Source organism: Nipponia nippon, unplaced genomic scaffold, assembly GCF_047370975.1.
Source record: "Nipponia nippon isolate SJK-2023a ecotype South Korea unplaced genomic scaffold, ASM4737097v1 scaffold_1, whole genome shotgun sequence".
In the NCBI taxonomy this organism is placed as follows: domain Eukaryota; kingdom Metazoa; phylum Chordata; class Aves; order Pelecaniformes; family Threskiornithidae; genus Nipponia; species Nipponia nippon.
In genome coordinates, this window is record NW_028262290.1 from 40,472,692 (window position 1) to 40,736,288 (window position 263,597).

Here is a 263,597-nt window from a genome sequence, read left to right on the forward strand (position 1 = left end):
TTTAGTGTACCACATTATCACATGCTGAACACATTTTAAAGTATTCTCAGTCTCTCATGCCCCTTTGAAGGAGTAAAGTAGGGGTTTTAGTGTGCATTTCTGTAGAGTTACTTAGAGTGGAAAATATGAAGGTAATTCAAGGTTTCTCTTCCTGCCTAGTCCCTTGAAGACAATAAGTTCAGCATTTACAGCCACTAATCTATAAAGAATATAGCAGAAAAATGCTATTAAAAAGCCACAATGCAAATACAGAAAGCGAACACCAGTTGTGATGTCCCTAAACACTACATTCTATAATTACATCTCTGCATATCATGGGTCACTTTTATTAAAAGCATCATTACTACAGTTGGCAGCAATTTACATCTTATCTTACATGATAGCAGTTTCCAAAGAAAAAAAAATAAAAAGACATCACAACAAAGAAAAACAATACATTTACAAAGTCATGTCTGTAAACTTCAAGGCTAGTTTAGAGTTGAGGTAATGCTGTTTAGCTTTGTGGCTAAAGTAACAAAGTCCTTTAATTTAAAAAAGGTACCTGATTTTTTTCTTTTTGTTTATACCAGTGCATTACAAGATCACGAGACGATTAAACTGTAGCTTTATCCTGTAAGAACCTTCTCCGCGGGTTAATTTCCAAAAGGTACTCTTCACATTCAACAGCTGCCTTATTATTGCTGCGTCTCAAGACAGAGACATTCACACTATCATGAAGATTGTCAGAGAGAGAGTGTGTGTGTGGGTGTGTGCGCGCATGTGAGCGGGTGAACTCCCATACAGTCAAAATGAAGCGCGAGTACGATATGTATGGTAAATTTCATCTTGACCTTCACAGCAAAAAAAAAAATAAAAATAAAAAAATTAAATATATAACTTCATCCTTCCTTTAAGCAGCACTTCCTTCTATTAGTGCCACTTGATTACAAATTGCTGCTTAATTCATAATACCAATGGTACCAAAAGAAAAAAAAAAGCAGAGCATTATGTCAATTTCCTTAAAAAGACATGATCACCTCTCAAATTTCATCTCTCCTAGGGATAATAAATAATGCACTGCACAATACTTAATGACCAAGATACCTTTTGACACATCTGTATAACATGACTTGAACTTTTTTTTTTTGCTACACTATGTTACAGAACAGCTTATAAAAACTAAGTATGGACATTAACTGTGAGTGTAAACAGTAGGACTACCACTTGTCAAAAGTTTAAAACACTTTAACTGTAACTGGTACTGGTTATTCATCGTTTTCATTGTTTTCTATTTCTTCCCCCCCATCAAGTGAGTCTAATTCTTCACCCTGTGCTATTTCATCTTCTAAAACGGAGGAATCTGCAGTTTTATCAAGGCTCTCCTCTGCATCACTGCCTTCAAGATTTTCTTCATCTTTAAAGGCAGTTCCTTCAGTTTTGTCAGTAGCCTTCTCTTCGTTGGAGCCCACTGCATTCTGAAGTCCTGCTAGTGCTGGGAAACCGGGCAGAGTCAATCCTCCCAGTCCTGGAGGTAGAAACATAGATGGATAGAAGAGGCCAGGAGCCATGGTAGACAGCAGGAAAGGATTGAAGGCCAGAGGGTTTGTGGGCAATCCAGTGTTGGTGGTGGTGGTAGTGGTGGCAGTGGCGGTAGTCGCCGCAGTAGCAGCACTGACAGATCCATTCGCAGAGTCAGTAGCAGAAACAGTGTCTGTGCTTTTCTCAGAGTCTTTGTTCTCCTCTTCATTCTCATTTTTCTTCTCTTCAGCTTTTGAAGCGCCATCCTCAGTCTCTCCTTGACCGGAAGCAGTAGTGGCATTTCCAGTAGTAGCTGTTATCGGGTTATTCAACAATCCGCTTAGTCCAAACATATTGGGCAATCCTGCCATCCCTGGCAACATCAGAGGCAACATGGCAGCCGGATTTTTAGCATCCCCCCCAGCAGCAGCTGTTGCTAGCCCTGGCGGGAAGCCCATGAGGCCTGCAAGCTGGAGAGACTGCAGGTTCTGTAGGTTCTGGAGGCTTGTGAGGTCCATTCCAGCAAACAGACTGTTCATTAGTAGTGGGTTGATTCCCGAAGTTGATGCTACAGCAGCAGCTGCTGCAGCTGCTTTGGCAATTTCACTTTTTGGCCTTCTTCCTCTTCTGCTTGCTCCTTCCTCCCTCACAACAGGTCCAGTGAGAAGACGGTCAAACATGGACTCCGGAACAAAACCCTGAAAAGGGGATGCAAAAACCAAGCTTTATTCTCGATTAGCTTTTATAGCTTTCAGCAGTTAACTGATGATGACGGAAGAAACAGAAGGGATTTCAGCAAACTCCAAAAGCGGTTTCTTTTTCAACCCTGGCAAATCATGGCTAGCTAGCTACTAAAGTGAATGGCAGTAGAACATGTAAGAAAAACTGAAGAAAGCAAAATCACAGATTTTTGTACATTGAAACACAACAGTAAAACAACATGTGCTGAAACTCTTCAGCTTCATTAAAAAAACCCCACCCTGATATACTGCAGTTTTGTGTTTGTACCTTTGCACTTCATACTGAACTTCAGTATAGTGATATTTTATTAAAATGAGTATTTGCAGAATTGTACCTTTTCGCACTGTTGTAAAATAAAAGGCAGAAACCTAATCCTTTGATGCTGCCTGTTACCAAGATGACGAATTCTATTTCTGTTATGAATATGACAAATATTTTCATAATAGTTCCTAGTGTATGAATACCTGTGTTTATTAAGGATTGTTGCTTATAAGAAAAAAATAATGCAAACCAAATGCTGAAGGCTGCCTTACTGTAGCTGATTTTTGAGTGTACTTCAACCCCACTCTGCAGCAGCCTCCTATCACCATCCTCCCTGAGCTGGGTAACTCCCACCCAGACACTACAATTTCCTCAGCTCAAAACCAGCTATGAGATAAAAGACTTAATAATCCATTTACACAGCCTTCAACCTTTCTGTGCTATAATCTACAGTGAAACATGGAATAAGAGTTTCACTTACAGACTGTTTAACAATGTCAGTCCAGTCTGGAGCAACAGCAAATTCAGGATTTTCTTCCAGCCATCTTGGCAAGTCCTTCATTGGAGGGGCCATAGCTCCACCCATCTAATGCAAAAGACAAGGTTAATACTATAAAAAAAACCAAACCAAACCAAACCAAACAACTATTTATATGGACATTTTCTATCTATGTACTTTCATATCCGAAGAATGGCAGTAAAGACTTTCAGTTCAGACTGTGGGAAAGCTACATGGAAACCAGCTAATGATACTAGAATTGAGAATATCATGTTTTAGAAGAGATACAGTAAAATGCTGCAGCTTAGGCAGGGCTAGGAATGAAATTCCTATCTGATGTAAGGAAAAAGGTGTGCTATATAGTTTCAAAAAGTAAGAGTTATTTACTCCAGTGATTAATATGAACATATCAGAATAGCAAAGAAGGAATTAAAGGAACTGGGGAGTACATTCCAGTAAGAGTAACTGTCAGTGCCAAATCATTAAACTTTTAAAAAGAAAGCTTGGAGTAGAAAACCTGCTTTCCACATGCAAAGACACTATTAAAGACCTTCATTGAACTAACTTGATTTTTACCTTTTTTCCGTTTCGCTTATTTACAACAGGTACCCTTTCTTCTCCTGTCAAGGTGTTTATATCCAGTTTATTAGGGTTTCGACATCTGTGTCGTTTTTGTTTCGGCTTCTGAAATGGGGAAAACAGCACATCTGCACTCTTCTGGAAAGAAGAGAAATGTATTGCTTTTTAGTTTTTCATTTTCTTGACAAAAATCACCCATCACGGAACCCCTTCTCACAACAATTTTAAGAAGGGACCAATTACTTTGCCCTCAGATTATCTCAGAAAAATCTTTTTCTTATCAGATGAAGAAATTCTGCAGAAATTGACACCAACACTGTTTTAACACATTTTTATATACAAATATTAAGAAAGGAAAAAGCAACCCATACACCCCAGTGCCACCTGGGTGTTTAGATACTATATTAAGCGTGGCTAAAGAGAAAACCTCTACTGAAAACCAACAGTTACAAGATCCAGTAACTACGCTCAATGTGAGGAAATTAATTTTGATGTCTGTTGAACTAACTTCTGTATTAATATAATACAACAACACTTTTACAATCACATACTTACTGGTACATAACTTGGCATATCTACAGTGTAAGTAGGATGCAATTTAAGCCATTCAACTAAATCCTTGTTTTTAGGAGCATCCTCTCCCACCAGCCTGGTCCCATCCTCTAGATTGATTACAGGGATGCGAGTGTCTGGGTCCAGTTGACCAGGAGATGGAATGTTCCTTGCTGGTAGGGCTTCCATATCTTCTTCAAAAGCTTTGGTCACTTCTGCATCCTCCTGAAAACATTAACATCTGTATTAATTCTCACTTCAAGGGAACCTGGGAGAAATAATGTCAGGGACTGAAACTAAATGCTCAAGGAGATTTTGCATACACAGGAGCTAATGGGGTTTACATATTCATACTATGTAAAGCAATACTGTTACATTAGGGAATTCTGTAAATTTAGCATCCTTGAACGTTAAAGAACATACAGCTAAAGACAGAGCAGTTTTCGGGCGTTTCCAGTTAAGGGCCCCCAAGACCTCCCCCTTCTACACAGTAAGAAAGACATACTTGAGCCTCAAAATATATGTTGTTATAAATATATTATGTTTTGCTAAAAAAAAAAATAGTCTTTTTGAAAGTACAAGCTACTTAAAACTCAGCCACAATTTGCTAGAGTAAAAACTTGATATGAACGAAATGAACACCATTTGGTTTGGTTCAAAAAGAAATAACAGCTTTAAACACAAAGAAAAAGCTGGTTGGGTAAAAACTGTACATTACTATTAGGGACAGTATAACAACACTTTAAACTCACATTCAGAAAGTACTAGACACAGAGGAACAAATATGAGACAAAAAGGTTGCTGTCTTACTACAGTCAATGATGTCCGTTTGTTGCTCATAAATAACAGATCAAGCCCTTCTACATTTTTCCTCCTTCCTCTCCTCCTCTTCATGGGTGGTTCTCCATCTATTAAAGAGCCATTTAGTAGATGCCTTGTGGGTGTGCGTGAAAGACCTGCTTGCAGCAGCTCCATTTGAGTTTTAAAGGCATCAGACACGGGTGTGGAGACATTAGGTAAGATAAACTTTGAAGTAACAGATGAAAAATTTGAGGTAGAACTTGTTGCCTCTCGTGAGGCCTTTGATAAATCTACAACCTTTTCTTGTCCATTTTCTGAGACCACCTGAGACTCACGTAACTGGGCAACCATTTCCATAAGATTTCTCCTCTTGGCAGCTCTCTCAGCCTCAATTTCAATCTTTCTTCGTCTCCTCCTCCTCTGACGTGGAACCGATAAATTGAGTGCATCTTCCTAATGAAAAATGAGCATTTCCAAACATGAGAAAAGCTCTGTTTGCCATGCTGAATGTAAAATAAAAGTCCAAACATGTAACTCTGAAAACAACGCCTTCATTTTATTCAAAGAAACACTTCTTTTATTTTTCCTATTTTATTTAAAGAAATTATATTTTTTGTTTTTTTTTTTTTCTATTATGCAAAAGAAGTGCATGCAAGATAAAATGTTTTATGTAAGAAAGAGAAAGATGCAAGCCTTGCCTTCGATAACTGCGGAGAAGCAGTGATATCTTCACTGCCACTGACACTGGCTTGACCAACCATGGAGAGCTCGGCAAAGCTCCTTTTTTGTAGGGGGCTGTCCACAGCTGTTGGAGTATACCCAGGTATGAGCCCCTGGAAATCAAACATCTGGCGCCTATTTACTGGCCACTTCCCTTTCAGCACTGCTTCACAGATGTTGTCTAATCGGTTGATCATTACTCGGTCCTGCATAAAGGAAAAGTACGTAATGAACCTTCAGTGTGAAAGACGCCTTTTAAACTCGAGTACAACGACACAGTCCAGCTTCCAAGGCTTAAGAAATACATTTAAAAACAACTATTCTTGCAGGTCAGGATAAACTGGTCACCTTACAAGAAGCTAATAAACAGACAATTTTGCAGAATAAAACAATCACTGGAATTTAAAAGCTGCATTTATACTAGGGGGAAGGAGGAAGACAGACCAAGTTTTCTGTATGACAATGTACTAAGTGCCAAATTTAACAGAAGCTCACTATTGTTTTACATTGCAAAACTTCAGTAGTTAGCAAAATCAACAGTTAGGAAGGGAAAACCAAAACATCTGCAATCAGCACCTTAAAGCTGCAGTTCTCGAGATCCAAGAGGCTGGATCTGCAATTCTGTCCTAGGAAGTGGATCCTCATTAGCGTCACTATTAATAAAGTTCAACATTATGAAATGGGCACCAACCTAGGGACATCTAATGAATGTCAATTTTCATTCCACGCCCATTATCACTTCAAATTTCACTGAAGCGTGTACACTAAAAATCTCTAATTATGTTTATTAGTCTACTTATGCTGAACCTATACAGATGAAGGACTTTTTTTTTTTTTTTACACTATGACTGGAATAAGATTTTAGTCCATGTTTCCAAAATACATGCTGAAAGCAAAGAAGATGAGTATCATTCGATTTTTTTCTGTTTCAGTATTCAAGCACATTCTATGCTAGCCTGCCTGAAGTAGTAGAAACTTCAGAACTATGAGAAATACTGCTGGTTAGGGAATATGAGCATCAGTTAGCTTCCTGAACAGCACAACAGTACAAAAACCACTAGCAAATCTCAGCAGCTGCAACAGACTGCTTGCTTTCCCCAGGAATAAGCCTATTAAGAGCCAGGTTCCCCCGCCCCGCCCCCCCATCCCAAACCAGATGGCCCTGTTATGGTGATTAGTAAGCTTAAGACTATTACTACTTTATTTCTCTCTCTACCCTTACTGCAAAGGAGAGTACTAAATTATGTATGGATTTATTACGAGGTTATGGTTTCGTATTTTTAAAAATATTTTATATTAGATAATTTTCTACATTGTTACCAAAATAAGATACAGCTTTATCCTATCTAAAACTGCTGCTTATGTTTGCAGGATACCTTAATACAATTACATCTGTCAACATTACATAATGGCTTAGATCATGTAGGTCACCAATACTCTTCTCCACAATCTCCTCACCTCAAAATAAAAAGGTGATCTTAGAAAATCTCTGCTCTTAACACTGCAGATTGTTCTGCAGATGAAATCTATAATTCAAAATCATAAGTTTGCTTCCATCAATAGAGGTGTGAGAGGTGTGATTCTGCTAACATAGTTATGGAGCCTTTAAGAACTCATGTCTGTCAGTAGCTTGTTGTTTTACTAAATTACACTATTTACAGTAAAGCAATTCCTTTCATTTCCTCTGCTAATTTGTGTGAAATGGAAGAATAAAATGCTATTCCACAAATCATTCATAGAAAAAAGTCCCTTGCCTACTGGAAGTGCAGAATCGTACAAAGCTCACTGTTATTTTGCAAACACATCTCCTATATTTTATCTGTATTGAAAAAGACACATGCCATTCTACCCCTAACCAACCTTAGGCCAGAAAGAGAAGGCAAATGTTCTCTCATGAAGCAGCTGAACCACAGCGGGATCCCCATCTTCCATGTAGAATCCATCGCGTGTTTCATCCCTTGCGGTACTCATAGAGGCATTGCTTTCTTCATCAAAATTCTTACCCTGAGAAACTGCTCCTGCTGAATAACAACCATGACCAGGCATTAACTATAGAAGTTCCCAACCACCCCATGTCAACACAACTAGATAGGTTAAGACAACCAGCCTTGACGCAACATTTCTAACTTGGGCTTTTGTTCAGTAATTACCACAGCAGAGCCTTAGCCTTCTGCATTTGGCACAGAGACCATGCTTCTTGGCTCAGTAAGCTATCTTGGAAACCATCCCTTGTGGGGGAATACCCCGCTGATGCTGGAAGGTTTTTGTGAAAGCTTATCTAGCCACCTGATATGTGGAAGGGCAGAGGAACTGCTACCACATAGCCCATCCCGAGCTCCATAATGGCTCCGTGTGTGCCACTTCCCAGCTGGCACAACTTACAACAGCTGTGGGGCTCATGCTAAGCACACAGAATTGATCTGACCAAGGCATTACCTTCAGGCTGGGAGGATTCTTCTGATTTATCATCATCATCCAGTTTCTCCTCTTCGTCTTCTTCTGAACCTTTCTCAGACATAGATTTTGGGTCTACGTCTGTACTCATTTCTGTGTCTTTCAATTCACATTTAACAGAGCCAGGCTCAGCCTCAGCATCACAGTCCGGTTTAGTGTCCTTATCTGCAATATCTGTCTCCTCTTTGATATCAGACTTTTCTTTGGCTGCTGGATTTTCAGACCCTTCAGCTTTAGATTCCGTTTGTTCTGTAGTCTTTTCTTCTTGTACTGGTGTGGATGGGACAATAGGTGGTGTTTGACTGCAGCCAGCGCCCAGAGGGTTTACAGAAGAGACAGCATTTGCATTCCCTGTCCCTCTGTTTTGAGCAAAGTTTTTGTGAGCCTCAAGAAAAGAGAGTTCAGGATCATTCAGAATGTGATAATCTGTCCTACTGACTCCATGTTTAGCAGCACCAACCAGTAAGTCTTTGTCATGTTTACCACACTCCCACCACTCTGGCAGGTCCAAGCTTGGTTGACAAAGTTTTAGCCTCTCCCCCAGCTGCGGGTGATGAAGAACCTGTTCACGGATTTTCCGCAGCAATTCTATGCGATATAAAGTTCTAGAAGCACGCTCTTCTGTGATCGGCTCAATCATAGTGGAAAGATCAGGCGGTTCTGCAATGACAACGTTTTGTATTGTTTAACATCGATTAAACGTATACCCATTTTGAAGTCATTACACCTGGGCATGAAGTTTCCATAGTCCCACTGTCCCGTAACAGTCATGTTGATCCCTACAGTCAGGTAAAACTTACCATCATCCGGTTTGACTGGCATTCGGCACACTCGTCTACACATATTCACAAAGCCATTAAAATACTTTTCCAAGCTTTCGTCGGACTTTTTATCAAGCCTGGCAAATGCTCTGAATTGATTCCAGTCAAATTGATGTTTCACAGGATCAAAAATAATTCCAAAAGTAGAAACCACACGATAAAAGTCAGCTTCTTCTCTTCTTGTCCATCTAGTCAAGGCAGAAGCAAGAGAAGTGAGGCCACCGAATAAATGAGAGTCCAAACATATTTGGGTGCCCCCAAACCCCCTTAGTTTATTCTTTCAAAGCAGAAGGGCAGTACTGGTGACACACTAGCTCAAATGAGATTTAAAGAAAGACATAACTAAGAAACTCACTTTTGTCGTTTTTCAGTTATTATAGCTTCCCTTTCTGCTTCCAGTGCCCTCACTTCTTCCCGAGGCCGACGTCTCCTGCGGTCAGTCTTCATTAGTGCCTCTTGCCTCATTTGTTGCCTTTTATAGCTGCGCTGATAGGCAGTAATGAGGCGACGCAGACGGGTAGTCAGGGTTGAAGTGTTGGGCCAGTAGAGTTGGCCTAACTCAGCATTGCTTTCACTGTGCTTGTCTAGAGAAGAGAGAAGTATTTGTGCACTGCAAAACCACCACTAAACATTTCAAAGTTTCTACGGCTAGAACCGGATTCCTGTTTTATCTGGTAAGAACATATGCCTCATTAATATTGGTGCATAACAAATTAGAAACAGGATAACTACATTGGTAGGAAATAAAAAAAAAACAGAATCAAACCATCAAACTCTAAGAACTCAGAAATGCTTGTGAAGCATTTAGAGATAACCATCAAGCATTATTATTCAATGTTATGAATGCAAACATATTGTGAATACTGTAAGCATTTAAATTAATGCAATGCATCTTTAAATATAGTACTAAGAAGATCATTCTACCTCTGAGGAAACACCTATGCTTATGATTTCCCACTTTATTCCCCTGTATTATTCTCATTTAAACTTGGCAATTTTCCTCCATACTGAGGAAACAACGTATCTCTAACGTCCAAGATTATCTCGGCAAAAATATCAACGGCTGCGTTATGAAACATCCGGTCTTTATCATCACAATTTCTACTATGTAATTAGAAACCCAGAAAGCCATAATGTGGATTAATTCAAAGACAGTAAATAATTATTCTGAAAGATGCGAAGCATTTAGAGAATCAGCAGTAAAAAGTTTACTGTGGTGTTTTCCCAAAACACAACCTATCCCCTTGTGGTAATATAAACAGTCCACCTTTTGCTAAATGGTCCACTTTTGCCTTTGTAATTTCTTTGCTATAGTCTTACTTGGGTGTATTTCTATGGACTCCTCTTTGTCTTCTGGAGGTGAGTTTGCAAATTCCTTGGGGAGAAGACAGAAGTTATTTTAGTTTTCAGTTTTGACCATATGTTATCATTTCAGGAGAAAAATATGTCATCTCTCAAACACAGCAGCAAACCATCTTTGTAAGGCGTGTTTATCTGGTAGCTCTGAAGAACTGCACATTAAGATGAACATGGAGAATTGGTTATAATTCTATATATTTGTAATTACAGAAAGTTGAAGTTCTTACATCAATTTCATCCTTGAAAGGAGTTCTGGTGGGCTTATATTCTGGGTCTTCATCCTCTCTGTCAAATTCACCACTATAAAATATTTAAAAGAAATATTTTCAAGAAATATATTGGTTTTGAGAGGGGGCTGATTTTCTGGACAAAAGCAAAAAAGCTACAAAAGCTGTCAGTATGGTGTACCAAGTTACACATTTATACTTCATGCTGAAGTGTGTAAACAATTCTATGTACTTTTTACATCATATGATCACTTCAGATCCTCAGGCGAGATGTAAGCAAAATATGAACTCATGCCAACATATACAATCCTGATAAAGTTTATTAATTTTTTCATGTCCTCCTTACCCATCACCGCCATCTGCTAACATGTCTGTCCCTCTCTGCTCAGCAGCTATGGCCTTCGCATCAGGCATGCCAACCCGTTCCAGAAAGCACAGCGCTGGATCAGCTCTCATAGAATTGTACTTCTCATAACCTGCACGCAGAGCAGGAGACAATTTTTTTTTAAAAGCTATGACCAGCTGTGAATAGAATAGGTTTAGGAGGTAGAAGTACTATTTTCTGGATTCATGTATTTATTTTCAAATAAAACAAAGGAGCTGCCACCGTGCTGGAAACAACCATTTCATTCATGTGATGAAACTTTTCATATTGGTAAATTCCATCAGCACAGAAACATTTTCACATCAAGAACTTTAACAAATAGTAGATACTGAAGAAAGCATTCAATTTAATGTCTTTATAAGGTAAAGTAAAAATCTTTCACAAGAGAAAAAACTTAAGTTTCCTGTATGACTTTCACAGTGGTTCTCCACATTCAACACTCCCTACTGGAAACATGCAGATGAGAATGGAAACACACACACACACTTTCTATAGCTCCAGCCCTGCTGGAACCCTCAGTGTAGGCTGCAAAAATGCTGTATACATGGGTTATACGTAAGGCCAACGAACCTGTCTTATTAGGTTTAGGATGATGCATGTCAGTAAGATGACACTGTTCCCTCTATGGTTTTCAAACTGCTGTTTGCTTTTTTACTGCCCAAGTTGACTAGATGGAAAATGGCAGATCCCAACAGTGCACTGCAGGAAAATGATTTTTAGACTAGACTTGCCTCAGCTGAGCCCACAAAACAGAGCTGCTGTACATAGGCAGAACAGCACAATTCAATTAGGATTTGTACTACAACACACTGCTCCTAACTGCTGTAGAGCCTCAAGCCAAACTGTAATCATGAAAGGTTTTATAAGCCATCATTCTCCCCTTTAGTCAGGCTGGGCTGCTGAGAATACCTCTGCGACCTCCAGAGAATTGGGATTATAATCAGGAATCGCTCACTGTATATATCATGCCAGCTCTGCATCCCCAGCCTTTCAAAGTTAACAAGGCTGCATCCCACTCAAGGGAGCCGGGAGTTCTCAACACTGACATTTGTGAAATATTGCTTGGAACAAAGCCCAGGAGGCACTTGTACAGATTAATAGCAGAGGTTAAGCCCACCGTCCACTTTGACACTGGTTGGCAGAGTTAGCAAGTGAAGCAGTGCTGGAAGCAAAGTTTATGGAGATCTATCTTACTATTTGGCTATTATTTAAACAAATATGGTTTTGTTTTATTTACAGCCAAGAAAGTAATGTTTTCTTCTCAAATGTTCTGCAAACATTTAAAAACAGCATCTGATATTTACAGCTCATATTAGGTTTTTAATGCAGGCAAGGAAAAAAGGGAGATACAAGCCAACAGTTCTTTGGAACAATACTTGTTAATATTATGACTGAACAGTCCTACACACAGAAAGCTTTACAACTGAGTTTTGTTCAGAGTGAGACATCACTTACCGTGTTTGAATACTCCTATTAAAAGGGATTTATCCGCCTCCTTATCCCACCAGTCTGCAGGAACTTCGGCATGGAATGGCTCAGGTATCCATACATCTACTTCACTATAAAGACAGCATTATTTACATTCTCAAAGGTATTTTACTAGACAAAGTTATTAAAAAAAAAAGTGGTTCACGTTATTTTGTAAATAGGAATTGGCGGGGGGGGGGGGGGGGGGAGCCGGACACCAAAACCCAACACAGAAATTGAAATACCTAGAAAAATAAATTAGGATGGTTAAAAAAAAAAAAAAAAAAAAAAAAGACCACAACAAAAAAACCCCACCCCACAACAACAAAAAAACCCAGTATTAGGCTGTTTTGAGAGTGGAATGACAATGGTTATCCAAATATGATTAATTTAAGGTCTTACTATATTTTTTTTTTTATTTTTTAAATTGAGATAGAATAATCCTTCAATATTAGCAGAACTGCGAATCCGCTTCTGTCATTTCCCACATCATTCCCTCCACCAGGAAAATTACCCATGGCGCTTGATAAAATAATAAGGCTGCTTGAGAACAGACATTTAAGAGATAAAGTGTGACAACCTTTAAACGCTGCATTATTATAGTACGTGTACTTTACAAAAGCCAGCATCATAAAGCAAAAAATAAACCTGCACTTGCACTAACCTTGAGTCAGCACCCTCTAAGATCTTGTCCGCTTGGTCCCCTATAACTTCTTGTCGTAGATAGTAGAGCATGCGGACACGCAGCAGGACCCTGGAGAGGAAGGCAGAGGGGGGAAAAAGTTCTTAACTTCAGGACTGTTTGCCAACAGTGGCTTTTGGCAGCTGCTGCTGTTCATCCATCATCCTGCCAAGGCTGATTAGCCATGCTGTATGGTAGGCTTGAAGCGTGACAGATGGTGGCACATAATCACCTCTGTGTGGTGCTTTCTGCTGGCTTCCAACAGGCCTGCCTGGCAACCGCTTACACTGCACAGAGAGGGACCCAGCTCAGCCCAGCCCCGGCGCATTTCATTTAGTTCTACCTAGTGCAGCTTGTGAAGTTTAGACACGTACTCTACCACTGCCTCTGAAGTATTGAAGCAAGTTTGTAAACAACTGAGCAGATGGCTTTCAGTAACTGTTCTGCTTCATTATCTCATAAAATTTCCTCAGCTGCTGCCTTAATACCATTTTTGGAAGCACATCAGAAGTTGTAGGAATAAACGAGATATAAAATCTGGTTTTACTACCTCACAATAAACCCTCAATATGGAATGTCAGGTTTTTCAGATTATACAACTTTTTGCTTCCGAGAATGGGGGGGGGAAAAAAATAATTCTCCATTTCCCTTGGGAGATATTAACTATTTTTACTCTTTATAGTTCAAACTGCTATTTAATTTTACCTGTGCACAACCTAACTGCTACAAGGAAGTGAAAAATCTTCGTTGCCCGTGTTCATTTTTCCCCATCCCTGCAATACTACAGTCATTTTTGGAAGCGCTGTCAGGTGTTATGGTCACACTTGGAGCTGGCAGGAGAGAGAATGGCAGACTCTGGCTTTTCAAGGAGACTAGAAAAGAGGTCATCTCTGCAGAAAAAGTATCTACCTGAAAATAATCCTGCTCTCCTATGTTTACCCAATTCAGGGCACCCCCTGCTGCCTAGTTCATGAAGTAAAATCAGTACCAGCTAAAACGGAGATTACTCAGCCTGCCCTCTCACTGTACCCAAATCCATCACGGCAACTGTTGAATTGCTGCTGCTCCTGGAACAGCAAGGGTGACCAGGGAGGCAGTAATCTGATCACCCACTTGCATGAAAAATTTAGACCACCACCAGTTTTGAGAGCTCCTCATTAGAGATCTGATGCAACCGGAGCAACACCGGGTTTTACATGTGTTATTCAAGCAAACCTTGGAAGAGCAGGGATTTGAATGAAGGTCATGTCTACAATTCAAAACATGTCAGACATGCTTCTTTTTGTATGTATGATAACTGGGACCAGTAAGGTGTCCCTGCTCCCTGTGTGGCTATGTAAATAAGCTGTTGAGGGTCTCTATCGTCTTAGTATTAAGCAATAACAGCTGTTACATCAAACCAAAGAAGAGGAGCAGGAAAAATAACCCAACATCAACCAAAAACCAGAGGCTCTTTGCACCTTTCAGCAGTCCTGTGCATTAAAGCAGCATACATGTTACATAAGAACAGGACACCAGTTCTTATAAAGCCAATTGCTACTGCTACCTTTTGAAGGAAATTACTCAGATTATTAATTGGCTTCCACCTCTGTTTGATTTTACCTGGGCTAAACATGTTGCTTCTACAATTCACTCACTTAGTCCTGGTGGATCTGGGAAGTGAAGGAAAAAGATAGCAACTGAAAACAAATTCTTGCACATTTATCAGTCTTCCCAATCCTTTTAATTGTTCTACTGTATTATTACTGAAGCAATATTTAAAAAAGGAGTTTAAGTCTGATCTGCAAACTGATATAACAAGTAACGAGGACATGTTAGCTGGGAGATTAAAATAATGTTACAGGAAAGAATTTAAGAGCAAGTGAAATGTAATAACAGATCTGAGTAACAGTTTAGAAAAAAATCAGAAAGCAGTTTATTTGGATGTGCACTTGCTAACGTAATTCTATAAGTATCTGTTTTCATCAGCTGAGAATTAAGCATGGTTAGCATCTGGAAATGAGCTAATAAACCCTTTAAATGCCTTTCCTCCTTCACATCACACCCCCTATTGACAGGCCACAGGTACTTTTCAAATCAATAATTTCTTTCCAATAAACAGTATTAGTAAGACACAATATATATTAAAAACACAAAAGTAATTACGACCTTTCAGTAACACTGCATTACATCTGTATGGTATACATACAATGAAGAGTATAAATTTGAAAACAAAACAAACCCCTCCAAACCTAAAAAGCAAACAACCTCCCCCCCAACCCCCAAACAAGATATTTTTGGGACAATGGTTAGGTTCAGTGTCTATAATGGAGAATATAGTAAGCGAAACTGAGGTGGAGAACCAGGACACCATCAAAGGAAGCTGACACAAAAATAACTAAGATATTACAAAACAAAAGCTAAAAGAATGTAAGAGAGGCTCTTAAGAGACATTCATGTAACATTAAAACAACGTAATATCCAAATCAAAACACAATGCTCTTTATCCCCAAAGGCTTTCAGTTTAATAACATGTTTAGAATTTCAAAAATCAAATCAGGGCAGTGATTCAGGTAAGAGAGCTCGGTGAGAAAATTTCTCTCAAACAAAGGAGAAAAGAAGAAATATTCCGTATAATGTGGAGAGCAAGAGGGGAAGGGAGAAAAAGAACAAAGAGAAGAGATAGACCCACACATAGGTGAACTACTACATTAAACTCTGGTAACTAAGACCTGAATATTTGAGTTTAACGTCTAAGGAACAGAACTTTAAGGACATCAGCCTGAGAGACCCCACAAGAAGGGTAAGAAACAAACAGCTTTTGTTTAAAGATAGCCAATTGTCAAGAGAAATAGACTTAGTGTAGGGATACAGTCTTTCCTTTATATGGTAAAAAGAATAACCTCATCTGATTCCATTCTTATTTAGTAAGAAGAAAACAATTTTCTTCAGAACTGTGTTTTAAGCGCTGATCAGTCATAAAGAGCTTACAGAAGTAGCCAGATATCTGTTAAGATGATTATCCCCAAATTATAAAGTAATAATGGCCTTTACATCCTATTAAATGGCCCTGTGTTCCATTAAAAATATCCAAAAGAAGTTGTGGACTTTTCAAAAGCATGTAGCAAAAACCCCTCTAAATGAAATACTTATTAATACTTACTTATTACAGTGATGTTTGAGATGTTTCCTATAGCTGTCTTCTTGAAATAATACATCTGGATTACACGTTGTGAGCCAATCGGCGTCTTGCAGCATTGGCTGTGAACTCTGGGCTTTTACTTTCTTGCCTTTCCTCCCTCTGGGCACTGGTGCAGACAGACCTACAGAAAACCCCAATACTTCTTATATCATCTGAATAGAAAAGCTCTCTTCTCAAACTGCATTATAAACATGTATTTAAAGCTAAGTATCACTGCTATGTTAATTCCTTTGTGGGCAACACAACCACCAAAAACTGAACAGCAACATAATTCAGTCCAGAAAATTGCAAATAACAAAATCAACCAAAACTATCATGCAAATTTAGGTGTGAAGATTTCAAAAATTCAGAGCGCTAGCCAGAAAATGGTGTTATATAAATATTTCTTGTAAAAACTCTCATGAATCTGAATGGCCATAAGGAAACAAGCTTTCTGATTTATGGCAATTTGAAAAAGATTAACTCCAGCAGTAGGTGCCACTTAAAAATTACACTAGAATATTTGTTCAAAACTGATTAAAGGGAAAGAGCACTGCATCCTACAAAGTGTCTGAGGGAGACTTCCCCTTTAAGTATGGACCAAGTCAAAGCCCACCTTACTCATAAAATCTGACAAGATCCTAGGACATGTCAGAATGGCTATAGTTTAAACTAAATACATAGCATGACTGAAGCAATTCTTTCCTATTTACTAGCATCATTATTTGATTGTGGTAGACATACCGGAATGATTAACCAAAGCTCGAGTTTGCCCATCTGCAGTTGGAGTGATCAGATCCCAGATGAAACTTTTGATATTTTCATCCCCTTTGTAATGATTAAGACAATATACCAGGATAGTCCGGCAGATGGTTTCCACATCTTGTTCTGTTAGCTGACGTTTATAGCGCCCATGTGAGAGGATGTCAGTCCACCGACCCCAGCTATAAGAAAAATATGTTCAATACAACAGCCAGGGCACTGGTATTTTAATTTGTGATTTTCAATTCAACTCCTGATACCAAGCAAGTTGGGACTGCCTGTGTTAGAACTAATGCATTTTGCATTTGCAGGTTATGTCAGGGAATCCAACCTCCAGCACCAGAGAGTTAAGAATGTTTACTTTACAGAACAGGCAATAAGTTCACTGCTCGTAAAGCTGCACTTGAACTACACTCAAAATAATAAAGTACATATGTTTAACTCTAATGGTCCCAGTAAGCTACGAATAGGAAATTCAATCAATTCTTACAAGCATGGGATTTGGGGAATCATTCTTATTTTGATCCTGAAATCCATTATTAGCAATTGCTTTACGCAACTTCCTACAATAAAGACAGTCATTCTGAAGCCCGTCATGTTAGCAGTCAAATACAGCTACTTGCTTGCAAAGAGATAAAATTCAAATTGGTAAATCCATTGGGGAAAAACATAAAGTATCAAATAGCTGAAATTAAGTGGTGCGAAAATACCAGAATCTATGTTGAAAACCTCTCGACTGACTTCGTTTCACAACCACATTGTTCTTTACAAATACACTTTGTTATTCTCCACAACACTCAGAAAAGAGAGATTAAACCTCGATAACTCAGGAATTCTTTACACTATGAGAAACCAGAAACAAATATTCCGTCATCACAAAACTACGTATCTAACCAGTGAGCTCATAGCCATCTGTGAGACACTCAGACACTTTAAGCTAAATAACACATATATAAGCAACTTATATATATAGCAACTTAAAATCTCACTGGCATGTACACAGCCTAATGAGGTAAAGGTTACACAGTAAGAGATTATGTGAACATGTCCAAGAGAAGGATGAGTTATTTACTATGTATCATTTCCATATGTTCAGTTCTTTAGCCACAATCAGTGTATTTAATCTGTATATCCTTACCCATAAACCAACAAGTTCTTCTCCACCCTGAAACATTCACTTCTTGCATAACCCTGCGATTTGTCCTGAGGCCTACGGGGCTTTGTGCTAGGCTTTTCTTCAGAATCACTCTCCAGGTCTGAAAACTCCATCAGTTCATCCTCTTTGACTGCACTGTAGAGTCTAGTTTGCTTTCTTACTCTTGGTGTATCAATAACTAAGTTATTCTAAAATGAAAGTGAAAACGTAGAAATTTAGGAGGGGGGAAAATCTTCAATTTAATTGTACTAGGAACTATCATAAAGCTCTTACCCTTCCATTTAAAGCATCAATATCCAGCTCAGCTTTCTTTGCCCACTTCTGCCAAAAATTAGGGTCATCCAAGGAAATGTCTGTCCTGTTCCCAGATGCAACAAAACTAGCCTAGTAAATGTGAAAACACATGCATTGGTTTCTTAACTGCATGCTACATAAAATATCTGTTTTAACTGGTAAATACAATACTTAGGACTTATAAAGTGGTAGTTTCAAGAAAGAAAAAAGGTAAGCCTGTAAACTATCATGACTGAAAATACAGATATCCCAACATTTGTGAGGAAAATATCTGAGACCAGTACATTGAAAAACTAAATTGACACAGAAGGCAATTTAATACTACTTCCATCTATCCTGGTCACATTTTATTAATTTTCCTCTGAATGTCAATGCACACCTTTGCAAATGTTGAGCCTTTTCCTTCAGATTCAATAGTAATTGTGTGTGTTCGCCTTAAGAGAATCTGATCGATATCCTCTTCGCAAAACTTAGACCCTTCATCTTCCTCATCCATCAGAGCACCATATGCCCCCTTTCGAAGAAGATCTTCTATTTCTTTCTTAGAAAGCTGTTGCACCTGTAACATGTAAGAGAGGGTTTTTGTTTTTTTTTTTTTTTTTTGACACCAGCCAATGTGTACATCTGATGGCGTAATCAGACCGATTGTCCTCTTATTTAGCATTTTAAGAACCGAAACTCTAAGACAATGTGGTGTCAGTCATTTGAACATTCATGCTGAAGTCACCTTTAAAAAAAGAATACGAACAACAAAATTCTTAGGGTGAAGTTATACAAGTGGTTTAAACGATTTAATAATTCATTGTCACTGAATCCCTTTACTTTAGCTCTGACGACTGCTGAACTCCTCCTGGGAGCAGATTTAACTTACTAAGCTGACAAAAAGCTAAAGCAAAAAAAGTCCAAAGCAAAAAGTCTACACCAGAAAAAGCTGACTGGAAGAACTTCAAAAAGTGCCAGGATCAACAGAATGTAAAGGGTGGAATGATGACAATGGATGAGGATTGAGGGAACATGACTCCACCTGCCCCCTTTTGGCAATAAGTGAGCCATAAGATAGGCTGAGCCAGTTCATGTAGCCTTGCCCTTAATTAACCCTACTTTAAAATACATGCTGTACTCCACCTGAAAACCACCATTCTCCAGCTAAAATGCAAACAAGCAAGAAAAGTGTTACACATTCATAGCATTTGTTGATCATGCACCTTAATATATTAATTCTCACCCCATTTGTAGCGTTTTCTCTTCCGCTCATAGATTGTAGCACAGCCTTATCAAGGCCAAGCTTCAAGCTAGCTTTGTCAAACATTTCCCTTTCGTAAGAATTCCTTGTTATCAACCTGTAAATTTTCACTGATTTGCTCTGTCCTATTCTGTGACATCGTGCTTGAGCCTGATGAAACAAAACCAGGTATTCAATTAGAGGTGACAAAAGGAAGAAAAAAAAAAATTAAGATAATCAATACAGAGAACTTATTTTAAAAGTTATTGTTTTCAATATAAATAATAATCTCTATGCTTTCAAGAGAGGGTCAATGAATAACTTGTCTTGTAGGCAAAGAAAATTTCACCCCAAAAAGGCAAAGAAAAATTTTCAATAAAATCAACTCTTGTAATATTACCTGGAGGTCATTTTGGGGGTTCCAGTCTGAATCAAAAATGATGCAGGTATCAGCAGCAGTAAGATTAATGCCCAAACCTCCTGCCCTTGTACACAGCAGGAAAACAAACCTATCAGAATCAGGTCTTGAAAACCTGTCAATAGCTGCCTGTCGCAAGTTGCCTCTTACTCGGCCATCAATTCGTTCATATGGGTACCTAAAATAAAGATGAATTATAAGAACTTTACGGCACTGGCATTGTTTCTTTGTAAGAATATGCAATTTAAAAAAAAAGAAAAAAAGGAAAATATGTTACTAATAGGGTCAAAAGAACTACAACAAACAGTGACTGTTCCTGTATCCACTAACTTCATCAGTGGAAGACATACTACTTTGTCTCCTGCGTTGGGTCTTTTGGTAAAGAACAGACTTCCACTCCAAGGAATGAAATAAACATTAAGGCTCAAGCTAAAAAATGCTAGAGCCACCAAAACATTTAACTGAATAGTAAACTAAGAGGTTTAAAGCTCTCCATGTGAGGTCATTTTGTATTCACCCGAAAGAAAAATCTCAGTACTTGCAACTTACAGGTATTCTTTTCCCTTTAGTCGGATCACTACAGAAAATACTGTAAAGTGTTTGAATTTCATCCCTTTTCAATATGGATTACTTACAGGTTAAATACTGTGGCCACTGAGGAAAGCACGGTTTATTTAGAATTGTATTATATTGTTGCTCTCACCGTCTTTGAATGAGGTAGTCTTCCAGTATGTCCAAGCAGCGCACCATCTGGGAAAAGATAAGCACCCTGTGGCCACCAGCCTTCAGTTTTGGCAGCAGCTTGTCAATCAGTACTAGCTTGCCAGCAGCCTGGATCATTGCCTGGAGCTGAAAATCTGGAGAGTCGGCATTGTGTGTTTCTTTAAACTCTTCCAAAATTTTCTCTTCAGCACCTGCAAAGATTGGACAGCAATACATGAACACTGCAAAGGGTTTTATTAATAAACAATGAGCTTGCCTTCAATACCCTACAGAAACTGCAGGAATGTTTTAAGCATTATATGAATAAACATTTATAAAAAATATTAAGCTTAAATTTAAAGCAAACATATACACAATTACAGCATAAATAAAAAGTAACTTTGAGCATTTTTTTTTCTCTTTTTAAACAGGAGTAAACCCTTTCCTAGACAAATTCATACAACTATTTGATGCACACAATTTAATGAAAACTTAAGAAAAAAGATGAAAAAGTAAACCATATTCCAACTGATCAAATTGATTTTCTGTCTTTTTTTAAATGCAACATGAAAGAAAAAAAAAAAAAAAAAATCTCGTTTCCACAGGAAAATACAAGGAATACAAATCGCGTTTGATGCCTGTGTCTCCAAAAAAAAAAAAAGAATCAGGCTTAAACACAGGCAAGACCTGGACCTGCTCCTTCCATTATTAATTATAGAATCAAATTCCAAACAATGAAAAAACTCATTTCAGGGCGGGGGGGGATAAGCAGCTGTGAAATTATTATTTTACCTTTTAGTTAGCTTTCCTTTCTCACTGAATGTATTTTTTTTGTTCAGTTTGATGAAGCTATCCAATGTATATATTCTTTCCAGACTTAATCAAAAGTTCTTTCTTGCCACTCTCTTTGCCTATGAAGGATATGCACAGCAGCAAATACTTCCTTGTACTGCTCATTACCTGAAGACTACAGACCAAGTTCAAGTTTGCTCTCCAACCTCTCGTATGCTTTTATTCTATTTTTTATGTCACTTCTACAAACAGTGGACTATTCCAAGATTTCTACAAACAGTGGACTATTCCTACACTAACTTCTACAAACAGTGGACTATTCCAAGAATTATCAGATTACTATTCTTGGCTATGTAAAAGGTTAGGAATCTTCATTCTAAGCTTATTTCACATCCAAATAAACCCTTTTTTGGAGCTGTCTTTCAGTCCCTCTAGGGTTTTTTTGGTTTGTTTTTTTTTTTTTTAAACAAAATGTAGTTTATAAAGTATTCTGGTCTGTATATTATTCAGCCTGAATACTGCTTTTGAATAACACAAGGAAAGGTAGGAAGGTTGGGGGAGGGGTTAGCTTACTGCCAAGGCTTCTGCTGAGCATCTCTCTCATATCCCAGTTCTGAGTAGGTGCCTGTAAACAAACAAGCAAACGCACCCTCCCTGTGTGATCACTGGTTCAGTGCCTACTGTAATGTGGCGTCTTAACTAGATACCACCCTAACCAGGCTGTCTGACAGCTTTGTATTACTCAGTACGCTTGCGCTATTAGCTTTTACAGAACTCAACGGACTCGAGATGTGAACACGACTTGAAGATAGTTTTACATCCCTAATTTTCCTTATCTGGATTCTCTACTCCAAGCATTACTGATCCTAATGGTTTGCACATAAGAAAAATAAACCCATGTGAAAATAGTACAATCGGACACTCCTTTAAGTTCCCTTCAATCATATAACTTCCCATCTTGTAAAACGGGCAGAATTTTGGACAGTAAGTCTCAGATTCTGTACTGAGCTTAGGCAATTTCAGGATATAGTAGGCTGTCACGTAGTTCAGATACAGTAACTTCAGTGATCTTTCTTGGTTACATAATTTATTTCTTACTCAACTGTGATATCCAAATTTAAGTTTCACTACTATGAAGTAACCCAATATGCAAACACAGCATCTGCAAAAGCAAAACACCTAAGCCAAGCGCACCACAACAAACCTGCAAACAGCTCTAACGAGCGGTGAATTTTCAGTATCAGAGCGCGGTCTCAGCAAGACCAACTTCCATAACAGACCATGACCTCCAAAAATCTGCTCTTTCAATAACCCTATCCTAGGTAAACCCTGTAAAAGACTGCCCTGTCTTTTTAATTTCTACTTCAATTGCAATTAAGTGACATACACTTAACAGTAGCCTGTTACCCAAAAGTTCCTATCCTAGCTGCTTTTTAGTAGGCGATGAAGGGAAGGTATTTGAATGTGTCCTTGGTCCATCAAGGAAACCCCCACTTCCCCTCCTAATTAGGAGAGGCTTCCAGGGCTCAGGAGGGCGTAAGGAACAGAGTAAGAAACCTTTCCCATGTTCAACACTGTAGGATGTGTAAGTACAGAGGCACTCCCCACTGCTGGCTCTTGGAGGCAGAGAAAGAGGAACGATGTATAAATACTTGAGAATGGTTGCTATGGAGAAAACAAGGAGTCCAGCTCTAACAAAAATGACAGACAATGCTTTGCCCAAGTTGGTTGGAGAATACACAAAATGCAGTAACTCCCTCTAGAAGTCTAATCAAAGACAGTCTCAGGAGACCACCACTCTCCCCTCCACAGAACAGATCTACCAATCAAGAAACAAACAAAAAAAACACTCCACATTCAACTCCTACCATAGCACTTCCATCACAGAACCTTCTATGGCTCTTAACTGAAGATTATCTAGAAGACTTGCTTGCAACTTTTACACAAAAGAAAACATACAGTGTCCGACTTGGATATTCAAATACATGTGCAGTACTGCTTGCTCACAAAACCTGTAAACTTGGAAGAAAATGAGGAGGATTCACAGACACCTTTATAAAGCAGTTAACTCTCAAGAACCTGCTACTGTAACAAATCATTCATCAGGAGAACACTATGCAACATTATGTACCAGCACTGCAAGACCTCTTGGTCTTTACTACAATAAACTTGTGCCATTACTCTAAGCACAAAGCTATTAATTATCCATCAATAAAATAAAACCTCAGGCTCAGACAACTACAGGATGTAAGAGTATTTTCTGTCCCAGAACTACAAAGGACGTATTTGTTTAGTTCCATCTCCATGCTAATAATAGTCAGTATTTATTTATTTTCCCCTCAAATCTGAAGGCCTGACCCACCTGCCATGTTGCTGCATGACACCAAGCAAGTCCAAATGTTCAAAACTCACCAAAATGTTACAAAGGCAAAAGCATTCAAGGGACAAACCCACCTCCCTTTATTAGGGCTAAGATACAGTCATCAAAAAATACCTGAAATTTTCTATATAGCCACCCAGACTTCAGCAGTCTCTAACAGACACTAATCATACAAGACTTGTGAGGAAAAAAAAATCACCGCTGTAGGCAACACTGCAAGCACTACTCATGAACTCTATTTGACAAAACAAAGTAGCAGCAAAATATGCAGTTTATTTCTTTTAGCAAACATGAAATAAGGAAAAATAATGGCAAGGTTAAAACTAGCTGAAAACCAAGAAATGTGAAAAGCATCAAGTTCAGAAGCTCATAACCTGAACATCCTAAACCATTTTCTAGTAAACTCATTTGTATAATGGGTTAACTTAAAACAAAGAACCAACAAAGAAAAAAACCCTGCACCAGAACCACAAAGCTAGTTTCCTGTATGCTCATCTGAGTTTAGAAACTGAGCAGCCCACCAGCATGGCTGGGTTGAAGTACTTTGGAGTAACTCTATATCATGTCTTTGGAATAATTACTTGCACATGAAATATAAGTAGATGTCATTTTGTGAATCAGTCTAAGCCCCGCCCCCCCCCCCCCCCCCGCCATTTGAACAAAAAATGTCAAGAAAAAAAACATAAGCACTGCAATATGGAAGTCATACAATAAAAAAACTGAAATAACATATGGCTCTTGAACAAAACAGTCTTTCATCATGAAGCTTATAAACAGCATGAAACCAACCATAGCATAAATCATATATAGTAAGGAAGAGGAGCTGGGAAACAAGAAACTAGCAGAATGCAACCCTGTACAGAAATTTGTGTCACATCCTCAAAGGGAAGATGTGATTTCACCAACACATACGAGTTTAGCATACATCAGACAGCTATAGCTAGCTGGTTCATCACATGGTCGGTCACTGGAACAGGGTCCCCAGGTAAGTGGTCATGGCACCATGACCGTCAGAGTTGAAGGAGCGTCTGGATGATGCTCTTAGTCATATGATTTAGTTTTAGGTAGGCCTGCAGGGAGTTGGACTCAATGATCCTTATGGGTTCCTTCCAACTGGAGATATTCTAGGATTCTATAGTACTTGCCATAGATAATCCCGACCTAAAACCAATAGCATCACACTTGAAAAACAGTATTTGTCACTGAAGTCTAAGGTGACATTCATACAAATCTTCTTCTGACTAGTTAAATTAGGAAAATGAACTGACAACACGTGGCCATAAAAGCAGGCCTGATCATCACTTCCTACCCCTCAACTTTTACTCAGAAATTTTAAGTTACTATCTCATGATGTTCTACAGCAAGAAAATAAGTAGCAGCAAACTATATCTCTGAAGAAAAAATTGCCATATTTACGCCAGCATCCAACAACTGCATGATAACTGAAATCTTGTTTGTCAGAAATAACAGAAAGAAAAACTTGATAATACCAACACTAACTCTGTCAGGGCTAGGAAGCCTTGGAAAAAAGCAGCACAGATGTCTTCAAAAGCAATGCTGTCCTGGCTAGCAGATATCCTACCTAAATGAACCTAAAAGGTTATCTCACTTTTCTACTTAAAATAAATGAATAAATAAAAAGACACACTAGAATAGAATTTCTAACTTACTGAACTTCCTTACAACCATTTTTTGAATGAGGAGAAAAACAGGAGGCCTACCATTAATAAGGTACGGATGATTGCAGCATTTTCTTAGTTCCATCATAGTGTTTAAAAGATTAGGTACATTTGCCTGACCTCCACCCTTGGAAAGAAATGTGAAATTCTTTTCAAGAATAGCACGATAGTATTTCTTCTGAATATTTGTCAGCTCAACTTCAATGATGGTTTCCTCTTTGGGGGCCAGGTTCTTTTCTACATCCTCCTTGAGACGTCTCAGCATCATCGGCTTCAAAATAGCTTGGAGTTTTTGCACCTAGGAAATGTATGTTTAATAAATAGCTGAATTAAAACTGCAAGGCTTCAAATATTTATTTTTCAGTTTCCTTAATTCTAAATCCTTCTTTCCTACCTCAGTTCCCAAGTAGAGAGCATCTGTAAAAAAAAACCAAAACCATCTTTCCTCAGTGACCTAGAGACTGAGTTCTCCTTGTTAACTCAGTGACATATACATTTCTAAAGTACATTTTTAGCATGCAACCCTTCTGTTTAGTGAATGTTATTAAACAGACCTGACTTAGAACTATCCTAGACAAGGAGAGTACTGCACACAGGTCATGCAGAGCTAACCCTAAGTAAGCACAGCTATATAAGCAAATCTGACTGTAACATCAAGTTTTGCAGTTAACTTCTAACCCCTAAGCACAGTGTTTAATGCTATTTTTTCCCTTTATATATCTTCTTCTAATTCTTATTTCTCTAGTTTTGATATCCACTGAAGTAGAAAACTATTTAGGCCTGGTCTCATAATGAAAACATTTTATTTCTGTAAAGTTCACTGATAATTTTTAGTGTCTCCAGGTTTTGCAGCATATACATCCTAAATGGGGGAAGGGGGGAAGAAATGTCCATTTTCCTCAAAAAAATTAGCTAAGTTTTGTCAAGTATTTGTAAAGTCCCTTACATTAAAAGCTCAAACATATTCCACATAGGAAAAGACTGGCATTTAGGTTGTTTTAGGTTGTCTCTCAAAGTACAAACCACCTCAGTGCTGAAAAGCTGATAATTCACCCTGAAATTGGTCGTCATCTCCTGATGCAGAGCTGCACAGCAGAAACATGAACAAAAGACACCTTCTCCTGAATTCACATCATACCCTCAGTAATAAAGCAACTTCAGGAGAAAAAAAGATTAATTAGCATGGAGGGATGAACAATTAAAAAAATACATGGAATAGGACTGCAAGGAATAGAGGAAAAAATCCAAGTCATTAACACGTAATCTCTCCCATCACTTGAAAGATAAATCAAATTCCAAAACATCTAATGGTGTGCCAGCAGAGAAGGCACTTCTTCCAAAACTTGTTGGCCCAAGCAATCCAGGCTCTGATTCTGCTCACGGCTGATGGCGTTATTTTAGTAATGTTTCCATACATGTCTTCAAAAATCTCCAGTTCTGCTCTGCTGACATTTTGAGCTGGCCAGACAAAAGCTATGTTGAGAGTTAGGATATATTAACTCCAGCTCAAACACTATATTAACAGGACTACATGGCTTCTGGGTCAGAGCTGGCTCACTTCCAATCAGGTCAGAGTCCATTCTGACTGGCATGCAACTGCCTGCACAATCTGTGGAAACATATCCTATCATTCCCTCAGGACACGCTATGATTTTTCCAGGAGGTAAGGGGCTGGGGGGAGAGCTGTTCTGTAATTTAGACTATTACCTATGAAAGGGCTGCTCTCAAAGAAAGTTAACAAATTCTAAGAGTCAAAAGTTAGAAATACCAGAAACTGAATTTTTAGACAAAACCAAAATAAAGTTGCACACAAAAATGCATGCAGTCATGAAGTTAGATTATCATAGGGTGCAACAGGCCAAATTAAGGTGCCTAAATTAAGATGCCATGCTTCAGTTAACTCCTAATGTTAAGGTGATTTGACTGTTACCTATTGACCTTTTAAAACATTTTCATACATACAAGAAGAAATTTAAGTTTTATATATGATCATCAGAAGCTTCTACATTTTAGATCTAGAACATGCTGCATTGAGCGTCTGCACTGATTTATGCATTTCTTTTATTGGACAGCTTGAGAAATGTGTTTCTGAGTCAGTCAAAAAAATCTCCCTCCATTTGGTTACCTCTTGCTAAACTAGGTTTCAAATACGTTCCTGTTTGCACAGAGGTCGTTGATAAAACTCTCAGATGTTAACTCCACAGAGGTTACAGAGAACAGTCCCCTCACTCTGATACTGATGCTTAAGGAAGAACGTCAACTGAAAAGTTAATTCTCTTAAAGTGAACACGCAATTCCAGAAGTATTTTCATCCAGCAACCACCATCCACCCTCATTTTTCAACACCACATTTTAAGAAGGGCAAACCTTCCCTGCTTCTCCATGACCAATGGACAAAGGATTAAGAAAAACAAAAAAACAAAAAACCCCAAACAAACAACAAACAAACAAAACCCAAACCCAAACCCAAACAAACAGTGATACGGCAAAATGACTTTTGGTCAAAAGCAAAATAACTTAACCAAATGAAAACAAACAAAAAACCAGGGATAAAACTACTGTGGTCTTCCAAAAAGTAAAGAGGTATTACCTGTAAAAACAAGTAATGAAGTTCAGATATAATAAAACGGACAAATTCACAATATCTAAACAGAAAAGTAAGTGTGCAGGAGAAGTTTACCTGTTCTTCAGTTTTCAGATCACCAAATTCTTGCATGAATGTGGTTTCTGATGGGAAGCGACCTGGTTCCAAGAAGTGAAGCAAGCTAAATAGTTCTTCTACTGTATTCTGCAAAGGGGTTCCAGTAAGCAGCACTTTGTGTTCCTGAAAGGTTAAGCAACAGTTGCCTAGGAATCCATCTAAATTCATTTTCAATGGAGAAATACACAAAATTCTCTCTTTTTTCCCCCCATATGTATCTCTCATCTTTGCTTCCTCTCCCCTCCCCAACTACTTACATGTAGCTCTTTTCAAGACATTTCTAACTAGTATTCTGGCCTTACTTCATCAATAGCCCAGAAAAATACTTCACTACTTAAGCACCTTCAAAAGTCCTCCAGATACAAGAAAAGATTTTACTGATTCACAACGTCCCAGCCCTTTCACAAAGACAGTGAACTTTAAATGGCAAAATAACAGCTGAACTTATGCCATCACTTCCAGTATAAATACATCGATTTACCACACCTCCAGTAGATTTCAGTGCATGAATCTCTTCAGGGCAGGTGTAAGTTTCTAACATAGGAAACCTGAAGCAGAGTCCTACTTTCCATCTACACACAACAGAGCATGAGACTGGCAGAGAAAAGAGGAAAAGTTGCATGTTGCTTTAGAGGAGGAGCCCAGAGAGGTTAAGCAACTAGCCCAAGGTCAAACATGAATTTAACAGTAGAACAAGAACTGAAGTGAGAAGTCCCATATCTCCATCTATAGCCATGTCTACAAGCTCAGCTTTCCTCTAATAGCAACCATAATAAGGAAAAATAAATTGTATACAGCTTTTTTACAAACTTCATTCTTTAAGCCTCAAGACTCCTTCGAGAAAAGTACTGTTTAACAAACAGGGAAAAAGAAACTAAAAGTGACCTATAGGTCACCAGTGTTTGTGTAAGCTAATGTTTAGGCCTCTTTATTCTTATCAGAAATAAGATGTTTTGAGTTCCAGGTGTTAACTTAGCATGACTACATTCCTCTCAGATTTTTAAAGAATCTTCTGACAAAAAAAAAAAAAAGAGTATTATTTTGCTTTTCAAATGGTAAATAACTTTAAAAACCATCATCTTATTTTTCTCTGTGTGCTTAATACACACATTTTGTGCATGTAACATAACACATATTTATGTAAGCATCAGAAACCAACTCACTTTTCCCTTCCTTAGTCAGTCTGAAAGAACATCCTTATGGCCACACAACATAAAAGCCGACATTAATGCAGAGCAGTTTAACTCGCACACCCGTATTTGGCCACCTGACCACATTACACCTTTAAATAAATGTTTATGTGAAGAAGTGATTATGGAGTAAGTCACATGAAAAAAGAGATAGGAAAGAACAAATTTATCTTCATTCTCTTAACAGAACCCACATAATTCTAGGTCTAAATCAATGAAAAGACGTATGAAACATTAGCACTCCAAAATTGAAGGTATGCATATGCTTCCAGGTATTTTAAAGACTTTCTCAGCTGCATTCCCTCATTCTTCTTAGCACCTGAAGATTTTACTTGACAAGAAAATCTTTTATTTTACTTTTTGATGAAACCATAAATCAGGAGTAATAAAAATACAGAAGATGCAAATGTATGAGATGTACACACTAACCAGGTCCATCATCTTGAGTCCTTCCAAAAGCTTACAGTTCCTGTTTTTCAGCCTGTGGGCCTCATCGATGACCACGCAACGCCATGGAATGTTACGCAGCTCCGGGCAGTCAGTCAAGATCATTTCAAATGTCGTGATAATGGCATGGAACTTGTAGGACCCCTTTATCACACGACCCTAAAAAGAAAAGCAAAAGTTAAAGTAAAGTAAACTCCCTGGCAAAGAAAGGAAGTACATTTGTTTCATTTTCAAAATTCGTTCTTTAGAAATACAGAACAGTACAACAGACAAGATATGTTACGTAAATGAAGTCATTATTGCTGACTCAATAAGGGAATACAAATGTGTAAATTTACTCCTACTATTTACACAGAATCTCTGCATATTGATTACAAAGATGTTATACAAGTATTTCAGTTGTAATTCATATGGATTATACTAAGGCCTTGAAGCATTAATGTATTGCTGCAATATTCCAATAAGATTTTCAGACTTTGTCAAGAGAATTTTCTTTTTTCTTTTAAATCAAAGGTATGTGATGGTCCTCCCAAACAATCCAAATAAGACAGAAGTACATTAAGGCTTCATTTTTGTGACTATTAGAATATTTTACTCCCAAGAAACAGTAATTTTTTCCTGGTGGACACTGAGTATCCCAAACACCTACAATTCTAGTAAACAGCTTTGAAAAGAAGCAAATCTCTGAACTCTTAAATAGAGAATGTATATGTCTGCATACATTTCCTTGGTATTTTTGTAAATTTGTGTTAAGGAAAGTTCAACAGGATGATTTACTTGATGTCTAGCACCATATTCACTATTTATTTGGTTAGTTGAGTTATTTTCAGGGCTGATACTAAGACTCTGTTTACCCCCACCCCCCCCCGAATAAACTTTACTCAAGATCATTAAATGAACATGTTTCTGACATTATGTTGTATTTTTTCCCAGTGTTGTTCAAAGAAAAATGTAACTTGGTATCTCCACTGTCGCTAGGTCTGCACAGAAACACTCTCTCTCTAAGAATGGGTCTCACACAGAAGTTCAAAGCCATTCTACGTTTTCAAAGCAGGACTATGTTGTGGGTCGTATATTGAATACATTTCAAAAGAAACAGATATTTTACCGTAAGGTGACCATTTCTTCCTTCAAACGTGTGCAAGTCTGAATCCTTTTATAAGTGACCTGCATATAATCCTCTCCAAACCGTGGAGATCACAACCGGCTACTGACTCAATAAAATGATTGGAAACCTGATATCCTGAACTCAGCATTAAATCTGCCTATGCACATGAAAAGTATTTCAGAGGAAGCAATGACCCGCTCAACAGCGCTTTCTCATGCAGATAGTCCAGAAACATTTACCTTCTTAGGGAGAAAGAGTTGTTACCTAATGAACAGCAGATGAAGATACACTAAGTGGGCAACTTAGAAAGACAGCAAATTGAAATGCTGTAACCTTTTCATGAGCCAGATATAACTGTGAAAATACGACAGTGCAGACCAGCAGATTCCTTCCAAGTAGTGGAAAACACTTCCATGAGCAACCTCACAACTGTATGGCAATCAGTGCTCTTCAAAAATGATCACTACATAAAGCAGCACACCCAGGTGAAGCAAAAATCATAAGAGGGACCCTTGATAATATATTTAGAGCTGCCGAAATCTCACATTAAAATATGCATAGTGGTCTTGCCACAAGAGTTCACATTATTTGAAAGACAGTCAAATGCTGTACTGAAGAACACAAGAGTAAATCAAGCAGGAAGTTCCAAGAGCTCTCCAAGAGCTTTAGAGGGTGAATGATGTTCTTCAACAGTTTCAGGCCTCCAACACTTGGGGAAGTATGGGAAAAGAATCCTAAGTAATCCTGGTAATGTCACATTTGAGAAATTCAAATATACAAACTATCAGGAAAGTGACCTCTAGCATTGTCAAGGTGAATCCTTAGGCAACTAGGAATCAATTTATCCTGTTTCAGCGTGGCATCCAAATGAAGTTCTCTGATGTTGGAACTACAGGAATTTCATATCTGTTTACTCAGAATAGTTCTTCCCTTTGAGGAAATCAATCTGCCTAATAGGTAGCAGCTTCCTGTTCTGTTAGGGAAATTCTTCTGGAAGTAACTCAAGCAACAGAGGTAGCCACAAGGTAAAGTAATTAGATAAGAATATAAAAGCTGGGTTATGTTTTGGGGTATTACCTCTTAGCAGATACAAACTGAGAAGATCAATCAGATGTGTATAAGAAGGGCACTTCTAAAAAGATGCACATTCCACCAGTGGGAACCGTGAAAGATTACTATGGTCTCTTCCCACCAACCTCAGACTCCACTTTGAGGAACAAGAGAACAAATGCAAGAAATGTGCATGTTAACCAATTATAGCCGGAAGGCATCTGGAAAACTAAGATGCAGCCACTTTGTAAAATGCAAGTCGACGTCATCTTCGGTGAAAGACAGAGTCCCTACTGGTGAAATACTGCCTTAATTAAACTGCTGCACGCTAACCATTCTTTGCAGAAATCTGAGGTAATCCTATGCTGATGACATGTTCATAGCTCAGTAGCTTCTCAGCAAGGAAGAAAACCATGCAGGCAAGAAAATGCTCTCTTAAGCCAACACCCACTGAGTCCAAAAGGAATGAACAACACCCACTGAGCCCAAAAGGTAAGCCAGAAAAAGTCCTGAACATCAACAGCATTATTTTGAGTTAACAACAACCAAGGACTAAGTACTCCATGTCTACATGTGAGCCAGGTGGCTTCCCTTTTTAGTCCTCATTACACTGCGAAGTAAATTTCCCTCACAAACAAGTCAACTCTTCTGCAGGGCTCTGTCATTAATTTTATTTGGCATATATAGTTTTCCTGATCTTACAACAGAACTCTTTCTCAGAGGTAGAATACTAAAGAAAAGCAACTGGTTTATTTGATATTATTTATTTGATATTCCAACCAGGGAGGGCCTCCAGAAGGACCTTTCAGTTATATTTCTCAAGAACACTAGAACAGGCTTCCCTATGGAACACTCACAAGCAGTAAGGCAGAAAGGGATTTTAGGGGAATGTCTCTGGTAGCACGGTGTCCTTTGTGTTGAAGTCACACCACTGCAGAAATGCATTTTGTTATCGACTACTCTCTAGCTTTTCACAACAACTTGACTCTGGTTACTGGTGTTGACTCTGAAAAATCACGCTACTGCAGATGGGGTAGGTGCTTCTTACGCATGCTGCCTCTTACTGTTGCCCTTCAAAGCCACTTAGACTTTCTCAATGTTCAACCGTCTTTTGAGAAACAGCTCAGCTTGAGAGGCTCCTTTTCATGTTAAGACCTAAAAAACCAAAGATGCCGATGTCTGGGTTGATGTGTTTGGCAAGGGGACTAGAAACGATACTGCCAAAGCTTGCCTTCTTTCTCTCCCTTCTCATCCCCCATTGTACACCCACTGATGGTACTTTAGAGGATGCCAGACTGAACACTACAAGGGGATTCTTTTTGTCAGAACATGAAGGGTTTTTTCGCCGTAATTCAGTTTCTACCATGCATTTCACAGCTGACACAGTCTTACAAAGAATGGAACACAGAAGGTGATTTCATGACACATCTAAGCTAGCTGCCACCAAAGGATGAGTTCACTCCATTTCTCTGTTATCCCCAACCATGGCAATTGTCTGATTTTCTCCCCTTAAGCCAGTTCAGGGAGCAAAGCTAGCAGAAAATGATTCATTTTTCTGTGTCATGAGTGCTTTGTCATTACTCACTATGGGGTCAAATGACTGCTATGGTCATTGCAGAGGCGAGTTAAGAATATGCAACAGGGGGAACAAAACTTCCTGCAGCATCTTGCTTTAGATTCTTTCAGTTGCCTTTAGATCAATGAAATGATATTGCCAAAATAACACTAAGAATCTGCACAGTAAGTGGCATTTTTCTGATGACATTCCTTCAGGTTTCATGCTATGTAACTACTGCATACTAAGGGGAAGAAGATGCTGAGAACAAGCACCGCTTAAATAACAAACAAACATGATTTTTAACACGGGAAACACTTCAGTAGATACATTATTTTATAAACTCAAATTTTTAAATTTCATATAGATATCTACCTCTGATAAAAAATAATTTTAAACCCAGGTACAAATCAATCCCAGTTCATTTGTGTATTATACATCTAGATAAGAAGCTAAATGTGATTATTATCATAAGGAATATAAGCCATTAGATCTCAGTGTAGCAACTGTTATTCAAATCATTCTTCTTTAACAACAGCGTATATGATTTTGATTTGAAAGTTTCTTTGATAAATTGCTGAGAAAATGGTAATTTTCTAGGCCAAACATGTAACTTCTAACTACTATAAGTTACTATGTGTTTTTCTATTATATTTAAGTACGTGATTCTATTTCTGTTTGCCCTAATGGCATGTCAAGTTGTGCCACAGGCATCACCTTCAAAACAGTTTTTACTCAGTTCTTTCCCTGTAAAAGCATATTTTCTATCCCGCAACCACCCTCATAGCTTTGCTCTAAGGACTCTGGTTTTTCAACACTCTTTTTGAGGACAGGAAGTGAGAACTAGGCAGAACTGGACTACCCACCACATTACTGACAAAGAGAAGAATGCTGTAACTTTTCTACTCTTTAATAAAGATTTCTTTCCTCCTACACACTTGCACTACACTAGCCCTTTTAACCACAGTCTCACAGTATGAACTCATGTTTAACTGGTCGTGTGTCATGACACAAAAGGATCTGCATTTGTCTTACAGCCTTCCCAGAACCGAGCTCTCCCTACTGTAAGAATCATCTCCATTCCTTGTCCACAGATAGCCCTATATTTAGCTATTCTGAGTATTGTTAGCTTGGATCCAATTTATTAAGTAATACAGCTTACTCTGTCTCCATGAACTGTCTTAATTATTTACCACTCTCCCCATCTTTGTGTCATTTGAAAACTTCCTCAGTAATGATTTTATGTTCTCTTTCAGGTCATTGATAAAAGTGTTATACAGCTCATGGACACGAACCAATCCCTGAAGAACTACACTGGAAATGCAAATCATTTCTCATTTACAATTACATCAAGAAATATCAGTTAGCCAGTTTTAAATCCACTTAATGTGTGCCATATTGATTTTATATCATTCTAGTTTATTAGTCAAAATATCCAGTGGCATAAAATCAAATGCTTTACAGAAAATCTAAATATATGAATTCACCACTATCACTTCTTTTAAGCTCAGCTGGAAATAATACTCCACAATATATCAAATCAGGCTGAACTTCCACTCTTTTTTTCTCTTAAGTGAGGAGGATTATGTTGTTTTGCAATAACATTCAATGTATGCACATTATTTTTCCCCAATCCTGTTTACTTACTCTGGGCAAAGCCATGCATTTAAGTGCAGAGATCTGTTGCACTTTATAGTTTCCGTTTTCCAAATAATTTTCTGTTTCTACCCCCATTCTGTTCTGTACCTGCTTTCCTTCTCTCGTAAGAACTATTTAACCTGACCACAGTAACACAGATTCAAAATATATCTGACTTATAAAATTTGATAAAGAAGCATTGACAACTAATTTCTGCAAGCTGGTCTTTTCCTGGAATGGTAGGCAAAGATTGATTTTCAAGCTTAGTTCCAATTAAAGTAGTTTTTCCATTAAGAATCTTTTCTGCCAGCTCTCCTCAGGAATGCGAAATAATGAAAACCTTGCACAAAACAATGAAACCCTGAACAAGACTTGTACCATCTCAGTAACTCTTGGTCCCCCCTCTATTTCCAGTTGATTTCTTGGTTACTATTAAAAAGCACTCTCTTTCTTAATACATATACCTTCATTATTAGCTAAAACCTACTATATCAGTACTAAAAACCTAATCAATGCTTAGATTAATAAACAACAGTAACGCATACACAAAAAAAAAAAGGAGAAAAAGAAAAATCATGAAGAGTTTTTACCTGTGGATCTTTGAAATACATTTCATACAACTGAATGGTCCGCCGGCTTGCTTGACTCCCATGATACACAACCACATTCAACTCTGTCCAGGTGCGGAACTCCCTTTCCCAGTTGGGAATTGTGGACAATGGTGCAATAACCAAGAAAGGACCATGGATTCCTTTCAAATATATCTCATAGAGAAACGTAATGGACTGGATAGTCTTTCCCAACCCCATTTCATCTGCTAAAATGCAGTTTCGTCTGAAAACAATAATAAAAGCAGTCTAAATTATTTATTCCTAACTTTAAACATAGAAAATCAGTAAGAAGCTAAACTGAATAAAACAGAAATCTCTTGAATGGCAAGTTTTCAGTGGAAAGACATCGTGATCTTTTTGCATTTTAAATAAATGTTATGATTTGTGATGCAATAAGCATGGATATATCCATTTTATGTACCTCTCAAGTTTACGCGGGGGAGGAAGGGGCAGCAGGGGTGCGCATGAACACACATACACGCAAAAACATTTGCCACAAGAATCTATCTGAAATATTCACGTTTTATGTAACATTATGTTATCCACCCAAAATTAGTTTGTATATGACTCCCGCAGCAAAAAATGAGACATGTAAATAATTCTAAGACCTCGCTTTCGAAGATTACTTTAAAAGGTTATTGTTTCAAATAAGCTATAAAAGCTTTTCCAAATCAGGATTCAGCAGTAAGCAATATTTTACGTACGTGTTGTACCAATTGAAAAGAAGCCAGTTTACTCCCTCCAACTGGTATTCCCTGAGTTTGTTATTGTTTTTATACTCCCTGGAACTCTCTGATTTCTTCCAGTCATCGGCAGGAGGTCGCTCCTGTTTCAAATACAGCAAATCCCATTAGTGGTTTCTGCAAGACCACATTACTTTACTATTTTCAAATAAAATCCTCTATACGGAGCCAATTCTTACCACACGTTCTATTTCTGGCTCCCTAGACATCAGTTTCTCAAATTCTTCGATCTTAGCTTGGTCGATGTCTTGCTTGAGCTCCCAAGTGCTGTCTTCATAAGGAAGCGAACACCATTTCACCAGATAATGCGTTACAGGCTTTGTTAAGACAAAAATAAGATTACATCACAATTTAGAAAGAATAAAAGTGTATCCATTTTTACAGGAGATCTGCACACTAGATACAATTCAAAAAGCTTTACCAGACCTGAATGTCTGAATCAGCCAAAACGATAAGCAAACAGCAGTCTGACACCCTGACAACCTAACGAAGTAAGATTAGAACGCGGGGAATGCAGGCTTATCACCAAAACGAGCACAACACTACATTTGAAATCACTAAGGTTAGAATAAAACTTAGAAGTAAAACAATATTCATTTTCCAACTGTTACAATATCTATGCTTTACCACGTATTTAAACAGTCAAATGTTTTTTCGTATCAGTGTCATCAGAAACTTCTCAGTAGGCAAGCCACTACCACCATTCACTGATAGAGCAATATGGGAACACTGACACTGTCAGTGAAGCTTTCTATTCCCCCAGGACCACAAAGGAGTCTCCTGGAAGACAAAATGATCTTCTTCTGCAGAACAAGTCATTAAAAAGTAAGAAATAGTGAATTCGGGACCTATCCTGCAACAGATGGTCTAAACGATGTCTAAACTACTATAACATTTAGCTAAGATTCTTGCAATTTTCGTTTAAATTCTGTATTACCTGCATGGACATCATATTTCTACAGTATTAAGTACCACCTTAGATCTACATATCAGAGGGTTTTTTTTGTTGTTGGGGTTTCTTTTTGTTTTGTATTTTTTTTAAATATAAATAACTTACAAGAAGTTTGGAATTCTCACTTAAACCCCTTTATTTTAGGGAAACTGCTATATTAGCCAATGTTTTCTCAAATACGTTCCTATTTTCTACACACATATACCCTGGTAGGTTCTGAAGTGTTTAATATATACACATTTCTAAACAATAAATTCTATACATAAAGTCTATATGACTACAGATGCACTAGAAGTTTTGTTTACCTCTCCATTATCATCTGTGCTACGTGAAAAATCCATGATTCGATCAACTTCCACATAATCTGGATTAAAAAGCTCATCATCAATCTGTTTGAGGAGAGAGGCAAAAATATAAAAGATATCTCTATTAGCCCTTCCTGAGAGGAAAAGTTATTATATATTTCACCAGGCAATAATATTTTGGGTCACGGTGACACAGAATTTATATTTGGCAAACTTCAACATGTTAATTGAAATGCTACAATTCAGCAAGATCATTCCCCGTGAGGGAATCAGACTTCTCAGACTTTGTTAACTGGGCCTCTTAATTACTGTGTGAAACCTTTTACTGTGAGAGAATGTTTAAGAATATTTTAAATGAAGTGTGAAATTACAATTCACTAATGAGCAATCGAAAAGGCTTATGGCATGCAATGTATTTAGCATTCTTGAAAACTACAGCTTGCAATAAAGAAATTAGAGCCTTGTACACTAAGTGCCTTTGGATTATTTTAACTACAGGAATTGTCTAACTGCTTTATAACCAAGATTCAAAGATTATTATTTCAAAAACAGAGAGGAGACACTGCGTGCATACAGTTTCACCAAAAATCACAATTTGTTATTTTCTTTCTTATCCCTTCAACAACTTGCAGGATTCTCTTGCATTCTAAAGCGTTGTGTTTCATTTTATACTTTTAAAATCCCCTCCAATAGAAAAGGTAGGCAAAAGGACTAGAGACTATGTACGTTTTGATAGCTTTTTCTAAAACAAGAATAAATTCCAAATATTTACAATAACTTGTGACCCACTTGGAAACATTTTAAAAAAAAAAAAAAAAAAAAAGCAGCAATTCCAGGCATCTTCACTTAGAACAGATGGAAGTTTTCAATTTGCAATAGGTTTTGTTCAGCTTAAACTGTATAGTAAAAATAGATATAAATAAATAAATACAGTTGCACATGAACCTGTTTTTTTCCTCAAAAGACAGCATTTTACTAAAAGGTAAGCTTTCAGAAACACAAATCAGCAGATCTGGTCTTTTATTGACAGGACCCCCGCCACACTACTGCTTATGGCTCTAAGTGAAATTAAATTGATGATAAAAAGCTTAGAATCCCTAGTGAGCAGCAGTCCATAACACAGAAAAATGTGATACATTTTTCTGGCATAATCAGCTCCTGAGAAGAGAGACCTGGTACTGATTCAGTAAGAGTCATGCTTACAATGCAAACAACTAACCACTCACTTTAAGAAAAAAAAAATATAGTAAAAAGTAAACAGTCAGGACAGATCACTTGAGTTTCATAAACTTGCAAGACTTGGATGAAGAATGGTTATACTTTATACCAGAATAAATGCTACTGATATACCACACAGTTGTTCAAAATCTTCTGCTTGTATACAGAACAAGAATTCATAAGAATATTCCTTAAATAGCTAAAAGAAACAAAAACAAATCGTACTTCTGAAAGGAATTTGTTCTGGCCCTGTTTTGCCTTAAACCGCTTAATCTTCTGCTGAATTCTCTTGTCTTTGTCCAGCTCTTCCACAGATGCCCATTGACAATGAAGGTAAGAACTAGAAGATGAAACAGAAAATCTTACTCAGAACTATGCTTCCATTGCATACTCCTGTGTATCCCACTAGTATAGCTAGATCTTTCCAGAACACTGTAGTTCCACGCTTGGGAAACTGGACACTATCTTCTTCATCAGACAGGTTATTAACAAATCATCCTTACTGGAAGTAATTGTACTTACTAATGGAGAAACTTGTCGGTAAATAAAAACAACTCCTACTCAAAACTTAAATACATACCCCATTCGTTTAGTGTTTAGCACAAAGCTAAGATGATTTTTGTTGGGCATACTTAAAACATAATTACTATACAAGACATTTATCATAAATGTCACTATTTAACATCATATTCTAGTAAAGAGTAGGGTTTTTAGAAGTTAATAAAAATATGCAGATTTTCTAAATACTAACATGCTATACCCTGTTTTTTGTGAGAACAGCATTGTAATTAAAAGTCAGATATAAGTCATTTGAAGTTTTAACACCAATAGAAAGAAAAGAAAAACCCTTGTAAATGCAGTTACATGGTAATAATTAATTTTTAAGAAAACACAAAGTAAGGAACATGAGCATCTCTGCCAAAATGACTAGTCCCAGTTTATAAATTTAGAATCTGTCAAAAGTTATATTGCTAAGAAGTCTAAGACATGAATAGTTAATACAAAAATTACATGCCAATGTAATAAAACTAAACAAAGCATAATTAAGCTATTAAACATCATGCAATAATCAACATAGTGCAAAAGGTACAAAGATGGCAGCATACTTAAAGTGAGGTCAACTATCTGCATTTAGTGGCATGAGACTCACTTTAAGGAAATTTCTGTCTCTCGGATGAAAAATTTGCCAAAATTAAACAAGATATGCTGTTTTTCTGAACGAAAAATGAGCTTATCCTGCTGCAAAGTATCTTATTTTAAATACTAATTGCATTGCAGTTTCAGAGCCCAGAAGTGAAACAACATGCTGCTCTCACCACTATTACATCCCTCTTACGGAGGGGCAGCTATCTGCTGAAATATCGGAAGCCATCTCGTTTGTCATTGTAGACATTTTGTTGCACACAAATCTTGGTTTTGAAACAACATTAAGGGCTATTTTTGAGTAGATTGCAGGCACGTTACTCTACAGTTGCAGCTAGATCTACACAGCTACACAGGCATGTGCTCATGAATCTGCATGCATAATGAGGCTTAGATTGAAGTTTTGAATAGCAGAGAAATTTTACCTATGGATTTCATTTTGGCGAGAACACAAATTGAGACTACACTATGAAACCTAGTAAAACCAATGCAAGGTATTTCCCTGTTTATTTGCCACTGTTTTGGATTAAACATTAGAAATGTTTAAAGTTGAATAGTAGCACTTATATCATTTACAAAACCAGTTTTTAAAAACTATTTGGAAGTTATGTGAACTTAAAGATAGTAATCAAACCTATAACTTTACTTACAAGTTTTTGTACTTTACATAGAATTCCTCTGTTTCTACCTCCTCTCCATTCTCCATCTATAAGAAAAGAAATATTGAAATGTGAATTAAACCACTAAACAGCCCAATTTAGTTAATGATTAAAACTAACCAAAATACGGTCCCCACGCAGAGAGACAAGTGGAGGTGCAGGAAAGCGTTTGTAGGGGGAAGACATGGGTGAAGAGTTTCCTCCAGCAGCTTACCCAAGTACATACTGCACTGCTTACTACAACTTCCAAGAGATGAATCATTTGAACTCCTCCCTAACCACATGCAGCTTCATTCACAACCTCACCCCAAACCTGGCTTTCTGCCAAACCCACAGTGTTAAGTAGAAGCCAAGTGTACCATTTTCTCAGGCAGCAGCCAATTAGCAACTGCACTCCTGAATGCCATATGTATTATTTTTGGCTGGCTCATGGCAACTTTACATTGTGGGTTTTGTAATGTTTTAAAAAAGAGTTTTAAAGGGGGTTTATTCCTCCATATAGTTAATAACTCCAAACAAGAAGCCATATAAAACTAAACCTTATACCTCGGCTAGCATTTTAGTGCATCAGTGTTCATGGCTTTAGTTTTACTCAATGGTGCAATTAAATTCACTCAGGCAAGATGTCTCACATACAGAGCAGCCAAATTAAATTAACACCCAAAACCTACATTTAAAGCAAGGTTAAAGTTGTGATATAAACCAGCAAAACCAAGGGCATTCAGTGCTAAGGGTTGAGACTACCCTTAACTCATCCCTAGTGCCAAAGTACTGCATAACATATGGCATGTAATACTTTGTTGAATTACTCCTGAACCCAGCCATAGGACAAACTAAGGACAGTGCACCAGGCACACATTCAGAATTCCATTTATGTCACAACATTAACGGTTTGTGTTTACTAATGAACTTTGGAACAATTTTAAACAGAAGAGGATTTTCTGTTTTACATACTTCATGAGGGACAACAACATCTGTAATAAATATTGTATGTAGCACTAAACAGACAAAACTGTTGACCCCTGTATAAGTCAACATCCTCCATCTTTTCATATATATAAATATATAAAAGAGAGAGAAAAAATATATATAAAAGAGAGATGCTCTGAAGCTAGAGGATGAATTGTCATCTTCCAAATTCTCTCTCAAAAGAAAAGTTGCTGGCTAGACATTACTTCCATAGCAGTGCAATTAAAGAACAACCATAGCAGCTGCATTAAACTCTATTCTAGCACAGTGAAGAAAAAGTTAAGGCATTCCTAATCCCTGATTTACATCGTATTCCTTCTCTTCCAGACTGATTCCACAATGATTTTATCATTTTAGCGTTTATATCACTCCAGTACAGTCTGCTTGTGCTCCTTTCTAGAGAGAGGCGCAACACCAGCTTCCACCTAGTTCCCTCTGAAGAAATGGAAGATAAGGTATTCCTGGAGCTAGCTCTTGATCATTTCGAACCCTCTACTGAAGATAAACTATCCCCTAACCCTAAACACAGGGAAGAAGCTTCTCTGTCACTTACAAAGATACTGTCAAAGGAAGAAATTTGAAGACCATGAAGATTTTTTTTTTTTAAACAAAAAATTTGAAAGGGATATTTCTCAAGAAGATATTCATATTTAGAGGTCAAAACTATTTAAAAAAAAAGTATTAAAAAAAGGAGATCCCATTATCTGAATCTATTCACTACCCTGAGGCAAAATTAGTCTTTAAGAAGTCGTCCCTAATTTTAAGACGTTAACTTTTTTTTATTTTCCGGAATGTGTTATGGCCTTTCATTAGTTATGACTCTTTCATTAGTTTTAAATCAGAATCCTTTGAGACACATCCATCTTACAATGACAACATGGTTAAACACCTATATATAAAGGTTTCATATTAGCCAATTTAACTCCCCTCAACAGCATTTCAGTCAAGTGCATTTTCTGTCAACTGCAGAATTATTAACAATAATTTACAATATAAATCTTGATAAAACCTGTAACTCTCATGAGTAAAACATACTTTTGTATTGTCTAATAGGTAATAACTGGTCTACGTTATTACATGTTCAATGAATGTGCATCAAAGATTCACCTAAATAAAAATTATTTCGGGAAAAAAAAAGTTCTAAAAATCTTACTCTGGCATTCATGCTTATGTCTAAAAGAAAAAAATTCTTATCAAGTTACAATCACCAGCACAAGTAGGGTTTAACAATACATCAGTTTAGAATATATGAGACAGAAGCTTATGCCTTTGACGTCACTGACCAACCCCCATGACACGTACATTTACATTAACCAGGTAAAAAGGTGAGATAGAACATTCATGCAAAACTCTCCCAAAACTGATTACGCAGACATCCTAATATAGCGCATGGCAGACTTAGGCAACACAGGACACTTCAAATTATCATTGCCCAGGTGCGACCATAATTGACAATCTGATCCACAGTTTCTGCAGATAATTAAGGAAATAAATGATCCGTCCTTCAAGCAAATACTTAAGAGCACACAATCTTGCACCCTCATTGCCACAGAAGTGATACAGTAATACCTGCTAATGCAAAAGTTATTTGAGCATGCCACTCAGGTGTAGAGACAAGAGCGAGCTTAAAAAAAAAAAAAAAAAAAAAAACACACCAAAAAAAACCCCAAACAAATATCAACTGCTAGAAAAATAGCAGACAGAACACATCAGTAACAGATGCGAAGCAACACATAAAAACCAATCACCTCAATTGATACTTAGCACTAGGTTGTAAACTAATCAGTTTGTGGAAGAGATGTAGGCATTTGTACACAGTTCAATTACATCTAATCCTTACCATGTATTGGTAGGCAAAAAGAGAAATTCAGATGCGTAACATGTAGGTATAATGTTCTACAAACTCCACACCTTTGCATAATATGTGCTATTTGTGCTGAATAGCACACTTAGTTCTAGTCATTCATTGTAAAAGTTAAGGAGAAGAAATTCAAAGGGGGCTAAAGCTGGCCAAGAAAATAATTAGAAAAAAATGAAACATTCCCACACACAAACTGAAGACGTCAGGACCGTGATGATTTGGAAAGAGAGTGATACACGTACTTAACACTTTCTGCAAGAAGGGAGAGTATTCAACAGAATTCAAAATTCCATGTTAAGAACAACAGGGAAAAACGCTGTCTTTTATACTTCAAACATGAACTAAAGTAATTTCTAATATTTTACCCTGTACATTTCAAAAATGACTGCAAGTACAGTACTGCATCATATCTGGTAACTCCAAAGCCAGACTAAGGCGATTTTTGAGAAAATCAGCATAATTTTATGATAAGAATACTGCTCCATAAGTGTATTATCGAATGTCCTTTATTTGAACACAACATCTTTGTTACAACCTAATCCACTGAAAGGTTTCCTGGTGAAGCCTTTCCTCATGTTTATTTTATGCACTGGTCCTGATCGCAGCAATTTTACTTTGATTAGTAATCTAACAACCAGGGTTTTGATGACGTTAGTAAGAGTGTAAAAGACCTTTAATAAAAGCACAGTTGGATACTTCAGATGTTAAATACTAACATCCTGAAATCCATTTTTTTTTTAATTTTGGAGAGGAGGGTTGGGGAGAAGAGCAGGGAAAGAAGAGACAACCCCTCAAACCTGCAAATACAATCCATAAAAAACATTAAAGAAAGAGCTCAAAATAGAGCTTGCCTCCAGCAGAGCTTGCAATCAAAGACATGTAGGCAGCAGACCAACCACTTCCCACAAACTGCAGCAAAATACACACTCCCCATGAGTAATCACACCTTTGTTTGCAGGGGAGAGGAAGAAGAGAAGAATAATTGGTGAAAAACAGCTTCCAATGTAAAGACATTTATGAAAAGATCACATTTCTCCTCTCCTGCCTAGTAGATCATCAGGACAACTAATTACTAAGTTTATATTACATGAAGTTCCTCTGAAAAATAAGCCTATGGTTTGAAATACAAAATATAGCTCTGGACTTCAAAAAAAGCCCTAGAGGTTTTATGCTGCGAAAGCTGCAGAAACAGGTCAAATTCAATCACAGCCAGTCATGACATTGCATGAATTCAGGTTTACAAAGCTGTTAATGATGTTATGACAGTAGTAATAAAATTGAAAAAAAAAAAAAAAATCCCCCCTTCCCCCAAAACTAAACCACCACAACATAAAAAAAAAAAATCCATTAATAAAGGTAACTACTTTAAGGAAAAATACTTCTGGTTAACTAAGGTCAACATGAGTACCATATCTATATTAACCAGACAGTTTTCTGCCCAACTGCAGTACAAGTCAGAGGATTAGCTACACAAGAGTGTCTATAAAATATAATAATGCCCTTTTTGGAACAAGTTCTTTTCTACTTCCTACTCAGAATGTAACAGTTTAGAAGTGCAAAGGCCAATGAAGTTGTGAAGCAGATCAGAAGAATCCGTAAGCAAAGTAAGAACATAACTAGCAACCAGGGCAGAATTAAAAGAGCACCACACTTAACTAAAGAGAGTGTTTCTTTCACCATCTTAGCATAGCGACAAGGAAGATATTAACCATCTGTATACGTAACATTCCTGATTGCATATAAAGTTGTTTTAGCTGCTAAGCACAACCACTATCAAAAGATACAAAAATTATGGGCAAGGATTTTTGTTTACTAGAAAAGGCAGAAACTTAGGATGCAAGAGAGTTCTCTCACTCCACAAACTCCCATAAAACATCACTCTGAAGTGAAGAGAACCACAGATTTCATCCAGGTATGCATTATTTGCTAAAATCAAAATTCTCATCTGAAGAAATGCAAGAAAAGAGCGGAAGACTAAGCAAGTAATCTGTTTTGTGTATGTCTATCCAAAACCACGTTAAATACCATCTAAAGACACTTTCAGGGAACCTCCTCTATTCAATAAAACAGTTTTTCAATTTGGAATATCCAAGGTATTTTAAGAACTTAATAGAGGTTTCAGCAGAAATATGCTTAGCCTGTTTAAAAATATGGGGGGAAGGGGTTTGGTTTTACCTTTTTCTTGACTGAGCGGCTACTCATGATTTTCTCCACAACAGGACCTTCAGCATCAGCAGATTCCTACATCATAAATACCATACAAGAGTTATGGGAGTGCATCTTTGTTACTTGAAGACTTACTTCATTATAAAAACTTGAAATAATTTTTTTACAGCAGGAGTTTAATATACAGGACGACTTTTTCCCCCTAGCATGAGAACTGAGAGGATTCAAACAGATTTAATACCATAATAAAGGATTGAAGGATACTTGTTTAAGCCCATTTTTAAAGAGCCAACGCAACTCCAGCTCTCTCACTAAGGCTAATATGCACGGATACAGAGATATAACCACACGAGCAGTTCATCTCTCCTAAATGCTTTCAGCACTATACAGCCCAAATATTAGATGATGTTCAAAAACTCTAGCTGGATATGTAAATGTCAACACAATAGCTATTAAAATTGCCTGAGATTCTCTATCACACTATTACATTAATTCACTATTACAACTGCAGGCAAACCTAAGACACAATTAACAATGGAGATCACATACAGTATTTCACAGGGCTTAACAAATTGCCAAATGAGATACCAAAGAACATGTATGTATTCTCCAATAGGTCATCAGTTAGTTAAGTGAAGTAGTTCTTAGAAAAAGCAGTACAAAACAATGAGATTGTTACAACAGTCATTCCTATATTATTACCCCTCATCTTATTCAAACTATTTTATCCATCATTTACATTGCACAGAGAATAAAGTGTACCCTGCTGGGTACGACAAGGCAGTAATTTCATAAAGGGGTTCTTACAGTGCCTAGCAGCAGGGGACAAGCTTGAGTGGTTTATTAAAGTCACAGAAGCCAGACCACTGAATTCACAGAAGTAAATTCAAGACTCCCAGCAGTCCAGTTTGGTTTCCTTTTAATGTCAAAGAACTGTGTCAAACTGCATATCATCAGCTTGTAAACAAAGTCATGAATTAATATATTCTTTAAGATGGTAAAAAGCTAATGCCTTCTGGCACACTGTGCCAACCATGGATGAAAACCATTCCAGAGAAGGGCCCACATTTGAACTTTGAATGCTGCAGTTACAGCCATCTTTCCAGTCCGTTCGCATCTGACCTGTTGCTCTGACTGAGAAGTATTTGAAGGAGAGTCTCGTCCAGCAGCATCAGCATCATCAGCCTCCTCATCTGAAATCTTGAACTCCAGGTCTTCTGTATAACGCTTCCTCTTCACCTGCCTGCTGGAGCGCCGCTTCTAAATAGAAAGCATTGATATTTTTCATGAGAAACAAAACTGGTAAGATTGCAGAATAACTGAGAAACTTCTTCATATTTTTCAAATATACTACTGTGTAGCAAACACGATTACTTTTACAGCACCCTGACAGAAACAGTAGAATCAACATACTACTATTCTGAGTTCCTGCCTGTTGGCTGCTTTTAATGTCTGTTGAAACAAACAAACCAACCAACCAACCCACCCACTTCATGCTTGTTCTGAGTTGGGAAGTGGTAATTTTTTTTTTAGCATTACTAAAACCACATTAGAAAATTAAAAAGCGTTATCTCAGAAAGCAAATTAAAATACAAGAAGTTGCACCTCTCAATTCACGTCTACGACAAACTTTGACAGATGGCCAATGCAGGAACCAAATGCCACCTTTCCGCAGCACGGCTCCTGGTGTTGCTAAGCAGTGACAACACACTTTCTTGCTCTCCCCATCCGCCCAGTTGTACCCAGATTATCTTGTAGGGGAAATACAATGAAATACAATTTCCTCACTCCACTGACCCAGCGCTGTTCAGAAAGACACCCTGCAGCACAGCATGGGAAAAGACCCCAAACTAAGAGAGGAAAATTAAAAACTTGAACTACCCTAAACTGAAGACATGGTTTCTGTGTCCCCCCAACCCTCATGTCCAGGATGAGAGAAAGATTCAGAGAAACTGTAGAAAACAATCTGTAAAATACACAAGCGTGCATTTGACAGAATTTGCAACTTGACACTCGGTGCCAGACACCATTTTGTGCAACAGTAAAATTCAAATTCCCAAATAGTCTGCATCAGGTTATACATTTTGAAAAGCTGAGAGCATATGCCGTTGAAGGAAACTGTCAACTGAGCATCAAATATCTCAATGGACTGATGTATATATTAAAAAAAAAAAAAAATTATGTTGAGTATCAACTGTTAAAAAAAAAAAATCTTTATGAATTGATATACTACTTATTTTTATGTCTTTCTCAGCTTAACACACATCTTCACCGGTACATGCAAATACTTATGTACCTTGTTTAACAGATCTATGCACCCAGGTCTCTCAATGTACATAGACGAACTCAAACATTTACTTTTAGATAGTTAATCATACTTTTTAAAGCACAAATATCTGATGCACTTCACATAATTATAAATCTTTTCTTTAACGGAAAATGAAATTTTTGAGCAAAGGTTAAGTTTACATCACCCTTTTAAACAATGGTGATGTGGCTTCTACCTTTAACATAGTAACTTATGGGGGACTCCCACAAAACTTTAACAATATTTTTATACTTGAAAATAGATGCCACTTGGCAAATTTGAACCCTCATTTCCGTAATCACTGATGGGAAAATATCAATTTTCTTTTGGCTCAATAGGTAAGTCTTACCATTATTTTTGGTGCCAAAAATCTCTTCTTCCACTTCCCTAATAGAAAGGATGCCTAAAACGTTATGGTAATCTTCTATTTGATTTTCATTGACTTGGTTAGCTTCCTGTTTCCTCTAACATCCACATGAGGCTTTGCAATTGTTACGCACTGCTGTCAGAAACTGTGCATACATTTACTTGCATCAGATTATCTTTTACTCATTAACCGATCTACAGATAGAAAGGTGAGCAATACGCTTGAAAATGGATTCTAAAAAATCTGTACGGTAACAGGCATAAGTAAGTATTTTTCCTCTCTAAAGATAACAGTGTGCATTAGTACATAATATCGTTACAGAACACTCAGTATTTAATCCTAAGAATGCAACGGTGTTTCAGACAACTGAATAATATCAATCTCAGTTGGGAAAGGCATAACAGGTTATTAATTCTAGCTGTCCTAGCGTATATGGTTGTAACCCTTCCCTAAGTTTACACAAAGAAGGGTGCGTGCAGTATAACACACACAGTGTGAGAAAGTATTAAGAAACAAAAATTACCTGAAATACTTTATTACATTTTAATTAAAAAGTGATGCAAATGCCCTAACACTTGTATTTACAAAAAGAAAAAAGTATTTCAAATGTAAAGTTTAGCACCCAATTGAGTTTCACAAAGAGAAAGGTTTGTCCCACTAAACTGAAAAAAAGCAAAACATGCATATATATTCAACTGTAGACAGTATATAATTACTTGCAAGTTAACCAAAAAAACCATCAACTCCAGAAGTTTCTTCTACATCTTTTGTCAGTGCCATTAATCAGGCTGAGAGAGATTTGTGGCACAGGACAGAAAACTTATTCTTCAAACATTTTAATGTTTGCATGGTGTATCTCAACTTCTCTAATTCAGAATACATGGTTTGCATGAATCAGAAATAACACTCTCTTCTGTTGCTGCTTTTGTTTTTAACTCAAGTATGCTAGATTGCTCACATTTCAGTATACTCTACGCCCTTCTGGAAAACAGTAAAGGGGAAAGCATAAACCATGTTTGTGTTAGGACACCACTGTTTGCCAGCCTCTTCACCAGGCTGCTTTGACCATTGTCAAGTGAACATCAGTCTCAACATCCCTCATAACTAGAAGCAACACATCCACAACCTGATGTGCAACGGACAAACGCAATGGATTTCAGTAATACCAGCATGACTATTTAGGAGTCTCATCTTTCCCCATCACAATATGCCTCTACCCCTTCATGAGGGAATTCTTATTTTTAATGCCCACTCTGACCACTGCCAGCAGAAGCAAGCCAAGAGCTGACCACTTCTTAACACGGCTCATGACAGAGCACACAAAAGTTGCCATATATGCTATTTCTATTTCCAGATTTTCTTTACACGAAATGAAGTTTGGACAGAAAGTGATAGGTGCACAGTGGTCAAGAGAAATTGTCAATGTTAGCAGATGACTGGCAGTCCTGCAAAAAGGCCCTTCATCCATGAAAGCAGTGTAGTTACAAGTCCCTGACGTGCACATTTCTGACATCCTGCTTTGTCATGTCTTATTCTTGATTTCAGAAGGTTTGCAAAGCCAATGCAAGAAGAAACACGAGGCTTATAAGAAAGAGCTCATAATGGTACAGTAAGTCTACAAAGCAGAAAATTCAGCACCGTAATGCAACAGCGATGGAAGGGAACGCGTGAAAACTCAGCAGCACCGAACACATATCTGCAGGTAACAAGACTGTAAAGCAAAATTATGATGAGAAATACTTGTTTTAGTAAAATATTCACTATGGTGATTTCCAGTTCTCACCTTCTTGGTATATCATTCTAAACAACACAGAAAATACCCAAATACCTGTATCTCTGTCAGCCTGTATCTGTAATACCTGTATCTCTGTCAGCCTGTGAGAACTACCATTCATGCACCTAAATTGTCAATGGCTACATTGACCTTGAAAGATAGCATTACCTGAACCCCTGGGTCATCTTCGTCTTCAGGATGAGGTGATGGTGGCGGAGTTTTTTCCAAATCTGAGTTTTCAGAACCTTCCTTTCCCTTGTTAACCTTTTTCTTTGCAGCACTAGTTTCTGAATCTGGTTTCTTGTTACTGAAACAGAGGTATTTTTCATCAGTATTTGTACAAAACTGTAAGCAAAAAGTGCTTAACAAAATAGTTAATCTGTGAGATGTTTATTTTCAGTCACTTATTTTCAACTGCCTTCCTTATTTAAGTATTTAAACATAACTGTAAAATCAATGATGCATGGGCCATCACTATACATTTCCCATTCCTTAACAACGGACGCCTCGCTTCTTCCCTTCAAGGTCTTAGGCAGTGACACTGAATATGTCTTCAACAAGAAACTAAAAATGAGACTGGAAAGGAAGAGCTGCTCTCTTCAAAACCTGCACTTTCTGAAGGCGGTGTTTGGGCAGCCTGACACATGTGATAGAGAAACAGGGTTATGTGTGCACTTGTCTTGATATTAACTGTGCGGACCAGGTGAGCAGAACCAGAGGAAGCGCGATCAAAACAAAGGAACAAACGAGAAAATCCTTCGTTTTCTTCTACCATCCCTGCTATTTCCAAGCAGAAAAGGCCCTTTTGTGTCAGCTCTGAGGGCACCCCTACAGCCTCAATGCATGCAAACACAGCGTGTACGGGGGGGAAAAAAACCATCCAGCTGGTATCTCAGCATCTTCATGATACTGGAAAGCTATATCCTCCGACAGTAGAGAAAGGTTTTGGGGATTGTTTCTCCCCCTCCTCCCCCACAAAAAACATTCACCACCTGAGGAGCTGGGACCCCACCTCTCCAACTGCACTCAAAGGCCTGGAAATGAGTAAGGACGCACGTACCAAAATTCAGCTTTAAATAACGTCGTCACCAAATCACACACCGAGATGACCTTCAGCATTGTGGGGATGAAATTTTTAAATAGCAACGAAGAAGCATTGACGGTAAAAGTTAGTAATTTTAAGCACATTTAGCTTTTGAGCCTCGCGTGGGTTTTCACTAGGCTTTTTTCCTCCTCTGTGGTCAACCCCTGCAGGCCTGATACTGATTTGACAGGCTGGTTGTGGAAATAATACCGAGATGTTTAAGAGCAGCGCAGAGTTAGTTACGCGCTGGCACCCGCCAAACGGCGAGTACAGGTCGCCAAACAGCGTGACAGGCGCTTTTATACGGCTTCTGCACCCTCGAAGTTTTAATTTCATACCCGGGATGCTGCCTGGGGTTTGTTTTTCCTTCATAATCCCCAGCCTTGTAACTTCTCAAACAAACATCAGCTTTAAGCTTGTTCATTTTGATCAGCGCCTTGGCCCACTGAAGGTGTATTTTGGAGCTGCAATTTAAAATTCCCGAATGCGGTTAGACGTCGCTTTGGGACCGCGAGAAACTCGGTCGTCGCGTCGTTCTCTTTTGCCGCCTGCGTTTAAACTGATGTTGACTCAAAAACAGAATTTGCAAGTGAAAAGACTGGGAGTTTTGGAAACGGATTTGTATTATGGTGAAATTACAGGGCTTTCCTCTCAAAAAGACACCTCAAACTGTGAGAATTTAAGAAGGGGGTGGGGGTGGGTGGTGGTGTTGGCACGGCGGGACGAGCGCGGCCATGAGCCGAGCCCCTGAGGGAGGCGGAGGGGAGACGGGGAGAGCGCGGCCCGCCCGGCGGCCTCCCCCGGGCGCGCGGGGCGCGCGCGGGCCGCGGCTCCCCTCCCGGCGTTTGTTTCCGCTCTAGCTGCCACCAATGGCACAAAGCCCCAGCTGAAGCGGGGCCCCCTCGCCTTTCATCCGCGCGCCGAGAGCGCTGGCGTCGCCCCGGCAACCCGCGGCCACGTGACCAGCACCTGCTCCGCTGGCTGGCGGCCACCGACTGCAGCCATCTGCTTCCCTCAATCAGCGCCCGGCCGCTCCCGGCACCTGCGCGGCCGCGTCCTCTGCCCCCCCCCCCCCCCCCCCCCCCCCTTAATCAAATCACCGCGAAACCGCTTCCAAAAAAAAAAAAAACAACCAAAAAAAAACAAAAAAAACCCACCACCAAACCAAACCCCACTTTACATATTTCTCGAATTTGTTGAAATGAAAGGTAAGCCTGTCAGGGGAGCTGGACGGCCGCCAGGTGAAGCGAGCTGACAGGCTGGCGCTCTTCGCCCCTGACCCCCGTAAATCAGAGCGAGGCGCGCAATTAAGTTTAGTAGTCGTTACCGTGCCCCGGGAGCACCGCCGCCTATGAATAACAGGCTTAAAGTCGGCAAGAATAGCGTGGACCGGGTTTGATAAAATATCAATTTGCTGAAAGGCCGGGAAGCGCTAACGAGGGCCTGCCTGCCCCGGGCGACCGGCCGCCACCGCGCTGCCGGCGAGGCCCAGACAAAGACCCCGCCAGCCACTCCAGCGCTGGCGGCAGGTCTGCCCCGACAAAGGTTTCTTTCCAGCCTGCCGTAGACCTTTCCCCCCCTCGCAGCGGCAGGGACTCCAGGCTGAGAGTATTTCATGACCTATATATACCCTGGGGCCGCTCCTGGGCGTCCTGGGTCACTCGCGGTAAGGGAGACACAGGCGAAGCAACTGGGACACAGTTTCAAACCTCTCCCCTTGCCAGGCCGGTTAAAAACCGACACGTGAAAGAGCCACCAACCTGGGGGAGAACAAAGCCTGCGTGTGCAGTGGCACTGGGAATTTTGAGTTCTAAATTCAGCAGAAAAATTGCTCTTTTTAAATGCACAGCTACAGTTTCAAGAAAAGGAAGTTAGGTGAAGAACAGCCCCGTCCCTTTGAGCGAGGCGAGGCTTTGCTTCCCCCTGGGCATCACACACCCAGGAGCTTCACCTGGCCAGCGGCAGCATCGGCTTCCTCGAATTGCCACCAACTGCTGCTCCTCTCCCTCCTCCCACGGAGCCAGCGTGATTTGATCCTCACAATTCAATGCACCCGCTTTCGACTGAGCCTTTCCACTTTCCAGCAGATCATACTCGTGCCATTCAGGAACGGTGTTAGCCTGGACCAGAATTACCTTTCCACCTGTGAGTACAGGCAGGTAAAAACCTGCTCTTAGACAAATTGCCATTACCATTAGGGTCTGCATGTCAATGCTTAACTCTGGATGCACATCTGATAGTACTTTCCAAATTTGGCAATAAGGAAAGGCAAACTGTAATATACACATTTAGACAGCTCGCTCTCATTTGGTTTTACACAACATTTAAATTTTTTACTACAAAATTTAGCCAAGTCCCACTAGAGACAAGATAGTGTCCAGTCCCAAAACAAGAACTAGAAATCTGGAAGAAACTGAAGTAGTATTTACCACACACAAAACACTAAAATATTTTAAAACCGTCAGTTAAAACTAGTCCTTCTATTCAAGCGATACGAAAACAGACATTTCAGATCAGATGTCTTACAATCTAGCTGTCCAATACCACTTTCTGGTTTCATCCTCTTATCCCCGAGGACTGCACAGCATACTGACCAAAGGGGATCAGTAAGATGACAACTTGCAGAAGGTCAGACGAACAACAACACGAAGGAAAACAGGGGCTGAAGAGGAAAAGAGTAAGTAGGATATCTGAAAAGAAAGCTTGAATTACAATTTGAGAACAAGTATCCAAACTTTGACAAAGTGTTTTGTGTCAGTTCATCAAGCAGCCACCTACAGAGCTAGGTCAAACTCCAGGAACTTACCAGGGCCAAACTATCTGACTCAAAAATACCCCAAAAAGCATGGCATGCTTCGCAGGATTAAGAGGGGAAGTAATTAGCCTGTATGTTTACATTGTGCAACTGCTACACCTGATCTGGGTAACTGACAGATCTATTTATTACTGTAATTTATGATGGCTATCAGGATTTGGATGATGCTTTTTTCTGTAACTTAAACATTTAAAATAAGTCAGACAGACTATTGATCCCTATTTTACCGTTTGGGAACACTGCCCCGTGACAAATTCATGATTGGAACCTGGCTTAAAAAAAGAAGTTATACATCCACTGTTGCACATCAAAACCATAAAAAAAATAATCCCACTCTCTCAAAATGTTAGAGCTGTCAGACTTTCTGTACTGCCTTGCCTTTTCTGTACTGCCTTGCCTGAGGAAAACAATTATTTTTGAAGCTCCTAGTGTAATCAAAACATATTTTTTTAAATCCGTTTTTATATGTCACAAAAGTAGGAAAAACAACAGGACAACTAGGTTTTTTCCAGCCTGAAAACTCAGCCAAATTACTAAAAAGTACGCTTCAGTAACAGCAAAGCCCAGAAGGCCTGCCAGCAGCAAAGGCAAAGGTAAATATCTGGCAGCTGGGCTGGTTCAGAAGGGAGATGAGGACAGGTGTGAACAGGAACAGCCTCAGTGGACGCGTGCATGGAAATCTCGCACGATTTCCTGTTCTCTCCCACAGGCACCCCCTTCCTGCCTCGCTCAGGACGATCCCAGCTTGGGAGTGGAAACTACCACCACCGCCCCAGGACCTCTCTTCCTGTCCTCCAGCTCCCCAGGGTGCTGCATGCTGCTGTCCGCACCGCTCCCCTGCGCAGCAGCCGCTTCCCGCTTCCGCGGCCAGGAGCCATCCCCTTTCCAATACAACAAACAGCGAATCTGTGCACCAAAAAAGTCCGTCTCCATCTCCCTCTAAAAGAGGTCATTATGCTCATGCTTAGCACTCCCCTTGCGAGCAGCAACCCACTCGCCCTACCCTGCATCCCAGCCCGCTGCTGTATGTGTGGGAAGGACGAGGAGTTTCCCCTGCCACAGGGAGGGGAGGAAGCAGATAACAGCGGCCCTGCAAAGCACAGCACACTGCTTTGAGGAGGATGGGAGGAGGGACAAGCTCCTGCAAAGAGCTGCCATTTGGCCCTCGCAAATAGTTACTGCTTCCCTCACCATAATCGGTGGCCATTCTCTAGGATTTCATAGGAAGCAGCGGGAGAGATATCAGCTGTGCTGCAGCGTGATCTTCTCAAACAGGTGGTCCTCCTCTCCTCCAGGGACAGGCACAGGAGGAACAGACATCTGAGCCATGACTTTGCAATTCAGTAGGACTACTTGCCTTTCCCTGTCCATCTACTTTTGGAAAAATCTGCCTGCTTTGCATGTGCCTAAAGCTGGCTCCATAACATTAAGAGCCCACATAATACTCTGCACCCACACAATTTGATGAAAACCCTTCATTTATGATCCTAGGTATACCTACATTTTGCTTTCCAACCCAACTAGTTTGGTCCATGATAATTTGTTTTGCAAATGTTTTTTTCCAGCCACCATGTATTTGTCTTTCTGTATTGGCAGGATTGGGCTAGTATCCATTACAAGTTTAATAGTACGATATTAACGTGTTATATAATATTAATCTTTCTTTCAAAATCACCAAGTATGCAGTATAACATACTAGCAGCCCATTTGGGTGTTTTCTTTTTAAGATGCCGTGGGACATGCAATTCAAACAAGCATGAAATTAATCAGACTCTTTCATTCTCCAATCTGACTGCTGTCCCTCACATGAAGGTCCATTTCAGTGAGGCCGGCTGCTCATTTTGTCACAACTTACACTAAAGATAGAAGAGATGTGAAGGATAAAGTTTCTGGTTTTTTTGTTGTTGTTTGTTTAATAAAAGGATTATACTGTTAGTCAAAATTGGAACTGAAATAACAGGGTTAAATTACGAGCTATATTAAATTACAAAATGGTTAAGATACTTAAATACCAGATTTTTTAATCTATGTGTATACTCTAATACAGGCTGTGTCAAAATTAACTATCAAGGACTTGTTACGCTCTATCCAAAAAAACGTTGCTCTTCAATAAATACATTTCCTACATCTGACTTTATTTACCTGAATCATCAGTTCATTCAGGAATGAAAACCTGAGAGTTTTGCACAGCACTTAGAAATCTAAAAATCACATTACTCCTTTCAATGCTTAGAAGAAAAATACTGAGCAATATAAGCAGTAGTAGTAAACAAACACATGCCAGGTACTAACTTTATAAAAATATTTTACTGCTACATAATCATCCATAATCTATATTAACTTGCATTAACATCACTCATCTCGGCTACTGTAATATTTCCTTTCCAGAGTTAGTGCTGCTGAAATACTGTGGTTCAGATGATTAAACGTTTGGACTGTTGATTTATTCAAAAACTTGATTCAATGATCTGTCACTGGACAGGCTCCCCAGTCTGTGATATTGCCAAAGAAAGCAAGTGTCTTTCACCGATTTAAAATTCTTTGGCAGCACAGCATCCCAACACAGTCTCGGAGTTCTTCAGAGAAGTTTGATACCGAAGCTGACAAGACCACAAAATGAGAACAACCTTGTTTTCAAGAGAGCATTTGGTAACAGAGACACAAGCCCATTATGGGAAAAGTAGGACTTTCTAAGCATAAGGAACAGCAAATGCTCTTAACGCCGCTCCAAACACGTTTCCTCACAGGTAAAACAACAGGGCTTAGTACTTACTAGAATGCTGTAAGTCGCCTAGCCACCCAGGGACAAGAGCTGTGCATGGGAAAGAAGATAAAGACTCTCCTACAAATGCAACTAAGAAAGCTGTGATTTGTTCCATCAAAGGAAACATTGCTCCTTTAATCTGCATGGCATGTCCTAAGATTTAGAGAAGATGGGCAAAGAGATATTAGGATTGAGTGGACAGGACAGACCAGCTCTGAGGTCTGATGTCCAGTGCAGCCACCCGAACCTGCGCACGTGTTTGAGGCAGACTCCTTCTAACCATTGCTAATTAAACAAAGCTTCATTGCAGTCAAGACCTCATAAAATCACACTAATTGAGAAGCCCTGCAGTAAAAGCTTTTTTATTTATTGGTAGCAAAAATTGCTGGGAGATGCTCAATACCATGCAATATGGCCTGGTCAGCCTTTAAACCTATGAGTATAGGGAAATGGAACAAACGGGTTATTTTAAGCTGACACAGTATTTTGGTTTCAAAAAAACATACTGGGAGATATATAACTTAAAGAGTTTTTCTAAGCTGTGAATTGCTATGTATGTAAAACCCCATCCTTAGGACAGCCTGGCACACAGCGGAAGTAACTTCTGCAACAGGGACAGGCTGATCAACTGTAGTTTACTGAACAGTTAATATAACCTATTCAGGACAACATTTGGTTCTACAAGCCAGTGTTTATAAACTCTTCAGGAAACATTCTCTCTGCTAATAGAGAAACTTCTCTTTCTTGCTAGAAGAACCAGTAACATCTTCCTGTCCATGCCTCATTTAGCCATACAGCTGTATCAAACCTAACCAATAGAATATTGAATATCTTGTAGAGTATCTTGTAGAATATATGCAAAGCTGATACATTAACTACAATTTTTCAACCCTAATACAAATGGATTTTGTAAACTGATTTGGATTAACCAAGTCTGGCTGTGCTTCCATCTGGAAGTTATATTTTATAACACTAGCCACATCTTGAAAAACAGATTCAGATGTTTGGAACAAATTCAGAACAGTTGTAAGAAATTCTAGGTACAAATGAAAAAAAAATTGAGCTTTAATGTCTTTTTTCCTCTCAGTTTTCTTTCAAGTGGGCATTTATAATCATGGTGTTTAGGGAGTTGAGGGGTAAGGAAAGAATCTGTGTTATTATCTATGACGTATTTACTCATGTGTAACAGCAGTTTGTTCCTTCTCATACTGCTCTGTAGCATTTTAAGCCTATCCTGATAAAGGGACGCGATGCTGAGTGAAAACAGTTAAGAAACAAGGGTTGAAGCATCTGGTCTATCCACAAAGATTTTCTGCTAGGAAAATTGTCTTTACATGAAACAGCAAAATGAATATAATCCCTACAGTGAGGATACATCAATATCCATATACAAATGCCTTTTTAACAGCAGAGCTTATAGCCCATGGGTTGTGTCAGTATAAAATAGTGTCTGTAAGGGTTGTACAACTTGTAACAACGCTAAGTACCTAACTTCTTTATTTAGAGAAAAACATCGTCAAACCTTTCTACTCTAAGCCTTCATCTCTGGATTTGGTCAAACCTACGTTAATGTTGAAGCAATTTAATTTCTTAATACACAAACCACGCACAAGGACAGATGAACATCAGAAGAGAAAGAGTTAGTTTTGAAATCTAACACATCCAGAAATTTTTATGCCTTGAAAATAAAAGTTAACCTTCTGCCTTTCCAGCTTGTTTAAAATAACTGTGAAGCCATAAACAGGAAAGCCAAACAAGAGAAATGTGCCCAAGTTCCTCAAAAACATGATGTTGTAGATGGTAGAAGGCAAACGACAAAACAAGATTTCCTCTACACCCACGCCATTTAGCACAGATGCTCTAGAAATCCCACAAACACACTGTTTTTCTCTGAACACATATAGAAGTTTCTGACTTACCTAGCCTTTTTGCTGGTCTTGGGTTTTGGCGTAGTATTTTTTGCTTTCTTTTCCTTTGGCTCTTTAGGGGTCTTAGGGACTTTAGGGGTCTTGGGTTCCTTCTTTTCCTTGGGTTCTTTAGGATCCTTCGGTTCTTTTTTTGCCTTGGGCTTTTTCTTTTTCTTCTTCTCTTCTTGGGAGCAATCCACTGAGTTCCTGCTTAGATTCTGGCTGTCAAGTCCCCCAGGAAAGTCTTCCTTACCAAAACCTTTACTGGGACCTTCTGCAGCAATGTGATTGTTTTTCTTTTTCTTTTTCTTTTGCTGTGGCTGCGGCTCAATTGATGGCAGATAATCATCGCTTTTCACTAGCTGGGTATTCGGTCCACTAACCTGAGTCATATCCGGCACTGGTTTCTCTAAAAAGGGTTCCGACGGAGAATGCTGAGAGAGACAAATAGAAATAACATTGTAGATTTGCAACTTTGATTTCCAAAACTTTGCTCTTTTGGAGCAAGAAGTTACACGGGGAGAAAATACCAAGCAGAAGATTAACCTAGTAGCATATCTGAAACATTGTACAGCGAAGCAGTAAAAACCAAAGCTTTCTGCAGTTAAAACAGTAGCAAAATGACCAGACATTCTTGATACAGCAAGGGTAAAACTACTCTAAAGCTCGCACATAAAGTAGAAGTACAGAAAATATTTACAGTCTTCAACATTTAGATGCAAAAGGAAAGCAACTGTTATTTCAGATATTTCAAAACAGTTGTTAGTAGAATGAATAACTTGTTACAAATTATTCAGTTGCACTGGAATTTTGTCCTGCAGGAAAAAAATTGTTAAAGTTTGCTTCTAGACATGCAAAAGAAAATAAAGTATATTCACAGGCTGTATTTATAAAAAATTAATCAAGGCAATTTACATTGGTTCAGGTGTGACAGCAGGTATTTTGATCAGCACGTGAAGGATTAAGCCACTTTAAAATGTAATATAATGTTACATTTTATGTCAAAGATCCACAGCTCCCTACTTCTAATTGAAACAGATTTGTTCCTGCTACAGATTGGACAGAGAATGACCTTAAGTGTTTGTGAACCTGCAAAAACGTCCTATTTCAAAGTCTGTATAGTGTATCAGGTTTACACCAGACTTATAACGTACATGAAAACCTATGTATAATTACACAAATGTCAAGTGCCTGGCCTAAACACATTGGATCTATTTGCAACTCTTTTCCTCTTAATGGTTCTGTTCTACACAAAGGTCCATGAGTCTGCAATAAAAAAAAAGTCTAAGCTCTACCATGACTTTGCAGCATATCAAAGCTCTAACCTGCTTCTCCTCACTGCCTGCCCGTGGTTATAAATGCAGGGCGAGTGCTTTTCAAAAGGAAAACTAATAGCATGACAGGAATAGCAGCGTCTGTGTAACTGTAATGTTATTTGTGTTTCCTTTTCTCCGCTTTTTATTCAAACTGCACTTCCTTAGAAGTGGCAAGCGTGCAAACGAATGACTACAAACCCAGTCCCTGAGTATAAGGAGAACTGATGGGCATACACAGACATATACTTTAGCCACCTGGATCGAAAAAAAACAATGCACTCTTAAGATTTAGGAAATAAAATTGTTAATATCATTACATAAGAAAGTGAATGCATGTGTGTTTTTCCAAATATATTAATATAGTTTTCTGAATGTAAGTAAACTGAATCAGTGCACCTATTTTCAGCATTTCTTCACAGTAGCAAAGAAATGCTGTACCCTGAATACACTCATACTCAGAAGCTACACAAGCAGCAGCAGGAGCAAGGCTGTCAAGAAGTGAAGATAACTCTTTACTGCTTTTTGGAAGAGGTTTGAACAGTCCGAGCTAGACACTACAGTTCTTCATGGAAGAGACCCTAGGACAAGAGGGAAGGCCTGAGTGCTGGACTGAAGATCTGGGTCTACTTGGCTTAAGCAAGAACTTCCAGGATGATTTCTGCATGTTTCTGTCCTCCACCTGTTTATTAAGATGCTTTTTAGTGCAACAGGGTCTTAGTTGCAGCGGAAACTCAGCTCTAATGCAAACCTGATGCACCCATTGCATTAGCACCGCCATCAGTCAGCCCCGCCTCAAGGCAATCTCATGTTAGGCATCCTGAAGTAGGAACCAACACCTCTTCTAGAAATCTGCGGTCACCGTAACACTTACATATCTTCATGCTGGAAAGTTCACAAAGACTGGATATCTGTATAGAAAACACTGATCCCAGGAAGTCAATGGTGGCAATGAGTTCTGCAGTCCAAGTATACATTACATAAAATACAGATATTTTAAAATCTTCTAATTGGTTTTGAATTTGGTTGACTGAATTGAATTGACTGTCTCCTCAGATTTGTTCTGTGACACGTTTGTAACAGACCATTATGTACTTGTACTGTATAACGCTTATTTTTAGGCAGAAAAAGACAGGAATATTACACAGATCACCTGTAAGTACTTCTTAACCATAGGTTTTCAGAGCAGTACTTTTAACCTACGTTCTCCCGAGGCAGTCAATATATTTCTATATTTTCTGCCATTTCATATCTCGTGCATGCTTTGTTTTTCAGAGACCTGGAGTGCAAGTTTCATCAATGTCTTCACTGAGCTGTCCACCGCAATACTGTCCTCTTTTTAAATACTGTTCACTTGCTTATGTGTCTAACATATAAGAAATTCAAGTTTTTCTTTCAATTATTTGTAAATTCAATAATTTGTAAATTATTTGTAAAATTTGTATTGAGCAAGTACCTTGCGTTTGGCACTACAGTATTTGTTTGCCATATTCAGAAAGACTTTTACAACTATCTAAAAGCTTATGTATAAGGCACAACTTTCTACAACAAATCGGAATTGGTAGTTTAACTTATTTTTCTTCCTCTTAAGCATGTGAAACAGCCAAGCCAACAAATATTAAAACGCACAAGAGATCCAGTAATGCCATGTAAATTTAGTTCTATAAAATTTTCAAGGTTGCACCTTCATTAGTGATATGACCATGTCACTGAAATCAATATGAAGTTTTACACACGCTTGAGTATTCTCATTACCTCTTCAATCTAATTCAAAAAATTAATCCTTGTCTCCTTTCTAAGACTTGTAGGTTGTTTTTTTTTGTTTGTTTGCTTGTTTGTTTCAGAAGTCTGACCAACAACTTTTAGCACAGTCACAAGCAAATCTGAACGCAGGCCAGACAGCTTTCTAAGTCTCCACAACAGCAATGTCAGCCCTTCATAATTTGACATTTGTCGTTTTAATGTAAGGTCTGGCCAGAAGGTAAAGCACTGAGAATGGCAGCGATTGCTTCCACGCTGCAGTACTCAGTAACTTATGCTGGAAGATGGCATCCTGTGAAAATTCAGATTCTTACTACCTCAAAAAGTTTATCCACAAGAGTCATTCTTGGGCTCTAAAACAACTTAGACTATACATTAGACTTAAGCGTTACACATGAAACAGATATTAAAGAAAAAATCCAAACTGAACTTACTGCCTTTTCTTTACAGTACCAAGTTATGTGCATTGCCAAGCATACAAATGAAAATATTATGGTTTTGTTTCTTATCATTTGCAATCCCCAAAACATTAAGCCACAAGAAGCCAACTCTGCCCTAATTAGGCTTTGGTTATATTTCCTATTACTTGAAAATACATTACTTTTGCCACATGCCGCTCCCTTTGCAGCTTGGCATGTTTTGTAATTCACTTATATGTGACCTTTTAAATTGTAGTACTCTTTCAAAGAAATGGGTGTGATTAACTTTATTTTTCTAGGAAGTCTGTGTCTACACTTTTGCAATATGCTAAAACAGTTTATCCCTAACTGACAACCCCACATTGCTCCCTAGTGTGAAGCTGTGTAGGAGCAGCACAAATCTAGTGAGGAGATCGGAAGCAGATTTAAAGATGCATTTTCTTACCCCAAACCAGTGGTCTGCTCTTTCTTAAGAAGGGAGAAAAGGAAGAACGACAGGCTTTCACTAGTAAATATTAGTTTAAGCCTACCACAGGGAATTATTTCAAATAGTTCTACTTCTTTAAATCTACAAAGGATTAACTCTAGTTACAGGGTCACAATTTCTAATGAAAGAACCCCATTTTTCACTTACAAAATTAAAAAAAAAAAAAAAATGTATATTACAAGTTTTTGCCAAAAGATTGAAAAATTTATCTGCATACTTCTGAGAAATCGCTTCTCCTGATGCTTTTATTAATAACAAAGCCATAATTTAGTATGTTGGTATAGAATTTAATCTTCCACAGGAAGGAAACCACTGAAGATTAAACACAAATAGGTATTAATCCTATTTGATATTCCAGCAGAATTTTTTTTGGTATTATTTGAAATAAGGTGAAAAAGGTGCTCAAAAATATTGGTGTGTTTACTAGACCCACATCTCTTTAAATCTTTTAGAGAAAAGCTGTTTTTGTAAACATTTAACAAAGAACAGATGGCCTGTTTTAATCATGCGAAAAAACCTGGAGCTCACATTAATACTCCTACCAGCGACTACTGGGGCTAGTCACCTCCCTAACCAGCAGCATGGTACAGTCTTCAGTAATACCATTTAGGTTTACAATGGACGTTTTCTCATCAATTCCCACTACTTGACAGTTAATCAATGCTATTAACATGCAATATCACAATGCAGGACACTGCTAAAGATCGCAGCTTATTAGAGCAAAACAGAGATTCTTCAGGAACTCTGAGGAGTTAAGATAATTTGCAGCTCAACAGGTTTCCCAGGACAGTAATATGCTTTTGCATTATCAGTAAAAGCCAACAACACCCAAGCAAATAATAAATGAAAACACTATTTGAGAAATTGTTTCTGGAGTACAAAAATCTCACTCTTCTGGAATTCAAACTTATTTTTAAAACTTCCAAACACGTTATCACCAAGATTTGAAAAATTAGAAATGAAGCTGCCTGCGTTTCACGGCTGCTTACATGTTTAGAGCTAAGCTCATTCTCCGCAGCCCGCAGCACAGATAGATGTCTCAAACCAGGCCTCTTACGTAAAGTAGCAGGATGGACAGGAGGTAGGATTAATCCAGTGAGGGTCAGTGGCAGGGAGGGAGGTTAAGGAGGAGAATCTTTCTGTTGCTTGAACAAGGATTGAACCACAATCAACTGTACTTAAGCACTGAAAGTAGCTGAGTGTCAGTTCCCTAGCAGAGCAGCAACTTGAGCCAATATTGAGCTTTAAGAAGTATGAAGCAAGAGCAGCAAAGTATGCAACATGACTCAGCTAAAAAATTTAAACACCAGCACCAACCAAAAAAACAAAGCTCCTTTCTACTGGGACTACTTTCATTTCCCTCACTGGTCTTTTCTACATTTTTAAAAAGATCTATTGTAACCACATTTTATTTAAATTTTCTTGAACTTTGGTTTATTAACCAAGTTGTGTAACAGTAGAGCAAGTGCTCAGTCAGTTCCCACCGGCTCCAAAACACAAAACTCTCCAATATGATATCTATACAATGGATAATTTCACATTAGGTAAATAATTACTGAATATTCTCATTTGCAGCAATTGCAGTCCTGCTAAATTATCACCTTCACTTTGGAAAAGTTAAAACAGCAGCCTATGACCAAAGAAAGCTCTTTTAAAACAGAAGACGGACTACAGCATTGCTTCTGGAAGGAGCTCTGCCTAGTGCCACAGAGATCACTCATTTTGAATTTGCACCCTTCCTGATAGCGTGGTTCCCAGGGTGTTAAAAACCATCACATGTAGAAATTGCTCTGCGATTCTTCCTTTCAATGGTTAATGAAAGGATTCATCATCCCTCTGGACTATTTAGAACGCACTATTTATCTTGAGTACCCTCCAAACAAATCATTTGGAAAGTTTCCGCGTCATGTCTCCATACTTTGTTTTGTCCCTGCAATTCTCAACTTGTCTCGTCAATGCTTTCAGCGTTAGGCCTGTCCTGGTGCTCCCTCCATCTGAATCATGCTTCAGCTTTCCTAGCCCAATGTAAATACTTCTCAGACATTGTCCGTCTGCAAAGCTCACATATCAGTAAAAACTCCAGAGTAAACAGGAATCAACACCACCTCCGAAATCGCAACCAAATACCAGTACCAACGTTCAACAACAGTACAGCTGTACAGTTTTTCTTCTAGAGTAGTCTAAAGTCCAGAAAGATCCTCAAGACAACGCTCACACCCATAATTCTTTCCAAAACCTGTTTTACCAATCAGTTTCTCCTCCTTTATTGTGAGTGACAGTCCCTTCCCTTTTCTGTGAAACTGCTACCTTGAATTGAAGACGTATATGTCTTTTTTACTTTACTATATGAAAATACTTAGTATTACGTTGAAATATTTTGGGCAATATGATGCTGTTTAGAAACAACTGGTATCTCAGTACTTCAGGAACTCCTCTAAAAAAACATTGTAGTTCCGAAGTGCCAACTTGCATTTATAAACTGACAAGCGTTGTCACTGATCTTTTCTGCAATAAAGGGAAAGGCATCACACCAGATGATAGTGAGAGAAGTCTATTTTACAAAGAAACTCCACAGGAATCTTGTAGTTTACTAAATCTCTTACCATACTTCTAGAAAACACAGATGAAAATGTATGGAAAACAAAAGTTCTATTAATACCTTCTTAGCAAGACATAATTCGACAATTAAAAATCACTTTGCAGGAAAAAGTTCCTGTTTCAGTCAAGTGCTGCTGCAATACCATTTTATTTCTTAAGCAAGTCTTCCTGCTCTGTTACGACTAATGGAGACTATTTTTGAAAAACAGGTGCAACTACTAAAAAGTTAAAACTTGCTGATCCAAAGTTTTCAGAAACGCTCTGAGTCAAAACAACTTATTTTGATTCCAGCAGCATCCTAACAGTGGAGTGGAAGTGATTAAAACCAATCTTGGTGCCCTCAGCCACCACTGCAAAAGTACACTCATAGATGATTTGGGGGAGCTGAAATTATCACCCAATTACTGTGTGTGGAAGCACAAAAACATGCTATCCAAAATACAGAGTTCCTTAATTGAGTCTCAGCCCAGCTACAGTATTAGAATTATTTATTTTCTGGTCATGTACTGTGTGGAGTAAAACAGATAACAAGAGATGAATGACACTAAGGTAGCCATCCAAAAAGCAAACATGCCATTATATTTTGTAGCAATCATATGTAGCAACACTGTTTGGTGGTCACATAAAGTGAGAGATACTACTAAAACTATGGAATATCAGCCAGTGCAATGAGCGCTGCTGGTTTGTTCACAGCTCAAAACCAACTACTTTTTCCCATAAAAGAGCTCTTCTGGTTGCTGACCATCCATCAGAACCAACATCAGCGTTGATCAGACAATATCAGACAACTGCCACCCTCTGATAATGAAGCGTGTATGCTCCAGATCAGCTTTCCATGTAAGAAACTGCAAAAGCTACCACACTGACTATATGTAACTGCTAACGCGATGGTCCACGAGACAAACATTTTATTAATACTTTTTTGCTACAGATTACTTCGTAATATATACTGCAGTATACAGACAGCAGTGCAAGATTGCTCCTTATGCGAGCGGGGCAGGTCCTAAATATTACACAGCAGTAGCTAGCACAAGCCTGACTCTCCGCTCTCCATCACCACCACCACCATGTAGACTGGTCAAAGACTCAGGATTTTGGCAAGTTTTTACTAACCCTAGCTGTAGAGACACATAGAAAGGGCGGGACAATGAGGACCCGAATTCTACTGGCAAAAGCCATATTGCCCTTCTTGACAGCTTGTGCTCTACCTCAAGCCTGCTCTCCCTGCACAGCTACAGTCAAAGGAAACCTCACATCTGCGTACGCTCCACCATCAAGCAGCAGAGATGCCAGAAACATGCCAGCATGAGTTTTACCACAGTGCAGAGTTTATGCTATACAGTCTGTACCACAGGTGGGAAAATGACAGGGAGACCAGCAAGAGTCCTACGGTAAAACGGCCCGCAAACACCTTTTTCTTAACACTTTACTTCCATCAAGTAGGACCTGTATTTAAAAACATGGATATTTTCTTTGTGAAGTTACAACTGTGAAGTTATGCCCAAGCACAGCTATCAAGATACCTAGTGCTTACTACAGAATTCCTTGGATTAGAGAATATCCAGGAGGTTTACCACCAGTCTTTTCCAACCCCTCTAAAACAAGGTGGTGGCTGCACATCTCCAGGCAAGATAGGGAAGTCGCGCAGGAAAGTAAGAACACGTCAGGATGAAATAGTTTCCCGAGGACCTAGTACAATGCTTCAGCTTCTCCAGGAAAGGGGGAATAGGGGAGGAAACACCTTCACATATTCAACCAAAACAGTAATACTGAAACTGCTATTGTTAAATACATAAGCCTTATAAAGAGTAACCTAGCATTTTAGCATGTATAACAGGCTGACTTGCTGCTCTTGGGCTTGCCTCTACGTTCCCCACAGCTCTTCAGCTCCACTGTGAAAGTGAAGCAGTTCCCCCGAAATAATAAAATGCGAACACCCTCCTTCTCTTGGGCACGTTTCACAGCCACGCTTTAAAATCCCAGATACTGAGGGAATAGGGGAAGCCTACTGTCCTGCAAACGCAGCCTCCTCTCTCCATCAGCAGAATTCCCTCCACTCAGTTACTGAATGTCAAAAAGGTAAAGATCCATCCTCTCTGAAGGGTAACCGGTTCCTACGTCACATTGTATTGCCATCACCACAGGTTATGATGCTCTGGTACCAACTACAATTTCCACTTAAGACCTTGTCCCCTACCCAGAAAAAGAAAACCCATGAAAACAGTCCTGACTTGGTGTATTAAGCGCTTACAGCCTGCCCATAGTAACTGAAGCTATAAATGTCCCCTAACATTTTGTTTTTCTACAAAGTCACTCAGTTCTTAAGAAGAACCTCTTCTTAAGAGGAACCTTAATTAGCTCCTATCTACTTCCATCAATGTGTTTCTCTACTGTTATCAAATCTAAATCACAGTAACACAGAGCAAACGGCATCAGGTTTATGACTAAGGAGAAAAATCAAAGACGAGCATACTTTGTGCAAACGCTGCTTCTTCTGACCACAGACAACCAAAAGAGTTCTGCCTGTGCTTTCACTGCTGCAAGCAGCAGTAACAGCAAAAGCATTACATGCCACAACAGCAAAAGTGTTTCTATTCTGGTGCTTCCCCCCCCCAAGCCCCAAGAGTTAACAGAAAAACTTATTTAACAGGCCATATATGTAAATACATAAGATGTGAGGTAATGAGACATACACGTATCTTATGTTTACATAACAGATGTATTTTTATGTTTTTTAACAGTATGTAAGTTGTATATGTAAATTCAGAAGTGACACCTCTTCTTTGATTTGCAAAATCTCTAATAAAGTATGCTTTATCTGAATTCAGATGAAGTACACTTTATCTTCTTATACTTTACATCAAATAAAGTGCAGTTTAATCTAAGGAAGGGAGAACAACAATAGAAATAAAAGCAGTATGTTTTTTTTGTTTTACTAGATGAAGGAAGTTTTTATTTCTTCTGCCTGATCTGCAGTGCGAAGGATCAAGTAAATACAAGCTTCAGAAATACCACCTGTTTGATGGACATCTTGTGAGCCCTACTCTGTTGCTTGTAAGGACAGTACAAAATGCTTTACAACTTTAACAATGAACTAAAAGGACCAAATTGCAATAAAGATTGCAAGGAAGTACACAGGAGCAGAGATGAGCACAGACAGGAGCAGCATGGATATAAGTGTGTATTGCCCCAAGCTATTTACCTGGCACCACCGCGTGTGTATGTATTTTTTTTTTTCTTACATCATGCCTGTGCCAGAAAGTCCTCAAACTCAGCTTTATACACTTCATGCCCACGACTATGTGCCACACTTGCGTACATGCACCATCATGTCTTTTCTTCTGCACTTGGATAGCTTCCAGTCGCTCCCGACCAGCCTCAGGAAGCCTTAGAAAGACACCAGTCATAGCCAGTTCTCTCTTGGCCTTCTCGTGGTCAGCCATACTCTGCTTTGCCACGCACACCTATCCCGGGGCAGCCTCTCGCCCCTTTTCTGAGGGCACTCCAATGCAAGGGTCTGCAATGGGTCTAGCCCACCTCTGGGGAAAGCTGGCTCTCTGGAGGCAGGCTGGGGACCTCAGCTGCCCGCCAAGCCCCCTCTCATAGAAATGAATGAGGGCAGCAACTGAAGGGCTTTACTTCATACATTCATAAAAATATAAAATATGGCAACCACCAGCAAAATGGTTTCAAATGGATTTTTAGACAACTACAATTTGTTAGTATACAGTGTTTGTTCCAATACATTAGTAAGACTTTAAGTTATATCTAACTTCTCTATCACTTTCCTAACCCCTTCCTTATATACCTAGGAAAACAAAAGCTCAGCATTCTTATTTTAAAAGTTCTCCCCCATCAGATTCTAGACTTGCTAAACACACGTTTAAGAAGCCTGCACATATCAAAAATGTATCCATCAACAGTTTAATGACAAACATGCATCAGATTATGAGGCTGATGAAAAGAAGATGCAATTCATAGAGAGCCTTTACTAAGAACTTTATCACTACTTCTATCTGCAAGCCCCCATTAAAAACGAGCAAGTTTTCCCCAAAGGTATAAATATATATCACATTCTAATAGCTCAAGAAAAGGGCAATGGCCTTAGATGTGTAAGATTTCAACAGATGTGACAGAGGACTCTACCCCCTGAGTTTTTACTCCTATACCTAGAAAGGAGGTCCTACTGAAGTCCCACGATACTTCCACAACACCATCCGTAAGTATTTTTATTAAATAATAAAATGTTCTGCATTCTGCCACGGTTTGCAGCAAGATTTCTTCAATTTCACCAGGATATCTTGCAGATAGAGCATACCAGCATAAGAAAAAAATGAGCTGAAAGCATTAGAACAAACACTACCAGCACAGATACTACACTTTGGCTTCAGTTTGGAGCTGACAAACTTTTAGTTCATCAGTATTTCATTTGGATGACCTGCAACAGACCCCACTAGACAAATAACACAATGATCTCTCTCTCACCTTGCCATCTCCCCCCTCTGCAAGGTGAAGTTGCACTGTAGCCACAATCAAAAGACGAAATCTTTTTGATTTGTTACTTGAGCTAGCGCCTTTTTTTTTTTAGCTACAACTTGTACTCAGGACTTCTCTGCTACAAACTTCTGAAAATGCACAGAATTCTCCAATCCCATGGACTTCTAACACTGTAAAATACATAAGGCACCACCAAGGCAAAGAAAGTTAAACCTAGTCTAAACCAACTTTTTTTATTATTTTAATGACTTTTAATCTTTAAGTTTGCTGACTTATTCTGATGAAAAGGGTCTCATTTCAGAACTTCCCCCAAAAACCCCATATTTGGTAAATGTTTTCCGATATCATAAGATGATATCCACAGTAGCTCAATCATCCTGTCTCTACTGTTTCTGTCTACTCCAAATCTCAAAGTGTTTTACTTGTTGCTGTTTCAATCTCACAGCCCAGGTGAGCATGCTTAGTACTAGGAGATTCACAATTTAAAACCATCTAAAAGTTAACATTTTGTTTTGAATGCCATTGTTTTGTTCTAAATGCCATTTCCTTAGTTACAAAGAAGTTTCACATCAGAAGACAGAAAGAAACTCCAAAGCCCCGCTACCACTTTTATTTATATTAGCTGTCCCTAATAAGTTGAAATGACTTTTCTAACCCATTTTTATCCAATGTTAAACTGTTCTTGTCCAGCAGAAATTCAAAAGCTTTCTCCAGACATTGAACAAATGAGTCACCCTGCAAGTGAAATAGTAAACAAGCACTGTTGTCTTGGGAAAAGAGTAAAGTTCACTGTAACCCAAAGAAAAACTATTGTAAGTTATAAACATATTTTTCTTTTTTTTTTTAAATGGCAGTCTAATTTATTAAATATTACAAATACTTGAAAACAAAGAACAAGTGTCGTCAGTGTCACTTCTGAAACAAATTCTACTTCCTAGTACTTAACTTTTTTACATTAGTATCTCTAACATACAGGCTGACTCCTCCCTAGTTACCTCCAGAATTGCTGCCTCATTCAGCACACAGGACGGATGAGACTCCAGATTAAATGAGATCTGAATGACTAAGATATTATCCTGAAGAGAAGACTCATGTTACCTTGAAACCTTAAGCACAGAAAAGGGAAAGACTGCAAGGACATGGCTGTGATGGAAGCAGTGAACGTCAGGCAAGATAATTTACTGTCTTTTCTCCACCAACCTCAACTCACTGTGATACTTTTTCTTTTTCCCCCAGAAGGGCTGAGGGTTTTTTGGGTTTTGATTTTTTTCTTTTAAATTACACGCTCGTTTCTTTCTGACATGGATCTCTGGCAAAGGACTTGCCATGGACCCTCTCCTTGAGAAGTGCCCAGCCATGACCGCAAGAGAGTGCCTACTTGGATAACTACTGGCTTCAGCATTAGGGCAATCAGCCCAGCCTAATGCACACTAAGAAGCCCTAAAGCCCATGTCTATCACTCTGGCCTCAGGCAACTCCCCGTCCCTCTGTCTTGGTTTCCTTGTACGTAAAATGGAGAATACACATTGCAGCAGAGCTTCGAAGATGAATGAATCAGTGGTTATTGGTTTTTCTGTGTTATGATTAAAATTACCATTAAAAAAAGCTCATTTAGCTATTAATTCTTTACCAAGATATGAAGAGACAGTGTTTGTAGGAAGAGTCAGTCTGTTTCATGAGATTCAGTGATATTCAAGATTGGGTTTACTGGATAATATACAGTAAATAAATTGTTGAGCCATACCTCAAATAATAAAACCAAACAAATTAAACAGCTACTTATATCACAGAAGATCTTCTGCAGGTAGAAGAAAGGGAACAAAGAAAACATGGTTGCAAACACAGATTACATCCTATTTCAGAGGCACAAGGAACGTGTAGCGACAGTCTGACTTTGGATCGTTCTTAACTTCCAGCTTTGTAGATTGCTATCATTCTGTAAACACAATCACTTAAAATATGCGTATTAAATTACATAGTTTAACATTTTCTATAACTAACTTTGTTGTTTCTTGATACTTACTTTGAACAAAGTACATAGAAACATAACAACCAAAGACTTCTTGCCAACTGTACATTCAACCAAAGCAGACTCTGCAGATGGTAACAAACAACTATAGTTTTCTGAATTTCCTCATCACACCCCTCTTTCAGAAGCATTGATGCTTACAGCAATATAAATACTTAAAAGCTCTAAGGTGTCACATTCTAAGTATGCAGGGAGACAACAAGAGTTAAAAGCTACTTTTTTTTTCTTACATACATATATATATATATACACACACACACATGCACACACAAATATATACATATGTATTCAAACATTTAACTTCCACAGTGTTCTTTAAATTTCCTCTACTGGTATCTGACCCCCTTCCCAAACTGCAGCTGCTTCCATGTTCACTTTCCAATACATATTAAAAAAAAAAAAAAAAAACAAAAAACAAAAAACAACTAAAAACCCCAGAAAACAACACTCTGCAATAGAAAAAAATAATCAGCTAAATCATGCGGGTTCTTCTCTGTTACATACTCAAGAATTAACATTTTCCACGCTGTCACGTAGAAGATACCCGGTTCTCAGGTTAACTAAGTTCTATGAAGATAAAACAAAACATGATGGAAAGGCGGGTTTTTCTTTTCCCTCTCCTGTCTCTAAACAGAAAAGGAAAATAACCTGAAAACATAATGACTTGTGAGATAGCTTTCTTACATTCCGTTTCAGATATGCTCGTAAATAGTTAAGGAAAAGCAGTAATTCTAGAAAAGTTCCTCCGATTAACCAGCCTTTAAACACCTATAGTTGATCAACTCATGGAAATCAGAGGGCAAAAGGTACCATAAATCTTCAGCAGTGATGCATTTTACACCAACGATACCTATTTTATGAGAGAAAAACTACTAAAGATTTAATGGTGCCAATTAAAGAAGCCAAGAGTTTGCATGGCTCAATGGCTGAGTCATAGACCTTTTGCCTATAATAGGTTCCATTATAGCCCTCAGCTCAAGCTGTGGGAAGAGGACTGCAGATGAGTAACAGGAATTAGTATTTTTAAATGTTATTGCAAAGGAAGGTGTCCTTTAAACATTATGCAGCTGCGACTCTAGCGGAAGCAGAGCAGCTTGCGCTTACTCAGAATCCTAGTTTTAAATGAGATGCTTGGAAATTTGTAGACACCTCACAACTTCAAAACGCTATCAAAGAAATTAAGCCCACCAGTGCAAAGCCCTCACAAATTTAACTAGCACTTCATACGCATTTCCAAACTTGAAATACTTCAGTACTTGTAATTTTTATGCTATGCTATTACCTGTGATTTTTGGTATTCATTTATGTTTACATAAAATAAGGTACAACCATTTTGTACTTAACCATACGATGTCTATAAACAACTGGTGCAATGTACAATGAAAAAACGAAAATTAAAATGTTGAAGTGCCTCTTAAGATGGCTCCCAGTAAACCCAGGGAAGTATTTGTGCCATAGAGCAATACTGTACACAATTCGGATCGTCCACAGCAACAAGAATTAGACCTCAAGTCACAGGCACGGATCATCTTGAAGGAGAAGGCTGAAGGGAATTTAACTTACTTTAGATAGATTGCTATTTATGAAAACATTGGCAGATCCTAATACAGGAAATAAAAAGAATTAAGAGGGGTAAAATTGGCACAAGAGCAAATTGGGTATAAAACCAGTGACTAATAAATTTAGGAAAGTCAGATGCCTGTTGCAACATTTAGAGTAATCTGATTTGGGTCAGGATTTCAAAAAGGAGTACTGGGAGCAAAAGCCAAGTGCTCTTTAAATTGAAGTTTGATAAAGTTATGAAAAGTAGTTCATAAGATGGTACATGTGACAGCTGGAGGCTCAAATCAATGGCCCAGGCAATCTTCACAAGTACTTTGCTCCTAATAACTGGAGACAGTAAAAATCAACAGCAAAATCTTGTTTAGATTAAAAAATAAATGTATTTTAACAAATTTAATTTGGAATATGACAAACACTAAACATATTATTTCAGAAATGAGTTAAATATGCTTAGAACAACCATTTATGTTTAATTTTCTAGGGGAAGGAAATCTCTATTAAGCAGACCAATAGGGCTGGTAAGACAAGATTCTGGTCACAGAAGTTTTATCTTCAAACCTGAAAAAATGGGTTGGTTACCCAAAAGGCTTTTATAATTAAACTGGCCAATATAGTCAGAAAAAAAAACCCTTAAGTATTACCTCTTTTATAAGCCTTACTTCACTCATATCCTCAAATCATTACAGCTATAAATGTGACTACTCAGATACCCCAAGGAAAACCTCTGTGATTTCAAATGTTTGTATTTATAACATCTTCCTTTGACTGGAAATTGTCTTCGTTCACACCATGACTGCCATATAAAATGCCGTCTAAAACAGAAAGGGTTACTTTTTAAATACAGATGCAACACTCCCAGTGTCCTTTTGCAACAGCTTTTGTATTCCTTGGTTTGGACGATTTTCCCAAAACAATGCAGAAGTCAGATTTATTTTTAGGTACTCTAGATTACAGACATTTGAGAAAAGCAGAAGTAAGCAATTTATGAAATTACTGGTCATCAGCTGGTCATTTACACAGTCACATTATTTAAATATTAGTGATACACTTGTAATAAGTAAGTTAGTGCAGGAGATAATGGTATCCACTTGCTATGCATGTGTCTTAACTTGCAACAAGAATATTGCAACTAGAAAGGCTCCTGAGAGAATTTCACTTCTTTCTAATGTTGTGCTGCAAAACTTACTCTTCCTCAAGAGCTTCCTACAGACAACATCGCTAACACAAGAGATCTGCATCAACGATAAATGAAGGTAGAACAAGTTCTTCCCTGAAAAAAAAGAACTGTTTTCCACAGAAATTACCCCAAAGCTCCCAGACCAGAAGTCCCCGACCTGCTTTGACGGCTCTCCAGACCAGTTAATTAACATTGTAAACCCATTCTCCCATGCCCACTCATTAAGGCAAGTAGGTGGTTCACAGGAGTGCTTTGTTTTGGGGTAAGTTTGTACGCATTGGTATGGAGACACTCAGAAGAGATGGAGAGGAGCAAGAGGTTTTATTTTTTACATCTACTAGTAAGTGTATCAGACTTAAGTAGTTAATCACTGAGCCATACAATCATTTAGGTTGGCAAAGACCTTTAAGATCATCGAGTCCAATCATTAACCTAGCACTGCCAAGTCCACCACTAAACCATGTCCTCAAGCACCATGTCTACCTGGCTTTTAAATACCTCCAGGGATGGGGACTCAACCACTTCCCTGGGCAGCCTGTTCCAGTGCCTGACTGCCCTTTTAGTGAAGAATTTTTTCCTAATATCCAACCTAAACCTCCCCTGGCGCAGCTTGAGGCCATTTCCTCTCGTCCTATTGCTTGTTACTTGGGAGAAGAGACCGACCCCCACCTTGCTACAACCTCCTTTCAGGTAGTTGTAGAGAGCAATAAGGTCTCCCCTCAGCCTCCTCTTCTCCAGGCTAAACAACCCCAGCTCCCTCAGCCGCTCCTCATAAGACTTGTGCTCTAGAGCCTTCACCAACTTCATTGCCCTCCTCTCAACACGCTCCAGCACCTCAATGTCCTTCTTGTAGTGAGGGGCCCAAAACTGAACACAGTACTCAAGATGCAGCCTCACCAATGCCGAGTACAGGGGCACTATCACCTCCCTGGTCCTGCTGGCCACACTATTTCTGATACAAGCCAGGATGCCACTGGTCTTCTTGGCCACCTGAGCACACTGCTGGCTCACATTCAGCTGGCTGTCGACCAACACCCTGAGGTCCTTTTCCACCAGGCAGCTCTCCAGCCACTCCTCCCCAAGCCTGTAGCATTGCCTGGGGTTGTTGTGACCCAAGTGCAGGACCCAGCAGTTAGCAGTGTTGAACCTCATACAGTTGGCCTCAGCCCATTGATCCAGCCTGTCCAGGTCCCTCTGCAGGGCCTTCCCACCCTCCAGCAGATCAACACTCCTGGCCAACTTGGTGTCATCTGCAAACTTACTGGAGGGTGCACTCGATCCCCTCATCCTGATCATTGATAAAGATATGGAACAGAACTGGCCCCAGTACTAAGCCCTGGGGAACACCACTCGTGACCGGCTGCCTACTGGATTTAACTCCATTCACCACAACTCTCTGGGCCCAGAGGCCATCCAGGCAGTTTTTTACCCAGCAAACAGTGCTGAAAGAGCAAGACAACCTGCAGATCATACCTCAACTACTTGCAGCCCAGGTTTTCTTGTATAATATATGTTTTCCCCTCCACAATGTTTTCTTTGCTTTACTTACGAATACAAGCATCTACCTCTTCAGCATCTACAACTCACAGAATATGTTTCTGAGTTAAAAGGAGAATATGCTGATCGAGATTTCAGTAATTCTGTGTTTGTGGCTTGCAAGAAATAAATTGTTGGTTTTCTAGGATTGAAGTAAGGTAGATATTTTCATGTGCACTACTAATATTCCTTTTATGTATTAGTCCCCACAGTTCCGCATGAGATTTTTGTTTATCCAATTAAGACATAGTTAGTAAAAGCCCTTTAAATGCAGAAAGTTACTTTCTGAAGCTGCAGTGGTTATATTTTGGATATACGAAAAGACAAAGCAGAACAGAAGACTACACCCAAAGGCTTTTTGCCTTTTTGAGGACAGACAAACGCACAGAAGTAGTCAACCTGGCATCCGAGAAAGCCTGCAGGAGTTGAGGAACAAGCTGTGTTAAGTTTTCTCAAGGGAAGGCTCCTGGCGCGGGCACCCCTCAGAGCACCCGGCAGCCGCGGCGGGAGCCTGCCCGGGGCGGCGGGGGCGGAAGAGGGAGGAGGTTTGTGGCCGCCTGCGTAACCCCAGGCGCGTTGCCTGGCTGCACATTTCCACCCTGTGAAATGGAAACAGTGATCGGGTTTGCCTGCCCCGCCAGCATATTCCCACTGACTCAAACTGCTCAAAGGTTCTCTGATGGAAGAAGTTAACAGACATGGAGGGTACGTACCACAGGCTAAAGCCATCTTTTTGTAGCTGGCTTACTAATACTAACCTGTCAAACAACTCAGGTAACTGTGGTTTCATGCTGTCACTTTCCACTACAAGATCTGCAGCTCCACAGAAAGGCTCAGTTATGCCCAGTTCCCTTCAAATCCAAAGGCAAATGTAACATTTTTACTATACATTCTATTCAGTCTTTCAATGTCCTTTCTAAAAAAGGTGGCACTGTACAACCCATTACTTCCAGGTGAGGTGAGGATACACCATCTTGATCAGCCAACACAGAACTCGCTGTTGGGATTCCCCCCTGAAGAGATCATAGGATCATAGAATGACTTGGGTCAGAAGGAACCTTTAAAGGTCATCTAGCCCAACCCAGGGACATCTTCAACTAGATCAGGTTGCCTAGAGCCCTGTCTGACCTGGCCTTGAATATTTCCATGGATGGGGCATCTACCACCTCTCTGGGCAACCCGTTCCAGTGTTTCACCACCCTCAGTGTAAAAAATTTCTTCTTTATATCTCGTTTAAAACCATTACCCCTTGTCCTATCGCTACAGGCCCTGCTAAAAAGTCTGTCCCCATCTTTCTCATAAGCCCACTTTAAGTATTGAAAGGCCGCAATAAGGTCTCCCCGCAGCCTTCTCTTCTCCAGGCTGAACAACCCCAGCTCTTTCAGCCTTTCCTCACAGGAGAGGTGCTCCATCCCTCTGATCATTTTTGTGGCCCTCCTCTCGACCCTCTCCAACAGGTCCATGTCTTTCCTGTGCTGAGGGCTCTAGAGGTGGACACAGTACTCCAGGTGGGGTCTCACCAGAGCAGAGCAGAGGGGCAGAATCACCTCCCTCGACCTGCTGGCCATGCTGCTTTTGATGCAGCCCAGGATACAGTTGGCTTTCTGGGCTGCGAGCGCACATTGCCAGTTCATGTCCAGCTTTTCATTCACCAGTACCCTCAACTCCTTCTCCTCAGGGCTGCTCTTAATCCCCTCATCCCCCAACCTGTATTGATACGGGGGTCACCCCGACCCAGGTGTAGAACCTTGCACTTGGCCTTGTTGAACCTCATGAGGTTCACACGGGCCCACTTCTCAAGCTTGTCCAGGTCCCTCTAGATGATATCCCGTCCCTCAGTCGTGTCAACTGCACTGTTCAGCTTGGCGTCATCTGCAGACTTGCTGAGGGTGCATTTGATCCCACTGTTTATGTCACTGATGAAGATACTAAATAGTACTGGTCCCAGTACGCTTTGCTGCGACAGGGGGTCCCCTACACTTTGCTTTACACTGAGGTGTAACTGCTGTCATTTCAGACACCAGCCTGAGCAAATACTGTCTGAACTGAGATTTAAGTTACAACACAGAACTCTGTTCTGTCATTTTTTTTTTTCTTTATCTGTAAGCCTCTAGTAGTGGAGATGTAATTCTCTTTAAAAACTTCCCATAGGCGTATTGTTCCTTAGCATAGAAACCTGCTCTCCTTCATCACCTTTCCCAGGCCACTTAAAAGCAGTCCGCAGGGGACTTCAGAGGTATACAGACCACAGGTTGAAACCACCAGCTCAAAGAAATCTTAATGGATACGCGTGAGGTACAAAACCAAGAGATCATCAGTAATCAACTCTATTTTTCTCTTGGGGTGGGAAGACAGCAGTTCTCCAAATGGCCTTTCCATTGCAGTATTTTATTAACTTCAGCATGACAAAGTGGGCTTGAAATCACAGACTTGTTAAAAATCTTTTGATGTTATATATGCTGCCCGAGATCCATTTAATGTCAAAGAGCTCAAGATACTTCTCAAGCTCTAGTTCTTTAGGCACAGCAACAAATGAAAAAAGCCTTTGAATGTTATCTAATACGTATTTATGACATGAAAGGTAGGCCTTTCCCAGCTCCTCTAGTAATTGAGCTAAACTAACAATTAAATCAGAAAGCGTCATTAGAACTGGAGGGGAGGGAAAAAAAAAAAGGAAAGAAAAAACCCAACCAAAAACCCCACACTTCCTTTTCTGTGGACAAACACCTCATTTAGCAGTACCAAATGAGATAACTCTTAATTATAATGTCTAAATCGTACTTTAGTTCTCCAACTAGTCTGATTAACATTGTTCTATGAAACATTGAATACCTTACCTTTAGTGCGATTACCTTTAGTACCCTAGCTCCAGCCGTTCTTTACACAACCTGCAGTGAAATGTAAAAATCCCTATACACATGTCTTAAACCAGACATGTCTACAGCAATATCAGGTCTAAATTTTGTTTTATACTGTAATATTATATTATAACCAGAGAGCTGAGTCTGAAGCAACCATTTATAACTTACCCCTCATTACCAGTAACAGCTTCTGAGTTACATTTCTAGGTGTTGCTGTACAGCGCAGCAGGGAACTGCAGGAACTGCTCTGCCGTCCCCTGCTTGTCACTGCTACAGAGCACCCGGCTGCAATACTGGCAATACAAACATGAAACAAACGGTTAACGAGCAACCTACGTCAGACAAAGATTCCCTGAATCCCAGTCCAATGCCTTAGTTACACAATTATCTGGTTTTCAACAAGTTTTCCTGAAATATTTCAAAGGAGTCTAGCAGAGAGAAAGACTCAGGAACTAAGTAGTCTCCCAGTACTGTAGGCATTTATCCCTATGTCAGCAATTGATGATGCTTGCCCCGGTAAACATTTGCAATATCCTATTAGCAAACTGAGTGAGATATGAATAACAACTATAAAGTCCAAAATTTTACACTAGTTTTAATGACTATATATTGCCTATACAGTTGTACAAGTAAACTGTGAGGTCAGCTTTTTATGGCAAGGTGTCACTTTAAATTCAAACATGCACTGTATATTACAAGCTTGCCACTATATTTAGCAACAATTGGCTGGTACAGAAAGATTTCTTCCAAAAATAAAATAAAGCACTTCATATCATTCAGTGCTCACATGTAAGGAAAATTACAGTATTATCACAGTTATCAGAGTCTTGCAGGGCCAAAAAAGATAGGAAGTACCAGAATACAAGTGGATGTAGGGCCATCTGGAAAGAGAGGAGATGTAAAAGGAGAGTGGAAAAAACAGAGTTCCTATCAACTACTAGATATTATGAAGTTTGTTATGAAGCTTGTTATGAGTCCTCTCTCTCTTTTCTTACAGGAACACTAAATCCAAAAATCTATAGAAGTATTAACTTCTCAGTTACTGTGGTCATTATGTTCTTTTGGTTGCGGGACTTACAGAGACATAATAAAACACAATTTAATTAGCACAATTAAAACTGACTAATGTTTTTCTGATTAAACTGATTAAATTATTCAGTCTGTTTTAAGAAAGAAGTCTATTGTAGGTGGGTATACATTCCTTCTGGGAACTCTTGTATTACATATGAAAATTTCCTCCCTGATTGAAATAACAAGAGTTTGTATTTAACAAAATATACAAAAGTGAAAGACGAAACTTAAGTGTTTGGCCCTCCCTGCAACGTGTTGTATCAATATAGCAAAGACACATTTTGTGCTGCATACTGAACAATAAAGTGTTGCACTCTTGAAGACAAATACTTGCAATTTTCCAAAATTAAAAGATTAATAATATTCCATAGAAACCTGCCAAGCTCCAGAAGTTAAGATTTCTTGACATTTAATTTCTACAGCAGCAACCCATGCAATGTGAACCCACTCCCAGAAGTTCTTAATTTTTATGCTTGCTCAGTGTAAGACACGAGCGGCTGTCTCCTAAGCTTGACTAACACAATAAAACTGCTGAGGAGGAGTACAGGGAACAGTTGCATCCAGACCCTCGGTACCAATTCAGGGATGAACAGGTGATGGAACGACAGAAGCAGAGATCCACTTGTTTTATTCCACATCTTGTAGAACTGCATTGCTCTTGGGTTAACCTCTACAATTACCAAATTCCCACACAAAAGTGGGATTTCCTGCTTTGAACTGTTAAGACTGGTCGTCTCCATCTTCTTGAGCTGCACTCTTACGCAAGAGCAATACTGGAAAGAGTGACAAGGAGAGCAGGGAGATGGCATGTTTTAGAGTAACATATATGAGTAAGAATTGGAATCGTGAGTTTTATGAATTTGGGTTTTGAATAAATAACAACCTTTACTCCCATCATCTATATGTTCCTCTTCATAAACAGGGGCAACACTATTACCAACCTTGCCCAGTAACTGAGAAAATTCTAACTAAATTGGTGACATATCAAGGTCAGTAAAATCAGAAAGAATGCTGATTCCACAGTTTACAAATCAAATCCCCACTCAGATCACTAAGCCACCCTATCTCTCGGTTCTGTTTCCTCATAAAGACGACTAAGAAATTAATCTGAATTTTATTTCTAACTTCTCATGCTTTTACATGATTCTCAGTGTTGAAGAAAAAAAAAATCCCATTTGGTCCTCAAGGAAAACAATTCATTGACAGATATTGGAGGCATCTTCCCTCATTTCAATGCACATGACGCACATCTAATGAAATTGTGCCAAGCTCTCTTTGCTAGAAAGGGGATGTTCTTTCATCTCTTCAATAACAAAATAACTGCAAATACTTCAGCTGGAAGAGCAAAAAAGTCCTTCTTTTCTAAAAAAGAAAACACACCTCTCAAATCAAATCAGTCATTTATATTTGTGTGAAAAAAGGAACAAAAGGTGAGAGTTAAAAAAAATTTGGAAGAAGTTGGAATGTGACCTGTTTGTCACTAATTCAATAAAACAAGACAAAGCCTTGACCTCTAATGGAAATTCTAATTTATCAAAATTTGAGGGAGGATTCAAGGGCTGGTTACTGAGGGCAAGTGCTACAGAAACTTGAGCTGTGTAAAGGTATAAAGGGCCTGAAAGCTCACTGCCAGAGGAAGAGGCAGTCCCTGTCTTCCCTCACCAAGCATTCCCACTCCCACACCACCAGCTTGGGTGACCGTGTGGTCACATAGCAAAGAGATGCTGGGAACGTGTCCTGGCCAGAAGTGAGCTGGCCAGATAAGCCAGTTCACCAACGACCAGGCATACTGATGCAAGGAAGGAGCTAATGTTCTGCATCCCAGCCCTCAGCCACCTTTATTTGCATGGATTATTTTTTTTAAGCAGATTAGATATTGAGAGTTATTGAGTTCACACAGCTACACCGAGAAGCTGGCAGTGGATTGTCTGCCTGCAGCATGGTGACAGAAAGGTGCACCCTGAAGCAGCGTGCAGAGCAGTAATAGGCACCACTGTGCCAAATGGCTGCCTCTGGCAAGGGCTCAAGAGGCAGGCGACCGAAGCAGCTGATGCGGGAGAGGTGCGGTGACTCCCCGAGCTCCTCTGTCCCCATTTTAACACGTTGGCCGTTTCCTCTCTGTTCCTACTGCTCAGTGCGGCTCCATCAGCTCAGCTCAGGCTTTCGCTGCCCCCTCCACGATCACTGCCTCCTGCCCACGCTTCCGACTCTGCTCCCACCGAGAAGCTGCTTCACCATCTTTAAACCACACCTGCAAACCTGGGAATTTTTCAAAAGAGAGATCTGTACAAACAGATGCTTTAATCGCTGTGAAAAATGCAAGGGTGTTAATCTTGCTCCTTAGCTACCAAACTTTACAACTCTGTTGACAAAAGAAGGTATCAAATATTTATAGATGGCATCTCTGAAGAAAAAAACAAACGATTTGTTCCCAAAATCCAGACCACATTACCAGCTGTATAATATATATTTATCTCCATACAATTAAAAGAACACTGATACTTAGAAAGGAAAGCTCTCAAATAGAATAAAGAAAGGACCGGGAGGGGTACGTGCATCCATTCTGATACGTTGTTCAGGTGAGACTGTCCCTTTTTAAAAATACCATTCCAGTATTTTAGCTTCATAATTGTTTATCAGTTCTCTCATTATAACTCAAATCTGAAAATTCAAAAGTGAAAAGCACTGGCTCACTGAACTGAGGGAGAAAACCTTTGCATTCAGAAGTTAAAAATCGAACTTCAAAGTAGTGGTGTCCCACCACAGTGGGAACTAAGACATTTACTCTCCCCAGAGGAGAAAAAGAGAGGACACTTACGCAAGTTTGTGACACTTGCATTCAAGATACAAGCAAAGGCAGAATAGTTTAAAACAAATGGATGCCTCAAATTCCACATGAAAGAGCAGGATGGAAGACCAGGAGGAGGATCCATAAGAAAAAGGCAGGAAATTATTACTTCGCCTGCAATTTGTTCCTTATTAAGACTGCCACTGTATTTAAAGAAATAAAAAAATAAATGTAAAAAAAAAAAAAATCAAGCATTTCTCTTTTCGTTTGCCCCAATTTTCCATCCCTATGAGTTATATAGGCTGATGGTGATACAGACATGAGGGTTTGTACTAGACTGTCAGTTTTCAGTCATGAAAAAAAGCTTCTCTGAAACAACAGATTTAAATTTGTTCAAATAAATATAAAATAGGAGAATGTGTTCAGCCGTGGGAAAATAAGATGATTGCCAAATCCCACTAGAAGCGGCCATCGGCAGATAAAAATACTGTATTGAAGTACTGAACAGCAGCATAAATCTAAAAATATTTCTAGTTAGGCGATTCCTCAGATAATGCTAATGATTTCAAGAAAAAACACATTCAGGTCACCAACATATCGTAGAAACCTCCAGCATATTCACGCTGAAGAACAAGTCTGGTAACTCTTAAGCCCACAATATCAATATGCTGATGCAGACTTGTGTTTTTATGCTAATGCTGCAAACTGGCTTTACCCAAAACTTGAGAGCAGATAATTTAATGGCACAAATTATTTTCATCATAGTCAAATCATGGCACCTGAGGGAACAAGTATTCCTGAAGTTGCTTGTACCTCAACAGTAAAAAAAAGACCAAAAAATCCATAGCAAAACCACCTCAAAACGGCAAATCTTTGGCCCAAAGGCCTATTCACTGCAGAAATCCCTGCAACACTTTATTTACAAAAGTACATATAGCCTTCTCAAAGGTGAGGAGAAAATAAGCCTTTGGGTATGTTAATATTAACTGTTAGACTGGAATATATCCAAGGAGTTTTAGAACATGAACTTTTGTTGGACAAAGTATTTCATATTAATTATTATATCCTTTGAGAGACCTGTATGTGAAGTAGCTCATGGATGGATCAGGTTATCAGCCTAACAGGCTATTCTGCTCCACAGAGGTGAAATAACTTCAATACTTTTAACCAAAGGTAGCTCTAACAGTCTACTTTTATTTAGAAAATTATAGTTAATTACATTGAGTACATTGCTCAAATGCAGGAGTTCTTCAGAGCCTCAACAAAATACAGCAGAAGCCTATAAATTTTTAAGAAAAATGTACTATTATCAGCCTTTACTTTTAGATGAATACTATGGATTTTCTTCTCAGCTTTTCCTTCATCATTCTCCACAACTTCTGCTATGGCCTAGGTTTTTTTACGTATATTGCACATAAATACACACACACATGCACATATCGATGTATAAAAATAATATACAATTGTAATCAATCAAGGTTCAGTATTAGTGGTTTTTTTAATTCCATTTAGTCTAGCACCTTTAACAATCTTACCAACACACACTAGTTTGCTGGTCTGTGGACACTTGAAAAGGGAAACTAGAATTTCCAGCCATGAGATTTTGCTGAACATGCAGCATAGACAGTACTCCAAAAGACAAGCTAGCAGTCACATGTAATAGCCTCTGTGTCAAAACAATAAGTACCCAATAGTGTTTGTAAGTTTTAAAAAAATTTGGAGTTGTTCTACTTATTGACAGGAAAATATTCAAAAGGTAAACACTCAAGGGATGAAAAACCTAACAGTTCTCTCTGGAGCTGTGGGACATTACTTATGAGTACTAATTTATGGGAAAAATCCTAACCATCTCAAATGATACCATTTCTTACCAAATAAAATCACAGGACACACATTGTAAGATAATTGGTTATGTGACAACAGTAAGGAGATGAGTAAGAAGTCAGTCTCTTCTTAATACTCTTAAGCATTAGAACAATTAAATACCCAGAGAAAGTCAACTTCATTTTAGTGCGCCAGCAGTAACTGACTTAACACGCAGTCTCTGCTGGGTTACGATATTGCATCAAACTACTCCCGCTGATAGCAGTTTTCATTAATATCCCTCTCCATTAAGGCATATGCAAGTGTAAGTTAAACTGAGGCAGCAACACAGGGTTTGAGAATGCAGGAAGGGCCTGTGACAGGGGTGACCCAGCTGGTGACTCAGCAGGACTTTCCCGGCCTCTTCCCCCGCAAGGGAGGGCAGGAAATTTCAAAAGAATGTGTTCATACCAAGCACAGCTATGAGTTATGATTTAAAACAAAGTCACATGCCCGCAGATAGTAAGGCCAGCAGAGTAAACCTGGCAGTGAACCGGTGACACACACAAAATGAATTCTTTCTCCACAAGAAGCTGGACACCGCAACCCCGCGTCCTTCAACACTGCTGGTGCCCACCATTGAGCTCTACTATTTAGTCGAGCATGGAGGCTATACTGCAACTGTTTGTTATTTAAGTATTCCTATGTTTGACTATAAATAATGTAGGTCACATTTGTGGAACATGATTAACGAACAGGACTCGAAACTTCAGCCCACACGGTAGCTGCGGGTAAATAAGAAGTTCTACATAACAACACACCCAGGACAGCCTATTCTTAGCAGAGAAAACTCCTACAATTGCTCCATCGCTAATAAAACTCTCTGAAAATAATGACAGGTAAGAGCAACGGCATAGCATTAGACCCCCCAGAGGCCTGTCTAACCTGATATCCACTCTCTGAAAAAGTCTGTGGAAAAGCACAAGAACCAGACACGCACGCAGTAGATGCGCCCCAATAAGAAACTCTCAGCCACTCGTTTACGGCACAGATCTGCTGAGCCAAATGTGGTGCCCTCATGTTTATCAAATGATGATGCATTTTTCTGCACAGCATCTCAGAGATCAGCATCTTAATGTGCAGTTCCAAGCTCACCACATGATAATTTGCTGAATACCTTGAAAGAATTCAAGGAGACAAAAATAGGCGACAAACAACCCTTGTTTCACATTCACCTTCTTCATGCACCCATACTACTCACAATTTTAGAGGCTTTCACCATATCGCTTCTTCGCTCCCCCTCCCCAATCACACACACACACACACCCCCGTGCTTTTTCAAGTGCTACTGTATTTTCTGAGGCCTGAAGAAGGGACCCAGAGCTGCACGGCACTTGCCACATCGGCATACCATGCATACATGTAGCACCATGATAACAACCTTTCTTTTGCTCTCTACTACTTCCATAACAATTCCTACCGTTTTATTTCTTTGACTGTCATAGCACGTTTTCAGATAGCCATCGAACACCAAGACCCTGTTCCTAAGGAGAGGGTTTTGCCTGCCATTTCACTGCCCAGGCACCACAGAACCATAGAATCATTTAGGTTTAAAAAGACCTTCAAGATCATCAAGTCCGCCCGTAAACCTAGCACTGCCAAGTCCAGCACTAAACCATGTCCCTAAGCACCACGTCTACGCATCTTTTAAATACCTCCAGGGATGGGGACTCACCCACTCCCTGGGCAGCCTGTTCCAGTGCTTGATAACCCTTTCGGTGAAGAAATTTTTCCTAATACCCAACCTAAACCTCTACTGGCCATGCCTTGGCTCACACAGCTTACAGCCAAGCAACTGACATTCCTGTTGTATTTCTAATTATTTAGTTACATTGTTGTCAGGCTCTTCACCACATCGGCACTTGGCACTCGGCTTCGAGTATGTTAACAGCAGCAGCAAACTTTGCCATCTGACTTTTCACTCTTTCCCAGATCATTCATGAGTATTTTGGAGAGCACAAGCTCACAAGCCCAACGCAGATGCCCCCACTGTGAAAACAAGCAAGCTAGTCCTACCCTCTGCTTTGCACCCTGGCCGATTACCCGGCCGCAGCAGAACCTGCCTCCCCACGCCAGGGCCACCGAGCGCCTCCGAAAGCCTTTGGGTGAAGGACGTCTCAGAAGAGGGCTTGAAAACCCAAGCACACTGACTGAATGTCCCAACGCTATGGTGGTTCTTATGAATCTATCAAACTCCACCGGAGCCAGCAACTCACTGCTAACAAGGTCCTAATAACCATGTCTAGTTTTCAGCTATTAATCTAAACCAGCTGAATTGCAAATCACCAGCTGTATCTCCCAGCCAAAACAATTTGCAGTTTTGCAAACAAAAAAGAAATAACGAGCCCTAGAATTGACATGGCAATTTCTTTCAAGTTAAAAGCAAAAGAACTTCACTTTCCTTCCAACGTATCTAAAAACAAAACAGTAATTTGGTTAACCACAAGTATTACAGCCTTCCCATGATAAGGCTAGCTTCAAATCACTGAAAAATAATTACTAAGATGGCTTCTGTTGATTTAGAAGTATATAGCGATTTCCATTTCACTGACTATATTCATTTTGTTGATTCATTTTGTACAAATAAAAACAAACCAGTCATTTAAATAACTGTTCTTCAGTGAACAGTTTTCTGCCAACTGACATGAAGGGAAAACCACGACACAAACAGGAGAGCTACAAATTCTGTATTCAGTCTTAAAAGCGGGGGTTTCACACATCTGCATTTTTCCCCAGGGGGTGGGGAGGAGCTGGGTTTTCATTGACTTGAACAATATTTATTTCATCCAAACAGTTTTCAAGGGGGAAATGCCTGCCTGTCAAGAGTTTCATTACTACAGACAGGTCTCAAACTAATTACTTAATGGGAAGGTATGTTAACAATAACTTTTACCAAATAAAAACTTAACAGAAGTAGGCTAACAGAAGTTACTTGGCTAGCTACAACTGTTTGAATTACTGATTTTTGATGTTTGAATTACTGATTTTAATCAAATAACTTGAGTTATCATGTGGTTTTCCTCTAATTATTTAGTTTCAGCACTTACCTTTGTTCAAGCTATTCATCTGCAGTTCAGAACTTTGTAACAGGTTGCACAGCTCATTTAAGGGTTGAACTGCCTGCATTTTACCTCTTCACTGATTAAAGGGAAATGAATGTCCCTAGAACTCCCCCCAAACCACCTCTTGCTGCCAAAAAAAGTTTTACTGGATGGTCAGATGAAAACAAGGAATTAATGCTGGTGAAGAACACCGCAGCTTTAGGGCACAGCCGATCTCAAGTCTTCCCTTCCCACACCCCCACCATCACTAGTTGTGAAAGATCCCAGTGTTGCTGCTTTTTGTTCCTTTACTGTCTTAGAAGTCTTACGTTACCATTTCTACAATTTTCTTTCAAGTTTTTTCTGCTAGATGTGTCAGTCCTCAACTTCAGGGTAAAAACCACATCTTCTGCTTCTTTTTCTGATCCCCAGTCTTAATCTACTGATTTCTCCATGCTGTTATTACCCCCTTTCCAAGTATCTGCTCATTCTCTTGGGTTTTTTCGTATAGTCTTGAGTTCTTTCCTTTTTCAAGCTCCTTACCCACACAGTCGATAACACAAGGTGTATTGTCAAGAGCTGCTTTCTCAAGAAGGAACACACAATTCCACATACGTGCAAGAACTGTAATTTAGGTTCTCCAAACAAAGCCTGCGCGTGGAGGTGGGGGGAGAGGAAAGGCCAACACAGGTATAAAATTTCACACCAATTTTGAAGGGGGCAGGGGAGAGAAAGATATTGAACATATTTTTTACCCCTTCAAGAGAAGAGCTTCCTCCTCCCTCCCAGAAAGACAGTGTCCTTCTCCTTGCCCAGCTTAGTCCCCAGTCTCCCTCCCAGGGCTTCCCCACCCTATGGCACCTCCAGCGCTCCCCCCTCCTCTCTTCCACAGGGAATGTGGAAGCCTCTCCCAGCTGCTGAGCTGCTCCATCTACCACTCCTTGTCAGCTGCCTCTCTGCAGCGCATACATCTGATTCCCAGACCCACCTCACGCTGTGCGGAGCGGCTAACAGAAGCAGCCGGCAGGCAGCAGTGGAGGGGACTGCTGAGCAGCTGCTTTCCACACAGGCCTGGGACACTGGCTAGGACAGCTGTTTTTATGATTTATTAAGCTTATTGTAGCATCGTATCATTGTGACTGCATTCCAACAATTGTCTCCAAATATTCATGGGCAGAGCTACTTGGCATTAATTACTGACTGGCTTAAAAAAAAATAAAATTAAACCTCTAGTATCTTGACCACCTATTCATTCAGCACCAAAACCTCTTGAATGATGACTCATAGAGCCAGAGGCAAGCAATGGCAAATGCAAAGATCCCAAAAGGCACTTTTTCAGCTCAAGCTTAACATACTAACATGTAGTCAAGCCTGCTAAGCTACAGAGGATCAAGATGTTTTACTGTTTTTAGCTTTTAATTGAAAAATGACATGGAAGCAGTACATTTTCATTGAAACTCGGCAGATCAGAGACTCAGTAAAATAAAACTTCTATCCTACTCGAGATTTCATTTAAGCCTCAGAAGATTTGGTTTCAGACTACGATTCACATCTGCTGCCTTCTCCTTGCATAAACTGTTGCCCCATCACTTCTCAGTTACATTACTTAGTGCTGAAGACGTTCACCCTGGAAATTTTTTCACATGTAGAAATTTCAGCTTTAACTTAAAACCACAAAACTTTCCCTTAGGATTTGAAGAAAACCCTCGGTTTGGCCAAAACAAACCCATTATTAACACACAGTTCTTTCTCCAAGTTGCAAACACAAAAATTAATAGTTGAAATTACAATTCTCATACATGCTTTCCATTTTCGCCTCAAAGGAACCAACACGAAGCAAAGCAGGTATTCAGCTCGTCCTGCTGCTGTATCATATTTTGGTCTATCCATAACGTTATCCTGTAAAAATTACCGTAAGGGCGTTAGCAAGCTACCTGAGCCTCATTTTACCTTCAGCTTCTGTGCACCAAGAAAGCCACATAACCAGTAACAAACAGGGGAGTCAAACAGAGGCAACTATTCCAAAACCATAGATCTTGTGTATCCTGGAACGCATTTACAGTAATTTAAAACATTTTCTACTCATTGGAAGTAGCTTACCTGAAGGACAGGCACTTTTTGTGGTGTGTTTTGTGGTGACTGGTGAAGCTGTGCCCAAGGCTGATGATGAGGATGTGGGGGTGGTGAAGACTGATGATGTATCCCTGGATGAGGCTGCATGGGAGGACAGGTTGGCATTTGCTGTTGAAAAGACTGCTGTTGACTAGGCAGCTGCTGGCCAGATATTAGTCGCTCTTGTATTGCTTGTGGATCTGCAAGGCCAACACCTGGACAACCATTTGGTCTCATGTGCCCACCCATCTCCCGTGGTGTTGAAGACATACCCATAAACGGACGATTCTGTTGCATGTTTCGGGGGCCCATATTCCTTTGTCCAATTCCCATGGCACCAGGGGGCTGGTGTGACGGCTGAGGATGGGGTATATTTGGATAACTGCCAACTTCCATTGGTATTCCAGCACTACCAGGTCTAACCTGTGGAGGAGGTGTACCTGCTGGATTACTCATTGCTTTCATAGGTGACATGGGAGGTGGAGAGGCATAAGTTCCCTGAGGCTGTGAAGGGTGCATAGTTTGCGTGTTCATTTGGTTAAGTGAGCCACTAGGGTGAATGGGTTGCTGGTGCATTAGTCCTTGACCACTGTTTGATGGAAATCCGACAGCATTTGGGTATCTTGGTACAGATTGATTCATTGGAGTGTTATTTGTAAGGCCTAAATTCTGATTCATCCCTGTATTATTAACTAATCCCTGATTAAGGTTACTGTAAGGATATCGAGAATACTGCCCTGAGTTGTTTATAGTAGGTGAGGGTACCGTCTGGCTCCGAGAACTAAAATTAAGTGTTTGCGGCCTAACAGCACCCTGCTGGGGAGGATTAGGGGAGAATCTGGGACTGTGGGCTACTGATTCTCCATGGAGAGCAGTGGGGGGATGGTGGTGAAATTGCTGGACTGAGTGTCGCAAAGAAGGTGCCATACTGGGATTCTGCTGGGGCACATGAGACAAGTGGCCAGGTCCTGAGGTGGCAATGAAAGGGTTTCCCTGATTGAGGCCTTCTTGGCCTTGCGAGAACTGGTTCATCCTCTGCTGTTGCGGCTGACCGTGCTGCTGCATTGAAAAATCACCACGAGCCATGTAGTTTCCCATCTGCTGCATGTGCTGAGGATGGCCCTGCCCAGGGGGCCCGGAGGGTGCCTGTGGCGGCTGCGTCGGTTGCGGTTGCTGCTGCTGTTGCTGCTGGTATGGTGCTCTTATCTGGTCTGGCACTTGAACTGCCCGTGGTCCCCACATGGAGCCACTGTCTACAAAGGGTTGCCCATGTCTTTCGTTCTGCATGCCGGGATAGACTCCCATCTGACCACCAGCACCACTGCCATGAGGAACCTGAGGAACCGGAGGGTTGTGATATTGTGAGTGAGGAGACGCTATACCATTCCCAGGGGCATTGCTTATCATCCTGTTCGGCTGATCCATCAGGTGCATTTTCTGCTGTTCGTATTGATTATAGTGATCAAAATGGGTCAACTTGGCTTGATTTTGATTTGCAGGGGGATGATGAAGAGATGACTGTAAAGAGGGAAATCCTTGATCCATGGGCATTTGCTGCCCCATCGGATTTACTGTATTTTCAGGATATCCACATTCTCCAAGACCTTCCAACCCTTCACTGAAAATATTCCCATCTTCTCCAAACAGACTCATCATTCCTGGATCTGCCATCTTTTTTCAGCACACAGCTCCTCGGAGCTACAACTAGAATGCTAGTCTGTGCTTCACCTCAGTGAGGTGTTTTGTCCTCAAAGCCTTTAATCCTCAACTAATCTCCTTCATGTCATTCCATATTTCCTTAATTCTTTTGGACCACGCAGTGTCAGGCAAAGTCTGGTTACTGCTCCTAGAAAAAGTGGGGGAAGGGGAAGAAAGAGAGGAAGATATTGAAATAAATAACGTCAGGCAATAGAAAGAAAACACACTTGACTGTTTTTTAGACAACGTTAGCTAGTTTCAGCCCCTGAAATACATCTTAAAAATCTATTTCACTTTACGAAGGATTCATTAGCTTTATCAGAAGCTTTATTATGATAGAGAGTTAGGAAGCAAGCAAAACACTAGCCTTAACCTTAGATTAATCCGTTCACTACACTTCCTAGTGCTCCTTTCTTGGGTGGAACAGAACAAAAGAACACAACATGCAGCAGCAGCAGCTGCCACAGCAGGTAGGCAGATGCATGAATATAGCCAAGCAGCCCATCTGCCGAACTAAAGCCCTGAAAATGCTCTAGTTACCAACAGCATGTCCTTAACCTTATTCCCTTGAGCTGCGTAATCAGATGAGCAAGCAGAAGCACCAAGTCCTACGACAGACTAAAGTTAGTTATACGGACAACGGATTTTTCAAATGCACACAGAGGCGACCCTCTAAAACATACTAAATGCCAAGACTTAACATTTAGGAAGCAAAAAAAAAAAAATTTTTTTTTAAACACATATTAATGAAGACGTAAACTGAAAGACATGCCGCTTCTTCCCATTTAAGCAAAACGATATGCTCAATTTGTGTAAGAAAATTAAATTTGAGAGCTTCATTCTATGATCAGGTAGACTTCTCAATCCATATCCTAATTTGTCTCATGATGATAGCAGGGAACACTGCCATTGGAGTTCATTATTCATCTTCAGGCGATCATGCTACTAACTGCAACTACAGCACTTCAGAAGACCACAGTGAAGTTTTGTACTCTCCAGAATTACAATCTTGGAAACTCATTCAGAAGAATTAGTAAAGGCAAAAGAATTTAAATACTAAAAATGCTAACCTAACAAGGCACACACTTGGACTTGGGGAAAAAAGAAAAAAGCAACACACAGTAACAGCGTAGATTCAGAAAAGTTCCCGTTTAGGTTTTTCACGTTGGAGACTGGCACGTTCTGAAATGTGTCCCCTGTCCTCTCCCCGCAACAACTTCAAAGATTTTGTTTGCATCTGTTTGTTACGAACAAAACTAGTCTAATGCTATCTTTTCTTCTTAAGATCAGAATTTAAAATGCTATGTCTTGTATCTCAAAATAAACTTCAAGATGATAGTCAAGGAAGCCCAACCACATAGCAAATAAACACAACTATTTTTGCATCTTTGTCGTAATTTAGTAGCGACTGTACCTGCAGATACCAGCTTGCCCTTAATCAGTGATCAAAGAAAAGATTTACAAGTTTATACTTTCACATCTTCCTTTTTGTTGCAGAGGAGGGATGTTTTCAGTCACTTCGGATGCCAAATGCCAGACCAGACTATTTTAACTGAAGGCAATTGGTCCCAGACAAGTTTTAGGGAGAAAATATCAGCACATTTATTACACTTCTTGTAGCCATTGTCAAGAGAACCTTCTACAGCATGAAGTAGAGGGCAAGAGGAAAAGCACAAGCATTTATCACTCCTCTTAAAATAGCATTTGAATGTCACCTTTAAAACCACACTCTTAAATCTCTTTAGTGCTTGGCTGGGATATTAACACTTGTATTTCTAAATCACTCGGGGGTAAATTCCTATGAGCCATCTTCATATCGCTAATATCTATTTCTTTTGATTTGATTTTCTTTATTAAGCAGAAGCTATCTGTAACATTTCCCACCTTAATCAGTTTATTAAAGCACAGCATAAGGAAGTTCCAACAACAAGGCAAGAAGGAGCCTCCTTCACCAAAACAAGCTTTTGGTTATTAGACTGCTCCAGAGCAGACCACTCTGCCATGGTGAAGATCCCTCCAGTGATTTAAGATTGCTCGAGGACTTCTCACACTGCTGCCTCTGCTGATACACACTGCCATCAGGAGCTGGCAAAGCTGGACATCAGCACGTACCGAGGGTCTCCATCTAATGGAACAGTCTCTTTGCTTGGAAATGCTAAAAAGCACAGTGCACAGACACTGTTACCTCCCAACCACTGACGTAATCTGGGCATTATCAAACTTGAGCCAAGCAGGGGATCTCGCCCATCAGCTAGCCTATTTACAGCCACAGAATTATGAACAGGTAAGAATTTTCACTCATTTTATTATATTAAAAATGCCTACTAAAAGAACAATTTTTGAAGATAAGCATGCTCTACTCTTCCGAAGCACTGATGAAACATTGCAACAAAAATAACTGAAATCTACACAGAAGAATTCTCTTTGCTATCCGTTATAGACGAGCTAACAGAGCATCTCCAAAAACAAGGCTACGAGCAACAAGCACACATTTGAGTTGCACTGCTTCCCTTACTGTTCATCAGCTGACAGGCTTCCAGTAAAATTCAAGTGACAGTCAGCCACCAGTAACAGTCAACAGTGGCTAACAGCAGTTAGGACCTGCTACCACACACAGAAAACCAAGGAAAGGGTAAGAGTGTTGTTTAATTAAACACACTTTAATTCTTGCCCAGATGACTCCATCCCAATTTGCAGGTTTGGGCTAGGGAATGTCCCTTACAAGGAAACAGACGTGCTATGGAACCTAGCACTCGCCTGGCTTCCTGAGCACACGCTGTTTAAAAAGAAAAGTAACCTCCAAGTTTATGATGCAGTTTGTATGAAAACAAATCCATCATCTAAATTAAGAACGAAAACACTGTTTGCCACTATTTATTTTAGCTCTGCATTTTTATCTGAAGTGTGAATCGATTTAATGTTTGAGCTGTTGATGCTAAAGCTATTAGTTTGAAACACAGCATGAGAATGTGTTTGAGAAGATGTCTTGAAACTGTAGTTTAAGTTTAGCCTTAAATTTAATGACCACAGCCCTTTACAATCAGAATTTGTGCTCTCACAAACCTTATTCTATTTCCCCAAATACAAGGCACACCTCTGATGTGATCTATGGCTAACAGCACATGCTGAAGAATGAAAGACAGAAGCAGCTAAAGCCCGATCAAAATTAATTAACCAACTTTTTGTTAAGAAAACAGTCAATATTGGAATTACCTAGTAAGCTCTCAACCTCCTATGCTAACAGGATAGACGTCTTCTGTATAGTTAAGCAAGTCACGAGAGTCACAGCCTTATTGTAAGTTGCAATCTTTGCTTCTTTCACTACAAGTAATGCAATTTCTCTGCTTAAATCCTCCAGGCTCATCCAAAAAAAAACCCAAACTGCACACAAAGGTAGGACCTGCATCAAGCAATAATTCTACCTAACATGAATTTACTAAGTGTCACTGTTCAGTTCCCCATGAAAGCAGACAACTAACAGCAAGACTGACCATGTAAAGCTCCATTTAATATCTTTTTTTGATTAAGTAGTTTAAAAATATGTATTTGTGCATCTTCTTCTCTACTATCCCTTAAGTTAAAACCAACAGACATTCACGAAGCAATGACTATTTTCCAGGCATTAGAAAGGCGGATTCCTGAACAAAACTGTGAATGTATGAAGAGATAGTGAACTTTTTTTTTTTAAATAATCTTAACCAAACTGTACAGATTTTGCTACAAAATTCTACAGCTTTTCTGTTCCTGAACATGAAATATTGCACCAACAGGACTGAACTCAAAGAGTCAACATGATTCCTTAAGACTGCCTAGACAACCTACTTCTGTTCAAAGCAATGGTATGATCCCAGCTACCAGGACACAGTCAATTGCTTAATAACCCTGTTGTCTCAACAGACAAAGCTTACATTTACTCCAGTCTGCAACATTCCAGTCCTAAACAGCTAGACCTCAAATTTAAGTAGTAGTTAACCATTGCTCAACTTAATATTTCAGAGCTACATGGACTCAGTAGCCTTGGGGAGCTTCCCACTTTTATGACTGGAACAAAACTGGCTGCTGCATGTGTATAACCCGATCTAGGGCTGCAAAAACTAAAACCTGAACTTCATTAGCCTTGCTCCCAAAGCAGCAGATCCCAGCACTCAAGACCAGCACACAGATGCACATGCCCTCCACAATGCCATCCTCACATTCTGTCATTCAGGAGAACATTTTGTAAATCAACCGGTCCTTCGATTCAACTCTCCATCCTTCTACACAAGAAATTTAGCAGCATGTCTTGATGGCCTTGCAGCAAGTGAACGAAATAAACAGAATGTGTGAATGCAGCTAATACTGACTGCTCGAAGCTTTAAAGTGACATGTGTCATGCAGAGTTGATATTTTTACAGCTATCAGTTGATATCTCAGACAAAACTCTTAAGTACTTGACAGACACAAACAAAAGAGTTACTCACATAATGGAACTATACACCTCCAACACAATACAATAAACACTGCAAATACTGTCCTATTTTGAAGAACTAGGCTAAAAAGGCCTCTCATGCTAAAAACCAAAGCCATGCCAAAGGTCATTTTGAGCTGGAGCCTCAAAATGTAGGATTAAACATTAGGCTACTAAATCTGCATTTAAACATTGCATATTTAAACTGCTTTTCAAAACTGCTAAGCTCCTGCTGGCTGTTAGGGGTAGTAATTTAAGCATTTGCCGCATGGAAGTAGATGACACAAATGACAGCAATTAAAGTCACATCCTTATTTTATGAACAAAGTTGCAGGAAAACATCCACCAAAATCTTCATAAACACATGTAACACCCTGACAACATAGTAAAAGTCACACCAAGATATTCAATGTGGGGAAGATGACTGATGAGATGTCTACCTTTCAGCTCATCTACCTACTGAGCGAATAGCGCTGCCGATGCCAGGACAGTTATGCAAGTGCCTAACCGCGTCCGTGGGAAGCACGCCTAGTCTCGTACAGACTAGCTAACACAGAAGAGCAGATCTGTAAAGTGATCGCAACATGATTTCTGACTCTAACTTCCATAGAAACTTGATTATCTGACTGCCTAAAGACACTTTTTTTTCCTTTATACAGAACACTTTCCTAGTGTACACTTCACGCAGTACAGCTGTGTTAAAAATTAAGTCCGTATAGTTCGTATCAGATCAAAGGATGCCAGGAATCTCGTTCCCCCCGCCCCGGGAAAGGCAGACGGGACTTGCAAGGATGAAAAGAATGACCTCACACACTTCAGGAATATTCTCCCCTCAGTGGGAAGAGTCAGCAAATACAGTATAAGCATTTGTGAAAAGTTTAATTTCACATCTATCTGAGCAAAATCCAGTCAGTTCTTCATGGAAACACATCCTTACAGAAATTTGCTGTGGCAAAGTTTACAAGTTGTTAAACTAAGAATTAGGGGGTGGGGAGTGAAAACCTCACGTGCCCGTCCTCAAAAGTCACAGTTTTTGCATATGTGCAGTCAGCTAAAAGCAATGAATGCTATTCAGTAACACCTTCAACATAGGGCAAGAAATCCATGAAATTGTAAGTTTCCCATACTAATATTTAAGTAGAAACCAGCCTGCTTTTTATTTCCTTAATGCATCACGTACTTTGGCAAAGAACTGGCTTTTACAGAGGCAACTGAGGGCACAACAGCCTTCGAATATTTGGCAGCTTGTTGCTGTCAAGCAGCTGATGCAGGAATGACCAGCTAGAGTTCAGCTTGTGCCACACATTTGGAAACAATATCCTACGTCATTCAAGTTCACAGAAGCTCTGATACGAGACTACAACAGCATCACGCAGGAGTACTCTGACGCAAACCCACCGAGCCTCGTTGTTACATCATATGCTCCCATTGCAACTGACTTCTGTATTTGCTGCACCAGTTGGGCTGCAAACTCATTTCCTAACATGGGGCGCTGCTAATTTTAAGCCAGCACCTATAACGTTCAATAAGAAGCCTCAGCATGTCTTTTCTTTCTAGTCCAGAAGAAAAAGGGGCAAGTTTATAGCCATTTATTAGAAGTGTGTACTTGGAGATTTTTAATGAGGTAACCAGAGGAACAGAAAAAATGGTTTGTACATTTAAGTACATTACAAATATGAGGTGGGAGGAGGGGGGACAAGCCTAAGCCAGAAACACTTCAGTTTTAGCGTTATGTAGCCTGGAATTTTAAGAGGCCTTTTTTGGTCATACGACCACCCTCTCTCCCAACATAAGTTTAAAATAAAGATGTGAGGAGGAGAAGGTTTATCTAAAAATAGTCCCAGATAAGAGAAACAATTACAGTCACAAAAATATTTCAGGAATACTTTTAAAAATATTTGATGGTGGCGTTATCTTGCCAATGACTCTACAAAGGGGAACCGTAGCACGTTCAACGTAACCCTAAATGAGGTTTGAACGTTACAAGCGCAGCCCGTACAGCCTATATAATTTCCGGTGTCAGTGGGCAGCCCGTACAGCCTATATAATTTTCCGTGTCGCCGGGCGCGTTGCGCGCTGGCGCTCGGTGCCAGCTGCCGACCCGATGGGCGGCTGTGCCACGGCCGGGCGAACAAAAAGCCGAGGCAAGGCCGGGGTGGGGGGGGGAGGCGGTGTCAGGGAGACGACTTATATTGTTGCCATCAGTCACCAAGAAATCTCCCAGCAATTACATTCTCTTATAAGGCTGACACTAAACCGGCCCGGGGATTCAAGAGGTGGGGCCAGCGGCGACCCGCTGAGGCGCTGAAAAAACACCCCGCGCAACTGATTACTCTTGTTAAGGGCCGTGCTTTTTGTGCACCTACTGCAGTTGTCACTGATTAACCAACTGATCTGGCAATTTCCTACATTCTTTTGCATTTAAAAAGGATCTGAGAGGCCGAGAGTCATCCCCTTTCATATTCCAGGGGGAGCGGGAGGCTGCGCCCCGTCCGGCTGGCTGCGGTGCGGAGGGGCCCCGCTGCAGCAGGCCCCTCTCCCGGCTCCGCCGCCCTCCTCCCCCAGCCCAGGCCTGCCAGGCCTGCAGCTGAAAATAATTTATCTGTTCGCTCCGCCGGGCTCCCGGCATATGCGATTGGGAGGGAAACGTATCCATCATGAATAAACTTGAGCACAAAGACGGGCTGAGTGTCACAGGATACAAAAGGGCAGAGGTCGCCGCAGCGAGCGGGAGGCTTTGCGCAGGGCCGGGCCGGGCCGGGCGCGCATGGCCGCCTCATGCAACCTCCGCGCGGCAGCGCCAGGCCCCAGCCTTTCCAGTTTGTCACCTCCCCTGAAGTAAACAAAGCCCCGCACGGTCCCAGTCACAAAAAACGCTGTAAACAACAAAATAAATCGGAGAGGTGACGAAGCTCCAAGTAAAGCGGAGCCTTTTCTCTTCCTTTTACTGAAAGTAGCTCGCAGTGTTTACACGCAGAAAGCTGGGAATTGTAAAAATTCATGAGGTGGATACGCAAACGTTTCCCAGGGTTTCTGAACATGTGATTTTCACTGAAATGTATTTTTTTAATCACAGGCAGGTTTTAAGACTTAATCATATCCCAAAAGGCTATTTCCAGCTATAGAATTATGAGCACTTTAAAACAGCCAGACCCTATATTTTACTTTACCTGTTACAAGGCCAATACAATCATGTTTCATTCATAGTTTATGAAGTCTGAAAAACCACTTGATGAAATTACAGTCTACCGATACCACACATGGTATATTTGTCCACGCATATTCTATAATCATTTCAATTTATGACTTGTACTTAAGAGTCATTTTCCTGTACATGTGTTCTTCATAAATACTGGTAGATCACCGTCTGCGCTTGTACAGGAACCACATATCCACACTCATTTCTGTGAAGATAAATACACCTTATACATCCAAAGTGAAAAGCCAGAGTTTTCACAGAACTAAAGAGAACATATTTCACGACTGTGGAACAAAATGGTAGTTCTCCCTTACGCTCTTTACATGTGGCAAGACGAATCATCCCACAGCTGAACTTAAGCCTTTACTCAACTTCCAGTATTGATGATAATTTTTGCCCAATACACTTAAACACACTGCCTTGAACCTTTCAGCAAAGGAAAAAAAACAAAACAAAACATATTACATCGGGAAAGGATTACAGATTATCTTTTTCAGAAAAAACACCATCATCAACGTTTTATAAAGTATTTTAAATGAAATCACGCATACTATTGGATTTCACGAATCTTAACTTTCTGTTAGAAAGAAGACCTGTAGTACCAGATTAATTATGTATTTTATCATATGCAATAGACTATTTAAAGGAAGTGTTAAATTATTTCACTACTGTAAAGTCCACCATAAAGAAAAAGCGTTGGGGAGGGAGGGTGTGGAGAAAGGCAGTACACTACAGGACACAACACAGTAGATGGAGTAAATAGATTTCAGGAACCTTCATTTACTGCCTGGACCATTAAGTAGGTCCAATAACATCCCATAGGATATGGGGGACAGCTGAGATACAGGACAGATACCAAAAAGATCTTCCACACCTACAGTTTATTGGACTACTTATTTGAGTTTTTTGTTTGTTTGTTTTAACAAAATTAAGATATGCATCTTGATCATCCTATGGTTTTTTTTGGAGAAGGATATGCCAAAAAAGGTGGTTTATTCTTGGCCTATGGAATGGAAGCAGGCTCTTGCATGTACCAATGAAGTCTGATTTTTTTGTTGTTGTTTTTAACATAATGCCTGGCTCACAGTGATCATCAGTGCTCATTCAGACCACAACATAAATGACTATACCAAGCTGTTCTCTGCAATGGAGAATGCCAAAAGGAAAAGAGTCTGGAGCTCTCAACAGCTCCCAGTGTGTAAGACTAAGGTATTTAAAAGTAAACAAACTGCTGCATTCAAGTTCACTTAGACATGGAAAAAGGGTGCCTACACAGTATAAGCAATGGTGCCAGAAGTTATAAATTGGAATGGGGACTGCCAGATGAGTGCAACCCTCATCAGGCATCCTGTGCAGTGTGACTTCTCTTTCCAGGCAGGACTGACCTAGAATGCTTTTCCTCTATAAAAGCAGAGGAGATTCATAAAAGAAGAGAACCATATTTTCTTGTGCAAAACTTTAACGGATCTCCAGTTTCTTCTTCAGAAAGAAGAAAACTAACTGGTGTGTTTTTAAGCATGTTGCTTAATTGATATGCACTCCTAAAATTACTCCAACATAGTTATTTTCAAACAAACAAACAAAAAAAGCCTTCCAGGGGAAAAAACTGTCATCTAAAGTTTTAGAACTATGCAATCTCACTCCCAGTCTCATCACGATTTTGAAGAACTTGGAAGTTGTTTGTAAGTCAAAGATAATTATTGACCCAGTACATAGAGCCGTAGTCATTCAAGCTATTGCAAGCAGTAGGAGCAGCTGACATTCATCTACCACAAGATCTTTTACACCCAACAGGAAAGTTCTTGAGCTACCTTCAATTCTCCACAAGCTTTTCAGAGATTGATGATGAACGTACAAGAGCAGTGCTGCATTCATGGATAAGATGTGAAAGGAAATTTTTACTCATCTGAAAACAAACTTGGAAACTGGTTCCATTTCACAGTAGGCAACTCCACCTTCTCTCAAAAAGCAGAGAGAATTAAAGCAGAATCTCTTAATTTTATAACAGAAAGCACTATCTTCGCTGTTCCTAATGATTCACACTCCATTTAAATTTACCTTTCAAGCTTATCAATCTTGCTGCACCATCTACAGAGTACTAGACCTTTCCAAGTCCTTTTAAACAAACAAACAAAAAAAACCCCAAAACAAAAAGATACATTCCCACACTGCCAGCCCCTGAACAAAACCAAAAATTTATGTCTACTCAATAGAAACCTTCTGTGAGGTTAAAATTTAGTGTGGGGTTTTTTTTGTACTTTGGTTTTTTGCTTGTTTGTTTTTTTAAGTAGGAAAAACAAGGAAATTAAAGGAGGGCAGGCAGGCTGGCTAAAAGATTAGAATACTGGTTTAGAACTGTGAGAAACAGGAAGATTTATTTTGATAACTTTGGAAGAGTTTAGATTGCAAACTTTGTTGGACTAGCAATTTCTTTATTTTGTCCTTGTAAATACCTGGAAAAATGAAAGTCTGACTGATAAAATGGCTCAAAAAGTAACAAGTAAAAACACTTAAGTAGCAAACATCCCAGAGCAACAGAATTCAGGACTCTTAATCAAGTACTATATGAAGAGTGCTACCATACGGATTTGTGTAACCAGCCAAGTTTAGAGCTATTTCACTTACTATTCACAGTCTGGTTGTCAGAACAAGACCTACAACAGCCACTGTATTATCTATGCTACAGGGCATTGCAGAAACACTACTAGGAAAACCTTCATTCTGTCAAGGGTCAAAAACCCGCTTCTCAAAGGTGAAAAAACTCCAATGGCTAAAAACATATTCTTTTGCTTACGAATTATGTAAAGAAAGAAATTAGAACAGGTACAAAGAACTTCAAAGTTCCAGTGCTAAACAACATTTCCAAATTTATCTCTGCAAAAAACCTCATTCAGAATACAACAGCCATCAAAAGACTAAAAGCATGAACCCCTACGCTATGTTTTACTTAAGCAAACAGCATTATTATAGCATCCTTAGTACATCAAAAACTATCCTGATGGCCTGTCTTTCTAAATTAGCAAAGACTTACATCACCTGAACCAAATAGTACAGTGCACTGAGAAAAAAAAAAAGAAAAAAAGCATGGATGAGGCTCTGCTAGAGTTCAATTGATTTAGGAGTCACAGGAGTTGGAGGCAGATGAAATGCTTATGCTGTATATGCAAATATTATTTGGACCTACAGCTGAGGCTCAGGTAACTGTTTAATTAATGATGCTTGCAAAGCAATAAAAACTAGCTCCTTGTCCCTCCAATTATATATACTACATAAAACTAATTATGAAAGTAAAAGTACTTAGAAGTACTTGAAGGGGATGATGAACTGCCTGCTGCCACTGATAAAACCTCTACAATGAGCTTTCCTGACCAACTTCTTACAGCACCTTTTAAGTTACTGTATCTGATCACAAAGCATCATCTAAAAATCTGAAACACATAAGATCGTGATTCTTCCTTTCCTATCCTGCTCAGCACCTGAAATCCATGTACCTCTGTGTTTTCAGACAACAGTGATCCCTGAACTTTTTCTTGAAATAAACAGAAGAGAGAAAATCACCTCAAAAAAGTACGTTATGTCCTCAACTCAGAGTGCAGCTTCAAAGCCAAGCAAGCAATGAATCATCTCACCTCAGTAACAGCCAGTCATCACAATCAGGTCCCCTTAGATACTGTATACCCACGTGCCGAGCTTGGACAAGAAGGAGTTGAGGGAAAAAAATTCCATTTGAGAAACTTCAGTGTCTTACCACTTTAAAATACATGAAGACTTAACTTGATAGACTGATCTTCTACCACCTGGTGTTTATAACAACTCTTAAGGAGGCTCGGATTTTTCTCAAACCCAGGTCTCACTTCTCAGTGTAATGGATGCTAACAGAAGGACCTAACACCAACTGCACCTCTCATATCTCCATAGCACCCAACACATTCTGCACAGCTCTGCAAATTACTCAAAAACCAAGAGAGAAGAATTAAGCAAGAGATACCGGGACCAGCTTAATCAAGAGATGTCTGCAAGGCCATAGCAATAGCAACAGCTGTCAACCGGATTTGTTCACCGGGATTGTCAGGAGTTCCAGCCTGCTTCTGAGCATCCAGGTAAGTCAGCTGCCACCTTCCCTTTCAAAGGCACTCCTCACTAGTCAGCCATGCCTCTCACAGCAAGCTTGGGTTACAGCACAGGCTGCACTCTCAAGTTAGTCAAAAGCTGTTGCTACCAAAAACTAGAAATATTTATTTAAAATTAAGATTTTTGTTTGTTTGTTTGTTTCTTTTTTCCTCTGGGGAAGGCTGCATTTGTGTTTGATTTGTGGCTACTTATAAAGTAATTTTCTAGGGGCAGGCTAAGTGAATGTTTTATTGAACAAATTCTAAGTCTCATACTTCACAATACTGATAGTCTCTTATCAAAAAAAGAGAATATCTATACTTATCCAAAACCATAAATGGCATCAGACTTATTTTGCTGATTATTCAATACCTACATTTTTTAGGCACCTACATTTATAGAAGCAGCAGTTAGGTGTTAGTAACAGTAAATGCTAAATGGTGTACGTAATCTAGTAACTCTTCCTGACACTTCTGCATAAAATGGATTTTCTTTAGAAAGGATGGAAGATGCCATGCAACAAGAATTTCTATGTATCTATCATCTTTTTAGTAAATAGTAATTGAAACGTTAGGTTAAAAAAAAAAAAACCAAACCAAACCAAACGAAAATACACCAAGAAAACCCAACAAAGCCACTTCTTCAACATCTGTCTGCTTAAAAGGAAAAATTCCCCTATTCTGTAGGGATCTCAAGATTGTAAGCAGGAGGGATTATTAAATTTTTTCACAGTATCAAGATGCTCTACTAAGAAACAGGCTAAATCACTTTTTCTGTCTACAATAAACATGTAATTCAATTTAGTTCATTTAAACCGGGAGAGTCAGCTCCATGCTATCAGCCTGGTCCGCAAATAGCCCTTGTTGATAATCTGGGAATTTGAGATTATTGATACGGCCATGACATATTACTTTACCTGAGGATGAACAGTTAATTTTTCACGTCTCGCACCCATTCCCTATGTCTTCTTCACAACAAGAACAAAACTGATCTTCCGCTCACACCTTCTAAAACACTGAATGAAGTAACAGCATTAAAGCTGGAGTGAATTTACAGGTAAGGTCCACAGCAGTACTATAAAAGCCTTTTTTTCCAGAGCTGAAGCCAACTAAAGCAAGTTTAAAGGCAGAGTTTCATTTGAGAAGCAAGGAGGAGGTATACATCAACAAAGCAGTGATGCAAGGAACATCTGCAAGATAGAAATCTATGTAGTACCTCTATTTCAAACCTATGACGGCAATATAGTCCAATCATTTATACTTTGTTAGAAAAGCAGTGTCCATCTGTTATTTCACAAAAGACATACCACCTTTTATGGTAACTGATACAAATGAAACAGGGCTACAGAACACACTCTGAGATCTTCTTACAGTTTTGAGAACTAGACCGAAGATTTCAGTGTTTACCACAAACTTCACATTTCACTGCAGCCAGGAGGCTGTCCAGCCAGTTTCCCCTACTTCTTTTTGACCTAGGCATCTGATGCTTTGACTGAATTCAAATCCAGAGAACTACCAATTCAGTCATTTAAATTAATTTCCCATTTCCGCTGCACCATACAGCAGCTACTTAATCTGAGAGCCTTGTAGCTAGACAGACTAGCGTACTAAATAACTCCTTAAACCATCTGTAGACACTCACTCCACTGTTGTTTGTCCCTTAACTTCAGAAATCACAAGCTGGCTTCCCCTTGATCCTGATTTTGTATCTTCCCTAGTAATGCTCCAAGTGCAGAAGATGGGGTGGGGAAGCTTCTTTCCAAAACGTTGCAGAGCCCCTTACCTGACATCTCCATACCCATTCTCATGGCCCAGCTAAACTGCTCGACTATTTACAGCATGGTAGTTGCTCATGACTGAGCACACAGCTGAGATGCTGAGTCACACAACTGTTATCTATCAATAAAAACATTCTTGTTTCACCGAGTCCTCGCCTTCTCAGTCACTGTTTCATTCACTCCATGTTTTTCAAGAAGGCAACACATCTCATGGGCATGGAGCTTCTCTTCTCACTCTGCGCAGAACAATGTGTGGCAGCTGCACTGACAGCCATGCATTTGCATAGAAGACCATACAGAAGTATATTACATCTCTGATAATGCAATACATCTATCCTCCCAAAAGGCAAACAATTGCTCCTATCAGAAACTCTATAATATTTTATTTCACCATTATCAATTTCTGCCAACATCAAGCTAATAAATGCATGATCCCCAGGTAGAAATCAGTGGTTAAGTTACATATACCATATTAGCTGGGATCTGGGGGCAGAGGGGGGCTAATTTGAGAAATACATAGAAACCTTGCTTTCAGGAGAACGAGCATTAGCACTTTTAATGTGCTCTGGGATTTCAAGTTGAACGTATGAACCACTTAAAAAAAAAAATCACTTTACAGTAATTTTCAACTGGTTGCCTAACACCCATCTCCTAAGTGACTATCATCAAAACACAACCGTAACACTAGTGATGAATTAATATTAAAACCCTTCAATGAGATCACAGAAGTCCTCAAAAAACAGCCCAAGTTGTCAGAGCACGCTTCTCCCACACGCTGAGCAGCAGTCAGGTTCTGGAAATAAAAGCTTTGTTCAATTACAAAAGTGGGTGCTAGGTACATTTCTCATTACACACATAATTTTGAAATCCAAACCAATTTGACAGTGTCTAAACAGATTTTAAAAGCCAAGAACAAATACTTCCAAAAGGAAGACGATGCAATAGTCAGAAAAAGGGAAGCTACTCACTTACTAGAACAACTCGACTAGCAAGGGACCGCGCTCACAATTTTACGTACTTCGGCAGGGATAGTTAATGAAGTTTTGCAGGGCTTCTGTGTACCGGCAAGTCAGAAGTGGTTACAATTCTGCACGCATAAAACGGGTGTTTTGTTCTTCACCTGTGTTACTTTACAGGAATGCTTCTCAGTTGCAGGCCTGCATTTGCCACCGTCTCTGCTGCTGTCGGTAACTTATCGGTATCCACTCAAGAGAGAGCAACAGCCCAGCAATCTGTGAAAGGGATAATCTAAGCGACTGCAGGATGGAAGTGCTAAAGACAAGAGCAGCCTAAAATAGCAGCCTGAAGATGGGCAGCAGGCATCTGCCCGCCAAAAGAGAAGACACCTTGCGGGGTGAAGTTCCCCAGCTCCTGGGCCAAGAGAGCAATGGCCGCTCCAAAGTTTCTTAACACCTCCCTTGGCTCCCTGTTACTTCTTACTAGTTGCATATTTTTGTCTTCACAAATTAGGCTTCAGCTATTTCTCCCACTGTCTGCTGCAAGTTAACATTTAGCATCGCTGTACATTTCTGAGCCCAATCAGAGACTGAAGCACAGCGCTCCTCCCAGGACGGGAGGCAGCCACTGTGTAGGATAGGCCTACAACCTCACATACACAACTAAGATGAGTAAACACGTTTGCTACAAAGAAATGAAAATGCACCTAATGAAGTTTTTCAAGATATTAGACATGCATGTGTTGCATGCCAAGTTTCTGAGAGGAAAGGAAAATAAGCATGCAAGCCATTTTCTCCAAAACCACAACCCCTTAATTCCCTGGGTCAGCGCAGTGTCTGGTCCTTCAACATTTTACTTGGCTCAGCAGATGAGGAAACAGTCGCACCAGAAGGCCCTGTAACAGATGGAAACCAGAGCAGCTGGAGAGCAGGGAAATGTCTGTGCGGGCGTGGGGTGAGGGGGTGGGGTGGGGGCAGAAAGCCCATTCCTGCTCCCGAGCTTTAAAGCTGCCTGCAGCCATCACGCCGTACTGCAAATGCAGGCTGCGGATCTGCTGGGGAGAAAGTTGAAGGAAGCAGTACATGGGCAGATGATTTAGTGCTTCCCAGACTTCCCATCAGGAGAGCAACACTGAGCCGTGCAACATGGACCTGCAAGCGCTGGGTGCGAGCTCCTCAAGGGAGCGGGGGGTAGCAGAAAAGAGCAAGCTGGGCATTTGCCTTCTTCACAAAAAGCACAGCAGATGAAGAACTGCCGGCTCAAGAAAGCCTACAACTGGAAGGGTGAGGAAGGAGACAAAAACTACACGCGCACACTGGAGAAACGAGTAAGGAAACAGTGGATGAATTAAGATCAAAACTAATCAAGGTTTGAGGGATGCTTCTTTTTCCACCCCCCTTCTTTTTTTTTTAAATAAGAGGTATTACAGAACCAAAGTGGCACAGAAATACATTTTCTGAAAAGGAAAAAACAAACATGGTAAATGAGGAAGAATAAAAATTGAAGGAAAAAACCCTGACATATGGTACAATTATTCCACTACAGTTTAGATTCACAGCTTTACAACACCTGCGCAGTTAATAACCATATTAAGTCATACATGATGTCAGCAGTATTTCCTTTCTCAACTTAGTTAACTATTAGGGAAATACATCTAACAGGGGTTTCTACACTTTTGGAAAGACAAATGACTGTCCGTGATTAAGATGCCCATCCGCTGGCACAGTTTGGACGGCAGCCTACCCCCAGTGCCCAGATGAGGGAAACGGACCAAGCTCTATGAGGGAAACAGAGCCATTAAGCAGAGATAGTTTTATAAACAAGAAGAACTGGGTGGGGTTTCTTTCTTGTTTGTTTCTTTTAATCCTGGTTGGAACTACCTTCTGCAATCCTTTTGGCTCCTCAAGTCGGGAGACAAGAAACTAAACTGATCGATGTGTAAGACCGAAGTCCTTGTACGAGAGCAGCAGATTACAGTGTTAACCCAGATAATGCAAACAAGGTCATTCAATGCTCGTAAAAGGCACACAGAAATACTCCATTATACATATATATAAAACTGTTCTTTACCTGGCCTGCCATGTAGCATTAGACTTTGAACATTGATTTGCAGCAGCTGTGAGAAAGTGCAAAATTGACAGGGCAGCGGAAAGTTTTCATGACAATATTTCCTCCTTAGTTATTCCTGTTCCTAACCACAAACAAGATGTTTTCGTTCTACTGCTTACCCCAAACATCTCAAGAAAACGTTCGGGTGCAGCCTGACACTAGAGGCAAGCTGATCTAACCATTAGCTGCCACCAGAAGATCGTCACCACAGGGGCAGCTGAACAGCAATGACAGCACAAGGGAAGAAGCAAGAGTGGTACGGCCGATCTCAAGCCGCACAACCCATTGGATCAGCTTATTACTATACCACTCATTCAAACTGCCTTCAGGCCACGGCCAGGTGGTTCAACAACTTAACCTGGAAAGCACAGCATTAAAACAAGCCAGGCATTTGCTGTATAGAAAGAACATGAGAAAACAGTGTCTGCTGGTATGACTTCCAGAGGGAAAAAAAAGAAAAAAAAAAAGGGAGTTTAATTTCATCAAATACGTGAAAAAATATTTTACATCTAACCGATCAAACACACAATCAAATCAACACCAAACACTAAACAAAGCATGGAAAATCTTGCAGTTAGCGCTAGCTACTCCTCCTGGCTGGAAGGGAAGACTGGTGACTTGGAGTTATTTCATACCAATGTCCAACTCCAGTGAAGGATGTGCAAATACTCTGGGATCTAGCATTAGAATTTCTTTTAGACAAGACGTGTTATCTCTCAGTGTGATTTAGGAAAATAAAGGCCATTTGTGAATACTAAGGATATTTGTCAAGAGAGTCAAAGAACAGGTTTTAGTTAAGACATTCCAAAAGCAATTAATCCATGGTGCTCGGAGGACTGCCTCCAGCAGTTCAAGCCAAGCACACGCACAGTCCCTCAATGAACGGCTGTGATGGATAAGCACACTACTTAAAGGCAGAATATTTCATCTACATCCACCGAACGCTTAGGAAGCCTTCTGGACAGAGAGGTAAAACTTTCTTAGATTTCTCGTAACGCTTCCCCTGCCTACATTGTACTTGTCTTACAGTCTTCCCTAAATCCCCGTACTAAAAGTCCATTAGCATAAGATTGGGGTTTACATCTTATTTTTTTAAAAAACATATTCACCCCAAGAATTTTTAAATATATCCCACTATTTGAAACACTTTTGTTCCAAGAGCTGACCACTACAGACTATTTTCTAGATATGGCAGGACAAATTCCTTCCTGTCTGAGAGTTTCCATGGTAATAAAAGTCCCCTTTAAACACATTCACGGTGGTTTGGGCAGGCCAAACAGGCAGCCTTTGTACTGAAAAGCTCCCTCTTTGTACTCCTCTGTGCTGATCCTGCACAAACTACCCTAAAAGTGTATTTTAGTGGAGGCAGAGTAAAACTAAGGCTCACATCAGTTTCACACGACAACCGTTTATTCCACAGCACAGATACAATCCTCTGGAAGATTCCCTTCCCAAAGAATTCCAAGCGGTTGGAGAAAGCAAGCTACAGGACAGTCTACGGCACATCTCAAGTAGACCTAACCCGAGCAACCTTGCCACTTACACTATTAAAAAAGATGAACTGAAATGACCACCCTCCCTTTCCCTTCCCCCTGCCCCCCCACCATGTAGTCTCATTGCTATTTGGAGATGGCGTATTTACACCACTGCATGCATCTTTAGTTAAATAAGGGTAGTCTTAATTGATACCTCCATATCAATACGTAGACCTGTCATGGAAAGGGACTGGGAGAAAGGCCGAAAGCGTGGTTCAAATTGCTGTTTGAAGGAATATACAGAAACAAAAAATGTTTGTAGGATGTTCAACAAAGCACCTCCCTTTACTTTTGTATCTATTCACATTTGTACTCTGACACCTTTGAGTACTCGCACAAATTCTGGCACATTTAGGTCTTGCTACAAGTGGAGCATTTTTGTATTGGGAGTTTATATTTCAGTAAATCTCACAGTGTTTCAAATTTAGAAAGGTTTTTTCCCGCTACCACTACAGCGGACCTTCTACAGAAGCTGGACCAACTCTACAGGCAATGGATTCTCTTAAAGAACTGAATCATTAAGCATAAACATGCACTAAGAAAGACTTCAGCCATCCTTTAGATTTTTCTTTTGTTAGCTTTTGAAAATTTGTATGCAGATTTCATTTTAGATAAAAAGTCTCTATTTCCTGATCAAGTTTGTTCACTGGAGTTTTCAAACCCTGTAGCTTCAGACATCTCTGTAAGACTCTTAAATGCAGCTCACTTCCCAAGCCAGTGTTTCTTTGCTTACAACAAAATAAGGGAGAGAAAATTTAAGCATCTAACTTGCACAGTGAGCTTTTCCCTAGTGCTACCATTAAAATTTAGGCTTTTTTTTTTTTCCTCCACCTCATCTAGTGGAAATTTCAGCATAGCACAGACCCTCTCATCCAAGCTTTTGAGAAAACGTATGAAGAAAGAAGCAAGAATAGCAGGAATAGCTCTGAGAAATCAACATAATGCTTCATATCTCTCATCTCAACAGTTTTAAAACACCCCTCAAACACACACACGCACACCCCCTTTCTCAACTCCTGCCCCTCCATGTAACTCATTGCTCATTTTTCGATCTTGACTGCGGACTCTCTTTGCTTCCCAAGAATTGAAGCAGTTTGTATGGAAAGCATTATCCAGATGAGTGGGAAAAAAAAAAAAAAAAAAAAAAAAAAAAAAAAAGAAGAGTCTTGTGATCACTTTCACAAGTGTAAGAATGAAAATACCTGATCTTTGTCAGATCTAATTTAGAGGCATTTAAGTTTCCTTTTCGGCAATAGAGGAAACAGCCTTAAAATTAGAGCAAGTTTAAAATTGTGGGAGGCAGTCCAGTAGCATTTAAGACCAGCAGGTAGAATAGAAAGGAGAGGTTTGAGAAAGGCATGTTATGCAGAACTATTTGGACCCATAAAACCACGCTATAGCTATAACTTTCTGGAGAAGCTTTTCGGTAGGCAGATTTTAAGAACAGGATCAGAGCAGACACAGAAAAAACAGAAGACAGCAAAGTATTCATGAAATGTCTCTCAAAATAACAGGTCTAGTAGCTCACTGACTACTTGCAACTGAAAAATTATGGGTTTAGCTGAAGCAAAAGCTAACAGCATTTATTTTTTTCCAATAGAAAATTTCAACTCCGGAAAAGAAACGAACAGAATTTGTTTTGGTTGCCAGCAAAACCTGGTCTATCGCTTTCCTTGAAACTAGTCCAATTTAAACAAACATCTATGTAACATCCCACATTTCTCATGCTAGCAAATCTTATTAAGAATACTTTCCACAAACACATGGTATTGCTCAGTTATTAACAACAACAAAAAAAAATTCTTATGCAGTCCTTAGGGATCATTTGTAGTAAACCCATCTACTTCAGCAATCTAGCTATGAATCTATCTCCTTAAACAGATGCAACATTAGATGATTTTCACTGTAGGTTGTAATATTTCTGAGTATGTTTAAATTGCCCTCAAATTATGCTTTATCAAGCTATCATGCTGATTGTAGGATAACTGAATATAATCAGAAAAGGTAAACTGTAGCCTCTGTTTCTTATGCACCCACTTCTTAAAATCAGAGTCATCGGATGACAAAGATTTCATTACCACCCTGTTCTGACAGAAACCAATATTAATTATTATTTGAATTAACCTTTGAGCCATAGTTTTCATCAGTACTCAGTAAAGACACGGACAATTTCTAATTACATTCTACTCTCATTATAAGTCACTAGGCTGTAAAGCTGTATCTGACAAGACTGCTATACTTGGCCTTGAAATGCTTTGGACTTCACTATAAATCTTTCAGAAACATCTAAGAACTCATTGAGTACAAGAGCTATCACATAGGATGCTTCTCCAACAATTTAGAAGTGTTTTTAAAGGGATACCAACTGTGATTTTACAGAATTGCAATGCTGTTGCTGAAGGAAAATAAATTATTGGTGGCTTTATCATTCAGCATCATTATATAGGTGATCTTTTACCTAAAGTTACACACAGTGGATCCACGCAGTCTATCAAGTGCAATTATGCAGTGATCATCAACTGAATCATAATTATACTCAACAAATAGTACAAGAAGAAAATGAAAATTTCTAGACTGACAAAAATCCAATTCTAAAGCTTACAGCAAATATTGACATCACAGGCTATATTTATTACAGACCAGAGAAAGAGATTTTATCTGCCAAAGAGAGTTATTCGTTCTCTAGTAGGAAATGTGGATTTTGAGGGTCAAAAATGAAGAATAACCTGCAATTAATATACAAAAATCAGTGCAAGGGGACAATTTTTCTTTTGTAATTTTTCTGCTTTACCTCACATAATCACTTTGCTGCGGTCAGTTAGCTAGCCAACAAAAAATGAAATATATACATGGATACAGGGGAAGTGAATGCCATTCTGGAGAACAGGTTTCTACCCTTCACTATGCCAAATCTCTTGAACGAACAAATTAAACTTCTAAAAAGAGTGATTTCTGGCTCTATAACCCGAACCTCATTTCGCAACTTCACAAAGCTCACATCTATGACTAACTCCAAATGTTCAATCTCCGAGCAAAAGACAGTTTTATTTGAAGGAATACCAGAGGCTGGGATCTATCAGGTTTCAAAACCAGAACTTGACTTAGCCGCTGACTCAAGACATTTTTCAAGATAACAGGAACATATTTCAAGCTACCATTTTTAACCTTCCACTGTTGAAAATACCTGTATCTTAAAACAGAAGCCTCAGTATGAAATCAGTTTAATTCCAGTGAATGACATTTCGTGTTATATAAACCTTGACTTGGACTAAGATGCACAACAGATATGAATTTAGATTTTGTTTATCTCCAAAGAAAACAATGATCTTTCCTTCACAGATCACTTTTATGGATGCTGTTAATTACACAGAAGATCCAAGTTACTCATTTCACAAAGATTTTAGAGAGAAATTACAAGACATAAGGAAACCCAATATAATGTTTGGAGTTGTTAACACAGCAAATGCCAGTTGTGCATGTATTTAAACGCATTATGGATTCCAACAGTTAATGCACAACAGCTTTGTAATCACATAAGGTCAATGATGGTCCATGACCAGAAGAACAGCTAGATACAATCAGGCTTATCACAAGACAGAGTATGCTAACAGAATTCAGATCTCTCTGATTTTTGGGAAAGGCTAGAGATGATGGATGGGGACTTCAGTCTACAAAACCGCTAAGTGTTTGTAACATTGGTGTCAACAGTGTTACCAATTCTAAATATGCATCCATTTAAACACAGAAGTTGTATTTTTCCTTCCAAGACAGGTGACTAAGAGTACTGTCTTGAATTGCATCCCCATCTTCTGAAACTATCCAGACCCTTCACCTTAAGGCCCCAACTTGCTTGCCCACTCAAAAAAAGCAAGAATTGGCCATACTGGTTTGTTGCTTTATTTTCCTTGCAGTTGTGTGCTTTTCAGAAGTTACTCCAAATTTACATCTTCTTTGTATTACAGTAGTATCTACCTGAATATTCAGATAAGCATCTTCCTTTTATACCTGATACATTAAATGCCTGGATTATTCTTCCGATCCTCCAGCTAAAAACATGTAACTGGTAGTTTGACTGTTTCTTTTGTAGACATAGAAGGGTAAAAGGGGAAGAGAGGAAAGAAAAAGCATCATTCTTAACCACACAAAAACTGTGCTTAAACAGAAATAAATAATTTATTTCCTTCCACTTATCCTTATTTATCTCATTAATAAGAAAATGAGGCTGAGTGATGGGCAAATGTAAATCAACTCATGCTCCAATCACATATGTCTGTCTGATTCAGATCAATAATCGTACAGGGGAAAAGGAGGCATCAGAACCACAGCAGAATGGTCCGTCTTTATGAACATTTTTAAGTACCTTCCACATAGAATTTCCAAGAGGTTGCTGTTGTAGTTAACTCAGGATGAGCCCTACCGCCCTGTTACACTTCAGGGTAGACCAGAAGGAACAAGTATGTATCCAACCCTTTGAAAAAGCAAGCAAGGAAAACTGACAACTTATTGTCAAAGAGTCAGTTTTGATTTTATCCTACAACAAACCCTACGTTACGAGTCTATTCTGCTAATGCATAACTGCTCCATAATTCCTCTAAAACAGGGACGTGGAACCCAAAGCACATGATTTCATTTCATACCACTCATCAACACACATGCCTTTTTGATTAAAAATAAGATAATACTAACCAGGCCATTAAATCATCATCACCAAACTTATCTGAAAGACTTATTTGGCCTGCAGAAAGGCTGTCCTGCCTTTTAGTTTGATACCTTTTGCGTATTTCAGACTTAAAACACTGAGCTTCTGACATATTTTAAAATAAAGAAACCTAATACACAGTTGTCTTGATTTTCAGCAATTCAAAGTTACAATTTAAGGAGCAATTGTCATTTGTGGTGCAGCACGCGGCTACTTAGAGGTCTTTGTTAAGAATGTACTTGATGGAGCACAGCCTTTTAAAAGCCTGTTGCCAGCCCCGAAAGATACTGCCTTATTGCTGGGGGATGGGGGGAACAAAAGTGATATATGCCTTTGACAAGGATCACAGAAACAGGAGCAGATACCTATAATCCATAGCTTTCTTCATGCTACTAGATGAAGACCTACTTCCCCCTCCCAATGCCACTTTCAAAATCCCGCGTGCGTGGGGGGGATGGGGGACAAGGAGGTTAAGGGAGGAAACAACAGCATTACAGCACCTCATTTTGTTTATCAGCTATTCATAGACCATGACGAAATCTTCTGCAACTGTCTTCATGCCATTTTTTCATGTCAAATTTGCTAGTGACACTTTTAAACAAGCCTATAAGCAATGTATTCTAATAAATCAGCCTATAAAAGCCCCTATTCCATTTAAACTTGGGCACTAAGACTGACAGCTTGTGATCTTCCAATAGCAGAGATATGTCGTACTAATGCACAACAACTACACAGCTTTTAAACAAATACCAGATTTCCCCTCTATTCTTCATAAGTTACTTAGGAGAAGTTCAAAATGAATTAGCTCAGGAAGAGATACACAAAATGGCAAGAGCACCCCTCATTAAAGACCACCTAAGAGAATTTACCATCTCACAACACGCTGCTTTTGATTATGTCTAGGCTGGATTAGTTTCAACCCCTTGTTACTTCAAATTTTGTTACCAACCTTTACTTTGCAGACAGAAAACCACCCCTCCACCTTCTTCTAGGCGCTTTGCTAGTATTATTTGAACTAAGAAACGACCCCATCCTAAAATTCCTTTAAGTTCTTTCTTAAAGCAAAACTCTACACTTCCATGTAGTTTCTTTCCCTGTTACCCTCAACAAATTTATGTGTAAGCACATTGATTGCTATTTAACTTATTTTAAGAAGAAAACAAAAACAACTGATGAGCTTATCTTGTATGTATGGCATGCTGTCTAGAAGCTGAAGTAGGTTTCATGAGAAAGTTTAAAAATTAACTTATCAAAGCACAACCGTGACTCCTCAACAATTGGAATAGGCACAAACCTTGCATGACACCTGCATTCTTGGTATGAAAAAAACGAAATAATTTTGTAAGATCTCTCTTAAATTCTATTTATTTCTAAGTGTTATGAACTCATCCTTGCCACCTTTCAGAGCACCCGTTTTGAAAATGCAACTGCTCCTTCTTCATAAAATCAGTTCGCCTACTTTCATGACTATGGGGTCTCAAATATTTCACCATCTTTATACGGAAAACATTTTTTCCATTACTGAAGTGTAAAACTCCAAAATTCATTTGCTTATGCTGAAGTACTGCATGAATGTGTATTACGGACTACTCTGGAAGTCTAAGTAACTTTCAGGATAGCCTCTTCTCTAACAGAAATTATCAAATTAAACACAGAAGTAACAGTTAATGCCTCTAACTTTAGATTTACAGACTTACTGCTTTCCAAGTACTTTTCAGCTAAGCAAAGCAACATAATTCTCAAAAAAAAAAGAGTACGAAGTGGTTATTATTTGTGCAAACGTTTTTTCTAAATATGGTACTCGCGTATCTATACACGAAGGCATGAATAAACTCTTACTGTTCCACCACTGCTTCACGCACCAAAGGTTTTTATACAGAGTGGTACTGTAGCATGTCACATACTATGATAAAACAGAGAGACCTCAGTACTAAACAATTAAATAATATACTACAGCACGGTTTTTCACAGAGGAAGCCAAGAAAAAGAAAAGTCAAAGTTATGGTTCCCATGATAATTACAGCTTGATTGTAATACTGTTTTATTCCGTATATTTGAACAAATGCTTTAATTTTCAATTGATGGGGAATTATGACTGAAGGACACAGTCACACACTTTGTCTCACTCTTAAATAAGGCAGTGGCATTCAAAATAAATTTCCATGCCACTTGTACAACTTGGTAAGGTGACTGGTTTGCTGGCAAGAAGAAAACAGGCTACGAAAGCATATAAACCATATTTATCAAATGACTTTCTCCAAAGTTATGGTGAAGCACACAGGGCAACACTGCTGCATTTTAACTAGATTATGGACTATTTCAACATCCAGCAAATTATATTACATTCAGATTTGTCCATGTCATATTTGACTTGACTATACCATGACTCACAGCTACTGCTAATGAAATCCATTAAATATATCTAAGCTTAGCATTCCTAAAAAAGCAACAGCAACAAAAATGCATTATTGGAGTGCTTACTTTCAAAGAGAAAACTGCATGAAAATGAGGAAGCTTGGTAAGAGAAACAAAATGAGACACTCGGGCAAAACATTTGCAGACAACAGACAAAAAATACTACACTGAAAGTGCAGAGACCCGAGGAAAAAAAAAAAAATCATCACAGTTAAACCACAAGCTGGGGAGTCTATCAGTAAGAACATTTTTCATCAAGAAGGGAATAAATCCGAAAAAAAGAACTAGCAAGTAAAATTGCAAACAAAAGGTATGTTCATAAAGGGGCAAAGTAATAAAAGGTCCTTTCACAAACACCAGGTACATGAAGCCTGCTAGAGAATCCACTGGGCTAACATATAACCAAGATATGAAAGAAATACTCCAAGAAAATAAACAAAAATTTAAGTTTTTTGCCTCTACAGTCATTGGAGAAGCTAAGGGAGGCTTTCATCTTTTTCATCACATAAAGCCTCAGAGGTAGTTTTGGTCTAGCCAAAGCAAATGGTAGCAAGTTACCAAAGCGAGATGGTATTCACCCAAGAGTTCTGAAAAGCTGAAGGAAAAAACAGCCTATCTATCCACTATACCACATAGCATCTTGGTGTCACACCCTGCTTTCGTGTCAATGGTGCATCAGTTTTGAAAGGTGGTAGATATAAGAAATAAGGTGGCAGAAATAAGTAGAAGATACAAGAAACAATGTTCATGGGCACCTAGCTAAGTACAGACTACAAAAGTGACATCGATGCTTTCCCATAGAAAAGTCCTCTCTTACTAATACATCAGAAGTCTTTGGAACAATTGATAAATGGTCGAAGTCTGAGCTAACCTGACAACCAAAGCACATGCCAGCTGCTGAACAAAGGTCCTCCACCAACGGTTCCTAAAGAAACTAAACTAGAACAGCAAAAGAGGGAAGGTCTTCACGTGGATAAGAAACCGGTTCAGAACAGGAAAGAAATGTTAGAAAACATCACCTGACTCTTTTCCAGACCTGTGTTGTTTAGCATGCACATAAAAGATCTAGAAACAGGTGGTGAGCCTTGAAGTGAGTTTGCCGATAATATTAACAAGTTCCTTTCGCTAAAAATGAAAATCAACTATGCAGGAAGCAGCAGACCTTCATCGTACCCAGTGAAGGTGTAATAAAATGCAGATGAGATTCAGCGTAGGTAAATAGAAGGCAATGCACCTGAGAAAATACAATCCGTCTGGTTTACATACATTTTACTGAGCTCTGAACCGATTACCTCATTGTCAAGAAAGAGATTTGAGAGCTAGAATAAATAGATCTAGGAAGACAAAATAAATAGATCTAGGAAGACAAGACTTGTCAGAAGAGTAAACAGAATGCTAAGCATATTCAAGAAAAAAAACCAAACCCAAACAAACACAGAATTGTACGAGAGATGAGATGCACAAGTCTATGAGGTCCCCGTATCTTGCTGCAGTGCCAGTGTTTGCTCTGCCCACCTCCACTTCAAGAGTAAAATTACTGAAGGACCAAAGGGGGGTGACAGGCATTTGAACACCCTTCAGAATCTCCAGCCTTGAGAAGGGGCAACCAGGGAGAGAATAAGAGAGTCTACGAAATCAGGAGTGGCATGGAGCAGGTAAGTAGTGAACTATTGTTCCCTTTTTCTTTTTAACAAGGAAACTAGAGAACATCAAACAAAACTAGCAGGTGGTAGGTTCAAAATAAAACAAATAAAAGGAAGCAGTTCTTCATACAATGTGTACTTAAGCTGCAGAACTCATTGCCACAGTCCCAATGGAAGCCAAGAGTTTACACAGACCAAGAAAAGACTAGATGAATTAATGCAAGAAAAATTCATTAAGTGTTACCTATCACTTTTTCCGAGGTAATTCTGAGCTGCAGAGTTGCAGAGGCTAAGGGGCTTGCTCTGCTTCTGGATAGCCTCCACCACGGGCACTGTGAAATAGGATTCTGGATGAGACAGACTTCTGGTCTCAACTGGCAGAGCTATTCTCTGGTACTAAAAAAGCAGGATCATATTGGTAACGTGGTTTTAATAGCTCTTGACAAATATGCTACTTTGGTAATACACAATTTCCAGTATATCATTTCACCTTCCTTTCATAAAGAAACTGTATTTCAGTCCATGTTATCAGTACTTCAAGAATGCAAGTGAGATTACAACATTTGAGAGGACCACAGCATCAATGAGACAAGGACACCCAAAGTAGTATCAGACTGCTGAAATTTTACCATTCCTGTATAAAAGATTATCCTATTCCAACAACAAAAAAATTCAAAGAGACTTTATGATCTGGTTTTAACCCCTTGAGGGAGTAAAAAAAAAAAAAAAAAGGTGGATAAGGGTAGTAACAGAAACGCTAGCAATACTAAATACTGCAGCACAAGCAGTACTTCTCTGGATGCTACTCAGTACCTGCAGTGGTTTTTAAGTTCAGTTTGGGAATAACCCAAAACAAAGTTGCGTTACACACTGCAATTTTAGGAATACTGAACTTGTATTAAAAACATTTTTTCATGTCTGAAGGAGAAAGAATTAAAAACAACATTAAGTGGTGAAAAAATTAAAATATTCATACTTTTTCTGATTTAAACAGCAGTTGTAAGCGATAATATCAGCTCAAAGCACTGGCCTGAAGCTTTACTACTGTTATAAAAAGGTACTTAAAATAACTACAACATATTTAGGTTAAGCACTTAAAGGAATTACTGGAAGACTGAATTCAATCCTCAGCTCCAATCCACAAGTCATTGTGCAACGTCTTAGCTGCTGAAAACAAACCCTCTCTGTTACCTGTAAAGTGGGGACCATGCCCATCTCCTGAATTAGGGGTACGAATTTTTACCTTGACAAATACAGAAGACACAGCAATTTCTGTTGTAAGCCATGAAAGAACTCTGCCTCTTTGCACCTTCCAGCCTACTCCTGCTTCCTCCAACACAAGAAAGGTGCTGCTGCCACTCCACGCTGAGCACAGCCCAAGCCTGAAGACAGCAGCGTATGCCCAGGGCAGAACAGGCCTTCTGCTAAACCTCCGTCAAGACGCAAGGCAGCACAAGCCAATGGTTTATTTTCAAGGACTTGTAATGATCAAAGTTTTCACAGTACAGTAAAACTCACCATAACCCCCCAGATCACACCCAACAAATTACATACCTGTGCTTGGAACCACGCAGTTCTTCAAAGAGATTGTTCAGTTGTAGTTTAGTTTAGTCAAGTTAAATACTTGACTTGAGATGGAAGAAAAACCTCACAGAAAATGTGAGTCAAAATGGCTAATAACATAGCATAGAATAGAAAGTATACTACCTAAACTCTTTCTACTCCTAAACCTAAGCTCTACATAAAATAATCACAGACCATTTGGCAGAGCTTATTCAGGAAACTCTGTAGGGGGAAGCTTATAGTGCCCAAACTCAATACACAAAATATAATTATTTAGAATTTACTCCTGAGAAAAATATTTAAAGGAAGAAGACATAAATTCTGAAAAATAGCAGGCTATTTAGACACAGACTCTAAACACTTAAAATGGATTTTTTTTTAAGTGCTAAATATCAGACCAACTCTGCTTCTAAGGATAGCATTTATCTACTTCACGAGAGCAGTAGCAAGGCAAAATTAACACTTGGTAAAGAACCGAGATCATCTGATTGAGAGCTGCTAGGTGAACAGCAACTACTACAAATCCCAATATGGCAGACCTCAAAATACATCATTATGAACCTGGTATACCAGTTTGGAGCAGCACTCGGGTTCCTGGCTTCCGACCAGCTGCTCAGGCCACTAACCTTGAAAAGAAGAAAAACCATCCAAACACTCGAAGATGCATGCACTGAACAGATATTTTGCATTCTGTCACTTCCATGCGTAATTGAGACAAAGAGCATCAAATTCACTCCCTGGAAAATGAACATACTTTTTCTTACGGTACAGCAGAACCATGTGCTCAAAACTCCTCCTGACCTTTCAGCAAGCCTCGTGCTACTGCACAGACCATACATCAGCAACAGCCAGCATCAGCGAGTGGGAAATTTCCCCCCCCGCTTTTTTTTTTTTCTTTTTTTTTTTGGAGGCAATACTGTTTCTCAGTTCCTCTTAAGCTCTTCCTGCAGCGATGCCCACCACTCCAGACACCTCCAAATTTAATCCACTGGAATAAGCAGCCTTTAAATTAAGGTGTTAGAAGGTCATACACCAAGCAAGATGGTCGGATTAAAGAGGAAGTGGAGTTAATACTGAGTCACTATTTTAAGTTCTGCGTTCAGGACAACAGCACGATAGCCTTTCAAGTGTAAACCAGTCTTCAAGAAGGAAGGCTAAGAACTTTTCTATTAAAAAAAAAGAAAAGTTTTATTTCTTTTTTAAATCTGAACATGAAATGCAGGACAAAAATTCATCAGGCAGACAAGATCTGGTCCCAGAGACAGATGTTTTACAGCTGTGCTTTGGGCTTCCTAAAGCCCATTAGAGCTAGCACATACAATTCCTAATGTAAACAAGCTGCTTTTAGTGACTACAGTATTCACTCTGAACACACACAACGCTAGTCAGGGCCACCACTCCTCACACAGTTTTCACCAAAAGCAGCTTGCAATATCCTCAGTGCCTTGAGATAGGACTTGTAAGTCCCCTCTCCTGCTCCTCCCACCACCCTCTGTAGCTCCTGAAAGGGAACTTTTTAGAAGTAAAACCTGCAGAGAGACATCTAGATGCTGCACTTCTTTTTTTTAATAACTATGGAAAGTGTTTACTTTCCACTAAGGCATATAAAATTGCCCAAATCTTGAGAAAAACAGAAGGAAAGCATGAGATTCTGCTCTTACACCTGCTAAGCAGCCCCTTTCTGTCACACCGCAGGCAGTTTAACACAAATAACTTCACAAAATAGCCAGGGCTCTTCAGAAAGCGGGTAGTTTCTCATGCCGCGGTCCTGCTACACTGAGAGAGTCACCTCAGGCTGGCAGGTGGCTTCAGCAGGAGCTACAGTCAGAACCCCTCATTTTTTGTAAGGTGTTCGTTCCTCTGCTGAGCCACACAGTGTAAACTGCCCGTTTCTCTCTCTGGAGAGCAGCAAGAGTACAGTGTTACAGGAGTCACTAAGCAGCACCTTATTTTATTTGCAATGTCATTTTTTCACCGATTTTAAACAAGAGGGTGTTCATTTCGCTATGAGAAAGCTTTAGACTATGATAGGAAGTAACAGTCTTAGCCATCTACTGTGACCCAGAGCTCTCATACCATCTCAAACTAACAGGAATAATGTAGATACTTGGGATAAAACTCTGAATAACTGAATCCACTGAATTAAATATTGATTTGATAAAATTTGAGACATACAAATTGACTCAGAAGGTTGATAAACCTAATGGAGAACTTCAAGCTCGGCAAAAAAAAAAGAATCACACCCCCCCCCCCCCAGAGCAATGTACTTTCTTATGAATAAATTGTTTTAAAAATTAAATATTTTACATTTGAAATATCAGACAAGCCATTTATACATGAGCAAATCTTTAAGGCTTTTGTTCTCCTACCTCAAGAGGAAAACTGACTTCTGGGCAGTGGATTATTCATTCTAACAAACTGTTTATAGCATGCAATCCATACCATCACTAGAATAAACAAATTTTAATATCAATTTGAACTCATGCCAGCACGTTTTTCTTTTGGTGTCCTTTGCTTCACAGATGATTACTCTATTTCTGTTTCTCCCATGAAGGTTCCCAGGCAACTGATCCCATCCACTTGCTCACTGGCACCAAAATGAAAAGATGAAAAGGGCTTGCTGCTCTCCAAGCTACCGGCCCCCCTCGTCCTTAGTACCAGCTCTGGCGTTCATCAGATCCTTTTATGAGCCAGTTTGATTCATTACAACAGCAAAATGCTCTCCATTTTACAGAGTTATTTTTCTGCCATTTTAGTGAACTAAAGTGGTTCACAGAAGGACCTGACAAGCACTGCTGCTATAACAAAGTAGCAGAGCCATGCGGTTGGGAGGAAGGGTGCAGGGGGACAAAGGCAGAGAGGAAACTTCTCCTCTCAGAACAATGTCCGGTTAAATTAGCTCACTGCGTTTCCCAAACCATACCCTGACTTATAAATGATTAGATGGGCCACAAGAAGACATTCAATAGCTTTCAACTGTCTTCGGAGCTACAAAATATTTTTTGTACAAAAAAATATAACAATATGTATTCTTATACAGATTTCAGTATAATACTCCTGCGGGGGGGGGGGGGGGGGGAGTTCTTACAAACATAATAGCAAGATAAGGATAACTCAATTAGAAGAGAAGGGTAAAGAAAGCCTTGGCAGATTTCATCCCAGTTTTGTTTTTTTTTTTTTTTAAATTAAAAAAAGCCCTGGGAAAGCGGCCACCAAATCTCAATAAACATTATGACGGAGAAAAGCTACAAGTATTTCTGATAAGAAGAAAACAGCAAGAACTTTGCCTTTTCTCCTGAAGTTGTCATCAGTATCCAAAGTAAACCTATTAGGGGAAGGCTGACGTGCTTAAGAGAAAGAATCTGGAGGGACGCAGTCAAGCCAACAGGTTGCAAGGTGTTGTAACACAGGCAAGTGACAATGTGCTCCAGATGCCTAGGCCCCAGGTTTTCTGGCCAGTGATTTCTCTCCATGGATCGATCTGCCTCGTTCTGGGATTGCCTACTGTGGATGTGCCATTTCACTTGAGAAGCAAGAAGCAAACGTGTATGAAATGTATCACTCCCACAGCCAAACTGAATCGATGACAGCAGCAAACGGGACAGCTCAGCTGCTGGAGTCCTTATCTTGCTATTCAAAGTTCATTGCCTACCTGGAGGCACCTCAAAACAGAAACGACTCATTTCAGTACACACTGAAGAGAAAGAGCACCCTGCCGCAAAACACCACCATCGTTACATCTTATGAAATTAGACAAGATTAGAAGAACGGGCATGCAGCCTGCATCCCAGCTGGCTCTGTAATATCCACCTCCAAGAGCCCTTGCTAGTCCAGTTCCTCCCACAGCAAAAAAAAAAAATTGCATTGCCCAACCATCCCCATACTGCACGGTCCAGTTGTGCTGCTGGTCATGCAACAGTCTCAGCAGAGGAATCACACGAGAACCGGCGACAAGCCAGAGGTTGACCATCCTTCATCTAGAGAGGCAGGCAGAAAGGTAGGCATTCTGGTTGCCTTTCTTTTGGGGAAGGGAGCAGGGAAAGCGGACTGGTAGTGGAAGGAGAGAAATAGATCAAGGAAATTAATCTTTTAAATAACTGCAATGAAAGCAATTCCTTTCACCTGCCATCTTTTTTATAGTCACGGTTTTCTTTTTTAACACCCCAAAATTAAGTGGCAGGGAGGAGCAGTGGTGCGAGGCCTTAGCTTATTTCCTTGAGAACTAGCCATTCAAGAACTCAGTCAACTTAACCATAGCATTTCTCTAAATCTAACCACGAGAAGTGAAAAGCCACACAAAAACACACACCCTTCCATTTTTTTTTTCTTTAAAGTTTCAGTGCAACATCTAACACACTCTACTTCTAAGACGACCTGCTACAACAATTACCAGGCCTAAGTTGGAAAGCCTGTTTCTGTTCTAGCGCTGCCTTTAACAAGCTGATTCTTCCAACAGCCACACCATTTCTACGAAACAACTCCTTCCTTCTGCATGGCTGCCACAAAGTTCAAATCCTGTTTAAAATACAAAAGTACGTTCACTAAGAGTCACTTCTATGAGGGAAGGCAGCATGGGCTTGGGATTACTGCAGAACTGCAGTAAAGGAGAAATGCAGGTGGAACTGATGCAATTTTTGCGGTAACTTCTGATAAGGTTACAGTGGAATTAAAGAATCACGTAACTGCCTTCACTTAGTTCTGTACAGGGAAAAAAAAAAAAAGACAATGTACCTTTGCAGAGATCTAGAGAGAAAGAGGGGGGAAGTGAAGCTGAAGGCTGCTTATTCACTTCCCCCCCGATGAAAGAATAATAATTAAACTAAGGATGAATAAGGCTGTACCCCATTCACAGAGCTGAGTGAATGCAAAGCGCAGCAGACGGTGCTCATAACGGTACTGATAAATAAACTGAATTACTTAGCAGGTCTCTCCCAGACTTACCTCCTGAGGCAGTCCAGAAACCCCTATTTAACTCACTTTCTGAATGACTCCTTCCTAAATCAAGAGAGATATTAAATTGCTCACTATAAACTCTCACTTTAATTCTTCACGGTTAAAACAACTTGAGGCAAGAATTCTACTCTTAGCGAGAGTCCCCTCATCAGAGTTTAAAGGAATCTCTGAACTCACATAAGCAATGGCTACAATGACACAGGGCCTTTGTTTAAGCCATCCCGACATGACCATACTACCCCGTGAAGTCTGCAAGATCTTCCCAGGAGCTAGCAACATAGTCCAAGTACCTCTCAAATCAAGAACCGGAGTTGATGACCTGCCTGCTTTTTTGCCTTGCAATAAACCACCAAATCCAACAAGCAGCCACTCCAGTCCAACAACGGTGCAAACCACAGCACATCCTCAAGGAGCCACAGGACTTGCCTAGATAATGCCGGACAGTTGAGACCAAAAAAAAAAAAATCATATTCTTAGATCTGATTTCAAGCTAATAACCACAGTCGTGGTTGTTTAGGTATTTCTGACCCCGCGTGAACAAACAGTGCACGTTCAAATACAGAACTAAAAGCAGCAAGTTACCTGGGATGCCAGATTTCTGGACTTCAGATGTGCTCTCCTACCCCGGAATAAGTAAGATTTTGAAAACATTTGTTATACCCTAAACAACTAATTAAGATGCATCCTTGAAATTTACCAGTCTCTCACCTACGTACAATTTTATCTCAGCCTTATCAGAGCAATTTTTGAACATCTGTTAGCCTCATCATTACCTTCCTTTCTTTAATCCTTCTATCGAGCATTAAAAACACAGTCAGTCGTATCTCCTTTCTGGTTGTCTTATTTTCAACTAAACTGCTCTTCTCTACACTCCAGACTGACACGCGCTTTCCTGTAAAACATTTTACTGAGTAACGTTTCAGCTTTGGATTTCAATCTCAACAACTACATCAATGAATCCTCTCTGAAGCAAGGAATATTTTCTTACAGTAAATTGTCATCAACTCCGACTTCCCACTTACTAGCTCATCCAAGCTGTTAATACCGAAGACTTTAACTGAATTTCTCTGTTCCTCTCATGCAAGGGCTTGTTTCACATTTCTCCCGGAACAGCAGTACCCCAATGCTTTCTCTGATGAAGACTTTTTCTCCTTGTTTTGTCCTATGACTGATCTCTAAACTTCTAAAATTCCACCTTTCAGTTCAGTTTTAGTTAGTTTTCCCCTGAATCCTCTCTCAAAGAATGACAGGTATGCCTTCGCACCCAGAGACTACCCATTTAACAAATCCTGTTTACCCTGTAAACAAATCCACAGGCTTCCTATTTTAAGATCCAGGACAGAAGTGCCTTTATTGAAGTCTTCCTTGGACTTGCTCCAGGTTCTGATCTGCTTTACCACCGGTCACATAGTTCTTGGTCTCCAAACCTTCCCTACTGCTCTCAAAAACATCACCATCCCCCAGAGGAGCTCCTCTCCACATCCCGTATTTCTCTGTTTGGAAAGGGATATCCCGCAACAGCTAACCCCATTTCACCTGAGGTGTGATGGGACTAGAGTCTCCCCACTCACACCTACTCCATGCATAGAGCAAGACAAACTGTTACAGCTGTATTTCTTAGCTCTTAAATGATGGGGGAACACCATTTTCATGAGAACAAAACTTGACGTGAAAAGAGGCCTCTCCTATTGAAAGGGTCATGAAGAACCTTCGGAAAGCAGCCCCCGCTCTGGCTCTCCGCTGCCGACCTCCCCCTTGCCGGGCAGCGCCCAGGGTCTAACGCGAGACTCCACCAGGCTTCGGTGCAGCCAGCGAACTCTTCCCACACCGACAAAAGCGTCCCCTGCGCGTCGGGTAGAAAGCAGTATTATTAGGAGTTGAAACGCATGTTTATTTTGCAACATATCCTAATTATCTGAGGCTGGCAAGAAAATGCAACTCTGCTAAGCAAACAAAGAGCAATATAAATTGGAAAGAAAATTAAAAACCCAATAGGAAAGAAAGGCACAGTCTGAAGAGGAAGAAAACTACATGGGAAAGCTGGGGGAAGGGGGCAGGAAAGAGAAATAGAAAGAAATAAAACCTTTAGATTTCAGAGCAGGACTGGTTTTGCCGCATAAAAGAAATGATACTGATGTACGCCTCCATAAGCTGCTTGAAGAGGTGACACTTACTTTGTAGACAAAAGTCAAAATAAACTGTGGGGTAGGCCAATTTCTTTCAAAAAATCACTTAAGAAGAAATTTTAAAGCCAGCTACCTGTTGAAGTTCTAGCGGTAAACAGAAAGCTCAACTGAATGGCTTAAAAGTGGCTCAAGGACATAAAAATTAAAGTGCTTCCGAAACCATTCAGCCTTGGATTCTCCACACACCAGCTACTCCCAGGCAGGTAAGGTGCTGCACTGCTCATTACGATTACCAGCCCATATTTAAATGAAGCCTGAACAGAATAAGCTCTAGGATCAGGACCGTATATGTGAAATTTAATTTTCCTCTCAGAACCATTAGGAAGGCAGCAGACATTTTGGCTGCAATGACTTTTTCCACACAATTGATTCTCGAAGTTATTTATTCCCCACCATTCCCCTCAAGGCCCTCTCGTCACAGCAATTGTCTATGTCAGAGGAAGGTTGGACACGGCTCCCATGAAAGCCAAGCAAAACCACACCCAAAATAGCTATATAGGTCACTACAAAGCAAAGCCAGGCCCACATCATGCCAGCAAGGGCTTCTGGTTAGTTCCTATATGCCAATAAGCTTTCAAAGTCATGTGTTACCATGCTCTAATAATACAGTAGCTTATTTGATAATTAGCAGCCTTTTACTGAATTTCAACTTCTAAATGAACATAGTTAAGTTAAGTAGTATCTCTCTTTTTTTTTTTTTTTTTTTTTTAAGGAGAATGCATTTAGTGTAACAGCAGCAAAATAATCAGGATGTTTAGAAACCACTACTGAGCGGCATTCATGAAACGAGAGAACCCAACAGCACGAAGAACCTTGGTTTTGACTTGGCTTCTTCTAGGTGCGTGTTTACATCTTTGAAAAGTCACAATGTTGGAAGCTAAGAGCTAATCAGCTTTTGTATACTTAAGAATATCCTTAAGAGCTTTGTTGTCATATTCAGGCGCTTGGAATGTGTCCTTTAGGTCACAGCTTTTTTTTTTTTTTTTTTTTTTTTGTATCATGCCTTCCAACCTCATTTTCCAAGTAAGAACTTTAGTGTGTAACTACAACGTGGTATTTCCATGACTGCTGATCTCGGGTAAGACACGAACCACTAAAAGTTACAGTTAGATTCTGCAGGCGGACAGAAATCAAGAAGAAAACTCTTCCATCAGCTTTCAGTATCTGGTCAGAATCCTAATAAAAACATGGGATGTTTCTGCATATTGCACCTCACTCCTTCCTCTGAAAGAGTTCTAAAAATAAATTATACTTGGAGCTTCCCTTTGCCTTTTTATCGCTGCCAAAGCACAGACAACATTTGAGACTCTCTTCCATAAAAATCCAGTGGTTTGTGTTTGCGCAAACAAGCTACTCACAGAAATATAAACGATGAGGAGAAGCAATGAAGTTAATGCCTGTCTTAATGATGAAGCTAAATAGATGCAGTAAATTAATACAGTAACTTTTCTGTTGGAAAAGTCAAATCTAAAGCCTCACCTACACACACAAGACTCATTTGTAAAAAAGACAGTTTAATTATTTACTAAAATTTGCAGTTTCCTCATGTATACAGGGAACAGAAAAGTATCCCCCGTGTTACTCATGGGCATCAGTTAACCAGCTCATAAATCTGAGCGGTTAGTGACCTGTTCATAGCAAATACAAAAGGGTTGGGAAGTCAGGATTCGAGGGAACGGGGGGAAGGGGGGTGTCCGACTTGTCACGCAGTTGCCTGTATCCTTGCTAGCCACGCAAATTTATTTGAATAATGCTAGACTCACGAGAGTAAATACCAACTGGCAGACTCTAAAAGCTTTCCCTCTGCAAGTCAACATAAAAATAAGATGAATGGGAAATAAGGGATAGAGTTAAGGCACAGGATTTAAGGCAACACATGTGTTTATTTCCACCCTCTTCCTTTCTGGCTACTTTTTTCCTCCTCCTCCCACCTTAACAACCCTTACGTATCATGCCATACGCTAAAAACACAACAAAAAAAACAAACAGCCAGCCACTATAGGACGCCATCGATACGGCAAACCACAGAGCCTCACTGCGAGATTTCAGCGGCTCTTTGAAAACCTGCGAAGTTCCTATTACTCAGGCCTTCCACCTTTACAGAAAATCACCTCTGGGTTGGTTTTGTTTAAGGTTTTCAAGCGGCGTCGCGTTCTTTCTTACACTGCGGGTTCTCCTCCAGCGAAGGGCCTAGGCCACGGCCTGCAGCAGGCCGCGAGGCCTGGACCTCGCGTACGGCCGCCCTCCGCGCCAGGGCAGGACGGGCCCACCGACACCGGGAGGCCGCCCGCACCTAGCCCGGACCCAGCAGCGCATCGCCTTCCTCCGTATGCTTTCTACAGCTTCGCCGTCGGCTTGTTTCGCCTTTGCTCGCCAACAACTCGTTTTACGTCTTATAAAGTCCTAATATTATTTAAGCGTTAACGGGAAATACCTTAGACGGTCGTCAAAAGCTTTTCAGTGCGAAACAGCAAATAACTCGCCTGAAAAAAGCTAGGCTCCGGTTAACTGATCCCTCTACGTGGACTAGGAAGTCTTTACAGTGCTCCTTTGACCCAACTCTTCAGGTTTCCACATTAACCAAATTCAAAAGAAAATGGTGACAACTCCAATCTCCCACGGCGGTACAGAGTTTTGATTGCCGTAGAGAGGATTCCACTACACCTCATTTTGCCTGACATTTTTCCAACACTACGTCCTTAGAATTTGGTTTTTTTCCGAAAAGGACCGCATGATCTTTACCTATCATCAAAACTTTCCTTAATTACTGAAGAGGCGATAAAAATAATTTTGAGTTTCGAATCTGAGCCAGCTTTCCCCACTGTTTAAATAACCTAACCAGGATTTACAAGGAATAACAGAAATATCATTACACTGTTAAATATTTAGTAAGATAGTTGGTCAAATACGATTATCCAATCAGTATCGGTGAATTACTAATTGAGTTAAACTTGCAATCACAAGCATTTAATGCTCTTCTAAGAGCGCGTTCTACAGCCTTCATGATAATCTTTATTTTTATTTAAAAAAAAAAAGCTCTAAAGAGACTGAAAATAAGCAGTTTAGGTTAACAGAAAAGCAGGACAGAGAACGTGTGAATCTGTGGCATTTTCCAATGCTACAGTAGGGGAACTTTTGTTTTGTAAAACTGTTTCAAACTTCAAATGATGTCTCACCCAAAAAATAATTACTCTTTCCAAGCAGTTGTGGTTTTATCCTAGAAGAAAACAGCACACTATCGCAAGGATCTCTGCGAAACCCTGAGCACGCTTACAACGCCAAACAAGAGGAAACAAGCAACGTTCCCGCTTCTAGTAGCCAGAGATAGGAAAATGTAAAGAATGTAATTGTTCTAATCACCTGTTACAAACCTCAGAAACAAATGGTTAATTTTCCCCCGGACTGCATCTTATTTTAAAAGGCATTACTAGAATTTTTTCGCTGCTGTTAAGAAGGCAGACCTCTCCGAAGAAGCCCTCTCTATCTCCTCACCGTTAAGTTTGTTAGCAATCCTGCCGTCTAGAATGTGTTTTATGCAGAGTAACTGATTTCTTTTTTTTTTTTTTAAATGAAAAAAAAACTAAACGCGTGTTGGAAACTTTCAGGATAGAAACTAGAGAGCTTCGAAGTTCCTCTCTTAGCAGCGCCTAGCAATGGAAAGGAGAAGAGTTCTGCAAACGTGCCCCAAGCATCCAGCTACATTTAGCTTTCAGCCTTTTTATTATCATTGTCAATGAATGGGCCCCAGTCAAATTAAAGCTGCCATTTTAGGTTAAAGACTAGAGAGCCTCTGTTGTGCAACAGCGAGACAAAAACACTCCAAGCGACAGATGCAGCACGCTCACTGGAAAACGACCGTTTTCAACTTTTATAAAAAAAAAAATATTATAATAATTACCGATCATGCTTTTTAGTATGAATTATATATTGATACTCACACATTACCGCAACCTAACGGGATTTATAATTGGGATAAATCAGCTACCCATGCTGCTAAGGTCATAGTCATTAAGATTTTTTTGCCGTCGTTAGAATGGACGATCTGTGAGGAAACGAACAGAAACATTTTTTGTTCAACTTGCTTGTTTCTATCTCCGCTAGTCCCATCTACCATGAGAAAAGGGGGGGGGGGGGGGGGAAGGCAAGCACATTCTCCCGAAAGCCATCTTCTAGGATAAACACAGCTCTCAATCTGCTTTGATGAAAGTAAAATCGAGACGCACATCGACACAGAAACAAACTTATCGCATCGAGGTTATTCTGATATTCCCCGAGCCGAAAACCCACGAAAGACCAAGTGGCTGGGGGGGGGGGGGGGGGGGGGGGAAGCTTCTCGCAAACGAAAAGAATCGCCCTTTTCTGTAGTTGGAAGGCACGCTCAGCCCCTTCCCAAACGAAAACAAAGGCAGAAAGTGGGTAAGTGCGGGAGAGTTGCGCGGCGCGGCGAGCGGCCCCGGCAGGGGAAGGGAAGGGACGGGAACTCCCGGGCATCGCTACTTTCCTTTTGTCCATTGTCTGTTTAAAAAACAACTACTTTAAGCCCGGGCGTGAGCGGGGCGGAGGAGTGAGCCGAGGAAACCGGCTCCATTTCCAGCCCCTGCCCCGCCGCCGCCGCCGCCGCCCCCTTCCCGGGCGCCCCCCCCCCCGCCCCCGGCACCCACCCGCCGAGGCCGGTCCGGCGGCGCGGGGCCCGCCCGCAGGGGCTCCCCCGGCGTGGGAGCGCGTCCCCCGGTGTAACGCTGCCGGGATAAACGAGTGCCATGTAATGATGGCTGCTCATTGCCTGCAGCGCCTTCTCCCCGAGACTCACTAACAACCCTGCCCCCCTCCCCCCGCCACCGCACACACGGGCGGGCACACGCGCGCACACACACACACACACGCACGCACGCACACCCGGGCGCACACGCGCTGCCCGCTCCCCGCCGCCCCGCAGGCAGCGCCCGTCGCCGGCCCCGCTCCGCTCCCCGCGGCCGCCCCAGCCCGCCCGGCGCCCTGACCGCTTGGCCTCAAACCACCTTTTTCCGCTCACCCTCAAAATGGCCCGGAACGGGGCGGGGGGACGGCGGGAGCGCCCCGACCCCATGTGCGCGGCGGCGGCGGGGCCGCCCGCCCCGGCTCGGCGGAGCGCGGTGCCCGGCGGGGTGAAGCCCCTATTATGCGGCGTCCGCCGGCACCGCTCCGGCCGGCTGAGGTAGCGTCCTCCCTGCCCGTCCCCTCCCTCCTTCCCCCCCCGCTCCCCTTTCTTCTCCGGCCCCCGGAGAGCGCCCGCCGGCCGCCCCCTGCCCCCTCCCGGTACCGCCGCCGCCGGGGCAGGACGGTCCCCCCGCCGCACGCACCGGCGGCCGGAGCGGCACCTCGTGCTCCCGCCTCCCTCCTCCTCCTCCTCCTCCTCCCTCCGCGCCCGCCTTCCTGCCGCCCGCCACCACCCACCGCCCGGCCTCCGCTGGGGGTGCCCCCGCCGCGGCCCGGCCCCGGCCCCGGCCCCGCCGACCCATGTGCCGGGAGCGCGGCGGCGGGCGGGGCGGTGCCGGGCCGGGCCGGGCCGTGCCGTGCGCGGCGGGGAAGCGCCCTCACTTTGTTAGCGCTTGTTGTGCCGCCGCGGCCGCCGGGAGCCGTCAGCGTGGTCAGCGGGGGAAGCGCTCCCGCGGCCATCCCGGCCGCCGCCGGGCCCCGCCGCCCCCGCCGCCGCCGCGCAGTTTCGCTCAACTTTTCCCGGATTTTTAGTCACCCTCCAAACTTGCGGAGAGGAGCGGGGGGGCGGGGAGGGGAGGAAGGGAAGGGAAGGGGAAGGGGCGCCGCCGCTCCGGCTCCCCGGTGCCCTCCCCTCCCCCGAGGCGAGGCAGGCGGCCGGCCGGCCGCAGCACAACAAAAAGCCATTTACACCCGGGGAAGTGCCCCGCTGAGACGCGCCCCCCCCCCCCCCCGCCCCGCCTCGCCCGGAGCCGCGGCGGGGCGCAGCATCCCCCACCCCCCCGGGCCGCCGCCCGCAGCCAGCACCCCCGCTCCGCGCCGCGCCGCTCCGCCGGGGACGGAGACCTGCCGCCGCTCCCCGGCTCCATGGCCGGCGCCCTCCCTTCCCTCCCTCCCTCCCTCCCTCCCTCCGCGCTCAGCGAGGTGCGGGGTCACTCACCGGGCCGGTGCGGGGCCGTCGGGGGCCGTCGGGGACCGGTGTCCCCCGCTCGCTCCCTCGCTGCCCTCCGCCGAGGGGCCGGGGAGGAGGAGGGGACACGCTCCGGAGTTGGTGCCGGCGGCCGGGGGGGGCGAGGCGGGGTGCGGGTCTCACACGCACACACACACACACGCACGCACGGAGTTGCTCGCTCGCACCGGGGCTGGGCTAAGAGGGGAGGAGGGGGATCCCTGGCCGGGGCGGGCGGGCGAAGGAGGGGTGGGAGGGAGGGGAGGGAGAGGAAGGGTCAGCGCGGGTCTCGGGTAGTTTCGGGGTCTCCGCCGGGTCCCGGCTCCGCTTCGCTCCTTTGTGTAATTTCACTCGATTCAAGTTTAATCCGATAGTTCCCGAGCGAGCGAGCGAGCGCGCCCGCCGGAGCCGAGCCGAGCGCGACACCAGCCCGCCCGCCCGGCGGCTGCCGCCCCCTGCGCCCGCCCGCCCCCGCCGCCGCCTCCCTCCGCCGCCGCCGCCGCCGCCGCCGCCACAAGGCGCGCCCCCGACACCGCCCCCTCCCCGGGGGCGAGCGCCGCCGCGCGCCCCGCCCCGCCGCGACGTCACCGCCCCGCCCGGCATAATTTATGCAACGGGGGGGAGGAAAAAAAGAAAAAAAAAAGGGGGGGGAGGAAAAAAAAGGAAAAAAACCCCAGGCAGCGGCGGGCGGGGGAGGGGCGGGTCACTGACCTCCCCGCCGCCCGGCCCGCCAGCGCCCCGCCGGGGCTCCCGCCGCCGCCGCCGGTGAGGAAGCGCTGCGGCGGGGCGGGGGACGAGGCGCGGGGCACGGCGGGGCACGGCGGCTTCCTCCCTCCCTCCCGTGCGCCTCCCCCGCCGCTCCGCCCCGTCTGCCGGTGACCGGGCCGGGGGGCGGGCAGCCCCGCACCGCACCGCACCGCACCGCACCGCAGCGCGGGGTCAGCGCCGGGCCCGGCCGCCGCGGCGCGTCCCGCCCCGCCCCGTCCCGTCCCGTCCCGTCCCGTCCCGTCCCGTCTCGGGAAACTCCGGGTGAAGCCCGGGGGGGTGTGGGGGTGTCACCGTGTCACTCCCGCGCTTCAAACTTCCCAAACGCGGCGGCGAAGCGAAACCGAGAGGCGCGCCGGGAGGCTGCCCGGCCCCCCGCGGCCTGCCCCGGCCCCGGCGCTCTCCTCCCGGCCGCCGGGGCGCGGCGCGGCGCGGCGGGGGCAGGGGGGTATAGGACCGCTCGAGTCCGCGGTTTCGGGTGGACTTTGTCCCGAGCGGGTCGGGTTTTCAAAGGGAAGCGGCCATGAAGCGCTGCCCGCCCGCGGCTGCGGCCCCGTCCCGGCGGGGCCGCTCTCCCCCCGCCGGCACCGGCACCGGCACCGGGAGGGCTGCCGAGCCCTGCTGCTGGCGTGTTCGTAAGCTGTGCATTCAAATTCGTGATACAAACCGAAACAAACTCATTCCGTAAGTAAATTAGACAAATCCCACCAAAAAGTGATTACCAGTAGCACGCTTAACGGTCTTCCCTGCATCACTCTGGAAATTAAATAAGCGTCTTAAAAGTATAAAGAGATTAAAATGTAAACCCAGTGTAAAGACACTCTGCATTACAGGAATTTTCAGCGAGTCATTTGACGAGATAACTTTTTACCATCGTCTTTTTTTGCAGCAGGTTGGAGAAGGAAAAACGAAGTCATGCCCCCCCCCGCACCACCCCTTTTCGGGGGCTGCTCGCTGCACCCACCCTCGTACCTCTTCTGTGGGAAAGAGAGACGGCGTCTGCGTAGGATCTCGCGCAGCTTTCCCCCCCCACGCTCTCTTAACGCGCCGCGAGTACGCCCAGAGCCGGACCCAGACAACGCGGATGTCGAAAAGCTCCTCTCGCTTCTTGGGTCGTTGGCTCCGTCGATCCAGGCGTCCGCCCGCCTCGGTGCTGTGAGGACCGCTACAGCCACAAAAATATTTCAGGCTTCTCCGGAGGAAGCCCGAAACTGTTCCACATCATGCCGTTCGCGTCTGGCCTACTCGATCTCTCTTGGGCTTAGGGGGAAAGCACCTTTTCGGGAGAAGGGACGGTTTGCGGATGGCGAGGCGTCACCACCTCCCGTGCAGCCGGGCCCGCGCAGTCAGGCAGAGAGGGGCCAGCAGCCGGGGAGGTGACGCCGTCCCATGCTTTCAACTGAAAAACGTGTTGAAAAGCTGATAGCACGTGACGGTGCGGTATAATACGTTCCCTGTTCTTCACCGTGGTCTTCCATAAAGCTAAAAATAGCAAGTGGAAATAGCGTTTAAAAAAAAACCTTTGAAGCGACACATGCCCCGAGTATACCTTCACCAAATTTGCTCGGTTTGCAATCGTTCTATTTTTAACGTGCATTTCTCTACTTTGTGAAAAAAACAACCAAAAAAACCACACCAACAACTACACAGAGGTATCCTCCCAAGTCACTAAATGTAATCAGTTTCAGTTTTCTCTTGCAGTATGTTGACAGACCAGAGAGTAAACAGCCTAGAAACACCTACCCGCAAGTCGGGTTTTCTGCGTGTATCGCTGAACTGCGCCCCTGATCTGGCAGCCGAGCGCCCTGGTGGAGCGTAAACTCACCTGGAACTCCCCTTGCTTTCAAAGATTTAAGTTCTCCAAGATTTAGGGGCAGGAGAAACTCATTCTGAGACCAACTGCCAGCAGCCTCACTGCTCCCCCTAGAAACTTGTTTCAGTTTCTTCTTGAGCAGAAATCAGATTGCAAAGCTTCCGAGCATGAAAAGAGTTTAAAGAATATCGTGGCGACAGCGTGAGGCAATCAAAGAAACACAGCGTTTCTTTCAAAAAGAAGTACATTAGCATGGCACCAGCAACGAGGGGCGACATGGGTAGGTACTGAGTTAAATGTTTGTTCCAAGGCAAAAAAAAGCCCCGGTCTCTGGTGCGTCCCTCTTGCTGAAGGCACAGCACCAGCTCCCCGGGTCCCATAAATCATCCTCAGGCCGTGGCCTGTGAAATCAGCTGGCTTACTGCTCGGGTAATAAAAATGTGAAGGGAGTCTCCCAATGTTTTCCAACATTAGAAGAAACCAGAATCCGCAAACGGCACTTTCACCAAACGGGGAGAATTACGGCCGCTCTCCAGCTCCTCAGCAATAACGGGAAACGGGGAGGAAGGCAAAGCGCTGCAGGGGTTTCTCCACTCTGAGGTGGGACGCTGTCCTGGCGTGGCACGGGTTGCATACTCGACGGTAGTGCCAGCCGTGGATGAAATACATCATCGCCTAGCTGCTCCAGAGGAAAAAGTTTTGAAACCTTAACTCGTGCTTCAGCCAGTCCCTAAAGAGAGAGTCCTAACTCCCCAAGTTATCAACAAGCACTTTGCAGCTCCGTAGGAGAGTGAGGCAACAGCAACGTGGCAGCCTGCATGATTAAGCTTATTGGTAACAGCTTATTAAAATATCCAAGAGATGAGAGGGATGAAAATTCACTTGTAACCACCCAACCCTTTGTATGCTGTTGGGACGAAGTAATCCATCTGATGCAGGCAGCCCTTTGGCTCGCAGATTAGAAAGAATTTGCATTAATGGCTGAGAATTTCAACAGCAGTTGCAGAGCAAGGGTATGTGTACCAACAAAACCCCAAGGAATTGCTACACTTTACCTAGCTAGGTAAACTTTCAAGGTGGGGATAGTTTGTACAAAGCTGAGCAAGTCACTGTGTATGACAGGCATAACTACGCAGAGATAAGTTAATGTACTCCCTAAGAAGTACAGCACAGAGATCACCAAGCGGCATTTACATCTGCTTTAAAACATCAGTATTACAAAATGCAAATGATTTAGTACCGCATGGAAATACACAGGAAGGTTATTTATTCAGACGACTTTGAAGAACCAGCATCTGTTTTAAAAGGCGGGTGTAGCCAAATGTGCTCTTAAGGTCTAGAGGCTGTCACTTCCGAAGGCGGCCGATGACCTCTGAGGACGCCGAGTCCCCACGGAGGCCGTGCGCAGGGAGGCCTTCGGGCCACGAGGCCCCAGCAGCCTGCGCCTCGTTTCTGACAGCCCAGCGCAGGCGCGTGGCTTGTCTGAGAGCCGCTAACGCCGAGGACGGCGCACGGTGAGCTCAGAGCAACCCACCCCGCTTGAGAAAAGCTCTGTTAAGTACATCTGCTCCCTCACCTGCTCAGCACTGCCGTGGTCCAAACCACGCTTCAGCTTCAACAGAAAGTCCTTGTGCTTCTGCCATACCCTCCAGCTGGCTTCTTCCAAAAGGCTTTTTTGCTTTGATGAAGGAACTCGCAGCTCCCAAGGAAATTCTGTACAGATGTACCCAAACCTCAACAGCTTCTCATCTCGTGGCCTTTCTTTTACTTCTGTTTGCGCAAGGAGGAACGTGAAACTGCACCAGGAGCCCGAGCCCGTGCTTGGCGTAGCTGCCCTTCAGGCTTGGTATTTGGGATGCCAGCCTGTGGCCTCCACCAAGCTAAGGCATCATGTTTTGTCCCACGATGGGCGGGAAGTGGCTCCGAAATCGCACGACCCCAACGCAGGCTCACATTTTATTCATCTCTGAACATAGTTTCAGCCAAATGAAGCGAAAAAGACAAATGGTTTCTTTTTCTTTCAGAAGGGAAAGTTTTACTCAAAGTTTCTTAAAAATTCGGCAGCAATGGAAGCACACCCGACTGAGAGGGCAAAGCGGCCGAAAGGGCACAGCCGATAACGATGTGCCATATGCTAAACAATATTCCTTTTTTAGAAGAAATTGTTCACCAGTGTACAGCACGCTGAAATGCTGAGAGCACGTGGATTTTGGTTAGTACCAGGAAGCAGTAGACTCGTATCAGAAAGAACAACCTTAACGATTTCAGCTGAAAAGCTAAAAGTGTTAGAAATCCAGGCGCTACAAGGAGCCACCCTGTGGCACCAGCAAGCTAAGGGAGCGGAGGGCAAGCCAGGGTAGGCAGTTGTGTGGGTTGATTTTTTTTTTTTTTTTTTTGAAACTCAAGCCAGCCGGAGTGACAAAAGCTGGACCTGGCCCAAGCAGCCACTTCTGTGGCAGGGAACTCCTTAAGTGAGGAACTGAACCAGAAAACCAGAGGGGCAGCGAGCTCCGGCAGCTCGTGTCCACATGCCGCTCACCTGCCAGGCCTTACAGGGGCAAAGCTCGCCGAGGGGCGTCAGCGTTCCCCGCCGCCTCACCCTCGGGAATCCAACAAGAAGAAGAATAATTAATACTACTCCTAAAATTCATTCTTTTCTGTGGAAGTTTTCTGATACAGCCATCTCCCTCAGAACAAGGATAACAACGTACAGCACTCTCAAGGCTAACTTAAGGACATAACCAAAGACCTTAAAGGGGAAATAGGTGGAAACGCCATTTGAGACAGCACACCGTGACTCATCACTGCGGGCTGCGTGGGTACGCACGCAGCCGTGGGCAGCTGCCCCGAACCCGCCTGCGCTCTCCCCCCCAGCTCTCTCCGAAAGGCTGCCCGGGTGCTGCCGCTTACCCGTGACAGCCTGGACAGCTGGCAGGCAGCACCCGCCCCGGTGCCAGCGGCACGGAGGTGATAAACAACTCGCTCTCCTTCCCAAACAGCCTCACCGCTTGGTGTACCCGAGTAAGAGGCAGGTCGCTTAGTTTTCCATCTCAATTCTGATTTAACAGGCCAGTGCCCGACTGCTCACCTCAGCCCCCCAGTTCCCATCACTACTGGAGACAAGACACACGGTCAGACAGGCCACCTCTTTAATCAGGAACAGCAGTGAGTTCTTATAAAAACGGAGCAACGGCAGGGAACTGACCTACTCCACGCCATCCCTGGGCCGTGACATGAACAGACAGTTTCACGGTCAGTTTTGTTTTCACCGTGCGGAAGGAGCATTAAGGACTCCCATTTCCATCTTTGACGGCTCAGTAGAACGTGCCTCTTCTTATATAGAGAGAACAGCTATCACAGCGCTGACGATTTCTGACCTTTGTCCTTAATAAATGGAAGGCATCCTATCTAAGAATGAAGTCACACACCCGACGAAACTATCAGCTGACATAAAAACACGGCAACTCATCTGCTTAGCAACACAAGCTGCCACCAACATCACTTCCTTCTTACAAAGTTCAGTTCGCGGGCTCCACCCTGACTCAGAGCCGCCTGTAAAATTGGATCTGACTCGCCGAGAGGTCACGTCTCCTCGCCGTGAGCAGGACTTTCCACAGCAGCTATATTTCGCTGGAACTTCCCAACGCGCAGCCCGGGGGAGGCCGGGAGGGAGGGAGGGAGGGAGGGAGGGAGGGAGGGAAACGCTGCTGCCGTCACAGAGTTCACCTGCCGAGGAGGCGAGGCGCTGGCTTTCACGTTTCCATTCAGCTTTCCTTCAAGACAGATTTTTCAGAGCAGGTACTGAGTAACTTGTTCCTTCTGTGGACTGAGGAGCAAGAGTGATCTGTCACGATTATTGCCTGGGTTTGCACATGCAAGGAGCACCCAGGTGGGACACTCTCGGGTACGGTCAGAAATACCTACATGTGTAATCGTTACTTGTTTTAAAATGGGAGGCTATTTAAAACCCATGGCCAAACACACATTTACAATATCCTTGAAAGATACTTAGAAACTTCTTCTTTTTGCTACTTATGTTCATCGAGAAAAAGATGCATTTAAAATTGTTTCTTTAAACTGTTACACTACAAATGCGGTAAGGAACACCCTAAATCTGTTAAGTTTTATGACTTTCCCATGTATTTTTTAGTAAATGCTTCATAAAATTGCAAGTCAACAACAATTAACATCCCCCCCCCAAGTTAGATGTGGTTTCTCTCTGATTCTTTTTCTATTCTGAAAGAGGATCAACTAATAGGATGACACCGTTTTCTCATTAAACTGAGGTCCACTCCCCTCCCTGCTTGGTAAAGTTCTCGGAAGAGGACTGCGAGGGATCTGAAGAGACCATCTGGTCTCCCCCGGCCGCACAAAGACAGGATAAAGTAGCCCCAGACAATCCCTAACAGATGTTTGTCTAACCTGTTCTTAGAAACCCTCCGTCAAGCAGATACCCGAACTTCCTAAGTAGCTTGTTCTGGTATTTCACTGTAACGATTTAAAAGTTGTTGTTGCATCTCCCCTGCTCTCCTAATAGCCAATTTAAATCATCCTCCCACCCTCCTAATATCCAGTCCGAGACATCTTCCCTCTGTACAGATCTGACTTATCTTTCCCCCAGCATTCAAAACCAGTTGATCTAACCTCTTCTAACCTTTTACACATCGGAAAATTTATCCAGTTCCCTCTAAAAATTATTTTTCAGGCTCAACATCCTCCCTTCCTTCACTGTTTCCTTTTATATTCTACATCTCTTATTTTTTCTTGCCCTGTCCTGTACTTTATTTTTCAGCACAGAACATGAAACCAAAGGCAATGCTGCAGTTCAGGCGTTACCGGCACTTAGTGGAGTCATCTTTACATCTTTCTCTATGACTTACATATGCCACCTATTGATAAATCCTAAGAGAGCACTGCATTTTGCAAAAGCACTGCATTGTCCCTTGCTATTTTGTTAGTGATTCTCTACAATCCCCCCTGTAACCATCTGCCTTGATTTCTGCAAGAAATTGGCGATTGTTTTAATTGAATTTTACTTTTGCATATCTTAAATTCATTTTGGTTTCCGAGCTGATCATCCATAGTTGTCCCCATCCTCCCCTCTTGGTGTAATTGAGACATTTCATAAACATGCTCTGCATTACATCACTCCATATTGTTCTCTGTGTTGTCTTACACCGTATTTACCGCAGAAGTATCTTGGTGCCTTACAGCAGAGTAATTTGAGACATCTCTTCTGCCTCTCTCCCTCTCTGTCTTGTCCTTTCTCTCTCCAGAAGGGCGAGCATGGAAAATGTAGTTCCAGAAGGATATAGGGACATACATAAAACCACTGTACCTGTATATACAGGAGAAAAAGTAAAATAAATTGTTCCTTTCACTATTTCAGACCCATCCCTGAGAAAACGGTCTCATATATAGTTGAGTTTACAGCTTATCAGAGCTCTGCTGTGACAGAGTAGCGAAGTTGTCAGCTGTGGTCTTCATTTCATTGGCACAAAACACTTGAAGAGAAGGGCTAAAACTGAGCATGAATCAATACTCTACGGAAACAGCATAATATGGAGGAGAAGGACAACGCACTCACACTGTGGCCTGCATTAATTATTGCGGGTACTGGGATGTTCAAAAAGTGTGGGATACATTCAGCAAACATGTAAGGACTTAAAACTTACTTGTACAGTCTTCACAGTTTCTCACAATCCAGCCACACGCGTATCCCTTGCACGGAACTTCACTGCAAGAAAAAAAAACAACTACCTGGCTAAGCAGAGTTTGATCATCAAAGTATTTAAAACAACGCTCTGTTAATTGAACCTTCCAAATATTAAATATAAACTGAATTTAAGAAAATGTACTCTGATAATACCAACTCACAGATAAGGAACACCTCACTTCATCCAGACATTTCATAGGAGAAACGTCAGATCCAGTTCCATGAGTTGCTGCGTACTTGTCATTCATGCTGACATGATCTGAAAGTAGAGGCGTTCAATACCGCTGCGTGCCAGTCGTGAAGAAATAAAGCTAGAGCCACAGGTCAGTGTTAAAAGCACCACCACCGGCAGCAGACACCTCATTTTGTATCCCTCCATTCTGCACCTTTTCTGTTTCTGTCTTGCGTAAATATCTAAAATTTGCCTTATCCTTAAAGAGGAACACCTCAGCTCTGCAGTGCTGAGGGAGCTCCCCTGGAAACCTGCCAGAAACTCACCTTTCCTATGCACAAGTTTGTTTATACTTTGGGTATTACAAGCAACTTCCACAATCATTATATTTACTTGTACATTCTTGGCAGATGAACAGAACTTGCTTATTTCGGTTAAGGCAGAAAGACCTCGTGTCTTCATCCTGCGGTGGCAGAGGAGGGAGGGGATGTGCGCTGCATCTGCAACACCACCGGTCGCACTTTGTAGGCCCCACACTAAGCGTCGCAGCACTGAATGGCACAACTTTTAAGCAACGGACCAATTGTTTTTCTTAAAAAAATGCAAGCCAGAACATGCTGGTTTTTTTCGCACTGAGAGCACAGATTACGTCACTGCTTCTAGAGTGGCAGGATTTTACTGGAAGCTCTTCTGCAACTTCACAGAAAAGAAGTAGTAAAAGGGTTGCTAGAAGATAAAAACAACAGATAGAGTAGCACTAATATTTATTGTTTAATCTTTGGTGTACTAAGTTACCAACATGACTTTTGGGTCAGAACACTGCGGGTGCTGTCAGTTTTTTGTATTTAATAAATAATCTACCACACACCATGTCCACCTTGCATTCTGTAGGGAAATAAGAAATGTAGACGAGGGAGCTAAAAAGCCCAGCAAGATGGCAGCCTTATTCATGCCAACTTCTTAGAAACTAAGTTTAATGACATATAAAAGCTGCTCGTTTTCTTTAGAGATAGGCTTAATTTTTTAAGTTACATTCGCTGTTGTATGACCACCGTAAGTTGATGGGCTACATTATACACAAGGAAACTCCCCAAAACATTTACATGTCAACGAATCAACAGAAGTAAAGGTAGATATCCTAATATCTTGGTCAAGTGACCACAACTGTCTTACACTTGTAGCTTAGTCTGAAAGGCAGGCAGTTCTCAGGGGCTGGATGAAAGGGAATTGCAGCAGGATGGAAAAGGAAAAGGCCCACTTCCACCTGGAGTTGCTTTTTATAAAGCCTCCTCGCTACCAAACAGGCAATCCCAGTGCTTACAAGGATTGCCCCATGGGAGCCTTGCTGACAGACACAAATATATTGTTTATTCTGGATCCTGGAAAAAAAAAAAAAACCAAAAGGAGAGCCTTCAGAGAAATAAGGAGAGGGATCATCTGTTCAGTTCGACACGCTGGAAAGACGTTTTTCTGTCACAGCTCTTCACCGAGATTTAAGGCTAGCAAGCTGCAGATTCCCAAATACAGGAGCAGCAGCAGTTATTGCAATGAAAGAATCAGTGTGCCGGGGCCTTGGATTTTTGTCAAGCAGAAAATATAATTATGCTCAGAAGTTCTCCAGCGCCAAAGATAGCAGCACATCTAACACTTTATGCTGTCCTAGGTCTTTCCTACATATTTATACAAAGGCACAATGGTATTGTAAGGGTTATCATCGAAGCTACTAAGTCCTTAAACTTTCCTACCAATCCCTAGAAACAATCTTCTGAAAAACAAAGATACCACACACACACACACAAGTACTGAAAAAAATTACAGGCGACACACATTTTTAAACTCTCACTGTTCTTTCCCCTAGTCTAAATGCCATAAAATCCCAGTAGCTTAAACTGCTGTACGAATTTAAAACCTATCATTCACCTCAAATCATAAGTTTTACTACACATTTTTCACCTCCTTTAAAAATGAAAACCCAGATTCAGCTTTTAGCAGAAGTGAGACTATTGCTTCACCATGATCAGATACAAGCAAAGGAAAACAAACGAACGAACTTGGGGCCTAATGTTGTCGACATTTGTTCCATACACAGCGCTTTACTCGGTACTCCTCAGCACTAGCACACATGGTAGTTTTTGCAAGATCACGGCCTTGTTTTAGTATAACACAATCAAGATAATTTTTACAAGGTCAGAAAGTTGGAATAAGAGGAAACAAAATCCAGGCCAGTTGTGTCTGGAATCAATTAGGCTTATGCGCTTTTCAGATGCTGCTTGTCTTTCTGTTAAATAGAATTTCAATGTATACATACTATTAGTGTGTACCTAAAAGCATGCATTGCATACAATACGTTTCTCCATTTACTTAAACCCACGTAAACCAGGGACATCAGGAGGTCGAAAAAGGAGAAGAGGTGTTCATCTGTGAGCGTTGAAACGGTTTCACTTTGAGGTTACAATTCGCTTATCTGCCTCCTCTGTGACAAACTGCTCAGAAGGGCCAAATGTCCAGGCATGCCCGTGGTGCACTCTACCTGTCCAAAAAGCAAATTAAAACTGAAGGAATTGTCCAGGCAAATACCGACTATGCCCACGGTCAACTTTTAAGCACGTCCCTGGGTTTTAAGATTTAGAGCAATGAGAAAAGGCTATTTTATCTTTGCAAGATGAAACTTAACTCTCTAAGCATCATATTTAGTACAGAATCATCCACAGAAGACTTTAATTAATGAAAAATTGACTTTATGGGGAATTTCTGTTTTCTCTATGTTGTTTTTTTTCTCTAGATGAGGCCAGTCTAGTTTATACTAAAATTAAAGCCAGTATCCGTACAGAAGGCATGTGCAGGCGTATAAAATCTAGATAGATTCTTGCTGCATTCACAAGTAAAATAGGTGACAGCAAAAATGTTTATTCGTTGCTAATGTTGTGAAAAAATGTACAGACATAAAAGTTCAATTGTCTAACCACTGAAAGATCAAAATATTTACCTTCACTGCTTCTTTTCCCACCTTCGTTTTGCCAAGTACCAAAATAAAGTGAAAGAAAGTGTTTTTCCACCGCTGCAGCAACTTTTTAATATAAGAAGTTGAAATTATTCTGGCAATAGCATTATAAATAATAAAATGCAGTGAAAGAAGTTAAAAACCTCAAATTTCCTATTATTTTTCTAAGGAGAATAGCTATATTGTGTCTTTACTGTAAAAGGCCAGCCACGGCGCTGGCTAGGTACCACAACACACAGGTCAGCAACGCTTCAGGAGGGGCTCTGGGACGGGCTTCAGGCGGATTCTGCAGGGGCAGGGGGGAAGGAAGGGGTGACAGGCTGGGCTGCCCTGGCAGGGACCACAAGAAACCCAGCCCCAGGGTGCAGGGAATAATTTTACTGCTGAAGTCACCCCTCAGCCAGCCCTCCCGCGTCTCCTTGCACTCACACAATAGCGTAGCAAGGGGAGAACGCTCGCCGCCAGCCAGGCTGCCTGCAAAAAGCGTGCGTTGAACAGGCAAACGCAACACTCAGGCCACCCCCCCCGGATGGTCTGAAGAAGCGGCCTGGCTGAAACAGGCCATCAGCTGCCGTGGCGACTGTGGTGCCCGGGAATCGGACCCCACGGACAAAGCGCCGACCTGACTCGGTGCCCCTTCCTCTCCCTGCGGGGCGGCCGCCCCACGCTTGTCAGCGCTCTTGCCGTCGCAGGAAACCTCACCTTTGAGGTTCAACCGTCTTCGCTGGACGGGGCGGCGAGGCCTGGCCTCGCGACGGGCTGCGTGCGCGAGGCCTTGCGCCGGTGCCCTCCCGCCACCGTCACGCATCACCACAGCCACCCCCGGGGATCCCGGCCAGGTCGGCGCCGCACACCGCGCACCACACGCCGAGGGAGCGGCTCCCGAGGATCCGGGCTGAGATGGGGAAAGCGGCCCGGAGCGCTCGGCTCCTCTCGGCCTCCCTCACGGCCGAGGGCCGCCGCCGGCCAACCGCCGCGGGTCACCCCCTCACAGGGCGGGGGTAGCCCCGGGCGGCCCGCGCTGCGGGGAGAGGCCCCCGGCTGCCGCGGGGCAGAGCGAGCAGCCGGTGACCGGCGCCTCCCAGGCCGGTGGCGGCGGCCCCGAGGCGCGGGGGGGGGGGTGGGTGGCGGGCCGGACCCCGCCCGCGCCACCCGCCGCTACCTGCGCCCCTCCCCCCGCGGGACGGAGGTTGCCGTGGCGACGGCCGCGCTCAGGCGGCGGGCCGGGGCTCCGGGCCGATCCCGCCGCAGGGCTGCGAGGGAGCTACCGGCACGGGACGGCACGGGACGGGACGGCCCCACTGAGCCCCCCGGGGGCAACCCCCACCCCCTCCCGCGGCGACGGGCGCGACCGCGGCCGCCCCTCCCCCCACTCCGCCCGACGTCACCCCAGCCGGGCTTTCCTTCCCCTGACGGCGACTGCCCGGCCGCCGCTGATTGGGCGCGGCCGCCGGCCAATGGCAAGCGCCGCCCCCTCACTCGCTCCCACCCTCCTCCCCCCCCGGCTGCCACCGCGGAGCGGGGCTCGCCCCGGCCCGGCCCTCCGCTCCCTGCGGGTACAGCGCCCCGGCCCGGCCCGGCCCGGCCCGGCCCTCCGCTCCCTGCGGGCACAGCGCCGCGGCCCGACCGGCCCCGGGGCCCCGTGAGTCACGCTGCGGGCGGCCGGGCCCCGGCGGCCCCGTGCGGAGTGCCGGCGGGGCGCCGCGCCAGGGCCCGGCTCCGTCGGGGCCGCCGTGTGCGGGGCCCGCCGCCGCTCCGGCTCCCCCGCGCAGGCAAAGCTGCACCCGTTTAACTTAAGCCCCCTGTAGACGTCTTTATTTGGGTTTAATAGGTGTTTATGGTATGTTAGGCCGGAGCTGTTCCTAATCAGTCCGTGCTAGATCAAAATAACGCAGATTTATATCGGCCCCGCAGCGGCCGCGGAGGCCTGGGTGCCAAGCGGGCAGGTTTCGACCTCACACCTGCGGATAAACCGGCAGTGGCTGGGGAGTGGAGAGGCCCTGCTGCGCCGGCAGGCCCGAGGCTGCTTCGCTGGCGGGACGACGATGGCTCTGCTTGGGCTGCGAGGTTTTGGCCTCCCGCCCTCCCTTGCCGAATGACCGCTGTCACGACAGCAAGAGCAAAACCCTGCGAAGCCCAACAGCCTTCCCCGGCAGGATGGAGAAAGAGGAAGTTACGGCACACGGATAGATCGCGGTAGGTTTATTTCGTTTTCTGGCCTGGCTTATGGCAGTCAGGAGCACATGGTCCTCGTAACAAGCCGGAGCACTGGGAGGAAGAATTACCTCATGGAATTGCAAGCAGTTTCCAAGCAAAGGTGGAGTCTGGAGCAAACAGCAGATCCAGCTGATAGTGGCTGATAAGCCCGGGGAAGGAGTATCGCATTGCTGCTTTGCATACCTCAAAGAGACGCCTCAGTCCTTGTGGAGCAGGAAGAGGAGACGGCTCTAAGAGACCAGCTCCCAGCACTCAGATAATGAGAGACGTCTCCTCCTTCCTGCAGCAAGCAAGCTTATTCCTTGGCTCACGAAGCAATAGTTCCAGCTTTTCCTCCGCTGCAACCCTGAATGGATCCTCTTTACACTTGGTGAGCAAGAGTAACTCAACAACTGCAGAACTTCAGAGTTCATCCGACGTTGAAGGAAAACTTTTCGCCTTGAATAGCAATTGCATTAAACTGGAACGCCAGTAGGATGGAATGAAGTTATGTACACCTTCAAAATAAAGCCCAAAAGAAACAAAAAACCCTCCACCACTCAGATGGTGTTTGGCAAAAAAAAAAAAAATTGCTAATAGGCAACTGCATTTTTCTTCTGTGTTTGTACTGAAGCTTTCTACTGCTAGTGGCTGATGTAGGAGAGAGGATTTAGCGGCCTCTGTGCAGGCCTGTCATTAAGGCAAACCTTCAGCCTTGCAAACCACCTGGTGCCCCGTGCCCAGGGTTCATCCCACCAGCTATGGCTGTCCAGCCTTTTGCAGCGTGTCTGCGCCGGGCACAGCTCGGTCGGTGTCCTTGCCTGTCCCGTACTTCTCCCGGGTCCTCAACAGAGTCAAATAGGTGGGTCTATGACCAACTACGTAGGTTGAGTTTATATAGCAGCATTGTTATAAGCAAACGTCACTTCATCCAAAGTAGACAAAGTTTTGGGTTTTTTTACCACTCACAGTTAATAAAAATCTTCCAGAAGAATAGCGAACTGTAAATATGCTGCTCCTTTTCTTGAGTCATTCCCCCTAAACAGACACATACCCCCAAACTCCAACTAGGAAAGGAAAAGGTGGGAGAAGTAACAAAAAAGGGAGAAGATGTGAAGAAACTTACAAGAAACAAGACACAGAGCTTTGGAAACTGGAAATAAAATAGACTCAGACCCGGACAGGAATCCAGAGAAAATGCCAAAGTATTCATTCACGATGCGCAGCGGTCAGTCCCACAGACCGGTGCTGTGACATAATTGTACAAGCTAGATTTTCTTCAGTGGTAACAATGCCCTTTTCTCTGAAGTTACATGGCTTCATAGAAAGACATCTTAGACAGGATTACAATATTGCACGTATTTTACTTCACAAACTTAATTTCTGCTTCATAGCAACAGCTATGGGAGACACTGCAAGCTGAGTTCAGCGCCACGAGGCGAGGAGAATTGGCACAGCCTGTCCGCTGGGTTTTTGTACCCCGCTGACAGCTGGCAGACCTTCGTTGGTGACCACTTAGTTTAGGTCAGTCAGTCACGCTTTGCTTAGAAGTGGCTGGGTTGACTCTCAAGGACATGACAAACAGATTCTTTTTTGTTCTGATATTCTCCATCTTGAGTAGTTTTGACAAGAACCTAACCAGCAATCCATGAGTAAGGTCCAGTCATCCTCACAAATTGTGACAGAAAAAACCAGAAAAAACAAAATCTGCTTCCTACTACATTCATGACAAGGCTTTGCTGCATTTGTATACAACTGCCCCAGACAGGCAGCGTACATGGATTCAGGTCTTTTTTGAGCCAGCACTTGACAAGTTAATTTCCCCCATGCCCTCTGCTGCTGTTTCTGCTCCCATCTCTCCCCTTTAAACCACACATAACTGTCTTCAAATTCTGGAAGCAGCCTCAGCTCCGGTCTTGGCGTTGCCAGTGTGCGCCTGGCAATAGGCTGCCCAAATCTGAAAGTTCCTCCACGGCAGCCAGCCCGAGCTCGGGCTCTCGAGCAGCAGCAGCAGCACCCTCCCAGCCGCAGGCGGCGGCGTTCGGCTGCTGGGTAACGCTTGCTGAACGCACAACCTCTCCCCGCACCTGCTTTGCAAGCAACCCCATGGGTTTTTGTCTTCCCGAGTCCCCTTGTTATTTAACTGTCTTATAAGTCATGTTATTTCAAACACGTCCCGCATCTGAAAATGTTTTCCCAAGCCGTACATCAGACGACGTACTGTTTAGTTGACTCTTTTAACTTGGACAATGTTAAATTGACAATTGTTAGAATTGTACCGTGGTCTCTTTTGAGCTGTCCTCTCCCTTGGGGATTTTCTTGCCTCTCAGTATGGCTAAGTCTAGGAAAAGTAAACAATCAGTTTCCAGTGAGTCTGATAGATGGTCCTGGGCTTCGCTTAAGTAAGAAAGGCTAATCAGATCCTGCTATAAATTTACGCCAAATGTACCGTAGTCTCAACTGTCAACAAGATTCTGGCCAATATAAACATTTATATCTCTGACTCTAAAGAAGGAATTTTAAAAATCGCAACTATGCTGTGGGGGGAAAAGCCCGCAGAACGTGCTGATGCATTGATCCATCTCCGTTCATGCTGCCATGGACAATTTTACAAGAACTGTAATTCAGGATGGGAATTCAAATGGATGTACAGACCTTGCAGTAGACTGGCCTCTAAAACGTCCAGTAGATTTTCCCTACACCTTATTTCGCCTCTGTGTCACACAGAGCCATGGGATGTAGCAGTTTAATCGTGTGTCTGAGCATCAGATACATGTGCCAGTTTGTCTGTCAAAGCAAGTTTTCGGAAATACTCATCACCACAACAGGGGGGTTTGTAGTATTGAAAACACAATTTTTTAAAATTTATTTGTAAGCGAGCAGTATACCTGACAGCATGGAATAGCGATTTCTTTGATCAGCGCTCCCATGACAACAGCGTGCTTCTTTAGACTGGGATAAAACTGACTGCAGAGCACGCTGGTTTTGCCTCCTCCAGCTTGGATTGCCCGCGGTAAGATTGCTACAGCAACAATCTCTTTCCTCAAGCCAATCCTAAAGCGGGAACGCTTTCTTTCCCCCCCCCCCCTCCTCCTCCTCCAGCTGCTAAGCAAAGAATAACTCCTAGCTTCGCCCCTCCTTTATTGGAAGGGGAATAGGGTAATATGCCGTAATTGGTTTTCCATGTTTGCCAAGAGTCTGTTTCCTCTTATCATCCACAATATTTAACATGTCTTGTAATAGTTCCAAAAATAATAAAATCTGTCCCAAGAATAAAAATGCTAGATCCACAACATGCTGCTTTTTTGTCATGGTCTTGGTTTCGTAACATTCTGTTAGTAGTTTTTATTGCCTAATGTTGTGGTTTCTTTCATATGCAGCAGACCCAGTAAAGACATTTCATCAGCTACTTACACAGCAGCAGCCTGGATTATTTACAAATGGAGATTTCAGTACCGTATTAAAATAAATCACCACCGCATACTGTTAAAGTTACATTGCAGAAGAAAAGTTACAGCAGAAGAAAACCCAGAGACTCCAGGGGAAGGAACACTGAGGATGTACAAATCGTAAGTATGATATCAGCAAACATATTTATTAAGATATCCAAATACCTGTTAGTCTTCCTCCTTCTCCCCTCTCTCCTCCCATGCAATAGGCGAAGGGGAACAGGCAAATTACATCCCCTCACACATGCCAAGCAGGACACACGGTATGCGCGACAAGTAACAGAACCCATCCAATACTTCCCTCGTGATTTTATATCATGCTGCAAGACAGTATATCCCTCTCCCCCTCTGCCCCTCCCTTCCATCCCCAAAGCAAACGCCCCCTATTGGGCAAATTCCCTTAAGTGTAGGTGTAACGGATGTGGAGCGGTAAAAATGGAGAGCAGCACCTTGCTCACTGGATTCACTTTGAATGACAGAGCACCTGAACAGACAAGACAACAAGGAGATAATACACAAGAGAAACTTGACTGGGGGGAGGAACGCCAAAACACAAAACCAAAAAAAAACCTAAGAAGAAAGCTGTACGACAATCAGCAGTGCCAAAAAAATAGTCCATCAAGAGGAATCGCCACCTCAGGCTTCAGCAGTTACAAAAGCAATACCCCACTGGTAACAACTTTGAGAAAAACGCAGGCTCATTGGGCTGCCCTCATTTAGAATGATTACTTTAAATTAAAGAAAATCCTTTAATGCAAAAAATTGTCTTATGACACGTCTCAGTTTTTTTAATACACGTTTTTTCACTCAGATTCAGTTTAACTATAACTTGGAGCCTGGTAAGAGGTTTTCCTTTCTTCCCAAGAACAGAATTAGTGCTCTAACAGTCACAGGTAAACTCTTAAGGCAGAAATAACTTTCCCAACTTAAATGGACACCATTTAGCCTAAAACTAATCCGTGCCCTTCTAACCCCGCCGATATATAAATATTGCGGTCGAAGGCTCTTCAACTAGTCAGCAACACAATGAACCAAGTGTCACAAAAAGCGTAACGCAGCAGAAAGGAGACCTCTCCGGAGCCAGGAGCGGGGCGCTCAGCGCCTGCTAGGGCCTTCAGAGCCTCTCGTTATTTTAGCTTATCCGTAAGTGTTTTGGCAGTCGTTCACCTCAAGTCACTGCTGAGTCTGATCTTGCACAAGAATAAATCAGAATGATTGAAGTCAACAGAAACACACAGGTATAAGATTTGAGGGGGAGTGTTAATCTTTCTTAAATGACTGCCAAAATTCCCGGAGCTTCTCATTTTAAGTAGAAATTAGAAAGACAAGTCTTAAAAGCATCCTTAGAGGATTTGCCACTCCAAATTTACTCTTTTCTAAGTTAACTATGGTTTTTACCATATGCTAAACTGGGAGCACAGGGAAACTGCACGATGGTATGATTTTTCAGTATCGATGGTAGTCTTCCGTTACATATAACAGCTGCACAAGTTGCTGGGGAATAATGAAATGTTTTAATTCTTTGGCTACAAAAATGCAACTGGTAAAAGCAACTGGACTTCAACATGAAAGCTAGGCAAGTTATCAGTCACTCGTGTACAAGTAAAACTGAACCCTGTGAAAGAACAGCCTTGCAAAGCACAAGCTCTAGAAGCAAACCCTGCTGCTAGGTTCTGTGCTACGTAATTTTCAAATTCTAATAGGGTAAAATTGGATCAGTGGCTTCTCGAAAAACCACTAAAATACACAGATTTCTAACTGGCAACAAAAGGATTACGTATGCACAAAGCTTATGACAAAAAGCCAGGCAGAATGCAAGGAAACGTCAGCTTTGCTCTAGCTCCTTTTTCAAAGTACCAGGTTTTTATCTAATGCCCAGGATAAGACCGGCATGTAAGCCAGGACCAACCAGCAGGATCAAAAAAACCAAAAACCCAAACAACCAATATGCACATATGACTATAGTAAGTCATAGCACATTGCTCCTGCCCTTCAGGCCCCCCAAAACTGCTGGTGGCTCTTTGCTACAGTAGCCCTAGATTCCTGGTCAATTCTGTACATCTTCCATACCTTCAGAGAGTCAGTGGCTGTCAAAAGCTTTAGCTCTGTAAATCATCACCACCGAAAACAGCATGCATTTTTCTTCCTCTCAGGATAGGGTACAAATTCCCCCTCCTCTGCTCCCTTAACAGGGGCAATTTTTACGGCTAAGAGAAATTTAGTCCCATTTGTAATGTAGCTGAGGCTGCTACAGAAGAACATGCTTTTCTCCCACGTCATCTCAAGCAACTGAGTGCTGCAATGTTGCCAGTTCCAAAAAAAAAAAAAAAACTTCACGCAGTTAATTCAAGCAAGTACTCTTGTTCGTTCACTCCTTCTTGTGAGCATCTCGCTACTACAAGCCAGTTTTCTCAGCATCAATGCAATTCAGTCCTATAGTTTTACTGTCACGCAACACAATTTTCAGACTTCAACTGAAACAGTAAGTGTGTTTTATAAATGCAAACATCATATAGTAGTTAATAGTTGAAAGTATGTAAATGGAGTACCCTGTTAAGAATTTAAATAGTTGAAACAGTTATATTGCATTGCTTATAATGCTCCTGAATGTGTAAGAAAGATTTGAAGTTGGCAACTAATGCAAACCCTTATTGGTTGTCCCTTCCCCCAGATACAAACAAAAGGTTCGACACGTTTTTTAAACTTTATTTCATCTCAGAACCACTGCCACGTTACACCTGTCAGGCTGACGTTTATTCACTTCCGATGGTAAAGTTCTGACAATAAGAATGAATGGGTGACACGAGGGTCCACGTCCCCCAGTGGTGCACTGCAGTCAGTATTGGTCCAGTAAGACAGAAGTTTTGCAGTCATCCCTCCCCACTTTTTTTTTTTCTTTTAAATACATGAAGCATGGCCTAGCATTAGTATCACCCTTTTATCTGTAATTTATATAAATAGGATGAGGTGGAAACTCAGTTGTCTCCTCATTTGTAGGAAAAGTGACATGAATATTCTGTACTTTAACAAATACACTTAAACACAGGATTTTTTTTTTTTTGTACTGTTGCAACCCTTTCATCTGAGGCAAAACACCCCCCCTCCCCCGACCACCGCCATAATAAGTACCAAAGCATTTCTAGTTTTGATTTTCATCAAGATTTCCAAACTGGCAGATTTTATTTTCACACCCTCTTCACAATAGACAAGATGCTTACCATATATTTAGGATTACAAGTTGTCACTAAAAGAAAACTTTACACAACCACCGTACATTTAGGTTGAAAAACTGTCCTTGCATGAAAAATATACCTAGAAATCAAGTGGTAAACAAGAAAAAAACATTAAGAAAAGATTAATGTTTTTATAATGTGCCATTTTAAATTTATCAACTCCTCCTCGACTTTTCATTCATACTCTGTTTTTACCTATCGTATTCATTAAGGCAAACAGCTAATCCATTTCTGAAGAGGTGCTGTGGAAATTGTGGACAAACAGCAAACATTTGGCATTAAAATAGATAGCACGTATGTAGCCTCTAGTAATATACATTAAGCATTTCTCTTGGACTTCAGGATAATGACAGGGGAGGATGAACATGCTAACAATGTCAAAAAGGCTTAAAATTTAGCGTCCAAGCAATTTCTATTAATGCTTCTGTAGTTTTCAAGCTCTAAGTAGTATAGAATTTATGCAAATGCATTAAAGAATTCTAGCTTGGCAAGTACACCCAAGCAGGTTATTAAACTATATATACAGAAAGTGATAAATACAGAATTAAAAGAGTCCTTCCGCTTCTCTTTATAGCCTTGAAAATTGACAAAAAACTTGAGGACAGCTCTACAATATTAAACATTAGGTAACCGCAGGAGCTGGGAAACCTAACTACACAAACTGATTAAAATACTCAGATGACTTTGTAGTGTTTGATACAATTCAGTTTGTAGTCAAGGGCACAAGACAACATTTAACAAAAATAATCACATCAATTGACCTAGAAATCAAATGTAAATAGATATGAATACAATCTCCAAAATCTGTCTTTAAGTGAACATTAACCATTTATTCAAAGTTATACAAGAATTTGAAGGATAAAGTCTTCTTCTGCAACAGGAAACCAACTTACAAGTTTCATGTCTCAGTTGAACTGAAGTGGAGGCGAGCGGGGCGGAGGGGGAGGGAAGGGTGAACAAACAAGTTAGTAGGCCCCATCCAGGCAGCTAGAAAGTAAAAACAGGCTCAACAGCAGCCTCCTCCAGCTTGTTGTCCTCCCTGATTGCCTGCGAGTGTTGCATTAGTAGCAGCATGTTGAGGGCCAATTTTTATGCCGTTTGCCTGAAATGAAGTTTAATACACAGTGTCATTATTTTGGAACACTAATATACTTGCAAAGTTGTTCTTTTTTTTTTTTTTTTTAGACGATCATATAGCAAGTTCTCCTAATGTACGCAATAAATATTTTTTTAGCAACGTGTCCTTGGCGATGAAATATAACTTAAAGGAAGATGCTTTCCTTCTCGTTTAAATTTTCTCTCCATGTTAAACGCTGTTCCTTAAACTCCTAACACAAAAACACAGAGCAAGAATTGTCTTTGAATACTACTTGGCATAAGGCTTTAAAAATACATAGCATTTGCTAGGAGCGTATAACCTCTCCCCTCTCACCAAAATCTCCATTAGTTTGATAGTTTAATATAAAACTTTTCCTCTCTAGACAGCATTTCTTTCTGTGTTGAATCAGCTGTAGAGGCTAAGGGCATACGAGTGTTCTGTGTCATCAATAATTTCTATGATCCCGAAAGGCATGGCTACTTGCCAAGAACCCACACACAGCATAGCTCTTTCATTCATCAAAATCACACTTATATCTTAACCCTCACTCCCTCAAGTGGATTTTACCTAAAAATACAGCACTTTTCTCAAAGTAATACAGTAGCTTCAGAAATTAAGCTCTTAAGGAAACTTTGCGTCACAGTAAATCTCAGATTTATAGTGCTTGGCAGTTGTTCTGCAACAGTAGTAGCCTTGGGGTTTCTGGCACTAGCTCAGTATTGACAGCAGCTGATGTGGTTTCTTTTCGCTCTTTGACTCCTCTTTAATAAAAAGCATGCCCTATGGCTCATTGGTTTTGCCCCCTCTGGGCTGATAGCAACTTCTTGAGGAATCAAGGAGCCAGACTTGGCGTAAAGCCAAATAAATAGCACGGACTGTTGGCTCTTGACAGCATATTGCAATCAAAGCTCCATAAGGCACAGTAAAGCAGTCAGCTACTATATGAAACTCGACAGATACAATGAGCATGCTTTTTCAGACACACTGATTACTGTCCAATTTATATTGCCCTGAGTGCATTTTTTTTTTTTTTTTAGGAAAAATGTTAAAGAGAATCCTAAGTTTTTCATCACTAAACTGAATTTTAAAAGTGTTTCACCAGAACACCATATATAAACATGCATACATTTTCCAGTCAGAATTAGTGTCTCTGAAGGATTACTATTCAAGTCTTGTGTAGCTACAAGTTTCCTAGTGCAAATACTTTGCACACTACTTAAGTTTCTCATTATTTCCTCTCTAAAGTCGTAAGAGAAATATTTTTAATAGTCTAAATTTTCTCATGTTGAAATACATTAAACAGCAAGAGGTGAAGCTATTTAACTGAGTCCTGCCAATTCCCTCACTACTCTTTGAACAATTCTGCAAGGACTATCACGCTTAAGAGAAGCGTCAGACTGACAGTCCCAGACAGAGAATGCACCTATTCACAGAACAGATACAGAACAGAGAGCGGTGGTGCAGATTTTCACATGTGGTTTTACTAAGCACCTCAACAATGATATTTAGGGACATGCAGGATAAAAAAAAAAAAAAAAAAACAAACAAACCCTTGAGCATCAGGAAGGACTGACCACACTGTCAAATTTAAACTTTATGTGGTGTGACTTTTTATGTGAATGTTAACAGAGAGCTTACGTGATCCCAACATTTCTATACAATCCTAGTATTTCTGTTTACTACTGCTGAATTTGAATCTGCTTTTTCTACGGCTGTGAACCTCCCTCCTAACTGCTCAAGATTTTCAACAGCACAATCGTTTCAAAATTCAAGAGAGACACTATAGGTCTTTCTAGGCTCGTGCATTACAAAAGTGCTCCCTGCTCCACCTCCCCACCCCCACCCCAAACAGGCAGGCCCCGATAATCTGTAATTTCAGTAATGTGCATAGGCAAAATGGCTAATCTTTTATTCCCTACAGAATCCAGCCACCTAAACCAGGAACATTTCAAAAGTCTTTTATGTAACTCTCAAAGCAATCCCTCCCCTACACTGGACAGCTCATGGAGTGCATCTGGCATATCAACATGGTCCCCCATTTACATAGTGGAAAATTATCTTTGAAAACAGATGACACCATATGGAGAAGTGGATGAAAGTGGATTTTCTTCTCTTTTGGGGATTTATATTATTTTGTGATGCTTCATGGATGGATAGGGTCACTTATTTTAATCCATTTTTATCACAATGGCAGACAATTCTATATCCAAATGGAACAGACAAATTTTTTACTGTCCAGCCTTCTAGGGGAGGTGAATTTTGTACATTTAAAAAACAAACAAACAAAAGTGTTCAGGGTACTAAAAGTTACCTCGTTATTAATGTCAAAAACTCCTTCCTGGATTTTCTCGTAGATCTCCTTTGCAGTGTTAATAAAAGCCTAAAATAGAGGGGAAAAAAAAAAAAAAAACTAAAACACAAACAATGAATGCGATATCCTTTGCTGTGAGATGCACTAATTGGAATCCAATCTCATGTGCAGTTGTTTCAGTGAGACTTTTCCTCCTGACCTCAGCAGGAACAGGTATGACAACAGCATCCTGTAACCTACCCTGAAGTAGCAATGGATTGCACACTGTTTACAAAAACTGGCATTTTCATAACATCTGTATTCTACAATCTGTTGTCCAGTAATTACAGGGAAAAAGTGGTTTAAGATATATAAATTACTTTTAAATTATTTATTTCTGACCCTTATGGATAGATTGTGTGGCAGATGGTTTCCCCTACCCTTAATATCTTTGTAATAGGCCACTCTAGATTAGAGTGCTTAGCAACATAAAACCACAGGGTACTTACAATGATGATGTAAGGATGCTGTCTGCTGGATGAAACCTTATGCTATCATTTAATATTCACCTAATTTTAAGAATGTATTCTCTTTAATTAATCTTGCACACGATAGGTAATAGACATCTTAATAGTAAAAAGGAGAGGCCCCAGGTTTTATTAGGATTTCTGAAAATCTATTGTTTTAATTCAGAGAAAAAACTTTGACATTCAGGTCTGAAAAAGTGAATGACAAACATTTTTGGTTAAAGTTTACAATCGATGATTCCATTTTTCATCTCTCATTTAACTTTATTTTAGGCGTTACTTGACCTATAACGTATAATTTAAGAGGTGATTAACAGCAGCTAATAACTACAATCAAACATATAGGTCTTTTTGTTTTAAAATACCAACACCATGCAATCATACAAGATACGCTATCTTCTGCACAAGCCTATTACAGCAAATACAGATCTAATTCAAATATAAAAAAGTAAACAGGGTTCATGGAGAGGAACAAATCATACCTTTCCTCATTTCTACACTGGAAGCATTTGACTGCTGAACTTGCCACCAGAGCTTTGTTTCCTAATTAACAGGACTGATATGTTTTCACCTTTAAAGGCCTTACAGCTCCCCAGAGTAATCAATCTACTGCAGCTCAATTACTGCACCAAGCACACACCACAGCCAGTGAAGGAGACTTGAACGACTGCAGCAGGAGCGGAAAGATATGAATATGCATAAACTCTAAGTGGGTGATCGAATCATCACAGAGGGTCATGAGAATTTGCAGCAAAATAATGAGAAGAATTAATCATTGCAGATTCACAAGGCACTTAGGAAGCGAGTTCGTTTTTCAAACACGCGTTAGAGTTGAGGAGAAAAATTGGCTTTCGGCCAGCTACGAATTGATTCAAATTCCTCAGAAATTGAAGTTTTCAATGTAAGAAAAAAAAATTCAAACTTATCTTGGTTTCTGATAACACACTAATTATTGTAATGGCCTCATGCATGGGCCTACTGAAAGGCACATGTCAAAAACTTTGGAAATTCACACAGCTGGAATCTGTGAGGATACTTGCTTGCTTCTATTTCAGTAGGACATTAAGCAGAACTTGAAGCCTTAAAAATGTGTTATGATAACTTCATGTAAACAAGCACTTAACAATTGGCACTTGTAACAATTCTAGAAGATGTTTGCTAAGTATGCCTAGGCTCTTGTAATTAATTTCATGAGAATTACATTAGATCTATAAAAATTTTAGACCAACAAAACTAGAATTTTAACAAACTACAAACTCCAAACTAACACACCTGAGTATAAAATATCTTCTGGATGCTACACTCAAGAACAGATCACCGCTTGAACGCATCTGTCCTCACAAAAAATAGAATGCACTGGAAAACATAGTATGATTTAACAACACTCAATCCATGCTCCCCCCTCTCAACATAGTTATTACACATGCGCTGTGCAAAGCAAAAAGCATACTGAGTTCAGTACAGTCTATTTTAATACTAAACGTATTGCCTAAGAAACTGTTGATCGGAAAAATCCAAATATTCCATTCACCTCAGTTCTATCATTTCAGTTGTCTTGAGAAGACATAATCTAATTGCCACACTCCCATCGGTGATTCTGGTGCACCACATCTTAGTGTTAAACCAGCACGTATTCTGCATGGCAAAATGCCAGGCTGCGCTGGGTCACATATAAATAATTCCTATTTGAAAACAATGGTTTGACAAGAATATAGCGCATAAATCTAACTGATGTTTTCTTCAGTTGGTATGGATTCTGAAAAATTACTACTAATCAGCCATGAAAAGAGACCTGCAACCCTTGAGACTTCCCTTTGTTTCTTGCATCCATGTATTTTAAGTTAGCTTACGCTTCAAAGTGTAAGACTCAAAATAACCACCTGAGAACTTTACTGAAAACAGCAGTCTACTTGCTTTAAGAATATCATATCAGATTTGGGCATTGCATGCTAGTGCCCCAATTAGCAAGGACAAGAAGGTGAACTCTGTATAATTGACTTCTAAAAATCTCTTTTAATACTGCATGTTCGAACTCTTATCTGGAACATGCAGTATACTATAAACTCTCAATTATTTATGGGCAGTTTATCCTATTTGCAGATTAACTGAGCCATGGATGCAGAAAGACAGAGCAGTTTCCCCTCAAATCCAGTTTGGATTTATTAGACCATGTGCAGGGGACTGCAAGAACACAGCTGTAGCGCTTCACACGCCAACTTGGATCCAGGTGCAGTATAGCCACTTCCACACGACACAAGACCTCGACCAGTAAGCCCTCATGGACTCGGCTGGCTGCCTACTAAGCCTACTGCAGTTGCACTGTACGTTCCCGTAATGCTGCTGTTACTAAAACACTATACAAAGACACTCGAGCATTTCCACCCCAAATCAGCTCAGGTCCAGGTTTACTTTCACCACCCCAGGAGAGGCAGTGCCAGATTCAATCTGGATTTATACTCAAGTCACCTGAAAGATGGCAAGGCCCTAGTACGCAGTACCTCTGTTACTCCTAAACGGAAGCGACAGACTTTTGCAGAAACAGTATGTTAGACTTCCAAATATAACAATTCTAGACTACATTAAAGAAAATAATGTAACTTCAGGAAAATGTCTGCATTTAATGTGTAACTCTTCGTTTTAATATTTCTAAATCACAAATTACTGATGCTTTTATGCATGAGACTACTGCATGTGTCTGTACCACAGCATTAAAAAAAAGGTTGTTTTACAAGTTATTCAGTGATTTGTTTTAATGTAACACATTTTTCAATTGTGTTCACATTATACCTAGGTTCTCAAATAATAGTAATATCCTGTGAAGGAAAATTACATTACTGTACAAGTGGGAAAGTGAGCCTTGTCAGATGTGATCTGCCTGTTGTGTCACACCTGCACCTACTGCAAAGCTAATGAAGGAGGTTTTTGAGTCGCAATATACCAGTATATCATCACTTCACATGATTTGTATAAGGAGTTTCATAGATCATATTGCTACATGGGAATCATGAAGTTAAGCCTCACAATGCTCACCTCAAAAAAAAAAAAAACAAAACCCCAAAACAACCCAAAACACAGAAACCCAACTACCAAACAGTACAGATGCTGCATTTAAGATAAATTAATCCTAAAATCATTGAACATAGAATTAAATCAACTTTGACATCCATTTTATCACACAAAGTAAACAAGTTATGTAGGTTTACCACCCTTGAGACAAAACCAGGAAGAACGAATTCTGTAACTGGTAAAAACAACACAGGACATAAGGGAGTAAGTTCCTGATACCTCTGTCTTATGGAAGTTATATGCAGGAGTAATAATAAACTAAGGGCACCAGAATGCAAGTTATACAACAGCTACTTTTAGTTTTCACTTGGCAGATGTCAATAACGTGACTTCTCTTTCTCAGAAAGCTAATACCATGCCAAGTATTTGAGGACTTAGCTACAAGCTGAACATAACAGGAAAAACTTGTAAATGAATCTATGATACTTTTCAAAACACATATTTTACAAGTTCATCTTTGCTTAAACTCAGAATATACCAGGTTCTACACTGCTAGCTCATGTAACATGCTGCCCTCTGGTGGCAATATTAAAGTTAAATTTAATGCTTTGAAATATAAATTGGGTGGTCATTATTTCTGAGGGCTTTCTTACAATTAAGTGAGGAATGCTTAAAGGTTAAATATCTCAAATTCTAAAGCTTGACCCTCACCTCTGTGGTCAGCCAACACCTAGAATTTCTTCCTCCTTCCCAATTTCCTGTCTTATCCTTAAGCAGTAAGATACAATATAGTTAGATTACCCTAGTATTACAGAATGCATTTGGAAACAGTAACAACATGGACCATAAATAGATTTACTCCTAGACCATTCCCTATCCCAGTGTGTAAGTGGTGCTGGATGGCCACTTAAAAGAGTGAGATCCCAAAGCTCTGAGCAGCTGTTTTATGCACAGTAAGACAATACTTTTTACAACTAAATTATCCTTCAGAAAGAAGCCTAGGACACTAAAAGGGCTACAGAAGGGTAAATTATCAAGCAGAAGGAAGGTGCTATATAATGAACCTACACCCCAAGAAGCACCCTGACACATTTGTAGCCCTTAGTTTTGAAGTAAAGGTGCACAGGCACAAGACAGAACTCGACAGCAATTTGTTGAAATGTACCCGTTGAAGTGCAATCTTTCTGACAAGCTTATTGGGAAGATGTATATTACTAGAGCTCGAAGTGTCTCAAAAAGTCCTGCAGCTGCTGTTGAACAGTTACAAAGGACAAAGCACCTGAGGAAAAAAGAAGATAAAAACCCCCAGAACTAAGGATCCATCTCCCCAGCAGAATCCACAGCTCAGGCAGGCAGCCATATACTTTTCATGCTCTTCTATAAAGCCTGAAACCCTCAATTAACTAAGACTTTTTATTCTGATTATACCTTGGGATGCCCATCAGCCCCAAGAACCATGGCAGAGCCAGTGTTCCTTACTGCGCAGCTGGGGCACAGTCCAAGCGTTTGCCACAAGCAGGTAAAAAGCTGTGAATCTTCACTGGAGCCAGGTGTCCTGCCCCTTCTCTCTCCCACAGCTGAACCGACATGAACTTCATCTCTCTATTTTCTCATGGGAGAAACTGGCTAAAGTGCCAGCTTCACACAGCTGGAAGGTCACAGAACTTTGATTTCAAGGAACTTGAAGGAATACTGGTTTTGATAGAAGTTAAGTTAAACCTAACTGTTGGGTGTTTTTTGTTTTGTTTTTTTTTTTTTCTTTTTAAGACTCTCATGAACTAGAAATCCTGCTCTTTTGCAAGTTCTAGTCGGATTATGTCTTGCGTGTCACTTTACACAGCTATTAACATCCTAGGATTTTCAAGTTTTATTTACTAAATCCTTGCTAACTATATTACCAGGTCAAACTACTGTTTGTTTACCAGCAATTAGTTGTGCTTAGGGAGGGTGCAGAGGGGAAATAAAAAACACTTCTAAAAATCAGTTCAAACTTGGAAGCTGCTAAGAATCTCGATCTTTCCATGAGGTTTTCATTTTTACCCTTCAGAATATTACAAAGGCCATCTTCCTTCCCTTATCTGTGACCAAGTAGTACCACTGTTGAAGCCACAGGCATTTGTAACATTCATTATCCATTTAGCAAAAGTATGAAAGAGAAAATTAAGTTACAGCTGAAACAAAACCATTGAATGACCATCCAGCTACATGTAGCAGAAGTGCTCCACTGCTCAGTCAAAACCGTTGGTCTATTCTGATTTAATCCTAAATAATGAATCCATTATTGCATTCTATTTATGTGCAGACAACTTGGAATAACAAAGACAATACACTTAAGATGAAGGCTTGGCATAGGGCTGTATAATCCCCTCCATATGGGAAACAACTTATGAAAACCAACTCCCGCACCAGGAGTCAGTGATACACTAGTACAACTCAAGTGAGATCAGCTTCTGAACAGTGATGGTGTCTAGTATTGGTTTGACCAGTACCCAGAAAACTCTTTTGCTTAAGGTTGATCACATTGATCATTATTAAAAATCGCTGTCTGGAGTCCAAGAAGAACGCACCGAGTTATTCCAGCTTCCCAAATACAGCTAGGTATCTTTACTTCTTGAGAATCAGTGCATGTAAAAGGATTCAAAGGAAATGATATTCCAGGGACACAAAGATAAGCATTGTGTGCTGCGGGAGACTGCATGGTCACCCTGAGCTCACGCAGAGGATTCCATTCTGCCTCTACTAGTGTTAGACACTGCCCAAGTAGAAACCACTCAGCAAGCTCTAAGCTGCCTGTTTCAGATAAGACTGCAATTAACAGTCATACACTGTTGTTGAACTACCAATGAAAAAAATAAATGTGATAAAATTGTTAATGTCTCTTGCAAATGAGAGAAAAAAAATTCTTAAATATTACGTGTAGTTTGAATGCAAGGTAGGAAAGTAACTGATGTTATGATTACAACAAGTGCAAACGTTCCTGAGGTCTGGACCTCAGACTTAAGCGCAAACAAGCAAAAAGCCTACTGATAGGCATCACCGTGTTTTCTTACAAAAAAATTACGTAAGTGACATTGAATTCTGCAAACAGCACTTCAGCACGCACACCTTTCCATCCACAATTCAAAAATGTCGAACAGATATGATAACCAAGATTCTAAAAGTTAACACTAGATTTGTTTCAGCATGAATTAAAAACAAGTTCAATGTTTCAGGTCAAATTTAACTATGCATTCTACTGGGAGAAATCCGACAGCCATGCTCAGAGTGTACATTACTGAACGTCTCCAAAACATAGTCACGATTTTTTTTTTTTTTTAAACAGCATTGTAAAGAAATGCACTAGTGATACAGCTTAGAAATCACTGGCGAAAAAAGCACAAAAATTCAGTTATGTTTTGATAGCTGGCTATCTTGATAGCTTTAGACAGAGGTTAAAAGGAACTCAACAACAACAAAAAACCCTGTTTAAATGAATATGATACCGCTGAAGAGACTAGTATAACAGGCCTTGCAAAGCAGTCAAATTATAACCCTGTGCTTAACCTTCCCCAGCCCCCCAACAATCATTCTATCCTCCCGATGATTCAGAAACTCTTCTCACCCAATTCCATTCATATTAAACATCATGATTTCACTCTGTGGCCACACTGAATTCTTAGAAGCCTCCACAGAAACTACAAAGGAAGAGCCTGCATCTACTTCCCGCTCCAACTACCAATTACCTGTTGTGCAAACAGGGTATAAACATCCCCTAACAGCCTTGCACAAGACAAACAGCTAACAGGGTATTCTCTCCAAGATGTAGGGTATGAGACATAATCCCGAAGAACACAATGAACATTTTTAAACTGTCCTAAGATCCAAGCACTGAACAGGTCAACGTACTGATCAAAACAAAGTATAGAGGCTTGTCTTGTCACTTTTGACAGAGAAACATGTATTTTCAACTAGAGAGATGAAAAACTGCAGTAGGAAAAAAGTCTCCTCTGGCCATTTAACTGCTTCTGGTACAACACAGGAGCCATACACCCCTGTGCTGCTGTTTCAGTATTACATCCGCATGAAGTGCAAGTAGTCTGTGTACACTGAACGGCACGGACTAGGACCGCAAGACTTTTACGGCTATCTGCTTGTGCTTTACAATGGAGATCTGTCTGTTAACTTCTGTAGCATGACCAGTTTGTACTGCCACATTGCCCCTCCTGAATTCCCCAGTGACAAGAACCTGGTGTTCAGTGTACAAGAGCCACAGTTACTAGCCCTGTTGCTGCAGGGCCAGGTATTAGTCTGGGCATAGACTAGAGACAATAAAGTTAAGAACCGCATGCCAGATCTACAGATGCTGTAGAAATGCCCCTACCAAAGTAGCTGTTCAGAATATGTAGAATGTGGTTAGATAACCCACTAACTGTATGGGACTGAGAACAATACAGTAACCTGTATAGCTAACAGTGTCTCAAGAATAATTAAAATGGATAAAAAGCACTCGCTATAGAGTGTCTTTACACCTGCAGGACGCAAGCTGTACAATGGTGAGACTTACTGATGTCAACCAAAAAATACGATTTGTAAGAATTAATCCATCTTCTATAAACTAAAGAGACTTGAAAATGCAGTGTGAGCAATTCAGAAAAAAATTGGACTGCTATAACCTTGCTTTTTTACAAAGCAGTCATATGATTCACAACACTTCTGAAATTATTTTAATTTTTTCCATGAAAAATTACCTCAGAAGGTTTTTAGAACTGCCTGAGAAGTTTCCCTTACTACTTCAGAAATTACTGATACAAGCAGCCATGCTAAAGAACTAAAGAAGATGAGTTTACACCATTTTCTACTCTAGAAACATGCATTAAAGCATTTTTGTTAAAATAAATAAATAAATAAAATACTGGTGACTAGTATTTTGAGCAGCCATGTATGTTTATAATGAAATAGACTGCTTGCACATACTGAGGTAGGCTACAGAGGACTACAGGATTCAAGTGATTTGAGGAAGGGCTTCTGTGAACAATCCAAGATGATTATTTCTAAACCCTTAACAGTCTTAATTCTTTTGCCATGAGTACTTTTGCCTCAGATTCAGAAAGCAAAGTTTGAGAACCAGCTGTGTAATGAGAAAAAAAAAAAAAATTAATCCACAAAACAAGTTTGGCCACGAAAAATGGATATTCTTCCTAATTCTACTTTGGACAGATACCTCAAAGTTGGATCTAACTCTTTCTCTTAAACGGGTGGAAGAATAGTTAAGCCCTGTTACTGGATACTGTGTAGCTTCTTTGTTGTCACTTTCCCTGGCAATCACACTTACATTACTTCCTCCAATACCCAGAAATACACTTCCATTACTACTTTGTTTTGTATAGCAACCACTAAGCAATGCAACACAGGTGCAAATGCAGCAGGCCAAGGCTTTATTAGTTGACTACATGATCTCTGTATGGTAAAAATCCCTCTTTTGGGAAAGGAAAGAGAAAACAAGACACCATTTGTTACCTGAGAATATTCTACCCCGTTATATCTGTGCGTTTCCGTATGTATACATGCATGTGCCTTACAGTAAAGTGTCTTTCTCCAAAGCACCCTTTTTGAGGAATATTTCCTACTGATGGATAAGAAGGACAGAAGGTTGATAACTGAATTAAAAATATATCTTAAACATTAGTTTTATCATTCTATAAGACTTTATTAAATACAGAGTTGAGAAAAGAACAGAGGTCTAATAGATGCAAATAATCCTTAAACATTTCTGAAGCTGTATTTATTTTGTTTGCGTAAGTCTTTGCTGTTATCTAGTTAGAATCTACATCTATCATTTCGCTCTGGAGCTATATCTTTATCTCAAGTGGAATCACCTGCTCTTTCAACACTGCTGATGCTGTATCTTGTACAGACATGTTTGACTCAAGGATTTCTACAGGTATCCTGGCACTGTAATGGTTAACTACATAACCCATGCATGATACACTACAGTCACCAGTGATTTATCAGCATGGATTAAAAAAGCTGCTTAGTAACTAAGGGGATATTCCTTCTCCCCAAAATCCCCTAGCTTTTTTTCCCCTCATCGCCCAATAACCTCCATACAACTAGAGAGAGCCCCTTTGACCCCAGTAGTTCTATCTAAAAATTCTGGTACTTTTGGAAAAGATGAACGTTCTGAGACTCAAATTAAGTGCATAAAAACTATGTTGACAATTTATCTGAAACCCAAGGAAGTAGGAGAAAGTGTCTCCTTCAATACTTAAAACAAATGCATTTGAAAACATCTGATATAATAATCCAGATGCAAATTCAGAGACTTGCAATGTCCAGCTTTTTAGACCCAGTCTATTTCCATCAATCCAAAAATCCAACAGTATAAATACATACTCTTTCTAGTAAAAAAGTTGTACTTTCTTAGCCCTTAATCTCCCAAAGAAGCCAGTAAAAATGTTCTCCATTGCCACCATGTAAGATAACATGAGTAGACATAGGGACACAGATTTCTTCTGCTTAAAATTTCATCTAATTTTAGCTTAACTAACTCAAACGTTGTTCTTCCTGTTCAGTTTCTACATCCTCAGGCAGTCACAAACTATCATTTCTTTCCAGTTCTGAAGTCATATACTGAAGGCTTGACAGATTTGCCTCCATTTTGCATACTTCTTGTTCTTTTCTCAAGTGTGGCCCATTCCACACTATTTCCTCATTCCCTTCTATTTTTTTTGATACTGAACAGTCCAGAATCAGCATTAAAATGAAAATGGTCTCTTCTTTTGTCCACAAAGTGGTATCTTTCACGTAGCATGCCTACTATTTCTCCTTACTTATTTTTATTGGCTCAAAGATTAAGATTTTGCTCCTTCAGCTGTAATTATTCTAGATCACGCCACCTCTTTTAGCGTTGACTGAGAATACCATCTAAGGAATGCATTTGATTGTCACTAAAAAGGATTATATCCTAAAGCTTTTCCGTCAGAATTAGAAAGTTAGTACGTGCAAGCAATCACTCACTCATATCATCAGCAGAGGATTCTATTTGAACTTTTTCGACAAAGAACTTTATGCTCATTTTTCTCCTGATAAGGAGAGATGCATTAGGTACTGGACAACTCATTCAGCAGCACGTATTTTTTGACATGTAGAGAGGTGCTGATGTTAGAATAAGGTAGAGGTGGGTTCCTCCACCTCTTTTCTTCATTTATTAAACTCTTTATCTCAGCCCCTGAGTTCTTCCTCACTTCGGCTCTTCTGGTTCTTTTCCCCATCCTGCTGGACAGGGGGAGTGAGTGAGCAAGCAACTGGATGGGCACTTAGTTGCTGGCTGAGGTCAACCCACCACAACCACCCTTCAAGAAAGGCATGCAGTAAATCAAGGTGATATATGTAAGAACTCAGATATGTCCAGAACTATGAACTATAAGCAAAACTTCAAAAGACTTAAGTTCTTTACTCTAAAGTAGCAAAGACTGAAAAACTTATTCAAAGACATAGCAGACTACAGCAACCAAGATAATGACCTCTTCAGCAGCTCTGTAGAGACCAGAAAAAGGAATTGCGTGTGTGAACTGCAGCAAAGAAGATTCCTGCTAGGTAGCAGAGGGGAAAGATGACAACAATATATAAATATCAAAGCATTGCAATAGGTTGCTCTGAAGAGCTTGTGAAATATTAGAGGTCTTTAGAACAGGTTAGCTTGACATCTGCCAAGGATACCAATAGCTTAGCTTGCTTTGGGACAAGCAACCTATTCTAGTCTTACTTTTTAGATTTCAGGACAGACAGAAGTACCCATTTCTCTGATCAAATATTTTTGAAAAGAACAACTATATTAATTACTAGAGTCTCAACAATATAACTAGTGCCGTGCAATCAAATACAATGCAGATATTGTCTTCCTCATAATATAAATTAAAAGAGTAGTTAATTAAAGTTAAGGAACCCAAAACCTCGAAGAATAGTATCTGTACAAATAACAAAGTGCAACTCAAAACAACTGTTTTACTAAAATACCAGTGTTAAGCAAAGTTACCTCCTCTACATTGGAAGCAGTTTTGGCAGATGTCTCCATAAAGATAAGTCCATGCTCTCGTGCAAATGCTTCACCTTCCTCCTTCTTGACTTCTCGTCTAGATTCTAAATCACTAAGATGGAAAAAATAAGTTAGTTGCATGGTCTAACCTGTCCATGCAAATATTATTCTTCAGATACATGCTTATAAGCCAAGAACCCTCATTAGAACTTACATACATATGGTATCTACTCAAGCCCTTACATAAAGCAGAATTACTGTAAGTCTTGCACTTCGAGTATATGGAGTAGCTGCAGACAGCACACTTGCTTGAGCTCTCAATCCTAGCAGACATACATCTTATCAAAGACTTCGTGAAATGGCTTTCAACAGGATGCATGTATACTTATCTAGCTATTCCTTGAAGGCTAACTTTAGACATTGTCATTTTAGGTAAATATCACTCTTTTCTGGTATAATGTTATCTACCAATCCACACTGTAAAGCTGAACTGATAAGGGAGTTTTATAGAAGATTTCTTGGCGATATTAAAAATAATTTAAAAAGATAGAGTTCATTTTTTCTATTCAGTAACAAAACTTCATACAGTCCATTTCTGTCCTGATAAAAAGACTTAAAAGCAAAAATAAGTTGTTTTGAACTACATTAGCTGTTCTCTCCCAACAAGCTAGCGTTCAGGTTTTGAAACTCCAGGCCTGGCCCTCTAACAGCAGAAGAACTTGAAGTGACTGTTACACAATCTTTTGTTTCCTGCTTTCCAAGCAGTTTAGAAGGAAGTTAAATATTACACAAAAGAACAGAAAAAAAAACAACTCTTCAACTACACAACTAAAGACAAATCTGCTTCTCGAAGTCATATAGACACATAAGTATTTCACTCTCACTTTTTAAAGCTTCTTGAGGAACAAGGAGTACACAGTTTCTGTCCTTCTTTGTACGTATATTACATCTTGAGCAATAACAATGCTACATTTATAAATAAATAAAAAATATATATATTTAAAGTTTCATTTAAATTGTGCATGTAAAAATATTTTCTTAGATACACATTTTTAAACTAAACAACATGCAAATACAGAGGTTTAATTTGCAGCCAGAATACCAGCAAAAAGTATCACACTGGGCTTCAGTGCTGCCATCCTTGTAATTATGCATATATTAAAAATAAACGATACTCACAGTGGCATCTATTTTGCAGCAAAGCAGGTTTTTGTTATGTTTACAACTACACACTAGCTCAGATGAGTTACAGAGTCAAGACAATTCAGCACATCATTTAAATATAGAGCATTTGAAGATAAGGATACAAGAAATGTCTTCTCAAAACATTGTTAAAGTTGATGTTCATTATATGTAAGCATTCCCAGTATCTCAGCTTCAGGCTTAAGATATCTTAACAAGGTGTTCATTTCTCATGTCCCTGAAGTAGCTATCTGACATTGTATTTTTGAACTTCAGCAATGTCTTTATTTGCTATTGCCATGCTACTCTCAAAAATATCTTATTTAAAACCTTGATTCACTACAGTGTTATCTCCATGATGGAACAGAAATAAACAACTCTTTTGACTTGAAATAGTGCAGCTGCATTGAAAACTGCAGTGATAACCCAGTCAAAACTCACTACTGATATCTAAACATATTCTTAAAGAGCTTTAACTACTTCTACTAACCACAGTTGTCTTCCTCTCTCCATTCCAATAATTCGAGGCATTTGGTCTTACTAGATCAATATAGCTATGTTTTGTTCTGGAAAGAAGATTAAGTACAGTATTTGTCATGTTTTAACACTAGCATTTGTAATGTTTTCAAAAAACAGCTATTATATTTCAGATTAAATTCTCAATACTTTTCAAATCCAGCAATAAGTCAGTACTACAAATGTATACCAAGTGCACTTTTGGGACTCATAAGAACAAAATTCATTCCTTCAAAAATATTATGCTAGTATACACGTTCTTCCTTCCATCCGTGCCCTACTATAAGAACTCCTGTAACACACTTTCAGGATAATGCAATATAATTGAAGGAGTTTCTCTCCTGTCCTCCTCTTTGAGGCTTGAAAATAATCCCCTTTTAAAAGCTTCTTTAAGAACTTCTACTTCATGTAGCACCTTAATCTGTAACTTAAAATAAATAATTTAAGTATCTGTATTGTTTGAATAAAACCTAGTTGTAACTGGGAATTACTGAGCTAGCTGCAAGTAGCATATTATAACACACAACCATGTGGTACAGTCTGCATCAGCAGAATGCAAGACATAAAAATTTAGTTTAACAGCTAAGAAAAATCAGGAATAGTTACAGATGTCACCTAAGTATGCAAACTTATGTGGTACTTATCTCAAGTAAACAGTACACTGTTTCTCTCAGTGCCATGTTTTTACTCACATAAGCATAAGAACAGTTGGTCAGGAACATCACGGGCTTACCAAAGCTTCATTTAATAAAAGAGATTACATTTTTATATTAATTTGTGAAGACTATGCTTATCACATTCCTCAATTAAAAAGAACATCGTTAGTCATTTGCCAGATTATGTATAAAAACGTGGACAAGCTTCACAATTACTGAATGCTTAACATGTTTTTCAGGGGGAGGTAGAAGGTGGGGGGGGGCAGAGGGAAGAAAATAGAAGGGAGAAGAAGGGGCAAGAAGAAGAAAATAAGAGGTGAACAGGCCAGAGTAGCAAAAATCAGACTCTCTTTAGCACAAGGCTGTTTCTCAGTAGTATCTAAGAAATTATCTGCCTGTTCATTAAATTTTAAGGGACAAGCATACACACCATTATTTCAACTGGCATCTTTACCTTCAAGATTTGCTGAGGCATGGAGACAAGTTTAAGGTTAATTAGGTAAAGGCCCATAACTACTGGGTTATTAAATTCTGAGATGATGCTTTTGGTATTTGGAAGAACCCTACATCCAGCAAAAAAAAATCTAGACATGATGCTACAGTTCACTGGATCAAGAACTAGAAAAATTACAGATAAGCTTGAGGTATTCACTAGTGTGTTTTTATAAAGACCTTCAATATAGATCAATACAGATCAAAGTCTCAGCATCAATAGGGAACCATTTTAGAACTTCGGACAGTCTAGCTGATGAGAAGACCAAGTAAATAATCGTTTGCAAACTGGGTAACACACTTTGTGCTGGTTTTGGCTGGGATAGAGTTAATTTTCTTCACAATAGTTAGTATGGGGCTGTGTTTTGGATTTGTGCTGAAAACAGCGTTGATAATACAGGGATGTTTTCACTGTTGCTGAGCAGCGCTTACACAGAGTCAAGGCCTTTTCTGCTTCTCACCCCACCCCACCAGCGAGTAGGCTGGGTGTGCACAAGAAGCTGGGAGGGGACACAGCCAGGACAGCTGACCCCAACTGACCAAAGGGCTATTCCATACCATATGACGTCATGCTCAGCATATAAAGCTGGGGGAAGAAGAAGGAAGGGGGGGGGGGACGACGACGTTCAGAGTGATGGTGTTTTGTCTTCCCAAGTAACCATTACACATGATGGAGCCCTGCTTTCCTGGAGATGGCTGAACACCTGCCTGACGATGGGAAGTAGTGAATGAATTCTTTCTTTTGCTTTGCTTGCACGCAAGGCTTTGGCTTTACCTATTAAACTGTCACTATCTCAACCCAGGAGTTTTCTCACTTTTACTCTTCCAATTCTCTTCCCCATCCCACCGGGGGGTGCGTGAGCGAGTGGCTGCGTGGTGCTTAGTTGCCGGCTGGGGTTCAACCATGACACGCTTCAAAAATTTATAGTTGTATTTTCATCACCCAGTGTCTAAGAGCAGCCCGAATTCACCAGGGAATGGTCAAAAAACATCCTCTGCCCCGAAACCCAGCTAAAACATATAGAATACGAAAGAGGCTTAGAATCCAGAAACATCTCATATAATCATTGAGGTATGCACTTTTTACATTCGAGAAAAGTTCTTGAAGTGAATCCTGGAATATGGGCTGCTTTTTTTTTTAGTGATGTTTTCTCTGCTGTGATTCTTAACCAAAAACCAAAGCTCTTGAGAACACCTAAAATGAGGAGTCATATTCTCTTTATAAGGGAGAGATCTAGGTGCTTCTAAATGGTGATTCCAGATGTAACAAAATGTAACGAGAAAAATAATTAATATAATCCATTACTTTATGCATTCAGTCAATCCTTTTAAAATAAAATTACTGCTACAAAAGGTACTCAGAACATAAGGTAGTTGATCCACACGTGCTGCACATTGTCTTAGTCTAATTAGAAAAGGAAAGGTTTTAGATTCACCATAGAACTATGTCCAGTGACTGAAAGTAATTTAAAGTTAACATACTGCCTACAAATAAGAAAACACAAAAGCTGAAATCCAGAAAAGTCATAAATCTCTAACACTTACAAAATCATAACTGGTTAAATTTTACCTTTTATTTCCAATAAGCATTATAACCATGTTGGAATTGGAATGCTGACGAGCATCTTCTAACCAAGTTGTCAAGTGGTTGAAAGTGTCCCTCCTAAGTATGGAACAGAATGAAAATTAAAAGCAGTATTTCAAGAAATCTTTCTCTTCTGTTAGCTTCTCTACTTGAGTAACCAACTCATTTATTAGTACACATGCTCCAGGGATAAAAGCTAGTAATCCCTGTGTGAGAGGGAGAATAGGCAAACAAAAATTTAGTAAACAAGGAACATTAATGAACTCCGCCTAAAAAGTAATTGAAAACATTTGCTACAAAGAGTAAAGAGGTTTCTTACAGCTGTAAGAATCTGTAATTTTATATACGTATAAAATCTGCTGAACAAAATTTTTAAAGTCCCTAACGGCCTCAACTAATTCAAACAACAGTACAAATAATCACATGCTTATACAGTAATATTTGTTCTACTGAAGGGAGAAAACGGTTGAAAAATTTCTGTGAGTTTACAAACTGTGGATAATGAATTTAGCACCAAAGTCTTTTAAAGTAATGTACATGAATATGGCATGTTACAGATTTTACAGAATGTGTACACTAATTATTAAATCACATGCTTATAAAGCGTGTTTAAGGTTTCACAAGAGTAAAATCATCTATTTATGAACCAAAGATTCATTTACTGGAAAGCCAATGGAAAGAATACGTTGCTTCCTGATATTTAAAAATAAACAGGGAACAAAAGGAAAAACGTCTAGGAAATCTCTCTTAAAAGTTGTTGCTTAATTCAGCAACGAGACCCAAGATCCACAAACGGAGCCACACATCCTAATAGCATTTTGGAGCCTGAACATTTTCATAAACCAGGCACAGTACCCACAGTTTTGCAGATAAAAAGTTGTATAGAGACTTTATTCAATACAGCAGGAAAACCCTTAGTCACTTCTGCACAGCTGCTACAGAAAAAAAAAAAAAAAAAATCACACTAAAACCTGTATTTTCCCATCCTTATAAACACAGCAACGGTAGAAGTTTCCTGGTATGTTTATGTAACCAAACTTTGATGTTTTACTATTTCACTCCTTTGCAGAATGGCACTTCAGTAAAAAATCTGCTATAATTAAAGAAAAATTACAGCTCCTGGTAATAAAAACACTAGAAAGGAGTTAATGAAATATTTTAAGGCCTTTCTCAATAAAGGTGATCCAGAAGTTCATGGTCAAATAATTTTTATAAATTATTTTGTTTCATTCTTCCTGTGACTTTATGTGTACTTTTTCTCAACCACTATACAGACAAAATTGGAAGCATATCGTTTACATAGGCTATATCTTGATTTTGACCACTTAAGAAAAGTTAGCAAAACATTAGATTACAAGTATCTACACAAAAAGCCAAACTAAATTAAGCATTTTAACACTGCTATCTACCATAGCACAATTCTACAAAAACATAAAATTTTAATCCAGTTATACCTCCTCAGTATTCTCACCTTGTAATGTCATACACTAGTAAAGCCCCTGCTGCCCCTCTGTAGTATGACCGTGTAATGGAACGGAAGGACTCCTGCCCTGCCTGTAGAAGACAAAAGTTTCATTATTTCATATCTCAAATTTATTTTTTTAGTGCTGAAAACCACAAACTTAGAACCACATAATCATAGAATACTACTTTTGAGAGGACAGGGACAAGAAGGAGCATGGAAGGGAAATCAGAGAGGGGACAACTAGGGATAAAGTCTCTAACACTAGCAAGAGAAGGCACATAAGGAGAAGACACCAACTACAGCACAGTGCTGTTTAAAAAAAAAAAAAAAAATCGGAACAAGACCTCTAAACCTTTTTTGGCAATCCCTGACAACCCAATTTACTGAACGGCTTCACAATACATGAATCATTATTAGAGCACAGAATGGACTCCTAGCAACTAAGCTCTGAAGACAAATTTGAAAGGAAGCAAATAACCCAGAGCTTCACATTTGAATTCAATAACCCGCTCCCTGGGGCAGCTGTTGACACTAGAATAAATAAAGCCCATTGTAAATAAATGATGAATGACATCTTTACGCCCACCATCTGCTGGTGTAAAGGTTGTTGGAAGGCCAAGGATGCAGATTTTATCCGTTATATCATAAACTGCAGCCAGCTTTCAACAGTCTTCAGATGGAATTCTTTCAGTAATCATTTTATTATGAAAAAACAGAAAATGGTTCTGAATTCAATTTTACACAATTCTGCTCCACAGTTAATCAATTTCCTCTGTACTTGATAAATAATGCTTGTCAAACAGCTACAGGATGCAAGAGTCATCTTCATATGTACTGGTGAAAAACTTCAGAGATCCTACATAAATCAGATAGTTCTCACAGAAAAGTATTCTGTAAAAACCTCAGCACTTGAACATGCTCAAAAGAACACAGTCCTGAAAAATAAATATTCATAGTTGCAGACCTTGAGCTCCCCATGCTTATGTTTCTCAGAAGTGCTATCTAGCACCTGACAGTTCTTAGAAGAAACATTTACTTCTAATATTTAGTAATAAGAGAAGCTTTAGCATAATTCAAAAATAACACAGAACACGATTAAGAAATACTAATATTAATGCTAGAAAAAAAACAACACCATATGCAGTAAGATAGTTATGTGCAGAACTATAGGAAATTACCCTGATTTAAAACCATGAAAAGCAAGAATTAAATACTCATCGAATACAAGCTACCCTTCAGCCCTACCTACAAAATTAGTGTCCAGAGAACTTTCTCTTCTCACAGTTACTGTACTTCTTTTAATACAAGGTCTTCTTGAATTCAGGGAGAACTTGCTCTAGATTCTGTCATTGAACAAGAACAGTGGCACAACAAGTTTCGACATGTTCAGTCTTCAGAAAGCATCCTTATCTTCCAGAATCAGTTACTTCAGTTAAGAAAACACTTTATCTTAGCCATTCCAGTGGAAGAAGTTACAGAAGACAGACAATATACAGTTTCAACATGATTAGAATGCATTAGCATATACACTTGGCCAGGAGTCCAAGTGCATCTATATGTAAACTAAGATAATAAAATACAGACAATCTGCTAGAATGCACCAAGGAATAGTAAAACCCCAGGTTTTTAGCGCAATACTTGGTTCCCTACCCAGAAGCTCCACTAAGCTCTACAACTTTTTCTTGGTGTGGTGACTAGCTCAAGTACATGGTAGATGCATAAAACATTTTCCTCCTAACTAGACAACAGACAAGTTGTTGTTACCAGTGTATTCCATGTATTGCCTAAAATCATACTTGAAGTGGACTTAGCCTACCACATTAAGACTGTCTGTTTCACCTTCACAAATTCCACCCTGACACATGAAATCGTCTCACTGAACAAACCGTCAACCAAGACTGTCAGAGGGGTTCTAGCACATCTTAGAAGAATTTAAGAATTGCAAGTTCTTACAAGAATCACTTACTTACAAAAGTTCGGTATCTAAATCCTGAAAATACCGTAACATTTTTAATTGTGTCTCCCTTGCCCATAATGAAATTTAAATATCATTGCTTCCTGAAGGAAAGACTGGGGAAAGGGTGGAAAATGTTACCCCTTCTTCAAAGAAGATACAATCTTCCACACAGCGATAATGAATTTGTGCTTACATATATCAATAGACAATACAAACTGAATTCCCTTTCATTCTAAATAGAAGAAAATTGAGTTTCTTTACAGAAAGAAAAATTGAGTTTCTGTAAAGAAACTCCATGATAATTATGTGTATATAATATATATTTTTATATTATCTATAAGATAATAGAGGCACCTTATATATATCATTTACTGTCTATTTTAACAGTATCATCCTGAATGAGAGATCTAGAAGGTCAATATAGCAGGGTTAGACATGTAGAGTATACTCTACAGCTTTTTTTTAGTATCATTATTACTTTAAGCATTTTACATCTGACAATTTGCTCTCTGTGCCCCCCCCCCCCTTTTTCTTCCAAAGGGGACAAGCTGTTTCAAAGAAGATAAAAAACAAAAAAAGTGTAGGCTATTAGCCAAAATCAACTTTTTTAAAAAAAAAATACAAGTACGTTGTAATTGTACTTCATCAGTCTTGCAAAGTAGGACCAACCCAAGTTTAGCTACTTACTACAAGGAGCAACAGATAGAAGTAGCAGTATGGAAGCTCAGTATAAATTAAAACCAGCTTTGATACCAGAGAAAAGCCCTTTATCTTAAGTGGAATTAACATTGTTCTTACCACCCCCCCTTCCATGTTCCCTCAAAATCCAGCACTTTTTTTCCTCCTCCATATTAAAAAGCTTTTTTCATAGAATCACAGAATGGTTGAGGTGGGAAGGGACCTCTGGAGGTCATCTGGTCCAACCCCCCTGGCTCAAGCAGGGCCACTCAGAGCAGGTTGCCCAGGTCCGTGTCCAGATGGCTTTTGAAGATCTCCAAGGACAGAGACTCCACAGCCTCTCTGGGCAACCTGTGCCAGTGCTCAAGTGTGTGTGGGGGGGAGGTGGGGTGGTGGTGGTGCGTGGGGAACAGTAGCGGCAGTAGCCTCTAAAGGAATGTTAAACAGGTCATTTCCCTTCAAGGCCATATTACATCTAGTACAGGCAACGCAAGCCTTTGCTCCAAAGCAACCCCTGGTTATACCCACTTTCAGAGTCACACTGCAGTGGAAGCGGGAAGATTGAAGATCTTTTTGGTAACAGATAGACCATGACAGCTATTTCACATGTAGAAACTCTAGCTGAGACAGGGTTGCCTACGGGAAGCAATAAATGCATACAGAACAGGCCTGAACATGCATCCTCTCTCTTCAGAGAAAAAGGTGCTAGCTCTGATGTGAGTAGTTCACTAATCATGAAAAAAATGTGGGCCTCTGATAAACAAGTGATGTTTTATGTGCTAAGTAACATCCTTTTTGGCTGTTTTCTGGACTGTAAGCTTTCACAGTTCATATCATATTGGTTAATAAAAACAAACTTTCTGATATGAGAGACTTTATATAATCATAGTTCCAGGAGTTACAAGTCTTCAACACAGTACAAAAATCTTTATCCCTGCTTGAACTTATAACTGCATGGACATATAGCCCACGTGCTTCTCTAAACATACCTCCATATAGAGACCAAAATGCAATTTCAAAATAGTGATGTAAGCAGAACACGAAGCATTATCAATCACCTTAGGTCACTAAGATACACAGAGATTTAGGGCCTGCACTAAAGTTTTCAGGAACATTTAAGTTATGTAACTGTGTTACCACTGACACAGTATCTGTGGTAGATTTGAGAAAAGACTCCTAAGTGTTACTATTCCCATAGGAAATCTCGCTGTCATTTCCAAGTGTGTGGTGTAGTCACATAGCTGTCAGTTGCAAAATGTGCAGGCAAGTCTTTGCTATCAAAAAGGGTTCCTTGCAAATTCCTGAACTGCATATTTTTGAATCTATAGGGGGGGGGGGGGGGGGGGGCGGGGAAAGGCCATGATGTAGTACAAGAAAGCAGTTAGATCATGAAATAGGATCCACAACAGCGGATCTCCCTGGAAAACAGTCCATTAATTTTATTGAATTCTCTACTCTCAATGCTGAAGAACTTGGGAAGTTTCTTCAAGGACAAAGTTATGTGAGTACATCCCAGCAGGCCTTCAACATCCAAGCTGACCAATAGTTTTTATTGGAAAGAAACTTTATATATAGTATACATCCATAGGAAAAATGAGAAACTACAATGCACCATAGCTAGTAGCTCTAGACTCCTTCACTTTTAGAAGGGGCATACATGTGTGGTATGTTCAAACCCGGTGACAGAACACCTCATTCACACTGGGAATTATTGCTCGTTTAAACTAGGTTACACTTTTGTAAGCTGTAGAGAAAACTAAAAACACATCTAAGAAACAACCAGCTCACGCAAGTGTCACACTACCTATGACAACTGCGAGTTGGGAACTAATCCACAAAGCTGGTCCCTGCAACAAAATGTTCCAGAGAGAGTAGCAATACGTATCCTTTGAATATAGTTTTGAAAGTTATAAATAAATTTAACAGCCTTTTGGTCACATGGCAACTTGTTTATACAAATGCACTAATCTTTCTTGCAATCATGCCTCTACTCCAGAATACAGAGAATTTTAAGGTGATTTACTAGCATGTAGTACAAAGAATAGGCACAAAAGTAGTATAAAAATAAATAATTAAAAAAACCCCAAACCCTGCTGGTTTCCAGCAAAGACGTTCCCAAACAAGAACAGAACTAAAGACACTTGAGGAATCTGTAACAATTCAAGAATGTCAAAATTTATGTGGAGGATTCAGCCAAGCTACATGTTGCTTCAGAATAACCCTGTCAGCATCCTAATAATAACTGAAATTTCAAGAGGACTAAAGATCCCCAAGGGTGAAACTGTACATATATCTAAATAGTGATCATTTGTCCATACGCCTTTTCTTCTGATGTTGTTGAATGCATGCCATTTAGACATCCAAAGCAATTCCCAACACATCAGAGAAACAGAAAACTTTAGCCCTCCATAATTAGAAGTACCCTTATGATTTATTTCAGGTTATAAACATATTTGAAACCTTTAGATTTTAAGTAGCTACTCTCACTAAAATGGGAGTTCCGCTATGGACAAAAGGAAGCGATTCGCCCTCCTTCCATCTAAGGCCTTATCTGAAGCAAGAGCTTGCTCTATTACTGTAGAAAGCCACAGATAAACAGACAAGAAATCTATAACCAGTCAGAAAATAAAATACCAATAATATAGTATTTCAATAACCAAATACATTTAAGCACATGACAGACAAAGGTTTCTGAACACTAAGCTAGAAGGTGTATCAAGTTACCTTAGCTTCCTAAAGTGCCCTCATGGATGTGAAAAATAACTTAGCTACTGGCACTGAAGTTCAGATGATGGTCCTATTACACAAACTGCAACAGGAATAACTATTAAATGGACAAATTCCCCCCGGTTCCATGAATCCAGAAATAAGTTAATGCTCTCACATAGCAGCAAACACAATCTATGAACTGATGATCAAACTAGTTTCAGGCATCAAAATCGATCCTCTGCAAGTTCTTGATGTTACTTCACGGCAGTAAAACAAAGGGCCACGAGCACTGAGTCATCACAACTTCAGCTGTAAGATGTAGCTACATTTTTGCAGGTACAACGGTTAAAGAGCCAAATTAGTAAAAATTCAGTAGAAGAATTCACCAACTGCCCATGAACATAAAAATATGCTCTGACTACCAAAGCAAGTAGAAAATATCTTGCAGTAGACAATTAGTAAAGAACTCTCAGGCTTGAGCACTACATCCTAGCAATTAACAATATCACTAAGATGAAATGAATACTCATTTAATGAATTAAGGGAACTTTCTTTGGTTCTACTAGATCCAAATCGGTTGCAAATATATGAAAAATAACTGAATTTCCAAGAAGGATTAGTATATTCAGAATATCTGAAAGTGGATGGACAAGTCACACCATGGTTTTAGGGAAAAGAGACATGCCTTCAACAATTATGCCTTCCATCTTGCACAAACGTGCTATTTTGTGCAAGCTCTCAATGACTAGAAAACACTGTCAATTTAATTAGAAAGCTCATTTGTATGGAAACCAAGAAATTACTTGAAATTAGCTTATAAAAAAAAGAAAAGATGATTTCAGATACTTAGTCTTAGTCTGAGCAAGACTAAGGTGTTATAGAAACATAATAATGAATAAAAATTAAGATTTTTTTTATAACAGATGTCCATGAAATGAAGCAGAAATAGATATTAAAAAATTATTGTATTTAAATACACAATTCTCATTCATATCAATTTAATTCAGAGAACATAAGTAGTATTACTTAGTATCATCACTGATCTCTCCCCCTGCAGCGTCTGAGAGAACTTAAATTGCCTCTTTCAACTACTGCTTATTTTTGCTCACCAACAATGACTCGTTAGTAACAGTCAATACAATACAGAACATCCCCCTCAACAACAAAATGAAGGCTACTGACTCAGCCTGGTAACAAGCCCAGTATCTCTCTATAACAATGAAGTTCTTCTGAGGAGAAGCAATATTAGTATTTCTTGGTATTACACTGCCACAAGACAAACAACCTCATTTACACAGCTTGTTTAAACTCACAAAGCTTAATAGCTCCTAGAACAGACATTTTTATCCTTACCAGCTTCTATTGTCCACTTCTGGTTCTCTAAAAGTTATTTTTGTAACTGACACTAGCTCAAATACCATGCTTCCCCGAAAGAGTAGCTTAACTCCTCATAGTAGGCAATTACCAACTAACTGGTTTTGACAAAAATATTTCTCAGTCTATCCAACTATTGAAAGCCATTACTAAGATTAAAGACACAGGAAAGGAAATAAGCTAGAGACCAAAGATAGACAAGACAAATGAACGATTTGGTCCAATACCTGCACTCCCCTTGACTGACCTAAATGCACCAGAAAGGAAAAGTGAAACCCAAGGACTCACAGACCTAAAAACCTGGCCGTGCCACAGCACACATAGCAGCAAGCTTGCAGAGCCCAGCAGTGGGGAGACCAGGAGCAGCCTGCAGCTGGGAGAGAACAACAGGACACACTGTTTGCTGGTGTAGACATACCATCAGCAGTAGAGCCGAAACTGCAATACCTAACACTAAGTATGCAAGGGCCACACTGAATATCTTTCATGGAATGTGGGGTTTGGGGGTTTTGGTGTTGTTGGTTTGTTTTTTTTTTTCTGGTTCTTTTTTTTGTTGCTGCTGTTGTTTTTGGGTTGTTGGGTTTTTTCTCTTTTTTTTTTTTTAATCGGACTAGTTTTACCAGACTACCAGCTCACAGACCCAAATACTGGACTACGATTTCTAACGAGAACCCGTGGATTCCTTGAGCATATCTTCCAGTTCAGCCTCCTCTGAAAGGAATTCAGTTTGCATACTCCCACACGAAAACCAGACTGCAGTAAGCAGAGCTAACTTCTGTAACACACTCCTGATCCAAACTAAGATGCTAATGAAATAGTCAAATATTCTTGAGTTATGATACAAGAAGAGCACACAAATGGATCTCATAGACATGCAACAGTGTTAGCTTCAGCTGCCCCTGCAAGTTATGACATACTGCTGCAGTGAGGCATGCTGCAGGTTCCATACATTCCCATTATTAAGATACACCTTTCCTTGGAGCTGCAGTGATCTGTTGAAAACAACACAAACTGAGTACTCTCGCATAGAAATATCTGGCCAGAAAAATCTGAACTAAAGTGTTTGATTCTCTTAAGAAAGCTCGTCCTTATTCATTGTTACCCCATCAAAACAAATTCTATCCAGTTCACCACTTCTTATGTCTCTGCTCAAGATACACCCTGTTCAGTGATGGATTAAAAGCAGGTACGTAAGGCTAGCACTAAATCAGAGAAGTGCTGGTGCTGTGACACAGTAAGCACCAACTGAAAACATAAATGCTTCATGCGTTTCCTTAACCATAGGTGTAAAACGAACTTTCTTTTATCAAACAGAAATTGTTACAGCTTAATAAAAATGGAGATAGCACCAGTAACAGCTAGCAGTTTTTGCTAACAGAAAAAGAAATTCAAGAAATGCTCAACCCAGATACACAATACAGACATGGTAACCTTGGTCATTATGGACATTTTTGCATACCTTAACACTTGTAAGTAAAACATCTCTTGACAATTACCTCATCATATTTCTTATTTTGCTATTCCTTCAGCACCTTTGCACCCAAGATCAAAACTGAGACAGTGGAATTTAGACATGCTTACAAGCCCATATTGGATTAGAATAGAAATACCCCATGTTCTAAGAAATCAGATTGTATACAGTTAAAAATTTAACTATAGCCAATATACTAAGTCATTCATTGCTTACAACTTATAAATTATTAACTACAACACAAGTGTACAATCTGCTCAGTGTATGAATGCTTTTAATGAATATTTTTAATTCATGTATGATATAGTTAAGAAGCTAGTCAGATAAAATCCCTGTCCAAAAACAGTTTGTAAATTATAATCAAAAGCAATTCCATTGAAATTTTGGTTATCAGGCACTTTGCAAGCGTTCAGGAAACCAAACATTGCAAAGAGCTACTGAGTCAGAGGCACTAAGAAAAACACAATCTACTCAAAAATAGTTGAAGTTCATTTGTATCCAAGGAGCAGATAATAGCACATTAATAAAATCAGTTTGAAATCCAATGAAAGACAGTGGCTGCATTAGTAGTAAAATTAGTAATTTCGTCTACAGCTGCCTTCGCTAATGTATGTTCCTAACCTGAACCCCCTCAAAAGTCAAAGTCTGTTTTTTGGTAGGCTTTTCAAAACTTTAAGCTTTTACCAGTCCCTTCTTGACTGTCTGAAGTATTTACTATCTTCACGATTACAGTGAACTTGAGTTGTTGTCTTCTATGAAAACAGTGAGCTGTATCTTTTCTTCTACGTTGGAAATGCAAACACTTCCTCTAGAGAATTCTTGATTAAAGCTAGTAGACACACCACAATTTCCCAACAGGATGTTACATTAACCAGACCTTGCACAAATGCACAGAGAAAGACTATTTAGAGAAATATAAGTTCTTAATAATATAGAAAACTTTCACAAAAAAGTGAGGCAGCATGAATTCCAGTCTTAGAAATCTGACAAAGTGTTACTTGCAGAAGTAAAGTTACAGTGCAAACAGCAGAAATTTGCACTGTTTTAAGAATGCATCACACCAAAAAAGGAAATTTTAGCAAGTTTTTAATCTTCATAGAAACCAATGAAAGCTGCGAGACAAAGTACATAGTCTCACATGGGTGCTGATGACAGAGAGCTTAACCAGAAAAAAGGGAAAGCTAGCAGAGCCATACGTTTAAATAATTTCTATGATTTATTACTTACCGTATCCCATATCTGAAGCTTTATCTGTTTTCCATCAATAGTTATCATTCGAGCCCCAAATTCTACACCTGAATAGATTTTACAAAAGATTACATTATTAGCATGTATCAGAAAGAAGAACGGTCAAGTACTATGAAAGCAAGAATGTAAGTTTAAGTTAACTCAACATTGTCTTTGTAGGAAATAATCTCTTTCACAATCTGTTTTTAGTTAATTTTCCAGCTGCTTGAAAGAGCTGGAAAGTCTTTCAGAAGGAAGAAAACTGTTACTTTCCAAGTGCTTTAAAAATGCATTAATGAGAGCAAGTCTCAAGGAGACATTTCCTACAAAGTTTTCCAAACGATTTAGTAGCGGGATCAGAGGAAGAAAAACATGTCCATTTGAATGCAAACAGGAAATTGAAGTCGTAGTTATTTTAACACTCTACCAATGACAGATTGCTGAAGCCAATTTAGAAGAAATTAAACCTACAATTCTTTTATCAATAAAATATTCTATTAAGTGAGCATACAAATGTCCCCTTCAACAAGATAAATTTTATTACTATATTAATTAAAACTCATCTGCCTTTAAGAAAAAAAAAAATGCTTCCAAAATTCTAGCTAGTTAACCATCAAATTTAATAACTGAGGAAAAAATGAATGTATTTCAAATAAACAAAAGGAATTTCTTCAGTGGAAAAATTTAGCCTTTTGTACCATCTGTTAAAGCAACTTTAAGATCATTAACAGTAAATTAAGCATAAATTGAGGCTATTATTACAGTAGTTAAAATCTGACAAATGCCTAGAGCTAGTGGACGTACTTAAAGGCTATGAAGTTTCCATTAATCTACGCTTCATAATCCATTATTTCAGAAAAAAAAAAAAAAGATCTGGTAGCTTAAGTTTTGTCTAAAATTGGTCACCATCTAGACTTGGACTGAAGTCTTCCAATTAAGCAGCCCTGAAGTATTCCAAACATCTCTTCAAAAGCTCGTTTAGAATATTTGGGGGGACAGCATTGCTTTCTGCAGAATAACTTTTGGGGAAGGGGACGGGGAGGAACCACTCTCCCCCACACAGGATACCTGAGCCAAATAAAAGCCGTGGGCCAACGACCACTGTGCTCTATTTAGCATCCAAATAACTTGCAGTAATTGTATGCAAACAAGTTGAAAGAATGAAGGGTGAGGGGCAGAAAGAAGGTGAATGACAATGCTCTCTCTGAAGTTGATTGCAAAGCCAGGGGAAGATCCTTGGAGGACTACAAGTGCCAACGCTGCAGGTATTACTTGAACTCAAAATGCAGTTTGGGAGCTGCTGATTTAAATCCAGCGATCATCCTAAATGTTTAGCTTCTACACACAACTCCATAGAAGAATTAAAAGAATATTTATTCTGTTCCATCAAAATACCTGCTGAGAGAAATTTCTGAATTTGAAACACAACACACAGTTTGATAGTAAGTTTGTTCTCTTAAAGAAGGAATAGAAGCTGTTCAGGTTTACAGTAAGGGCATGTCCTAAGGGCAATGGGCAAACCAAACAGAATGTTTACAGTGATTTTTGTCACCCATATCTACCTACAAATGTTGTGGGATTTTTTTCAGTTGGGTTTTTGTGTGTGTGTTTGGTTTTTGTTGTTGGGTTTGGTTTTGGTGGGGGGGTGGGTGTGGTTTGTTTTTTGGGGGGGTTGTTTTGTTCCCCCCCCCCAACTGCATCAATGCAGCTTCTCCCTCCCTCCTTCATTTCTTTTAATAACAGATACTTCATTTCCCAAATGAAAAATAAATTGAGATAGTTGTTGCACTGTAACCTCTTTTAGAATACACTAGTACAATTATGCACAATTCTGAATGTAGCTCAAAGACAGACAGAATACACAGAAGCGGGTATTTTTCTATCTCTACCCCCTGCCTTGTTTTCATTAGAGACGAAGTTTCTCTCTGAATTTTTTCAATCTTAGAGATAACATTTTAGGCTAGCTATACTAAAATTTGGGGCTGAATTTTGCACAACTCTAGATGAAATGTCTTTTTTCCACATGTTCAATTTCCGTTTCCCTTCTCCTCTCCTGAGTTGCTCACAGCAGGAATCAAATCTGCACTCGCATAGGCTAAAATCATTGTATTATATTGAAAAAAGTTAGGCTATGTAACACAAGCCTTTCTATTCCATCTACAGGTTCTCAGGAGTTTCAACATCATCAGTTGGAAGTGCATTAGGTAACATCAACCCATCCCATTTCCCTGCCTGGGCATTCCTATGACTTTGAACCCATGTTCTTTATTTATCTCTGTCTTTCTGAATCTGTTTGGGTACTTGGGAAAAGCATTCTCCTAGCCAAAACACACACGCATGCCCTATTAATTAAGTGAAAGGAGGCTGCTTCCAGCCTACACCCCTTCTTCCCCTTTCCAAGCAGCTTCCCATGCTCCATTCCTACATCCCTCATTATGTTGCTACCTAGGTTCACCTTCTCATCCTGCTAGCTTCAGTTTCTGCTTCCAGATTTCAGCTAGCTATATGCCAGGCAAAGAACTGGCACTACAACCACCCTGCTGAGGTGAAGCTGTTTCCCACAGCCTATCAGCTTGCTGATGTGACAGGGCTGCCAAAGGCATAAGTGATATATAAGGTGTCATATATTTGGCAGGCCTGAAGAAGAAAAGATGACAATAACTCATGCCTCCCTAAAGAATTCAGGCTCTTTATTCAGCCAGCCTATCTGCTGCCAAGACCTCAGAAATGTCTGAAAACTGATGTTAGCCTAAGAATTTGAATTATATTAGACAGCCACACACAAGGTGTGGGAGGGCTGTAAAGAGAGAAAGGGAAGCCATAACCAAACCACCTGACACATTTTGTTACATGAAGAATATTTGTTTATATTTCAAGCATCTATTTCAGTACTCCCAAACACAAGAAGCCTACCTATTCCAGGGCACACACTAAAAATAGAGACTAGGGATACATTTTGTGCAAGGCTCACCACAATTAGAGCTGATACGTTCCTTGAAATAACATCAAGAAGTTCAAAGGTTCTGCAACCTTATCAGAGGCTAGCATCTGTTATGCTTAACACTGAAACTGATCTGAAGACTAAGCTTGCCTACAGAAGAATTTATTCCCACGCTATTCCTCACATTTTGTGTGGAAAAATAAAGTTTGTATCATTTACTGCAGTTAGATCAGAGGCAATGCATTTTGTCAACACGTGTTTGTTTCCCCTAGTATCAATATCAAATAATACCTAATACAAATGGTCCACATCCAATTGAGGACTCAGGAAGAAAACCCCCTGTCCCTTCCAAAACAGTGAATAGCTTCACACTTCAATCCTTCTCTATCCAGAAGTTAGTCTTCCCAAATAGTAAATTTTTTTATTCATCTTTAAGGTTAAGTTTGCTTTAGTTTATCTGTAACTTGTCTTCAAGGTTCTGTGGCTAGGCTAATATTGTATTCCCTAGTGAAAAATATGCCATTTGCATCACCATCAATGCATTTCAAGATTGGCCAATTCTGCTTCCATGCCCAGTTTTTAGATTTTCTGAAGAGACAGTTGAGATGCTACAGCTATGAATTTTTTTAACTGTTTCAGATTCTACCTTCCCAATAATAAAAAAGGCCTCCACTTGGCTTTATCATCCAAGAAATATTCATAAACTAAACATTCACTGTGACCTTAATACAGCACAAATCCTACGTTACCACAGCAGAACAAACTCATAAATGCATGCTGAGGTACCCTAGCTGTTTAATCATTAGCATTGTGGGGGACAAAAGAGACCTACCAATAGTGAGATCGTGGACTGGTTGAAACCGCTTGTCTGTAAACTGTAACAATAAACATGATTTCCCAACACCTGAAAAAAAGAAAAGAAAGAAGTTTTAAGCAAATAAAAAAAAAAATCTGTTAAGAACCAATAGAAATTAATGTAAGTGAATGGTATATATTGTTTAAAACTCATTACTAGAACTTGAGATACTAGACTTCACCTACTTGGAAGTGTATGCAACTTTTTCATAATGTAACAGGTTTTAAAGTTCCAGAAATATTAAAGTCAAAGCAGTTATTTTCAAAAATTGAACAAAAATTAATTCCTCTTTTGAGAAAGCAGTTCTGCTTTTAAAATTAAGCAGAAAAAAGTTTCCTAACAGACCTTCAAAGTATCTTTTCACATCCTCTCTCCACAGTAACTACAGGTCTTGTTGCTCCTCACAACCCTACATCTCCTTCCCCCTCACTACTTTCAGCTTTCTTCCAAGCTAACTAGATCCCCAAGAGCACCTCACTCCCACCTACCTCCTTAATTTATCAGCTGAGGTAACAGCAGTACATGTATGGCTGCTTACAACCACTATGTGTTTCTGCCCACTGGCTCCAAATAGGCCAAAAAATAGTCCAAGCAGAATTGGCAACAGCTGAGCTCATATTACAGCCAGCCAGAAAACCCAAACGTTTCCCCCCCGCAGACATCCTGATTCCAGACCCAAAGGGGTTAACTACTTCACATTACAGGGACACTGGTCAGCAAAAAGGCAATTTCTTCTGTTCCAGAAAGCACAGAAAAGCAAAAGTTAATGCAGTCAATAGGAGTACTCAAACTACCTAGGTTTGTAAACATAATACTTTTTACAGTTAATTTTTCCTTGTTCTTTTACTTGAAGGGGTCATTCTTCCCATCCTACTCAGTCAAATTTCAGATTTTCATCCTTTTAAAACTTGACAGTCATACATTAGTTTACAAACATTTAAACTCTGAACTATATCACATAACATACAATACTGCAGCATCTGAGTTCCCGCTCTACTTTGCTTTATCTGTCCAGCAAGATAAGGCTATTTTAGCCACATACTAGAGGTCAGCAACAGCTGATGAAGAGTGACATATCTGGTAATAAAAGACAGCAAACAAAGGGATAAGGAAAAGAACCATACTGCAAGACGCAAGATATGCATACCAGAGGTTTGCATATAGTGACATTGATCTTTCTACTACTAAACTCTTCATTTTTCAAGTTTTTTAGTATGTTTCATGAGGATATAATTGTAACCACTGCCCACCTGTCATTTTGGTCTTAAAAGCTAAGTGGCCAGTTTCTATCACACCTAACAGAAATAGGAGACTTGCATTTAATTTTGTCACAAAATGAGTTGTGACAAATTGATGACACTCTGAGATTAATATCCCAAGTGATGCAGCAATTCCAGCAGCCTAAGCCAGTTGTTGGTGCTGCTATCCCTACTCTCTTCCCTACAGCATGTTCGTGCCCCTTTCTCCACATTGCTTCAGAACTCATCTAAGCCATTTCAGTTGTCTGCTGGGTTTGCACGCTAACCTGACAAGAACAGTGACAAAGCAAACAGAAAGGGCTTCATGCAGGGTCAGACAAGCATGAGAGTTAGTTCAAATGAGGGAAGAGAAATGCAGCAGCCAGCAGATCAACAGCTTAGAGTGGCATGGAACTACAGCCCAAGGCAAAGTTTGCAGCACTGGTCTTAACAGATCTCTTTTCTGTAGCTTTCTGGCTTATGATAGCAAGCTGTCAGAACATAAGCAGCTTGTAAGCACATATAGATTTTGTTCAACAAAATCACTGGACTTACGAGAAATGGATGAGGAATGGGGGAGAGCGCTGGAGGTAAGAAAGAAACAGGAAGAAGGACAGGCAGAATACTGGAGCCGTAGGGACAGAGAACAAAATTCTAAGGAACCTTAAAATGTTCAAAATTCTTCTACTCACAGAACACTGTTTAAATACACAGATAATTTTTATACCACCAATGAAATACAGCTGCCCCATCGCAAAACATAATCACTATCCCACTTACAAAAAACAACCTATAAATCACACCAGAAATGGAATGTTGAATACCTTTTGCCATTAACTTTACAAAGTGATTTCAGTATCATTGCATAAACCAGAATCTCAAAACTATCCAATATTCCTGCACATATCTTATAAACATTAGAAAAATATTTCAAAATCTAATCAACAAAGTGACACTCGATTAGGTGTCCCAGCACTAGTTCTCAAGTGGCAATCTGATATTTCTTCTTCTTGTAAGGCTGGTGACCAGCTTATTGGTTCAGGAGAACATACAAACACTAGCGTCAGCACACAGAAGATGACAGACAACCACAGCCCCTTTGATGCAAGCCCTGTCTCAAACTGGCACAAGATGACTGCACTTTTAGTTACTTCTATGTAGCAGGCCTTTTAGGAGCAGACTGATGGGTTCACACGCAGAAACAGAAGAAATAACTAGTTTCTGTTTAGTGCCATTCCTGCCACTTCAGAACCTTCCAGCAAAAAACATCTGGAAGTCCCTAAGTTTTGTACTGTTGACCGAAGAGAGGTTCAAAAAGTTGCAAACGAAGCTGTAGCACCCGTTAAGTTTAGGTTATAATCTGTTTTAGATACTACTTACAAATATTTTATTGCCTATATTTAATCATAACATTTAGTTTTAATTTTATAGTTTTAAGACATTGCAAGTTTGTAACAGGAAGGTTCTTACATGAATAGCTTGTGGCCCGTTCACTTCCAAAGCCTGAGCAGACTGTGCTACCATAGACACAGCCAGGAACCTGTATCAGGAACAGGCGCTGTATATGAAGTCCCGAGCAGTTTACCATCTTGTGACATAAATAGATGCTGCAAAGATCCATTAACAGTTGCATGGCAGCTAATTCCATGGCATACAAATGGTTTAAAGTAACTACACTGGTTAACTCTAAGAGCAAAGTGACTGGGTATCTCATTCACTTAGCACCGTAAATCTTATACCTGAAATGAGGCATACAGTCTGGGAAAAGTAGTTGAGCATGTCTTATGATAGCCAATTGTAGAACACAAAAGGGACAAATTCAGTTATTTATTAACTCGTTCTCCATTTTACTGCCACAATTACTTTAATATACCTTCAGATAAACCACCTCCGAAGGGGAAAAAAAAAAAAATCTCAATATCTTGAAACAAGAAATGAGCAGAGCTTGGATACACTTCACCAACACAGTAAACAAAAGCCCTTGCTTAGGAACAAATTAAAACAATGGATTATGTGCTCAGAGGGGAGCAGCATGCTTCTTTTCAAGTGCCTGTTCTAGGACCCCTTCATCACTTTTTAGACCCAAAGAGTGATGGGAAGTGGAACTTGTGCTACAAGTTTTACCTCCGGCTCTGAATTCCAAACTATCAGCCTGAGCCAGTTCTCTAAATTCCTCTGCCTCCCTTAACAGCTTCCTCTTTATCTGGGTGCTACTCTGCAGCCAGTTTCTGTAGGCCAGAGCTTTGCTGTTGTCCACCTTGGCCCAGCCATGCTCCAACACCTCCCTTCCTTATATCAACACTAGTGTGTTCATTTCACTGCCCGGCAAGCCAGAATGGCTAAGTGGCAAAGCTAACCTCTCCCTTCTCACTCGTAAGGTTATGCAATGAGCTAAGCTGAGAAACGGATCCAGCATAAAACTACAGTCACCCAAAACACTAGTATGTGCATGAGACTAGGGCTACAAAACACACAGCAAAGGGAAGGGTTGTTCTTTTCAGTAGCAGGCTGCACTCATGGCAATTAAAAAAGCAGCTCTGGAACCATAGCACAGGTGATGATACAGCTGAGCTAGTTAAATGGCTTTTGCTAAGGAAGCTGACTTGCATCCTTCTCCCCTTTCAGCTCCTGTGACTCCCTGTGAATAGGGCAAGGAAAGTTCAGTTGTCAGCTGCAAAGTCAGAGGTGCACTACTGTCAACATGAGGAAAACTTCCTGGCTTTTCTTACCACTAGATGAACCTCATCAGTGCTCCTTCCACTGATGTTTGAGTGTCTTAGAAAGCTGATCTGGCTCAAAACTAAAAATGCCTAAAAAAGGGGGGGAGAGGGGGCTAAGATAATTTCCTTACTTGTTCACATAAGCACCACTATAGCCCAAGAAAGGTGACAAGAGGAAAAGAACTACAGTAGTAGTCATCCCAACCTGGCTATCAAAACTGAATCCTGAAGACAAATCTCTTCAGTTAATCTGCTAGCTGCCTCTGATGGGTAGACTCACTCCTTCCCACACAATTCCACCTCCTTACTCAAAATGGCTCTTACACTTTTCTGACCATGCTTGCTATTTGTTTAGTTTTGTTTTTTAAATCATCTTTGCGAGCTGAACTGGCTCTCTGAAGGATCACACAAGCACTGATGCTGACAGCTAAGAAGGAGAAGTTCACCGCCAAGACAAGGAGAGGTAACCAGGTCCACCCATTTTGGCAGCAGATAAACATTGGCTTAACTCAGTCATCTCACAGAGCTGCATTTTTCTTGTTCTTGCTTCACAAGACAGGGTGATCAATCAGCCCACCGCTCACAGAAATCAAGATCTGCTCCCCCTTTGATATCTTGCTCTCACTGATCCTCCTAGGTCCAGTTTCCTCCCTTGAAAGTACTCCAGATCTTGGTAAGCACTTCCCCAGGCCAACTCAGCTGATTCAGCCACCAAGCAAAAAGTTAAGCCAAAAAGTAGGTAGTTTTCTACTGCGTTAGCAGGTTGGTTCAGCTCATGGTAGACTATCAAAGTCACCACAAGGGGAGCAAGACCTCCTCCCTTCACGTGTAATCAACTACGTCAGCTTGGAAACCCCAATACCAACTGAGCTGAAATGGGCTTCCAGCTTCTCTTACCTCCCTTTAGAAAACAAACAAAAATAAACCTTTAAAAAGGCTAAGGACTGTCTCAAACAACAGACAAGTCTCAACATAGATTTTAAAACCAACTCAGATTTAAAACAGGTAATTAAATAGTACAAATGTCACAAAATATATACCTCTAACCTGACTTATGAGCTACTTCTAGTTATTTCTAGTAGGCTGCACAGCTTCCAGATATTTAATAACCCCTTTTCTTATCACAGGCTGCAGCTCATTCTCTCTCTCCTTCCTTTCCAACCACAGCATCTTTATGCAACTCAGCAAAGTGCAATATTACCCTTTCACAAGCCTAAGCATAATGAGACATTAACCGAAAGCAAAGATTTTTCTTAACCTCTTTTCAGCCAGTTATCTGTTAGTCACACCTCTGTCATCAAATGGGAAAATTTTATTTAAATTAATAGGAAGGACAAACTACAAAATTCCAAACTGCCAGTTATAGAGCAAAGGGACTTCACATACCAATTATAGCATGGACAAAAAGGGAAAAAATAACCTCTAAAATCCTTCACAATGGCTACATAAGTTTGGGGAAAGTAATGTCATAAAAATGGCTTTTTAACTCCTTTAAAGATGATTCAGCTTCAATACTTAGATAAATAAACATTGCTGTAAATTATTTACAACAGCATATCTGAAGCCAATGACCTAAGTTTTCCTTTCTACATAAAAACTAGTGCAGACTTATGAACTGAAAGGAGCTGTTCAGCTTTATCACATTTCATTTAGTATGGCACTACCCAACTGCTAACTCTGCAGGTTTTAAAAATAAATAAGTAAAAATTCTTTCCAAACAAAATTCAACTACATGAGTCTGTAGAAAACCTCTTCGTGTCCTGGATGATCACAAAAGACTTAGAAAACTGCCAGCCAGTCATAATAAAACAGTTTTAGTCAAGGTTGCGGGGGTGGGGTTGTTGGTTTTTTCCTTGTTGGTTTTTTTTTTTTGGGGGGGGGGGGTAATTAAAGGTTAGAACTAGTACAAGGATGCACAGTAACAGTCTCATGAAACCATTTGTATGGGCAACTACTTGCAGTTTGTTATTTCTAGTTCACTTTTTCTTAAGAGGCTAAGATGTACTTACACAACACCTAATACCTGCTCTTTTAGGGATCAAAGTACAATCGAAAGGGTCTCAAAGTAAGATATAAGTAGTACAGATCAGTACTCTGGTTTTCAGTACGAACAAGTTCTCAAACTATCATGGGGTGTTAACACCAGCTCTAGTGGGATGAAAACCCGTTTAGTTAAGAAGTATTTTTACATACTCCTAGAAAATAAAGGCAAGAGGCTCTGGTCTTGCACACTGCTAGCTAATAACAGCTGCTGTTTCAGAACAATGTGCACTGACACTAGAAACATTTCACAAGGAGGCCTGAAAAATAAAGCCAATTCAATTGCTTAATTTCAACATTTGAGAATCTCCTAGACAAGTGAAATGGTTGACTAGACAGCTTAGTTTACTCTAAGGAATAAGGAGAATTAGATCACCAAACAATTATATTTTCTTTCATCATCTCCCCCTAATAAGAATAACTTTGAGATATTGTTGGTTTATAACCATCAACTACCTGCAGAAATTGAAAGGCAAGTGGAAGTTCATTACACAAGAAGCTCTGAGGCTTGCTGAACTAACACATTCAAGGAAAGTGGAAGACAGACCTGCTTATGGAAGATGCAGCAACACTGATCATTACAAGACATTTAGATGGGATACAACTGACAAGTTATGCTGGTGGCAAGAAACCTGACCATTGTAAAACTGGTATTTCAGGCATACTGCAGTTCAGTAGCATTCTCTGGTGGAATCTAGTAAATATACTCCAATATAAGAAAATCTTGTTTAATGCATATTAAAAATTCTGGAAAAAAAATCCAGCTCTAGTCTTCACAGAAATCTCACATATTTATTCCCATGTGGTACACTGCTGGTAACAGAAACATTCAAGCAGAAAAGAAGATTTCACCATCATATAGAAAAACTTCTAAGTAAAAAAATGACAGACTTTCAGTCACCAACTGCAAAAACAGGCAATACTTGTGTGCAAAGTGTTCACCCTGGCTCAGATCCAAGTCCACCTCAACTGGTGGCCAAAAGCACATGTGTAGGGAAGAGTGGATGAACACACCAACTCCTACCAGCAATCAAAATGAAACACACACTATCAACCACCACGGCAAAGGTCTCAGAGCCGCAGGCAGAATGCACCACATATGCCTCTAAATGCATTTGCAAACTCCTATGATGTTTTGGAAACATCCAGATCAAGATTTTTCCTGGTTAACTCTCACAGCAGTCAGTATTCCGTAATACTTGCATTCTTCTCTTAAAGATACCAACTCCATGAAATTCCACAGCTACTGTTCCACTGATAAAATGCAAAAACCATGCAGATTTATGACAATGTTGTTTGAGTACCTGAAAGACAGCCATGCCATTTCAGGTCTCTCCCACAACAGAAAACTAACTAGATCTTAAACCAGTTCCAACTACACAGAAGACACGTATTTATATATATATATATATATATATAAATAAAATGTAACAACCATAATAGAATCAATCTCACGTTCATGAAGTTACCGTGCCTGAAGTACCAGCAAAACAAAAAGTCACGGAATGTCAATGACCAACGAAGCAAGCAATGCAAGGGGACAACAGCTGTTGAGCAAAAAGCAGTCTTGCACAGTCAGTTTCCGTGGCTGTCATTTTAAGAGACTGAGATCATACTGAATTCCTGTGTTTAAGTAGATGAAAGTATGTGGAATCACAATTCAGAGAAGACACATGCAAGTGTCTTGTATAACTGCAGGGGTTTTTCGTTGGTTTGTTCACGGCTCGCATAACCCACTTTGTTTTGTAGCGCTGAAAAGGAAGATGAGCTAAATGTTAGCATCTGTCTTTAGCTGATGCTGTCTTACTTTTCTCCTACAGTTTGTTTACAACTAATTGCTGAGTCACCAGGCAGCTGATCCATTTCCAAAGACTCTAAATCAAATCCCAGAGATAACATGGCCTGCAAGGCCACTAGCATATCCTCACTGGCTGGAATGCAGTGGCAGACCACCACTGGAACTGAAGAGGACAGACCCAATCCACTCTTAATTTCCATCTGCAGAGCTGTGAGCTCAACTGCCTTCGTCTGAAGAACAGTAGTAACACCTAAACCATCACAGTCATTTTGGCAACAAACAACTGTGCACAACATAAATTGGCTCTTCAGTACTAGCTATATTAGAATACTTAAAAGGCTCATAGGAGATCTAAATAAAAGCAAAACCAACTTACCACTATTGGCATATTTAATTCACTTCCAAGAATGATCATTGCAGCAGTTTTAATTAGCTTCCTGTAGCAACTCTGAATAAAAGCCACAGGAATTTAAAAAAAACAACAACAACAACAAAAAAAACTTATGAGCTGTTCTCGTTCTGTGTTTCCCTTCTCTATCTCACTTTTCCCATATTTGACTCTTAAGCAGCTGAAACAACTTCAGAAGCAACACACATCCATTCTATATTTCACATTTCAAGCAAAAGCACAGCACAGGCTGAGGATATTTCATTGTAAAAATTTAATCAGTATATGATCAATGACCAAACCAATTGTTTGCCACAGTCTCTACCACTTTATCGATTATAGTTTTTAGAGATGCATCAGAACTGGCCACTGTCATTCTGAATTCTGCACTAACATTTTGCATCACCCTGGGCAGACAAATCTCTTCTTACTTCCCCTGAATCTGCTCAGGTAATCTCCTGTCCTCTGGTTTAATGAACTGCCACTCAGCTAAATACTCAAGAAAAATCAGAATTTTTGCTTGTCATCTACAACCTAATGCTTCCAACACGGTCATTATAACTGTGATATATTTCTTAAGATTTGTTTGTACTACATGTGCTACTGCAGTAGTCTAAAAAAGCATCCAGAGTTTAAGTGGAGGTTTAAAAAAAAAAAAGATAAAATCACATAGTAGTTGCATCCAGTGTATTTAACAACCTCATGTGTAATGCAACTGTAGTGTATTATTATACTCCAGCAACAGATGATTTGGTTCATAGGTATGAAGTACAATTATGCAGGTATCTTTAGAAGAGCATGTAAAATGACAGCTGTATCATCAAACTTATTAAAGAAGGCATTTATTCAGGTATGAGGAAAACAACAAGAAAGATGCACAATACACAGTCACAATAGTTAACTATGTTAGTTACCTTGTCCTGACAACAGTTTGATGAAAGTATGCTACGTATACCCACACTATGCTGTGGAAGCATAGCGTATATTGGCAAAAGGGCTTCAAACAGCAATTCCTATCAGCATATGGTCATGCCTGCAGCATTCGTAAGCATTGTTATTCGTTACAGAGCAGCCAATGATAAATAGAATGGAGCAAGTTTTTAAAAAGTGACAAGTAGGTGAGGAAGGGAAGAGACCACAGAAGCAACCTGAAACATCTGAGAAAGAAGCAGTAAAAAAACCCCAAAAAACAGTTCCTGTAAATTAGAAGGAAAGAGCCAGGGCTTTTAATTTTCCTCTGACAGCATGTCTCAACACTTTAACAGTTTGCTACAGCACCTCCAGCCAGGGCTGGAAAGGGCATCCTTGTGGCCTGAGCTGAAGGTACCTCACAGCATCAGTCTCGGCCTCGCCACAAAACTGCGGGGTGGCATGCGGCACCTCTCAGGCCTCACTGCTGCGGGGATGCAAATACGGGACACTACCCGGGTGCAAGTTTTGCAGTGACAGCGCCTTCTTCCTCCCCCCTCCCCCGCTCCGATGCCGCAGCCAGGGGCGTGACACAGCCCGACCTGCCCCGCGGCCTGTCAGCCAGGCCCGCAGGCGGCTGCCAGGCTTCCAGGCCTGCCGCGGGGCCCAAGGCCGCCGGGCGCGGAGCTGCCGAGAGGCAGGCCGAGGCCCCGGGCGGGGCCCAGCGCAGAGGCGGGGGGAGCCGCCTCTTCGCGCACAGCCACCACGTCGACGACGCCAGCACTGCGGAAATGGGAGCGAGGGAGCCGGGCCCTGCTCTCTGCTCCGCTCCGCCCGCCCGCCCGCCCCCCCGCTCCCGGGGCGGCCTCGCCTCGCCTCCCCGCCCCCGCCGCTTACCTGTGTCCCCGATGATGATATACTTGAAGAGATAGGCGTAGGCCATGGCCGCCCGCTCCCCGGCTCGCCGGCTCTCGCTCGCTCCTTCCGGACGCGCGCGCTCTCCCCCCGCCCCCGCTGTCAGGGCTCGCGCTGCGGAGAGGTGCAAACGGTTAACGGCCACCGGGCGGCGGCCCGCTCCCGCTGGGCGCCTCCGCGGGCACCGCTCGCTCGCTCCCTCCTACCTCCGCCCCTGCGCCGGCGGGCTCGGTCGCTGCTGCTGCTGCCCTCCCGCCGCTCCCCGAGGCGCCGGGGAAGGCAGACGCGGCGGCGGGAAGAGCGGGCGGCGAGAACAATAACAGGCGCCGAGCGGCCCCGGACCCCTCCGGCAACGTCACGCTCCCACCTCCTCGCTACGCCCCGCCCCCGACCCGGAAGTGCTGAGGTAGCCGCTGGCCCGGCGCGCGGGGCCGCCTCCCGCCGGCGTGGGGGCGGGGCTCCGCCGCCCGCCCCGGCGCCCGGTGGGGCTGAGGGAAGGCGGCGTCTCCGGGCCGGCGGGGGTCTCGTTGCGGGGGTTGCTCGGCCTGATCCCCCCGCTCTCCGCCGGTCTAGCGGGTGGCGCGGCCTGGCGCCGCGATTTTTCCTTCGCCTTGGTGGGAGGAATAAGTGAGAGGGCGCTGCGGACCCGGGAGGCCGGGGGTCTCCTCAGAGAGGGGCGGCGCGGCGGCGGGGGGAAGGTTGCCTTGCGGGGGGAGGCTGGGAAAAGGAGAATGGCGGCAGGCGGGGCTTTGTTAGGCGCTGCCGAGCTCCTGGTTTGCAGCAGGGTCGCGGGTGCTGAAGTAGGAGGGTGGGGGGCAGTTTGTGGGCAAAAACCCAGCGCTGCCATTGGAAGCATTTGTGGCGTTTCTGGCTGAGAGGATCCAGGGAAAAAAGCTTGATCTAAGGCTGCGGATCCAGCTCTGAGCTAGAGAAGCCTTTAAGCAGAAACACTTCATTTATGAACAGTTTATTTTCATCATCAAACTTGAGTTCTGCCTTGGAAAAGGTTTTTTCCTTTCTGTTTCTGTCTTTCCTCATCAAACTGGAAGCAATGAGCCAGGAGGGTAGCCTAAGTTCACAGCTGCTGTTTAGAGTTCACATGGGACTGGTGAGTTGGAAGAAACATCAAGGTCTTCCTTAGCCACTTCACAAAGTGTCCCGTGTACCCAGGCCTTTGGCCCTGGAGCAGTCAAGGTAGCTTGGCTCACGGGTCAGTTCCATGCTGAGGCTACGTCAGATGCCTGGCAATGGTAATGCTGTAGGACGCTCCAGTCAGGTGCTAAGGCTGCTGCTGATGATGATCGGCGTGCCCTTCAGCTCAGCTGTTTGTTGACTGTGAATTGGTGGAATTGTTGAAGAGCCATTAGCATTTTCTTCATATGAACTCACAGGTCTACCTTTCTGGCTATACCAGTCTGGTAGCTTTTAACTTTATAAAGATTTTTATTCATGGTGCATCAGGTCAACAACTTGGACAACATTGACTTCCACCTCTTCTAACAGGTGTGCATCTAACTTACTCATAAAAACCTTCAGTAAAGGTGATTGTACCAAATCCTGTTTCCATATTTCATTACGAAACTCAAAATTAGGCTTGTTTTTTTTATTGTCCTCTTCACTGTGGACATGCAAAAAATAAGATTTCTATAAAGAGAAAGAAGCTCCTTTATATATTATGAACATTATATCTACCTCTTCCACGTGAAAAATTCACATTTTCCATGTTCCTTTGTCAGTCATTTTCCTCTTTTTTTTTTTTTTGTACTTCTCCCAGTTTCTCAACATTATTTGTAGAGTCCAAAACAGCACTTCTTGCGTGTCTGTAACACCAGCCTCATCACCTCAAAATAAAGTCATAGGAGAATCTCCAGTCCTGCTTCTCTCTGAATGTGATTTTTTTTTTTTTTAACAGCGTCTGAATTTTATTTTTCATCCTAGATCCCTATTTAGATGGTTACTACCCAAATGTATCTATATGTTTGGTATCTCCTTATTAAGCACTGTTTTTCCCTTTGCTAAATTTCAGTAATTTTGATCAGAACCACTCAGTTTGTCACATGTATTTGATTTTTTTTCTTTTTAGTCCATCTCAGCCATTTTGTTACCCAGGTTGTTCATGAAATATTGAATAGGTCTTGCCTGGACAGGACAGAGCATCGGAAAGCAGCATGTGAAATTTTCTCCTAGTTTAAAAACCTTTTACATATGGAAGAAAGCCACTTCCCCATTATTTTACGTACAAGAAGAAGTTTTGTTAGAAATGGACAGGCTGAATCGTTGGGCTGGGGCCAACTGCATGCGACTCAACAAGGCTCAGTGCTGGGTCCTGCACTTCAGTCACAACTGGAGAGCTGCCTGGCGGAAAAGGACCTGGGGGTGTTGGTTGACAGCTGCCTGAACATGAGCCAGCAGTGTGCTCAGGTGGCCAAGAGGGCCAATGGCATCCTGGCTTGTATCAGGAGCAGTGTGGCCAGCAGGACCAGGGAGGTGATAGTGCCCCTGTACTCGGCACTGGTGAGGCTGCACCTCGAGTAGTGTGTTCAGTTTTGGGCCCCTCACTACAAGAAGGGCATCGAGGTCCTGGAGCGTGTCCAAAGAAGGGCAATGAAGTTGGTGAAGGGTCTGGAGCACAAGTCTTGTGAGGAGCGGATGAGGGAGCTGGGGTTGTTTAGTCTGGAGAAGAGGAGGCTGAGGGGAGACCTTATTGGTCTCTACAACTACCTGAAAGGAGGTTGTAGCGAGGTGGGGGTCGGTCTCTTCTCCTTAGTAACAAGCAATAGGACGAGAGGAAATGGCCTCAAGCTGCGCCAGGGGAGGTTTAGGTTGGATATTAGGAAAAAATTCTTCACTGAAAGGGTAGTCAGGCATTGGAAGAGGCTGCCCAGAGAAGTGGTTGAGTCTCCATCCCTGGAGGTATTTAAAAGCCAGGTAGACGTGGTGCTTGAGGACATGGTTTAGTGGTGGACTTGGCAGTGCTAGGTTAATGGTTGGACTCGATGATCTTAAAGGTCTTTGCCAACCTGAACGATTCTATGATTCTAAATTTTATGTTAATTAATAATTCCTATCCAGAATGCGTTTTCACAGAAAAACAGCAGGGTTTGCCTTGTTTCCTATGAAAGCAGGACTTCTGCTTTCACATATCTGTGTGTGTTGGGCTCTGCATCTATGTTCCCTATCCTAACTGTGATCATGAAATCTGGCATCTGGATGGAGCAGAGTACCTTGGGTGAAGGAGAAGCTGCAGTGGGGGTCAGCTGTTAAACGCAATCAAGAATTCACACTAAAACAAGTCTTCATAAGTGCTCCCTCAACAGGTAAGACCTTCAGCTGGCATTCACACTGTTCACATGGGTTTGTGTGGCTTCAACCACAGGAAACAAAGCTGCAGGAAACCAGGCTGTAAGCAGATAAGATTTCATCCAGTACAAGTGACCTTCCCTTGTTCTGGCTCTATCGGAGTCGTCTGCTGAATCGGGGAACTGGAGTGGCTAAGCTTTAATTTTTCCATATTAGCTTTCAGGCAAATCCAGTCTTGTCCCACAGCTACACAAACGATGCTTTTGTGTGCTTTGACACGCTTTTGTATGCTTTTGACAGCTTTGTCAGATGGATCCCACCTCTGCCCAGCAGTCCTCACTTGTCAAAGAGGGTCCCACGGCTGTGAAGGCTAAAGCCCATTCTGTTACACCAGGCACGCAGACTCAGTCTCCTCTCCTACAGGACTCTCTCCCTTGGCTGTATTGGGAAATATGTAGGAGAACTGTGTGGGCTTCTGTCCCCTTCACCTTCTCCAGAGCCCTGCAGTCACTCCAAGTCTCTGCTGGTACTATCAGGGATTCCTACATGGTTGAGCCACAAAGGGTATTACTCTGGGGGCTGGTCAAGCCTCGGCAGTCTCTCCTCAACATCCCAGGGTAGTAAGTTTCAAGTGTATTTATTTGATGGGGACAGACTTTTTAATAGGGCCTGTAGCGATAGGACAAGGGGTAATGGTTTTAAACTAAAAGAGGGTAGATTTAGGCTAGATATAAGGAAGAATTTTTTTATGATGAGGGTGGTGAAACACTGGAACAGGTTGCGCAGAGCGGTGGTAGATGCCCCGTTCAAGGTCAGGTTGTACAGGGCTCTGAGCAACCTGATCTAGTTGAAGGTGTCCCTGCTCATTGCAGGGGGGTTGGACTAGGTGACCCTTAAAGGTCCCTTCTTGACCCAAGCCATTCTGTGATGCTATGATTCTACGATTCTGTTTACCTCACTGATGGGATTTGGCCTCTTAGTTTCCAAATTATGTGATCTTCTAGACTTCAGGTTTGACACAAGGAAAATTGGCCTCACGTGGTTGAATTAAATCTGATCAGAAAAGGGAATTTCCATTTTGTAAAAGTGCAGATTGCTGATAGGGAGAAAATACAGACACTGCAGAATTTCCAGTGAAATGGGTGGGTATCTTCAACACCACTGCTTAGCCATCTGACAGCCTGCTGATGTGACTGACAGTTCAGAGAGAAGGCAGCCCTACCTGTTTCTGCTCTGGCAGCCTGGTAAGGCAGAGAGGTAACCCACCTGCAGGTCACCCACGCGGCGGGGCTGTGCCCCGCTGACTGGCTCTGTGGCTGCTCCGCTTGGGTCAGTAGCTGCACAGTGAAGACATAGCCAGACCTCTTCTGGTTTGCCAGGCTTGAGAAGTTTTACATGCGCACAACTGTCGAGTATTTCGGTTGCTTGTGATGCTGCTGTTGGGATATTTATGGAATCAGTGTTTGGTAGAGGCCTGCAAGGATAACATCCAAGAATTTGTTGCTTACGCTATCCCATGGTAAATACAAGCTAATTTGGTGCTGGATAAGAGACCATATGCCTGAGTTGTTGAGTGTTATCAGCCATTCTGCAAATCTCAGATGCCTCCAACTAGAGATTAATGCAAAATTGATTTTCCTCCAAGTTATGTTTAACGTACATTTGTTTAAATGCTATTAAGAGGCATGTAAATAAATAATTATTCTGTTTGGGTTTTTTTTTTTTAATTTTAACCTCTCACCTGTCTAAATATCTGTTTTCCAGTCAAGTGAATATCTTCTTTTGTTAAGCATTAATACTTTGATAGAAGGCTACCAGGGACTCAGTGTCACTTACTAAAAAAAATTATTAGCCAGGAGATATAAAAGAAGCAGTGGTTATTCGATATTGAATCATAATGCTTGCAGAAGGTTGCTTTGCATTTGTTTTTTTGTTAATGTTCTCTTGAATAATACATGTTATCTGTTAGTGATTTTATATAACATGCTCTTTAGAAATATGATGAAATATTTCACTAAGATGACAGTATCGGGATTATATTCTGGCAAATTTGATACACTCGAGAAAACTAGAGTTTGCTTTTTTTTCTGTGTCACTCAGCTTTTCCCTAAATTTCTGTCATTTATCACTGTGCAAACTCACTTGGGGTTTATAGCAAAGCCTTAGGATTTGCAGGATCCTTACCACTAATAGTACTATTTAGGAAAGAGCCATGGAGGCATCCAAAGCTCTAGATACTCTGCAGAGCAAAGCATTAGACAATTTTTTTATGGAAACTAAAACACAAAAACAGAACCCTAGCACAACGTTTGACTACAACCACACTTTAATTATAATTTGCACTGTACTGTCATTTAACTGTTAGACTTCAATCTCTACCTGCTCTTCAGTTTAGCTTACAATTTTTAAATCATTCCTTTGTGATGTTCAATTATTTCTACAGATGCTGAATAGAAGATGTTATTTTCTAGTGTCTAGCATTTAATCTGTCTGTATGTACTTTTTCTGAACATTAATTGTATGCTACAATTTATCTTATTTGTGAATTTTATTTAGTAATTTTTATATTAGATTTTTATTTTATGTAAGTAACAAGGCAGTATATAGCATATTTTATTTATTATAAATGTTGAGAATGGGACCCCACCTCATGGAAATATGCAGAGCAGATCCTGCAGGAAGACGGTCAAATGTATATAAATCTCAGTGAAGATCTACCTTTGGAAAGAGAATTTATAGGTACCTGCCAAGCATAAAAAGTGAACAGCCCCTTGTTAGCCATCCTAGTTTTTCCTTTATTTATAGAAGATCTAGGGTGTTTTGAGGTCTTATAAATTCCATGATAGAATCCCTTTTAGATGTTATTAAGAATAGGGACTATAGGGACAATCTAGCCTATTGATAAATCCTCTGAAATTATCATAAAATGGTCATTATGTTAATGGCATAGAGAAAGATTTGTCAGCTGATCAGTGTAGTTCCTCCTCCTTCCAATCTAGGGTTTTAAGAGTCTAGTACTTTGGGTTTAGGTTCATAACACTTTTACTTGTCCCAGACTTGTAAACTGAAGTAATGGTAGAAGCCCATGTAATGTCTTTGATGTGCAGCATTAAGCAGTGGTATTTACTGACTTTTTGTGTTGTCTGTGGTGAAATTATGGATATTTTACTTTCATAGTGGATTATCACAACCACCACCCACACTGGATTTTAATTTTTTTTTTAAATTTGTCTTTAACATGAGTTAAATGGCATACTATTTTTTTTATCCTTCTTTTGCAAAAGTGGCACATCATTTGTTATGTCTGTTAATGTTGCATCTGTTAATGCAAGCATCTTGTATGCTCAGGTATGTCCTTGAGATGTGGGAACAGTTCTCACTTGCAGCCAGAGAGCTGCTGAAGTTGCTTGTTGTATTTTTTTGCCCTTAATGCTGAAATTTGCTGGTGCAACCTTTCTGAAAGAAATTCTGGAATTCCCTTTTTGTTTCTGACCCACTCATTGCTGATTGGATCTTATATGAAGTGCTCCAGCCCACGCCCTGGACTTTATAACTGAGTCCAGTGATGAAATTACATTTTTCCCTCCAGTTGCAGGGCTTGGGATACTTGATTTTGGCAGTGCAAGGTTCTCATTTGTTGTTTGTGTTCGGTTTCATTTTGTGACAGGGGCTTTTGGAAGCATCAGGAAGGGCTCAGATGCATTTGATCTCTTTACCTCCTGCGGACAGAAATCTGTGTTCCCCTCTTCAAGTCAATCTGACAGATTGTTATCTATCTTGAATGGGTGATTAATGCACATTTCTTGTTTGCACAGAAAGAATGAAGCAAATTTGTCTTTTAATTCCCAGTCCTCCATCCCTTGGGCTTTAGAATAGGATTCTCACTTATGCAGCTGGAATATAGGCTTGTCTTTCACTGCTTTTTTAATCTTTGCCTTCAAGAAAGTGAGTATGGCTTAACATTTGAATGATGTAAACCTTTACGCTCTGACTGGTTTGCTAGGTATTTAATTCATGACATAGCAATCATATTAGAATCTCTATTATTTTTTGCGCCATTTAGGCCCAGAGTGTGGGAAGCAGCAGAGGCTGTATATGCAGAGAACAACGGGAAAAGCAGGGGCAGAGCAGCAGGTATCTGCTGGACTCTGAGACGGATGGTCTGGAGCAAAGAAATGAAAATGCTTAGATGTTCCCATTCAGGTATGAGGAGAGTGAATGCAGGGAACAGAAAGAGTAGGGGTCTCTGGGCTGGGAGAATTGGGGATCAGACTGAGAGGATTTGGGGCAATATGAGACGAAATACCTCCAGGGAAAAGTTGGATAAGAGGACTGGAAGACCAGGGGGTTTAGGGGCAAAGAGCTGAGAAATTCAAATTTTGGAGTGGAGAAGCGGGAAACTGGAGACTGGGCTTCTGAGCAGAGTACCTAGAAATACGTGCCTACGAGGGATAGGTGACTTGGGCTCTGAGGGTCCTAGTCCAGGCAGCTTTGGCTAGGATTTCAGCTAACAGCTGGAACACATGTGCAGAGGCTGTTTCCCCACAATTTCTGTAGCCTCTGTTTTGCCTTCAGAAATACCTCAATTTTACTAAAGGCCAATTAATGTATTTTTAAAAGACCTAAGCTGAGTTTCATTGTTGCTTTTGATCTGGTGAAAAAAGTTTGGAAATGGGTTTCTTTTTTAAAATCTTTATTTAGAATAGTGTAGTATTTAACTAACAGCCTTAGTTAAATGCTATTAGCTAAACACTAAAAATAAAAGTAATGCATTCTGAAAGACACCATATTTCTCCAATCACTATAGTTATTCAATGTTTTATTCCAGATCAACTATATTGACAAATAATTTTGCGGGAATGAAAAAATCAGTTTTAATAGCATTTTTTGTTTTCAAAGTACAGTCTTGAGACTACATTTTCAAGCCAGTGCAACAAAAAGTATAAGTATAGTTCTTCAGTTTCCCAGCTGTATTCATATTTTAGGTTTTTGCACCCATGGAAATATTTACCTGACCTCTGCTTTATCCCTGCTTATTTACTAATGGCCTTTGCCACTGTTATCATTGCACCCTGTTTTTCCTTGCAAATAACCTTGTTTTTCACTGCCCTGGTATAACTATAAACAGTTTGATAAAACAGCACGTGGGGAATTTTAGTACATTTTTCCCATTAAATCTGGGAAAACAAAAGGATCCTTGAAATAACCTTGAAAAGGCTTAACAAACCAACTGAAAAGATATGTTGATTTTTTTTTTTATTCTCAGAAGCATTAGAAAATGTGTACTCGTGTCACAAGACTCACAAGAGCATGGAGTATTAGTGCTACACAGACAATGTCAGAGATCAGTACAGAAGTCTACTTAAACCGGCATCAAGGCAAATTTTCAATATATTTTTTTTTACTTTAGAGGCAGAAATTTTCTTAATTTTCTTTAGATCTCAAGAATTGTTTTGATGATGGTTTAATAAAGAGAAAGTGGAAGGTAAATAAAGAATTACTGCAAAGGCTCGCAGGAAGTGAAAAAAAAGAAAACTTCCTGTTTACTCTTAGCAAGAAGTGAGACAACTTTAAGGGAATTGATTTGTTTAAAAGACGATAAGAGTAGGCAAGCCTGGTCACATTTTTTTCAAATTGAAAATATTGTGGAATGAAAGAGTTAAAAAGAAGCTTTTTTTGTTTGTTTGTTTTTAAAATTTTTTTTTCTTTTTCTCTCCAAATAGTAATGATTTTTTTTCTTTTTCAGACACCTCCTCTGATGTCTTTTGGTGGCTGTAGAAAGTAAGGAACTGTCTAAGATTCTGGAAGTCAGCAGAGTTGCTAAAGGATTTGAGTTGAGAAAATCTTAGGGTCAGTGTCGCAGAAATGATCTTTTTCCACCAAGATATTAGCAGATAACCTACCCTACATTTTTGTCTGAAAAGTATAATAGCAATGCCTGATAATTCTAACTAAAACACTTGTAGCTAAACCATAGCTAAAATGTTGTAAAAAGGCTTTAAGTTCCTATTGAAACTATTTAAATGTTAACAAACCAAAATAACATGAAACTAGAGCTTTATTTCTCTTTTAAGTACTTGTTCATTGTGCATTCCACTGAATAGGCTTCATCTTAAGTATTTTAAATTAGAAGATGTTTTACTTTAACAAATATATATGTAGGCTCCTTTTGTATTCAGCCATTGTTGATGTAGAGGGGAAGCACGTGCTTCTGCATGTATTTTCCTTCATTTGATTGAGTCTGTTTCAGAACTCCAGCCTTTTTAAGGTTATTTCAGCATAGTTTCCCTCACTTGTCTTCAGGCTGTGAAGGTCACACCAAAGCTGTTATTGCCTACATGAGCTGTGCCATTGTAGCCTTACGTTGTAAGCTAGGGAGTCTTTAATTCCACAGATCAGAAGGTGGGCAAGTGTTAATTTTTGTGTCTTCGTTAAGGTTCCTATATATCTGTTGGCCATTCATACACTGGCTGAGAAAGGTAAACAGTACATCCTAGAAAAGCAAAAACCCCAAGAGAATGAATTGTAATGGGGTGACCCCCCCCCCCATCAACTGGCATTCATTTGAGATGGCAGATTATTAGGTATTCAATTTCTACATGTTTATGGAGAATATCTTGTTGCTCTGATCATGAGATGCCAAGTAGTACAAAATTTTGGATGTCAAGGATTCTGTCTTATGTTTCATGGCAATAACTGCAGGAGGAAAGTAATTCTCCTGGCTCCAAGGTCCAGTCTATTTTTCATCAGATTTCTCTTTGATGGAGAGTCTCTTCCTTTATAGTTCTATAGTTTACTTCTAAATCTCTTAAAAAAGGCATTTTTCAATTCTTTATTTCTAGTCCACAAATAGAAAGAAGGGTTGTATTGCATCTTGTCTTAAGGAAGCTCTTGTCTGCTAAGACTTAAATTCAGATGATATCACTAGCCACTGTAATCCCATCCTTTTTAACAGTGAAGCTTGTTTAGTTGTCACAACCTTCATGTCATCATAATTACTTAGCATAGAAAATGCTTGCAGTTTATGGCAGTGCCAAGCCCTCATCACCATAAGGCTTGCCCTGTGGTATGTTGACAGTCCCCTTCTCCAAGGCCTATTCCTATTCAGCATTTTTTTTCCTGCTGTGTTTCTCAATCCTATTTGTATTTTCTTTAGAATGACCTTCATTTATTTTATGTGGTCAAAAAATAAATGAAAATTGACAGAATGGCCTTCTAGGTAACAATTTCAGTCATGGTATTTTCTTCCAATGTTTTCAAAACGTAAGATGACCAGTCTCTTTGCAGAACTCCGTGGTGCCGTAAGAAAAAAATGCATCGTATATAGTACTTCCTAATATGAGCACAGAGTGGTCCACAAACTATGAAAAGTAATTTAGTGTTTCAGAAATAATTACCAAACTTGCTCCTTTTAGGAAATCATCAGCCACATAACAACTGGCCAAGGCCCTATAACAACAGAGTCAGCATGCTAACTTATGCCCTGTAGGGACTGGCAGCCTACTCATCATAGTACTACTACTAGTAGTTTTCTTTGACAGAGGCAATGGAGGAGCATACAGGGAAGAGCCTGAATAATTTTTTCCATGAGCAACCAGTAATGTGGAAATTTTCCATAGTTCTTCTTGCCATGTGCATGAACCTAGCCACATGATGGGGAAAAGCGGAGCTGTCCCTGACAAAAGGAACGACCAAGAGCATGCTAGATGAATTCTTTTTGCATTAGCAGTCAGGCCATAGCCATCCTCTCATCCTGTCCATTGTGTATTCTCTGTGTAACATACACAATCAGTCTTTACCTGCTCAGTAAATGGGGTGCTCCCATGGTGCATCCGACTTACTACGCTGAAGGTATGCAATAAAGTTCTGCCATGCATTGGGAATGCAACTTGCCTTGGCACAGAAAGAAATGAAACAGCCAGCCTTCCCAGAAAGGTATGGCAGCACTAATTTAATTCATGTGAGTTAGACTAAGTAGAGATCAAAATATTTGTATCTTGATGACTCAAAGCAAGGTATTAAAACAATTCCCTCAAGTGAAAGCAATGAAAATGTATCGTCCCTCTAGAATAATGTCAGTTGAATCAAAGTGAAAACACAGAGAAAAGCTTATGACAATTACAATATTTATGTCCAATGAAAATGGAGGAAATAATGCAATATCCAGCTTTAGTAGTACAATGTCATGTACAAAATAAAAACAACTGTTTTAGAAAAAAATATGTTGATTACAGTAGACATTGAAAGGGAGAAGAGAAAGAAAAGGAAGAGATAAGTATCAATTATACAAATCAACTGGTTTCCAAAACAAAGGGGCCATACAGAGATTCATAGGCTTGTTAACATTTCTCAGTAAATTCATCCCTAATTTGTCTGAATTAAGCCTGCTTCTCTTTCCACATTTACTGGAAGGAAAAATTGTAATTGGGACTTTTTGGGGCATGAACTGGATGGGTTTGTTGAACATTCCATGCACCCTGTGGCTCATTCTTTCAGGTTTCATCTTAATAAGTTGAATTTTCTGCCAGTAATTTGCATTTAAATTATGAAAAACCCCAAAGATTTCATTGTACTTTCTTACATGAAAATTTTGCTGTACTGACAACAGGCATATTTATTTTGTTTTACATAAGTAATTTGGAACATGGAATTGTCCCATTGTTTGGAATAGTTCAGTAGTTCAGCTTTACAAATGCTAAGTTTATGAGGGTTTCTTAAAACACGCAAACATTTTATCCTGCACCTCAGATAGATAAAGATCAAATAGGCTTAAATACCATACTTGCAGTAAGCAGATGTTTGACCTTACGGTCTGAGGTGAGTAAATTCCATGCATTTTTGTATATATAAGTTGGGCTCTGCCTTTTCCACCAAAGAGAATCACAGAGGTCTAACTGATGCTTAGTAATGCATGGGATCTAGTTGAGTTTTAGAGAAAAGTAGACTGGAACTGAGAAACCAACCAATAAGAAATAGTACTTTGCTGAGTCTTATTTTAAAGTAATTACCTTGATCAGAATTGAAGTTCTGTTAATCCTGTCTATTGAATGGAAAAAAATGAAATTACAGATTTAACTCTCATGAGTGCAGTTCTGTGAGGGCAAAAAATACATTCCTCAGTATATGTTTATTTATAACAAAATAATATGATTAGTATCATATTTGATAAACAGAAACTATATAAGTCCAAAGAAAGCTGTGACACAGTGTATATGGTGGTTTATATTTAGGGTAGACGTGAAATAAAATGATGTACTAGAGAGGATTCAAGGCACTTTTGACTAAAGTACTGCCACAGACTGGAAGACATAGAAGATGTGTCTCTATGGCATTAAAACACTTCGGAAATGTACGTGTTGTTTATTGGGAATAGATGGGAATAATAACCTTGTTTCAGAGGTTTAGTATCTTTAAAATTGACACGAAGAGATATATTCTCATTGTTCCCCAAACCTACTTCAAATTGTATGCATGAAGGACTAGGTGTTATTGTTGAAACAGCAACCATGCTTTCCAAGAAATGAATACAGCTGTCTGTAGTAAAGGATCCCTGACATAATTTTGTCATGTGTATTACCTTCATTATTTATGAGAAAATCTTTTCTTCTGTCAGAAAAAATATACATTCCTTATCCTGCTCTTTTGAAAATACCCAGTTTACTGTATCTGATATTTCTTTGTATCCTGTCTCTGATTTTTAATACTACTTAAGAACAAGCATTTTCAGCATTACACTAATACTTCTTACAAGCTGTTGCTTCTTCATGGAGGAAATAGTAGGTGAGGCAGTAAAGATAAACTTAACATCATGGAGAATGCATTGCAGAAAACAAGCAGCACATTGTGAATGAAAAGCCTTAAAAAGTAACCAAGGAGCGTCAGCCCGAGGACTTCAGATTTCAGTTACAGCTGATGAACTTGGCTCAGAGTGTATTTAGCATGTCTTGAACTTCGACTACTGACTAAGAATCTGAATCTATTAAAGTAAATCAGGTAAGCCCCTGGCAAATTTCCCCAGATACTGAAACAAGAACAGATTTTAGACTTGAGTTGAACAGTTTAAATTCTTTGTCAAACAATGATGGTCTTTGCATCTGACAGTGACTAGGGAACCATTGCTGAAAGGAAGGCAGTACAAGGGCAAACATAATCCCTCATCAGAGAAGGCTACTTTGTGGAAGCATTGGAGAGAAGGGGAAGGTCAGCAAGAGTTTCTCAGTCCTTTTTCCTCAAGACAGAGTTGTGGAAGGGCAATGGAAGTTCAGTACAGTATCTTTGTTATGGTTGAAAAGTGCAGAATAAGAAAGGAAGGACACCTTAAGAACCATTTAAGTTTTTAAGAAATTGCAAAGGTAAGAAGCAGCCTTTTTCTAGGAAGTTGCTAGTAACCACAGGAAAGAGGAGCTACTGGAGTTAGGGTGCGATGGTCCATTCTAGTAGAGTCTTCCTCTAAGTAGCAGGCTTTAGCCAAGATTTGAAGTATGGAAATGATGCTTCACTGAATAATTTAGCTCCTTTAACTGCATAGATTGCGGTGGGATGCAAACGTTTCCTAGAGCTGCAGTTACTCCAGGAAGGTTAAGAATAGGCTGTGGAGTAGTTTACATGATAGCAGCCTCCATTGAGAAACAAAGGAAAGAAACCACATAAAATTTACCAATGGCTTCTTTTTTTAACTGGACTGAATTTACCATCAAAACCTCACAGATCCCAAAGGTTTAAACATTGTCTGTAACCTAGTGACAGAACCATAGATTCTAAATGTTGGAACAGTCAACTGTTCAGAGCAGCATAACACCTCCCCGAAGATGCATTTTGGCTCACATACTTTTCCTGGCATGGTAAGTGATACTGGATCTTTAAAAGAGGAATTATTGAGAGTTTAAGTAGCAAGAAACCTATCTGTGAACATCAAGGAAAAAAACCTCAGCCTTGGCTTTGCATATACTAAACAGCGATGTCTGTCTTACAACTAACAGCCTGTTCTAGGTATTGTTTTTTCAATTCGCAATGTCTTCTATTTTCAGTTAAATAGTTTTTAAAATTGTATAGAAGCACGCATATACTCTCACAGTTATACTGCCAGGAATTTGAATTAAAAGAGATGAGAAATAGACTGCTTAGATTTATATAACTAACTCAGGGCTAAGCAGTGCAACTCCAGCTCCCTTGAGGAAGCCTAAATGTTTGAGATGATCATATGTATGAATAATAGCTACATAAAATCTTTCCAGGCTTTGCTTCTGTAAATAGCAGCTATCATAACCCCTGTAGTTTAGTCTTCACTGGAGCCTATTCCTGCTTTACTGTAATTATTTTATTACCAATGAAAGTGATCTGAATAACATGATTGGCTTTTAAAATCTAAGTGCACTGCAGTTGTTTCCTACAGGCTACCATTTCAGTCTTTGGATGCTCTTACTAACTGCAGACAGAAATTCTGAGATAACCATTAAAAACCTGCACAACACTACTACAGTTAAATGTGATTTGATACTTCAGAACATAGAGCTTCTTTCCCCAAACGATGATTTATGATTAACCATTGTATCCAACATTGTCAATACCTCAGATATTAAATCTTAAAACTGAAACTACTGATGTTTCATTTAACACAATACTGGCTTTTCATTGTTTCCATGGGCCAACACTGACTGCTGACCACTGATTTTAAGGGGCCATATGTTTGTGTCCTCCTCCCCAAGTCCACAGAAATTATCAAGGTTACCTTGGTGCAGTTCCCTCAATAAATAAAAACGGTGATATGCATTTCAGAACAACAGCATTTAATCTTCGGTTCAGGTTAATTTAATTTAGTCATACATGTTGACAGTTATTCTGAAGTACACTATTTTGACATTGCGTTTCTTCTCAGTATTTGGAGAGTTTGCTTTGACTCGTGGAAGAAACCTTGAGGAAGGTCAGCAGTCATTGCTGCAACACCACTTTCTTGAGTGACTGTCAAAATAAACAATTTAGGCTAGCATAGGTTATTGAAGTCAGTGTTTCTTTTGCAATATTCTATGTTAATTGAGAGTCCTACTTTACAAAATTTACTTTTATTATACACAAAGAAGTTTCAAGGTCACTTTTACCATCGCCCCAGTCACATTTTCTTGGTTAAATAATGCAGAAACAGCAAAGAAGCTGTCATCTTCTCTCGCTGCAAAACTTCACTTAAAAGTGGAAGTAGGATATTTTTAGGATGGAGAGTTTAAATTTACTTAGACCATATCGTGGAAAGTTGGCTTAAGCACTGGGACATCAGCTAGCGACTTGAATTTACTGCTCTACCATAGATGTGCTGTTGTCTTGGTAAAAATTCTGGTTAGCACTTTCTTGCACTACACAAGTATTATCAGGATCAAGAAAGACTGAAGAGCTCAGATACCACAGTAATGGTGGCAATGCAAACATATTAGAAATGTAGTCAATGGAAACTAGATAAGTCAGTAGAAAGTGTGTACTTCTGTAACCAATTGTGTGTGCAGAAGGATAAAGCCACCATCATCTACTGTGATTCCCTAGCTGGAATGACCAAGTCTCTGTTTATATTTGGGCCAGATTTGCGATGATGTTTTGACCGTGGTTAGATTAATCAAGATCATTTAGATCTTTGGTAAGACATCTTCCTGTACTGTTGTAGAATATTATCCCAGAGATAGATGGATGTTATGTTGCTTATGTTCTTTATATAAACATTCTCAGAGTTTGGGATTGTCTATATAAATATTCTCTGTATATGGGATACAGCTATATTAGCAACTCTTTTCTGAATTTACTATGAAATGTCAGCAGAAATTTTGTAACAGAACTGAATTCAGTCTTTCACTTAAAAAAGCGATTAAGCTTATCCTCCCTAAAAGTTTGTCACTTTTGTTATAAGTAATGAATTCCTAACAACGTAGAAGTAATTACTAAATATTTTGAGTTATTAAATGTATTTTCACCAAGAAATTTAGTGCACTGTGCCAGCCTTTTATCTAGAAAAAACACCCGTGCAAAGTAATTCTTGAGCTGACCCATTGCAGAGGGTAATTTTAAAAGCAATGGCAACAGTATGGCTATTCTACATTTGGAATACATATCTCACCTTGAAGTTATGCATGATATTTTTATCCACTGTTACAGGCTTCATGTATATTTGATAATCCTATCATGTAGGATTTTTGTGCCTACAGAAGACTACACTTTGTTCAACTGTTAACCCTTAATGGCAGGCTTTTTCTTGCTTTAAGAGTGAGAAGCAAGATTTACCTGCTGAAAGGCCTGGACTTGAGAGATCTGTTATATACTAGTAAGTTCTTCTCCAGTTCCTCAGAGCCTGAGTTTGGTATACTTTATCATTCTTCTTTGTTTTCCTTGATCATTTGGTATATTAGCTAAGACATTAATACATCTTCTCTACAGGTTACTGGTCATATTTCTTAATATATACATGCAGACTAGGGATCCAGTCTAAACCTTCAAAAATGTTTGAATACTCGTCGTTCTTTGAGTATTTTGTAAGCTATTTTCCTGTACGTGTCCGATAAGTGGCTTACTGCTGATTCAGAGCAGCTGTTCTCTGTGTTGGCTAATCCAAAACACAAATTCTTTCTTTTTCCAGACAGATTCCACCTGTACGTGCTGAGCGTCCACTGCAATTTCATATCTGTAAACTTACCAACAGTCTTGTCTTTTTAAAATAACGCCAGTATAATTGTTTAAAATACTTAGGTTAGTATGTTTTATTTTCTCTTCTTGCGTCACTGAGCAGTAACATTCCTCCAAAATACTGCTGTTAAATTTTCAATAACCAGGTCCATGAATCCAACTTGCCACATTAGGGACTTTCTCTGGGGAGACAATTCATTCTCTTTCCTTTTCAATCTGCCTAAATTATAGGAATGTATGATGTCCACAAGTGCCAACCTGTTGAAGAACATATTCCACACTCTTAGCGAGGTCTGTTTTGATCCCACACTAGTGAACTGCAGCCATATTACTTACTATACTGTACTGCACTATGGTTATAATTTCAGGAATATTGCAGCTATTGATCAACTGCCCAGTCCAGTTGGGGACAATTAATGACTAACTCAGTAGCCTTTGTGCTTAATTAAAATAAGATTTCCCTCTGTACTTTCTAACACATTTATGTCTCCTAACAGTCAGACACACTGTTTCCTTAGTCTCCAAACTTTCTAGGGCATATCCATGGAAAATCATCTGCCCATGGGCTTCAATATCCCACAAAACCTCATCTTTTACTCTTCTCTTTCCAACTAAATCAGTAATTCTAATTTATTCACAGTATTTTAGGTGCCAGTGTTTTCTGCTTTGTGTCTGTTCACTTGTTATTCTTCTGCATGGCATTTTGGATGATACTCCTCTGTAATCCTGTATCTCAGCCACCGGTCCCAAATACTACCTTTCACAGAATTAACACTCCCTTTTTTCAATTATCCAGGATACCCTGGTCAATTCCCACTTTCATTATGATAAACCAAACCAGTTAAAGCTGACTTATCTGTCCGTTTACAGGGAGCTCTGATTTTAAACTGTTCTATTTTAATTGTTCTGGTTTTGGTTGCTGATTGTTAACAGATTTTCCACTGGCACATGGTTTCCTTTATGCTTTCTTGGAACAGTATGTCAATTTTAGTTTTTCATTATAGTTTTTCTGAATCCTTCTTTTTTTCCCCTTGTTGAAGTTCATTTCCATTTTGCTAGCTCTTCTTCTGTAAGTAATTTAATATTTGATTCCATGAGAATGGATTTTTGCTGTAATTCTATGCCATTTCCCCCCAAATAATACTTAAAGACTTCTCTGAAATATTCTTTCTTTAGCTGATGTAAGAGTCCTCCTATCCCAATGCAAAAATCTTTCAGCTATTCATTAGATTATGCTTGTGAGCAACTAAATCTTCCACAGTAACTTCTCCTAGAGGAATCTGCATCAGGTAGGTGTGACTCTTAACAGTTCAGCTTCTCCTGCCTGGCCAGTTAAGTGTTACAAGAGACAATTTGAAAACTAGAGATCCATTAACTTGAGGCATGTAAAAACCCTCATACCATAGCTTGCATGGGTACCTGTCTTACCTGTCAATTTTCTGAAAAACAAACAGAACATGACTGCTACAATCCTGTGATTGCTCCCTTTTACCTCTTTCTTTGAGTTCCAATCCTGAAAGAAGTAGAACATTTATAAGTATGATTTCGCTTCCCCTTAGAAGTCCTGTGGCTATCCCACTAACCACTTACAACATAGAACTTCTAAAATATAATTGAATATTGGTCTTTCAAAAACCTTGTTGTGCACCAGTCAGCACTTCACACTGAGCATGTTCCAAAGACAGAGATCTAGAGGGACTTAACCCCAAAGGGCCAAATTAAGGACCAATAGCTTGCTGAAACTGTAGTTCAGACATTGAAAATATAAATTAATTAGAAATCGCTCTCCAAATGGCATCCTCCTTTTCCTGCTTGCTATAATTCCATGTACTATAAAGGCCACGTTTTAAAGGGAAGGACTGAATTAGGCTTTGTGCTAGTTTCTGGAAAGATACCCAAGATTGCCTGAGTTATGTGGGGCAAACTGACAGCAACAGTGACATCTGCAGAGCTAGTACTGTCACTATCAGCAGCACAAATGTGTTCTTGCATCTTTTATGAGTTTAATTCAGCAGAGGATAGAATGGATCTTTTGACAAATTCTGTGCTACAATTACAAGTCTGTTGCTCAAAGAAAAGACTGTTTCTCAACTGAGAAATCAGAGACTTTGGTCATCTGTAGGCTGAACTGCTACAGTAATTTAACACAGAAGCAAGGAACATATAATCCAATTATGGGGAGTAATATCTAAATCGCTCCTATTCCTTTTTTAATGGTTTGCTTTGGAATCCATTAGGACAAAAGGATCTTTATGTATGTAAAATATTAATAAAGTGAAAAATTGAAGTGATCATACTTAGTTGTAAGTGAACAAAGTGCATTCATTTATGTTCCCTGTAAGTCCTGTCATTCTTGTCCAGGATATGTTGTCATGGTATCCAATATGTCCATCTCAAAAAAGTAGTAATAACAAATGATGGTGGTTAGGGATATGTAGCAGATTACTTTTCCGGTTTGGTACTTAATGTGGGGTTGAATAGGCAAAGAGAAGGGTCTGTTTCAGATGCAGTGGTAACAATATTCAGAGACTAAACTCTGGAAAAGTGGGACCTAACGATACCGAAAATACATGAAGTAGAATAAATGTTAGAGGGGATTTGGAGTATTCTTTTTGAGAAATGAATAGGCCTTAACTTATTATTAAAAAAAGCTTGGATCTCAGCTCCTATAAACCAGGTTAACATCTTCGAATTAGTAACAGTTGTGTAGCCAGATTATACAAGTCAAGATTCTGAGCCCTTCTCAATTAAGAAGGCCTTCAGATAAGATCTTAGTTGTGTTTGAGGTCGAAACAAAGCTTTGCAACCTGCGGCCAGAAACAGGCTGCTGTCCCAAGTTTGTCAACATGCAAAAGTATACCGATTTAATTTCAAATGTTACGTTAAATTGGGTTTGCTAAGACTGTGATAAAGGAAATGTTTATCAGACTCTCACAGTCTTTTCCTGGCCTGAGACTCAAGACCAAATATTCTGGCCAATATTAAGGGTGTAGAATTGCTTTCATATGAATGACATGAATGGAGAGATTAGTTGTCTCGAAAGAATTATTTTTCTGTCCCAGACCTTTAGAAATGTTTTCTAGGGTGCTGGGAAATCAGTGGCTAGTCCAAAAGCAAGACAAAGGAACAGTTATAAATATCCCTCTCCTTCCAAATCCTGCAGAAAAGATGGCAAGATTAACATATATGTGGCTGCATAATTTTTTTCTGCTGTCAGTCACCCTTAATCTCTTCCTATCTTAGGGAGGCAGGAAAACACAAGGATTTGAAGGGCCAATTCAAAGGGCAGGATGGCAATCCATTTTGCTTAACTGTAAGACTGCAACTGTGAATTGAAAGAACATTCAAAAAATCTGCATATCACAATCTTAATGTCATGACAATAGCAACCACCCCCTTGCCCAACTAAGCCTTCCATTGCTGTTTTCATAAGATGATCTCAGCCTTACAAATAGAAATGTTTAGCTGTTGTTGCCCCAATAACAAACTCAGAGCTTAACATAGTTACTTCCTCGAGGCTATCCTAATTTACATCAAAATCTTCCCCAAAACATCTAACTTTTCCTGGTTAGGTTTAGCCATCAGCCCTTCTAAGTTTCCTCTCTAGTCAATGGAGAAAGACAGACATCTTCAGAAAGCAATTCAGAGAGCTCCTTCAGATAATAGTTTGGCTTGTCTTGCTCCGTGAACTATATACAGAGCCACGATTTTTCCTGTGGGAAATATGAAATCAACCTTTTTCTTTGTGTTCTGGGCTTTATTTTAGCAGGTAACAAGCAAGTGATGAATCTGGTACTACCCAATAAAAGCCGAAAGTTTCAGTTTTCTAAAACTTCTCTTGTAATCTTCAGTTAGGGATTCTGGTACAGATGAGAGGAAAAAAACAAGTCGCATACACATAAATAGACTACACGTCTCCCACGATATCCACAATCATAACTCTCAATATAATCCGTGCCAACAAACAACGCCTGCCTGTGAAAGGCATTTTAGAATTTCTGAAGTACTCAGTAAATGGCCAATTCATAAAAGAACAATGTGACAGATTTTGTCCATGTACCCCAGATAAAAAAGGAACAACAGCTACTTAAAATGTTTTGCATTTATCATCTTTAGGAAAAAAAAAAGAATTTGGAATCACTGTCCAATCCCAAGGGATACTTATTCTGTGTCCAGTATGACCCTAATTATAATGATACTATGATGAAGAAATGTTCCCTGTCTTCCTGTAGCCGCACAGTGGCAATCTGCAGAAAATTGCCTTCAGCTGTAGATACCTGAATATATGTTTTCTAACAGTGAGCTGTGTTCTTGTAATAGCACAAGTTTTTTAAGGGATCCTTTCATGAACTGCAATTAAGAAAGAAGAATCTGCCATTCTATTAAGAAAGTACTAAGTAGGTCCAAAGTCAAAACCAGATGCCAGCTTAATTTAATATAACTTAAAAAAAAAAAGCCAAACCCAAAAGGGCACCAGTGTTGATAATAGTGTGAATTATAGATAATTGTGACCTTATTCCAAAGTAAACATAGCAAGCTTGCATACTGTGGTGCATTAGTTGCAAGTCTGACTAACAATGTTAGTCAATATTTCCATGTGTTCATCACTTCTAGAAACTTCCATTTGCCTCAGTTACGTTTTCTGATTCATAGGGGTATTTTTGCATAAATTTCACAGAAGAATTCAGCCTTTTTTTTTTGATCATGACAAGTAAAAAGTATTTCTTTCCATAATAATTGTTTTAAAATTTGTTACAATCCTAGCACCAGAGCAGTTCGTGGTAGGCAAGATGAAATTTGGCAGGGTAGGAGCTCTGAATTGTGCTCCCGAACGTAATTTTGATTCCTTCAGTTTGCATTGCTGGTGTACTGAAAACGTCATGCAGTTCCATGAGGGAATTTAAAAAAAAACTCAGAGCTATGCACCTCCATTAGTTCTTACTCTTGAAACAGCGCCTTGTAGCTACATCCTTATAAATTACTAGCTTCTCAGTATCAAGAAACTTCTCAGCAACCCTTGCATGAACACATATAAAAATCAAGGCATACTCCTCGATTAACGGGTATTTTTTCAAATGTCTGAGGGTATCTTTTTCCCCTTCTGGTTATTTGCATTTTAGCAAGGAACATAAGGTCAGTTTTCTTTCAGATAACAAACTAATTTCAGTCAGACTACAAAACTTTGGGACTTATTTGAATATATACATGCAGCACGTGAACCCCCTCCTTTGTGGAGAGCAGGATGGAAGAATATTGCAGAGGTTTTCTAGCTCATTACCAGAAACCTTGTTGTTGCAATCTCAGTGGAAGGAACGTGGCAAGCAGGGAACATCATTACCCAGTCTATCTTCCTGCCGCTAAAGGGCAGTAATATTTATTGATTCTCAGGAAGAAATAAAGGGAACTTATAAGCAGGTGTAGCAGATGAAATCGGTAGACTACGGACGCTGAAGAAGAAAAACTGAAAAGGAGTATGTTGGCAAAAGGCCAGGGTAGCTACAACTGAGGAGCAGAAGACATGTTTCCAGGCAGGAGAAGAGTGAAGAGGGGTGATGAATTTTGCCCTCCTGCTTCAACCAGGTTGCTCATATGGTTTGACTTAGTTACTAAGTCTGATCTTTCGTTGTCGTTGTGCTTGGGGTATTTGCACCCTAGTATTTGGCAGCTCTTGTTAAGCAATATTCTTTGATTTCAACCATGCAAATGACTACTGGAACACGCCAAGGGCCAGAAGGTAGGCTTAGGGCACGCACACACGCTGGCTAACTCAGCCTGCAATCAGGCAGCCCCAGCTCCCTAAGCAGCCCTCTGCAATGAGAGGGGTCACAAAATTTACCCCTTGTGCGCTGAAAACAAAGTGAAATGTTTACAGTGAAAATTGCTGAGGAGGTGAGGACCTTTCTTAGCACAGCCATTTGGGGCCTGTTAGCTCCACTCCTAACCTGTGCTATACACTTGTATTCCTTACAGGCTCCAGCTGGGGAGGTGATGGTGGTGGGTTCTGCAATTTAGCCCTTTTGTTTCCATGCAAGAGCTGCTGGGCTTTTAAAGCCTGCACTCTGATCTCCAGAAATGAGAAAGAGGGATTTGCTCTTGGTGATGGATCATGAACTAGAGTCACAGTAAATGGTGTACTGAAGTTGCTTCTGGGTGGCCAAAATTTGGCGGGAGCTCAGGGTGATCAGTAACTTAAAAAAAAAAAGCTGCACAACTCCACAAGCTACATAACTCCATATTTTAGTTTGTCTTTAAGAAAGAGTAAATACAACAAAACTCACGTGCTAAGGTTTGTGCCACAATTGAAACTTGGGCCCTGTAGAAGACAGTATTACATGTGTATGTCCCGTGATCACAAGGAAACTCTCCTGTCTTTTCTTGCCTTGTGTCATACCCTGCGGGACACTGTGTTTATGTTGCCTAATCTAGCATTAAGAAATCTTTTGTGCTGGATTAAGTACTATCTTCCTGCTTGGAAGGATAATGCAGTTTTTGACGGCTACGTGTTATTAGCATACAGGAAAAGATTTCAGTTAAGTCTCTTTCCTTCACTGCTGCTTGTTTGCGATCTGTTCACATAAGTCTTAGCCTCCTGCTGTCTCAGTTTCCCCTTCCGTGCAGCAGGGACATCTGCCTGCTGCTGCTGTGCCAGCAGCGTAGCGTGCACGTGGGACGGTGCGCTGGCTGAGAGCTAGGTTACCCAAGTAAGGCTACCTGCATCTGCAAGACTTGGTGCCCTGGTGGAGTCAGCCCATACAGTAAGAAAGATTAAACTGGAACTTCATCAGCTCAAGGGAATATGATCTCCAATACTGGCAAATTGAGTTCTGGTAAGTGCACTGAACAAGTCAAGGCACCTTTGTGATGCTCATGTTATATGAGATCAAGTTTATAATGTTGATCTGTATCGAGTCAGGACGTGTGACCTCTTTTGTCTGATGTGGGCTCTCTACTATAATCTATACCTTCATTATCTCAAGTACAGGGTAACTGTAACCCACTCTTGCTGTCAAGTCACAACTAAAAACTACTGTGAACTGAAGGTGACTTGAAATGCAGCCATGCAATTATTAAGTAATGTGTCATGCAAGGAGCACAGTGCATTACACCAATTGCTTTAGGAGTGCACTCGTCGCCAGCAAGAAAGGAGGTGAAATTCATATCCTCTGTTTTGACCTTTGTCTCCCTAAGTGGCTGAGGACCAGCCTACCTGAAGGGACATTTAGTTCTCTGTGCTGTGTGCTACAGCTGTGATTACAGGTACTGGAGCTGGGAGCCAGCTTAAGTTTTAATAAGGCTGAGATGTGTATTTTGTATGAGCAATTCTTACCTTTTTTTTTTTTTTTTTCCAAGAGACTGTTCTTCGTAATCACAGGGAGGGATAATATAATGATTATTATGTTTAAGCAGGGTGGATGATTATATTTATCTGGTTGGACTTGCTACATGCCAATGCTCCTTCTACTTTCCCCCAGGATTCCTGCATAATGTACGTACATACATACGTACATGGTCAGACCAGAATACATATTTTACAGTCCCACCCAGCCTCAAAGTAAGAACTTCAAGTGATTTGGAATTTACTGTGTCCCATGATAAGTTGTTCAAATTGCTTTTTACTCTGGCACCTGGATGGGTTTGTTTTGTCGATGCTATATGAGCAGGTATGTTGCCTGCTCTAAAATTTTCTTTAAAATATGATCGTTGTTAGTACTTGTGAAGCATATAGGATTTTCTAAAAATAGAACTTCGCTCAACTACCAAAACCTAGATGAACAAAATATCTGAGGTTGTTTTGTTCAAATAGTTTTGTGGATACAGTTTGATTGTTGTGACTAGGTTTTCTTTCATAGTTCTCTTGGCCTTTACGTTTTCCTAAGCTATTATAAATATTTCAGGTGCTGTGTGAAATGAATTTTAATTTTGGAAAAATTTATTGTATAGCTTAACTTTTATAAAATATTGCATAAGGAAACTGTTGCTATTACTCCTTAAGTGAATCAGAAATAAAAATGATGACGTGCAAGGAATTGTGATCCTTTGGAGCATTAAAAATTACTCCACTAGGTGGAGAACTTGCATCAAGTATGCAACTTAAAAACGTTAGCACTGACAACCTAGCCGCTGCTGCAAAAATTAAACTTCTAGTCACCGAATGGTTTTGGTATCATGCTTTCCTTTTATCATTTCTGGTGAAGAGCACTTTTAAATTTGTAGCATAGAAATTCTTGAGGTTGTAGAGCATTATATTAATTTATGTTTAAAAATTAATGAAAGGATTAACATATATTTCTTGATATATTAGCTGAAGAAGTTGATTTCAGTAGTTATCAACTTTTCAGTGAAATGTATTCATTTAAAACATTTTTCTTTACCATCCAGCTCATTCTAATGAGGTGCTGACAATGCAGACTGTCTAGGGGAAGAAACAGTGAAAAATCTTTGCCAAAAAGAGATATTTATTTTTAAAAAATCCTATTTATCTGGACCTCGGTTGATCATAAACTAAAGAAATGTCATATTTTATTATTTTCCCTGGTTCTGTCAACATGGACAATATTAAGTCCCTCAGAACTAGGAAGAGGGCAAATGCTGACAAAAGGGAATATTTTAATGTGTCTTTTTATGTTGGATATAGGTCCCAACCATTAAGTAGAATCAGGACTGGGGTTAACTTTGGAGCTTCTGAAGATTCAGGAGCCAAGTGCATTGCAGTATTGTGTAGGTCTCATATAGGTGGGAGGAGAATAAAGACTAATGGGGCCAGTTTTTCTTAATCTGCTGGGACAAATCTGCAGGAATTTGCAATCTGCACATTTATCTGCTGGAAATAATTAAAAAGTGGTATATGGTTTGTGTAAGAGTCAGAGTGTAAAGCTCTAGGTCCCGCACGTCCAGAAGAAGACAATTTAGAAAGGGCCATTGCTTGTTTGGGTGTGCTAGCTAACATTAAGCTTCAAGGTACGTTTTGAGTTGAGGTTTGGGAGTACAAGAGAGAATTGGAGTTTTTGGTTTTCTCATGGGAGTGAAGAACCAGGAAGATGGCAGAAAGGGGTAAATGCTCTATGTCCTTCTTTACTATTTACATATGTTTAATTAGTGCAAGTGTTAGAGCTGGGGTTTGGGAATTCAAGTCTTCAAGATATTTGTCCATGTCTTTATTCTGGTGGTCTGACAGTTAGGAAGAGGGCAGGTGATGACAGGGTAGAAGGCTGGGTGTTTTCTGTTGTTATGGACTTAACCCTGCAAATAATTAAGGTCAGACATAGGGTTTGGAACTGGATTTTCAAGACTCCAGTTTATAATCTATTCTCTGTGGCTTGCAGAGTTCAGAAGACAAAGTAATAGATGCTGGCAAAGGCAAATGCTGTGTATTTTGTTGTTTGGATGCATACCGGGTTATGGCTAAGATTAGGACTGGTGGTGGGCTATGTGTTAGGTTAAGGCTCTAACTTGCTTTAAATTTAGGACTGAGGTTAGGTTTCGAGTTAAGAGGTATTCTCTCCTATTGACACATTCCTTCCTAAGGGCCCAGATCATTGCTGCATCTTATTACGAAAGAGTTGGAAGTGGGCAGATTTTGGAAAAGATCAATGCTCTACATCATTGTCTTGTAGAAACTAGATTTATACAGCTGTACTGACTATGGTGAACCTAAAGTTTACTGTTCCCAGTTTATGGGTGGATTCCCCAGCGACTAGGGAAACACAAAGATGACGTGTTTCTCTATGGGAATATGCTTTTCTTTCACTGTCATTGCTGTGCTTACTGCTGGTGTTGAGGTTAATATTAGGACTGGAGCTAGGGTTAAAGTTTTGGGCTTAATGCTTAAAGGAACCTCTTTAATTTTTGCATTCTAGGGGGTCTAGATAACTACAAATAGAGAAAACAGTCGGACTGGCCAATGCTTTATGTTCTCATTTACTTCTGGGTTTCCTTCAATTCATTCATATCATTAAATTTTGCGTTAGTATTTGCACTTGGTATGATTTACAAAGACAGAAAGAATTAATACTTATTAACATTTATTTATAGTAATAATTACTGTAAAATAATAGCTTTCAAAAATGATTATATAATATAGGGGAGAACACTAGAAGGGGCTTCTGCTAATAATTAAGTTTAGGTTCAGGGTTGGAAGTAAATTTGGAGCTTAGAAATCTAAAGCTTCAAAACTACAGTATTCTCCTCTTATGTAAGGTCTGCCCATGTGTGGAAAGGCCAATTTCTTAAAGATATTACTGGAATTAGAGGCCATATCTAATTAAACATAATTAAGATTGAATTTACAAGTTATCATTTGGAAAACCAATATTTGAAGAGTCGAGTTTGTTATGGCATTTTGTAGGGCCCTCCGGGGTAGAAAGGAGAATTGATCATTAGGGGGCAATGCATCATTTTTTTTTCACTGATGAAAGGGAACCCGTGCCACGAATTAAAGTCAGAGTCAGGGTGAGAGTTTGATAGCCTAGACCCCATTTGATTGCTGATCTTTATATTGCAGAGCATTAGAAGTGTTGAAGCTCTGTTTGTTAATGTAAGTGGCAGTCTCATCGGTATAATTATGATTAGGGATAGGGGTATGGCTAGGGTTAGGGTCTGGGAATTGAAACCTTTGAGAGCTCAAGTTACGGCTGATTTTCTCTAATGCTTCAGATTTAGGAAGGGCATCAGTGTCAGCAGTGGCTGACTGTGTTTTTCAATTCCTGAATTTGTCAGCTGCCCAGCATTAAAGGCAGGGCTTGGTTTCGGGTTGGGGTGTGAGCATCAAAGCTTGCCAGTTGCTGGTGATTGCTGAGGGCTGCAGGGCTGCCCTGTTGTCAAAGAGGTGCTGGTGAATACACTTTGTCTTTATCCATAGCGCTTGTGTTCACTTTTACAGTAAGAATTTATTCCCTGGCCACAGCTGAAGGTAGGGTTGAGGTTGAAGTAAGGGTTATATGAAGCTAAAGCTTACATTTGGAGGCTCCTTTCTGTCCCTGCCTGAAGGCACTGCCAGCCCTGCCTGTCCCTGCCCACCCTGCCCATAGCACAGGACCCCCTGTCAGCCCTTTGGGGCCATCAGCCCCTGCCCCAGCAATGCTGCAGCAGGGCCGCTCTCCAGCTCCCCACAGCCAAGCTGGGTCCACCCGTGGGCCCATGTCCCAGCCTGGACTCGGCCCGTCCCCAGGGAGGTGCCCAATGCCTGGGGCTGGGGCTGCCCCGCTGCCCCCCGGCTGCTCCTGGATGGGGTGAGATGGGGTGGACAGTCTGCCAGGCTCTGTCCTGCCGCCCCGGGGCTGCCCTGGGATTTTGTCATCCTGCAGGAGGGCTGCAAGGACTGATGTGAGATGGAAGACGTGTGACAGAGGTAGTTAGGACTTAGGTTTTCTTGTAGTGTATGAATTTGCCTCGTGGGCACAAGGAAGGCCTGCACTAATTAGCGTTGGGGAACGTGAAGGTATTCTCACACTGTCTGTTTGCTTGTTCCTTGTTTCCATTTCTGGGCCTCATTTTCCTTGATGAGCCATCATGCCCGCCTCCCTTCGGAAGATGGCAATTGTTTCATCCAAACATAAATCCAGCCCCAGCTGATAATTTGCTTTACAGTAACTCCCCCACGGTTTGGCAGAGGGCTGCACTGAATCTGACTTAGTCTGCCAGGACACATATCCAACACCTGCTCGTGTCCCAAAATCCCATCGTATCACTCTCTAGGACACGCTGCATAGCACTAGTATTACACTGTCAGCCAGTGAGTACACTTTGAACTGAAAAAAAACCCAAATACAGGAATTATGTTCATGGGTTGAGTGACAGCACATTTGGTCTGAAGGAGGTGCAGGCCAAACAGTGCTAAAGCGGAATGAGCATAAGGAAAGGTGGACAAAAAGTCTGTCTGCTCCGATTGCACTGGTGGCCAAAGTTCTCCCACTGGTGGATCCACAGTGGTGGTGCCGACACAGCAAAAGCTGCTGACCAAAGGCTTTGCTGTTGTTACAAGAAACCATCAAAACCATAGATCAACAGGACTGGTGCAAGCGTAGACCTTAATGCATCTGCTGTACAATGGCATGACAGCCTTGACCTGCAATGCTCACAACGTAGAAGATACTGTGAAAATTGGGGAGGGCAGACAGCTCTGTCCTTTGGCAGATAAATGAATGGATATCTCCAGCCATTTAATACACTTTTTAGCTTGTAACAACCTTTAGTGATTTGTCTTATTTCCAGTAATTCTTTCCTCTCTTTTTCTTGTACAAGTGGAAAAATATTGACAGAGGGCAATGGACCGTTATGGGCAGAATCTGTCTGGTTTGTTTGTTCTCAGCTTGTGCATTGGGAAAAAAGTAAAACAGTGGCTGAGTCAGAGAGACTTCCTGAAGAAGGAGGAAGATGGTTCCTTCCCATGGGAACATCTGGGCACAGCTGGAGAGCAAAGGTTCCAGTGACTGGAACCGGTGGGAGAAGAGCAGACAGAGGTTTGCAGCATGAGCTGGGAGCTGCTGCTCAGGCTGAGAGACTTCCAAGAGGGACAGGGAGCATCCGTAGGTAAGAAAAGAGAAATTTCCTGGGATCCACAGGAGACTGTGCAGTTTTCTTTGGTCCAGAAGGCCACTGAACGGGCTGTCACAAAGCCTGGACACAAGAAGGCCCCTCTGCGAGGTACGGAAGACAAAGAGAGAGTTGTTTATAAACTCTTAAAAATTTCTATTTTGCCTGGTTGAATCACTTTGGGTTTCCTGGGTATAAAAACCAAAGGATTCAGTTTGCTAAGCAAAACTGACTTCTTTGAATTTAAAAGTCTTTTTGGTCTTTTTGGGGAGGGGGTTCATTACTACAGTAAAACGATCTAGTTCAACCCATCCCAAGATCTGGGAAATGCAGATTGCTTCTCAGAAACCTAGATCAGAGCAACTCTTCTGACTTTTGCATTGTACCAGTTTTGCACCTTCTGGTTTGGCGATAATGAAATACAGTCTTTCAGCTTTTCCTTTTTGCTTTCTTAGAAAACATATCCTGTTTGTTTTCATAAGTGCTTAGAAGTGTTCAGAAGTGTTTAAATGAGGCACATGTTGGTGTACCAAATTAACATGGTAGGCATAAGGAGTGTTTGTATTTATTGTATTTATATTTGTATTTATATCTTACAAATCACCTCCACCTCATTATCTGCTTTTTGAAGGAATGGTCTATCTAGAGTTATCATTTAATAAAACAGTAGTTAACAATTGCTTTTTTTTTGATGGTACAGCTTTGAAAAGGATTAATTGATCAGGAAAGCAAAAAGCCTCTAATATCAACATGGGTAAGGAGGGTTTGTTAATGTCTTTGCTATGTTGAGAATTGTTTGGTCCATTTTCTAGCACTATGTGCCATGTGTAAGAACATCCTTGACTCTTCTTCACTGTAAGTTTTGCTCTGCCAGCTCTTGTAACCATTTTCACAGCCTGTGTGTGCCAGTACAGGTAATGCTACAGGAAGCTGACATGCTCTCAAATATTATGTGATGGACAGAGAACAGAAAATAATTTATCTCCATTGTGCTTCAAAGCAACAGAAGTGAGAGCCAGACTGAGAAAAAACTTCTGTTTTCAGATCTCTGTATGGAAACATTCCAGATAGCTGGGTAGTCCCGAGTAATTGTTTTCCATTTAATTAAGGTTGAAACAAGAGATCAAGAGCCAAGATGTCCACAGTCAGAGATAAAATCGTGGGACAGAAAGTTCAGGTGTAATGACGGAGATTTTTGTTTTAAAGTGTGACATTTGTAGAACAAGTGAAAACTCACAAGGAGGAAGGCTGTGAACTCCTTCCTCTTGCCACAAAGCAGCTGCGTAAAAGTGACCTCAGCAATACCAATGCACAACACAATGAAATGTATAAGAAAAATCACTATCTGCTGGAAAGTGGAAGCCTCATTTTGTGTTCAAAAGACAGCAAATGCAAGCATCTTTTACCTTAGCCTGTCAGTTCAAACGTATTTTCAAGCTGACATTTTTTGCTTATTTTGCAACTGGTTAAGAGAGTCTGCATGACTTATTCTGTGTAAGGGAAATACTGATTTTCAGTCCAAAAGTGCTTCATCAACTCCATGTTTTCATGAATACAAGAACATTTATGCAAGTCCCAGAAGTATTACTTCCCCAGGAAAATATTTTAACAGTCCAGTTTCACACTGGCGTTATTACATTCCATTTGATCAGTAAGGTTAGTAATTTAGAGCTAAAGAGGAAGAAATTCTATTTTCTTTTGTTCTCTGTGCCTGTGTCCTTCGTCAGTTAAAGAATTTTCAGGGATCATCTTTTCAATGTGGAGAAATCAACAGTTAAGCAATCCTTATATATATCTCCATATATATATATATATAGGGAGAGTTAGTTAGGTATGCAAGGGTGGGGACTATAGGAGCCACTTGTTGGCATGCAATGATAGCGAGAAATCCCAAGTGAGCATAAGCCTCACTCCATAAAAAGCTAAGGCTCTCCATCTTCAGTAACTCTCTCTGGACGTTAGGTGTCCTTTCTCAGAAATCGCTAAAGCAGATGAGAGGCAGATCCAATGCAATTTATTCTGTGTTGTGAAACACTCACTGCCGTGTTCAGGCTTGTTCTTCCATCTTTGGATGTGGCAGTGAGGGGAGAGTTGGGTGTCGGTTTTACAGTTTCTTCTGATGAAACTTTTGCGTACTGTATGAAATAGTTGAATGGACTTAAGACTGTTCAGTTCTTGCCAGTCTTTGAACTCCTCTCAAATTGCTATATGCAAAGTGGAGACAGTTTAAGCAGACTAATTGAGGGAATTTTTGAGAAATTGTGATGATATATTCCCCTGGGAAGTGGGTGATGTAGTTCAAGTCATCGTCTATATTTTTAATAAATGATGAGGACATTAAAAGGTGAGGACAAAAGATACAGTATTTCTTCTTAATTTTGGAGAAGAAACAGCTTTTTTTTTTTGCCTAAGAACATGAGTCGCATATGGCCTCACAAGGGAGAAAGGCAATGGCACTTCTATAATTTGGGAATTCCCTTTGAGCACATAAGCAATTCTGGGTGTGCCCCAGACATTGGCAAAATTTAGGTATCTGGAAACTTTAGGCCTTTCTCAAGCAAGGAGCTGCTGAGTGAGGGCTTCAGGTAGGTGATTTTTAGATTCAGTGTGTAAATCCTTGACCCTGATCTTTTTATGGATCTAGCTTTATATTCCCATCCTTGCTCTCGTGCTTCTGATTGCTACATGAGAAAAGCCCTAAAGAGTGAGAAAACCCCCTTTGTATAATTGTAGGGTGAAATCCCACACAAATGGCAAGGCACCCATTGACATCAGTCATGCCAGGAATACACATGTGGTTAAAAGATAACTGGGTTTGTTTTTATTGTACGTCTTTTCCCTTTGTTCATGAGCATTGGCAGTGAACCTAACATAATGAGACTTACAGAGCTTCCCTGGACAATATTATTAAAAAAAGAAAAAGGAAGCTGTCTAATGTATCTAATAATAACTGAATGATAGCAAACTATTCACATGGTTGTCTTTGTCAGCAGGGAATGTATTTAGTGACTGGGGGGGGGGGGGCTTCCAATCTTATATTCCTATGAAATACGCAAAGCACTGAGCAATGAATGGTGGCAGAAAATATGCATATCCATGTCAAACAATATAGGTAACCTTTCATTAGAAAAATTCTGAAGTAGTTAACTACAATTCCAAGTTAATACGTGATAAGTAATTAATGAGTTAGCATACAGACTTCTTTTCCAGCCATTACCAATCAGTCTGTATTTATACACAAATAGCATTTTATGACAAAAAATGTAAATCAGATGTTTTCATGACCTAAAAATATTGTGTTTAACCCAACTCAGTCTAAACATTTTTCCATCCTTTTATTCGCAAAAAGATTTATGTTGCTCGATCAGAAAAAAATGTTTATGCCAATATTCAGTTTTGTTCTCACTCCCTCAAATATTTCAAAATTAAGTGTTGTGACTACTATGACTACTACTTTATGTTTTCTATTTGTTCTTTTTCAGACTGTAGTGCCAGGATTTGTTGTTCCTACTTGTCATTATGTCTCTTACATTGCCTCCTTGTTTTGTTGCTAATTAAAATGTAATTGTTATGACCAAATTGTTCCTGCCAGTTAGAACACAGAGCATACAGCAAAAATTCTAGTGCTGACATGTCTCATGAGACATTTTAAACTATCGTTTTTCTTCAAATTAACTGATTAAAAATTGACTCAATATAGTTATTAGTTTTGTGAAATTGTTCTACATATGGCCTGCATGTTTGTTTGGCTACAGGCACTTTTCTGCTATTAAACCCAAATTGGTTGTTGTTGCGGGCAAATGTTTGTGTAATGTCCAAAGTGTTCTTCATAACAGTGTTAACAAGTAAGTAATTGATTTACAAATTACCCTAAAATCTGTCTACTTTGGATAGTTCTCTGAGTTTGTATTGCAGAATAGCACAAATGTGGTCCTTTATTAGAGAATGCCTCAGCTATTGAGCTGGACTCTGTGTTGTATTCTTTTTCTCCTGCTTCCATATTCCCTCATTTAGTAATACACTTTACAGGAGATACTTATGAAGAAGGCATTTGAGCCTCTGCCGTCACAATGATCAAGATTTTGATGCTGGATTTGGTTAGATGCACTGGTTTATTCCAATTCCCGTCCTTATGAAAAAGCTACACTTGCTTAGAAAATTTGATTAAAAATATTTTTGCTCTCTGTTATTTGTTTTTTTATTTTTTCAGTGAACACAGCATCTGCTTACATCTTCAGCAACACTAATCAATATCTTCCTGCTTGCATCCCTCCACTGTTTTTAGTTGAATGTTCAGCCAGCTCTAGTTTCGCTTTTTAATACTTTTTTAATCATTGAATCACACTTACTTGCATACTACTTAAATATAACGTTCCCTTTTTCGCTGTAATTTCATATGTTTTAGTTTGATGTGTTAAAATCCCCATCCATTGCAAAGCACCCCATTTTATCTACGTGCCAGTATCTCTTGCAGGCGCTACTTTTGGGATCCCATGCGTTGTCCTTGAGCAATGTCATTTCTCTCCCTTCAGCAACGGGCACGGCTTTCCTGAGGTCAGAAGAGGAAAAGGGTGTGCCTTTAAGGACCCTTTCTGCCTTCCTGCGAAGGTCACCTCCTGTAAGGTGATAAGAGCTTCTGGCTGTTGCTATTGTTATACAGGACAGCTCTGCTTCTGAGCAGAAAAGTGCCTAGGCAAGATACAGGATGCAATGGCCTTTGTGCCGTTTCCCCTGCTAGGCACTGTGCACCAAAGTCTGTTCTCAGCACAGGCTGGAATCTTTTGCACGGATCCAATTATATGTGAATGTGTGGGACGTGGTTTCATAAATGGGATTCCAAACTGCTGCTAAAACCTCGCATGCTGAAATGTTAATATTTCATAATTAAGAATATTACACAGAAATTATGTTGTTATGTTACGTGTAATTTTTCCCATTCATCAAATTTTGGATTTTATTTTGCATTATTGTTTGGACACATTTAAGTGTTTTTCATCCAACTTTGTTGAATAATTACTTATCTGTCATCTGTTAATGTCTGCTTGATAGCTAAACAGCCAAGTCCTGGCATCATAGCTAGGGATATTTGCTAGTTTACTGCTGTTGCTTTCATATTCATTGTTTGTTCTGTAACGGCCCTTAAACATTTCCCATGCATATTTGGGCTAGAATGATTCTTTACATAATGCCTTAGAGGAAAACAAGGTTCTTCTAATAGCAATTAAAATTAGCAATGATATTAGGCTAAGAATTTAAAATCACATCTCACTCCTGTGCAAATTCCCTTTTATCACTTAAAAAAAAAATCAATTTTCAACAATGTTGTATACCTCATGCATAACACACAGCTTCAGTGATTTACTTCTTGTTTTGGCACAGGCACAGTTGAATGATATAAGAGCTAATTTTGTTTTTCTGCTTTAATAGCTTGTATTGTCTGCATAATGAAGCCTGTCGGAGCTTCATCAGGAGAGTTACACTGTTCATACACTTTCGTTAGTAAAAAATTTCCTGTTCTGAGAAGTTTATCTTATCTGCAGTCTGAAAGAAGGCAGTCATTCACACAAGTATCAGGAAGAGACAAATCTGTAGAGTTGGGTTTTCTTGTTAAGGTGGTTGTTCCCAAGTGGATGCAGGAAATAGAAGTGTGGAACAAAGCTGGGGGATCGCTAATGGTATTGAAAGAAGTTCTCAGCCATGCTACACATTTTGATAAATGCCACTGTGATGTTTCCATTGGATCAGATGAGGAGTGGTGCTGTACTTGGGAAGATACTCAAAGAAGAGGCTTTTTGTAGCCAGAAGTAGAATAATTCTCTTTTTTTGTAGAGAAGAATGGCAAAGAAATAACAGTGAGGACTACCAGATACATCAAGAATTTGAGATATCTGAACTGTTGGGATGTTTGACCATTTAGAAGTATTCCAGAAACTGAGCTCCTTCCAATTTCCTCTATAAAGAAACAGTTCAAATTAAGAACTGAAAGGGGAAGTTGGGAGAAGCGTGTGTAACCTCCACTCTCAATGTTCATCATAAGGTAAATACGGCAAACGAGGGTAAAGCAAGAGTTATGAATATAGCTAAAGGACCAAAGATCCTAGAAGAAAAAACGAACGCAGTTAAGAGTAGGTTACAGCTGAAAGGCAAGAGAGCCACTGGAAGGCAGCAGAGGTAGGGAAAAGATCCTGTCGAGGAAGAGGCACTGGGCAGTGAGGAATGATGGAAGTCCTCCTGTATTAATGCAGGCCAACATACATATTGCTGATTTATTTTTATTTTCTGAGAGGGGGGCTGGTATGTTTTTGTTTGCCAGTTATTTTAAGCTATGTTTATGATAAATCCTTACATGTTAGATGGATGAAATTTAGCTTAAAAATAAATATCTTTTACATAGAAAGTCTTTGTAAGATTAGGAAGTGGATCAAGATGTAAGAAAATTATTTTTGTAGTAATAAAAAATGTATAAGTGCATGCCTCTGTCTGCCTGGATTCAAACCGAGTGTTTAGTACCTAAATTTCAGTGAAACATAGTCACAGAAAATAAACAAAGTCAATGTTGGACACACATACTTTGCTACATGCATTTGTGTTTTCATAAAACACAGAGGTTTGTCAGCTGGGTTATGCAGGTAGAAAAACAAGTTAAAACTCTCAGTGTAGTCATTTCACTCTTATAGATGGGATTCCTAGAAGCTAAATTGCAGTGAATACCAGCTGGAAATCAGAGGATGAAAGAAGAGAAAGTGCTCTCTGGGGGCTCACGTATGAGACAGACACTCAGACAGGGCTTGCGAAAGCTGAAGGCCATCTCTCGTGCTGAGGTAAAGCTAAGCTTCTACCCTTTCTGAAAAATGTCGAGAGAATTGATACAGATTAAGTGATGCCATACAGTGTTTAGACATTCTCTGTAAATCCCTAACAACTGTATCTGTCTAACTAAGCAGGTTTCAGCTATGAGATCTGGGACAACAAAACAATGTAAAGAGAAAGGAAAATTGGCTGATGATATTCTTGTTGTTCACGCGCTTCTGGTTAGAGTCACTCATGTGTCTCCATCCCAAGTACTCTGTGAGAATAAACACCGATCAGATGCACTTTGGAGAATTTTTGTAGTCACAGAGAGTGATGATACTGCTTTCTGCAGAGACATCTTGATGAGGCCTCTGTCAGAGAGCAGATGAAATACACTGGGGCTAAGTTCCAGCGTGACAAATCCAATACTCTAAGCTTGCATCCTTTTAACTATCGGTAGGTAGTTTTTTCTGTTTATAATAGCACTGTTTGTCATATAGATTCTGAGGGTATGTAGCAAAGATGGAGCAGTTCAAGCTAAGAGGAGAAAGACTTGTTCCTTTACTTTTATTCAAGCAAAACCTGGATGAGCCAGAGGGATTTTGCTTGCATGGATACTACCTGAAAAGTACTTTTTGCATTAAGCTGAAGTTATAAAAACAACAAACAGCAATAGGGTACAAATAAATAATGCAAGTAAGTAATATTAAGGTTATAATATCTTTTCCTTTACAGTTTGCATATTTTTTAGCCTGGTGAGGAATAGAAGTATCAGAGAACTCCAATTATTCAGATGTCCTGGACAATCTAAACAAATACCACTCCTAAAGAAACATTTGGCCTGAAGAAGTAAGGGGGTTTTGCTTACTCAGCACTCGGAGCACTGTACCTCAGTGCCCATCTGTGGAAGAATTGAAATTGCAGCTATACCTATCTGAATTCTGGGACTGGAGGAAAATGGTTTGTCATGTGCCCTCCTCAAGTTTAGAAATTGCTCCTGACCTTAATCCTGGATTATTTTCTCCCTCAGGGCATGCTGGAAAACGTCTCTTCTCCTTTGAACCTTTTCAGGAGTTGAAGGAAGGGCAGGGAAGCATGAATGAAGTATGGGTTGCTCTTTGTATGATGATTACTGGGCATGGGATGAAGCGACTGTTAAGGAATATGTTGCTTTGGATATCTAAAGTGATAGACTGGGTTCATACTAATTTCTATAAATAAGAACAAAATATATACACTGAAATAAATATTTGAATGGAAATTACACTACTTTGAGGATATTTCCTTCACTAATGTTTCAGTGAAGTTACGGCCAATGCTACTGCCTCACCCTGAATTGCAGTATGGAAACATTTCCAATGCAGAAACTCAACAGCAAAAAGAATCTCTGTTCCCAGATCTTTCCAACATTACACAGAAACCATACAATTTTCTCCGCTTTAGCAAAATAAAGCTTGTTTGTCATATTGTGCGAACCTTTGATATACATTAGCTAGAGAAAGTACAACAACTAAAACATGAGTCACGGCAGCCTGTGGTAATAAAGTCATGTTATCTCTGGGTGATGTGGAAGAGAAGTGGTGCAATTGGCACTCAAGGGCTTCAGTTTAATATTTACTATGTCTTAGTTGGCATGCAAAGGCAGTAGGTCATAAAGAAAGCTGCCACTCTTTGATAGAAAGAGAATTAAGTTCTAATGTTATAAATAGAATTACTTGTCTGTCCAGGCTTGCAAAACCCAAGCATTCTGTAGTATTTGCTGAATATATATTTTGGATATGTTCTATTCCTCTTCATAATAGCGTCACTGTCATGCCTCTCAGTATGACTTAAGAAATAAGTGTGCTCATGATGTACAGTTCCCCAGTATGATGGTTTATTAAACAGTCTCAGAAAACATTCCTGTAAATATTCCTATTCATTTAGTGAAGACATAAATGAACCATATAAACAGCCAAAAAAACCCCATATATCAAGTATCGTGTTAGATATTATATATACTTTTGAAAGTTCAGTGTCAGGAACTGCAGTAAATCTAGAATCACCTTCAAAAAGCTTAACCTCCAGTTAAATTTTTGAGCGGTATTGCTCTCTATTGACAAGGCGTCTCTGAAGGCCGAGGGTTGGCCAACAGGAGACAACAGGCCCAGGGATTTAGGTAAAATTTAGGTCAAATGAATATATCTATAAAGCGCATTTCAGAAAATGTTCTAAAAAGTAAATCCAATTGTAGCGCAAGCTACAGCTCAGCAGATTACACAGCCTGTGTTTCGCTATGGAAAGTCATCTGAACAGCAAACATTTTTATTCAGAGGAGAACCAAAATGAATGGGAAAAAAATATACATTCTGAGGCTTTTGGGAAGCCCATTTTGGAGCATTCCAAAGTTTTTTGGTTTTGTTCTTGTTTTTGTTTTTTTTAAAGATCAGAATGCTCTTTTAAGATTTTGGGCTAAGACTTTTTGATTAACTTATTAAAATAAAAAAATAGTAATTAAAAGTGGTGGTTAAAAACATGATGTCAAAGGTTTTGTTTAAAGGCTATCACAACAATATATTCAATGCTTTCAAAATAAGGAATTTCTTTAAAAAGGAAAGTATGTAACTAAAATATTGTGACCTTTTTATTCTTCCCAGTCAGTTCCTGTTTCTGGCTGAATTTATTAGCTGCTTTTATCTAAAGTTCCCTAGTCCCAGTCCCCCCAGAGTTCATTTACTTTACACAAAAGCTTATTTGCCCAGCTCTGATGCCAGCCTTAAATCTCACCTCTTTTGTAACTACTCCTTGGAAACGGACCAAATTTCTAAAGCTTGCAAGATTCAGGGAAGGTAGTTTGGTAAAAGACTGTATTCTCAAGACCTGTATTTTTCTTTTTTTCCAAGAAAAAATATTACTGCTGTGATGCCTAGTCAGTGGTGTACAGATGGTGATAGTCAGTGGGTACAGTTAATATGTTGTAATAATGTAATATGTGATATCTTGACCTTTGAAAATTGATGTCATATATATCCTGCACATAGCAAATGTAACTGTTTCACAAAGGTTGGAGGAGTTCCTGAAACATTTTGTTCAATATCAATGTGTGTTTTGCACCAGAAAAATGAAGAGAGAGATCTTATGGAAAAGAATGAGGTTTTCCAGAGAGCATAATTATTTTTTTGGCTTTGGTGGTCAAGATATAACTTATGAAAGGGGCCTACTTTTTTTTTTTTTTTTCCATTTCAGAAAGTGAGAAGTATGTGTCTTCAAAGAGTTTTCAACTAGAGACTCAAAAAACCAAGCCAGGCTTTACAACAAGATTTTACAGACTGTAATAAGCCTAGATGTATTTTTCCTACAATGTTACAAAATTTTGGTTTGATTTAATTGAATGCGCAACATTTGTGATTATTATAATGAGCATCCCTTTACCTGTATGGCATCAAGCATGCACATTGTGCTTTACACATGCAACAATGCTACTTATAACCCTATGTTACCTGTAACCCTATGTTACCTATAACCCAGCCTGGAGTGGTTCAGTATAGAAAGCAGAGTCTGCTCCTATGTTAAGGAGGCCTTGGCTCAGTTTCCCTGTCCATACCTGGACATTTCCATGCAGCTGGTACATGCAAGTGAAAGCAGGTGATCTTACTGCCATTCTTCTTTCATCAGGATTCCCCAAAAGAGAGAGGAGGCAAAACAAAACAGTACTATAGAAATAAGTTTTCAGGGATATGTTCAATCAGTGCATCCCGAAGATGCCTTTGAGTCCCCCCCTCCTTTCTGCTTTCAACCAATGTAGCTGAATTGTGCAAGCTATTTAGGCTGTGCAGAACTACAGAATGTATTATATTTGGTTATTGAAAAAAAGTCTTCTACCATCTTTTTCAGACTGATAAAAATAATATTTGATTCTAAACTAACTGAAAGTGAGTTAGTGGCAGAGGTACTACAATGAAATGTCACTGCAGCAATCCTCACAGAAGAGAAGTAATAATTAAGTGCCTTTCAAACACCAGGATCCAAATCCCTGAGCTACATCATTTAAAAGCTGTACCTCCTGAAGCCCACTATGAAGTACTTATAACATAGAGGCTGAATGGTAGTTGGACTAAGCACTGACACTCTAAAGTAAATGAAAATAATTGAAGGAAGCAGTATAGCGTACAGTAGAATTTATAGAAAGTCAGGATGAAAATAGGTGAGGATTCAATGTATACACTAAATTATATACATTGGTGACTATTTAACATCTTGTGTCTGTCATGTATTTTATTTACTGTGAAAGCCAGAAAGGAAAATGATCATAAAATATTTAAGAGTCAGTGTAAATGGAAAAAATGTTTTCCCAAGATAATGGACTCCTCCAGCTATTAGGCAATGAAGCAAAGAAGAAACATTTATTTTCCAGGCAAAAAGCATTGCTTCTGAGATAAATTTCTATGATAATGAACATAAAGCAGGCACGCAATATAATTAATCCAAAGGTATCTGCTTTTATACAGTGGGCATTGAACGAGCAGTGATGGTTGTTCCTTGTGGCCTGATGCTCCACAGCCTGGCTGTCGTGCTCAAGCCCTGTTTCTCCGGCAGGGCCTGCTGGGGCTCGCTGTGCTCCACAGAGGTAGCCATCTCCAGCAGCATATTGACTCCCGGAGAGTGATGCTGGCTGAAAACGTACATTTCCTTTCTAACAGAAATGTTGTTGCGTGGGGGTAAGGGCAGGCTTTGATAGACTGCTTTATACTGCACAAATGTCCTTTCTTTGTTTCCTACAGATGAAAGCCTTTGCAACGGAAGAAACTTCTAACCCTCTTTCCCAATGGTTTTTATAGGTGACATTGCTTTTCCCCACAGTTACTTTTTATGCAACAGCTGCCCACCTGCCTGTTTGCCTCAGAACGACGCTTCCCCCAAACCTCCCAAACACAACCACAGGCAGCATTTTAATTCCCCTCCTCATGCACCTCTTGTGCTTTACTCTGGGCACAATTAGCGCTTTTCTTTCCTGCTGAATTCTCACAGCTTGGGGCTCAACATCTTCTAGTCTGGAATCTAATGTATCTTTGATGGTGCAGACCACTTGATAACCTCCCTGACTTCCCTACCTTTCTCAGTGCTTCCCCTTTCTTTAGTTTGTTCAACATTTTTAATGTTCCTTTTACAAACTATCACATTTAAATGTCATTTCTGGATAGTATTTTTTTTAAACCTCTGAACACATATTTCTTTATCAATTTCAGAAATCTTTACTTTTGCCTTGGTAGCAATTCCTTTCCATTCTTTCAGGAAAACAGTCACTAACTTACAAATGTAACTTGGTAAATGAATTTTTAATTACTGTATAAAACAATTCATTAGGATATTATCACTAGAAAATATTTGAAATCAAATAAATAAGTAAATACAACCTGGTGATACTTGTAAAACTATGCAGGATTAACTTCAGGAACTCAGAATTAAATAAAAGTCTCTGTCACCCCAGGCACCAGCTCCTTTGCTCGGGCAGGTCAGGCTGAACTTCTCACAACTTCCCCTTATGATTTGAAGTACATGCACTTGATGCTTGGACTATTTGATCTTAAAATGTCACCAAGGCTATTTGTACCGGGTCATAACACTTCAAACGAATTATTTTAAACTCTTCTCCCTCCTTTCTTCTTATCTGATAGATGGATAGCTCTGCTATTGCTTACTGTAAAACCAGCAAACATCATGTTTATCTTAAATCACTGCTTTCCTAAATTGTTACTATTGTCTACTTTGAAAAATGGATATTGTGGATATGTATATAATAATAGTAGTTATAAACACTGCTAGACTGCCCCAAAGTGTCTTTAATACTTAACATTTTCATTACCATTGCTCTGTCTTACAGCCACAGTTAGTAAATACGGAAATAGCTGGGGACTCTCACTACATCTCTGTTCCACTTCCATATTTCATAGCTATCATTCATGTTACGTTAAAACGTTTCATGACAAAAATAAGACTCTGACATTAGGTTACGCAACATTAGAAGGAGTCAATCTTTCAGTATTTTGTGGCCAGATTTGTTTATCTGATTCATTCTTACTGGCAACGTGAAGATTCGTATGGCAGATGCAGGTACCTGACCTGGCTTTTCTTGCCCTAGAGCCAGAGCTGGAGGTACTGCGTAGCAATGCTGTAGAAAGAACTGGAGTAGCTGCATGCAAGCCAGGTCAACACTTAAAGAAGGGTATGGTACTTCTAGTGAGGCTGGTCTACACCTTTTACAAGCACTGGATGAGAAATTTGTACAACACGGCTATTCATAGCATGGGTTTACCACCTTACATCTCAGTGAAGTTGGCGAGACAGTGCTGTTAGGTGAATTGCATTTGGCTCAGGCGTTGAAACATTCAGGGGCAGAAAACCAAGACAAAAATATCCCCATCTACCTGAAGGCAATAAAAACAGTTTGGGAAAAGACGAATACTCTGGGAAACTAATGGAGTCTGATATAAGGCATGTTGCAATGGTAAAGTGCATGCTATGCTTTCCTTAAAAACCATGTATTTATATGCAATTGTCCAATTTGGACTTTTTATTTCAATTTGAACCTGTGTTTTGAGTACTTTCCTCTCCCATCATGTAAGACTCATCCCTTTTAAACAAAGTAATGTGTCTCAGCCCTAGGTGAAACCAACTTTCTCAAGTTTGGCTGAAAATCAGAGGTGTAAAAAACCAAATATTTGGTTAGATTATGATTACTATCTGTACAACTGGGGACTCAGAGAATTGAAGATCATTACATAAGTAAGGGGAAAGAAAAGGTCTCTATATGCGTTTTATCTTCATTGAAGAAAATTAAATCTAAACTACACTTGAGGCCACTGGAGGTGAACCTTGGAAATCTGAATTAATTTAAAGGAAGCTCAGGAAAACAAATGTGGACTCTTGTTTCAAATTTTCCACCCATTTAGATAGAAAAAAAATGAAAAATTCACATCAGTTCAGCTCTTGCAGACATAGTATTTTAATATGTCTATACTCACTGACTGTATTTCAAAAGCTGTGCAGGCTGATAATATCTACACAAGGGAGAACAGAAGTTTAAAACAGTCATTATAGCTCCAGGCTAGAGCTTCCTTTCCTGAGGGGCACATGGGATGGCCAGCAAAGGCCCCCGGACAACTGAAGAAACACTGCTCTGCAGTTCCTCATGGTTATGTCTTTTGTTTTCTATTACTGTGGTTATGATTATTATTTCCACGGTGCCCAGGAGGCCTAAGCAAGGATGAAAATCCTATTCTGTACCTCCAAACAGATACTTGGAAATGCAACTCTGGTTCCAGAGAACTTTTTGAAAAGAGATTGTATTTGAAAGATGAGTAAGATATTGTTTTCAATATTGGTGGTTGAGCATACTCAAATATGCCCTCACAAATACTCTATTATTTAACCCAAACAGGCATTTTCCAGGCAAATAAAGAAACATGTATATTCACATCAATATAGGGATGGTCTATCTCCTGCTTCTGAAAATTTGGCTGTGTGTGGATGGAAGTGGAAAACAACAGCTGTGAAGGAGGGAATTTGGAGCACAAATGAACACCAGGCCCAGCTGCAGATTTGCATTCTTTGACATCTGGTGCTGAGTAGACACTGGGGAATTCTGTGACAACATGAGATTTTATGCATCTGTCAGCTAAATCTAGCATTTCTCTTTGGGACATATGCATGGATGCGGTTGATCTCAGCGAGATTTTTTAGGCCAGAACAAATAAAGGAAGAGGATTGTATCTGATTTGGACTCTCAATTTGTATGCAGAGCTGGCAGGTTGCGTGGAGCTTGCCTTGAATTGGGATCGCACATCTGTTTTGCAAGAATTTGCAAGATAGCTTCCACAAAACACCAACATGTTTGATTTCAGAAGTGCTTTGGCTTGGGCCTCCACTAAAGCCTTTTGGTGCACAATGCAAAAGGTTAAGGGTGTGTATGCATGTGTGTGTGTGGGAATTCAATTAAAGGAGAGAGACCAATACAATTTAAAAAAGGGATTTTTACTTCTCTGAAGATTATTGGAATATCACAATAAACCCAGATACTCAAGGAAAAGAAGGGTTGTAACCATATGACACGGTCCCTTGAACTAAAGTAATTCTCCCCTTACCTTCGTAGTTTTACCTCATTCCAGTACAGCTGATTTTTTTTTTTGAGATGAGAAAAAGTCTTGTGCCTTATGCCAAGCCAGTTTGCTTTACATGCAGACAAAGGAAAAAGTTTGATCAACAACGACATTACACGTCATTATACGTTGTAAATCCTCATGTGCTCTCTTCAGGATTATCACTATATATTGTTGGACACCACACATTGTGAAACATCATCGCAAAATGAAATCAGATCACTAATTCATGGAATTTTATTTTAATCTGTACTGCAGAGTAACAATGTCATTCTTAAGAAGGGAGCTACTTAATTTGGTTTTAAGTGGATTCTTCTTTATATGCCACCAGGATAAACACAGACTTCACATGAAAGCATTTAATCTCTCTTCCTCATAACCCTGGATAATCAAGGGTGGGTGTAGACTGAAGCCGGATAGAGATGCTGTGAAGTCTGCGGCTGTGACCTTTCCGCCTCACATCTGAGAGCGCACATTGTGCAGCAGACAGTGCTAACGAAGACTGCCCTTTCCTGATTTACTCGTGCCTCGCAGTCCCTGCTACGGTATATTGCATAATCTGGGATAACGTAAAAATGATTGGCAGTGCAGAAGATGAAATAAGCCTTCCTCCTTCCTTCCTCATCTTCCTCTCGGATAGGCTGCTTGAATTGCTTTTGGTTTGGGATGACCCTTGTTCCAAGTGATTTTTGCACCAAAAGAAATGCAAAGAGCTTTTTACAGCTGCTGGTCGTAGACCACGTGTGTGGAGTCCTCAGATATCCATCAACAGGACCATTTTTACGGTGTTGCCTAGTCCCCATTATCTTCACACACTAAGCAAGTTTGAGCCATTTCAGATCGAGTGATTTAACAAGGTCTTGTGTTAGAATTTTTTTTTTAATGAAAAGTGCTATCATGCCTTTGCCATTTATATGTGAAGAAATATCCTGAACTGCTTTGGCTGCCAGTTGTCTCTTTGCAAAGTAATCTTTGTGCTACACATGTGGTGGCAAATGTTTCTGTAATGCAGTCCCTGGCTCCTTTAATTATGGCTTATTGCCCCATGAAGGATAAAAAGCAACTAAAGCTCTTGAATATACTCAATTAATGACAGCTATATATGTACATATTACTTTAGCAGTGCTGTAATGGAGTCTGGTATGCCGAATAAAGGTCCACAATTTTCTAAAAATACACTTCTGTAACTTTGAAAGAGACACAGGTGGAAGTTTACCAGGAGAAAACAGGCTTGGGTGATAGCTTGTGGCTGACCAATGGTAAAACCCAATTTCTGAGAAATTCTCTGTTGCTTATAAATCAGGCATGAGACAAACCTTCTTCCCTTGAGATGATGGCCAAGTTTTTGCCCTGGATATAGATGCAGCTTCTTAACGATGATAGAATGTATTTACAGCCTGAAAGATACCTGCTATTTTTAATAATGCCTCTCAACAAGCAAATAATAGAAATTTTTGTTTATATTAGAAAATGTTGGTACGTCTGTGTGTATGTGGGGGTGTGTGTGTCCATGCACGTGAATGTAGCCCTTGCACAATCTGTGTGTGTGGCCACGATAGGTGGTATTCTAGTCCTGTCATTAATTAAGTCCTGCTCACCCTAACACGGAAGCCCCAGGGTGTGCGCCCATCAACCTTTCTAAAACTGGAGCACTAGATTACAACACTGACACACCTAAGCAAGGCACTGACATTAACCTCGTGCTAGATTTAAATCATTTCAGGCAGTCTGTTTTGAATTTCCAAATGTGCCGTACTGTTCTAATGAGTTAATTCCTTTGGTATCCATTTCCTCCTGTCAGCTGCTTTTGGGAAATAAATTGTGCATTGTTATCTTAGCCTTGTCTATCCTATTAACGGTTTAGGAAATGCAGCTGAAGATTATCTGAAGTTTTCTATGGCAGAGGTTGACCTGCGGCAACGGGACAACGATCAATCACTTCTTGAAGGAGTCACAAACTGCAAAATGCTTATTCATTTTATTTTCTGTCTGCAGCATTGTATTTAAAAAATGTTTTCCACCATTCATGCAGAGGGGTAAAACCAAAAGTGTAATCTCAAGAATTTTATAAAAAAGTCCGTTTCAGTGCATAAATGTCATCCACCCAATGAAGGTGGATATACTAATATACCACAAATTCCACATTTACCAGCAGCACATTGGAAGTCTTCTCTATTCCCTTCTTGTTTGGTTGTAGTGATTAAATTGACAATACCATGACAATTTGCATGTGCTTTCATAGTGCTGGCATTAGGCTAGGTGTGGCGTGGGGATGGATGTAGTGCTTCCACCCCACAGAATCTGCCAGCGCTGGACTCACAAAAGAGTGTTGTCCAGAAGGACCCTTGGGTTACCCTGAACACTGCTCTCACTTGGCTCCACGGCGCAGCCTTCACCTGCGACTTGTCGAGACCTGTCCCCTGCTTCCCAATACGATGTTAAAGATGGCAGTACCTGTATCCTTTAATTCATTCTGGTGGGAGGCACTACTGTTAACTGGATCTGCCTGAGTTTAGAAAACACAGCTAGCTGGGGTGCCTCTGATTCCTCCTTAAGAGCTGAAAAAACTCCCACAAGAGACAGCTCCTGTCTATTAATTTATTAATTGGCAGCAGTAGCCTTCCCTGCTCTTTCCAATCCCTCCACCACTTCCAGAAACTCCCATTTTTGCTTTACACATCTTCCTCAGTCTCCCAGCAAGTATTTCAAGCCTGGTATCCTATGACTATTCCAGCAACTAATTTTTAGAAATGGCTAGACATCTTTGATCCCTGGTGCTCTGGCTGTGTTGCCCGTGTCAGCTTTTTGCGCTGTGCTGTGTGCTAATCCCACTGCAGCACACGGTATAGCATTGATTGTGCCCATACTCTCCCTTCTCTCCAACCACAATTAGTTCATCTCAAAATATCTGTACTGCTCAGAGGCTCTAGATCTGACGTGAGGGTTCATAGATTAATTTAGCACAACTAGTTTGCCTTGGGATTTAAACAAGCTACTAATTTAACAGCCCTGAATCTTTCTGCCTGTCCCTGTGCTGAAGTCCTATGCTTCCCATAGGATCTGCGGGAATAAGGAGTATATAAAAAGAAGCATGAAATTCTTAGCCTTTCAGCCCTTCATTTCCCTGTGACTTTCAGACAGTTCTGACTTGCACGCCAGAGAGACTCAGAGGTATTTTTTATGAGAAACAGATTGAATGCGCTGGTTTTCATTGATCTCGGTGCAAGTGAAGTTCACCTCTCTGAAGAAATCTCCGAAGAGTCTAACGCATGGTGCCTGGTGTAGTCAGGACCTTGTACTCGAGTCTGTTCTTTCCTGTGCTTCCATTCTCCTCAGCAGGTGGTGGAAAGACCTCTTTATTTTTCCTTATTATGTTTTTAAAGGTTTCAAATCATTTTGACCATTCTAGCCCTACTTTAACTTAAGCCACCAAAGCGGAGCCCTGAGGTGGCCTTTAATCCTGAACTGAGAGCTGGGTGGGAGCAGAAGCTGCTTACATGATAGTGGGGAAATCCGTTCTCCAAGGAATTTTCTACAGCTGTATGTGGCATTGCCTGACCACAGTCCTCACCAGCACTGCAGTCATGCACAAATCTGAGCTGGGCCGAACAACTTGCACCCTGCGCACATCTGAATTTCCATTTTCCCAGAGTGTTTCTCAGTGCGTGTTAAAAACCCCTCCCTCGGAGGTGCTGGCAACTCTTGGGTGGCCCCGCGGGCCTTGGGTGGGCTGCATGTGCCTGGCTTTCTGCTGGTGTTCATGGGTAGCTCATATTTTCCTTGATGTTGAAGAGCTGCAGCTGCACATCTGCAAGATACTCCAGGGAGAAACAGACCACAGTTTGATTTTTGTAAATAGCCTCTCAAATCCAAGATTTGTGAAAGAAAATGCTGTCAAAGCTTTTACATAAATTCTATCCTTATTTTTATAACTTAGTTCAATTTAAAAAAAAAAAAAAAGTGTGCCTGTATTCTCTGTAACATAAATTAGTGCAGTCCCACTGAAGTCTGTGGAATTGCATCAAAAATTCCAGCATAGAATTTGGCCCATGAAGGGAAAAGAAGCCTCAATAATACTATGCTCTCAACATGAACATTCATTTTCCTTATTGCCTGCACCAAGAGATCATTTTCTCTAGTCATAACTCCAAGTGGAATTTTTACTATCAAGAATATTGCTTTTAAATAGAAAAATAAAAAGTAAACTATGATAATTTTCAATAACTGTACTACTATAGCCTTGATTTTCAAGGAAAAACATTATCAAACTCAATTTCAGATAGCGTTCTATTATGTGCAAACCACTGTTGATATAGTAACTTCTATTTTAGGTTGCTAGTAAAGAGAAGAACAATGTGACCCATTTAAAAACTGGCTCACAGAAAAATATTAGCAAGCCATTTATCATTTCTGTTTAATTTTGTTGATAAGAACCATTTGATAGAAACATTTCTTCATTACAAAACTAACAGCAGCATAGGGCGTATTTGACCATAACACGTGCACTTTGCAATGTTACTGAGAAATGGACTTTCTGTTTGTTGCCAATGGTTTGGAAAAGAAATAAAAAAAGGGAAAATGCTCACCTTTGAATTCTTCAATAGACAGAACCTACATTTTTAGAAATCTCTGATTAATGGACAAATCCCACTCACACAACTGGAATGCTGCAATGGCTGGATACAGGCTCTTTGGGAAGGACAGGACGGGATGGTGAGGAGGGACAGTTGCCCTGTATTTGAGAGAGAAGCAGGATGCATGGAGCTCTGCCACGAGGCAGCTGAGAGCTTATGGGTCTGGGCTGGCCGGCAGACCGATGTGGATGACATTGGTGTGGGTGTCTGCTACAGACTGCCTGACCAGGTAGAATAAGCAGATCAGGCCTCCTTCAGACGACCAACAGGAATTTCATGTTCACTGGCCCAGGTCCTCACACGAGCCTTTAACAACCCTGATATCTTTTGGAGGGGTAACACAGCAGGGCAAAAGCAATCCAGGAGGTTTCTGGAGTGCACTGATGACAATTTCTGGACACAGGTGATTGAGGAGATGAAGAGGGGAGATGCTCTGCAGGACCTGATGTTTACAAACAAAGAAGAACTGGTTGGAAATGTGAAGGTCAGGGGCAGCCCTGGCCACCTTGACCATGAGATGGTAGAGATCAGGATCCTGAGAGAATGCAAATAGCAGGTTAAGAACCCTGGATATCAGGAAAGCAAACATTGGCCTGTTCAGGGGCCTGCTTGGAAGAATCCCATGTGAGACCATCTTAAAGAAGAGAGGAGGAGACCAGGAAAGCTGGCTGATTTTCAAGGATCACCTCCAGACTCAAGAATGGTCCATCCCCACATGCCGGAAGTCAAGCAAAGGTGGCAGGAGGCTTGCATAGGTGAACAAGAAGCTCTTGACAAAACTCAAAGATAGAAAAAGAAATATTCAAGAGGTGGAAGTAAGGTTCGGTGATATAGGAGAAATATAAAGACATTGCCCAAGGATGCAGGGATCCAGTTAGGAAAGTCAAAGCCTGCCTGGAGTTTAATCTGGTGAGGGATGTGAAGGGCAACAAACGAGGTTTCTATGGGTACATCAGCAGCAAAAGGGAGACTAGGGACAATGTGTGCCCACTGCTGAATGAGTCAGGGGACCTGGTGACAGAGGACACAGAAAAGGTCAATGTGCTCAATGCCTTTTTCTCATTGGTCTTTACTGGTAAGACTGAACTTCAGGAATCCCAGGCCCCTGCAACCCACAGAAACATCTGGAACAAGGAAGAATTACCATTGTTGGAGGAGGACCAGGTTAGGGAACACTTAAACAACTTGGATACACACAAGTCCATTGGACCTGATGGGATGCAATGACAAGTGCTGAGGGAGCTATCCGATCCCACTGCAAGGCCACTCCCAATAATCTTTGAAAGGCCATGGCAATCGGGGAAGTTTCCTGAGGACTGGAAGAAAGCAAATGCCATTCCTTTCTTCAAGAAGGGACTACAAGCCAGTCAGTCTCACCTCAGTCCTTGGGGAGGAGATGGAGCAAATAATCCTGGATGCCACTTGCAAACACATGAAGTAGAAGAGGTGATTAGGAGTAGTCAGAATGGGTCTAGGAAGGGAAAATGATTCTTGACCAACCTGGTAGCCTTCTATGACAAAATGACTAGTCTGGTGCATGAGGAGAGCAGTGGATGTTGTTCATCTTGAGTTTAGCAAGGTTTTTGACACTGTCTGCTGTAACATCTTCACTGGCAAACTGACGAAGTTCAGACTAGGTAAAAGGACAGTGACCTGGGCTGAAAATTGGCTGAACTGCTGGGCTGAAAGGATTGTGATCAGCCACACAAAGTCCATTTGGAGGCCAATCACCAGAGATATACACTGGGGGTTGGTACTGGAGCCAACACTGTTTAACATCTTCATAAATTACCTAGATGGTGGGACAGAGTGCACCCTCAGTAGGTTTGCAGATGATACAAAACAGGGGGGAGTGACTGCTTCACCAGATGTTTGTGCTGCCATCCAGAGAGACCTCAACAGGCTGGAGAAATGGGCTGACAGGAACCTCATGTTCAATAAAGGGAAATGCGAAGTTCTGCCCCTGGAGAGGAACAACCCCAGGTACCAGGCGGTGGGGTCAACCAGCTGGAGAGCGTCTTTAAAAAAAGGACCTGGGGCTCCTGGTGGACACCAGGTTGAACATGAGCCAGAAATGCACCCATGTGATGAAGAAGGCCAACAGCCTTCTGGGCTGCATTAGGCGGAGTGTTGCCAGCAGGTTGAGGGAGATGACCCTGTCCCTCTACTCAGCACTAATGAGGCCACACCTGGAGTACTGTGTCCAGTTCTGGGCTCCCCAGTACAAGAGAGACATAGACATACTGGAGAGAGTCCAGCATAGGGACATGAAGATGATTAGGAGACTAGAGCATCCCTCCTATGAGGAAAGGCTGACAGCTGGACTGTTCAGCCAGAAGAGAAGGCTCAGAAGGATCTCATCAGTGTGAATAAATACCAGATGGAGGCAAGTAGAGAGGATGGAGCCAGGCTCTTCTCAGTGGTGCCCTGTGACAGGACAAGAGGCAATAGGACAACTGAAATACAGGAAATTCCACTTAAACATTAGAAAAAAAAACTTTTTTACTCTGGAGGTGGTTAAACACTGGCACAGGTTGCCCAGAGAGGTGGTGGAGTCTCCATCATTGGAGCTACTCAAAACCCAGCGGGACATGGCCTTGAGCAATCTCGAGTAAGGTCGGCTAAAGACCCTGCTTTGACAAGGGCATTTGGACTAGATGATTCCTAGAGGTGCTCTCCAACCTCAGCCATTCTGCAAAATCATTGCTTATATAATTCTAAAAATTATATAATTAAAAGCTTCTTTCTCTGTAGGAAGCCCCATGTTATAGGCGTGGATACAATCATGCTTTGCTGCTCTTAAGTTCTAGTAGAAAGAATTCCCGTATAAACCTGTGGGATGTATGTGCATGCAGGATCCTGACGTCCAAACGGACAGCAAGGACCTTTTGGCACCGGATTCTGGAGAAGATGGTGGATGCTTTGCTGCTCCTCACCAGCTGCAGTCCTTAGGGGCTGGGCTGTCCCATCCCCAGGTAAGGAGCACAGTGAGCATCATGACCGGTGTGCTGGAGAGGAGAAGCGAGCTGCTGGTGGGGGACAGCTTGCTGTCCTGGCACTGCGGCAGCTGGGGAGCCTTTCTCTCAAGGAGAACCTGCAGCTGATTTTTCCAGCCTACTTTCTAGACCTTTTGTGCTGATCCCACAAAGCACAAAGGGAATAGAGCAGAGCTGGGAATATGTGTGAAAAAATATCTCCCCCAGCCTTTTAGGTACTGAACAGAAGGAATATGTAACAGTGTGACTTTTGCACCAATTCCACAGAGATAAAACCCCTTCTGAAAGCAGTTTTTGGTTGTTCAGGAAAACTCATTTTCTTCCCATGTTTGAATTAGACCAGGTAATTTTATTTTTTCTTCAGCTTTCTATTATTGTTATGATTATTATCATCAATGAATTATTTTGAACATCAAGCATATGAAGCAAACTATACTTTTTTTTACTTCATCCTTTTAATAGTAAGTTTTGGCCTGCATTTGTAATAAATGAGGAACCACCACTTACTCTGTTTAGGATTAATGCATTCATGAATCTTATTTTCAGTGGCTATGAGGGAAAGACAACATTTTAAAGCAAATTGAGGTAGTTGATATTTTCCCTAATGCATTTTTAATGTATGAGACCAGAAAAGCATTCTGTGCTCTGCAATGCAATTTGACATCAAAAAAATTAAAAAACAGAGAAAGATAAAAGCAAGCTAACAGAACGTATGGAAGAGGGAAAGATTCAGCCATGCTATTAGTCTCCAGTTAGATAATTTCATTGGGATTTCCAGCATACGATGAATGAACATGATAACTGGTGGGGGGATGAGGATGTTGTGATATTAATAAGAATGTAATTCCATCTGAAATTGTCCTGTGATTTATAGCTAATAATATTACTAAAATGAGGATAATGAAGGCGATCAATCCTATATAATCTTTTTTTGTAAATCTGATTCTCAAAGCATTTCTGATAGAAAAAGGACACATTTGTCTTCTCCTCCCAGCAATCCCTGCTGACATGAGAAGTCCCACTGAAATCAATTGACAAGCAGTCTGGGGAGTAAATAAAACTCTGTGGATCCAGTTCTGTTCTGCCTTGCTTCTGTAGTTCCTCTCTCATGACACTGTCCTTAAAGCCACATTGTCTTTGAGTAAGAAAACTGCTACAGTGCATCTGGAGCGCAGTTATAGATCTTACTGCTGTACTAATAAACTCTAGCTGCTGTGAAAGTTACCTTTGTCTTGCTGACTTGAGTACTGATCACAAAGGCTTTTTCTGTGCTATACCAGTCTTCCCAGACCTTTGGGTATTTACGCAATTAGCTGGTCTGCACTGCACCCCACGCTGCTTGATTTCACTGGTATTAGTGCTGGAGTAAACTAAAGTTAAGCAAGCTTCATTGCATTTACCCATGCTGTAGGAACACCACAGACTGCAGTGTTTCTCCACTTTTTACTGTCATCTTTTCCCACTCCAACCTGTCTTCATCTAAATAACCGAAATCCATCTTCAGTGAGATTTGGCAGATCCCTGCAAAACTTACAGAAATGGGCATTTTTCCTCCTTTTTGTTCTCCTTGCCTGTTTCCAGTATAGTTTCATTTCCCATTTTCCTGAGAAGGGAGAATGTGATTTAGAATATGTATCTTTATAGCATTTGGAAGAACGCCTGTTTCTTCAGAGATATGTCATGGGGTATATTATAAGAACACAGACATTTAAGAAACACTGGAAGCACTTTTACTTTGCTTTGCTTCGCTTCAAGTACAGAACTCATAGTTGTCGTTACGAGGGAATGTCTACAATAAAATTACTAACTCTGTGAATAATTTTGTGGATACTAATATGTGACCACTATTCTTGGCAGAATGTGAAGAGAAGCTGCCACACATATTTATCTCCTGAAGCCCAACACCTTCCTCTCTAGGATTCTGGAAATGGGCAGTCTAGCAGAGGTTGCTGTCTCCGTCACCATGTTAATTTAAGTCAACGGCAGTAACCTTTTTGATGTCAGTGAGGCAGGATAAGATCTTGTGTAAACAGCCAGCGCTCACATCTTTCCTCATCTCAAGAACCTTGCTGATACCTGATTTAACACCTTATATGTCCACCTCACCCAAACACACATGTAGGCACAGATATGTGACAGCAAGGAGGTATGATGGTGAAGAAAAGGATGTGAATATAAAGTTGGATTAAAGGTATGGTGTTATGGACAAGATCATACCACCTATTTTTCTGTGCCAGGCATTTTTCTGGATCTCAGTTCCAAGCAGCTGCTGAGGTTAGTGTTATGAAGCACAGGAGATTATTGGCAAAAATGTATTTGAAATATCAGATGCTTGAAATAGCTGAAGCTTGGTGAGAACAGTCTGAGATATGACACGGACCAGAGAAACACCAGCAACACAGCAAACAAGGGCATGGCTACCAGTTTCAAAAGAAAAATAGTTGATTATGTTTTGTCAGAAAACAAAAGATTTTAGTTAGAGTCCTGACTGGTTATTTGTGTTTGAGGTTACTTATGAAAACCATTTACCACAGAGCAGATTAGATCCTAGCACTGTTGTGCTGTCATCACTGTAAATTCATTAATGCTTCACTGAACTGTTCTAATGCCATTAGACTGCCCCATGTCACATGTGTGGTGTCTATGAATGCTCTCTTTGTCTCCCTGCTTAGCATGGAAGGTGAAAGGCACTGGAATTGAACTGATTTTTCAAGCCAAGAATCTTTGCAATCATAAATAAAATTAGTCCCTTCAGCTTAACACTCATTGCCTCCCTTCTCGTGTAGAAACAGATGTCAGCACAAGGAGAAAGCAGGTGCAGAGTGCCTCTTTCAGCTGCTTTTGGAGAAAAGCAGGAGGTGAATAAGTCTCAGGGAGATGTGTTGTACGTATCTTTAGAAAGGCACTTACAACTTCTAAATACATTTCTGCTAATGAGGGTGTGAGACGCCAGCTCTTTGGAAGCTATAGCATGCACTGTTGCACTCTCATCAACTCTGATGGATGCAGTTTGTATGGGAATATAATTTAAACACGAGGATATAAGGAATGATTTATTAAATTACCAGAGAAAGTACTTAGGAAAAAAGGCCTAATACTAGAAAAAATGTCTGCTTTAACTGAATGCTATTAGAGCCACAAAAATTCTTATCAGCTGGAATCCCCCAAATGGATACTCTCCATACATTGCAGCACTGTCTGAATCCTCATATTAATATCCTGAAGTAGTAGTTCTAAAATATTACCATTTGCAATAGTTTCTTAACTCCTGAACGTAAGGAAGGCCACGATCTTATTGTTGCCAATCATATTATTGCCGTTAAGGTGAACAGCGATGTGATCTGAGAGTATGTTATGTTTGGGTGTGTGGTGAGAATTTGAATACTGCCATTTTTCCCCTAGGCAATCCAACTCTCACACAAAACGTTGTCATTTTTCAATAAGGGCAAGATTAGACCCAGTATGATCCATAGTCTCTACAAGATGCCAGACTGAGGTAAGTAGGAAGGAATAAACAGTGCCATAGCCTCTCTTCCCTCTCTTTCCCCATCTATCAAGCTGAGCTGGTTTGATGTCAGTGGAAACACGCTATTCTTTGTAAAGAGCTGGCACAATCTGCCCTCATTAGCAGAGCATGCCCACTTTTATTTGCCACTCTTGCAGTACCTTGTTTTAAACACCACGCCGCAGGGATTTTGTAGAGCCTCTGGGATTTTAACTATGAAAGGAGAAGTTTTTCTTGCAAATTCCTGCAGCTTCCTGGGCTTGATGCACTGCATTACCTGGCATGGATTGCACTTTCCCCGTGACACTGAAAAAGCACTAGCCCTCCTGTCACAGAACAACTTGCTTCAATGCCCTACACTAGCAAAGAAGCTCTGTGATAAACAAGCTTTTAATTTTGTATTTATTTCCACACTTCTGGTTCATAGTTTGCAGCTTGACAAAGCTGTGTGTCAATGACTGTGCCAAAAGCTCAGCCCCGAACAGAGACGCTAAAAGAAGTGTGAGGGTAGGGGAGAAAGTGCTCACTGGAAGCTCACAGAAGAATCGTACTTTTAGAAGCTTTGTAGGTGCTTTGATTTAGTGCCATCAGTCTTATTGCTGCGGGCCTTCTACTTCTTGCTAATGTAGACAACCCAGGAAAAGTCCCAAGAAACTATAAATGATGTCTTTCAACCTCAAAAGTATCTTCTGCCTCCCTGAATTCCAAGGAGGGATCTGCCAAAGGCAAAAACGCGCGGGGACTCATGAGGAGCCTGCCCTTTCATATGATAAGGTCTCTCTGGAACAAACTGTTGTTTAATCAAAGTGTATAGGTAGCCAAATCTCACAGAATGTCAGATTTTCAGCAAAAAGCCCTGCTGGCTCCTTCAATATGACGCCAGCCCAAGCGTGTCAGGTAAAACTGCTGGAGATGGGCCATCTTCTGCAGGAGGGAATACTCGGCACTCAGATGTATGTTAACATACCCAAGACAGAACTTTTCAGTAACAAAATGAGATTTTAAGTGCTAAGCAGGAATAATAATAATAGAATTTAGGAGAATTTCAGTTTGCTATGAGAAATACCGACCCACAGCTGGGAGCCAAAAATAAGCTATTTCAGAGAAAGTGCTTACACACAGTTGAGCAGTTTGGGAAGCAGCACAGGAACATAAATAGCAGAGGACCTTTTCTGCTTACCTGACAGTTGTCTTATTCCCTGAAACCTTCACAATAATCCTTAAGTACTGCACTGTCTCCTGGTGTTCTTCCTCTGCCCCTTTTCCAGATGAAGAGAGGCTGAGCTTATCTGCTTTGCTGATGCCGATACAACAAAGCACGCTATGCTACGAACTAACTCCCTTCCTGTGGAACAAACATTAGGAAGCAGCTGAAGAGATATTTAAGACTCCCATGTTTCAGTGTAAACCAGAAAATGTCTGTTTGCAGATTCTTAAACAGGAAGGTGGAGACTGTGAAATACAAAATCTTATAGGAAAAAACAAAAAAGGTTTATATCAAACTCTTCTTTTTATTGAAGAAGTCTTCTCTGATGCCTTTTTTTCCCCTTTTTTATATAAAACTGCTGTATACGGATGTATTGCAGGACATTGATAAAATATTAGAGCCACTGGACAACCTACTGCATGGAAATCTGGGCTGTTTTGGGCAAGGATTTCATACTCAGTACATTAAAAGATTTTTATTTTTAATGGCAGCTGTTTGAAGCTGTTCAGTGGCTTGGAAAGTTAGCAGTCCCTTTGCACTCCTGAATATGAACATTTCTGTGTCCACGTAAGATCTCAGATTTTGAGGCTGGGTGTACAAAGATAAATCCCTTTAGTGATTCTTTTTACAACCCATTAATCTAAGGCAGGTATTACTACATTATTTTTTATGATATTATCATCCTGGGAGAATACTAATTCAAGAAATCAGTGTTCAGTGTTCCTACTCCAAACATTTAAATGAGAACAAAATCAGTTGCTTCCTAGTTATTTACACTGAAACATGATTAATGAACGGTAAAATCTAAATCTGCATGGAAACATCTCCTGTTCCTAGGTTCCAGTTGAACCGTTTTGAATTGCAAAACTGAGGATGTGAGCTAAGAGTCTTTCTAGCAGCATTACAGTGTTATCTCACACTGTCCTCTATCATTTACTGCCTGGCCTCCCTTTAAATGCTTGCTCCTTCATAATTATTATCTGCAGTTGACCACTGGACTTTGAAACTGCAAACTGCTTTCCATACCTTTTGCTTCCTGCTGCATATACTTTGAAATCATACGGTTTGTTTTCTGTCGCTAAGATTACAAGTGACATGACTTGAGAGGAAAAAGGTATAAAAAATTGAATGAAAATAGGGAGCTCTTTAATTGCCATGAACTGTGACAAAGTGTCAAAACTCTGCAACTAAAAAAAAAAGAGCAGCTGTACTTAGAATCTGTTGCTGATTCAGTGGTGAATAGAAAAACTAATTAGAAATAAAAACTGTAATGAGTGGAAAAAGGAGTAAACAAATATTGATATGAAGTAGAAATTGTGGACTATAAAAATATTGATGAACACTTCAGGGAAAAATCCATAACTAGGTTTCACAGAAATAAGTAACAATTTTCTAACTACATTAGTAAGAAAAGAAACCCAAAGTCAATTACTGGCTGAGACTGTGCATTTGTTAATGATGCTAAATATTCATAAATATTTTGGGGGTTCAATGTTTGGAGAGGAGTCTGATCTGCTTATATCATGTGTGGGTAAAGAATTTTTCAGTTTATTAATAGCTAAGTGGTATTACACAATATAATAAAACAGAATTTTAAAATCTGATTTAAATCTATGTACTTACACCCTAGAGTTCCACAAGAATTGGCTGAACAGATCTTCAATCTTTTCTGTAAATTTTTAACAAATCCAGGAAAATGTTACAAGACTTAAAGAATTTTAACATTGTGTAAATATTAAAGAAAAAAGAGAGAAATGAGATAATCTAGGCAATTACTATCTGGTTAGCCTGACAACCGTTCCAGGAAAAATACAAAAAATATTGATATGGGATTACAGTCATAAAAGCTTGATGGAAAGGAATATAATTAATGCTAGTGACAATAGTTTTACTGGAAGTATGTCTTGTCAAACAAATATATAATGAGATTACAGATTTTTATGAGGCATATGATTTACTAGTGTACAAGATTCTGATTAAAAATGAACACTAGGACTCATTCAAATGAATGGCATTTTAGGTCAACTAAATGTAAAATGATAATGCAGGCTGTGTCCACATTCTGTAGACTGGCTCCTGGATACCCTGACTCAGAAAGAGGATTTAATGTTTGTACTAAACAGCAGCAGAACAAGAGCTCCAATGTCTGATTCAACGGCAGAAAAAGACTAATGTGAATCGTCAATGTGCAGATAAAAAAGAAATGAATGAGAACACAGAGGTGAAAACAAGAGCTACACAGGAGAATTCTGGTGTTTGTATTTTTAATGTGGAAAACAGGAAAATGTGCAGAAAAAAGCTAAAACCAAGATATCCTGGTCTTAACCCTCTAGTAAGTGTTAATGAGCTCCTCTTCTTTAGACCACACAGAGGCGACGAGACTAAAGTGGGTGAGTATATTAGAGAGAAAACACAGAGCAATAAAGGCTCTTCCATCAAGACAAGCAAGCATGATGTGAAGCAGTGGCTGGAAGTTAAAGCCAGATAAATTCAAATTAGCATTGGGTACCCATTAGTTAACACTGAAGGGGATTAACCACTGGAACAAACTGTCAAAGTAATGAATTCTTCATTTCCTGATGTCTTCAGGTCATGCATTTCTGGAAAATGTGTTGTGGCAAAATGCAAGTTATTATTTATTGGTAGCCAAATAATTAACTTAATACATGAGTAACTGTGTGAAATGTAATAGCTCGTGATATAGGAAGCCAGATCGTGCTCTGAATGTATGATTTCATAGCTTTACCAGAACGGGTCACGTGAGCATTTTGTCATCTGTGGATGTTTACACATTGATAAGCAAAACTTAGTTGAATGAATGAAGAACTGACTCTCCTTTCGCCATCATTTCACAGTCTTAAATATGTTGTTATTCCCTTGCTACTTGATCCTGATCAGTGCTTCCCCTTTCTCACGAGCTTCCCAGATGAAAAGCCAACACCTGTAAGCCAACACCTGCTTGTGCTCGTCTAGTGAAAAACGGCTCAGGCTCATTATTTAGCTCATTGTCTCCTTTTATTTTAAACAGTAGAAGATATTACATCTTTCTCTGATTCAGTGCTTCTTTTTTAAACATTTAATTTACAAGTAGCGGATTTAACATCTATCAGTTCCGCTGACAAAGAGCCACTTCATTTCAATACGTATTAGATGAAACTCATAATCCTTTGGGAATCTCATCAAATGTTAAAGATCTGAAATTATTACAGTTATGTAAATAAATATTTATCATCTCCTCATTGCAGATTTTTCCTTTGAGCTTCCCATCTTCTTCCTTGAATTTGGGTCTGGGTGTATCTTTAGTTCTGCTTCCTTCCTAAAGAAATAAAGAACTATTTACATAGGAGTTTTGCCATGTCAGAGCCCTTGATTATCATTTGCATTCTGTGTTTCAGAGACATCCTATTTCATCCTTTATCTCTCTTTTCATTTTAGCCTACTAGGGGGAAAAAAATCTCACTTCCCTTCTACTCTTCTATTGTCTGCAGGATTTCACTTTGCTTTTGTACTTATTTTACTTCATCAGCAATTTCTGTTGTCTCCGCCACTTTTTATAATTCTTTACAGATTTTTTCCAAGGCTAGACCCTGTTACAGAAAAGAAAAACTCCAGGAGACTACACTAGGTTATTCTCTAATTTTTTTTGTGTGCCTTTAATCACAGTGTATTTTTTATTATTTCTTCGCTTCCCTTTTGACTGTGGTATTTTTAGTGCTTAGAAATGGCTTCCTACTCCTTGAGTTTTCTTTAAAGAACTTGAAACTACCCTGTTGTAGTTTTAGTGCCCTTCAGCTGTATGTGTGAATCCTCATGGGCAGTCATAATAGTCCTGTTTTACATGTTTGAACACTGGGAGAATACATGCCAATTATGCCCATTGATTTAGAAATATTAACCTGTTCCCTGTTTCCCTACATCTCTTGTGCACTCTTAGAGATGCAATTTTGCACGTAAGAGTTTTCTACTTGTACTGTAGAAAAACTTGTGTGCACACTTTCAGATCAACGTGTCAATCTTTTAATTCCCCCCAAAAACATGTATATTGTAAAATGAAATGTGTGAAGTGTGTGCAGGACCAGCCTGCTATCCTATTAGCTGGCAAAGCCAAGAAGCACAAATTTAGAGACATACAGACAATAAAACACACAAGGCCACTGAAACCACCCTTTGGTGTGGATGTAAGGGGAAACTGGAATCCAGATGACATATTTTGCAGTGTTTGCAGGACAGCATTTGCCAGTGTAAACCTGACTTGCAAACACACGGAGTCTTTCACTGTAAATGGTTTCTCTTTGCTATAAACGGTCCCTTTATTGAAAACGGTCTCTCTTTACCTTTTCATCTTGGACTATTTATACTACCTGACCACCCTTTTCCTTTTTGTAACGCATTACTTCAGCTGCAGAAAAAAATGATAGGTAATTAATATCATTCCAGGAATACTGGAGTATTATTCCTTGTAATGAACTAGTTCCTTTTAAAATGTGCAGAGAGATTTTCAATTTTGTTCTATATAAGCTTGTGCTTTAATGGTCAGCAGAAACTTTCTGCTTACACTTCTAAGTTTGGAAAAGAATCAAACTTATTTGAGAGGGTAACCTGTCAAGAAATAAAGATAGAAACAAGACCGCATGAGAGATGATTGCTGGCCAACCTCGTAGTCCAACGCAGGACGCAAAATAGGAAGCCCTATTCAGTGAAAAAGCTAGATGCTCCTGATCCCTTCAGTTGCCTATGCTGCTGTATGGACATTGCCTTTTCTTTCAGGACACCTTGGCAAGAACTGAGATCTGGTTTAGAGAGGCATAAATGGACTCTAAATTGCCCCAAATGGAATACTGTAATATCACACAGAACATTTCTTTCCTTATCATAATATTAAGTCCTGCATGCCCTCAACTACTCTATGCTGGCAGCAAGGTAATAAAGAAAAAAGTGAATAATAAAGGAAATATGATCATGTCACAGTCTGAATTTCTCATCCCTCAAATCAGAGAAATAACTGTCAGTTCTGTGGTCTGCAAAGAGTCCTGCTGGTAGGAATGCATAGTTTAAAACAACTTGTATGTAATTCTGCTTTTCTTTTTCCTACCAATTTTGTAGTAACGTGTACAGTTCTCTGCATTGGACTATCCCTTTTGGAGTGGTGAAAGCAATAAGTACAGTTGTTGAAATGTAACCTCTTAAAAAAATGTTGCTAGTCATTAATGACAATTTACACATAGGCATTTCACAGTGTTTGGATGCAGAACTTTGGTTCAGGCCTGGTTTTCCTAGTATATACATTTTAAGGTGTTTAGGGAAGGTATATTGTCTTTTGAAAAAAATCAGTAACTGTATAACAAACAATAGTAAGTACATCTAGATATAGGACATACAAGTATAGTTGTTTGCAGTCTTACTAGGATTAAGTATTGTACCAAATATGTTTCAAAATGCCGTTTCTCATTTGATAAAAGGGAATGCCAGAGACTCCGCTGTTTCTGAACTACTCTCCTCTGAGTTCAAAGAGTAACTGTTAAGTCCTTCATCTGTGCCTGAGCTTCTTTTTCCTGGTATCATCAAAGGGTGTGATCATTAATCCCAGTTAAACAAGAAGTCAGCATGTTCCACAGAATCAAAGGCTGAATCAGGATTCAGAAGAGAGGTGCCCTGCTCCTGCTTCTGCTGGTGAGGTGCCGGGTCACTTACGAAGGTCACATTGGCTGGGCTTCTGCTTTTTGCCCATCCATTTGGTACTAGCTTGAGGGCCATATCTATGCCTCCCTACAGATTTTTTGGTATGCTGAGCCAATGTAGCAAACGCCACAAGCAATGCATTTTTACAGAATAAAGACTGGGTTTATGTGTATTATAGTTATATATTTAACATCTTTTCATAGTAAAGTCAACTATTTGGAGCTTCTACACAAACTTAAACTTTAGATGTCTAGTAATAATAAAGCTTCTGAAGATTGATATAAGGTCAGTTTAACAGAGAGACGGAACACAGACGGCTGGCATAAACCATATGATCCCCACAAAGAGCACACTTAATTAAAGAGGAAAGAACTCTAAAGTGGAAGTGGATGCCTTGGGACAACTGTATCAGGTAATGTAACACTCGAACAGTGAGTTTTCCTAGATGATTGCACCGTAGATCAATACGTGGCAAAGGGCAGCGCATAGGGCACTGTCAGTATACTATACATAGGAACAAAAAAGGACTGACAGAGCACAACACTTTCAAGAGTGCCTACATCATTAAAGAAGACCAAATGCCACTGATCTTGAACACGGCTTAGATCGTGTCACTATCTCCATCTGGTTGTCTCAATCCTTTCACTTGAAGCTGGGTCCATAAATGAATGAGTTGGCTTGTGCAGACATTGGGCAGATCAATACCCACATTTGTGGTTGGAGTTAAAAGTGAGGGCTCTGTCCCGTGCTCCACTTCATTGTGGAGACATATCCTTGAACTCCTCTGTTACTGACACACTTCACCATTAAGGAAGTCGTAGGAATCTTCAGTGGAATCTAATCTGCTGATTAGATCATGCTATGCCTGGCAGATACTATGGAAGAAATAGGATATTTCCACAGAAAACAACCCAGCAGACATATGGGAATAAAGAAATGCCAACTATTTAGTAAGGCTTCACCTGCTATGCCTAATTTTGCAGAGAGACATGGAAAGAATGGAAAGGTTAAAAGGAAGGGCAACAAATATAAGTAGCTTAGTTCTTAAGTTCAGTTATGAATGGAAGCCATGAAAAGTATGGAAAGCCATGAAAAGTATTTATTGCAAAACAGGAACTTGCCGATCTGATAATGGTGCCCCTCATAAGTGTGAAATTCTAGAACAGACATCCCACAGGAAAGCTACTGCAGGAAAGGACTTAATAGAGGGCATGAATGAAGTGCTGTGTTTCAAGGAGCAAGGGAATGAACCCAGCCTCCTAGGACTGTTTTTTTTTTTCAAAATGTGAGACTGTTTGAAGAGCAAAATGAATTTCCAGTCAGATGGAGCAGAATCAGTGATGATTTAGGGGAATGTTTGTTTTTTCCCCATGTGGTTGAGCAATGATTCAAAGAGACTCACATTAACAGAAACAACTAGTATGCATTTAAGAAGTGATTAGGGGATAAAATTTAACAACCAATAAAGCCAGTTCGGTATGGGAGTTGGGTATGCATATAAAACATGATATCTCATGTGACTAAAATTCATGTTAAAAAATCCGAGTTTTCTGTTTGTACTGCTGTCAGGTGCTCACTATATGAGGAAAAATATCTATTTGCTTTTTTTGCCTCAATAAGCTGCACCATGGTTGTAGTTTGTTTGAGTAGTATATATTCCTTTCAGCCATCAATAGTGAAGATAGTAACTAATGATCCTGCAGAAGAAAACTTGTGTTTCTGTTCTGATCTTGAAAAAACCCCAATCCAGTACATTCTACTTCTTTTGTCCTATTTTCTTTTCACCTTGCACACAGCACATGAACAGTACTCTCTTGTTTCATTAATGAAGTTCCAGCTCAGTCCTTCTCCTTCCATCTCACTCTCACACTGATGATAATTTCTGCTCGCATGTCAGCCCTGCACAGGAATCACAGGTACTGCTGCTGAGCTGGGGAACACTGAAGCACAATGAGGTCCACACCTAGATCAAACCTTGTGGATCAATAGCACAGGATCAGGATGTTATCCTTTTGGGATACCAGAATGCATGGAGGGCTGGCCACTGGCTTTAAATGGCCAAGGATGGTAAGCAAGGGGCACTTCCACTTATGATTGTAGCAACTCTATTTGACTGCCCCTGTTACCTTCCCTGGTTGCTATCAGGGATTGCAGGCTGTCAGCGCTGGGTCCCAAGCCCTCTTGCTGTCACTGATGCAAGTGTTTGGCCCAGTGCCCAGGGGAGATCTCTATTACAGAGGTCCCCTCCGCCCTTTTTCCCCTTGACAGAATGAATGTTCTCTAGGTCCATACATGGCTGTTGGCAAAGGAGAAGGAAGAGTCCTTTCATATCCTTGTACTGAGGCATCCTCATGTTGGGGAGAGAGTTTCCTCAAACGCTACATGCTGTATATTCTGCAGGAGGAGTTGAAGCCACGCTCCTGGGTGTGGCCTAAATGAAGGGGTCACTGTAAAGAGTATGGAGGCCTCAACCCTCCTGCAGAACAGAAAGGACATTGCTGTGCTCCCTTGCTTATTCAGTGGCTCCCTTATCCTCACTGAGGGCCCCCATCCCTCCACTGGAGGGGCACAGTGCTGTGGGGTGAGGAGGAGCCACAGACTCACGGAATGGCTGAGATTGGAAGGGACTTCTGGAGATGACCAAGCAGAGCCACCCAGAGCAAGTTCCCCAGGACTGTGTTCAGATGAGTATCTCCAGAGATGGAGACTCCACACCCTCCTTGGGCAACCTGCGCCAGGGCTTAGTGACTCTTAGTAGAAAGTGTTTCCTGATGCTCAGAGGGAACCTCCTTTGTTTCAGTTTGTGCCCGTAGCCTCTGGTCCTGGCACTGGGCACCGCAGAAAAGAGCCTGGCTCCATCCTCTTTGCATCTTCCCTTCAGGTATTTGTACACATGAATGAGATCCCCCTGAGCCTGCTCTTCTCCAGGATGAAGAGTCCCAGCTCTCTCAGCTTTTCCTCACAGGAGAGGTGCTCCAGTCCCTTAACCATCTTCGTGACCCTTCGCTGGACTCTCTCCAGTATGCCCATGTCTGTCTGGTACTGGGTAGCCCAGACCTGGACCCAGCACCCAGGTGTGGCCTCACCAGCGCTGAGCAGAGGGGCAGGATCACCTCCCTCCACCTGCTGGCATTGCTTTGCCTAATGCAGCCCAAGGTATCATTCACCTTCTTTGCAGCAAGGGCACATCGCTGGCTCATGTCCAACCTGGTGCCCACCAGGACCCACAGGTCCTTTTCTGCCAAGCTGCTTTCCAGCCTGGTGGCCCCC

The 263,597-nt window shown here is 40.5% G+C and overlaps 2 protein-coding genes across 5 annotated transcripts; both read right to left on the reverse strand.

Moving 5' to 3' along the window:
* Window positions 1-306: 306 nt before the first annotated feature.
* CHD7 (chromodomain helicase DNA binding protein 7) lies at window positions 307-146,058 on the reverse strand. 4 transcript variants are annotated; one of them, XM_087752683.1, is made up of 46 exons: window positions 145,664-146,058; window positions 143,134-144,490; window positions 142,354-142,686; window positions 141,950-142,047; window positions 141,748-141,809; window positions 141,284-141,410; window positions 139,161-139,898; window positions 137,649-138,038; window positions 135,232-135,741; window positions 90,050-91,907; window positions 58,958-59,379; window positions 50,544-50,682; window positions 47,049-47,186; window positions 45,936-46,001; window positions 40,922-40,977; window positions 39,354-39,468; window positions 37,911-37,994; window positions 36,833-36,970; window positions 36,615-36,736; window positions 35,890-36,133; window positions 29,931-30,107; window positions 28,291-28,434; window positions 25,653-25,908; window positions 20,761-20,971; window positions 20,040-20,235; window positions 19,643-19,810; window positions 18,797-18,976; window positions 18,397-18,507; window positions 18,106-18,311; window positions 16,950-17,149; window positions 16,188-16,347; window positions 13,028-13,117; window positions 12,352-12,455; window positions 10,858-10,987; window positions 10,512-10,584; window positions 10,246-10,300; window positions 9,281-9,509; window positions 8,905-9,113; window positions 8,087-8,764; window positions 7,511-7,671; window positions 5,629-5,856; window positions 4,940-5,383; window positions 4,133-4,354; window positions 3,575-3,715; window positions 2,981-3,085; window positions 307-2,195 (listed from the first exon to the last, which is right to left on the reverse strand). In XM_087752683.1, the coding sequence occupies exons 10-46, from the start codon at window positions 91,730-91,732 to the stop codon at window positions 1,245-1,247; spliced, it is 9,036 nt and encodes a 3,011-aa protein (XP_087608809.1). In that variant the 5' UTR covers window positions 91,733-91,907; window positions 135,232-135,741; window positions 137,649-138,038; window positions 139,161-139,898; window positions 141,284-141,410; window positions 141,748-141,809; window positions 141,950-142,047; window positions 142,354-142,686; window positions 143,134-144,490; window positions 145,664-146,058; the 3' UTR covers window positions 307-1,244. The 4 variants fall into 4 exon arrangements, with proteins under 4 accessions (XP_087608809.1, XP_087608818.1, XP_087608832.1 ...); XM_087752692.1 differs by lacking the exons at window positions 135,232-135,741; window positions 137,649-138,038; window positions 139,161-139,898; ... (4 more) ...; window positions 143,134-144,490; window positions 145,664-146,058 and adding an exon at window positions 133,486-133,926; XM_087752706.1 differs by lacking the exons at window positions 135,232-135,741; window positions 137,649-138,038; window positions 139,161-139,898; ... (4 more) ...; window positions 143,134-144,490; window positions 145,664-146,058 and adding an exon at window positions 132,385-132,507.
* Window positions 146,059-153,296: 7,238 nt separating this feature from the next.
* RAB2A (RAB2A, member RAS oncogene family) lies at window positions 153,297-198,280 on the reverse strand. Its single transcript, XM_087752718.1, has 9 exons — window positions 198,099-198,280; window positions 197,875-198,006; window positions 187,861-187,932; window positions 184,088-184,155; window positions 174,678-174,760; window positions 173,192-173,284; window positions 168,776-168,887; window positions 157,250-157,318; window positions 153,297-154,941 (listed from the first exon to the last, which is right to left on the reverse strand). The coding sequence occupies exons 2-9, from the start codon at window positions 197,918-197,920 to the stop codon at window positions 154,846-154,848; spliced, it is 639 nt and encodes a 212-aa protein (XP_087608844.1). The 5' UTR covers window positions 197,921-198,006; window positions 198,099-198,280; the 3' UTR covers window positions 153,297-154,845.
* Between the last annotated feature and the right edge of the window lie 65,317 nt (window positions 198,281-263,597).

Excerpts from the sequence above, each read along its gene's own strand:
- RAB2A (XM_087752718.1), bottom strand. The coding sequence starts at position 197,920 with ATGGCCTACGCCTATCTCTTCAAGTATATCATCATCGGGGACACAG. Across the intron at positions 184,156-187,860 it reads AGTCCACGATCTCACTATTG|GTGTAGAATTTGGGGCTCGA; the intron begins GTAGGTCTCTTT and ends AAATCTATTCAG. Across the intron at positions 173,285-174,677 it reads CTAGTGTATGACATTACAAG|GAGGGACACTTTCAACCACT; the intron begins GTGAGAATACTG and ends TTCCATACTTAG.
- CHD7 (XM_087752683.1), bottom strand. The coding sequence starts at position 91,732 with ATGGCAGATCCAGGAATGATGAGTCTGTTTGGAGAAGATGGGAATATT. Across the intron at positions 19,811-20,039 it reads ACCCCCAAAATGACCTCCAG|GCTCAAGCACGATGTCACAG; the intron begins GTAATATTACAA and ends TTGTTTCATCAG. Across the intron at positions 5,384-5,628 it reads CTTCTCCGCAGTTATCGAAG|GAAGATGCACTCAATTTATC; the intron begins GCAAGGCTTGCA and ends ATTTTTCATTAG.